Raw genomic sequence first — 288358 nt, 5'->3', positions numbered from 1 at the left:
AGTTCTTTGGGTCTCTTTTTTTGCTTTTTTTCCACTTTATTATTCATGACATGAAAGTTTAACCTTAACTTCATGTTCTAAAACATATACGTGAGCACTGTGCTTCAATGAAAAAATATGGGGTAAACGTCAATGAGACAGCCACCTAGTGACAGAAATAACCAAAAGACATGTGCTCAGTTTGACGGTAAACCAGATATATGCGAGATTCCCTCACGTGATAAAGGAAGAAAGATCATTCACAATTTGTCTTACATTTGTTTTTCTCTCTTTTAATTAAATAAAAAAAAAAAACTTTCGAATGTTGAGTTCATAAGATAAAAATATTCCCTGTGGAACACTCCCCCCCCCCCCCCCCCCCCCCCCCTTTCTTTTTTTGGTGCTCTCCAATTTCAACCCCCAAATAAGGCTTTCCAATCTAATTAAAATTAAAATCTTGCTTTCTAACCAATCTATTCATGTACCGGACCGGGAACTTTCTTTATTTAATAAGAAAATCTACAGTGCCGTTATATAAATGCATGTTGTCTGCTTGGAGTCCCCGCCCGAAAAGAAAGAAATAGTCTAACTCCAAGATACTACATTCCTGCATCACGTGATTTTTGCCACGTGGAGCTTACATTAGAATGAATACCGAATATGGAAAGTGAAACTACAGTTCAAAACATAAAGTCCGAAGGCACATAGAAGAAAAAGAAGGATTTTTGTTTGCAAAGGGTGCCGGGGTAATCTTCTCTGTGTTCATAATATACACGAAATATTTGCCACTGCCCCTTGTCTGTTCTATAAATTGTAATCCTGAGTTTTCTATCTGTTACATGCCAAGAAATCCTCGCTAAAAATTCCGGTGGACCTCTTACGGCACCTATTAGTAGTTAAAGATTTGATTTCATTCAACAAATTAATTTATGACCTGCAAGTACGTGTCGCTTAGAACACGGCCATATACCAAATGGTCAATATTAATCATCCATGTAATTTGCTCTATGGGATGTTTGCAAAATTTCAACGGAGGCAATTTCTTGGCATGACGAGACAGCATCTCAGCGATAAAAGAATATGTTTGAAAGAACTATGCACTTGGCTACCTTTTTTTCTTCAATTCGTTTTAAAACGTCTTGGCTTCTTCAACTTGAATAATAGAAAATAAAACTATATATCAAACGAAAACTGGATAAAGTGAGAAACAAGTTTCTTTCATTAGTGAAAATTACTGCTTCATTGCTTATCTCAGAGTTCGAACCCTACACGTGGTAGCTTGGTTCGACTCCAATCTTAATTGACTAGGATTGACAGTTTCCTTGCCGAAGGTCAGTGGTTCTCTCCGGGCGTCCCAGCTTTCTACACACAAAAAAAGCTGGTCACCATGAAATAGAAAATAATGATAAAAGTGGCGTTAAAGACCAACAATGAATACATCAATCATTGTATATCTTAGACGTTTCAAACACATCTCGTAGTTTTTTTAAACACGAATCTATTTTTTTTAAATTGAATTTGACAATAGCAATTTTCCCGCATCGTATAATGGTGAATCCGGATAACACTGTAATATGTGCCGTTGGACATGAAAAAGCTTAACCTCTTATAATTTTGAATAACTAGGAGAATAGATGAATTTTAAAGCAGAACTATTTTAAATATTTGTCAGCTATTTTAAGGGAAAGCAATAAGTATTGAGCAGATAGTTAAGATTTCCGAGGATAAGGCAACATTAAAGGGACCTGTCTTTAAAGGTTGGTGTGTCCATCATATTACATATGTGGCAACCTTTTGTTAAAGGCTTAATACAAATTAAACTTTTAAAAGTTATTCAAGTTCCATTACTAACTTAATGTCGACACCTTATAATGTAGAATATCTATTTTAAACAGAAAAGGGTAATTTCTATGTCAAAAGATTGCAAAATTTCTGAGAATGAATAGAACAGTCCCTATTCGAATGCAGCATTCGCTAACTTAGTAGACATGTCTTTGACAAGCAATACTTTGAACCACTGACAGTGTCTTTAACGATCCCATGCGCAAAAATGACAAAATTAAAAAAACAGAGTATTGTCCCTGCTAAACTGAAGAGTGTAGGTTTCAGCTGGAGAGTTCCCGATGAAGACATTTTTTTTTTTTCAGTTAAAAAATTTGAGGTACACAGTCTACAAAATGAAACAAAAGTTGAAAATATGATGCTCGTCTTGGCGTATACTCAAAAATGTACTTATTTGGGACTGCTTAGACATGAAATGATGTCACAAGACACATGCGACCAGTCACGGCTTTTATAGAACGAGTTGCCCCTCAATCATACACCTTTGACACATAGTCCCACAATGCCCTAATGTTCTAAAGCATAATAAAAAATATCTTAAAAAAAATCCACTATAAAAGAAATAACATAACTAATAATTTTAAACATAAAATTTTATATGAAAAAAAACCCACAGATATTAAAGTTTACATTCATTACAAATGACAGGAACTATGTTTGTAGACAATCGATTACGAGCGACCAAACAGGTCATTTTTGAAAATCAGATCATTTCGTCTTTTTCTATTTAGTTCTTTGGGTCTCTTTTTTTGCTTTTTTTCCACTTTATTATTCATGACATGAAAGTTTAACCTTAACTTCATGTTCTAAAACATATACGTGAGCACTGTGCTTCAATGAAAAAATATGGGGTAAACGTCAATGAGACAGCCACCTAGTGACAGAAATAACCAAAAGACATGTGCTCAGTTTGACGGTAAACCAGATATATGCGAGATTCCCTCACGTGATAAAGGAAGAAAGATCATTCACAATTTGTCTTACATTTGTTTTTCTCTCTTTTAATTAAATAAAAAAAAAAAACTTTCGAATGTTGAGTTCATAAGATAAAAATATTCCCTGTGGAACACTCCCCCCCCCCCCCCTTTCTTTTTTTGGTGCTCTCCAATTTCAACCCCCAAATAAGGCTTTCCAATCTAATTAAAATTAAAATCTTGCTTTCTAACCAATCTATTCATGTACCGGACCGGGAACTTTCTTTATTTAATAAGAAAATCTACAGTGCCGTTATATAAATGCATGTTGTCTGCTTGGAGTCCCCGCCCGAAAAGAAAGAAATAGTCTAACTCCAAGATACTACATTCCTGCATCACGTGATTTTTGCCACGTGGAGCTTACATTAGAATGAATACCGAATATGGAAAGTGAAACTACAGTTCAAAACATAAAGTCCGAAGGCACATAGAAGAAAAAGAAGGATTTTTGTTTGCAAAGGGTGCCGGGGTAATCTTCTCTGTGTTCATAATATACACGAAATATTTGCCACTGCCCCTTGTCTGTTCTATAAATTGTAATCCTGAGTTTTCTATCTGTTACATGCCAAGAAATCCTCGCTAAAAATTCCGGTGGACCTCTTACGGCACCTATTAGTAGTTAAAGATTTGATTTCATTCAACAAATTAATTTATGACCTGCAAGTACGTGTCGCTTAGAACACGGCCATATACCAAATGGTCAATATTAATCATCCATGTAATTTGCTCTATGGGATGTTTGCAAAATTTCAACGGAGGCAATTTCTTGGCATGACGAGACAGCATCTCAGCGATAAAAGAATATGTTTGAAAGAACTATGCACTTGGCTACCTTTTTTTCTTCAATTCGTTTTAAAACGTCTTGGCTTCTTCAACTTGAATAATAGAAAATAAAACTATATATCAAACGAAAACTGGATAAAGTGAGAAACAAGTTTCTTTCATTAGTGAAAATTACTGCTTCATTGCTTATCTCAGAGTTCGAACCCTACACGTGGTAGCTTGGTTCGACTCCAATCTTAATTGACTAGGATTGACAGTTTCCTTGCCGAAGGTCAGTGGTTCTCTCCGGGCGTCCCAGCTTTCTACACACAAAAAAAGCTGGTCACCATGAAATAGAAAATAATGATAAAAGTGGCGTTAAAGACCAACAATGAATACATCAATCATTGTATATCTTAGACGTTTCAAACACATCTCGTAGTTTTTTTAAACACGAATCTATTTTTTTTAAATTGAATTTGACAATAGCAATTTTCCCGCATCGTATAATGGTGAATCCGGATAACACTGTAATATGTGCCGTTGGACATGAAAAAGCTTAACCTCTTATAATTTTGAATAACTAGGAGAATAGATGAATTTTAAAGCAGAACTATTTTAAATATTTGTCAGCTATTTTAAGGGAAAGCAATAAGTATTGAGCACATAGTTAAGATTTCCGAGGATAAGGCAACATTAAAGGGACCTGTCTTTAAAGGTTGGTGTGTCCATCATATTACATATGTGGCAACCTTTTGTTAAAGGCTTAATACAAATTAAACTTTTAAAAGTTATTCAAGTTCCATTACTAACTTAATGTCGACACCTTATAATGTAGAATATCTATTTTAAACAGAAAAGGGTAATTTCTATGTCAAAAGATTGCAAAATTTCTGAGAATGAATAGAACAGTCCCTATTCGAATGCAGCATTCGCTAACTTAGTAGACATGTCTTTGACAAGCAATACTTTGAACCACTGACAGTGTCTTTAACGATCCCATGCGCAAAAATGACAAAATTAAAAAAACAGAGTATTGTCCCTGCTAAACTGAAGAGTGTAGGTTTCAGCTGGAGAGTTCCCGATGAAGACATTTTTTTTTTTTCAGTTAAAAAATTTGAGGTACACAGTCTACAAAATGAAACAAAAGTTGAAAATATGATGCTCGTCTTGGCGTATACTCAAAAATGTACTTATTTGGGACTGCTTAGACATGAAATGATGTCACAAGACACATGCGACCAGTCACGGCTTTTATAGAACGAGTTGCCCCTCAATCATACACCTTTGACACATAGTCCCACAATGCCCTAATGTTCTAAAGCATAATAAAAAATATCTTAAAAAAAATCCACTATAAAAGAAATAACATAACTAATAATTTTAAACATAAAATTTTATATGAAAAAAAACCCACAGATATTAAAGTTTACATTCATTACAAATGACAGGAACTATGTTTGTAGACAATCGATTACGAGCGACCAAACAGGTCATTTTTGAAAATCAGATCATTTCGTCTTTTTCTATTTAGTTCTTTGGGTCTCTTTTTTTGCTTTTTTTCCACTTTATTATTCATGACATGAAAGTTTAACCTTAACTTCATGTTCTAAAACATATACGTGAGCACTGTGCTTCAATGAAAAAATATGGGGTAAACGTCAATGAGACAGCCACCTAGTGACAGAAATAACCAAAAGACATGTGCTCAGTTTGACGGTAAACCAGATATATGCGAGATTCCCTCACGTGATAAAGGAAGAAAGATCATTCACAATTTGTCTTACATTTGTTTTTCTCTCTTTTAATTAAATAAAAAAAAAAAACTTTCGAATGTTGAGTTCATAAGATAAAAATATTCCCTGTGGAACACTCCCCCCCCCCCCCCCCCCCCCTTTCTTTTTTTGGTGCTCTCCAATTTCAACCCCCAAATAAGGCTTTCCAATCTAATTAAAATTAAAATCTTGCTTTCTAACCAATCTATTCATGTACCGGACCGGGAACTTTCTTTATTTAATAAGAAAATCTACAGTGCCGTTATATAAATGCATGTTGTCTGCTTGGAGTCCCCGCCCGAAAAGAAAGAAATAGTCTAACTCCAAGATACTACATTCCTGCATCACGTGATTTTTGCCACGTGGAGCTTACATTAGAATGAATACCGAATATGGAAAGTGAAACTACAGTTCAAAACATAAAGTCCGAAGGCACATAGAAGAAAAAGAAGGATTTTTGTTTGCAAAGGGTGCCGGGGTAATCTTCTCTGTGTTCATAATATACACGAAATATTTGCCACTGCCCCTTGTCTGTTCTATAAATTGTAATCCTGAGTTTTCTATCTGTTACATGCCAAGAAATCCTCGCTAAAAATTCCGGTGGACCTCTTACGGCACCTATTAGTAGTTAAAGATTTGATTTCATTCAACAAATTAATTTATGACCTGCAAGTACGTGTCGCTTAGAACACGGCCATATACCAAATGGTCAATATTAATCATCCATGTAATTTGCTCTATGGGATGTTTGCAAAATTTCAACGGAGGCAATTTCTTGGCATGACGAGACAGCATCTCAGCGATAAAAGAATATGTTTGAAAGAACTATGCACTTGGCTACCTTTTTTTCTTCAATTCGTTTTAAAACGTCTTGGCTTCTTCAACTTGAATAATAGAAAATAAAACTATATATCAAACGAAAACTGGATAAAGTGAGAAACAAGTTTCTTTCATTAGTGAAAATTACTGCTTCATTGCTTATCTCAGAGTTCGAACCCTACACGTGGTAGCTTGGTTCGACTCCAATCTTAATTGACTAGGATTGACAGTTTCCTTGCCGAAGGTCAGTGGTTCTCTCCGGGCGTCCCAGCTTTCTACACACAAAAAAAGCTGGTCACCATGAAATAGAAAATAATGATAAAAGTGGCGTTAAAGACCAACAATGAATACATCAATCATTGTATATCTTAGACGTTTCAAACACATCTCGTAGTTTTTTTAAACACGAATCTATTTTTTTTAAATTGAATTTGACAATAGCAATTTTCCCGCATCGTATAATGGTGAATCCGGATAACACTGTAATATGTGCCGTTGGACATGAAAAAGCTTAACCTCTTATAATTTTGAATAACTAGGAGAATAGATGAATTTTAAAGCAGAACTATTTTAAATATTTGTCAGCTATTTTAAGGGAAAGCAATAAGTATTGAGCAGATAGTTAAGATTTCCGAGGATAAGGCAACATTAAAGGGACCTGTCTTTAAAGGTTGGTGTGTCCATCATATTACATATGTGGCAACCTTTTGTTAAAGGCTTAATACAAATTAAACTTTTAAAAGTTATTCAAGTTCCATTACTAACTTAATGTCGACACCTTATAATGTAGAATATCTATTTTAAACAGAAAAGGGTAATTTCTATGTCAAAAGATTGCAAAATTTCTGAGAATGAATAGAACAGTCCCTATTCGAATGCAGCATTCGCTAACTTAGTAGACATGTCTTTGACAAGCAATACTTTGAACCACTGACAGTGTCTTTAACGATCCCATGCGCAAAAATGACAAAATTAAAAAAACAGAGTATTGTCCCTGCTAAACTGAAGAGTGTAGGTTTCAGCTGGAGAGTTCCCGATGAAGACATTTTTTTTTTTTCAGTTAAAAAATTTGAGGTACACAGTCTACAAAATGAAACAAAAGTTGAAAATATGATGCTCGTCTTGGCGTATACTCAAAAATGTACTTATTTGGGACTGCTTAGACATGAAATGATGTCACAAGACACATGCGACCAGTCACGGCTTTTATAGAACGAGTTGCCCCTCAATCATACACCTTTGACACATAGTCCCACAATGCCCTAATGTTCTAAAGCATAATAAAAAATATCTTAAAAAAAATCCACTATAAAAGAAATAACATAACTAATAATTTTAAACATAAAATTTTATATGAAAAAAAACCCACAGATATTAAAGTTTACATTCATTACAAATGACAGGAACTATGTTTGTAGACAATCGATTACGAGCGACCAAACAGGTCATTTTTGAAAATCAGATCATTTCGTCTTTTTCTATTTAGTTCTTTGGGTCTCTTTTTTTGCTTTTTTTCCACTTTATTATTCATGACATGAAAGTTTAACCTTAACTTCATGTTCTAAAACATATACGTGAGCACTGTGCTTCAATGAAAAAATATGGGGTAAACGTCAATGAGACAGCCACCTAGTGACAGAAATAACCAAAAGACATGTGCTCAGTTTGACGGTAAACCAGATATATGCGAGATTCCCTCACGTGATAAAGGAAGAAAGATCATTCACAATTTGTCTTACATTTGTTTTTCTCTCTTTTAATTAAATAAAAAAAAAAAACTTTCGAATGTTGAGTTCATAAGATAAAAATATTCCCTGTGGAACACTCCCCCCCCCCCCCCTTTCTTTTTTTGGTGCTCTCCAATTTCAACCCCCAAATAAGGCTTTCCAATCTAATTAAAATTAAAATCTTGCTTTCTAACCAATCTATTCATGTACCGGACCGGGAACTTTCTTTATTTAATAAGAAAATCTACAGTGCCGTTATATAAATGCATGTTGTCTGCTTGGAGTCCCCGCCCGAAAAGAAAGAAATAGTCTAACTCCAAGATACTACATTCCTGCATCACGTGATTTTTGCCACGTGGAGCTTACATTAGAATGAATACCGAATATGGAAAGTGAAACTACAGTTCAAAACATAAAGTCCGAAGGCACATAGAAGAAAAAGAAGGATTTTTGTTTGCAAAGGGTGCCGGGGTAATCTTCTCTGTGTTCATAATATACACGAAATATTTGCCACTGCCCCTTGTCTGTTCTATAAATTGTAATCCTGAGTTTTCTATCTGTTACATGCCAAGAAATCCTCGCTAAAAATTCCGGTGGACCTCTTACGGCACCTATTAGTAGTTAAAGATTTGATTTCATTCAACAAATTAATTTATGACCTGCAAGTACGTGTCGCTTAGAACACGGCCATATACCAAATGGTCAATATTAATCATCCATGTAATTTGCTCTATGGGATGTTTGCAAAATTTCAACGGAGGCAATGTCTTGGCATGACGAGACAGCATCTCAGCGATAAAAGAATATGTTTGAAAGAACTATGCACTTGGCTACCTTTTTTTCTTCAATTCGTTTTAAAACGTCTTGGCTTCTTCAACTTGAATAATAGAAAATAAAACTATATATCAAACGAAAACTGGATAAAGTGAGAAACAAGTTTCTTTCATTAGTGAAAATTACTGCTTCATTGCTTATCTCAGAGTTCGAACCCTACACGTGGTAGCTTGGTTCGACTCCAATCTTAATTGACTAGGATTGACAGTTTCCTTGCCGAAGGTCAGTGGTTCTCTCCGGGCGTCCCAGCTTTCTACACACAAAAAAAGCTGGTCACCATGAAATAGAAAATAATGATAAAAGTGGCGTTAAAGACCAACAATGAATACATCAATCATTGTATATCTTAGACGTTTCAAACACATCTCGTAGTTTTTTTAAACACGAATCTATTTTTTTTAAATTGAATTTGACAATAGCAATTTTCCCGCATCGTATAATGGTGAATCCGGATAACACTGTAATATGTGCCGTTGGACATGAAAAAGCTTAACCTCTTATAATTTTGAATAACTAGGAGAATAGATGAATTTTAAAGCAGAACTATTTTAAATATTTGTCAGCTATTTTAAGGGAAAGCAATAAGTATTGAGCAGATAGTTAAGATTTCCGAGGATAAGGCAACATTAAAGGGACCTGTCTTTAAAGGTTGGTGTGTCCATCATATTACATATGTGGCAACCTTTTGTTAAAGGCTTAATACAAATTAAACTTTTAAAAGTTATTCAAGTTCCATTACTAACTTAATGTCGACACCTTATAATGTAGAATATCTATTTTAAACAGAAAAGGGTAATTTCTATGTCAAAAGATTGCAAAATTTCTGAGAATGAATAGAACAGTCCCTATTCGAATGCAGCATTCGCTAACTTAGTAGACATGTCTTTGACAAGCAATACTTTGAACCACTGACAGTGTCTTTAACGATCCCATGCGCAAAAATGACAAAATTAAAAAAACAGAGTATTGTCCCTGCTAAACTGAAGAGTGTAGGTTTCAGCTGGAGAGTTCCCGATGAAGACATTTTTTTTTTTTTCAGTTAAAAAATTTGAGGTACACAGTCTACAAAATGAAACAAAAGTTGAAAATATGATGCTCGTCTTGGCGTATACTCAAAAATGTACTTATTTGGGACTGCTTAGACATGAAATGATGTCACAAGACACATGCGACCAGTCACGGCTTTTATAGAACGAGTTGCCCCTCAATCATACACCTTTGACACATAGTCCCACAATGCCCTAATGTTCTAAAGCATAATAAAAAATATCTTAAAAAAAATCCACTATAAAAGAAATAACATAACTAATAATTTTAAACATAAAATTTTATATGAAAAAAAACCCACAGATATTAAAGTTTACATTCATTACAAATGACAGGAACTATGTTTGTAGACAATCGATTACGAGCGACCAAACAGGTCATTTTTGAAAATCAGATCATTTCGTCTTTTTCTATTTAGTTCTTTGGGTCTCTTTTTTTGCTTTTTTTCCACTTTATTATTCATGACATGAAAGTTTAACCTTAACTTCATGTTCTAAAACATATACGTGAGCACTGTGCTTCAATGAAAAAATATGGGGTAAACGTCAATGAGACAGCCACCTAGTGACAGAAATAACCAAAAGACATGTGCTCAGTTTGACGGTAAACCAGATATATGCGAGATTCCCTCACGTGATAAAGGAAGAAAGATCATTCACAATTTGTCTTACATTTGTTTTTCTCTCTTTTAATTAAATAAAAAAAAAAAACTTTCGAATGTTGAGTTCATAAGATAAAAATATTCCCTGTGGAACACTCCCCCCCCCCCCCCCTTTCTTTTTTTGGTGCTCTCCAATTTCAACCCCCAAATAAGGCTTTCCAATCTAATTAAAATTAAAATCTTGCTTTCTAACCAATCTATTCATGTACCGGACCGGGAACTTTCTTTATTTAATAAGAAAATCTACAGTGCCGTTATATAAATGCATGTTGTCTGCTTGGAGTCCCCGCCCGAAAAGAAAGAAATAGTCTAACTCCAAGATACTACATTCCTGCATCACGTGATTTTTGCCACGTGGAGCTTACATTAGAATGAATACCGAATATGGAAAGTGAAACTACAGTTCAAAACATAAAGTCCGAAGGCACATAGAAGAAAAAGAAGGATTTTTGTTTGCAAAGGGTGCCGGGGTAATCTTCTCTGTGTTCATAATATACACGAAATATTTGCCACTGCCCCTTGTCTGTTCTATAAATTGTAATCCTGAGTTTTCTATCTGTTACATGCCAAGAAATCCTCGCTAAAAATTCCGGTGGACCTCTTACGGCACCTATTAGTAGTTAAAGATTTGATTTCATTCAACAAATTAATTTATGACCTGCAAGTACGTGTCGCTTAGAACACGGCCATATACCAAATGGTCAATATTAATCATCCATGTAATTTGCTCTATGGGATGTTTGCAAAATTTCAACGGAGGCAATTTCTTGGCATGACGAGACAGCATCTCAGCGATAAAAGAATATGTTTGAAAGAACTATGCACTTGGCTACCTTTTTTTCTTCAATTCGTTTTAAAACGTCTTGGCTTCTTCAACTTGAATAATAGAAAATAAAACTATATATCAAACGAAAACTGGATAAAGTGAGAAACAAGTTTCTTTCATTAGTGAAAATTACTGCTTCATTGCTTATCTCAGAGTTCGAACCCTACACGTGGTAGCTTGGTTCGACTCCAATCTTAATTGACTAGGATTGACAGTTTCCTTGCCGAAGGTCAGTGGTTCTCTCCGGGCGTCCCAGCTTTCTACACACAAAAAAAGCTGGTCACCATGAAATAGAAAATAATGATAAAAGTGGCGTTAAAGACCAACAATGAATACATCAATCATTGTATATCTTAGACGTTTCAAACACATCTCGTAGTTTTTTTAAACACGAATCTATTTTTTTTAAATTGAATTTGACAATAGCAATTTTCCCGCATCGTATAATGGTGAATCCGGATAACACTGTAATATGTGCCGTTGGACATGAAAAAGCTTAACCTCTTATAATTTTGAATAACTAGGAGAATAGATGAATTTTAAATCAGAACTATTTTAAATATTTGTCAGCTATTTTAGGGGAAAGCAATAAGTATTGAGCAGATAGTTAAGATTTCCGAGGATAAGGCAACATTAAAGGGACCTGTCTTTAAAGGTTGGTGTGTCCATCATATTACATATGTGGCAACCTTTTGTTAAAGGCTTAATACAAATTAAACTTTTAAAAGTTATTCAAGTTCCATTACTAACTTAATGTCGACACCTTATAATGTAGAATATCTATTTTAAACAGAAAAGGGTAATTTCTATGTCAAAAGATTGCAAAATTTCTGAGAATGAATAGAACAGTCCCTATTCGAATGCAGCATTCGCTAACTTAGTAGACATGTCTTTGACAAGCAATACTTTGAACCACTGACAGTGTCTTTAACGATCCCATGCGCAAAAATGACAAAATTAAAAAAACAGAGTATTGTCCCTGCTAAACTGAAGAGTGTAGGTTTCAGCTGGAGAGTTCCCGATGAAGACATTTTTTTTTTTTCAGTTAAAAAATTTGAGGTACACAGTCTACAAAATGAAACAAAAGTTGAAAATATGATGCTCGTCTTGGCGTATACTCAAAAATGTACTTATTTGGGACTGCTTAGACATGAAATGATGTCACAAGACACATGCGACCAGTCACGGCTTTTATAGAACGAGTTGCCCCTCAATCATACACCTTTGACACATAGTCCCACAATGCCCTAATGTTCTAAAGCATAATAAAAAATATCTTAAAAAAAATCCACTATAAAAGAAATAACATAACTAATAATTTTAAACATAAAATTTTATATGAAAAAAAACCCACAGATATTAAAGTTTACATTCATTACAAATGACAGGAACTATGTTTGTAGACAATCGATTACGAGCGACCAAACAGGTCATTTTTGAAAATCAGATCATTTCGTCTTTTTCTATTTAGTTCTTTGGGTCTCTTTTTTTGCTTTTTTTCCACTTTATTATTCATGACATGAAAGTTTAACCTTAACTTCATGTTCTAAAACATATACGTGAGCACTGTGCTTCAATGAAAAAATATGGGGTAAACGTCAATGAGACAGCCACCTAGTGACAGAAATAACCAAAAGACATGTGCTCAGTTTGACGGTAAACCAGATATATGCGAGATTCCCTCACGTGATAAAGGAAGAAAGATCATTCACAATTTGTCTTACATTTGTTTTTCTCTCTTTTAATTAAATAAAAAAAAAAAACTTTCGAATGTTGAGTTCATAAGATAAAAATATTCCCTGTGGAACACTCCCCCCCCCCCCTTTCTTTTTTTGGTGCTCTCCAATTTCAACCCCCAAATAAGGCTTTCCAATCTAATTAAAATTAAAATCTTGCTTTCTAACCAATCTATTCATGTACCGGACCGGGAACTTTCTTTATTTAATAAGAAAATCTACAGTGCCGTTATATAAATGCATGTTGTCTGCTTGGAGTCCCCGCCCGAAAAGAAAGAAATAGTCTAACTCCAAGATACTACATTCCTGCATCACGTGATTTTTGCCACGTGGAGCTTACATTAGAATGAATACCGAATATGGAAAGTGAAACTACAGTTCAAAACATAAAGTCCGAAGGCACATAGAAGAAAAAGAAGGATTTTTGTTTGCAAAGGGTGCCGGGGTAATCTTCTCTGTGTTCATAATATACACGAAATATTTGCCACTGCCCCTTGTCTGTTCTATAAATTGTAATCCTGAGTTTTCTATCTGTTACATGCCAAGAAATCCTCGCTAAAAATTCCGGTGGACCTCTTACGGCACCTATTAGTAGTTAAAGATTTGATTTCATTCAACAAATTAATTTATGACCTGCAAGTACGTGTCGCTTAGAACACGGCCATATACCAAATGGTCAATATTAATCATCCATGTAATTTGCTCTATGGGATGTTTGCAAAATTTCAATGGAGGCAATTTCTTGGCATGACGAGACAGCATCTCAGCGATAAAAGAATATGTTTGAAAGAACTATGCACTTGGCTACCTTTTTTTCTTCAATTCGTTTTAAAACGTCTTGGCTTCTTCAACTTGAATAATAGAAAATAAAACTATATATCAAACGAAAACTGGATAAAGTGAGAAACAAGTTTCTTTCATTAGTGAAAATTACTGCTTCATTGCTTATCTCAGAGTTCGAACCCTACACGTGGTAGCTTGGTTCGACTCCAATCTTAATTGACTAGGATTGACAGTTTCCTTGCCGAAGGTCAGTGGTTCTCTCCGGGCGTCCCAGCTTTCTACACACAAAAAAAGCTGGTCACCATGAAATAGAAAATAATGATAAAAGTGGCGTTAAAGACCAACAATGAATACATCAATCATTGTATATCTTAGACGTTTCAAACACATCTCGTAGTTTTTTTAAACACGAATCTATTTTTTTTAAATTGAATTTGACAATAGCAATTTTCCCGCATCGTATAATGGTGAATCCGGATAACACTGTAATATGTGCCGTTGGACATGAAAAAGCTTAACCTCTTATAATTTTGAATAACTAGGAGAATAGATGAATTTTAAAGCAGAACTATTTTAAATATTTGTCAGCTATTTTAAGGGAAAGCAATAAGTATTGAGCAGATAGTTAAGATTTCCGAGGATAAGGCAACATTAAAGGGACCTGTCTTTAAAGGTTGGTGTGTCCATCATATTACATATGTGGCAACCTTTTGTTAAAGGCTTAATACAAATTAAACTTTTAAAAGTTATTCAAGTTCCATTACTAACTTAATGTCGACACCTTATAATGTAGAATATCTATTTTAAACAGAAAAGGGTAATTTCTATGTCAAAAGATTGCAAAATTTCTGAGAATGAATAGAACAGTCCCTATTCGAATGCAGCATTCGCTAACTTAGTAGACATGTCTTTGACAAGCAATACTTTGAACCACTGACAGTGTCTTTAACGATCCCATGCGCAAAAATGACAAAATTAAAAAAACAGAGTATTGTCCCTGCTAAACTGAAGAGTGTAGGTTTCAGCTGGAGAGTTCCCGATGAAGACATTTTTTTTTTTTCAGTTAAAAAATTTGAGGTACACAGTCTACAAAATGAAACAAAAGTTGAAAATATGATGCTCGTCTTGGCGTATACTCAAAAATGTACTTATTTGGGACTGCTTAGACATGAAATGATGTCACAAGACACATGCGACCAGTCACGGCTTTTATAGAACGAGTTGCCCCTCAATCATACACCTTTGACACATAGTCCCACAATGCCCTAATGTTCTAAAGCATAATAAAAAATATCTTAAAAAAAATCCACTATAAAAGAAATAACATAACTAATAATTTTAAACATAAAATTTTATATGAAAAAAAACCCACAGATATTAAAGTTTACATTCATTACAAATGACAGGAACTATGTTTGTAGACAATCGATTACGAGCGACCAAACAGGTCATTTTTGAAAATCAGATCATTTCGTCTTTTTCTATTTAGTTCTTTGGGTCTCTTTTTTTGCTTTTTTTCCACTTTATTATTCATGACATGAAAGTTTAACCTTAACTTCATGTTCTAAAACATATACGTGAGCACTGTGCTTCAATGAAAAAATATGGGGTAAACGTCAATGAGACAGCCACCTAGTGACAGAAATAACCAAAAGACATGTGCTCAGTTTGACGGTAAACCAGATATATGCGAGATTCCCTCACGTGATAAAGGAAGAAAGATCATTCACAATTTGTCTTACATTTGTTTTTCTCTCTTTTAATTAAATAAAAAAAAAAAACTTTCGAATGTTGAGTTCATAAGATAAAAATATTCCCTGTGGAACACTCCCCCCCCCCCCCCCCCCTTTCTTTTTTTGGTGCTCTCCAATTTCAACCCCCAAATAAGGCTTTCCAATCTAATTAAAATTAAAATCTTGCTTTCTAACCAATCTATTCATGTACCGGACCGGGAACTTTCTTTATTTAATAAGAAAATCTACAGTGCCGTTATATAAATGCATGTTGTCTGCTTGGAGTCCCCGCCCGAAAAGAAAGAAATAGTCTAACTCCAAGATACTACATTCCTGCATCACGTGATTTTTGCCACGTGGAGCTTACATTAGAATGAATACCGAATATGGAAAGTGAAACTACAGTTCAAAACATAAAGTCCGAAGGCACATAGAAGAAAAAGAAGGATTTTTGTTTGCAAAGGGTGCCGGGGTAATCTTCTCTGTGTTCATAATATACACGAAATATTTGCCACTGCCCCTTGTCTGTTCTATAAATTGTAATCCTGAGTTTTCTATCTGTTACATGCCAAGAAATCCTCGCTAAAAATTCCGGTGGACCTCTTACGGCACCTATTAGTAGTTAAAGATTTGATTTCATTCAACAAATTAATTTATGACCTGCAAGTACGTGTCGCTTAGAACACGGCCATATACCAAATGGTCAATATTAATCATCCATGTAATTTGCTCTATGGGATGTTTGCAAAATTTCAACGGAGGCAATTTCTTGGCATGACGAGACAGCATCTCAGCGATAAAAGAATATGTTTGAAAGAACTATGCACTTGGCTACCTTTTTTTCTTCAATTCGTTTTAAAACGTCTTGGCTTCTTCAACTTGAATAATAGAAAATAAAACTATATATCAAACGAAAACTGGATAAAGTGAGAAACAAGTTTCTTTCATTAGTGAAAATTACTGCTTCATTGCTTATCTCAGAGTTCGAACCCTACACGTGGTAGCTTGGTTCGACTCCAATCTTAATTGACTAGGATTGACAGTTTCCTTGCCGAAGGTCAGTGGTTCTCTCCGGGCGTCCCAGCTTTCTACACACAAAAAAAGCTGGTCACCATGAAATTGAAAATAATGATAAAAGTGGCGTTAAAGACCAACAATGAATACATCAATCATTGTATATCTTAGACGTTTCAAACACATCTCGTAGTTTTTTTAAACACGAATCTATTTTTTTTAAATTGAATTTGACAATAGCAATTTTCCCGCATCGTATAATGGTGAATCCGGATAACACTGTAATATGTGCCGTTGGACATGAAAAAGCTTAACCTCTTATAATTTTGAATAACTAGGAGAATAGATGAATTTTAAAGCAGAACTATTTTAAATATTTGTCAGCTATTTTAAGGGAAAGCAATAAGTATTGAGCAGATAGTTAAGATTTCCGAGGATAAGGCAACATTAAAGGGACCTGTCTTTAAAGGTTGGTGTGTCCATCATATTACATATGTGGCAACCTTTTGTTAAAGGCTTAATACAAATTAAACTTTTAAAAGTTATTCAAGTTCCATTACTAACTTAATGTCGACACCTTATAATGTAGAATATCTATTTTAAACAGAAAAGGGTAATTTCTATGTCAAAAGATTGCAAAATTTCTGAGAATGAATAGAACAGTCCCTATTCGAATGCAGCATTCGCTAACTTAGTAGACATGTCTTTGACAAGCAATACTTTGAACCACTGACAGTGTCTTTAACGATCCCATGCGCAAAAATGACAAAATTAAAAAAACAGAGTATTGTCCCTGCTAAACTGAAGAGTGTAGGTTTCAGCTGGAGAGTTCCCGATGAAGACATTTTTTTTTTTCAGTTAAAAAATTTGAGGTACACAGTCTACAAAATGAAACAAAAGTTGAAAATATGATGCTCGTCTTGGCGTATACTCAAAAATGTACTTATTTGGGACTGCTTAGACATGAAATGATGTCACAAGACACATGCGACCAGTCACGGCTTTTATAGAACGAGTTGCCCCTCAATCATACACCTTTGACACATAGTCCCACAATGCCCTAATGTTCTAAAGCATAATAAAAAATATCTTAAAAAAAATCCACTATAAAAGAAATAACATAACTAATAATTTTAAACATAAAATTTTATATGAAAAAAAACCCACAGATATTAAAGTTTACATTCATTACAAATGACAGGAACTATGTTTGTAGACAATCGATTACGAGCGACCAAACAGGTCATTTTTGAAAATCAGATCATTTCGTCTTTTTCTATTTAGTTCTTTGGGTCTCTTTTTTTGCTTTTTTTCCACTTTATTATTCATGACATGAAAGTTTAACCTTAACTTCATGTTCTAAAACATATACGTGAGCACTGTGCTTCAATGAAAAAATATGGGGTAAACGTCAATGAGACAGCCACCTAGTGACAGAAATAACCAAAAGACATGTGCTCAGTTTGACGGTAAACCAGATATATGCGAGATTCCCTCACGTGATAAAGGAAGAAAGATCATTCACAATTTGTCTTACATTTGTTTTTCTCTCTTTTAATTAAATAAAAAAAAAAAACTTTCGAATGTTGAGTTCATAAGATAAAAATATTCCCTGTGGAACACTCCCCCCCCCCCTTTCTTTTTTTGGTGCTCTCCAATTTCAACCCCCAAATAAGGCTTTCCAATCTAATTAAAATTAAAATCTTGCTTTCTAACCAATCTATTCATGTACCGGACCGGGAACTTTCTTTATTTAATAAGAAAATCTACAGTGCCGTTATATAAATGCATGTTGTCTGCTTGGAGTCCCCGCCCGAAAAGAAAGAAATAGTCTAACTCCAAGATACTACATTCCTGCATCACGTGATTTTTGCCACGTGGAGCTTACATTAGAATGAATACCGAATATGGAAAGTGAAACTACAGTTCAAAACATAAAGTCCGAAGGCACATAGAAGAAAAAGAAGGATTTTTGTTTGCAAAGGGTGCCGGGGTAATCTTCTCTGTGTTCATAATATACACGAAATATTTGCCACTGCCCCTTGTCTGTTCTATAAATTGTAATCCTGAGTTTTCTATCTGTTACATGCCAAGAAATCCTCGCTAAAAATTCCGGTGGACCTCTTACGGCACCTATTAGTAGTTAAAGATTTGATTTCATTCAACAAATTAATTTATGACCTGCAAGTACGTGTCGCTTAGAACACGGCCATATACCAAATGGTCAATATTAATCATCCATGTAATTTGCTCTATGGGATGTTTGCAAAATTTCAACGGAGGCAATTTCTTGGCATGACGAGACAGCATCTCAGCGATAAAAGAATATGTTTGAAAGAACTATGCACTTGGCTACCTTTTTTTCTTCAATTCGTTTTAAAACGTCTTGGCTTCTTCAACTTGAATAATAGAAAATAAAACTATATATCAAACGAAAACTGGATAAAGTGAGAAACAAGTTTCTTTCATTAGTGAAAATTACTGCTTCATTGCTTATCTCAGAGTTCGAACCCTACACGTGGTAGCTTGGTTCGACTCCAATCTTAATTGACTAGGATTGACAGTTTCCTTGCCGAAGGTCAGTGGTTCTCTCCGGGCGTCCCAGCTTTCTACACACAAAAAAAGCTGGTCACCATGAAATAGAAAATAATGATAAAAGTGGCGTTAAAGACCAACAATGAATACATCAATCATTGTATATCTTAGACGTTTCAAACACATCTCGTAGTTTTTTTAAACACGAATCTATTTTTTTTAAATTGAATTTGACAATAGCAATTTTCCCGCATCGTATAATGGTGAATCCGGATAACACTGTAATATGTGCCGTTGGACATGAAAAAGCTTAACCTCTTATAATTTTGAATAACTAGGAGAATAGATGAATTTTAAAGCAGAACTATTTTAAATATTTGTCAGCTATTTTAAGGGAAAGCAATAAGTATTGAGCAGATAGTTAAGATTTCCGAGGATAAGGCAACATTAAAGGGACCTGTCTTTAAAGGTTGGTGTGTCCATCATATTACATATGTGGCAACCTTTTGTTAAAGGCTTAATACAAATTAAACTTTTAAAAGTTATTCAAGTTCCATTACTAACTTAATGTCGACACCTTATAATGTAGAATATCTATTTTAAACAGAAAAGGGTAATTTCTATGTCAAAAGATTGCAAAATTTCTGAGAATGAATAGAACAGTCCCTATTCGAATGCAGCATTCGCTAACTTAGTAGACATGTCTTTGACAAGCAATACTTTGAACCACTGACAGTGTCTTTAACGATCCCATGCGCAAAAATGACAAAATTAAAAAAACAGAGTATTGTCCCTGCTAAACTGAAGAGTGTAGGTTTCAGCTGGAGAGTTCCCGATGAAGACATTTTTTTTTTTTCAGTTAAAAAATTTGAGGTACACAGTCTACAAAATGAAACAAAAGTTGAAAATATGATGCTCGTCTTGGCGTATACTCAAAAATGTACTTATTTGGGACTGCTTAGACATGAAATGATGTCACAAGACACATGCGACCAGTCACGGCTTTTATAGAACGAGTTGCCCCTCAATCATACACCTTTGACACATAGTCCCACAATGCCCTAATGTTCTAAAGCATAATAAAAAATATCTTAAAAAAAATCCACTATAAAAGAAATAACATAACTAATAATTTTAAACATAAAATTTTATATGAAAAAAAACCCACAGATATTAAAGTTTACATTCATTACAAATGACAGGAACTATGTTTGTAGACAATCGATTACGAGCGACCAAACAGGTCATTTTTGAAAATCAGATCATTTCGTCTTTTTCTATTTAGTTCTTTGGGTCTCTTTTTTTGCTTTTTTTCCACTTTATTATTCATGACATGAAAGTTTAACCTTAACTTCATGTTCTAAAACATATACGTGAGCACTGTGCTTCAATGAAAAAATATGGGGTAAACGTCAATGAGACAGCCACCTAGTGACAGAAATAACCAAAAGACATGTGCTCAGTTTGACGGTAAACCAGATATATGCGAGATTCCCTCACGTGATAAAGGAAGAAAGATCATTCACAATTTGTCTTACATTTGTTTTTCTCTCTTTTAATTAAATAAAAAAAAAAAACTTTCGAATGTTGAGTTCATAAGATAAAAATATTCCCTGTGGAACACTCCCCCCCCCCCCTTTCTTTTTTTGGTGCTCTCCAATTTCAACCCCCAAATAAGGCTTTCCAATCTAATTAAAATTAAAATCTTGCTTTCTAACCAATCTATTCATGTACCGGACCGGGAACTTTCTTTATTTAATAAGAAAATCTACAGTGCCGTTATATAAATGCATGTTGTCTGCTTGGAGTCCCCGCCCGAAAAGAAAGAAATAGTCTAACTCCAAGATACTACATTCCTGCATCACGTGATTTTTGCCACGTGGAGCTTACATTAGAATGAATACCGAATATGGAAAGTGAAACTACAGTTCAAAACATAAAGTCCGAAGGCACATAGAAGAAAAAGAAGGATTTTTGTTTGCAAAGGGTGCCGGGGTAATCTTCTCTGTGTTCATAATATACACGAAATATTTGCCACTGCCCCTTGTCTGTTCTATAAATTGTAATCCTGAGTTTTCTATCTGTTACATGCCAAGAAATCCTCGCTAAAAATTCCGGTGGACCTCTTACGGCACCTATTAGTAGTTAAAGATTTGATTTCATTCAACAAATTAATTTATGACCTGCAAGTACGTGTCGCTTAGAACACGGCCATATACCAAATGGTCAATATTAATCATCCATGTAATTTGCTCTATGGGATGTTTGCAAAATTTCAACGGAGGCAATTTCTTGGCATGACGAGACAGCATCTCAGCGATAAAAGAATATGTTTGAAAGAACTATGCACTTGGCTACCTTTTTTTCTTCAATTCGTTTTAAAACGTCTTGGCTTCTTCAACTTGAATAATAGAAAATAAAACTATATATCAAACGAAAACTGGATAAAGTGAGAAACAAGTTTCTTTCATTAGTGAAAATTACTGCTTCATTGCTTATCTCAGAGTTCGAACCCTACACGTGGTAGCTTGGTTCGACTCCAATCTTAATTGACTAGGATTGACAGTTTCCTTGCCGAAGGTCAGTGGTTCTCTCCGGGCGTCCCAGCTTTCTACACACAAAAAAAGCTGGTCACCATGAAATAGAAAATAATGATAAAAGTGGCGTTAAAGACCAACAATGAATACATCAATCATTGTATATCTTAGACGTTTCAAACACATCTCGTAGTTTTTTTAAACACGAATCTATTTTTTTTAAATTGAATTTGACAATAGCAATTTTCCCGCATCGTATAATGGTGAATCCGGATAACACTGTAATATGTGCCGTTGGACATGAAAAAGCTTAACCTCTTATAATTTTGAATAACTAGGAGAATAGATGAATTTTAAAGCAGAACTATTTTAAATATTTGTCAGCTATTTTAAGGGAAAGCAATAAGTATTGAGCAGATAGTTAAGATTTCCGAGGATAAGGCAACATTAAAGGGACCTGTCTTTAAAGGTTGGTGTGTCCATCATATTACATATGTGGCAACCTTTTGTTAAAGGCTTAATACAAATTAAACTTTTAAAAGTTATTCAAGTTCCATTACTAACTTAATGTCGACACCTTATAATGTAGAATATCTATTTTAAACAGAAAAGGGTAATTTCTATGTCAAAAGATTGCAAAATTTCTGAGAATGAATAGAACAGTCCCTATTCGAATGCAGCATTCGCTAACTTAGTAGACATGTCTTTGACAAGCAATACTTTGAACCACTGACAGTGTCTTTAACGATCCCATGCGCAAAAATGACAAAATTAAAAAAACAGAGTATTGTCCCTGCTAAACTGAAGAGTGTAGGTTTCAGCTGGAGAGTTCCCGATGAAGACATTTTTTTTTTTTCAGTTAAAAAATTTGAGGTACACAGTCTACAAAATGAAACAAAAGTTGAAAATATGATGCTCGTCTTGGCGTATACTCAAAAATGTACTTATTTGGGACTGCTTAGACATGAAATGATGTCACAAGACACATGCGACCAGTCACGGCTTTTATAGAACGAGTTGCCCCTCAATCATACACCTTTGACACATAGTCCCACAATGCCCTAATGTTCTAAAGCATAATAAAAAATATCTTAAAAAAAATCCACTATAAAAGAAATAACATAACTAATAATTTTAAACATAAAATTTTATATGAAAAAAAACCCACAGATATTAAAGTTTACATTCATTACAAATGACAGGAACTATGTTTGTAGACAATCGATTACGAGCGACCAAACAGGTCATTTTTGAAAATCAGATCATTTCGTCTTTTTCTATTTAGTTCTTTGGGTCTCTTTTTTTGCTTTTTTTCCACTTTATTATTCATGACATGAAAGTTTAACCTTAACTTCATGTTCTAAAACATATACGTGAGCACTGTGCTTCAATGAAAAAATATGGGGTAAACGTCAATGAGACAGCCACCTAGTGACAGAAATAACCAAAAGACATGTGCTCAGTTTGACGGTAAACCAGATATATGCGAGATTCCCTCACGTGATAAAGGAAGAAAGATCATTCACAATTTGTCTTACATTTGTTTTTCTCTCTTTTAATTAAATAAAAAAAAAAAACTTTCGAATGTTGAGTTCATAAGATAAAAATATTCCCTGTGGAACACTCCCCCCCCCCCTTTCTTTTTTTGGTGCTCTCCAATTTCAACCCCCAAATAAGGCTTTCCAATCTAATTAAAATTAAAATCTTGCTTTCTAACCAATCTATTCATGTACCGGACCGGGAACTTTCTTTATTTAATAAGAAAATCTACAGTGCCGTTATATAAATGCATGTTGTCTGCTTGGAGTCCCCGCCCGAAAAGAAAGAAATAGTCTAACTCCAAGATACTACATTCCTGCATCACGTGATTTTTGCCACGTGGAGCTTACATTAGAATGAATACCGAATATGGAAAGTGAAACTACAGTTCAAAACATAAAGTCCGAAGGCACATAGAAGAAAAAGAAGGATTTTTGTTTGCAAAGGGTGCCGGGGTAATCTTCTCTGTGTTCATAATATACACGAAATATTTGCCACTGCCCCTTGTCTGTTCTATAAATTGTAATCCTGAGTTTTCTATCTGTTACATGCCAAGAAATCCTCGCTAAAAATTCCGGTGGACCTCTTACGGCACCTATTAGTAGTTAAAGATTTGATTTCATTCAACAAATTAATTTATGACCTGCAAGTACGTGTCGCTTAGAACACGGCCATATACCAAATGGTCAATATTAATCATCCATGTAATTTGCTCTATGGGATGTTTGCAAAATTTCAACGGAGGCAATTTCTTGGCATGACGAGACAGCATCTCAGCGATAAAAGAATATGTTTGAAAGAACTATGCACTTGGCTACCTTTTTTTCTTCAATTCGTTTTAAAACGTCTTGGCTTCTTCAACTTGAATAATAGAAAATAAAACTATATATCAAACGAAAACTGGATAAAGTGAGAAACAAGTTTCTTTCATTAGTGAAAATTACTGCTTCATTGCTTATCTCAGAGTTCGAACCCTACACGTGGTAGCTTGGTTCGACTCCAATCTTAATTGACTAGGATTGACAGTTTCCTTGCCGAAGGTCAGTGGTTCTCTCCGGGCGTCCCAGCTTTCTACACACAAAAAAAGCTGGTCACCATGAAATAGAAAATAATGATAAAAGTGGCGTTAAAGACCAACAATGAATACATCAATCATTGTATATCTTAGACGTTTCAAACACATCTCGTAGTTTTTTTAAACACGAATCTATTTTTTTTAAATTGAATTTGACAATAGCAATTTTCCCGCATCGTATAATGGTGAATCCGGATAACACTGTAATATGTGCCGTTGGACATGAAAAAGCTTAACCTCTTATAATTTTGAATAACTAGGAGAATAGATGAATTTTAAAGCAGAACTATTTTAAATATTTGTCAGCTATTTTAAGGGAAAGCAATAAGTATTGAGCAGATAGTTAAGATTTCCGAGGATAAGGCAACATTAAAGGGACCTGTCTTTAAAGGTTGGTGTGTCCATCATATTACATATGTGGCAACCTTTTGTTAAAGGCTTAATACAAATTAAACTTTTAAAAGTTATTCAAGTTCCATTACTAACTTAATGTCGACACCTTATAATGTAGAATATCTATTTTAAACAGAAAAGGGTAATTTCTATGTCAAAAGATTGCAAAATTTCTGAGAATGAATAGAACAGTCCCTATTCGAATGCAGCATTCGCTAACTTAGTAGACATGTCTTTGACAAGCAATACTTTGAACCACTGACAGTGTCTTTAACGATCCCATGCGCAAAAATGACAAAATTAAAAAAACAGAGTATTGTCCCTGCTAAACTGAAGAGTGTAGGTTTCAGCTGGAGAGTTCCCGATGAAGACATTTTTTTTTTTTCAGTTAAAAAATTTGAGGTACACAGTCTACAAAATGAAACAAAAGTTGAAAATATGATGCTCGTCTTGGCGTATACTCAAAAATGTACTTATTTGGGACTGCTTAGACATGAAATGATGTCACAAGACACATGCGACCAGTCACGGCTTTTATAGAACGAGTTGCCCCTCAATCATACACCTTTGACACATAGTCCCACAATGCCCTAATGTTCTAAAGCATAATAAAAAATATCTTAAAAAAAATCCACTATAAAAGAAATAACATAACTAATAATTTTAAACATAAAATTTTATATGAAAAAAAACCCACAGATATTAAAGTTTACATTCATTACAAATGACAGGAACTATGTTTGTAGACAATCGATTACGAGCGACCAAACAGGTCATTTTTGAAAATCAGATCATTTCGTCTTTTTCTATTTAGTTCTTTGGGTCTCTTTTTTTGCTTTTTTTCCACTTTATTATTCATGACATGAAAGTTTAACCTTAACTTCATGTTCTAAAACATATACGTGAGCACTGTGCTTCAATGAAAAAATATGGGGTAAACGTCAATGAGACAGCCACCTAGTGACAGAAATAACCAAAAGACATGTGCTCAGTTTGACGGTAAACCAGATATATGCGAGATTCCCTCACGTGATAAAGGAAGAAAGATCATTCACAATTTGTCTTACATTTGTTTTTCTCTCTTTTAATTAAATAAAAAAAAAAAACTTTCGAATGTTGAGTTCATAAGATAAAAATATTCCCTGTGGAACACTCCCCCCCCCCCTTTCTTTTTTTGGTGCTCTCCAATTTCAACCCCCAAATAAGGCTTTCCAATCTAATTAAAATTAAAATCTTGCTTTCTAACCAATCTATTCATGTACCGGACCGGGAACTTTCTTTATTTAATAAGAAAATCTACAGTGCCGTTATATAAATGCATGTTGTCTGCTTGGAGTCCCCGCCCGAAAAGAAAGAAATAGTCTAACTCCAAGATACTACATTCCTGCATCACGTGATTTTTGCCACGTGGAGCTTACATTAGAATGAATACCGAATATGGAAAGTGAAACTACAGTTCAAAACATAAAGTCCGAAGGCACATAGAAGAAAAAGAAGGATTTTTGTTTGCAAAGGGTGCCGGGGTAATCTTCTCTGTGTTCATAATATACACGAAATATTTGCCACTGCCCCTTGTCTGTTCTATAAATTGTAATCCTGAGTTTTCTATCTGTTACATGCCAAGAAATCCTCGCTAAAAATTCCGGTGGACCTCTTACGGCACCTATTAGTAGTTAAAGATTTGATTTCATTCAACAAATTAATTTATGACCTGCAAGTACGTGTCGCTTAGAACACGGCCATATACCAAATGGTCAATATTAATCATCCATGTAATTTGCTCTATGGGATGTTTGCAAAATTTCAACGGAGGCAATTTCTTGGCATGACGAGACAGCATCTCAGCGATAAAAGAATATGTTTGAAAGAACTATGCACTTGGCTACCTTTTTTTCTTCAATTCGTTTTAAAACGTCTTGGCTTCTTCAACTTGAATAATAGAAAATAAAACTATATATCAAACGAAAACTGGATAAAGTGAGAAACAAGTTTCTTTCATTAGTGAAAATTACTGCTTCATTGCTTATCTCAGAGTTCGAACCCTACACGTGGTAGCTTGGTTCGACTCCAATCTTAATTGACTAGGATTGACAGTTTCCTTGCCGAAGGTCAGTGGTTCTCTCCGGGCGTCCCAGCTTTCTACACACAAAAAAAGCTGGTCACCATGAAATAGAAAATAATGATAAAAGTGGCGTTAAAGACCAACAATGAATACATCAATCATTGTATATCTTAGACGTTTCAAACACATCTCGTAGTTTTTTTAAACACGAATCTATTTTTTTTAAATTGAATTTGACAATAGCAATTTTCCCGCATCGTATAATGGTGAATCCGGATAACACTGTAATATGTGCCCGTTGGACATGAAAAAGCTTAACCTCTTATAATTTTGAATAACTAGGAGAATAGATGAATTTTAAAGCAGAACTATTTTAAATATTTGTCAGCTATTTTAAGGGAAAGCAATAAGTATTGAGCAGATAGTTAAGATTTCCGAGGATAAGGCAACATTAAAGGGACCTGTCTTTAAAGGTTGGTGTGTCCATCATATTACATATGTGGCAACCTTTTGTTAAAGGCTTAATACAAATTAAACTTTTAAAAGTTATTCAAGTTCCATTACTAACTTAATGTCGACACCTTATAATGTAGAATATCTATTTTAAACAGAAAAGGGTAATTTCTATGTCAAAAGATTGCAAAATTTCTGAGAATGAATAGAACAGTCCCTATTCGAATGCAGCATTCGCTAACTTAGTAGACATGTCTTTGACAAGCAATACTTTGAACCACTGACAGTGTCTTTAACGATCCCATGCGCAAAAATGACAAAATTAAAAAAACAGAGTATTGTCCCTGCTAAACTGAAGAGTGTAGGTTTCAGCTGGAGAGTTCCCGATGAAGACATTTTTTTTTTTTCAGTTAAAAAATTTGAGGTACACAGTCTACAAAATGAAACAAAAGTTGAAAATATGATGCTCGTCTTGGCGTATACTCAAAAATGTACTTATTTGGGACTGCTTAGACATGAAATGATGTCACAAGACACATGCGACCAGTCACGGCTTTTATAGAACGAGTTGCCCCTCAATCATACACCTTTGACACATAGTCCCACAATGCCCTAATGTTCTAAAGCATAATAAAAAATATCTTAAAAAAAATCCACTATAAAAGAAATAACATAACTAATAATTTTAAACATAAAATTTTATATGAAAAAAAACCCACAGATATTAAAGTTTACATTCATTACAAATGACAGGAACTATGTTTGTAGACAATCGATTACGAGCGACCAAACAGGTCATTTTTGAAAATCAGATCATTTCGTCTTTTTCTATTTAGTTCTTTGGGTCTCTTTTTTTGCTTTTTTTCCACTTTATTATTCATGACATGAAAGTTTAACCTTAACTTCATGTTCTAAAACATATACGTGAGCACTGTGCTTCAATGAAAAAATATGGGGTAAACGTCAATGAGACAGCCACCTAGTGACAGAAATAACCAAAAGACATGTGCTCAGTTTGACGGTAAACCAGATATATGCGAGATTCCCTCACGTGATAAAGGAAGAAAGATCATTCACAATTTGTCTTACATTTGTTTTTCTCTCTTTTAATTAAATAAAAAAAAAAAACTTTCGAATGTTGAGTTCATAAGATAAAAATATTCCCTGTGGAACACTCCCCCCCCCCCTTTCTTTTTTTGGTGCTCTCCAATTTCAACCCCCAAATAAGGCTTTCCAATCTAATTAAAATTAAAATCTTGCTTTCTAACCAATCTATTCATGTACCGGACCGGGAACTTTCTTTATTTAATAAGAAAATCTACAGTGCCGTTATATAAATGCATGTTGTCTGCTTGGAGTCCCCGCCCGAAAAGAAAGAAATAGTTTTCTATCTGTTACATGCCAAGAAATCCTCGCTAAAAATTCCGGTGGACCTCTTACGGCACCTATTAGTAGTTAAAGATTTGATTTCATTCAACAAATTAATTTATGACCTGCAAGTACGTGTCGCTTAGAACACGGCCATATACCAAATGGTCAATATTAATCATCCATGTAATTTGCTCTATGGGATGTTTGCAAAATTTCAACGGAGGCAATTTCTTGGCATGACGAGACAGCATCTCAGCGATAAAAGAATATGTTTGAAAGAACTATGCACTTGGCTACCTTTTTTTCTTCAATTCGTTTTAAAACGTCTTGGCTTCTTCAACTTGAATAATATAAAATAAAACTATATATCAAACGAAAACTGGATAAAGTGAGAAACAAGTTTCTTTCATTAGTGAAAATTACTGCTTCATTGCTTATCTCAGAGTTCGAACCCTACACGTGGTAGCTTGGTTCGACTCCAATCTTAATTGACTAGGATTGACAGTTTCCTTGCCGAAGGTCAGTGGTTCTCTCCGGGCGTCCCAGCTTTCTACACACAAAAAAAGCTGGTCACCATGAAATAGAAAATAATGATAAAAGTGGCGTTAAAGACCAACAATGAATACATCAATCATTGTATATCTTAGACGTTTCAAACACATCTCGTAGTTTTTTTAAACACGAATCTATTTTTTTTAAATTGAATTTGACAATAGCAATTTTCCCGCATCGTATAATGGTGAATCCGGATAACACTGTAATATGTGCCGTTGGACATGAAAAAGCTTAACCTCTTATAATTTTGAATAACTAGGAGAATAGATGAATTTTAAAGCAGAACTATTTTAAATATTTGTCAGCTATTTTAAGGGAAAGCAATAAGTATTGAGCAGATAGTTAAGATTTCCGAGGATAAGGCAACATTAAAGGGACCTGTCTTTAAAGGTTGGTGTGTCCATCATATTACATATGTGGCAACCTTTTGTTAAAGGCTTAATACAAATTAAACTTTTAAAAGTTATTCAAGTTCCATTACTAACTTAATGTCGACACCTTATAATGTAGAATATCTATTTTAAACAGAAAAGGGTAATTTCTATGTCAAAAGATTGCAAAATTTCTGAGAATGAATAGAACAGTCCCTATTCGAATGCAGCATTCGCTAACTTAGTAGACATGTCTTTGACAAGCAATACTTTGAACCACTGACAGTGTCTTTAACGATCCCATGCGCAAAAATGACAAAATTAAAAAAACAGAGTATTGTCCCTGCTAAACTGAAGAGTGTAGGTTTCAGCTGGAGAGTTCCCGATGAAGACATTTTTTTTTTTTCAGTTAAAAAATTTGAGGTACACAGTCTACAAAATGAAACAAAAGTTGAAAATATGATGCTCGTCTTGGCGTATACTCAAAAATGTACTTATTTGGGACTGCTTAGACATGAAATGATGTCACAAGACACATGCGACCAGTCACGGCTTTTATAGAACGAGTTGCCCCTCAATCATACACCTTTGACACATAGTCCCACAATGCCCTAATGTTCTAAAGCATAATAAAAAATATCTTAAAAAAAATCCACTATAAAAGAAATAACATAACTAATAATTTTAAACATAAAATTTTATATGAAAAAAAACCCACAGATATTAAAGTTTACATTCATTACAAATGACAGGAACTATGTTTGTAGACAATCGATTACGAGCGACCAAACAGGTCATTTTTGAAAATCAGATCATTTCGTCTTTTTCTATTTAGTTCTTTGGGTCTCTTTTTTTGCTTTTTTTCCACTTTATTATTCATGACATGAAAGTTTAACCTTAACTTCATGTTCTAAAACATATACGTGAGCACTGTGCTTCAATGAAAAAATATGGGGTAAACGTCAATGAGACAGCCACCTAGTGACAGAAATAACCAAAAGACATGTGCTCAGTTTGACGGTAAACCAGATATATGCGAGATTCCCTCACGTGATAAAGGAAGAAAGATCATTCACAATTTGTCTTACATTTGTTTTTCTCTCTTTTAATTAAATAAAAAAAAAAAACTTTCGAATGTTGAGTTCATAAGATAAAAATATTCCCTGTGGAACACTCCCCCCCCCCCTTTCTTTTTTTGGTGCTCTCCAATTTCAACCCCCAAATAAGGCTTTCCAATCTAATTAAAATTAAAATCTTGCTTTCTAACCAATCTATTCATGTACCGGACCGGGAACTTTCTTTATTTAATAAGAAAATCTACAGTGCCGTTATATAAATGCATGTTGTCTGCTTGGAGTCCCCGCCCGAAAAGAAAGAAATAGTTTTCTATCTGTTACATGCCAAGAAATCCTCGCTAAAAATTCCGGTGGACCTCTTACGGCACCTATTAGTAGTTAAAGATTTGATTTCATTCAACAAATTAATTTATGACCTGCAAGTACGTGTCGCTTAGAACACGGCCATATACCAAATGGTCAATATTAATCATCCATGTAATTTGCTCTATGGGATGTTTGCAAAATTTCAACGGAGGCAATTTCTTGGCATGACGAGACAGCATCTCAGCGATAAAAGAATATGTTTGAAAGAACTATGCACTTGGCTACCTTTTTTTCTTCAATTCGTTTTAAAACGTCTTGGCTTCTTCAACTTGAATAATATAAAATAAAACTATATATCAAACGAAAACTGGATAAAGTGAGAAACAAGTTTCTTTCATTAGTGAAAATTACTGCTTCATTGCTTATCTCAGAGTTCGAACCCTACACGTGGTAGCTTGGTTCGACTCCAATCTTAATTGACTAGGATTGACAGTTTCCTTGCCGAAGGTCAGTGGTTCTCTCCGGGCGTCCCAGCTTTCTACACACAAAAAAAGCTGGTCACCATGAAATAGAAAATAATGATAAAAGTGGCGTTAAAGACCAACAATGAATACATCAATCATTGTATATCTTAGACGTTTCAAACACATCTCGTAGTTTTTTTAAACACGAATCTATTTTTTTTAAATTGAATTTGACAATAGCAATTTTCCCGCATCGTATAATGGTGAATCCGGATAACACTGTAATATGTGCCGTTGGACATGAAAAAGCTTAACCTCTTATAATTTTGAATAACTAGGAGAATAGATGAATTTTAAAGCAGAACTATTTTAAATATTTGTCAGCTATTTTAAGGGAAAGCAATAAGTATTGAGCAGATAGTTAAGATTTCCGAGGATAAGGCAACATTAAAGGGACCTGTCTTTAAAGGTTGGTGTGTCCATCATATTACATATGTGGCAACCTTTTGTTAAAGGCTTAATACAAATTAAACTTTTAAAAGTTATTCAAGTTCCATTACTAACTTAATGTCGACACCTTATAATGTAGAATATCTATTTTAAACAGAAAAGGGTAATTTCTATGTCAAAAGATTGCAAAATTTCTGAGAATGAATAGAACAGTCCCTATTCGAATGCAGCATTCGCTAACTTAGTAGACATGTCTTTGACAAGCAATACTTTGAACCACTGACAGTGTCTTTAACGATCCCATGCGCAAAAATGACAAAATTAAAAAAACAGAGTATTGTCCCTGCTAAACTGAAGAGTGTAGGTTTCAGCTGGAGAGTTCCCGATGAAGACATTTTTTTTTTTTCAGTTAAAAAATTTGAGGTACACAGTCTACAAAATGAAACAAAAGTTGAAAATATGATGCTCGTCTTGGCGTATACTCAAAAATGTACTTATTTGGGACTGCTTAGACATGAAATGATGTCACAAGACACATGCGACCAGTCACGGCTTTTATAGAACGAGTTGCCCCTCAATCATACACCTTTGACACATAGTCCCACAATGCCCTAATGTTCTAAAGCATAATAAAAAATATCTTAAAAAAAATCCACTATAAAAGAAATAACATAACTAATAATTTTAAACATAAAATTTTATATGAAAAAAAACCCACAGATATTAAAGTTTACATTCATTACAAATGACAGGAACTATGTTTGTAGACAATCGATTACGAGCGACCAAACAGGTCATTTTTGAAAATCAGATCATTTCGTCTTTTTCTATTTAGTTCTTTGGGTCTCTTTTTTTGCTTTTTTTCCACTTTATTATTCATGACATGAAAGTTTAACCTTAACTTCATGTTCTAAAACATATACGTGAGCACTGTGCTTCAATGAAAAAATATGGGGTAAACGTCAATGAGACAGCCACCTAGTGACAGAAATAACCAAAAGACATGTGCTCAGTTTGACGGTAAACCAGATATATGCGAGATTCCCTCACGTGATAAAGGAAGAAAGATCATTCACAATTTGTCTTACATTTGTTTTTCTCTCTTTTAATTAAATAAAAAAAAAAAACTTTCGAATGTTGAGTTCATAAGATAAAAATATTCCCTGTGGAACACTCCCCCCCCCCCTTTCTTTTTTTGGTGCTCTCCAATTTCAACCCCCAAATAAGGCTTTCCAATCTAATTAAAATTAAAATCTTGCTTTCTAACCAATCTATTCATGTACCGGACCGGGAACTTTCTTTATTTAATAAGAAAATCTACAGTGCCGTTATATAAATGCATGTTGTCTGCTTGGAGTCCCCGCCCGAAAAGAAAGAAATAGTTTTCTATCTGTTACATGCCAAGAAATCCTCGCTAAAAATTCCGGTGGACCTCTTACGGCACCTATTAGTAGTTAAAGATTTGATTTCATTCAACAAATTAATTTATGACCTGCAAGTACGTGTCGCTTAGAACACGGCCATATACCAAATGGTCAATATTAATCATCCATGTAATTTGCTCTATGGGATGTTTGCAAAATTTCAACGGAGGCAATTTCTTGGCATGACGAGACAGCATCTCAGCGATAAAAGAATATGTTTGAAAGAACTATGCACTTGGCTACCTTTTTTTCTTCAATTCGTTTTAAAACGTCTTGGCTTCTTCAACTTGAATAATATAAAATAAAACTATATATCAAACGAAAACTGGATAAAGTGAGAAACAAGTTTCTTTCATTAGTGAAAATTACTGCTTCATTGCTTATCTCAGAGTTCGAACCCTACACGTGGTAGCTTGGTTCGACTCCAATCTTAATTGACTAGGATTGACAGTTTCCTTGCCGAAGGTCAGTGGTTCTCTCCGGGCGTCCCAGCTTTCTACACACAAAAAAAGCTGGTCACCATGAAATAGAAAATAATGATAAAAGTGGCGTTAAAGACCAACAATGAATACATCAATCATTGTATATCTTAGACGTTTCAAACACATCTCGTAGTTTTTTTAAACACGAATCTATTTTTTTTAAATTGAATTTGACAATAGCAATTTTCCCGCATCGTATAATGGTGAATCCGGATAACACTGTAATATGTGCCGTTGGACATGAAAAAGCTTAACCTCTTATAATTTTGAATAACTAGGAGAATAGATGAATTTTAAAGCAGAACTATTTTAAATATTTGTCAGCTATTTTAAGGGAAAGCAATAAGTATTGAGCAGATAGTTAAGATTTCCGAGGATAAGGCAACATTAAAGGGACCTGTCTTTAAAGGTTGGTGTGTCCATCATATTACATATGTGGCAACCTTTTGTTAAAGGCTTAATACAAATTAAACTTTTAAAAGTTATTCAAGTTCCATTACTAACTTAATGTCGACACCTTATAATGTAGAATATCTATTTTAAACAGAAAAGGGTAATTTCTATGTCAAAAGATTGCAAAATTTCTGAGAATGAATAGAACAGTCCCTATTCGAATGCAGCATTCGCTAACTTAGTAGACATGTCTTTGACAAGCAATACTTTGAACCACTGACAGTGTCTTTAACGATCCCATGCGCAAAAATGACAAAATTAAAAAAACAGAGTATTGTCCCTGCTAAACTGAAGAGTGTAGGTTTCAGCTGGAGAGTTCCCGATGAAGACATTTTTTTTTTTTCAGTTAAAAAATTTGAGGTACACAGTCTACAAAATGAAACAAAAGTTGAAAATATGATGCTCGTCTTGGCGTATACTCAAAAATGTACTTATTTGGGACTGCTTAGACATGAAATGATGTCACAAGACACATGCGACCAGTCACGGCTTTTATAGAACGAGTTGCCCCTCAATCATACACCTTTGACACATAGTCCCACAATGCCCTAATGTTCTAAAGCATAATAAAAAATATCTTAAAAAAAATCCACTATAAAAGAAATAACATAACTAATAATTTTAAACATAAAATTTTATATGAAAAAAAACCCACAGATATTAAAGTTTACATTCATTACAAATGACAGGAACTATGTTTGTAGACAATCGATTACGAGCGACCAAACAGGTCATTTTTGAAAATCAGATCATTTCGTCTTTTTCTATTTAGTTCTTTGGGTCTCTTTTTTTGCTTTTTTTCCACTTTATTATTCATGACATGAAAGTTTAACCTTAACTTCATGTTCTAAAACATATACGTGAGCACTGTGCTTCAATGAAAAAATATGGGGTAAACGTCAATGAGACAGCCACCTAGTGACAGAAATAACCAAAAGACATGTGCTCAGTTTGACGGTAAACCAGATATATGCGAGATTCCCTCACGTGATAAAGGAAGAAAGATCATTCACAATTTGTCTTACATTTGTTTTTCTCTCTTTTAATTAAATAAAAAAAAAAAACTTTCGAATGTTGAGTTCATAAGATAAAAATATTCCCTGTGGAACACTCCCCCCCCCCCTTTCTTTTTTTGGTGCTCTCCAATTTCAACCCCCAAATAAGGCTTTCCAATCTAATTAAAATTAAAATCTTGCTTTCTAACCAATCTATTCATGTACCGGACCGGGAACTTTCTTTATTTAATAAGAAAATCTACAGTGCCGTTATATAAATGCATGTTGTCTGCTTGGAGTCCCCGCCCGAAAAGAAAGAAATAGTCTAACTCCAAGATACTACATTCCTGCATCACGTGATTTTTGCCACGTGGAGCTTACATTAGAATGAATACCGAATATGGAAAGTGAAACTACAGTTCAAAACATAAAGTCCGAAGGCACATAGAAGAAAAAGAAGGATTTTTGTTTGCAAAGGGTGCCGGGGTAATCTTCTCTGTGTTCATAATATACACGAAATATTTGCCACTGCCCCTTGTCTGTTCTATAAATTGTAATCCTGAGTTTTCTATCTGTTACATGCCAAGAAATCCTCGCTAAAAATTCCGGTGGACCTCTTACGGCACCTATTAGTAGTTAAAGATTTGATTTCATTCAACAAATTAATTTATGACCTGCAAGTACGTGTCGCTTAGAACACGGCCATATACCAAATGGTCAATATTAATCATCCATGTAATTTGCTCTATGGGATGTTTGCAAAATTTCAACGGAGGCAATTTCTTGGCATGATTATAAGTACGTCTGAACCAGTGACAACTCTACGACAGATTTTATCCATCGGATCACCAGTGATGGTGATACAAGGCTGAAAACACATTCTGTATATATAATTAAATAACAGCCCAACATTGTTAAATCTGTAAATTTGCGGAAGCAAATTTTTTTGTTCTTCCCTGGCCGGGATATATATTACACTGGAAAAAATGTAACAGAATTTGTTCCTTAAAAAATAAATGGTATAGAATATTTGTTAAAAAAATAAATGGATCAAATATTGTGGCGTTGTTTATTACAAAATTACGATATATACGCCTGACGGTTGTATATTTTTCTGGTTAGTTATAGCTCCCGCTTTACTGTCTAAAAGGTTTTTTTTTTAATGTGCACGAACAAAAAAAATTAAGTACTGGCTCAATGATAGAGAGCCTAGATTAAGAAAAAAAGAAATGTTACTTTTGACTGTTATTCGAAGAACGTCCACAAGCGGTGCTCCTATAAAGGAGGGAGTTTTGTCATATTCGTACTCTTAATTTATGGTTGTTTTCCCCATACCATAGAGTCCCTTTTTTAGAGAATGTCAGCATCTCGAGTGAATTGTCTGCTAGTGCTTAGCTCTTCAAGTGAAGGTTATACAGCGGATTGATTCCGTTTCCTTATCATTGCACAAATAACATTTTTTTACATCATAACTTCATGATATGACAAATACATTGGAAGATGTTTTCCTTGTTGTGGGAACGCCCCTTTTCTCAATTTTAAGTTTGACTATTGGCAGTATTGGCATTGCCAATATTTGCCAATACTCAGTATTGCATCTGGGTCTGTTCAAACACGTTGCAGGACCAAGTAAATGGCACCAAATGCAACGGAACATAGCCTATAGGCGCTGAAATTATTTATCTAAAAGTCAAGGGACATGAGAGCAACACAAGTTGTTGAGGCTCTCTAGTCTAATAAATAAGCTTTATGTAGAGTCGGCAAAGTATACAAACAAAGACAACATAAGCTGTAATGAGCTTTTAGCCAACATACAAGACATTTATAACAATACGACACATAATAGTTATTCCTGGAATATCAGATCACAAAATTGTATACATCGAATCGAACTTAAAACCTAGAGTAGAAGGGCAAAAAAAAACACCTAGTATTCCCATCATCCTATACAACAAGGCAAACAATGATCAAATTAAAGAAAAGATAAATAACATAAATCTTAACAATATTGCAAAAATAGAAGAACTTATGTACAATGGTTCAACTTTGGGATAACTTCAAAACAATAGTATATTGAAAACCATGACCTTGGAAGAGTCTATTCCAACTAAAATGATAAATAACACAAAACAGAAACTACCATGGGTTAATAAAGAGATAAAATCACTTATTAGAAAAAGGAAAAAATTGTTCAAAAAAATGAAAACGGACTCTCACAATAAAAACAGTACAGGGAAACAAAAAAACTACTTCAGAAAGAGACAAGAAAAGCCTACTGGACTTATTTAGAAAACATTGTTTGCTATGACGAAAGCCCAGAAACTACACAAAAACAGGAAAATTTTTGGAATTACATCAGATCCATAAAAAAAGACAGTTCAGGAGTTGCACCGTTAAGCTCTGAGTGTATGCTGATTATGACACAAAACAAAAAGTTGAAATACTTAATAAACAATATCACTCTGTTTTTACACCCCGAAAATGACAATGAACAAATACCAACTCTTTCAGACAACTAACCATCTATGTCAGAAATACATGTAACATCAAATGGTATAGAAAAACTTTTAAAAAATCTTGATCCATCTTAAGCCACAGGCCCAGATGAAATTATTAAATACCAGCACGCATCCTAAAACAATTTGCTTCTAAATTTGCACCACATCTCACTTTCATTTTTAACACACCATTTTTGAAAGGAGATGTACCATCAGAATGGAGACAGGCAAATGTAATTCCTATTTTTAAAAAAAAGTGAAAAATACCTAGCCAGTAACTACAGGCCTGTCTCCCTAATGTGTTTATGCTGCAAACTGCTAGAACACATTGTAGTAAGTAACATACTAAAACATCTGGACACAAATAACATACTAGTGGACAATCAACATGGCTTTAGAGCAAAAAGCAGCTGTGAAACACAACTTCTTACATTAAGTCATGAACTACTCAGTAACCTTCATTAATGGCATACAAACAGACCTTATAATTTTAGACTTCTCCAAGGCATTTGACATGGTGCCTCACAAAAAATCATTAAGGAAGATGGATAATTATGGCATAAGGGGAAATACCTGGAATTGGGTATCAGCCTTCCTTAATAACAGAATGCAACAGGTTGTCCTAGATGGGGAGGTATCTAGTCAAATGCCTGTGGTCAGTGGGGTGCCTCAAGGCTCAGTCTTGGGTTCTCTTCTTTTCCTGATTTTCATAAATGACCTTCCTGCAACAGTTACATCAAAAACATGCTTGTTTGCAGATGACTGTATTTTATACAGAACAATTAAAAATCAGCAAGATTGTAACATCCTACAAAATCACTTAGACTGCCTAGCCAAATGGGAACAAACTTTGGGTATGCAATTTCACCCAGAAAAATGCAATTCCCTCATTGTAACACGATCACAGTCACTATACAAACATAACTATGTACATGATGTACTTAAAGGCCACATTTTAGAATCCGTCAACACAGCAAGATATCTTGGTATCACCTTATGCAACAACATGTCATGGGATACTCATATAAACAACATCACAGCTAAAGCGATTAAGATTTTGGGCTTTTAAAAAAAGAAACCTAAAAATAAACCAAGAAGAAACAAAAAGTTTGGCTTATAAATCTATGGTACATTCTAACCTAGAATACTGCTCTTCAGTTTGGTCTCCTAACACCCAAAAACAAAAAAACAACATTGAAAAAGTACAGAGAAGGGCAGCACGTTATGTCACCAACAGGTACCATAACACCAGTAGTGTCACTTCCATGATTGACCATCTAAAATGGAAGTCACTAGAAACTCATAGAAACATCAATCGAGTAACAATGATGTATAAAATTACACACCACCTTATAGCAGTAGATCTAAACCTTTACCTTTCACCACAGCCAGTCAAAAACACCAGGATTACTTTAAGTACAGCTTTTTCCCATACACAGTTGTACTCTCGAATTCACTTCCACAAAACAACATCAGCGTCAACTCTTTGGATCAGTTTAAAATACTAATCCAAAGTCAGTACATGTATATTTAAATATCTACCCTGTTTGTAAATATATGTAAATGTGTTTATTTTTTATTTTTGCACAAAATTATTTTTGATTATTGCACTCTTTTAAAATTGTTATCTTTTAATAATATGTCTGTTTGTGATGCACCGACGTATAGTCATCAATGTGCTGATGGCTCGTCGTACGATGTAGATGTAATACACATGCAATAAATTACACAGCACAAATGAAGCACCAAAAGCATGGTGGTGATAAGCAGAATATAAGCATGATAAGCTAGGTATTAAAGCTAAAAGCATACTAGGTATTAAAAAGCTAATAGCATATAAATGTAAACTAGATATAAGAAGATGTGGTATGAGTGCCAACGAGACAACTCTCCATCTTAGTCACAATTTATAGAAATAAACCATTATACAGTCAGGGATATAACTCTATAGGGTTATTACAGAAAAATAACATACATTTGTTACTATGGACTAAAAAATCAAAGAACTGTGATAACTTATGTATGTTATATGTTTCAAAGGGACAATATACATCATTAGTTTAGTTAAAATGTTTAAAAGTTCTATTGATATTACTTTTGCCTATATGTATACTTAACTATTGAAAGATATAACAGTTCATAGTTTGCCAATTTTGCATAGTACACCTATATGTTATTACAGAAAAAATATGCCTGTAATAACTAAAGGGTGTTATCACAGCTTCTCTATATCACTTCAAAGCATTTGCTCAGACATACATCATGCTTAATTACAATGTATTTTAATTTATTGTAAGAAATAATGACCAGAGCATGTAATGAGGTTCTGCGCAAGTTTCTCAGTAATTCCCAAGTGTCTTATATAATAAGTTAAATTCCTTTAATAACTGAGCCTTGTTATCACAGCTAAGTTTATCCCTTAATAGCCTTGTCTCATTGATTTACCATGGTTAATCAAAAATGTATTAATTTAATTAAAAAATTAGTTATCAAGGCTATGCATTTAGTTTCTGCGCAAAGTCTCAAGTGATCCCTAGAGGCCACTATAAATGAAATAATTTTACAAATAACAAACATATGTTATTACAGATTTAGAAAATTTAAGGAATAAAGAGTAGACAACTCATGATCATGAAAGTATCTGTAATAACACACGCAAGTTATTTTCTGTAATAACCCTATAGAGTTATATCTCTGACTGTTATAGGTCAAAGTACGCTCTTCAACACAGAGCTTTGGCTCTCACCGCACAGTAAGCTATAAAGAGCCCCAAAAATTACTAGTGTAAAACCATTCAAACGGGAAAACCAACGGTCTAATCTATATAAAAAACGAGAAACACTTATGAACCACATCAACAAACGACAACTACTGAACATCAGATTCCTGACTTTAGGACAGGTGCAAACAATTGCAGCGGGTTTAAACGTTTTAATGGTACCAAACCTTCACCCTTATCTGAAACAATAGTGTAACATCACAACATAGAAAGACACACTATAAAATATGAATTGAAATGGCTTAACTCAATCAAAAGACATATTGACACAAGTGAACATACACTGAACGAATAAATTTGATCTATGATACAATGTAAATACAAAATCAATAAAATAAGGGATGAATAGTTAAAGTAAGAGTATTATACCGCTGTGAAATGTTAAACAATTTCAGAAAATCAACAATAACAAACAAAATCCGCCATAAACAATAATATAATTGGCATGATTAAAAGCTGGTAAAATGCTTAGCATAGCATAAAATATTTAAAAAAGGGTATGATCTACATGGTAAAAATTTTAGAATAATATATTAATTAATTATCTGCACAAACTGTGCACTTTCAATCATTTTCATTCCGTGACTTTAAAATATTTTGAACTGACTAAAATTAGCAATTTTTCTAAAATCATCAGGTAATTCATTCCATAAAACACCAGCTGTATATTTAAAAGAGTTCCTACCATAGGTTGATGTTCAAACCCTAGCTATATCTACATCATTAGAATATCTAAAATTATATTTACAATCTTTCAATAAAACTAAAACATGGTGGTGACAATTTATATAAAATTTTAAAACATTCAATAGCCATGTTATGTATACGTCCAATTTTCAGTGATGGAACCTTTGCTTGTAAAAGTAGTTTATCATATAAACTAGAATTGTCTTCATATATAAATCGTAAAGCCCTTTCCTGAATTTTCTCTAATTTAGTGGTATTATTTTTGTTGCAAAAATGCCATGCCAAAGGACAAAAATTTAAATTCGATAAAATGAATTTTTGGAAAATGATCAATGTATTTAATTTATTAAGGTAGCAGCCATTATGCGCTTTAAAACATTCAGTTGTTGAGATGCTTTACAACAAATATTTTTAATGTGGTGATTAAAATTAAGTTGATAGTCAATATCAATACCGAAAAGTTAGACAATCTCATCACAAGATATTTTTGCTGACTGTTTATTAAAAACAGGCTTCTTTGCAAATGTTTTATTTCCAACTGCAATGGCTTGCTGTCTTTGACTTTGTGCAAACAAGATCAACATATGAAATAATGTTCAATTACTAATACTTAATACTTTTCCTTAAAGTATAAAAATCAGAGATATAATTGTTTAATATATTTGCTAATGAGACAACTATTCACCAACTTAAACTTGGTTCACATGAAAATTGACATTTTCATTATGATCATGAAGATGTTCAACTTGTTATGAATTTATGCCAAATTATTTATTTGACCTAGTGTTCAGCCTCCCCTGGACATGGAAATGAAATAAATCAAGCAGGGCACAGTCATGTTATTACGAAATTGCATTCATTTTTTTTCTATGGATTATGATGATTAAATTTTGATAAATTTTGATAGATAAACTAACAGCCAATTGTAATACACACCTCAGAATGATTTACAGTTTGAGATATGGTCAAATGATGGTACGGTTTCCTGCTTATCACTTTAGATCAAATCCACTTCTGTGTGTCTCTTTTCATTTGATTGTATTGAAGTCTCTTTGATAATGATTGACACTCATAAAATTACCAACAGGACCATATCATGCCTATGGCGTGTAAAGTGTATATTTTATTTTTTATATATATCTTACTTGAATATTTTCAGTGTGTGTACTTGTATATTTTTATAGGTGTCTCCTCAGAATCATTTAGACAGGCTTATAACTTGGCCAGCTCCAACTTCAATATCCAGGTAGCATCACCTAATGTGAGTATATTTGGTATTAATGACCAGATAGTGGGTATAATGCTGTTTATTTTACCACTCCTACCACCTTTAAAATGAAAGTGCACTTTGACAGATCTAAGCCAAACATGTCTTGACTTTCATAATTTTAACCTAAAATGTCCATTCTAGCTTTAATAATTTCAGAATAAACATTATTAGTTAACTGTGATGTGCATCTCCAATTATTTAACTGTCATAATTTGTGAGCTCGTCTTGCGTTTTTTATTTGCTTATTTGTGCTTGAAATGTAGAAGGCAACATAAACTGATGAAATTGTCATGTGATTGTGGGTGTCAAATTAAAAGAAGTACTAAGTAGATATTAATGATTTATAATAAGTATATAAATTTTTATCATTTCAAAACCTTCAGCTGATAACAAACTAATGTATATTGTACATGTTGTAGTTAATACAGATAAGTTTATTTACATTACAAATGTCCTGTAGAAATTTGATAAAATAAATAAAATAAGAGCTGAACAGTCAAGGGTATAACTTAAATAAGTTATTAGAAAAAATAACATACATGTCGTTATTGTGGGCTAAAATATAAAAAAAAACTGTGATAACATATGTATGTTACATGTTTCAAAGTTGCAACACACATCATTTGTTTTGTTAAAATGTTTACAAATTCTATTGATATTATTATTGTCTTTAAGTATACTAAACTTTAGAAAGGTACAACAGTTCATAGTTTACCAATCATGCATAGTACACCTATGTTTTTACAGAAAAAATAAAGTTTCAAGAATTCTATAGTGCCCACCAAAAATTAAAATATTTATTATTATTTAACAAATAACAAAGGATAATGTTACTACAGATGAAGACAATTTTAGAAACAAAGAGTCGACAACTCATGAAATTAACTGTAATAACAACATGCATGTTATTTTCTCTAATAACTTATTTAAGTTATACCCTTGACTGCTGAGTACAATCCCTTAAATGTAGTGCATTCTTATCTTTGCTTCATTTCAGGGGAAGAATATAGAGTTTATTCAACAAGATGACAACAATAGAAGATGGTTTAATGAATTTAGAAGTAAATCGGTCTCCACACCAATAGGCTTAGAGACTATTGACCGTAAGAGAATTGTCATAAAGATAAGGTCAAATTTATTAAGACTTTACTCAATTAGATAAATTGTTAATCAAAACCACATACCAAAATTTTCACCTTACTGTGACAATTTACCTTGTTAAAATAACAAAAAAATACTGGATTCCTGTGCCACTGATAAATGTTGGGTAGAAAAAAATGCATTAAGTATCTTTAATGAGTTTTTGCTTTGAATAACTCTTAATTTGCAACTTTTATTATGACAAGAAGAACAAAAACGCATTCAAAGTTGTAAAAATATGAATGGGACCATGGGCAACAGAAATACATAAAAAGACAAGTAAAAAAACAAAACACCTAAAACCAAAGATTGAACAACAATAAAAACTGAGGAGGAAACAGGTGGTTTAAAAGGGTATTAAGCAGTCTCTGTTCAGGTACTGGCACCTGTTGTGTTGCTTTTTGGCAAATAAGTATCCAGTGAAGTTGTATCTCGTGGTAGTCAAATGAAAAAATAACTTATGTATCCATTTTGCCAAACTAGTATAGATTATTGTTTAGGGGCCAACTGCAACTGCCTCCCGGCGCAGGATTTTCTAGCTGCTTTGAAGACCCATTGGTGGTCTTGGGCTGTTTTCTACTTATTGTTTGGGTTGTAGCCTCTTTGACATATTCCCAGTTTCCATTCTCTATTTTTTGCCTGATTTGATACACTGGTACAAAATGTGTGGGGTAAATCTGCTTTACCTGCGGACAAACCTCTACTTTTGCCTATCTTGTCCATTTGTGGTACAGTAAAATAAATGTCTTTTGGTTATTTTTGTCATTGGGTTGCTGTCTCATTGACTTATAAGCAACATTTTCTTTATTCATACAATAAAAATCTTCACAGCCCCCTATCAACCAAATGCCCACTGACTTGAACAAGGAAATAAAAGAAGGCACATAATTTTGGATGAAGGGTCACAATATTTTTGCTACTTAAGGAAGTTAGTTAATAAGGTAGACACAGCTGTCGGTTTAATGATGATGCTCAAGAAAACCAAAACAAAATATTGTCTTTAAATACCAGTGTTACAGACCAAAAAAAAAAATTATCCATCCATTTCAAACACACTATTGTGTACACCATTAGATAGTATCTTTTTGAAAGAAATTATTTGGAAAACTATGGGAGATAACTCATTCTTTCCTTTTAATTTCTATTTTGTACCTGATATGTTACACAACATAAGTAGTATGTATTGAAACAGAAAAATGAAGATATCTTTATTTTCAATTCTAGGCCTTCCATTCAGGGCTTCCAAAATTATTTTTAGCCAGCCGGCCATTTTATATATTATCCCGATTTTAATCCTTTAAGACTAAATAAACAAAAGGCAATTATGGTATTCAGTTGCTGAGTTGGCCATCCCAATGATTGACATTAAAAAAAAAACGATATTAAACTTTCTTTGATTCAAATTCGAAGTTCTGACGTAAACTGTTAAATTGGCAGTGCATCATTCGAAGTGTGCAACATCAGCGTACTTATATCTGCCTTAGACTCTTTATTTGTGCAAAATAACGTTGTCAAAAACTTTACATTCGTTTAAATCTTATACCGGATGTTATCTTGACAATGGTAAAACATGGACCAGAGACGGATACGTAAATTCCGTGTACGTTTGCAAAGCATGAATGAGTGTACGTAGCTCTTTCTACGTTATTTCTTCAAGAAAATATTCGAAATAAACGTGAGATAAAGGTATCAATGAAAATTTAAGCATTTTTTGAAGAAATTAGGATGCATAATTAAATTTCACACCTGCGCACATGCGCACACGTGTACTAGTTCAAAGAGAGACATGTCTGTGGTTCAAACAACGTGGTTATGACGATTTTTCATTTTCACCTTTTTAATTTTTTCATCAAATCATATTTGTAAACGTATTTCTGATATTTTAAATCTTTTTGACTAGTTAATTAGATGCAAACCGCTGAAATGTAAGAAAATAACTTTGAATAGACGGATCAATGTCCGGTTCAAAATAGTTTACCTGTCACCTGAACAGGTAAATTTCAGCTGTTCGACAACTAATTAGCCTTGATTAAAATAAGAAGGTATTAAAGTAGGGGTTGTTTTGATAGTACTCAATGATCATGTCACTTTTATGACCACAAATGTGTGGCTGTTAAAGACAAAAGGTTGGGTCAAAAAGATCGCGAAATTATGTTAAAATGACCGTCTCTTAAGAAAGCCTTGAAAACTTAAAAGTAGATGACCGTTTCATACTTTGCCCAGCCGGACTTTTACCAGACATTATACAAATGTCCGGAATATATGACCGTTTTGGAAGCCTTGCTTCCATTCAAACAATTCAAAAAATATCAATTTACACATATTTTTAAACACTACATACATCATTTTGTGTTTTTCTGATATTAATTAATGATCCCTGACTAAACTGATTTGGTCATTGTTCAATATATAAAAAAAAACAACAACACTAAGACCTTGATTGTTGTAAGGTATATACTATTGATTCATTTATTTTCTTAGGTCTTAATTTTTTGTGAATTTAGGAAAATTGTAATTTCGCACGTGGGTATTTGATTTCGTGGTTTTCCCAAAGTCTGCATAAAAGCCATTAGAAAACTTGTATTTGGTTAAATAAGCATTTAAATTTGTGCTTTACCTTTACCCATGAAATCTGCATAAATTGATATCCCACGAATAATAATGAATCCAAAGTTGTATTTTATATTACATGCCAATTGACGCAATAGCAAAGCACCGGTTAAACAGCCATAACAGATGACCATCATCGTCTTTCACATTTAGAACTTAGGTCAGAGACAAATTGATTTTGTTTGTATGACTGTGTAATATAAATGAACAAAAAAATGTTCTACAAATAAACCACTTTCGAGTTCGTTGCATTTCAGTCAAAAACATTGGTTTTAGTGAATATCATTTGTGTGTTTAAGGGCATTGTCACTTCCTTCCCATGTTGAGCAAGTGGTTGGAAAAATATGATGCTATATTGCATGAATTATTCAGCAAATTAAATTCTTATAATTGATAATCAATACTGCTGTCATTAGGAATTTGTGATTAAGTTCCTACGCAAGAAAAATTATATTTAGTTTATCCTGTATAATAACGATCACAAAGACGCTTGATGAACTTTAACAGTGCAGGGATACAGGCGGGCCCTCTATCTGGTAAATGATGTCATAAAGGTGCGCATAACTGATGAACTAGCTTTTCTGGTGAATGACATTACTCGAAAGTGGTCAATTACATTCATTCCCTTATGCACTCTTTATTTTATCTTCCAGCGAACAGATATTCAGCATTATTGATACCTGCTGCTCCTGGTGCTTTACATGATTTAACAAACAATGAAGACTTAGCTGTCATTATTAGACATTTTGTTAAAGAGAAAAGTAAGGAACGGTTCTGAAAATGTAACATTAACCAATTAAGATATGGTTTCAATATTTGTTAAATATCTTATTTTTTTTCTAGATTTTTTTTTTATTGCATTTGCACTGGAGATTTTAATATTTAAAGCCTTGCTATGTACATGATATAAAATATGCCCCTTTCTGCTATAGAGTTGACACTTTAAATTGACCTTTCACTTTGAAATACATCTTGACAGATTCAGGCAAGTTTTTCAATTGTGTTGTCTTCATATTTAGTGAAGGTCGGTGGTTTTCTCCGGGCACTCCGGCTTCCTCCACCAATAAAAACTGGCCGCATAGAAATAGCCCAAAAGCGGTGCTTAAAAGTGGCGTTAAAACACCAAAATCAAAATCAAATCATATGTAGTGAAGTATTTGGTTTAAAGAGAAATGAATTGTTAACTGTATAAAATTGTTACAGAAATAAAACTAGAGGCTCTCAAGAGCCTGTGTCGCTCACCTGTATTTACTGATGCTTTGGAAATCATGTAAAATAAGGTTAAAATCATAATTAATAATACAGTAGACTCCACCTAATCGGATATCGGCTAAACGAATATATCGGCTATTGTAATATTATTTCAAAACACCAAACCCTTCCCTATATGTTTAATGTTAATTTTATCGTGTAATCGAATATCGGATATAAGAATATATCGGCAAATCGGATAAGAATATTCAGGTCATTTTGTTCAAAACCATGCACAATCGGATATTTTCAATGTTTTTCTGACAGGAAATGGACCCGGAAGTTACGAATTTACAATCTTGCAGACAAGAAGATTTTGTTTTTTCTTAAATAAAAGGAACTATTTCTTAATAAATTGTTGTCTTTAATCATTGTATTCCTTTGTCATGTGAATAAGATGCCCTTTTACTTCAAATGGTTTGAATTTATTTATAAAATATGCAAGACTCAGTTGACAAGTTGACGTTGCTGAGAATTTTGATTAAACACTAAATGTTCACAGAATCAGAAATATAATCTAAACTGAATGTACCTCCTTCTGAATAATTTATTGCAATATAAATATAAATCCCTTTTGACAAGAGAAATCTGACTTTTGTCAGATATATTTTTTTCACATGTGCATAAGTAACCACATGTCATGGACGCCATTTTGGATGTTTACAAATTTGTGAGGAAGCCTCTAGAACTATGACCTAAATATAAATAGTCTTCAGAAACCGTAAACTTTATGCAATAATATTTTATCAATCATGATTATTTTCAAAAATTTATTTAAATTTGATTATTTAAAGAAATAAAATTATAACAAATACGATTTTAGTTTGAAGATTCTACACAGACATGCTTAGATCTATTTATAGCCAAATTAGTTTACCTGTGTGATAATGTAAATAATGGATATTAATTTGCTTACAAAACAAATAAAGACAAACTATGGATGGTAGATAATAATTCACATAAATATTTCAGGACATTTGATTTATTTTAATAAATAAAGGATTTAAAAACTGCAAACAAATTTAATCATTACATAATCAGCTGATAATTTTTTACACAAACATCGTGGTGATGTAACTGATAAAAATCACTCCATCAATCCTCCAGCCCTTTCACATATTTAGCAATTGTCAGTGTTAGTAACATCTCAGGATTATACCTACTCATTATTGCAGAATATTTAATGAATATACATTCATCGTCTAATTGAATATATCGGGTAATCGGATATTTTTAGCTGACATTTTGGGTATCCGATTTGCCGGAGTCTACTGTATTAGATATTAGATATTATAATGATATCTAAGATAATAACAAAAAACTGCAAAATTTTTGTAAAATTACTAACTCAGGGGCAGCAACCTAACAACAGGTTGTCGGATTCGTCTGAAAATTTCAGGGGAGATAAATCTGAATCTGATGAACATTTTTGCCACCTGTCAGATTTGCTCTAAATGCTTTAGTTTCAGAGATATAAACCAAAAACTGCATTTTACCCCTATGTTCTATTTTTAACCAAATTGACCATGATGGTTGGAAGGCGGGGTCATCGGACAAATTTTTTAAACTAGATACCCTAATAATGATTATGGCCAAGTATGGTTAAATTTGTCTCAGTAGTTTCAGAGAAGATTTTTGTAAAAGATTACAAAAAATTACAAAAAATTGTAAAAAATTGACTATTAAGGGCAATAACTCCTAAAGGGGTCGACTGACAATTTTGATCATGACAACTTATTTGTAGATCTTACTTTGCTGAACATTATGATGTTTACAGTTTATCTCTATCTATAATAATATTCAAAATAATAACCAAAAACTGCAAAATTTTCTTAAAATTACCAATTTAGTGACAGCAACCCAACAACAGGTTCTCCGATTCATCTGAAAATTTATGGGCAGATAGATCTTGACCTGATAAACAATTTTACCCCATGTCAGATTTGCTCTAAATGCTTTGGTTTCAGAGATATAAGCCAAAATCTACATTTTACCCCTATGTTCTATTTTTAGCCATGGCGGCCATCTTGGTTGGTTGACCGGATCACCAGACACATTTTTTAAACTAGATACCCCAATGATGATTGTGACCAGGTTTGGTTAAATTTGACCCAGTAGTTTCAGAGGAGAAGATTTTTGTAAAAGTTAACAGACGACGCCGGACGACGACGACGACGACGACGGACGACGGACGCAAAGTGATGAGAAAAGCTCACTTGGCCCTTCGGGCCAGGTGAGCTAAAAAAAGAGTTTATTGGAGATTTATTAAAATAAATTAGGAAATATGGATTAGCATTGTAAAAATTTTCAATGCATTGCCTAGGAAAAAAATCAAGAAGAGTTTAATAATATTAACGAAAATTTGAAAATATGAAGAGCAAAAATTCTTTAAACCTTGAAATTTTATGTATCACAATTAAGTCAGTTGAATTCTTAGTAGGCACTAACAGCTTATGACTTGTAGTAATTGGTTTTGTAAACCTTATACAGGTTGGTTATAATTCTTCCTTTATCAGGGTTTTAAAAGTGTAAGTCTTGTAAATTTGATTTTGGCTGGGTTGTTCAAAACTGGCTTATAGTATGGTGATGTTATGGGGATGGGTGGTTGTGTCGGCAGGCCAAACATTTGTACCTATTTTATGTAAATACTCAGAATACAGCATATATAATTAGTGCAACCTTGCCATTTGAGTCTTTGATCCATGTTTTTGTGATTAACTCCATCAAATATACTATTTTTAATACCTATTTTCTGATACAGCCTTTTATGAATCAAATTTTTTTTTCAGAATCAATATGTGCAATAGGATTGGGAGTAGCTGCTTTGTTTTGTGCAAAAGAAGAAAACAAACAATGGTCCTTTGAAGATTATAGTTTAACAGGGGTAATAAATTTTTTTCTTATTCGGAAACGATTACGTTTTATTTTGTGATACCTGAAATATTAGAGTCCTTTTTGATACTTTATTATGTGAATTCTTTCCTTGAATTTGATTCTTAATATGAATTTAGAGACAAGTTAGTGTTCACATATTTTATTTATGAATTTATCCTGTACAAAAAACGAAATAATACAAAAGAAAAAGTAACGAAAAGTAATTAAAGATTGTGATTAGGAAACAAGAGGAAAAAAGAATTAAAGAACTTTCAAAATCTGAATTATTTTAATATTTCATATTTAGTGTCACTAATCTGCTAATAGTATCTATAGTAATATATTGTTTCAGCCATCAGTATATGAACTAGCAAAAAGTGCTGATTTCTCATCATTACCACTTATAACAGAAGACACAATAAAAGACCTTGGTGGAAAGTACAACTGTAAGTTTTGTTGAACATCATGTAGCAAAGCTAGAAAAAATATACAATAGGTTACAGGTTAATGGAGAAAAAAAAGTATGTCATAAAGGATGTTAAGTTTATGCAAGTTCATTGCAACCAACATAGTTAACATAATTTAACAAAGGACAATGAGGGAGATAGATCGATACAAAGAATGCACAATAGAATTAATAAAGGGGATACAATTCATAATGGCTTATATTGGTTAACTTTAAGTGAGTTTGTATCAAAATACTCTTGCTTGTGATCAATTAACTTAATTAGAATGTATAGATTGTAGTAAGTTTGGTCATTTCAAAACTTATCATTTGACAGTTTCTTGAAGCACCAATTTAAATTTGCTTTAAAACTAATTGGTATATGAATGTGTTTATGAAAAATGTGAAAGTGAGAGGTTTTTGCTTGGGAAATTTGACCTGATAGGGCATAACTCGAAATGATTTGATAATTAAGGAACATGTAAATAGAAATATTGATTTCTAATCATTTACTTAATATCAGTCAATGAATTTATCACAAAAATTGTTAAAAGTGAGTTGAAGATTATTCTTTTCTCAATTTGACTTGTACAAACTATGCAGTGATTTAAATCATGGACAATCTGGAAATTTCTATTTCAAAGTCCAAATTACACATTATTTCGTAATTTTCAAAGTCATTTTATGTTGCATTATGGATGAATCCAATAAGTCTAACTTTATCGGACATTATATATTGTGCAAAATTAAACTAAATTTATAATACTCCCATCATAAAGATTCTTAAAATAATCCAATTGTTGTATTTTAAATCTTTTTCCATTGGCTTTAGTAGCATCATGGCAACCAAAGAGTTAATACATGTATAAACTCATTTCATGACATCGCAAGTATGAATTCCTACACTGACAAAACTGTAACTTGATGAAATTTTTTTCGAAACTAAGGTAGATAGGGTGTCTTCCTCCATCTTGGATTTTGAAATACCAGAAAACAATCGGTCTAGATCTTTAATAAAAGGTGCAAGTTTTGTGAGTAGTAGGTAATTCATGTGTAAGAATTTTCATTCCAATATAGAAAATGACCTATTTTATCATATTTATGGTTGTATTTTACAAAAAAACAGAATACTTTTGTTTGATTCTATTTTTTCAAACTTCGTCACATAAGGGGAGGCAACTCAAATGTAAGGGCAGATAATTCAGATAAAGTTACTTTTACAATAGAATGTGTTAGGAATTTACCTATTTTATTATGTAGCAAGAAAACGAGTCCCGTGACCTCATTTTTTCTTTTTCTTATCTGAAAGCATACTATTAGAGCTGTCTTCTCATATTTTATCTCAAAATTCTATGGTGTAGTTTTTGTTTTATGGCAGAAAATTGGGTTTCCATGCATAATCTATACAAAATCTGTCAATTTTGCACAACCTGTAGCGTGAAAATAAGCCCCGTGACCCATTTTTTTTATTATTTTTTTTTAAAAAGCATGATATAAACTACATTTTGGCAAATTATTAAAAAATTCTATGGATTATAATTTAGACACCCCATCTACCTTAACATCAATTTTAGTGCATTTTATTGGAACTATAAAGTTATATTTTACATAGAATTTATTGATTTGTGAACTCACAAACTTAACATAAAATCCTTCAGACTTTTTTTGTTAGCATGTGAGTGAAGTGGCCAAGCTAACACATCAAATCTCTTTTATTTTGATTATGATATTGTTTGATACTTGATAGAAGTCCATTACTTACAACATGATAAAGCAGTGAGTTTGACTTTATTGTAGGTAGTGACTGTGATGCAGTACATGTGATTATAGACCGACATCTTATTACAGGACAGAACGATCTCTCTACACTAACAGCAGTACAAAACTTAACATTAATGTGTGCTCAGAAGTAGGTATTCTGGGATCAAATGATTGGAAATTTTAAAGCTGCATAGAATCACTTATTTATCGCATGCTGTATATTCAGAAATTATTTCAAGGTTTTTATTATTGCAAATAATGGGAATTTACAGTTAGTATTGCAATATTAGTATGCAGCTTTTTCTGTAATAGTAATAATTATTATCACATTTTGGTCTGTCATGTTGAAATCGCAATAAGAAATGATCGCAATAAATCTGAATTTACAGTATATTGATCTGAAAGGTTGTTTTAGTTATACGTTTTTTATAAAAATATTTTTCATGTATTTTATTTTTGTCTGACAAAGGAAAAGATAGGGTATGGGAAAGAGATAGATAAGACCCTTTATGTTCAGTTTTATTTTTGTGTGACATAGCTATACTCTGTTTCAAATAATTATTATCTGAAAGAAAATTGTTTGTCCAATTGATTGAGGAAATTGTTGAACACATCTTATTTATTATAATTTAAAAACTTTTCCATTTAAACATTTGTGTTACATATTTACATGTGTTGTTTTAAAATGATACTAGTAGGAGGTTGGGAACAATCATTTCATTAGAAATTACCAATATATGCACCTCATAATTCGTTACTAAGGGCTGTTCTAGAAAAAAAGGTATATTAGGGTCTTTGAAAGTGCACTTTTAAAAAAAGCAACCAAAGATGCAATAGTATACCATATACTTAATGCTGCAATATGTTCTATACCCAACTATCAAAAGACATTTCTATTCCAATGACTTCAAAGACTGCATATAACTTTTTATTGAAAAGCCCATAATAACAGTATCTTTTTTAATACACTAACTTAAGTGTTGTTTATTGCACTGTATTTTTTTTTTTTTTAGCTTAGCAAACTTATATATACTATATGAGCTACATCCTATAGAAATCAACCTTATTCAAGCACCCATATACATGTTCTTGTATAAGACTTTGATTGATTTTAAAACATTTAAATACGAAATATAAAAAAATGAATTTTGATATGTTTTGTAGATTCTTATATCAACTGAATTTTCAAACACTTACAGACTTTGCATAGAATTTTTTTTTACCTGAAATAAGTTAACAGATGTATTTATATTCATTTTCATTAGGTTGTTTTCTATCTGACGCAGCTCATATATGGTATAATCTTGCTTAAAAAAAAGGATACCTATGCTTGGCAATGCGGCTCTTAGATGGACTATTTCTATGAACTTATTTGGTAAAAAAGGATTATCTTTTCTTGGCAATGATGCTTCTTTGTGGACTATTTCTCCTAAAATTGGTCTTTGAAACAAGAATATATTAAGGAGGTACATGCATAGTCCTTTATATTGTTGTATAACTGATTTCCTTTTGTGTGCAATAGATGCAATGAAAACAGAAACTCTATCTCTCATAAAGAATTATTTCTCACACACTTCCTAATCCTTGCTCCAAAGTATGGGTATACTATGGTTAACCTATGTCTTTCCATCCTGACTCGTGGAATATTTGTCACATTTCTCTTAGGAACTAAAATCAGAGCTTTATTAAATTAAGTATGAAGATTACCCCTTATCGACTTAAAAATTTAGTGACATTCTATGAAAATTACTTGTCTATGAGTTACTTTTCGCCAGTGTTCAGCAATGTTTTCTGTAACTCTTCATAACACAAATGTTCATTCACATTTTTTTTTAATAATCATACAACATATCTTATGCTTGGTCTCATTTTTACTTTGCTCCAAATGAATTTTGGCTCTGTGCAGTTCATTTACTATTACTTTTTTGTGTTCATTGTGCTCCTTCAACAGCAACCATATCTAATGAAGTCACAAAAGAGGTTACAGATCACTAAAAAGGAATGGCAGAGTTTGCCCTCAGTTATTATCTATAAATGTCATAACTGACAGGTGCAGATCCAGGATTTTGAAATAAGGGGACCTGGCAAACCAATGTTTGGAGTGATACTTGTAAAAAGTCTATGTATTTATCTAATATGAAGCTCCACAATTGGGAGCCGGGGATCCTTGCCCACCCTACCCCCCCCCCCCCAAAAAAAAAAAAAAACCAATCTGCTTCTGTTTGATACTTAGTTTGTTACTTGGTCCATGCAAAACAGTGTATCTCCCTTGTTGATAACATTTTAGAAAGCTTGGAATGTGTTGAAAAAAAATTCAAAGTTGTCAAGATTAGGGAAACAAGACGTCTGGGTATGTAAAATTAATATTTTACAAATTAAAACCTTCTACCCAATCAGCTATCAAAATCTGGCTTCAGATTACATCGATATTATACCTACTCATGGAACTTTTTTTGTACATGCAGTAGTCCAATCTGCTTACAACACATTTGTATGGCCATACTGACTGGATAAGAATATTGTTTCAATATTTATTTAATATTGAGTACAGTGTCTATCATTTCTTAAGAAGTTTAATTTATTAGATGTACTTTTAAAAGAGCAACCTATGGTTTTCAATGTAACAGTTGTATTAGCTTTTGTGTGTTGATGTACAGTGAATCTTGTTTTAAAAGACCAGACACAAGAACTGATGACTTTGGTTGTCTTAGACTTATTTTTGATTTATACAGACTACTTGTCTACAGAATAGTCAGTGTATGTGCTGAGGAAAAAGTTTTCTGTTGAGACAGGGTTCAGTTTTAACAGGTTTCACTGCATATTCATAGAATATCATAACACTAGATTAACTCATAAGTTTTACAATGTATTTGAGCTCTCTATATTAATATAAAATGCAACACCACATAAAGATTCAGTCATTATTGAACTTAAGAGAACATTTATTGTTAATATAATTTTGACATTTTCTAGAAAAAAAAAATTCAGCAAGAAAATTACATGAATATCAGTTTTAACTTTTGAGTTAACCGTTTCACTAATTAACATTTTATATATCAAATGTATCTCACTTACCACATTTACATATATATTTACATATTTACTAATTGACTTTTCACAGGCATGGTAGAACTTACACAGCACGATGAAGATTGGTGTTTGATGTATGCACAATTAATATTATCATTTCTGTTGCTATGCTCTGTGGCATTCTGCAGATAAATATTTAAATTTGACTTTTTTTGTCCTTGTGTAAATTGAAAATTGAAAAATAAACATCATATTTCAATATTGTAAACTATTTTAGGGATGATTTGCAAGTCTCAATTTTTATCCTTGTTGTTCAAGCTTTTTAGAAGGGAAAATATACTGTTTGCCTTAAATTTAACATTTTTGTTACGATATATACTTTGATGAAAGGAGATGTTTCTTTTTTAAATTGTGTAATCTTACATAATTCTCAAAAGTGATTAAGTTTATTATCTGTGATCTAAATACTCTTCCACCTCATCTTACATTTTATAATTAAATAAGGGTAAGATATAACCTATTGAGCTTAAAATACATATGCTTTCATAATTTGAAATGCTATTACAGCTGAAATGCGATTTCAGGAATTAATCAAAATAACAATAAATTGCATTACGTCAGTCAGTTAAACCTTATGTATATTAAACTTTGGAGACAAGCACAGTTATGATCATTTTTTTCTACGGTAAATTTCAACCAGATATGTTGTCAGAACAATGTACTGAGTCATTATCATGCATATTTTCCAAGTGTGCAATTAAGGTTCCATGGAGCTAACAATTTTAATATTTTTTATGAGTTTGCATATTTTTCATGTTTTTTGGACATATGTTTCTTTCCTTTTATTTTTTAAAGGTTTGAAAGTAATATAGAAATTGAATATGACTTCCAATACAAGTACATTAATGTGAAAACAAAGTCAGTGTTGACTTGCTATTCCTACTGAATCCCTTTATAGCTTAAACACTATGATTATAAATAGAATAATAACTTAAGGCTACTAAGTTATGTGTATGTTTCTGAATCCTTTATATTTGTTTCTAATGTATTATATAGTTAGGTGATGATTTAATATATATATTTAATAATAAAAAGTAATAGTATTGTTGCATCTCATTTTTCCCCCCTCATAACACGTTGCGGGGCACATGGAAATACTGAGCGTCCGTCCGTCTGTCTGTCCGTGTGTCCGTCCGGTCTTGTTAGCAATCTCACGAAAATCTCTAAAGACGAGTCGTTTACATTTCCCAAATGGCAAAAGTCGTAGGAATATTGTTTGTCGTCGATACGTATTTTAAAAATAAGTCAGTAGTCTATTAAGGTGGTACCCAACACCTTGACTAATATTAATTTGGCTCGTTTAATTTTCATAAAATTTTGACAAAATGTTTACTTTGACCCTCTGACAAAAACATAAAAATTTCAAAAAATTTGAACCAACCACTTTATCAGAAAAATTTCATTGGTTATATAGCAGTTTGACAAACACTAATTTTGATCATTGAGAAGCTTAATATTTCCTTAACAATACAACGTAATTAAAACGCTTAGCTGATTTTTACAGAGTTATCTCCCTGTAGTGTTAGGTACCACCTTAAGGGCATACGATACAGTTACAGGGGAGATAATGACGTTGCTAACGTAAATTGTTATTTTCGCGACGTCAAACTATGACTTATCGGGAAAAGATTCAGTTTTACCGATTTTTATCATTCAAATTTATTTAATTTAAAACGAGTTCATAGACCCCTCTTTTTTAAAATGCCATTTGATTTGATTATGCGAGAAGATTATGTGTGCAAATTTTTATGAAAACTTAAATACTGCATTTTTTTTTAATTTGATAAATATACAGCAAAAAATGATGTTTTTTTCTACATTCATGAACATTTGATAAATATGACTTATTTCTGAATAAAAAATGTATAAATTTTAGGATACTTATAAAATACAGAAATTACAAATTATTTAACAAAAAACAATTTGTGTTTATCTTTTAAAACAAAAAAGTTATGTCTTTCTTTCGAAAGGGAAAATACGGTCACAAATCCAAATTTTGAGCAAATATACAAAATTTCGACCTCATTTTACTCAAAAAGTAGCAAATGAAGGTATATTTTTTATTATATATTTGATTAAATTAGGTAAAAAATAGTCTATATGGAAATTTTTATCAAGTGTACGGGATCGGTAATTTTGTTAACCGTAAAAGCCTTTTACGATACTGTTTTGACTGTTCCGTTTCACCAACTTTTGATAATATTAGTAATATCAAGAATATCATACTATACACATCCTCTGTAATATTGTATAATTCAATGATTATTATTTTATAATCGCATTTTTCACTTATATATTTTCTTCCAATGCAATTTTATTCGTTCTGAGGCGTACAAGAAGCTTTAAAACGCCCGGTATTTACATTTATTTTTTTGTTTACGGAAACATATTTGTGACGTCACCTTGTTTCGTTGCCATATGCCAAGACAATAACATCATCTCGCGGAATTTATGTTTTATTAAATTTTAACATGAAAAATGAATTGAAATGGATTGATTTGTTCATTTTGCTGTAGAATAGAGATAAATATATTGTATCTGAATCTTTGCCTACGTAAACCGGGGGTTTTGGTGTCGAAAATTGAGAATATCTAGAATTATAAATAAGTTGGTACGTTGTAACGCGGAACAGCCGTTTTTGTGTATTACTGCGTTTGCGCTAAAGGTAGATATGTTGTGATTATACTGGTTGACGATAATAGGTCGTCATATTAGAATAGCTTACGCTCGGGTATATTAACTACTTCAATTATAGAAACTTACACCCAAACGTTTCCTCAAACTTGGATCCAACCTCGAAAACTGTTGCAAATCCAAAGAAGTTGAAAATTTGTTTGAGCAGACAACAAAATAAATGTCATGAATAAAGCCACAGCAGTCTATGATAAGGGGGAGATCATTAGGAGACCGGAAAAGTGAGGAGAAGGGGCAGTTTTTTTTTTAAATGCGTAAAGAACTTTAAAATAAGAAAGCTTTCTGTTCTGATTTGATCACAATTAAAATGGACTACACATGTCCCCCCCCCCCCCTTTTTTTTGATAATCAAATGACTGCTCCTATATTGCAGTATCATGTCGGCTGCACAATCTGCATCATCTGTGCAGTGAAATTCCTTTTGGACTCTAAATAATACATCGTCAACTAGCGTCTGGGTCATTGATTGAAATTTTCTATCTTAACTTTTTACTGTTGGGTACTTCATCATGTCTGTCACGCTATCCAAATACTTCTCATGAAAAGACAAATGAATTATTTATATTACACACTTTAGTTAATTGACTTTTACATGTTTTAGTGTCTAATATAGTAAGAAATATAAGATTCAGTCTTTACCATGCAAATGCCTTTTTAAGGCAAGAACTACTATAATAGATTTATAACGGATCAAATTAATCACTGTGAGAAAGATCATTTATGGAATTTGAGTTAGATCAGACTGTCTTTTTTTATAGTTTGGTGATGTTTTTTTGATGTTTTATATAATCTGAGATCAAAGCCAAGACCAAGTATATGTCTTAGAACAGCATTCTAAACGGAACATATTGGAAATTTAGTCATATGCTTTCCATTCATAATAGACTGTTTTAAATGTATGCCTTATGTATTTAAGAATTGATAATTTATTGTTATGTGTTCTTTTCATGGATGACTGTTCTATGACCTTTGTGAAAACAGACAAGGTAAAATGAGTAGTTAGACTTTGATTGATTCCAAATTGTCTTCCCAACTCTCATCCCCCTTTTTTTACTCCAAGTCGAAAATTAGTCAAAGAAATTCCAGTCGCTTATATATTTCTAAGTCTCTTGTAACGGTTTCCCCTCCTCACTTTAGGTTGCTTTCACACAGTGCCAATTATTGCTCCCGTTTGAGTTCAAACAGCGCTAAGAAACGAAAAGGAGAAAATACGGATTACTATCCTGATTGAAGATTCAGTTCTTCATCTTTGGTGAAGTTTATGTATCCAATACAAACAAGGTAAGTCCTCAGATTTGCTGTTGAATGTAATGATCATTGTAGTCATGAAGGACTTACGCAAAATATCATCCTTGTATGTTGGATTGACTGAGTGCTTGTTTATTTCCAATTTTACTAATTCTTGTACAAGAAACTCTTAGTAGTACAATTTACATACAAAATAATATTATTTGAAGCTTTGTCCACAGGAGCAACAACCTATTTTTCGTGAAGTGATGATAGAAATTTTACAGCTTCTTTGTCTCTGAAAATGAACTTTGGTTGATAATTTAGTTTTTAAACTTATACATACGTCGTTTTATGAGATACCTTAGTGTTTTTACCCTTTCTGACAAATCGTCCAATTCGACCTTTTCCAATTCAGCCAATGTTTTGTCGTAGGCGTCAATAAAAGCCTTAATTATTTTTAAGTTATGGTTCCAATTAATTTGTTGAGGTGTTCTGAACTGAGGACCATGATATATCACATTTCGGAGTGGAATTATGATCATATTGATCGGCTCGAAGAAGTTTGTTTTTTCAAAACAACCATACAAAATTACTATTTGTACAGATTTAGGTATTGACTCCTATTTTATTGTTCATTGAATAGAACACGGAAAAAGTGTTATCAGGCCGTAAGTTGTCTCGTTTGAGTTGATTTACATTTGTTGTTTCGTTTCGGGGCCTCTTATAACTTACCATGTGGTATGAAATTTGCTCCTTGTTGAAGGCTGTCCGATAAACAATAGTTAACTATTACATTACTACGTCTCTGGTTGAAAGTTGTTTTATTGGAAATCATATCTCATCTTTTTATTCTGATATGGTGTCACATGGACATATGATTTTGTTGTACATACTATCAATGCAAACGAGATGAAAAACATGTTGTCCTAGTTGTTGTTTTGTCTAAAAGATTGGCGAAAGATACCAAAGGGATATTAAGACTATTAAGTTGAAGATGACTTACAACGTCATGGGTAAAACAAGAAAAAGACAAACAATACAGGTAAAACAGAATATAGAAAACTCGAGTCTGAGCAACACATACCTCATCAAAAACTGGGGTTGATCTCAGGTGTTACGGAAAGGTAAGCAGATCTTGCACCACCTATGGCAACCGTCGTGTTTTTTCGTGTTTGTAGAAACCGGTAAAAAGTCTAATTCGGGAAAAAAAGGGAATGGGATTGAAGTTATATCGGCTATCATCTACGAAACAGATATTACATAACGGTCAACCAACTCTTTATGGAGTCCGTAAAACTAACTGAGGGATGATTTCAACTTCACCTCTTGAAACTCTTGGTTTGATTATTAGTTTCCTTGTGAGCAGCAACCCTCAAGCAAGGAATTCAAATTTGGAAATGCAAGCCATGGTTGAAAGTTGTTTCATTGGAAATCATACAACATCTTCTTATTCTGATATGGTGTCCCATGGTCGTGTTGTACATACTATCAATGATCGAAAGATTAAAAATATGTTATCCTCATTGTAGTCTTGTATTTTTTTTTTTTCTTAAAATATCCTGTACCAAGTCAGGAATATGGAAGCTGTTATTTTATAGTTCTTTTCGATGTATGTTGCCTTTGCGTTTGTTTTTGTTGCACTTCAGTGTTTCTGTTGTTCCGGTGTTTGTCTCTTATGGTTGTGGGGTTCCCTTGGTTTTAGTTTGTAAACAGGATTTGTTTTCTCTCAATCGATTTATGAATTTTGAACAGCGGATTACTACTGTTGCCTTTATGTAGTATCAAACTGTTAATAAGCTGATACATACATGTCATACATATGAAACCATAACACTATTTGATGGATTGATTGCACATCATTTTAGCATGTTACACATGTTACAACTGTGTAATTTTAATCTTTGTAATGAAGCCAAAAAGAAAGATTCCATTCCAAAAAAGTTTCTTCTAGATTATATATGCTGTCGACGAAGACAGGTACCACCGTGATGAAAATAATAAAAATCAAATAGCGAAACATTTGAAATAAACGTCATACAACAATAAGCGTTGTCAAGACGTCGATAACGTCGGATCAAAACAAATTGTGAATGCGTAGAAAAAAGATATAGTTCCTTACATTTTCTACATTAATTTCATTTAAAAAAGCCATTTGCCAATGTAATAAAAAGAATAACTAATCAAAGAATTCAAATATCGAAAAATATTCAACTCGTGACCGAACAACACTGATAATTAACTCATGCGCTACGCGCATTCGTGAATTAATGTGTTGTTCGGTCACTCGTTGAATATTTTTCTCTATTTGAATTCTTCGATTAGTTATTCTATAATTCATTATTTTCATTATTTGATATTAAGTAAATATGTGGGACCAGTATTAAAATATCATAATTCAAAGTAAAGAAGAAATGATTGCACTCTTTTCCAGATAAACTAGATTATAAGTTTCGTTAACTTTTAAAATACGAAAGTTATAGAAATATAATTTTTATGTTATAGATATCCAGTCTACCATACTGTATTTGCATCGAAATGTCACACTCATCAAATGAGATAGGCCGTTTGTGTATCTGTTTCTTTTAAAGAATCTTTTTTAGGCTTTGTTATATCTAATTCTGATTCCTTCCATAAGAACTCATCAAATCCACCTGGTTAACTCGCGTCTGATATAGTAAACCATAAGACAGGTAGATTTGATGAATTCTTAAGCTGGTACATTACACTATAGGGAAAAATTCTGTAAAAATTACCTGAACGTTTTATTACGTTCTATTGTTATCGAAATGATAAGCTTTTCAATGTCTTAATTAGTGTTTGTCAAACTGCCATATAACCAATAATTTGTATTCCGATAAAGCCCGTAATTCAAATTTCCTTGAAATTTTTCAATCTTTGTCAAGGGTCAAAGTAAATATTTTGAATAATTCTATGAAAATGTAACGTGTCAAACCAATTTTAGTCAAGGTGCTTAGTACCACCTTAAAAGAACGAGCATTATAATCAGTGACGTTCAAAATAATCGGAAAGAAGAATGAAATACAAAGTTATACAGCATTGCAAACAAGTGGGAGTTGAAATAATTTATGAACATAAACTTTATAAAAAATTACCTGGCCATTCGTTTTTTTTTCATGTCTGCACACAAGTATGGCGTTTGATGAAAATTAAAAATAACAAACTAACTGATTTATTATATTATCGAAACATAATCTGAAGCTGCTCACTAAGTACTGTTTTATTAAATTATCAAAATACCATGTGAAGCTGCTCACTCGGAACTGCTTTATTATATTATCAAAATATCATCTGAAGCTGCTCACTAAGTACTGATTTATTATATTATCAAAATATCATTTGAAGCTGCTCACTAAGTACTGGTTTATTATATTATCAAAATATCATCTGAAGCTGCTCATTAAGTACTGATTTATTATATTATCAAAATATCATCTGAAGCTGCTCACTAAATACTGATTTATTATATTATCAAAATATCATATGAAGCTACTCACTAAGCGCTAATTTGTCATATTATCGAAACATTCTTCTGGTTCTGTATACTAAGAACTGCTTTAATATATTATCAAGACATTCTTCTAAAGCTGCTCTGTGACTCTATTTACTGATTTCTCATATTATCGAAACATTCTTCTGTTGCTGCTCACTAAAAACTGATTTATTATATCATCGAAATATGCTTCTAATGCTACTCACTAAGTACTGATTTATTTTATTATCGAAATATGTTTCTAATGCTGCACTGAGTACTGATTTATTATATTATCGGAACATTCTTCTAATGCTGCTCACTAAGAACTGATTTATTATATTATCGGAACATTCTTCTAATGCCGCACTGAGTACTGATTTATTATACATGTATTATCGGAACATTCTTCTAATGCTGCTCACTAAGAACTGATTTATTATATTATCGGAACATTCTTCTAATGCCGCACTGAGTACTGATTTATTATATTATCGGAACATTCTTCTAATGCCGCACTGAGTACTGATTTATTATATTATCGGAACATTCTTCTAATGCTGCTCACTAAGAACTGATTTATTATATTATCGGAACATTCTTCTAATGCCGCACTGAGTACTGATTTATTATATTATCGGAACATTCTTCTAATGCTGCTCATTAAGAACTGATTTATTATATTATCGGAACATTCTTCTAATGCCGCACTGAGTACTGATTTATTATATTATCGGAACATTCTTCTAATGCCGCACTGAGTACTGATTTATTATATTATCGGAACATTCTTCTAATGCTGCTCACTAAGAACTGATTTATTATATTATCGGAACATTCTTCTAATGCCGCACTGAGTGCTGATTTATTATATTATCGGAACATTCTTCTAATGCTGCTCATTAAGAACTGATTTATTATATTATCGGAACATTCTTCTAATGCCGCACTGAGTACTGATTTATTATATTATCGGAACATTCTTCTTATGCCGCACTGAGTACTGATTTATTATATTATCGGAACATTCTTCTAATGCTGCTCACTAAGAACTGATTTATTATATTATCGGAACATTTTTCTGAAGCTGCACTGAGTACTGATTTATTATATTATCGTAACATTCTTCTGATGCTGTGCACAAAGTACTTAATCATTAATGTTAGCTGGTCATCATGTTTTACTCCTTTTTGTCTTAAGGATTTCTGCGCATTCATTACAATGACAGTAAACATATTCATTAAACCAAACACAAATATAAATATGAACAAAAGTATAAAAAGAGGACCTAATTCTGGATGAAATTCAAGATATTGATTATAATTGACTATCCTGAAAGTACATTCTATAAGGACCATCAAACTGTCTCCGAATGATCTATAACCAGCTAATGATGCGCCAAATAACAAATGCCCACAACATGCAAACGCTGACAATGAAATAGCATAGATAAAAAAGAAATATTTTAAAGGTTTTTTTACATGTTCCATCAATGAAAATAGGTATTTCAATTTCTGATTCAACATTAAAAGTTTCAGTTGTTTTATCATTGTAATTACGGTTAACAAAGCCAAAATGTAAAATAATATGCAATCCCATAGGATTGCAAGACTAAAATTAATGTAGCTGTCTTTACCATCACTTCTATACTGCCGGATTATGTGTGTTATCATTCTAAATCTCTCTATAAAAATCGCCATTGAAGTATAGCACAATATTAACATCAACATGGAAAGTTTGTTCCAAAACCTTTTAAAGTACGTTTTCAAACCGACCAGTCTTATCTTTTTGATCTCAATATAAGACACGAAAATCGTCAAAAGAAAAAAAACTATCTCAAACACCAAACTGGTAATTTCTTTACTAGTGGAGTAGTGGGATAAAGGTATTGTATATATCTGAAATGATGTTGTTAGTGTGCCAGGACTGCTATACTCAAACACGATCATAACTGAACTATACATGTTAACATTGGGATTATACAATACGAATTCTATGAAAAAAGCTCTTGTTCTTGTGTCAATCCATGACTTAAGCATTAACTCTGAAATCTTTAAAATAGATGAAGGACCTGTGTTCATGTCAACCAAGTAGCCACCCCCACCATATATTGCCCGCTCGCCTAGATATGGTACAGACTCTAAGTCCCAAGCATTTTGGAAGGACCATTCATCAGTGGATGGCACTAGTTCTGACTGAATCTGCCACGACTTGTTGTAATTGTCATTGTCATCATTTACCGTGTTCAATGTAGATGTACATTTAATGCCAAGATGGTCCAAGCCAAACAGTTTCCTCAACTTATCTGGGAATTTACAGCTGTCTGAAAAAAAAAACAAAGGTGTTCATGAAAACATGCCTTTTTAGATTTTTTTTGTAGAAACATTCACATTGAATATAAATTAATCATCATAGATACCAGGATTAAATTTTGTATTTACGCCAGACTCGCGTTTCGTCTACAAAAGACTCATCAGTGACGCTCGAATTCAAAAAAGTTAAAAAGACCAAATAAAGTACGAAGTTGTAGAGCATTGAGGACCAAAATTCCTAAAAGTTTTGCCAAATACAGCTAACTAAAGGTAGCTTATTCCTGAGGTAGAAAAGCCCTAGTATTTCAAAAATTCAAAAGTTTTGAAAATAGTGACACATGAGTACATGAACAATCATCAAACTAAAGGTTGTTTGATAATGGTGCAACCTTTTGGTTTTAAAAAATATCTTAATTAGAAAAAAATGACAGGTATCATTTTACCAGGCAAAATCCCGAAAAAATATGCAATGTTAAATCTGATCTGTAATATAAGCGTGTGAAACTATAATGTTAATGTTTGAATGTGCATCAAATATTTAGTCACAGAACTCGTTTTTGTTATTTTTGTTATTATTGTTATTTATATTGCGGGAGTTTCTCGCTGCATTGAAGACCTATTGGTGACCTTCTGCTGTTGTCTGTTCTATGGTCGGGTTGTTGACTCTTTGACACATTCCCCATTTCCATTTTCAATTTTATTTACCTCTTTCAACCCTTATCTGTCGCAGACGAAATTTTCCTATCAGTAGAAAATCATTTTCTGGAATCTTCTTTGACATGTCATAAGGTATTGTTCTACTCAATGGAGGAATAACACTTTCGTTGATATAAGTCCAAATATCACCACGTGTCTTAACCTACAAAATAAAAATTAGATATAAGAAGTAAAATTGCAAATACCATTCACGATTAAATTTTGAGTGCACAAGCTCGAAACTCAATTGGCTTGTAGAGCAGAATTTTATAATTCTGAAGCAAGTTTACAAGCCAATGACGTAGGACAATGTGGTTAAGCGGGAAGACTGAACCAAAAATACCGAACTTTTGGAAAAATTAAAAACGGGAAGTTCCTCCCCAAATGTAAAAATCAAAACTCAACCACATCAAAGGAATGGATAACAATTGTCATATTCCTGACTTGGTACAGACATTTTCTCATTTAGAAAATAATCAAACCTGGTTTTATAGCTACATTTGTATGACGTCTTACTTGCATGACAGTCGCGTTGAATTCCATTAAATATGACGACAACGATGTGTGAACAAACAACACAGAAATTATAGGTAACATTGTGAAATGAGGATGGTATGTGTATTGAATGAGGATTTACAAGGCATGTGATGCATTAAAAGCAGGAAAAACTTATTTGTCGACATATCCTGTCTCGCTCCTAATGGAGATTATTAAATTCTCATTTGTTTAAATTTTCATATAGTTGTATCTTATTGATGGATTTATGAGATTGTTCCGTCTAATTTGACTAATGGTTTATGATTGCTCCTTTGTTCATTTCTTTCTTGTTTGTATTACTTACATGTTCTAATGTATTTTGGATAAAAATATTGTTGATATTTTGTGACTGCATGAAACATTTCTCCACTGGTCGATGGTTGTGTACAACAAATAACAACATAAATGTGAAAAACACGTAAAGAATTATATCTTGAAGATTTGTTTGGATTTTTTCTTTTAAATCAAGTTCTTGTTTAGCTTTCTTCAAATCTTTTTTTGAAGCATGTCCTGGGATTATTGTCTTCGTATCACTTCTTTTCTGCAATAATGTATTGCTTTCTGGAATGAAAAGATAATTTTTTCAATAGATATCATCTAGAAGTTATTTAGTTTTTCTATTCTGATATAAGAAAAGTGTATAACAATGTCTACATAAATGTTGGGTAGAGTCTGGTTTTATGGCTAGCAAAACCTCCCACCTCAGAGTGTCAATGTATTTCTAAATTGGTTACTCAAACATGCATACATAAATACTAGCGAATTTTATACAACATTATTTCTTTAAGAGAAATCAAAGCGCTAAAATTTAGAAATTATATAATCTTGCTTATATCAACTTTGGCACACACCTTTACAGTATCAGTTTCTAGTTCTGCTATTTGCGCAATGATAACACATACATGTATCTATAATCTATAAAATCTCATATCGAATGCCCCCCTATCTTTCACTCCTCTTTTATATCGAAGAATAATTATGAACTATCTTAATTAGCATGCATCATTATAACAATATTACAACACTCTGAAATTTAGTTTATTTTGATATCACGCTAAAAGCGTCACACACCTGACAAATTTGACATTTTATTTTTGGAAGATAACTTTTTACTTGTTATTGACATTCTTATAAATTTTGGAAACAAGTAAGCTGGTATTAAACCGGTTGTTTTTGGCGTTTTTAATGGTAACCTACATCTTAACCTTAATAGAATATCCTGCAATACATACAATCTTCATTTTTTTCTGATTCCTCCCTGATAAGTCCTTTGCAATATCCCCGTATAAGGACAATAACACATATGAGGAGTCGGCTGACAATTTCGGCCGTATTGACTTTTTTGTTGATCTTGTCTTGATGCTAATTTTGCTATTAAAAGTTGCGTTTTAGGTCAAGAACTCCTATACGTAGTCTTTTTTTTCTTCGTACGATGACCTATAGTTGTTAATTGCTGTGTCATTTGATCTCTCGTGGAGAGTTGTCTCATTGGCATTCATTCCACATCTTCTTTTTTATAGTTGATACTTTTTTTATATTTCCGATCCACCCCATATTCATTGAAGGTTTTTCCCACCAAAATATTCACTTTTTTCTATAGGTTTTGCATGCACAGATTGACAAACCATGAAAATCAAATATCCACGAAAAGTTTTCCTTAATCCACGAAAATAAATGAATCCACAGTAGTTAGAAAGCCCATTGACAACTCCGATGAAAATCACACAACCAGAACGCAACTCAAACTTCATTTGTTACACTTTAATCCAAATATCTTATCATTCTAATCAAAGGTTAAGAATTAAATTAAATTTCTCAGTACTAGTAGTTTTCTATGTCAACGAATCACACCATCCAAAACATAACTCAAATTATATCTGTATCTTTTAATGATATGACTCTATGTTAAGTATCTAATCTCTAGTTATATATATAAAGAACAAGTGCAGAAACTGTTTTAATCCTTGTATATATGATAAGTTTACTTAGCATATAAAGAAACTGTCTGACGGACTGACTTGCTGATGAGCAAACATAACGCAAACTCATCGTGATTTATGGCGTCACCGATAGGAGAGGTAACTTATGGCGTCACCGATAGGAGAGGTGACTTATGGCGTCACCGATTGAAGAGGTGACTTATGGCGTCACCGATAGGAGAGGTGACTTATGGCGTCACCGAAAGGAGAGGTGACTTATGGCGTCACCGATAGGAGACTAATATTATTAGTAACTACACAAAAAAATCTACTTAAGATTAACAAACTTACTTTCTGGTTTGTGTACAATCAAGGCTGGAGCAGAATCAATTTTGATCTCCCGTTTCAATATAAATGTGAACAACATGGCAAAAAACACAACACTGATAGGTTCCATTAAAAAGACATCATCAACAAATGCTGTAAGAAAGGAAACTAACCAATTCAAACTTTCATAGTAGCCATATTTTAATCCGTACAGCATAACAAAATATGACGAAACCAACGATGTCAAAATAGTTGTGGTCCATGCAATGTATATAACCCACCATGGAAACCTGGAAATAATAAGTTTGGATAAAAAATACAGTGAAACCTGTCCAAACCGAATCTTGCATAAATCGAAAACATGTCTAAACCAAACATGTTCTTAAGTCCAGTATATCAAACTTAATGAGATGTTAACCTGTTTAAACCTAACAAAATATTTGGCCCCGAAGAGGTTCAGTTTAGACAGGTTTCACTGTATGTAGTTATATCAATATACAAATGTCATTTAAGTACTGATATGAAAAGATCTCAAAGCATTGATAACAAGTATGTAGTACTTTTGATTTACAAATGTCATAAAAAAAATGATATGAAAAGATCCAAAAGCATTATGATTATAAGAGGTATTTCGATTAACTAATATTAACTACAATACCCTCCCCTTTTCACGAATGTGACCTACCGAATTAGACTATTTACTGGATTTGAAATAACATAAGCAACACGACGGGTGCCACATGTGGAGCAGGATCTGCTTACCCTTCCGGAGCACCTGAGATTACCCCCAGTTTTTGGTGGGGTTCGTGTTGCTTAGTCTGTAGTTTTCTATGTTGTGTCGTCTGTTCTATTATTTGTCTGTTTGTCTTTTTATTTTTAGCGATGGCGTTGTCAGTTTATTTTTGATCTATGAGTTTATCTATCCCTCTGGTATCTTTCGTCCCTTTTTTAAGAGAAAAGTATAGTAACAAAAATACCGAACTCCATTTAAACATTCGAATGGAAAGTTGAAAGAGAATTGTGAAAGATTTCGATGTAAGAAGTTTTCTCTGCCATATTTTAATAACTTAGAGATACAGAACAGCAGTAAAAGCCATGTTTCTTTGTTTTTTTGTCTGCTGTTTGCTGCGCATGTACTGATTTTGTTTCATAGATGACTTCCTATTATATTTCTTTTATATTACGAAAACAGTTTCCTATTTAATATTACAAAATCAATATCTTCTTGTGTTGTCTACCTGCAATAACCAACCAAATCTACATAAGATGAAAAATTCCACTTAAGGTCAATAGCTTTGGAAAAAAGCTGCCAGAGAATTTTGATTAACATGAAATCAAATTGTTAATGATGAGATGAGGTAGAAGGAACGTACACCTCGCGTACAATTTTTTTTACTATGATATATATGTTGAGTTCATGGTCAAATTTCATACTAAATGAACAAATTCCCTTGCAAAATCTCTTTAAACGATTAACATTTTAAGTGTCGAAATTAAAGCCATATTAAAGGACGAATTAGAATACACGCATGTTAACTACTAAATATCTAGCTAATGATATAATGTGAGTTATATGAATTTGTTTTCTATCATATCACCGTTAAACGTGGTTTTCATTTAATCTGTCTCGATAAGTTTTACTAACTGACATTTAAATGTCCGTGCTGCGTATTGTTGAAATTCATTTGCCTTTGAAAATTTTTGCTTGACGACGATACTTTCCTTTCAATCTTATTGCAGAGTGTATATCACGTGTAAGCAGAAAGACTTCTAGTGTGTTAAGTCTTTCAACAATTTGTCTCTGTTTGCATTGTTACGATGCTTAGAGCAAAAACGCACATGAACATTATTCAAAAATTCAAACTTATCAACATAATAGAACAATGTAAATTTATGATGCACAAGAACTTAAATAACCGACTTTCGACCAAACTGTGTTCGACTACATATTAGTATGGTCGAGTACATTTATTAGTATTATGTCTCTATAACTATTAAAGAACCTTAGTGAGCGCGCTCACATACCCCACGTCCCCACATTGTCATTGGAGAAATAAAATATGTGTGAGAAAAAAAAATTGAATCATAATTTCCTGTCAATATGCACATCTACATAGTATGTCCTTATTATCTACAAAGTTTCATGAAATTATGTTGTGTTGTTTGAGAGGAGTTGCGATGACAAACTGTTGCAGTAGTACATAGAAATTTTCTGTCGCAATTTCCTGAAATTCTGTTGTGTGGTTTGAAAGGAGTTGCGATGACAAAAGGTTGCAGTAGTATATTGGGCAAATAAGTTCAAAGGGGCGTAACTCCTGGAAAAAAAATTGAATCGTAATTTTCTGTCGTAATTTCCTGTCGATATGCACATATACGTAGTATGTCCTTATTATCTGAAAAGGTTTCATGAAATTCTGTTGTGTGGTTTGAGAGGAGTTGCGATGACAAACTGTTGCAGTAGTACATTAAAGTAAATAAGTTCAAAGGGGCGTAACTCCTAGAAAAAAAATTGAATCGCAATTTCCTGTCGATATGCACAACTACATAGTATGTACTTATTATCTGAAAAGGTTTCGTGAAATTCTGTTGTGTGGTTTGAGAGGAGTTGCGATGACAAACTGTTGCAGTAGTACATTAAAGTAAATAAGTTCAAAGGGGCGTAACTCCTAGAAAAAAAATTGAATCGCAATTTCCTGTCGATATGCACAACTACATAGTATGTCCTTATTATCTAAAAAGGTTTCGTGAAATTCTGTTGTGTGGTTTGAGAGGAGTTGCGATGACAAGCAACAGGAATGACGGACGGACGGACGGACGGACGGACTGACAGACTGACGGACGGACTGACGGACGGACGGGTTAAAAACATTATACCCTCCGCAACCCGTTGCGTGAGGTATAATAAGCGTAAGTATGCATCGTTGTCAATATAATGGAATTGCATGCGACTGTCATACAAGTGAGAGGTTTAGCTAGCTATAAAACCAGGTTCAATCCACAATTTTCTACACAACAAAATGACTGTACCAAGTCAGGAATATGCCAGTTGTTATCCATTCGTTTGATGTTTTTGAGCTTTTGATTTTGCCATTTGATTAGGGACTCCCTTTTTCGAATTTTCCTCGGAGTTGAGTATTTTTTTTATTTTACGCTTAGGTATATTAAACCTAGCTTTACAAATAGGCTGAGCCCTTCGAATTCACAAAATTGGGATACAAGAAAGAGATAATAAAATTAGTTAACTTACATCAATCGTTCTACTGCTTTAGGTATATTAACTAACCTAGCTGTACAAATAGGCTGAGCCCTTCAAATTCACACCATAGGGATTCAAAAAACAGATCATAAAATTAGTTAACTTACATCCATCGTTTTACTGCCACAATTTCATTATCTTATTTATCTGATCCTTTTTCATCACTTGCCGTTGGACGGTTTACATAAATTTCCATATAACGTTCTTTTGGTAGCTGTTTTGTTTTTGATCGCACAAAAAGTTCAATGATGGCAAAGTTTATAGGAAACATTATTATACTACTTTGCAAACCAATGATAAAGTCTTTCAGAGAAAATTCAAATTGAATACTGGCTACATCAGAACTAATCGTTTCGTCAGTCGGAATTCCATGAAACATTAGACAGGATAACATTGTACAAAACAATAAAGACAATGCGCATGATAATCTTTGAGCCCTCGTAAAATTACTACATGGTGGTTTTGAAATTATACTGATCCACAAATGCCCTCTACGTAAATCTTGACTTGTTCTAAGGAAAAACTGTTGCTTCAATTCGTATCCTGACTTGATTGACAAACACACTTTAGCAGTACCACTTTGAATTCCAAGCCAATTATCGTAGTAGAAATTAAATACTTTTTTAGTTTGCACGTCTTGTATAATTATTCTGGAAAGAAACCTAAAACATGATAAACAAATTATCTTACTCAATGTACTTTTTTTTATCGATTATCTATAAAAACACTAATGTATACTTTTTATTGAACTGATTCAAATAAGAAACAATATCGAATTATTACTTCAAAAAAAATCAATAGTAAACCTCCATGTCCTTTAGTTTTATTTTTGGAAATCATACCACATTTTTTTTTATGGAACAACTAAACATAGGACGACAACATCGGGTTATAAAAACTCAAAGGCAAGGAAGGCAGCCAACTCTGTTCTAAAAATAGAAACAAAATTTCAAAAAAATCTTTAAAGAAAACAAAAAATATAATTAATTTGCACTTGTCCTTAATAAATTGATGTTGATAACAGTTTGTCAGTATTCTCTTACTTCTTAATTAATTGTTCAGACTTTGGACATTTGAAAGGTTGCTATTTGGTAAATCTGTCCTTTATTTAAGATTCTATGTTGACGACCTCCATATTGGTTACCTGCTGTTTTCTTTTGTTTAAGTATGTATGTTGACGACCTAACTATGGATTATCAGTCCTTTGTTTAAGTTTGTATGTTGACGACCTCATTATGGGTTATCTGTCCTTTGTTTAAGATTGTACGTTGACGACTTTGTTATGGGTTATTTGCTATTTGTTAAATTTGCCCTTGGTTTAACTGTACATATGACGAGAATGATGTAACTTTGTACTGGTAAAATAAATATAAACTGTACATCTGTCGAGAATGATTTAACTTTGTACCGGTAAAATAAATATATACTGTACATCTGTCGAGAATGGTTTACCTTTGTACCGGTGAAATAAATATAAAATGTACATCTATCGTGAATGATTTACCTTTCTACCGGTAAAATAAATATAAACTGTACATCTGTCGAGAATGATTTAACTTTGTACAGGTAAAATAAATAGAAAAATAGAAAACTATACATCTGTCGAGAATGATTTAACTTTGTACCGGTAAAATATATATAAACTTTAAACCTGTCGAGAATGATTCAACTTTGTACCGGAAAGATGAAAATTAACTGTATCTCTTTAGAGATTTCTACATGTTACACTGTTGAAATGCATTTAATTTTACATTTTTGTGATAAAGTATATAAACTGTCCATCTGTACAGATATACATAACAAAAAATATATCTTTAAATGCCACTACCTAAATATATACGGTTGTATTTAGTTTATAGTTTATATCTTTGTTGACAGACGATAAACATTTTATGTTACTTAGCGTTAATTTCAATTTCGTTTTATGTCCATCTTTGAAACTGTACAGTTAGCGGGCATTTTAACAATTGCACATTACGATCACTTTACGAAGGTAGCTGTTTGTGGAAGTCATTAAGCCACCCTTTTTTTTAATCTTAAATTCATTGATTTGTAATTGCTTAAACTGTTAAACTCAAATCGTAAATAATACATTTGGTATTTTCGATGCCTCGGTTTAGATTTTAAATCATATTGAGGTTTTTTTTTTCGATTACCGTAATAGGCCATTTTTCCTATCCAGTTCTCTCATTTAGGCTGAAAGTTCTATTTCAAATCATATCCTGTTAATTTTTCTAATCAAATGTATAACGTTTTGATTGACATATGATAATTAATCAGAATAATATTTCGAACAGAATCGAAATATTTCGAAATAAACATAAAATGTGGTATGAGTGCCAATGAGACAACTCTCCATCAAAGTCATAATTAGTATTATAGGTCAAAGTACAGTCCTCAACACGGAGTCTTGGCTCACACCGAACAGCAAGCTATAAAGGGTTCAAAAAATAACTAGTGTAAAACAATTCAAACGGGAAAACCAACGGTAAAATCTATAATTATATATATATATACATAAGTGCGTACAAACCATGATGGCGAGGAACCACTGTTGTCGTGCCATACAATTACATTCACCATGTCTCCTATATCGTAGGAAGAAGTAATTAGAAACCAGTCTTCACCACCAGATGTAAACAAAATCTGCGGTGATGATGTCCTGCTTAAACAATGCCTTGCACTTTGTCCATTGTTGCCTTTTATGTAGCATGAAACGTTTGCTGTAGTTCTAGCATCATACCGCCATCCAGTGACAATGCACATAACATACTTAAACGGGTCTGAAGGATCACTTGGAAAGGGTGTCACTATACCATCCTACAGAAAATATACTATGTAACAGACAGATTTATATAATGAAAAACCTATTGTGGTTCCTAAAATTGTCTCTTTGAATCACATATAACTAACTATTAAATAAAGGCAACAGTAGTATACCGCTGTTCGAAATTCATAAATCGATTGAGAAAAAAACAAATCCGGGTTACAAACTAAAACTGAGGGAAACGCATCAAATATAAGAGAACTCCGACACAACAGAAACACAACATTAAAATGTAGCACACACAGAAACGAACTAAAATATAACAATTGCCATTATTAAATCGTTATTGAACTTAACATTTGATTTCATGATTCCAGAGTGAAAGAGCAGGACATTGTGTGATAATGACTCTGTCTAATAAACAGACTTCCAAATGTCCCAAAAATATCCTTTCATCATTAAACTAAATATAAGATATTATGAACACTACAGTTTCTTTTTAATGTTGTGTTTCTTTTGTGTCGTTGTTCTCCTCTCATATTGGATGCGTTGCACTCAGTTTTAGTTTGTAACCGGGATTTGTTTTTGCTCAATCGATTTATGAATTTCGAACAGCGGTATACTGCTGTTGCCTTTGTTTTTACAATGCTGTGTTTTGCTTCATTTAACTTTTAATCTTGATAAACTGACTTCTTGCTGTGATTCTATATGTGCCTGTCTAAAGTCAAAGTCTTGGTTCGCTATCCGGTATACATTTTTTTTCGTTTACAGTTTCACGTCAAGACATTCGGTTTACCCTTTTGAATCATTTTCAAATGTCTCGTATATAAAGCTTACTGTATAGGTTTTGCTCATTTAAAAAAAGGACGTCTTGTGACCCATCTTTGTCATTTGGTTTCCAGAATCCTATTTCTAAACTGCGTACTGCGTGAACATATTTGCAGCATATTTGCTGCATCAATTTTGATGTTCTTATTTATCGATTGATATTAATTCTGACTTGAAAGCTATTTCCGATACCCAACAATGAATGCACAGAACGTGTTTAATGATAGCTTTTATCAGATCAGGTACCCTTCTTAAAACATATCGGTGGATTGTTAGTCCACGATGGTAGCAAGTACTAAGTAGTCTATGCTTTGCCACTGACACAATTTATGAAAAAAAATTTCTTTAAGTTTATGTGAAATATGTTCTACTACTATTAATAAACAAAGGCTTCAACTCCCTCAATCAATTTTGATTAAAGATGATTATACATGTAGCTATCCCTTATAGATCATTTATATTTTGGTCTTATTGCTAATGGTTTGGAGCGTTCCGCATGAAAGAATCTCCATAAAAGGGATACAGATGTGTTATTTTCAGTTATTATGCTTTAATGTGGTACATGACACTACAGGGAGATAACTCTTTAAAATTCAGCTGAACGTTTTACTCAAGTTTTATTGTTAAGGAAATATAAAGCTTTTCAATGATCAAAATTAGTGTTCGTCAAACTACTATATAACCAATTTTATTTTTTGATAAAGTGGTTGGTTCAACTTTTTTGAAATTTTTATATCTTTGTCAAAGGGTCAAAGTAAATATTACGTCAGATTTTTATGAAAATTAAACGAGCCAAACTAATATTACCCAAACAAAAAAAATTGAGGAACAAATCATGGTAACAAATGATAACCAAATCGTATGATTTTTTTATGATTTGAAAGTGATAAAATTTCACATGCAAATGAGCTAACAAATCACAACAACAAATCACGAACAAATTGCTTCCAATTCATAAGCAAATCACAAACAAATTGTCAAGAAATTGTTTTGAAATCATTAACAAATCAGAGATCATTGCTTTCCTACTTCAAGCAAATCACAAACAAATTGTTTTCAAATTGTAAAGAAATTGTAAAGAAATTGTTATCATATCTTTAACAAATCAGAAGTAAATCATATTCCTACCTCAAGCAAATCACAAACAAATTGTTTTCAAATTATGAAGAAATTATAAACAAATTGTTATCAGATCTTTAACAAATCACAAGTAAATCATATATTTCTACCTCAAGCAAATCACAAGTAAATCGTCAATAAATTTGCATCAATCATCAATTCACAGATTAAATCATTTTCATCCAGATCAAAAATATTTTCTGCCCCTGACTACCCCCAAACTTTGAAGTGCATTTGCCTTCATTTTACCTTAGCTACTCCTCTAATTGTAAAAAGGAATACTATCTTTGGTTGCGATGAGGGACGAATCGTTCCCTCTGTTTAGGTTTCTCTTACTTCTCTTCCGAATTTGACTCTAACGAGATTTGACAAAACTTGGGCAACCACGTGTACTAAAAGGATGCATGTCGAATATATATAGGTGATGAGCCTTAGTCTTGGTCCAAATTTGCTAATGTAGCTTTGCCCCTACTGCCCGGGATCTGGCCAGTAAACATGAAAAATTAAAACATGAAACTTGCCAGTGAATTTTGTCTGCTGGCTCGGGAAGCTAGTCTTTAATTGCATGTCTCGATCTATTTACACATCTTTTACACATTTCTATTTTGAAAATTAATCCTGGCAATACAAAATTAAATCGAGATACTTAAATGCACAGTTTCTGAATTTAAAAATTACACACCTTTTACATGTTAAATAGTATTAATTGAATGTGTGAAATTATAAATAAATAACTGAGATTCCTTACCACTCTCATCATTGATAGTACAACTCCTCATCTTGCAACCTTCTTTGTTCAGTTAATGTAGAACAGTATTTGAAATTTGAATTTGATCTCAACCGGAAGTCAGAGAGATAGATAAACAAAGAAAATTCGAATGCATTAACATTTTATTCATTGTAGCAAATCATCAATGAATCACATCATGATAGCTAACAAAGTTAACAAATCATTTTCAAATCATTTCATATGATATTCTAAGTAAACAAATCATAACGAAATCACATCATTTTAGCTAACAAAGTTAACAAATCTCTTTCAAATCACTTCATACAATTTTCTAAGTAAACAAATCATAAAGAAATCACGAAAAAACAGAAACAAATTGCTTACAAATCATACAATTGAAAGAAATCACAAAGAAATCAGTTTTAGGGAATTTGGCAAATTCTGATTTGTTTATAATTTGTTTAATGAATCACAAGCAAATGGTACTAACAAATCGCAGAATCACGATTTGAAAGAGATTTGAATGCGATTTGAAAGCAATTTGTTCATTTATTTTTTTGTTTTTGGTTGTCAAGGTCTTTGGTACCACCTTAATGTTACATTTATTTAAAAAAAAAAGTAAAATCTAAAAAAATACTGAACTCCGAGGAAAATTCAAAACGGAAAGTCCCTTATCAAATGGCGAAATTAAAAGTTCAAACACATCAAACGAATGGATAACAACAGTCATATTCCTGACTTGGTTCAGGCATTTTCTTATGTAGAAAATGGTGGATTGAACCTGGTTTTATAGTAAGCTAAACCTTTCACTTACAAAATTTGAATCCTTCCGATCAGCTTGCCTTGCCTTGTAAAGACCCAGAAAATATATCAACCAGACCAATATCACTACTGTAACTACAACTGGGTTGTCAAAGAACGTCAGAAATAGTAAAGCATCTTGAAATGGATCCACAATATTAGGTAATACGAAAACTCCACCAGCAAAATCGGTAAGATGATCACATTCACACTCTAATGTTTCGCTTGATGAAACAGGTGAAACCTGCAAATATAAGTTTTCATAAATTATGAATAAGTATATAATAGTATGACGAGTGGTAAATTCCTTCAAGAAAGTTTGATTTCATTAGCGTCAGCATCAAAACCAACAACTGTAGTTCTGTAACCATTTTTTGTCATGTGTTGTCTGTTTTTATCATACTATTAAATCTAAATTACCCATTATTTTCCTTTTCCCAGCTAGCGTCCTGTAGTACTAATAACGGAACAATTTGATATTGCTGATATTACATGTACAGATTGATCTTTGTTTAAGGATTATGTACCCTTCTGTTGACTCAATGCAAAACATATGGAAATTTTATAGAAAATCCATAGCCTTTCCCCTTGAACTCTCATATTTAAAAATTCGTTGCTTGATAGATAGAGGATTATTGTATGCAGTGCTAGCAATGATTTCCTTTAAACAAGTTTATAAATTTGGATATTGGTGAAATCAAATATAATATGGACCAATTCAAGTACACCTTTTAGGGTGCGATTGACTTTCGTGACTCAGTCAGCACGAGATATTTTGTAATTTGAAGGTTGTTTAGAAAGTTTTTCCAACAATAAACGCTAGCACATCATAGAAAAACAAGTAAGTCATCAATGTTCTGAATTTTAAAACAAAATTGTCTGTATTAAAGTCTGTGGATTTTCTACAAAAATTTGGTTTTATCTGCCACAAAATCCCTATTTCTATTAAACGCAATGAAACAATGAATAAATTGCATTAAGTTTCCCCTTAATATATGTACACAATGGCCCATCTCTACTATTCATTTTCTTCGCTGTTTTGATACTATTGCAGTTTTAAAATTTCGTAATTACATGGCTACAGAAGGGGTCATAAACCTTAAGTTAATGGTCATCTGTGTTAGTTTTTTTTATGCATTTCAGATTTAAGACAAATGTCGTGATATAAACAGTACAGGTTTTTCTGACACGTTCAAGATTTATTTCGTCGGGTTCTTTTACCAAACCAAGTTAAATAGTCTGGATTATGTGTTATTCGTTGATGTTTGATTTTGTTACAACGTCTGTTTTTCTGGGTTTTTCTATAAGTCGGTTGTCAGCTATTGATGTGGTTCAGCGATAGTGTCTAATATGTTTGTGATTCCTGTAATTCTGTTTGGAAAAATCCAGAAATACACTGTTATCATTTGGCCTAGCACTTATTGGAAATCAGACAAGTTGTTGTCTCATCAAATCAAATACGGAGTTAAAAGTTCAAGCCTAAGCTATTATTTACAACCTCTCCAAAAAAGGAGTAGTATGAACAAATATTTGTCAAACAATTAGTTTCGCTTCGCGAGTAGAAAAATAACGTAAATATCAATCGTCGCGAATATGTAAAACTTGGACATTATCCTTGTTACATTTCTTTTTTGCAGAATTCCAGCAGTGCCTTCATACGATATTCCCTGGCTTGTATTTCCTATCATAATTTCCTTATTAGAGAGTTGCTGCTCACAAGGAAGCTACTAAACCATGAGTTCAAAATGGTGAAGTTGAGATCATCCCTTCGTTAATTTTACGGACGCCATCACGAGTAAGTTGACCGATATGGAATAACCGTTTCACAGATGATATCGGATATGTTCCTTATGTTATTACTCCAATCCCCTGCCCTTTTTACGAATAAGACTATTTACCGGGTTTGTAATAACATGAGCAACACGACGGCTGCAACATGTGGAGCAGAATCTGCTTACTCTTCCGTAAAACCTGAGAACACCCCTAGTTTTTTAGAGGGTTCGTGTTGCTTAGTCTTTAGTTGTCTATGTTGAGTCTTGTGTACTGTTATTTGTCTGTTTGTCTTTTCTTTTTTTAGCCATGGTATTGTCAGTTTATTTTAGATCTTTGACTTTGACTGTCCTTCTGGTATTTTTTACCCCTCTCTTCTAAGTCGTCTTCTAAGTCGACATACTGCCCGCGAAATTTAAAAACTCTTTGATTCAACATTTGCCCAATTGTATTGCGATTTCGCGGGCATTTTCTAGTATATTTAAATATTTACAAATACAAATCTTTTTTAACCACAAGAATGTATGATTTAAATTTCATAGGTCATTTATACAAACATACAAATGAATGAAACACTACCGAAGGTATGAATTAACTAAAGTCAATATCAAAATTAGTGTTGAAAGAAAGTCCGTTATAAATATTTTTGATATCATGATAATACAGCGAAATCAAATACACGGAATTTGTCAGCAATACCGATTTCATGAATATGATACATGCTTAAAAGGTACACTTACAATATACGGTATATAAACTAAAAAATAATGTACTATCGTCTAAAAACTTTGCAATGGGTGTTTTATGTGTCTGTTAGTAAAGTTGTCAGTTGTGTTGCAAGTCTGTCATGTGTATTTACACAAATTGGACTGTGCTAGATCAAAAGTAATGTCTAATTTATTATAACCTAGTATGTATTAACAAGAAGATGTGGTATGAGTGCAAGTTAGTGAGACAACTCTACATCTCAGTCACAATGTGTAAAAAGTAAGCATTAATAGGTATACATACGGTCTTCAACACAGAGCCTTGGCTCACACCAAAAAGCAATTGTAAAGGGCCCCCAAATGACTAATGTAAAACAATTCAAACAGAAAAAGCAACGGTCTAATCTATATAAAAAACGAGAATCGAGAGTACACAGTTATTGTCCTTTGATTTTCGTTGTCCATTTTCGTTGTCCACGAATGTAGTCCCTAGTGTGGACAGTGTGTTGCTTGCAAATTTTTTGTATACCCCTTCCCAATTTATTTCTTCATGTTATATGCCTCAAATACTGTAAATTCAGAAATTATTGCGTGCATTTATTATTGCGATTTTTGAAAAATGGACATAAATGCGAGATTAATAATTGCGAATTCAGGAAAAGTTGCATACAGATGTATGCATCAGATATCAGAATGCGAGTTCTTATTATTGCGATACTTACCCAGTCGCATTATTCGCAATAATAAAAACCTCGCAATAATTTCTGAATTTACAGTAGCAAGTAGGGGGATGAAATGACACTGTAAAAAAATTTGGGTCATGCATTTGAAGGTCAAGGAGTGGTTTGGTGCAGCTGAAAAAGGTTAAAAATTAGCATTTCGGAAGCTGTCAAAAGATTTCAAGACCCCCTTAACATAAATATGTCCATATTTTGAGTTAGTGCTGATGAAGTTTTCTATAATCTTAATATAATTTGTCCCAAAATTAGTACAAGACACTGTAAAAATATTATTCAGAAAGCGCAGGTGGGATTTTTTAAATTTTCATTTATTGTTTTAAAGAAATGCACTACGAAATAACTGTGGTATCGGACCACTTATGAATATCACCAACAGACGACATCACTGAACTACGGGCTCCGGATAGATGTATGCAAATGTAGCGGTTTTAACCTTTTATGAAGCGCGAACCGTCATTTAAGCTGTAACAGCAGTCAAACACTACAACATGAAAACATAAAAAGATACACTATAATATATCAAGTGAAATAGCCTAACTCGATCAAAAAGACATACAAAGAATAAGCTAAGGTGTCAACTCTCTAAGATAAAGTTGACCTTAGATGAATAGATAAATGACACAATATAAATAAGGACATAATTATATGTATATGTGGGTTACTCATCAAAGTTTGCCTTTCCCGTGGGATGTTTAATTAGCTATAAAACCTGCTGCAACTCTCCATTTTCTTAAGGAATGCCTGTACCAAGTCAGGATTTTGACAGTTGATTTTCACTCGTTTTTTTTTGTCGATAACGTTTGATTTTTTCAGTTTATATGGACTTCTCCATTGTGTGGTATTTTTGTTATACCTTTTTCATATTTAGATCACAAAATAACTATTTCAATATTATAGTTCTTTAAAAAGACGATTCCTAAAGTAACCCCTCTTTCATTGAGCAGAAACGGGAAGGTATTCCTCTCGTTTCCTATTGATTTGTATTTTACATCTCTCCTTCTCTATAGATTATTATATTACATCCCCTGTTTTTATATATTAATACCTTACATCCGTCTGGTAACCATTTTCCGATAGTGTTATTCCAATATCGACAATTAATGGCAGTCGAGGAAATTCTAACAGATATATTCTGACTAATATTCCCATCGCTTCGGTCGTTGATGATAATTCCTAAACTCCAGTAGCGCGATTTCTTTTCAGGTTCTTTTAAAAATGCTATTTGTGTATTACTAATGAGCGTCCCATTTTCTGCATCTGACAAAGACACCTGTTTATGAAATTCAATTGCAATCTTTACTGATATATTATACTGTGGACCATCTGTCATAAGCTTCAACATGTAAAACATGTTCGCTGGCTGTTTCACTTTAAGACGTATGAAGTGATCTTCTTGGGAATTCAAAATAAATTCGCTGTATTTTTCGCTTCCTGTAAAAAAAAAAAAAATATAAAAGAATAACAATACATATTTATTGAAATATTTTTTTATTTATATTTGAATGAAACATTCCATATAAAAACAGTTGTAAATACAATATGAAGGTTGTTGTTCTTCATTTAAAAAATGTTGACATTTTATTATGACAGTTCCAAAGCCATAATAGCACAGTAAAAGAGACAAAACCAAATGCATTGTTGCAGTAATACTGACACAACAACACATGTACCACCATATGAATGAACACGCTGCTTCAAAAACATTCTCAAAGAGAAAGTGTCTTGGTGCCATATAAATCTCTTGATAATGATTTATTGAAATGATAAGTTATCATACGTCAAGCTTTGTTGACCTGATTTGACGTTTCACATTGTGATTATATACAATTACTTAGTTTTAATGACGTTGATACAATGATGTATCAACCTAGATATATGATATTCATCGGCCGAGGATGAATGTCATATCTCTTGGGTTCATATATCATTGTATAAACTGAAGTCAAAATTTGTTTTATTATATAACTTCTCCAATTAGTAGATAACTGTATTGTACTTTAAGCATGGCCATCTTAAAACGTAGATTTTACTGTCGCAAATTAAGTTTACCTAGCGACGGATATTTGCTTAAGTTCAAATTAAGTGGAAGTCATTTCATGTCTAACCTATAACTTATCCTGACTTGAGCTGAAAATTCATACCTTAAATTGCATATAAGCATGGTAAGAGCTTACTGGTTCCTGGAAGTTTAAAACTACAAGACTAATACTTCTGATCTGAACAACAGAGCAAATGTGCCCCCCTATTATGATTGTTTATACTTTTTTTATCATACAAAAGAAACTTTAACAAGGTTTCTACAGTAATTCCAATACCCCAGGCTTTCTGAGTTTTCTGAGCAATCACAAAGTGTTTCAAGATGGAAAAATTAATATTTACCCAAGGTTCTCTTCCAACTTATTTTCCCGAGCAGACAAATAACGCCAAAATTAATCGTCGCGAATATGTAAAACTTGTATCCACATCAAGTAAACTAGAAAATCGCGAAATTAGATAGCCGCAAAGTGAACAAAAAAGGGTAAAACGCAAAACAGATTCATCGCGAAAATAAGTTTGTTTACAGTATTTGTTTTTGGCGTATTCGTATTTGCAAACGTTTATCTACTATTGTTTACATCCCAATTCATAACAAATAAATGTTCTTAATGACACCGATATTGGGGTTCAACTCAAACAGCTACATATTGTATAACTAAGTATAAGACTATAAACAAGAGTCTTGGTTCGCAACCCATCATTATCATGCATTACTTTTTTCTGATGTTTATAGATTCTTACTTCCAATAGGTATGTCAATGATGATAGGCTTTGGTAATTTAGTTACACCAAGTGTTTTTTGGTTTAAATCCTTAAGAATTAGCGATATCATTGGAGAATTAATGTATGCAGATGACTTGTCCCAAGATCTTGGATTCTTGTCTGAGAAAAGCATCTGTAATAGAAAAATGACAATTAATGTATGCAGACGATTTGTCCCAAGATCTTAGATTCTTGTCTGAGAAAAGCATCTGCAATAGAAAAATGACAGTTAATGTATGCAGACGATTTGTCCCAAGATCTTGGATTCTTGTCTGAGGAAAGCATCTGTAATAGAAAAAGGAGAATTAATGTATGCAGACGATTTGTCCCAAGATCTTACATTCTTGTCTGAGAAAAGCATCTGTAATAGAAAAAGGACAATTAAAGTATGCAGATGACTTGTCCCAAGATCTTGGATTCTTGTCTGAGGAAAGCATCTGTAGTAGAAAAAGGAGAATTAATGTATGCAGACGATTTGTCCCAAGATCTTAGATTCTTGTCTAAGGAAAGCATTTGTAATAGAAAAATGACAATTAATGTATGCAGACGATTTGTCCCAAGATCTTGGATTCTTGTCTGAGGAAAGCATCTGTAATAGAAAAAGGAGAATTATATATGCAGACGATTTGTCCCAAGATCTTAGATTCTTGTCTGAGGAAAGCATCTGTAATAGAAAAAGGACAATTAATGTATGCAGACGATTTTTCCCAACATCTCAGATTCTTGTCTGAGAAAAGCATCTGCAATAGAAAAATGACAATTATTGTATGCAGACGATTTGTCCCAAGATCTTGGATTCTTGTCTGAGGAAAGCATCTGTAATAGAAAAAAGACAATTAATATATGCAGACGACTTGTCCCAAGATCTCAGATTCTTGTCTGAGAAAAGCATCTGTAATAGAAAAAGGACAATTAATGTATGCAGAAGATTTGTCCCAAGATCTTGGATTCTTGTCTGAGGAAAGCATCTGTAATAGAAAAAGGACAATTAATGTATGCAGACGATTTGTCCCAAGATCTCAGATTCTTGTCTGAGGAAAGCATCTGTAATAGAAAAAGGACAATTAATGTATGCAGAAGATTTGTCCCAAGATCTTGGATTCTTGTCTGAGAAAAGCATCTGCAATAGAAAAATGACAATTAATGCATGCAGACGATTTGTCCCAAGATCTTGGATTCTTGTCTGAGAAAAGCATCTGTAGTAGAAAAAGGAGAATTAATGTATGCAGACGATTTGTCCCAAGATCTTGGATTCTTGTCTGAAAAAAGCATCTGCAATAGAAAAATGACAATTAATGTATGCAGACGATTTGTCCCAAGATCTTGGATTCTTGTCTGAGAAAAGCATCTGCAATAGAAAAATGACAATTAATGTATGCAGACGATTTGTCCCAAGATCTTAGATTCTTGTCTGAGAAAAGCGTTTGTAATAGAAAAAGGAGAATTAATAATTGCAGACGACTAGACTTCAGATCTCAGATTCTAGTCTGAAAAAAAGCATCTGCAATAGAAAAATGACAATTAATGTATGCAGACGATTTGTCCCAAGATCTTAGATTCTTGTCTGAGAAAAGCATCTGCAATAGAAAAATGACAATTAATGTATGCAGACGATTTGTCCCAAGATCTTGGATTCTTGTCTGAGGAAAGCATCTGTAATAGAAAAAGGAGAATTAATGTATGCAGACGATTTGTCCCAAGATCTTACATTCTTGTCTGAGAAAAGCATCTGTAATAGAAAAAGGACAATTAAAGTATGCAGATGACTTGTCCCAAGATCTTGGATTCTTGTCTGCGGAAAGCATCTGTAGTAGAAAAAGGAGAATTAATGTATGCAGACGATTTGTCCCAAGATCTTAGATTCTTGTCTAAGGAAAGCATTTGTAATAGAAAAATGACAATTAATGTATGCAGACGATTTGTCCCAAGATCTTGGATTCTTGTCTGAGGAAAGCATATGTAATAGAAAAAGGAGAATTTATGTATGCAGACGATTTGTCCCAAGATCTTAGATTCTTGTCTGAGGAAAGCATCTGTAATAGAAAAAGGACAATTAATGTATGCAGACGATTTTTCCCAGGATCTCAGATTCTTGTCTGAGAAAAGCATCTGCAATAAAAAAATGACAATTATTGTATGCAGACGATTTGTCCCAAGATCTTGGATTCTTGTCTGAGGAAAGCATCTGTAATAGAAAAAGGAGAATTTATGTATGCAGACGATTTGTCCCAAGATCTTAGATTCTTGTCTGAGGAAAGCATCTGTAATAGAAAAAGGACAATTAATGTATGCAGACGATTTTTCCCAACATCTCAGATTCTTGTCTGAGAAAAGCATCTGCAATAGAAAAATGACAATTATTGTATGCAGACGATTTGTCCCAAGATCTTGGATTCTTGTCTGAGGAAAGCATCTGTAATAGAAAAAAGACAATTAATATATGCAGACGACTTGTCCCAAGATCTCAGATTCTTGTCTGAGAAAAGCATCTGTAATAGAAAAAGGACAATTAATGTATGCAGAAGATTTGTCCCAAGATCTTGGATTCTTGTCTGAGGAAAGCATCTGTAATAGAAAAAGGACAATTAATGTATGCAGACGATTTGTCCCAAGATCTCAGATTCTTGTCTGAGGAAAGCATCTGTAATAGAAAAAGGACAATTAATGTATGCAGAAGATTTATCCCAAGATCTTGGATTCTTGTCTGAGAAAAGCATCTGCAATAGAAAAATGACAATTAATGCATGCAGACGATTTGTCCCAAGATCTTGGATTCTTGTCTGAGAAAAGCATCTGTAGTAGAAAAAGGAGAATTAATGTATGCAGACGATTTGTCCCAAGATCTTGGATTCTTGTCTGAAAAAAGCATCTGCAATAGAATAATGACAATTAATGTATGCAGACGATTTGTCCCAAGATCTTGGATTCTTGTCTGAGAAAAGCATCTGCAATAGAAAAATGACAATTAATGTATGCAGACGATTTGTCCCAAGATCTTAGATTCTTGTCTGAGAAAAGCGTTTGTAATAGAAAAAGGAGAATTAATAATTGCAGACGACTAGACTTCAGATCTCAGATTCTTGTCTGAAAAAAAGCATCTGCAATAGAAAAATGACAATTAATGTATGCAGACGATTTGTCCCAAGATCTTAGATTCTTGTCTGAGAAAAGCATCTGCAATAGAAAAATGACAATTAATGTATGCAGACGATTTGTCCCAAGATCTTGGATTCTTGTCTGAGGAAAGCATCTGTAATAGAAAAAGGAGAATTAATGTATGCAGACGATTTGTCCCAAGATCTTACATTCTTGTCTGAGAAAAGCATCTGTAATAGAAAAAGGACAATTAAAGTATGCAGATGACTTGTCCCAAGATCTTGGATTCTTGTCTGCGGAAAGCATCTGTAGTAGAAAAAGGAGAATTAATGTATGCAGACGATTTGTCCCAAGATCTTAGATTCTTGTCTAAGGAAAGCATTTGTAATAGAAAAATGACAATTAATGTATGCAGACGATTTGTCCCAAGATCTTGGATTCTTGTCTGAGGAAAGCATCTGTAATAGAAAAAGGAGAATTTATGTATGCAGACGATTTGTCCCAAGATCTTAGATTCTTGTCTGAGGAAAGCATCTGTAATAGAAAAAGGACAATTAATGTATGCAGACGATTTTTCCCAGGATCTCAGATTCTTGTCTGAGAAAAGCATCTGCAATAAAAAAAATGACAATTATTGTATGCAGACGATTTGTCCCAAGATCTTGGATTCTTGTCTGAGGAAAGCATCTGTAATAGAAAAAGGACAATTAATATATGCAGACGATTTGTCCCAAGATCTCAGATTCTTGTCTGAGAAAAGCATCTGTAATAGAAAAAGGACAATTAATGTATGCAGAAGATTTGTCCCAAGATCTTGGATTCTTGTCTGAGGAAAGCATCTGTAATAGAAAAAGGTCAATTAATGTATGCAGACGATTTGTCCCAAGATCTCAGATTCTTGTCTGAGGAAAGCATCTGTAATAGAAAAAGGACAATTAATGTATGCAGAAGATTTGTCCCAAGATCTTGGATTCTTGTCTGAGAAAAGCATCTGCAATAGAAAAATGACAATTAATGCATGCAGACGATTTGTCCCAAGATCTTGGATTCTTGTCTGAGGAAAGCATCTGTAGTAGAAAAAGGAGAATTAATGCATGCAGACGATTTGTCCCAAGATCTTGGATTCTTGTCTGAAAAAAGCATCTGCAATAGAAAAATGACAATTAATGTATGCAGACGATTTGTCCCAAGATCTTGGATTCTTGTCTGAGAAAAGCATCTGCAATAGAAAAATGACAATTAATGTATGCAGACGATTTGTCCCAAGATCTTAGATTCTTGTCTGAGAAAAGCGTTTGTAATAGAAAAAGGAGAATTAATAATTGCTGACGACTAGACTTCAGATCTCAGATTCTTGTCTGAAAAAAAGCATCTGTAATAGAAAAAGGAGAATTAATGTATGCAGACGATTTGTCCAAAGATCTTGGATTCTTGTCTGAGAAAAGCATCTGTAATAGAAAAAGGAGATTTATTGTATGAAGACGACTTGTCTTAAAATCTTAGATTCTTGTCTGAGGAAAGCATCTGTGATAGAAAAATGACAACTTATGTATGCAGACGACTTGTCCATTGTTTGTGGATTTGATTTTGAGAAAAGCATCTGTAATAAAAACTGGAGAATTAAATGTATGCAGACGACTTGTCCCATGTTCTTGGATTCTTGTCTGAGAAAAACGTTAGTAATAGAAAAAGGAGAATTAATAATTGCAGACGACTTGTACCCAGATCTTGGATTCTTGTCTGAGAAAAGCATCTGTTATAGAAAAGTTGTCATCCATACCGCATTGACATTTAAAAAAGAATAGAAAACCCCCCGCCACGTATACCATTGAAATTTACTTTATAACCACAACCAGTATGAATCAGAAAAAGTGACCCAAAAACACATAATATTTACATATTACTGTCTTGTAACACTGTGTAATAGACACGTGAACCCGGCACGTACATCTTTTTCGAGGGAACACCATTCATCATTCATAAATATTCAAATATTCAAATATGAACACCCAAATAAAAAAAAATAGAAGTGTCCTCCTTGAAGGGAGCATAGTATTTTCATGGAGAGCCCTAATAGACTGTCATTTACATGAACACGATTGTGTTTAACATTTCATTTCAATGATTTAATTGCTTTTCATAAATACTTCCACAATATCCAATAAAAAAGAGGGTCACGGCCTTATGTTCTTACAAAAAACCCCACATATCATCCTACCACGTTCAGTACAATTATCTGCCCTTATGAGTGCACATTTTTTTAATTTCAAGTACAGTGAAACGACATTGTAATATATGATAGTTTAATAATTCCAAGTAAGATGGTTCTGTTGATACTTGGTACGCTTTTTTTAATCAAAAAAGAATTTTTGCAACATGCCTGGACAAATCTACACAAAAATATACCTGAAATTTAAATCCATTCTTACTAGCTTCTTTAAGTTGTTCTTTTATTTCTGGTGGTAGTTTGAAGGAGCTAGTGACGGTTTTGTTACCAATTTTCCTGGAAGTGCTTATATCTGTTGAAGTGTTCGTTGAATTATTTAATTTGGAAACTCCAACTACTAAATTCATAGTCTTTGTTGAGAATTCCATTGTCTTGGGTTCATCGTCTGACAGAGTTTTAAGTGCTGAATCAGCTATAATATCAACAGTGTGAAGAAGCTTCTTTGTTCTTTCGATCTAATATAGAATTATTTATATATTTATATTAATATGCGTGTATTGAGTAAAAATTAAGGTATATAATTAAACAAATTGAAAATAACGTCACCTTGTTGACTATGTCACATACTCTGGTCATTGGAGGACATAATTTTGTGCAATGCAAAACGTAAAAAGGAACCATTAAATTTTGCAAGGGATTAATCTTGAATTTTAAGTTAGCCATAAAATATACCAAAAAAAAACAAATTTGTTTTTAATTAGATCTTTTGCAAAGCCTAAATGGCCTACAGGCGAAAGATAATAAATGTCATTCAAAGTAGCAAATAAACTGATAAAGTCACGAAAGAAATATAAAGACCAAAAGACCAATAACAGTTCACAAAAAAAACCAACACAAAACTGAAGACTGAGAAACACGAACCAACCCTACCAAAAAACTAGGATTATTCAAGGTGCTTCGCAAGGGTGAGCATTGAAATTTCGTATAAAAAAACATAAGAGTATGCATAGTTGGAATTATAACCTGCAGAAAACCTGCGTCCTACCATTTTGAGCAAAAATCATTCTCAAATCAAAAGCAAAGTATTTTTCTCAAATTTGTGTTCTATTTTCACATTTCTTGAACGGTTTGAGAGAAATATTTCCTCTCACTAGTGAAAACCCTGTTCGCGGCAAATGACTGGTCGAAATTTAATTGTGACGTTAAATTTCTTGGTTTCTTCTGAATTTTCTTATTGTAACGTGAATAACGCGGGATTTTGAAATGAAGGAAAAAAGTGTAAAGTGTCGGAAAATAATTTAAAAGTCAGATTTTAAAACGACCATCACCATGTCTCTTGTTGCTCTTGAATGCTTAAAAAATTTTTAAACAGTTGTTTTTCATATATGTTCCAAATAAATTCTATTCATTCCTGTTCTATTCCTTAAACTGTGATTGTAGTCAAAACGGATATGCAATAAGAAAAATAGAAACATAGAAGTAGTTGTTTGACTTATTTGTGTATTTCCCATTCGTAAATCTTCTTATATGAACCGTTTTCAAATTCGTTCAAAAATTATAAATATCTAAACTATTTTGATCTGAGCGTCACTGATGAGTCTTGTGTATACGAAACACGCATGCGTATCAAATTAAAAACCTTTAATAACTATTAATATGGGTTCAACTTGATAAAAAATGTAGAAAACAATTTAAAAAAAGATAGTTTCGATATTTTGGCAAATTCTTATAAAAGAAGTTTCCATATTTCTGCATGGTCTGATCATTGTTAGTATTAAATTGTAATGTAACGAGTTTTGATAAATACATTGTAAGTGATCGTTTTACCTTTTTTTCTCTCGCCTTGATTTCTGCCTCTGTTTCGTGTACTTGTGTTTCTTGTTGTTCTTCTGGACTTTCATATGGAATTTCTTTCCACTATAATCTTTTCTTTTACATTACGTTCAGGTACATGATTTAAATCCAAAAGATTGGAACTCGAATCAAAAAGTGACCTAAAAAAAAGAAAGACGTGTTCTATTTATAAAAAAGGACAGAAAGACCACAACCGGAATTTAAATGAATAACATTCGATTGATAGACTTCGGATCTGACAGTCCATCAGCAATGGCACTAAACGAGTTATAGTAATTTACTAAAATATACATGATATACCTATGTATTGGTTTTGCTTATTGTTGAAAAACGAGCAGTTGGTAATTTCTATGTCATTTGGTATATTTTAGAGCATATAATTAGATACGTGATAATTGAAGTTCAGTAAAATGGTATTGTTGTTTGACTGTTTGTCAATGTGATTACATCTATATTTTTCATTCTGTTTCGATAGATTGTCTTGTCACTAATGTTAGATCTGAAAACATTCTATCAGGTCGCAGGTTCAGTTTACTTGCAGCATCTAATAAAATCATTGCATCCTAACGTTTATGTCCAGGTTGTGACATTATAGCTAAGTAAGTATTGGTATTGAGGGTGGTGAATGTAATACAGGAGGTGCTCATCCCGTCAACACATCCGAATTCGATCCTTTTTGGAGTTCTTTCGATCCTCTTAGTTGTTGTTTGTTACGTTTAGATCCAGGTTGTGACATAACAGCTAAGTATTCGTATTGAGGGTGGTGAATGTAATGCAGGAGGTGCTCATCCCGTCGACACATCCGAATTCGATCCTTTTTGGAGTTCTTTCGATCCTCTTAGTTGTTGTTTATTACGTTTAGATCCAGGTTGTGACATAACAGCTAAGTAAGTAATCGTAGTGCGGGTGGTATATGTAAAGAAGGAGGTGTTTATCCCGTCGACACATCTGAATTCGATTCTTTTTTGGATTTCTTTCGATCCTCTTAGTTGTTGTTTGTTATGTTTAGATCCAGGTTGTGTGACATAAAAGCTAGGTAAGTATTCGTATGGCGGGTGGTGAATGTAAAGCAGGAGGTGCTCATCCCGTCAACACATCCTAATTCGATCCTTTTTGGAGTTCTTTCGATCCTCTTAGTTGTTGTTTGTTACGTTAGATCCAGGTTGTGACATAACAGCTAGGTATTCGTATTGAGGGTGGTGAATGTAATGCAGGAGGTGCTCATCCCATCAACACATCCGAATTCGATCCTTTTTAGAGTTCTTTCGATCCTCTTAGTTGTTATTTGTTACATTTAGATCCAGGTTGTGACATAACAGCTAAGTATTCGTATTGAGGGTGGTAAATGTAATGCAGGAGGTTCTCATCCCGTCGACACATCCGAATTCGATTCTTTTTGGAGTTCTTTCGATCCTCTTAGTTGTTGTTTCTTACGTTTAGATCCAGGTTGTGACATAACAGCTAAGTAAGTATTCGTATTGCGGGTGGAAAATGTGAAGAAGGAGGTGTTCATCCCGTCGACACATCCGAATTCGATTCTTTTTTGGATTTCTTTCGATCCTCTTAGTTGTTGTTTGTTATGTTTAGATCCAGGTTGTGTGACATAATAGCTAGGTAAGTATTCGTATGGCGGGTGGTGAATGTAAAGCAGGAGGTGCTTATCCCGTCGACACATCCGAATTCGATTCTTTTTAGAGTTCTTTCGATCCTCTTAGTTGTTGTTTGTTACCTTTGATCTGTATCATGTTAACAATCTAAGATATTTGAACATCGACAAACAACTTTTGTCTAAATTTAGTATGAATTCTTTGTTCTTATCATCTAGTCTCCCGACATCGATTTATTTATAAACCAACCGATGTGTAAACGTTTCTAAACATAGCAAAGCCGTAAAGTTTCATTGCTTAACTGATATTAAATATATTTATAAATTTTAAGTAGATACAATATTTATTCAATGTAACGTTTAAAATATGATCCAATTATGTTTAACTAAAAGAGAGAGGCGACAGATACCAAAGGGACATTTTCACTCATAAGTCAGAAACAAAGTGACAACGTCAGGGCTAAAAAAAAAAGACCTGGAATATCGTATCAACTAGAAGATATATACCGTGATGCAGGTGCTGCTGTAATGTTGCTACATTGAAATGGATAGTTCACAATTGCAAAAATGTTGGCTTGATTTAAACGATTAAAAAAAATTTGAGAGCTTATGCAAAATTAAGTGTATCACCTAAGATTTGCCCAATTTGTGGACATGTTTATTCATTTTCATCCAATATTTTTCAACTCAAGCAGCTAATATCCCCATGCATTTTTATGTTTACGTCAGAATATCTTTTTATCATGCATTTTAAGTTAAGCCGATGCTCCCGACAATATGAGCAAAAACACACAATATGTTTGTCTACTGGTGTTCTCAGATGACATAAATGCTACTCCATAGTTGGTCATATGGACACCAAACAATGCAATGAAAAACTAACACGGGAGCAACATTTGGCTTAACCAGACCTAATCCCTTAATTTACCAAACAAATTTAACAATCGTAATTGCATTTATTTTTTTACAATATTTTTGAATATAGAATTCCTCGCTATTCTTATTAGACTTGCCAAGCCTATTTTATGCAATTTCATAGAGAAACTGCTCCAAAAAAATTTGCCTAATAATATTCCATATACAGCACAACAGTACACGTGTCATCTAGCTATTTTGTAAACATAGCAACTAGTATAAAAAATCATTCAGGTGAAGACATAGATTAAATCTGGATTAATGAAAATCTGTGTACTAACACAATTAACCATAATTTAATACATGTTCTACACTAATGTTAACGAGGCCAGGATAAGGTACCGGTACTTGATGTATCTATCAAACAATGTGAATATGTTAATAAAATTTAGTTTTAAGGAAAAAATTTGCCTGAGAACCCCTTTTCAGTTGATTCGGTCGGGAAAACCTGTTTCTTGTGCAAATACTAGATGTTTATTTCTTACTTTGTTCTTTTCGGATTAAAAATATTATATCAAATAAGAAATTTAAATTATACAACAGGTATAACTGTTTTGTCATTATTCCCACTGATATCTATTTCAAAGAGAGGCGAAAGATAACAAAGGGACATTCAAACTCATTGTATCAAATGACAACGCCAAGTCTAAAAAAGAAAAAGACCAACAGAGAAGCAACAGTTCACAACACACAACATAGAAAACTAAATACTGAGCAACACAAACCCCACCAAAAACTGGGGATGATCTCGGGTGCTCTTGAAGGATTAGTAAATCCTGCACCACATGTGGCACCTGTCGTGTTGCTCATGTCAGTAAAATCCCGATAATAAGTGTTCCTCGGTAGGTCACATTCGAGGAAAAGAAGATGGGATTGTAGATGGGAACATATTTGTTGTCATCTGTCAAAGAGATATTCCATAAATATTTCAAAAGTTTATATCATCAGCTATTTTTAATCAATATCAGTGGAGGGTTCCATCATCACAACATCCAGGACTTTTTTATTGTCATCATTGAACATTATTTTTGTAAATCATCTATAGATAAATTCTGTAATTGCAACCAATTCAGGGTCACGTAATTCTGACTCAAGTTGTCGGAATTCATGTGCATATATTGGCTAATTGTAGGTCGCTACCCCAATATGAAACACCTTTTTTAAAATTGAAGCAAATGGCTGAGACCCAGATATATTCAGTATTCTACCTCTGGTTACTGTTCTATTAATAAAACAAACCAGATACTAAAAGGTTGATATCTATATATAAGAGCCACTTGTCTTTTCGATCAATATCTGACACATCTCTGGTTTTAAACTAAAAGAAATGTAAAGAGTCCGACAGGGCAGAACAATGATCTTCTAAAAAGCCCAGATATTTCTGTAAACGTATCATGTTTACAATATAATTGACAGGATGACGTCACAATACCTGTATCAGAGTTCCCTTTATGGTCCAAATGGTTTTCATTTTTTAGAAAATTTGTAGAAAGCAAACATTTTTTAATACTGCGAAAATAAATCTTGTAGATATTCATGTTGTGCATATATATCTTCAAGATTTTGAATTTCCTCTTCTTTATAATAGATAAAGACATCTACAAAAATGTCAACTCCGTGTCAAAGTTATTTGAACAATAAGTATCCGTGATTTTTTTTTTATCAGGTCTTTAATGTTATTCCTACTTGACCATAGTTTCTACTTTCCCTGGTTCGCTTTAATGTTATTCTTACTTGATCATATTTTCTACTTTCCCCGGTTCGCTTTAATGTTATTCTTACTTGACAATATTTTCTACTTTCCTCAGTTCCATTTAATGTTATTTTTACTTGACCATATCTTCTACTTTCCCCGGTTCGCTTTAACGTAATAATTACTTGACCATAGTTTCTACTTTCCCCGGTTCACTTAAATGTAATAATAATTTGACCATAGTTTCTACTTTCCCCGGTTCACTTTAATGTTATTTTTACTTGACCATAGTTTCTACTTTCCCCGGTTCCATTTAGTGTTATTTTTACTTGACCATATTTTCTACTTTTCCCGGTTCACTTTAATGTTATTCTTACTTGACCATATTTTCTACTTTCCCCGGTTCGCTTTAATGTTATTCTTACTTGACCATATTTTCTACTTTCCCCGGTTCACTTTAATGTTATTCTTACTTGACCATATTTTCTACTTTCCCCGGTTCACTTTAATGTTATTCTTACTTGACCATAGTTTCTACTTTCCCCAGTTCACTTTAATGTTATTTTTACTTCACCATATTTTCTACTTTCCCCGGTTCACTTTAATGTTATTCTTACTTGACCATATTTTCTACTTTCCCCGGTTAGCTTTAATGTTATACTCACTTGACCATATTTTCTACTTTCCCCGGTTCACTTTTATTGACATCAGTATGTGATATCTGATCAGATATCTTGTCCATAACATTTAGTAACGCATCCTGCAAGAAAACTAAAATAATAAAAAACTTATCATCATATGCATGAACATGTAATGATGCTCAATTTTCATGATTTGATTTTTTGCGCATGACTTAATTTTCAGTGTTTTATAGTTATGAGTTGAATATTTTTCAATGTTTTAATTCTTGGATTAGTTTTTCTATATTACAATTTTAAGAAAATGTTTCTATGTTTCAATTCTTGGATTAGTTAATAACTAATTCTTATTACATTGACAATGGACTTTTTATTTCAAATAGGTAAAAAAAAAAAGAAAAGAGGAAGAACAATATTTATTTCTACTCATTCTCAAGCAACGTCATCGACAACATCCTGATAATATCCATTATTGTATGCATGACGCCAGGGGCCGGTTGTTCAACTTGTCGTTAGCACTAACGATCCGTTAAATTTTGATAACATATCGATAAAATTTAACGTAACGTTAATCCTGTTGTTCATCTCATAGTTAGTTTTAACGTTCCGTTATGTTGTTCTTAATTTAAATGAAATTTAACGCTGGTAGGAAGCAGCGTTAAATAATTTAACCAAGGCATAAATTAAAAATGGCTGCTTTCATGATGCTACCACCAAGACAAAGGAAGGACAGAGTTTTCAGGGGAACTTTTTCTCATTTAACCAATTTGAATGATGATGGACTAAGAAGGAGGTACAGATTTGGCAAAGACTGTATTGCATACCTTTGCTATCTACTTCAAGACACAGGCTCAGCAGGTCCACCAACGAATCTACAGCACTGACCGTTGAGCAGCAGGTATGCGAATACATATGCTCTTTTAGATCAATTTTTGGGTAGCAACAAACAATAGAACTATGTCAATTGGACATGCTTTGATACTATATCTGCCCTTGAATTTTTACTTGATAACATTATTGTTCGCTTTGGAGATTCCGTATATCGTCCAGTTATCGGAATTCCAATGGGGACTAACTGTGCACCACTTATTGCGGACCTGTTTTTTTTATTGTTATGAGTTACAATTTATGACTAAAATCAACAAAGACCCATCAAAACAACATCTGATACAAAAATTTAACAATACTTTTAGATATTTGGATGATACATTGGCTCTAAATAATAACTTGTTCAGTATGTATACTAAAGAAATTTATCCTGTTGAAGTTACTTGAAAGAAAGCTTATACTAACAATGACCACTACCCTTTCCTCAATCTTGAAATCTTTATCATTAACGGAAAGCTTAATACAAAAATTTATGATAAAAGAGATGATTTTTCATTTCCTATCGTTAATTATCCATTTTTAGATCGTGAAGTTCCCTTGTCACCATCTTATGGTGTTTATATGTCTCAACTTGAACGATTTGCTTGTGTATGTAACAGCATATTAGATTTTGACGAGAGAAAGTTATGTATTACTGAAAAATTATTACACCAGGGTTTTCGATATCACAAACTAGTCAAAACATTTACTAAATTTTATCATCGGTATAAGGAAATCATTCGTAAATATAACTCAACATGCAGACATACTTATACTTGCAGATATTTCACTTCCAATCTTTTATGGTAATATTCTTTACAAAGCACAAAAATGTAAGTATTCACCTCAAAAGCTAAGAAAACCGTTAAACATACTTATTAAGAAGGGATATAGTTACGATACTGTTGTGAGGTCATTAAAGATTGCATATTTTGGCTTTCATTTTGATTCACTTATAGGGTTTTTGCATCGGAATTAAACACATTTATTCTAAAACTAGTTGTTGGCATGACACGGGTTATGTTCTTCTCATATATTTTATGATGATATAATACTATACCCCTAACAAGATTGATTATTTATGATATTCATTTGATGAAGACATAATCTTTCAATCAGTTTAATTGAGGTCTGGAGCTGGCATGCAGTTACTGCTAGTAGTCTGTTGATATTTTTTTATTATTGCCATTTTGTTTATTTTCTTTTGTTTCCTATTCTGACATCGGACTAGTATACATATTTGTTTAGGGCCCAGCTGAAGGACGCCTCTGGGTGCGGGAGTTTCTTGCTACATTGAAGACCCTTTGGTGGTCTTCGGCTGTTGTCTGCTCTATGGTCGAGTTGTTGTCTTTTTGACACATTCCCCATTTCCATTCTCAATTTTATTGCACTCCGCTACTATGCATCCGGCTCCTTCTTACAGGTTATAGTTTGGGATACGACAAAGGAGCTGTTTCCCGTGTTGTCAGTAATGTGACAAATGCCCCTATTGAGATTAAGTTAACGACAAGTTTAACAACCGGCCCCCGGAGAAATAAATCAGATTTATTTCATATGTGATTTCACTGGGATATAATGGATATCATTCGCAAAGTAATTACAATTTTTAACTTACTCTCGGTATTTGAAGACGGATATTTTTTTTTTTTTTTTTTTTATTTTTTATGATCTAAAAAAGAGAGAAATCCCGTCATACAATTCATACTAATTTTTGATTTATTACCTGAACGTTATCCGATAAGGCATCTGTTTCCTTAGAAATTTGGTTCGAAGCTTCTAAGACATTTTCCATTTCAGCTTCGTTTTCTGTAGGTAACACAGCTAAAACTGTAACCATTTCTTCAATTATCTGTAAGAAAATCACAGAGAAATAAATATTGTAATGGGTAAAATAAAACAAAAACAAAAAAACCATATGTAATCTGTTAATCAATCAGTTGTATTTTTTTTTTTTGTAAAATGTATAGGACTCTTTCATGTAAATAAAAAAGGAAGAAGATTCAACTTCAATAGTTGTATCACGTTTTGTGGATTTTTTTTAATTTGTCATAACGTTCTCTATCTTATATAAAAAAAGAAACACCAGAAGTTAACCATGTTTACTAGGATGTAACGAGTGGACATATTCAGAAATGATTTTTTTTAATTTGTTATAGCGTTCTCTATCTGATTATATATATATTGAGCAACACAAATAAAAATAAAAGAAACACCAGGAGTTAACCATGTTTACTAGGATGTAATGAATGGACATATTCATAAATGATTTTTTTTTAATTTGTCATAGCGTTCTCTATCTGATTGTATATATATTGAGCAACACAAATAAAAATAAAAGAAACACCATGTTTACTCGGGTGTTACGGATGGACATATTCAGAAGTGACACCTATCATATTGTTCACGTTACGGTTGTTATAAGATATAAATAAACAAATAAACTGCTTAGAATAGACATTTGCAGAAACTGTCATACACCTACGACTAGGAATACAATTCAACATACAAGTAGCATTCAATCTTGAATATTCTCATAGTTAAAATATAACCACTTGATACAAACAAAGTTTAACAGCTATGATGTTTTTCAATAGTTGAACACATTTTTGTTCAAGGCAATATATGTAGTAATGTGTACACATTAATCATTGTACAGGATACAGCGGGTTCGTGTTTATGAACAATTACTTTTCATTCTTCATGTCCTTTCACTTGCAAACAGTTATATTTGTATTATCTTTATATTTTTTTTTTTTGAATAAGGCAAATACTTTTGACTTCGTTTTTGGAATCAATAAAAAAGAAACACAACTATACAAACAAAAAAAAAACACAATAAAGCTACCAATGAACATCTGTCGAAAATATAATCTAAACTATTCGTCTGTTGTAATGTAAAAATCTAGATGTACTTAAGTAGATGGAATTTCACTAATATTAAAGATGAAAGATGCAAAGGTGTATCAGGCTAGAAAAAATTGTTAACAAAAATCTTCTTCATTTTATATGTCAGATAAATATCGTGACATTCTCCCAAATAACAAAAAAAAAAAAAATAAGTAAGAATACTCCTTTGGTATCTTTCGCCTCTCTTTACATGCTTAACATCCACGTAACACTTATTGTATACTTTGAATAATGAATAATGGATTCAACGGAATCAGTTTGAATGCTGGTTTAATACTCTGATGGGATCTTCCTCTTATTCTATGTGAATGTTAGTCCAAACAAGATCACAATCTGATAAAGAAAAAAATGTTGTTTACAAAAACAAAAAGCACAACAGAGTGACAGAAGAACGGGCCAAAAACAATATAAATGAATAGACCCATCTTACGTGCTCTTTTTCTTCTATCTCTATATGCATATGATGAATTGAATCCATCGTTGCTCCTACAATATTTCCAAATCCCTTCGTATCATTAACAAACTCCTCAGCATTGAAACTAGCTAAAATGCAAGAAAGCATTCGGTTTTTATGATAAATTTACATTTTACTTCAAATGTGTCAATTTTTTATTCTTATGCGTTGAGGTAATAACGTCATCATCCTAGAGAACAAACATAATTACAAGAGGGTAATCATAACTTCTTATTTGCTGCATTTTGATTTTCAATTGGTTTTGTTTACACTTTACTAAAGTCAGATGGGTTGTATATCTATTATGTATGTTTGTTTATACTTTTCTAAAGTCAGATGTGTTGTATGTCTATTATGTATGTTTGTTTATACTTTTTTAAAGTCAGATGTGTTGTATATCTATTATGTATGTTTGTTTATACTTTTCTAACGTCAGATGTGTTGTATATCTATTATGTATGTCTGTTTATACTTTTCTAAAGTCAGTTGTGTTGTAAATATATTATGTATAAATTTGAGAATGGAAATGGGGAATGTGTCAAAGCGACAACAACCCGACCATAGAGCAGCCAACAGCCGAAGGCCACCAATGAGTCTTCAATGTAGCGAGAAACTCCCGCACCCGGAGGCGTCCTTCAGCTGGCCCCTAAACAAATGTATACTAGTTCAGCGATAATGGACTTCATACAAAACTCCGAATTATATAAGAAACTAAAATTAAAAATCATACAAGACTAACAACAAATGAACAAAGGCCAGAGGCTCCTGAATTGGGACAGGCGCAAAATTGCGGCGGGGTTAAACTGTTTACATAATTCTGGCTGATGGATCCAAATAACTGTCACGCTAACCAATTATGTCTGTTTGGGTTGCTCACACAATTTTGTCATTAAAAAAAAACTTAAAACAGCTATAAGATAAGTTAGAGGTTTAGTTATCTATTTAACTTGGTTTTACCCACTATTTCTTTTTTTAAGTGCCTTTACCGAGTGAGGAATATATAGCTTGTTTTCCATTCCTTCCATTAATTGATCATTTAGTCGAGCTTTTGATTTTATCAGGTTTTATTGAATTTCTCCTTTTCTAAATTCACGTTCGAGGTCGTAATTTTGTTAAAACATATTTTGTGAGCAATTTCACCCATAAGATTAAAGCATTAAAAGAAAAAATTCCGTAATAAAGCTGTCTATTGAAGGCCATTCCGGTCAGGAATTGCCACAATATAAACATAAGGAGATAATGTATGGTAGGACCATGCGAGGGTTGTATAGCCTATCAAGGTCGTTAAAAACATCCTATATCATGATAATAGCTTTTTATGATTTTTATAAACTTTTTCCACAAACACGTAGTAATTTCAATGCATTCATCGTCTGGAAACACATAAAGAAGATGTATTGTTTTTATGTTTGTTGTTTCTAGACTTCTCAGTTCCTTGATTTAGATGTTCATGCAAAACTACCAAAAATTCATTCTACACCATAACATCTAGATGTAATTTTTCGAACCTTAAGTCATTTGATTCCGCTGAATGCCATCGAAAACATAGCTTACACCTGTTGCAGAAACAAATTCTGTGAAATCTTAATGGAATAGCCGAGCCTCGGTTGAAATTATAGAACACCATGGATGCAAAAAAAACCCCAAAAAAACACGAAAATGTCACTTAGGCCAGACTTTTTTTATGATCTGTTTAACGAGATCCGCCGACTTCAATTTCCCGATTTCAGAATAAAAATAAAAGAAGTGCTTTTTACTTTTATTTTTATTTTTCCCGCCGACTGTTAGGAAATCCTCAGAACAAAAATAAAATCTGTGGTTTACGATACCCGCTTTCGTCATCGGTAATATTTAATTTTTACCAAGTCGATGAAACAGCAATTTCAAAGTAAAGAAATTAAAGGCATAATCGATTTATGACTTCAAAAAAGAGGTTAAAGCATTGATTTTTCAAGCTGGTGGCATGTTTTTTCATAAAAACAATTTGTTTAAAACCACTTTCGCCGGTACTTGTTACACGAGAGAGTACATCAAATCATTCTAACTTTCGGCTAAATAAGTTATTGCTTCATTTGAACTTGATGAAATTAGCCTGAAGTAAATTTGTAATCCATGTATTGCATTAAAAACGTCATATTCCTTTCCAAAAAGCGTATCAAACATCGTTTTTTTTTGTAAAGTTTTCTCCGACATTTAAATTATTGGGTATATTTTTGAAGAACTACGGATCGGAGTCGGGATTTCATCGGAAGCGGACCCGCTATGACCGAAATCAGGATTCTTGCGATAATGACTACGGACGCATGAATGGCACTGCTGACAGACAAAAATTGATCCCAAAAGGAAAAATTACGCATTCCACACGCATTAACGTACTTTTGGTTAGATATTTTTGATTAATGTTTATATTTCCTTTTTAATGCATTGTTTTAATTTATAAGTTAATGTTGCTCAACCATGTCTATTACACTAATATAAAATAATTATATTATTTCCAAGCTTAACGGTTAAATGAATATATCTTTTTAATGAAAAATAATTAATTTCATGAACATGATAACAGAGTAGTTTTTTTAATTGAATTGTAAATACAGTATAAACATGTAACATACACTAGGAGGTTCCTGACTGGTAATATACATATATGAGGGGGGGGGGGGGGGGGGTGGGGGGGATTAAATTTGTAATCCATGTATTGCATTAAAAACGTCATATTCCTTTCCAAAAAGCGTATCAAACATCGTTTTTTTTTGTAAAGTTTTCTCCGACATTTAAATTATTGGGTATATTTTTGAAGAACTACGGATCGGAGTCGGGATTTCATCGGAAGCGGACCCGCTATGACCGAAATTAGGATTCTTGCGATAATGACTTTTGGTTAGATATTTTTGATTAATGTTTATATTTCCTTTTTAATGCATTGTTTTAATTTATAAGTTAATGTTGCTCAACCATGTCTATTACACTAATATAAAATAATTATATTATTTCCAAGCTTAACGGTTAAATGAATATATCTTTTTAATGAAAAATAATTAATTTCATGAACATGATAACAGAGTAGTTTTTTTAATTGAATTGTAAATACAGTATAAACATGTAACATACACTAGGAGGTTCCTGACTGGTAATATACATATATGAGGGGGGGTGGAGGGTGGGGGGTGGGGGGGGGGGGGGGGGGTAGGACCTTTATCGGGACTCCGGGATCGGGTGTTTTTAAGCTCGGGATTTCGGGATTGATCCTTTCGGGATCCGGGAATTCTTTTTTCGAATTTCGGGATGTCGGGATTTAAATTTTTCAAATTCGGGACCTCGGGATTCCATGTTTTTAAGCCCGGGATTTCGGGATCAGGATCCCTCCTACCCCCCCATTTATATAGTGTATATGCAGGGAGGTTGATATATTTGCCTGGTGCATATGCATGGATCTAAATATCTAAATTAGAGGACATACAGAATCAAAAGATATTTTTTATGTTCATATTAATAGAAGGTTAATATACTGGTCTGTTTTCATTTCATCGTTCTTGTATTTTGATAAATTCTTAAAAAAAAAAAGAAAGAAAAAAAAAAGGTCACTTATAATGGTTTTATTTTTATTTTTAGTGTCGACTGGACCAACTTTGCACTTTTATTTTTTTTTTTATTTCGTCCCCTCGACCATAATTTTTTACAAATTTTCTCGTTAATCAGATAAAAAAAAAGTCTGACCTTTAGCAAAAATAAACAATGAAGATGGTTTGTCTTTTTACCAATGAGCTAACTGTTGTAACGTAAAATAACAAAAATAACAAACTCCCGGGAAAATTCAAAAGGGAAAGTCGTTCCATGACGTCCGGTTCAATTTTTTTTTTGCAGTACCGACTACTTCCAATTTCGCGACACCGGTGGTGAGTGAGCCACTCTCCATTAATGCATGTTATATGGGTCATTCAAAAGCATTGTTTCGTATTTTCTGTTCATATATTTTTCATACAAAAACACTTCACTGTCTGATTTAAAAAATAATAAAAATAAAGAATTGAAGTTTAAGACAATCTATTCTTTTAAAAATATATTATAACAATGACTACAGAGTCTTGTATGATACAACGTATTATCTAACCTTGTACTCCTTTACGCCACACCTTTCTTTACTGTTTTCTTCTTTCATTTATGTACAATATTATATAACGTTTGCAGTACTAGTATGCATTACTAAACTTAAAATATTTTTATATTTCTATTCATTTGTTGTCATGTTAATTAATTAGACAAACAACATTACTCCTGATTTTCTACCTTTGCTCTTTTCCTAAAGTAATTACCTAAGGAGATTGTACACTTCGTTTTATAAAAAAAGAAGATGTGGTATGATTGCCAATGAGACAACTCTCCACAAGAGACCAAAATGACACAGAAATAAACAACTATAGGTCACCGTTTGGACTTGAACAATGAGCAAAACCCATATCGCATAGTCAGCTGTAAAAGGCCCCAAAATGACAATGTAAAACAATTCAAACGAGAAAACTAACGGCCTTATTTATGTACACAAAATGAACGAAAAACAAATATGTAACACATAAACAAACGACAACCACTGTATTGCAGGCTCTGAATTACACACCTCTTAGCATTTATTAAGAGTTCACTATCATAATTGATTTACAATAAAAAGTCATTTCATGTATATCATTTTATAGTGCATGAAAAATAGAAGTTAAAACAACTGATTTTCCATAAGACGAGAAGGTGTGAGTATGTTCTAAATGAGAGGTAAGTTTTATCCGAATTCGACCTCACAATACAAGCACTTTAATTTAACTTATATTAACTAACTTTGGTGGAACTCAGATCTAAACTGCATAATGTGAACTGGGTATGACTGAGTCTATACAGGAGTAAGTGTAGGTACTGAATACGTACCGTCGTTACAAGTATTATCATCGGCGTCATAATGCATCATTGCTGGCAGTTCACAATGGCATACACTGGACGAACAAAGCAAAGGAGGGTAACAACTTATATTTCTAACCGCTGTCGAACAAGGGTCAAGGTATCTTCCAGCTGTAATCAAAACCTTTATATCAGCTATGTTTGAAGCAGAAATTTATAATTCTTAATGTTTTGCACTATTTCAATAAGTTTGTTAGGATTAATAAATATAATTATTCATTGTTTCCAGAATACATATTTACCTTTTCGCCAATGCGCCTGTAATAGGGAGCATGATAATGACGAAATAAGTGAAACTGCAAACTACTGCTCACTGATGATACCAATGTCCGCCCAGGATGTTGTAAAGTGATGAATCTAAAAATGCATCACACGGTTAAGCTGATTATTATAAACCCTGAAACCAACTTTTAGAAATCCATTTATTGCAGTTCCTGAGAAAAAAAAATGACAAAACTTTTCAACTTGGCTATCATGTGTAAAATTATACAAGTGTTCGGTAAACAGGAAGGTCTTGAGTGATAAATCTGAGAACGCATCACACGGTAAGGATGACTTATATAAACCCTGCAACCAAATTTCAAAAATTGTTGTAGTTCCTGAGAAAAATGTGACGACAATTTTAACTTGCCTATCATTTGTAAAATGATAAAAGTGTTCGGTAAACAGGAAGTAAATCGGAAGTTGTTTAGTGATAAATCTGCAAATGCATCACACGGAAAAACTTACTTATATTCACCTTGTAACCAAATTTCAGGAATCCTTATGATGTAGTTGATCCTGAGAAAGATGCGACGAGAAATTAGACTGATGACGGATGGACTGACAGATGGGCGTATGGATTGACGGCCAGACTGATGTAAAACAGTATACCCCATATTTTTAAAGAAGGGTTATAATTACAATAAACAGTTGTAATATATAAGTTACCTTTTTTTCATAATATTTATGTTTTGTAATCAATGCAGAACCAAACTTTTAATTTAAAGATATTAGATGTGGTAACAGACCACAATCAACTTAACACCCAAAACCAAAGATGTGAACAACTATACATAAATGTACGCCCTTTGGCACTGAGAAAAACCTAAACCGTATATATATAGTTTGTTATAAAATGCAAAGTAGAATCACCATACATGTATCAAAGAATTCAAAAAAGAAAAACAACAACCTAATTTATGCGTAACACAATGAATGAAAAAAATAATAAAAGAAAGCATGCCAACCAAAACCCACCACTTTGTTACGTACTGCTTTCAGTACACATCGAAAATATTGAGTGTAAATACTTCATTAAGAGTCTGATAAAAGCATCACCTTCTGAAATATCACAATATGCTGTACTAACTATTTAGGAGAAATTTCATGTCTAACTGATTTGAAGATAGTCAAATAATATTGTTTTAAAATTTTGCTAAAAATTAAATCACAAAAATATTGAACCCCGAAGAAAATTCAAAACGGAAAGTCCCTAATCAAATGGCAAAAGCAAATGACAAAACACATCAAACTGACCTGTAAAAAAAACGTAAATGATTGCATTCTATTTTAAGGAAGTATACCTTGGCAAAGGGAAATAACTCTAGAAATCACAGATATTTATGTTTACCAATTTTAATCACCATTTCCCTTAGTAACGCATTAAGTTCTGATTTCACTATTTATTGGAACAGTATTACATATTTATAGAGTTGTATCCTTTAAGTACTATATATACCATGGTTCTTACGAGTTAACATATTTAAACAAACGAATCCGAATGATGAGTTTGTTTAAATATGTTAATGAGTAAGACACATGGTAAATAATGTAATATAAATAAAATGATTTACAGCTTTGAAAACCTTGAACTAATATTGGAAAATGAAATTGATCATGTTACAGTTTTATCCAATGAAATATTAGCTCGCTCAAGTCATTTTTGCGCCTCGTGTATTATCTGCGTATTTCATTAATAAAGCCCGCATAATTTGCAGAAAGAAAAGAAAATGGCGGAACTTCACGATTTTTTTAGATTTTGAGGAAAGCGAACTAATTCAAATGATAGCTGAAATGGAAGACGATGTTTATTTATCACAAATTGCGGCCGAAATAGAGGAAGATATTCAATTATCTCAAGTCGCGACCGAAATCGAAGATGATATTAAGTTGGCAGTCTATTCTCAAGAGATTGAGGCTGACTATTTTGACGATCTGGTTATTTCTCAGGCAGCAAATATAATGGGTGTTAATTTAACACTTTTGCAAGCAATGAACGTATACGATGTTGAGGGCGAAGAGAATTTGACACGGGAACATTTGAACTTGGTTATTTGGCCCGGGACCCAAAAACCAGCGGAGTCGAAAACCCAGGGATTGATCGTTTTTCTACATGTGTTTCTGCTGAAGAGATCGATAAACTAATAACTTCACAAACCAACCCGAATACAAAAAAGAACACAAAGTGGGCTATAAAAGTGTTTAACGAATGGTGGGCAGCTAAGAGACAAAACGGTGTTGAAATTACAGATTTGTTGACAATGGATGTTAAAACTATGGATTATTGGCTACAGATATTTGTTTTGGAGGCGCGAAAAAAAAACCGGGAGACAAATATCCTCCGAAGTCGTTGTATTACATCGTTTGCGGTTTAATGAGACATTGCAAGGACAACAAATTATTTCATGTTAACTTCTTGGATGAAAAATACGGCACATTTGCACAATTTCGCAAAGTGCTTGATGCCAGGCTGAAATATTTGCTGGCGAAAGGACTGGGCACTAAACAAAGAAAGGCCGACGTAATATCGGAGGAAGATGAGGAAATTTTGTGGTCATCTGGTGTTTTTGGACAACCAAATTCATCAACACTTCAGTATACTGTTTTTAATTATGCCTTTAAAATGTTTGGCTTGAGGGGTAGGGATGAACATCGAAATTTGCAATGTTCTCAGTTTGAACTTGGAGAAGACGGAAAGGGAAAATACATCAGGTTTATTGGCCGTAACAACAAAACTTTCAACGGTGGTCTGGCTCATATGAAAATTAGCAACAAGGATATAAAACATTATTCTAATGACGGTAAGTTTTGTTTTATTGTTAATTATCAAGATATCGTACAGTGAGTATTAATTATTTTGCATGTTGTTCATTTCATTAAAAATTCTAAAATATGTACAATTGAGAATTTCTTACAAACTGCTTTAACTCGTTATTTTATGAATTTGAAATTTTATCTGATTATTTAATTATTTATTAATGAATATTTTTAAGGATTATTACCAAACACTAAACAGTAAAATAGTATTTAGGGAGCGTGAGAAGTTTATAGTGATGATTCTTCGATTTGATCACAAACAAAGTCATGTTTTTTACGATTTTTTGTGTTTGCTCTCAGTTTATCACGACTGACGAAAAACTGCATTCTTTACAAGAGTTATCTCCCATCCACCATAAGTTAAGTGAAAATGAAAATTCAAAGCGCAAAGCCCGTTATCGTATAAAGTGACACAATCAACCAAATCGAAAACTTCTGTCATATTCAAGACTTGGTACAGGAATTTTTGTATGTAGAAAATGGTGGATTAAACCTGGTTTTATAGTTAAAATCTCTAGATTATATTCATTTTCAGGACCTAGGTGTATGTACAACATTTTTAAGACATATCTCAACATGATTGGTAATGATGGATGCTTTTATCGAAAACCTTTGGTCGGAAATACAACACGGTATGGAAAGCAGCCGCTTGGTGTAAATAAACTAGAAGGGTTAATGAAAGAGATGTGTCAAAAAGCGGGCTTAATTGGAAATTACACAAATCATTCTGGGAGGAGGATGTGCGCAACAGCATTGTACAAAGCAGGATTAGATGAACAAACAATAATGGATCGTACTGGACACAGGTCGTCAGCCGTAAGAGCATACAAATCAAAAACTGATGAAATAGAGCAAAAGTGTCTTCTGTGTTAAATCCACCAAGTATTGATACAGTTTCTGTTACCCATAATGATTTGAAAGTTGAGGAGCCACCTTTGAAGTGTACAAAACTGGAACCAGTCAACACTGAAACTTCCGCAAATTGTCGTGCATTTCAATGCGCCTAAAATGTTTGAATGATATTACTAACACAAGTGGAACTGTAAATGTTAACAACTGCAATTTTTCTTTCACTCAAACATTCGTAAAAAGAAAGTTAATTGAATTTTCGCAATGGAACAATGTTTTATTTATTTTTTTCAAAACTGAAAGAAGGAACTTTTAGATTTTTTTTCAACTTACGGGAACTAGTGAAAAGCATTTTTTTTAAGTTTAAAACATATTTCTTATGATATGTTGTGCTACAAATGACTTATTGCTTTGTGTTACAAATGAAACAAATAAATGTTCATGACCTTTCACTTTTTTTTCTGTTTCCTAAATATTTCAGAGGCGGATATCTTTCAAAAAATGGGGTGGAGCTTCAGCCATTGAATAACATGAAAATGAATATGTTGTACCATAGCTAAGCTCCGCCTTCTTTCCTTTGGATTCTAGTTGAGCTGCATATTTAATTATCAAAGTATGGTGCAACATCAAATTCCAGATAATATACCATTGTTTTCCCTCAACACACTTTTTAAGCAAATTATTTCATTAAAACATCAAAGGATAAAAAAACAATTTATTTTACAATATAGTTCTACCACCTAGATGACATAAATAAATGACGGAACTACTTTATAGCATCTGTCCGCCATCTTGAAAATTTCTGCCATTTTGGATTCATAGCCTTAATTGACCACAATACAAATGTTTACCCTTGCATCCTTGTGCAAAGTTTCATGCTTTTAGCATCAAACCCTAAATTCTTTTAAATCTATGTACTAATCTGTACAAAAACTGACTTTAAGTTAACTTACTTTCATTACAACTATGTACATTTGGGTTATAATACTGGGTGGTATTACAACCACAAACACCACTCACACAAATCATATTGCTGTAACAATTTGAACCATCTTCTAATGTTTGACACGGTTCTTTGTATTTTGCTCCTATAAATGAATACATGTTACTTTGTTAGTCTTGTATGATTTTTTATTTTAATTTCTTCTGTATATTTCGGAGTTAACATGGTTAAGTATGTCGTCCATTATCACTAAACTAGTAAACATTTTTGTTAAGGGGCCAGCTTAAGCACGCCTCCGAGTCGGGAGTTTCCCGCTGCATTAAAGACCCGTTGGTGGCCTTCGAGTGTTGTCTCTATGACACATTCCCCATTTCAATACTCAATTTTACGATACATACATGTTATCACATGATATTAAAAATATGAAGAAGAGGGATAATCAATAAAATAATTTTCGGTAAATACACAGTATGTCTCACAATGTTTTTGAATGTGTTGTTAACACTATTCAAACTTCAGAAATAACGTAGGCTTATTGATAATGATTCCAATGTTGACAAAATTAAAGAAGAATGTGGCCATAGATCATTAGATGTATGTAATAAGTACTAATTGATGCATGTAATAAGTACTAATAGATGTATGTAATAAGTACTATTAGATGTATGTAATAAGTACTAATAGATGCATGTAACAAGTACTAATAGATGCATGTAATAAGTACTAATACTCACCTCCTTCTATCTTTACTTTGTGATAATATTTTTCCTCCTTACAACAAGTACACAGCTGCCCTGCTTTTACATAGGCAATGTACTAATACATTCATATTGCTGGTTTTTTTTCAAACTTAAATGTCATTTGTTTCTGTATGTTTATTAGAGATTGTTTAGGGGTTGAGTGTTCTCATTGTTCAATAACAAACGGTATTGATGTAGATCTCGAACCTTGCTTGATCTGTGTTTGATGATATTAGGCATCGTGAAACAGTTTTATAACATACAGTTTGAACAAAGTAAAGTTAGAGTTTAGAAACGGCAAATTCGATATTTTTTTCGTTTAAAAAAAGACATAACAAAAGAACGGTGAAGTGATTTCACTTAAAGCTAAGTAAAATTTTAGTGCGGAAACGGCATTTCCACCTTTTTTCTATTTATGAAGTGATGTTACTCATGAATGGTAAGAGAGACGCGAACCGAAGAAGAACTTGATTAGTGTTTGATGCTAATACGAATTGTATACAAGTTCCATAGTATTTGTTAGCAGCAAAATAAAGTTAGAGCGCGAAAACGGCAAATTCATCATATTTTCCATTTACAAAGGGACATGATTCGTAAACAGAGAAAGTGGACGACCACCGAATTCAAAGTTGTATGTGTTTGGTTGTATTATATAAATCATCATTGCGTTTAAGTTTCATATTAATAGAAATGACCAGTGTATTGACAAACGAACCTATCTCAATGAACAAACTGAATAGGAGCGTTTATTGTAAAACAAACGTACTTAAAACTCGTTATCATGTTAAAAGTGTATTTGGTTGCAATAACGTTAATAGATATAAATGTATTAAAAAATGTACCGATTTTAAAGTTATTTTCATAATATAAATGAAAGACGTTGAAATGTTTCCAAAAGATTCTAAATTTCTTAATTTACAACATCATGAACATATTTGCTACGTTTGGAGAACTGGTTTTTGACAAACTATCGGCATTCCTATAGGAACCAATTGTGCTCCTATTGTGTATTAAGCTAAAACCCGTTCCCATTTATTTCAATTTGGCATTTAAAATATTACTAAAACAAGCATCGGAAGAGGTGCTACATGTGAAAGAGGATCTGCTTACCTTCCGGAAGCATTTGATCTTATCCAACTGGTTTTTTTGGGGGGAGTTTTTTCTAAGTTTTTTTTTATTGCTAAATTTATATTGTTTCAGCTGTTTTTTTTGTACAGTGAGGTTAGCTTTTCTGTAATGTTCATTTTTTGCCCTGAGATTTTCCAATTTATCTTATGAATTTAAAAGTCCTCTGTCCAATTACTATGTAGGATAAATTGTATTCATGCAATGATTTGTAGCGCACAAGGCAATTTTAAGTATACAAAGGCATTTCGTAAAAATAAGGTGACGTATGTGATGTTAAGTATAGTTCCACCTAAGAATCATGCAATATGAAGAAAAAGTGATTTACCTTATGTTACCAATGTGCTTAATATTTGGTTATGTGACACATTTTGAGTAAAAGTTGCAATATATTCAACCATAATTGTTGATGCCTACTATTAATGTCATTTATACCCTAATAAAAATTCAGATGGACATGTTTTCCTCACTATATAAGTATTGGAAATATGATGGATGTTATAACATATATCTGCTGTGAACAGGCGATTTGTAGTAAACCATTTAGCATTACAGAAAATATGGAATCTTCCAAACAACATATCAATTTTTTTTATTTGTAGCCTTGCACCTATCTCAAGTTATTTTCATTTTAAATTAACCGCTTTTTCTTACTATTCCAAGAAAGACAACTCTTGTTGAACTTCAAAACAAGTAAAAAAAAATATTTCATATCGTATGCTGCATCTTTTCAAAAACAACAACTAACAGTTTGAGAAATTGTTAATTTAGTAAAGATTCATTTGTTTATGGTGTTAGATTGGATAGATTAATAATTTTTATTAATCATTTTTGTCCAGTGCATCTTGTATATTGTTTACAATTCATTAATTCCGGTTATGCTTCACTACATGTGGAGGCAAATTTACGATGTTGTTTATGCAGTTTTCTGCAAAATAGTTCTAGTTGTGGTCTTTACTAACGTTACTCAACAGAAACAACTGTTATTAAGCTAAGTTTATGTCACACAGAGATGTAAAATATCACTTGAATTAGCTGTTGGACTGAATGTAGAAGTATCGCTGCGTACAAATTTGAAATTATTACAATCATGAAAGGCACTGGCTACGGTTACATGGAAATGTAACAATAATAAAAATATTTGTGTTGCTTAGTATTTTGTGTGGTGTGTGATGGCTGCTTGGAGTGGTTTCATCAGAAATGTGTCGGACTTAAACATGCTCCAAAAACCACTTACTGGATATGTAGAAAATGTCATTGTAAATAAAAAATTTAAGAAATTGTATGTAATAATTGTATGTATTGTAAATATAAAATAAATGTCTTCAACTTTTATTATTTAGTACATATTACTAGTCCCATCGTACATTGCTGTTTTTCATGTAAAAATAACGCAATGTAACCGTAGCCTCAATAATTATTGTTACATTCGTAAGTAATCAGGTCCTTTCCCAACCATGCATTCCGGCATTTAGTCTCCAATGTAACAATAATATTTTAAACTGTTTATAGTGTTATCCCACAGAGAATGGATTTTTACTACTAATAATTCACTCAGAGTTTATCCATCACTCTGTAACAAACTTGGTATAGAGTATCGACAGGGTAAAGGTTACTTAAACTTGTTCACATCCTGACCATGAAGGTGAAAGACAGACATTCATGTTGTTCTGTGCCCAGTGGGATCTTTCCATAAGGCCAAATAAAGAAATATGTGTGTTTCTTATTTCCTTACCTACCCTATATTATAAGCTTAGGAATAGCATACATGTGCATGATGTGCAGTACCTTAAAGTTTTTTATGCCCCCGCCGTAGCGGTGGGGGCATTAAGTTTTACCCTTGTCCGTCTGTACGTACGTACTTCTCTAACTTGAGTTTGCCTCAACCCAATGTTATGAAACTCATACACAATGCTTATTACCACAAAAGACAGATCAAGTTTGAATTTTTGTGGCGTCACTTTAACTGTTCTAGAGTAATACCCCTTTATAAATGGAAAAATTGCTAAATTTTTAGTTTCCGTTCTCTAACTTAAGTTTGCCTCAACCAAATGTTATGAAACTTATACACACTGCTTATTACCACAAAACACAGATCAAGTATGAATTTTTGTGGCGTCACTGTAACCGTTCTAGAGTTATGCCCCTTTATAAATGGAAAAATTGCTAAATTTTTAGTTTCCGTTCTCTAACTTAAGTTTGCCTCAACCAAATGTTATGAAACTTATACACAATGCATATTACCACAAAACACAGATCAAGAATGAATTTTGGTGGTGTCACTTTAACCTTTCTAGAGTTATGCCCCTTTATAAATGGAAAAATTGCAAAATTTTTATTTTCTTCTAAATATCAAATATTTTTTAAAATTGGAATTATCTTCCTTTGTCCATGATTATAGTTGAATCAACTACAATCAATGCTTTATACAATGCAATATTTAATTTTGACTTCCACTGATAAAACACAGACATGACAGATCGAGTTGAATTTGGGTAGTGTCACTTTAACCATTATTGAGTTATTCCCCTTTATAAATCGAAAGATTGCAAAATTTTTAGTTTCCATTCTGTAACTTAAGTTTGCCCCAACTAAACATTATGAAACCTATGCACAATATTCATTACCACAAAACTAAGATCAAGTACAAATTTTTTGTTTCCGTTTTCTAACTTTAGTTTGCTTCTACCAAATGTTATGAAACTTATTCATAATGCTTATTACTACATAATACAGATTAAGTATGAAATTTGGTGGTGACACTTTTACCATTCTTGAGTTATGTCCCTTTATAAACATAAAAATTGCTGAATTTTTTAGTTTGTCTCAACCAAATGTTATAAAACTTCTACACAACAGTTATAGAGTTATGCGTGTTTACAAATAGAAAAATTGCTGAATTTTTAGTTTCTGTTCTCAACTTAAGTTAGCCTCAACCAAATGTTATGAGACTTACACACAATGCTTATTACCACAAAACTCAGATCAAGTTCAAATTTGGATAGCAGCACTTTTACCGTTCTTCAGTTATGTCTCTTTTTAACTATATGATATGCAAGCGGGGGCATCATCTGTGTCCACATGTGGACACTATCCACATTTATTTGGTAATTTTTCAAAAAGCACTGTTCAAGTCAGAATTTTTCTCACATAGAGTCAATATAAAAAAAATTGTAAAATAAAAAAAAATTCCTGCTTACATGTACCTACCCTATTTTTTTCAAAGATGTAATCATAGTAATAAACGTATTTACAATTTTGGTATTTAGCTGAATTTTGTCTCCGAATGACCTTAGATCTGCTCCAAATAACCTTCTGACGTCAAGCAACAATCACTTTTTAATTGTGACGTCAAATTTTGCAAATTGTGATGTCAAAGTTTATGGGAACTTGTGTGATTTTACGTAATGGCGGACAAATTTGCATACAAGTGTTAATACGTCTATAGGAATCACACATACATACATATTATTTTATTTAGCCTAACCCATCCATCCCTAAAAATAAAATCTACCAGTCCCCAAACATATTATAATTATAATATTGCAATTGAAATGGAATGCTAGACATGTAGTCATGACAGTTGACATGTTTAACTTAGTTAAATTATTTATAATTACTTAAATAAACCTAAATATTTGAAAAATCAAAATAGGAAGATGTGGAATGATTGCAAATGAAAAATTCTCTACTAGTCATGCTAGAGATCAATTGACAGTCACATAGAAGTTAACAACTTTCTAGGTTACTGTCATTAACACTGTACGGCTTCAACAATGAGTAAACCCATGTATACTGTAAAGTAAGCTATAAGTACAATGTAGCCCAGAAATGACAAGTGTAAAGCATTTCAAACAGAAAACTAACAGTCTGATTTATATACAATTTAATTTTTTGAGAAAAAACAAATATGATATATACAAAGTACATGTACAGAAACAAAGGACAACTGAATATTACATGTACATGCATTACAGGCTTTTAAGGCTTCTTTTTATGGATTTACCATTGTGTGCTTCCTTGTTATCTTTTATGTTATTTTTTTGTTTGCCATTTACTTGAATATTGGGGATTTATGGATGCAATATATCTCCAATATGCAACTCCAGATGTACAAAGACCAGGACTTCCCGTATGAAATAAGTAGTAGGATTCCATCTAGACACTAGTAGGAATCTAGTAGGAATCTACCTAGAATCAAAGATTCTATATAGAAAGTAGGTGGACATGGAAAATGAACAAAATTCTGACTGGATTTCATTTTTCTCCACTTGCAAATTCCTACCATCTAGCTGGAATTTTAAAAGTCTGTATGGATTTTTTTCTGTTTTGAAAATCTTAAGTGGGAGTTTGGACAGAAAATATGATAAGATTATTCATTTTCCTACTACAAGATTCCTACCAGAATTAATTTATTCCTACTAGAAAATCTTTCTACATGGAATCTTAATTATCTTAAACTGGATTCTTGTTTGCTAATGACACAAATTTTGCTGTGTTAAATGCAAACAAGTTCCAGTTCACAAATTCAAAAGTTGAAGGGTAGAAGAATGAAAAGTTGTGCCGGTTGGAACACAATATGCTGCAAGGGTTAAACAACTACAATATTGAAATAGGAGAAAATATGGCTCATGTAGATTGAAGGTAAGTTTTATACTTTTAAGATGAAATTTTTTATCTGTTTGCCAATATATTTAGTATTCAGTTAATTCAACAATAGTGCATAATTTTACTTATTAATTTTTCATAATTTTTAATTTCAACTTAGAATCAACATTTTTACCCATCTACATATATGTTTGGATATATCACAGCTTCCTCATACATTTCAAAAGTCAACTTTTTTTAAATGAATATATTCCATGCATTTCCTTTGTTTTTTGTTGTTGAGATTCAAACTTAAATGATTGACCCAGTTGTGTATTTGTGAATATACACACTTACATTTTGTATATTTTTAGATTCCTACTAGAAAATATTTTTTTCTATGTGGAATTTTGAAAAATTCCTGCCAGGTTTTCTAGTAGGAATTTTATTTTCCCGCCAAATTATTCCTGCTAATTTAAATATTCCTGGTAGGAATATACAATATTCCTACTAAGAAATTCCTGCTAATTTAAATATTTCGGCTTTTTTCCGTGTGGATTCCTACTACTGTCTGACTAGAATATCACTCTTTTCTGGTAGGAATTCAATGCAATATTCCTACTATATTCCGTGTACCTTCTGTGTGGAATATTTCATACAGGTTGGATTGCATGAAACTTCAGAAATCTTCATTATCATGATAACATGATGCCTATGTGAAAAAACTCATCATAGATACCAGGATTGAAATTCTATATTTGCGCAAGACACGCGTTTGAAACTATTATTCTTAATATGAGTGATGAACTGAAAGACATACATTGTATTTACTGTATTTTTGTTTGCTATATATCACGGTGGACATCACTGACTTCATTTCACTCTTTACTGTTGCCAGACTAACTTTAAGGAACCTTGGAATTGCATTTGTATTTCACTTTTCTTCCTATTCCTAATTAAGCCTTATACAAACAAAAATATTTTTTTTAGAAAAGGTATGAATATAAAAAAGAAGATGTGGTATGATTGCCAATGAGACAACTATCCACAAGAGACCAAATGACACAGAAATTAACAACAATAGGTCAACTTACGACCTTCAACAATGAGCAAAGCCCATACCGCATAGTCAGATATAAAAGGCCCCGAATGACAAATGACGAAATGTAAAACAATTCAAATGAGAAAACTAACAGCCTAATTTATGTACAAAAAGTGAAGGAAAAACAAATATGTAACACATCAACAAACGACAACCACCGATATTACAGGCTTACAATGAATTAAGGTTATTCTATATTTACATGTATACAATTTTTTGTTTTGCTTTATTCAAAAATCATATGAATATTAACTTTTTTTTTAGGTATCTAAAATGTAGCTGCTACCAGTGCCATTTAAAGTTACCAGAGCTGAAATTTAAGTTAAGGAGAAAGTGATACACAAGGTAATTTACCAATAGAAAAATAATTTTTTTAAAGATATTTATAATTCTTATATCAGAGAATTTTAATACTTGTCAAAACAAATAGAGAAATGTTAGTAGATTGCACCACTTTTGTTCTCCTGTGTACACTTTTTCAATGCCTTTATTTTACTGCACTAGTACTGATACTTTTGATTTCTATACACACATTATGTAAAAGTACATTAGATTACAACTGGGCTTAAAAGTTCAATTTCATTGATATGAAACTTTGACCAATTTCATTTGTAACTCTATATCATATATGGTGAATCAATGTGCTTGTAACTTTCGGTTAGAGTCTGATGAAATGGTTACAATGTACCTTGGTACGCAGGGTTGTCAATAAATTCAAACTATTGTATTGCAGAACTTAAAATACTAATGCATACGACAACAACACTTCAAAGAGCCCACATTTTTTTTTAAACTTGGATCAGATATACATGTATAATATAGAAAAATAAATTTACTCTTTATTTTTCTATATTTATCAAATCTATTTATAACTTTCTACTTTCACTTTTCAATTATTTCCTCTGCCAGAGCAATATTCATTTTGATACAAAAATATAATGTAGGAAGATATGTACTTCAATTTTAAAAAACAAAATTTAACAATTGTTTCGAGTTTTTGGCATCACATGCTTGTTGAGTTAAACAGGCGATTTTATTTGAATTGAATTTTGTTGTACACACTTGTACATAACCCTTCCAAGTTACTCAATGTGTACTACAAGTACAACAGTGAGTAGTTTATTTTTCCATGATGGAAAACAAAACCTGATCATTCCTTAATCATCTTTTAAAATCAGTTGGCAGTCTGGCCAAAATGAATTCTTGAAAATACAATTTTCATGAACATGATAAATGTAGTTGAGCATGTTGAGATAGAACTGCACGTTGTATGAATTAACTTCAGTTGGACTTGATTTTATTGTCGAGCCTGCGACTTTTGTCACAGAAAGCTCGACATAGGGATAGTGATCCGGCGGCGGTGGTGGCGTTAGCTAACTTCTTAAAAGCTTTTTAATTTTATTTTAGAAGGTGGAAGACCTGGATGCTTCATACTTTGTACATAGATGCCTTATAATGTTATGAAGTTTTCGACTGTCACATGTCCATTGTCCATGACCTCATTTTCATGGTTCAGTGACTACTTAAAGATTTTTTGTAATGTTAATTTCTCTCTTATAATGAGTAATAGGATAACTATATTTGGTATGTGCTACCTTGCAAGGTCCTCATGCCCGTCAGACTGTTTTCACTTGACCTTGACCTCATTTCATGGATCAGTGAACAAGGTTAAGTGTTGACGGTCAAGTCCATATCTCAGATACTAGAAGCAATATAGGTCTAGCATATTCGGTGTATGAAAGGACTGTAAGGTGTACATGTCCAACTAGCAGGTGTCATCTGACCTTGACCTCATTTTCATGGTTCAGTGGTTATAGTTAAGTTTTTGTGTTTTGGTCTGTTTTTCTTATACTGTATGCAATAGGTCTACTATTTTTGGTGTATGGAATTATTGTAAGGTGTACATGTCTAGCTGGCAGGTGTCTTCTGACCTTGATCTCATTTTCATGGTTCAGTGGTCAATGTTAAATTTTTGAGTTTGGGTTTTTTTTTCTAATACTATATGCAATAGGTGAACTATATTTGGGGTATTGAAATATTTTATGATGTACATGTCAGTCTGGCCGGTTTTGTTTGACCTCGACCTCATTTTCACGGTTCAAAGCTCAGTGTTAAGTTTTTGTGTTTTGGTCTGTTTTTCTATTACTATAAGCAATAGGTCAACTATATTTGTTATATGGAAGGATTACAAGCTGTACATGTCTGCCTGTCATGGTTCATCTGACCTTGACCTCATTTTCATTGTTCATTAGTCAATGTCTAGTTTTCTTGGTTAAGTCTGTATCTTAGAAACTATAAGCAATAGGTCAACTATATTTAGTGTATTGAATGATTGTAAGGTGTACATGTATTTCTTGTTTGGTTTATATGACCTTGACCTCATTTTCTTGGATCATGTTAAGTTTATGTGATAGTTGTAGTAAAGCTTTATATTTAGAACTATCGACATAATATCAATGATAAGTAAAGAAGGCTAGACATTTCAGCGTGTGCACTCTTCATGCTCTTGTCTTTTATGACATATGATTTCTATGATTTTCATGCTTACAATTTTTTTTTAAACATGATCATACATGTACCATTAATTGGCACTAATACTTTTGTATTTCAATATTTTCATTTCTGTTTTGCAGATTTTCCAGAAGAACTACATTACCATTAATGAGCTACATAACAGACATAGAGCTATCCGAGTCACATATAAAGTCTTGGGGGCAGCATGTTATAAGATGTTCGAACCAAGACCGTTGACATACTACCCTTTTGAGTGAATTAAAGCCTGAAGAAGTTTTGATCATTATGGACTGGGCCATGAATGTTTTGCCCTTATCCTTCAAGGAAAAAGAATCAAAGTGGTTTGGTTAGAAGGAACTGAATTGGCTTGTGTGTGTCTGTATCTTCAAAGATAATGACTTGAAGTTCAAGTTTGATTGATTATTTGTGAAATTTTTTTTTCATAGAATTATAAAGAAAATGTTGCTTTTAACTGGTTTTTGTCTTGCTTGTGAAAAAAAAGTAGCACTATGCAAGGCTTAGAGATTACTATCTGACTGCATCAGTGTGAACTATTTGTGTTAATCTTTATAGTTTAGAAGGGAGAAGACCTTGATGCTTCACTCCTTGTATGCAGATACCTTATGCTAAGAAGTTTCCTTCTGTCATGTGTCCTTTTTCCTTGACCTCATTTTCATGGTTTAGCAAAACCATTAAATATATATCTACCAGGTGGTTAGTGTTGAAAAACTTTAAAAACAAATCAGGTTTTTTGTCATGTGAATTTCTCACTTATTATGAATAACAAGATTTGTTATGCACTTCTTAGGGCATTACGTTTTTTGGTCTGTATGTGTTAGTTTGTTCGTCTGTCTATTCGTTCGTCCATAGCCCACTTCAGGTTAAATTTATTGGTCAAGGTAGTTTATGATGAAGTTGAAGTCCAATCAACTTGATACTTATTACACATTTTACCTATGATATGATCTTTCTAATTTTAATGTCAAATTAGAGTGTTGACCTCTAATTTCACAGTCGACAGAACACAGTATTAGAAAATGATAGTGTGAGTGGGACATCTGTGTACTTTGGACACATTCTTGTTGTATATATGGGTTCTTTGTAATGCCTACATGTCTGTCAGAGAGGGTTCACATGACCTTGATTTCATGGATCAGTTAGTTGATTATGTCCTTTTCTCAGATACTATAAACAGTAGGTCAACTGTATGTGTGTATGGTATGATTGTAAAGGGACACAATAACTGCTAAATTGAAAGGGGTTCATACCCCCCTCCCTTTATTTCCAAAGTTCACATGGAATTCCTCTAAAATTTTAAAGAATAAGTACATTTTTCAATAATTTAAAGGGTATTATCCCTGCATTATAAACATATCTAAAAAGCTTTCATGTATGTATTATAGAGCTGATACTGTCAGAGTTAACATCCAGAAAAGTGGTGACAAATACATGTATTTTTAAAGGGTTATTTGAAAGTATAGAGTCAATATTTGATATTTATGCTCCTAACAATGATTATGTTCAGAAAATTATAGCTTGAACAAATATTGTTTAGGTGATTTGAAATGAAAAGTTGTCAATCTAGTCATTTGTCTCCATGGCAACCAAATTTACTTTTGAAACTAATTTCTTCATTTTGAATAATTTGATGATACTTGATGGAAAAAAATACAGAAATAAAATGCATGATTAAATATTTTATCATTATAAAGCATACATTTATTAAAAATGTGTATTTCTCAAAATCGTTGTGTTCTGTTTCCATGGAAACTGGTAGTTTGATTTGAGGATAATTATAAATAAATAACTGTTTTCTTTACTTTCTTATAATTTTTAGGTATAATAGAAGTTAAAAAGACATAATCAAATGAATTGTGCTATGAATACATGAAAAATTTTTAGCTTTCTGTAAAAAAAAAATGAGAAAAAAAAAACTTTGTTTTCCCCAAAAATCTACAGGAGGCTACAAACGATTATTTTTAATATGTTAGAGACAAAGGTCCAATGAACAAATTCCAACACACAGGTTATTCATAGGATCCTGTTCATGGAAGAAAATAGAATTTGAAAAACGTTATTTTCACTCCTTTTAAGAAAATGAAAAACTGCAACGATTGGTTGCCATGGAAACAAGAGTTGCCATAGTGCAACTTCTATTTATCAACTTTTATTTTTAGAACAAATGTGAAACTATGATAATATGTATTTGTTTTATCGAAATTAATTAGCTGTTTATAAGAAAATCTGTGATGAAAAACGGTAATTTTTGAGGTTTTAGGACTGAAATTAAAGAGTTGTTATGGTGCCATTGTAACCATTGCAACCAAATGTACAACACAGGTTTAACTATTATTTGTTTTAGTTTTCTATCAAAATAGAACATATGAAGCCCAAAAAAGTCAATTTAAATACCATCACTGTATCACCCTCTGCATGATTCTTAGGTGGAGCTATACTTAAGTAAATAGATAATGAAAAGTGGTAAATCCTTGACATCAGTTATTACAATGTGTATTGCAAAAAATTAACGAATAATAAATATTTGATACAAATCCAATTAATGAGTATTATGTAGACTCAAGTCTTGGGAACTAATAAGCCTGGTTTATTCAATGAGTTTTCTTACTTCAACAGATATTGCTGGAGAAGCCATTTTGAGATACAGTGTATACAGAACTAAGTCAAAAACATAATTTATATATCATATAGTGTCGCTTATTTTATTTTATCTAACTTAGATTAAAAATTGTATATCATGAATACGTACTTGTTTTACAACTTTTATCATAGTAAACGTAATACTGCAAGGCGGGAATCTCACAATCACAAATACCAGAAACACAAACCATATTATTGAAACATGTGGTATCTCCAACTAGTGTTGAGCAATGTTCATTGTATGTTCTTTCTAAAAAATATACTTAATTGTTATATGTAATACATTTTAAGAACAACAAACAAAGCTGTGTCCTTTTAAGACTATAACTCCACTGTCCGTAGTTATGGGGAAGGTTGGGATCCCGCTCACATGTTTAACCCTGCCACAGTCTGTATGTTTGTGTTTGTCCCAATTCAGGCGATTGTAATTTAGTGGTTGTTGTTTGTGGATGTGCTACACATTTGAATTTCGTTAATTTTTTTGTTACATAAATTAGGCCGGTAGTTTTGTAGTTTGATTTTTTTTTACATTTGTCATTTCGGGGCCTTTCATAGCAGATTATGCAGTATAGGCTTTGCTCATTATTGAAGGCCGTACGGTGACCTATAGTGGTTAATTTCTGTGTCGTTTTGTCTTTTGTAGAGAATTATGTCATTGGCAATCATACCACATCTTCTATTTTATATTAATAGATTTATTTCATGCAGATTATTTCATTACTCAAACTTTCTTATCTTGCACTTTTTTTGGCGGAAGGAATTTATGAGTAAACATTTTAGGTCATTAATACAATAAGATTAATATTTTTTATGTTTTTATTTTTTGGTAACATTATGTGTCGGTTGGGAGAATTTCATTACAATAGGATAAACAGTACTGTATTTGAAGAATTTCCACCGTCAATTGTGCATATGACGGTAGCAAATATCCGTTTTACCGGCTCAGCTAAGCGTCGTCAGTTAAACTACATTTGCGACCGTCAAATTCATAATTGAAGATTGCAACTCTTCAAATACAATACTGTTATTCCTTACTTATCAGGTTAGATACTACAATACAAATGTTAAAATAGAAACATTTCAAAATGCAATTTATGCAAAATATTCAAAGTTATTGAACCACGGCTGAAGGTACAGGGCCAAAAAATTTCCATGAAAATGAAATTTGCCATTGTTGAATAAAACCGCATACCGAAAATCATTTATCTACCACCAGTGGTCCTCTGAAATCTGACCTAATCACATCCTAATACATGCTAAATAAGCAAGTACCAAGGTAAATAGACCATGACTGAAGTTACACGGCAAAATACTCTCCGTGGAAATAAGATGTGCCAATTACAATACAACTGCATACCAAATATCATTAGTGTAAACATATTTTATTAATTTGATTGAGGTAAATTAATGTACACAAATAGGCATTTACATAATAATACAAGTGAATAATTAATAGGATCCAGAAACAAGCTGTTAGCTTATATTGATCCATTTCCAAATATCATTGACCTTCCACATTACGAGTGGTGCCACATAAGCTAACCTAAACAAAAACTAATACATAATTATGAATTAAGCAAATGTTTCACGAATCAATAGACCATGACTGGGCCAAATAATATCCATGGAAATGAGATGCAAAAATAATAATACTGCATACAACATAGCATTGACCCCCAACTAGTGGTTCCCCATTAAGCCCAATAACAAATTAATACATATCAACTTAGCAATAGTTTTAAAGGTCAATATGCAATTGACCTTTAAATAAACGATACAACACATCTAATTAATGTTTAATTCAAAGTTCAGGAAATATAGAGACCGCATTTATCCCATTTAATTAGCTTTTAATAAACGATACAACAAATATAACAAAGTCGGATTCATGCATGATTTATATCTAGAAATTGACATTGAGGATCCGTTCAGAAAAAAGTTAGAACGACAAAGGAGATTATTTCTGCTTCCTCATTATAAACTTTCCATGCATTTCTATGTAGCATTATTCCAGCAGCGTATATATGAGTAAATTTCTTCCAGTCAATACAATATTCCAGAGTTTTCATGTTCTAACATGTTTTTTTTCTGGATGAAGGGTTGCTTCTTACACTTTTAAAGGGCGCCTTCGAGCTGGTTTAATGTTATTGAACATTTATTTCACAGATGACCACAAGTATCATGAATATGTTCCTACTGTCTCAACCTAACTCCCGTTCTTATTTATCCATTTGACATTAATGATTATTACTTCACTAGCATCAGGACAGGTGCTACACGTGGAAGAGGATCTGCATACATTTAAGGAGCATCTGATCTCATCCCAGTGCTTTCCTCTTGGTTTGAGGAATTTGTATTGTAAAGTCTTTAGTCTCTTAGTTGTGGTTTTGTACAGTAAAGTCAGTTTTTCCCCAATGATTCGTTTTTTCCCTAGGATTTCAAGTTTGTCTTATGAATTTTAAAGTCCTCTGGCAAATAACTGGATAGGATAAGTTATACTTAAGGTTGTGGTTAGTATTTATTTCTAAATTGATAAGGCTCATGTTCATATACACTGCATTCGTGTAATGATGAGTTGTGTACAAGGCAATGCTACCTATACAAAGGCGTAACGTGAACAACAGGTAACGTTAGTGTCGACGTTAGTTGCCTTGTAAATGAATAGCGCCATATCCTTGACATAAGTAGTTACAATGTGTATTGCAAATTTGAAGTAACGAATCTTTAATATATGATTCAAACTCATTTAATGAGTCTTATGCAGGCGAAACGCCAGTCTAGTGAACAAATAATCCTGGTTTATTAAATGAGTTTTTTTCTTCGACAGATAAATCTGGAGAAGCAATTTAGAGATACAGTGTACGAAGATATAAATTATTATGATGAAAAAGATCAATTATATAAAAGAGGGACGAAAGATACCAGAGGGACAGTCAAACTCATAGATCGAAAACAAACTGACAACGCCATGGCCGAAAATAAAAAGACAAACAGACAAATAATAGTACAGATGACACAACATAGAAAACTAAAGACTAAGCAACACGAACCCCACCAAAAACTGGGGGTGATCTCAGGTGCTCCGGAAGGGTAAGCAGATCCTGCTCCACATGTGGCACCCGTCGTGTTGCTTATGTGTTTACAAATCCGGTAAATAGTCTAATTCGGTAAGTCACATTCGTGAAAAGGGAAGGGTATTGTAACGACATAAGGAACATATCTGATATCATCTGTGAAACGGTTATTCCATAACGGTCAACCAACTCGTGATGGCGTCCGTAAAATTTACGAAGGGATGATTTCAACTTCACCATTTGGAACTCTTGGCTTAATAGCTTCCTTGTGAGCAGCAATCCTCTATCAAGGAAATCATGATAGGAAACACAAGCCCGGGAATACCGTATCAATTGGGAGATATATAATCCGTATGCAGGCGCTGCTGGAATGTTGCTACATAGAAATGGAAAGTTCACAATTGGGAAGCTGAAATCATCTCTTTTGTCATAAAGTTTTGTTTTCAACCGACCCTCATTGTCAATTTCTAGATGTAAGTCAAGATATGAGGCAGACTTAACTGTATCTGTAGTATCCTTTATCTCTAGTTCGATGGGATAGATTCGTTCAACATAGTCACCAAATTTAGTATTATTTAGGGAGAGAACATCATCTATATAGCGGAACGTAGAGTTAAAGGATATTGCTAACTTCTTATCTTTCTTCCTAAGAAGTTCCTGTATGAAGTCAGCCTCATAATAATAAAGAAACAAGTCGGCAAGAAGAGGGGCACAATTGGTTCCCATTGGAATTCCGACAGTCTGTTGAAAAACACGTCCTCCAAACGTAACAAATATGTTGTCAATCAAGAAATCAAGCATCTTGATAATGTCAGTTTCAGAGAATTTTTTGTTTGAATCAGATTGATTCTTTACAAAGTAGGATTTATCAAGATACTTGTATCTACGTTCGCCATTCTTTTTAATGAAACAAAGTAATACCAACTCTTTCAATTTGTCTTTTAGTTTGGAATGGGGAATACTTGTGTAAAGTGTAGAAAAGTCAAATGTTTTAATACTATTGCAAGATGAGAGAGTCTTAGATTGTATGTACTCTAAAAGATCTTTGGATTTTTTTAGTATCCACATCTGATTCACGCCACCTCTAGAATAGGCAGTTTCACAATAACTTTGGAGCCCGGCTTTGATTGCTGATCAAATAGATGTTAATAATTTAGAAAGAGGTTTCGTGGAGCACTTGGAAGACCCAGCAATATACCGTTGTTTGTAAGGACACTTATGTAGTTTAGGTGTCCAATACAGTGATGGAAGTTCCAGTTCTTCATCTTTGGTTGAAATTCCAAAGGAACATAGAACAGACCTATGATTATCCAGGATTTCCTCTTTGGTAAGTGTCGTGAGGGTATATGTTGAGTTTCCAAGTGAATTGTCAATACCTAATTCATTTATCAAGCAGTTTATGTAATGATATTTACACACAAAAACGATGTTGTTTGGGGCTTTATCTGCGGGGACAACAACATATTTGTCATGGAGGTAGGACAAGTGTTTTGCAACATTTGGGTCTTTAAAAATTGATGTAGCGTGGGTATTGATATGCCCATTTAGTTTCTTAATTCGGATTTGTATCAACGACCTCACAGCCTTAATCCATTCGGAACGAGTATCTACGTCTTCTTTCTTGCGTTTAGCCCGTGCCTGGCATAATCCTCGACTGAATCCATCAGTATTTTGAAGTTGTATTTCCAATTGATGGGTTTAGGCTCACGATATTTCGGACCTTTGGATAACAGATTTCGCAGAGAAATTAACATATATTGTTGATTAAGTTTGTTTAATACGATTTAGATTACAAATATATACCATGAATACGTACTTGCTTCACAACTTTTATCATAGGGATCGTGATACTGCATGGCAGGAATCTCACAATGACAAATACCAGAAACACAAACCATATTATTGTAACATGTGGAATCTCCAACTAGTGTTGAGCAATTCTCGTTGTATGTACCTACTAAAAAAAATACACTAAATTGTTTTATGTAATTCATTTTAAACTTCTAAGGCTGTGGACCTTTTATACTTTTTTTCAATAGGACTAAGTAAACTATATTTATCATTTAAAATAGTACAATACAAATGTTCAAATAGCAAAAATAAAAATCACAAAAATACTGAACTCCGATGAAAATTAAAAACGGAAAGTCCCTAATCAAACGGCAAAATCAAATGATAAAACACATCAAACGAATGGGCAACAACTGTCATATTCCTGACTTGGTACAGGCATTTTCAAATGTAGAAAATGTTGGATTTAACCTGATTTTATAGCGCTAAACCTCTCACTTGTATGACAGTCGCATCAAATTCCATTATATTTACAACGATGCGTGAACAAAACAGACGTAATAGGTAACATTATCAAAATATGGGCACAGTAGTCATTACGGTGTCACAATCTCAAAACAAATAAATATTTAACAAAGAAGCACAAAAAGCATATATCAAATTTAACAACAACATTCATTGCTTACTTATCGCTTATATATGTATTTTAAATAAAAAAAAATTGAAATTAAAATATTTGAGGTCCTGTGACTACATTCACATCAACTCTTAGTGTAAAGTCGTGTGTTTCACTTCAGAAAATGTAAACGTCACACAGGGAGACATATAAAATAATTTTGTCGTTCAAAGTATTTTCAAAATTATGATTTCACATGGGGAAAGGTGGTATACAGGGTTAAAAATCAAAAGTTTTTGTCAGAACTAATTTCATAAAAAAGACCGAGATTTAAAATTATCCAGAAGTTCTTTAGAATTTTTAAGAATCCACATATGATTAATACTACTACGCGAGGAAAATAATTGTGTCGTTCAAAGTATTTTCAAAATTATAATAGACCAATAACATAATGGCATTATAATAGAACAATAACATAGTGGGGGGATCATGTAAGCTATGCAAAATATTCAAAGTTATTGAACAATAAGGTACAGGGCCGAAGAATCTCAACGGTAATGAAACTTGCCATTTACAGTGTCAAATGATAGCTTATTGTACGCTGATACCAAAAATATATGGTTTCTAAACAATGTTTTTTTTTAATAAGGGAGATCATTTGTAGCTTCTTGTTTGAAAATGTTACTTCCGTTATTATCTAAATGTTTTTTTTTACTAGACACTGATACCAAAAAGAATCTGGTTCTATATACTTTTATATCAATTAAGTACAAAAAATGGGTACTTCCAGTTTGCACAAGGTCACTTTCGGTTAGCTTTTCCAAGGTTAAATGGCTTGAAACCTAATGCAAAAAGTCCCATGGCTTTATCATGCATACACATGATGTAAAAGCAAAGGTCAAAATCTAGAACTTCAAACTTACATATGCCCTTGAGCTCAATTTTTAGTTCTTAAACCAAGGACCTCAAATCAAAAGATCTTAGGTCTTAATTATACTTGGTTAATGAGTTATATCACCATTCGCATATTTTTAATACAAGAGGGGAGAAAGTTCTAATTTAATATAAATAAACTCATCATAGATACCAGGACTAAAATTTTACACTCACGCCAGACGCGCGTTTCGTCTACAAAAGACTCTTCAGTGACGCTCGTATCAAAAAATGTTTTAAAGGCCAAATAAATTACGAAGTTGAAGAGCATTGAGGAGACCAAAAATTCCTAAAAGTTTTGCCAAATACAGATAAGGTAATCTATTCCTGAAGTAGAAAAACCTTAGTATTTAAAAAATTCAAAGTTTTGTTAACAGTTAATTTATCATTATGAACATATCAATGGTAACTCAAGTCAACACAGATGTAGCGTACCCTTAAAACCAATATGTATGTGTAACGACAAGTTGCAACTAACAATTAAGTAAAAATATGGTGTCGATATTTTATACGGTGTTGGAAAAGAGGTAAAAAGTAAGCCAAAATCCAAATTAAGAAATGACCTTGACCTTTGAAATTGATCCAATTTTCTTTTTTTAGACCAAGGACCTGAAATCAAAAGACACTAAGTCTCTATCACTTATGTTTTACCAATGACGATTACATTTTTTAAATTTTTCATAGAGAAGGGGAAATAACTCTCTTATGGAGTTTCCAGACCTCTTTGATCAAAATTATTTTTAAGATCCTGAGGATATAACGAGCAAATTGGTGACATAAATTTGTCATAATATTTTACGGTTGCGGAGGAGATGCGTACACAAGAAAAACAGTGTTTGGGGAGATAACTCTTACAATGAAAAGTGTTAGGCTTAACAGGGTCAACCGCAAATCTAAGCTACATTTTGCGAAACAAAAAAGCACCGTGACAGAAAAATAAAGTGGCAGAAGAAAAAAATGACAATTAAAAAACAATTGTTCAGAGGACAATTGAAGGTCTTTCCACCCGTAAAGATCTATTTTGATATGAAAATAATAAAATTCAGTTTAAAATGTCATTTCCAGCTTCAATTGATAGTTTTTTGCACGCTGATTCCAAAAATATATGGATTATATACCTTTTTTAGATAAGGGAGATAATTTGTTGATTCCGGTTTAAAAATTGTTATTTCCGGTATTATTCAAACAACTCATAAACACTGATACCAAAAACATCTGGTTCTATAAATGTTTTGCTTAATTAAGTACAAAAAATCTACTTCCGGTTTACCAAACTGGGACCAAATTCCAAAATCTTAAAACATGGTTAGATTCAGCATATTTAAGAACCCCAAGAATTCGAGAATAAAACCCCATTGAAATTGGTCAGACGGTCAAACGAACGAACGAACGGAGGCACAGATCAGAAAACATAATGCCCCTGTACTATCGTAGGTAGAGAAATCATTCTATCGTATTTTCCTGTCGAAAAAAATTGAATCGTAATTTCCTGCCGATATGCACCTCTTCATAGTATGTCCTTATTATCTACAAAAAATCATGAAATTATGTTGTGCGGTTTCAGAGAAGTTGCGATGACAAGAACAGGACTGACTGACGGACGGAATGACGGACGAGCGGACGGACTGACAGGTGAAAACCATTATTTTGTCCGCATATCGTTGAGTGGGGTATACTTAGATTGATCTAAGACACAATATAAAGTTAAAACCAATTGTTCAGAGAACAATTGAAGGTCTTTCCATATCAAAGAAATTTTGAAAAGAAGCTAGTTACTTTATACTGATGCGATGAATATATGGTTTCGATATACTTTTAAGTGAAATGAGGGAGATAATGTGTTACTTTCGGTGAAGTAAATGTCACTTCCGGTCTCATATGATAGCTTCTTTCACAATGATTCCAATAATATATAGTTTCTATATACTTTTGCCTGTAAACCAGGAAATAATTGGCCACTTCCGGTTTATCGAAAGTCAATTCTAGTCTTAAGTGATAAGTTTATGTATCTTTATTACAAAATATATGGATTCCGAGTACTTTTTCATGAAAAAAGTGCAAGAAATGCTACTTCCGGTTTTCTCAAGGTCACTTCTTCCGGTTGTCATTTTTGAAGGTCATATGTCACCCAACCTTTTTTTTAAGGTCATTTGGCTTTATAATGAACCAAGTTGAAGTTATAATCAATTAACCTTAAAATTAGACATTTCAGGGGTACTAACTCCTATAAGATGCCATTAGATTGTATCAAATGTATTATATCCTCATTATTATTAAGCAAACATTTTGCACTTGTTCTTTTATAGATATCTTTGAAAGTGTTGGAGAAAAGGCCAAAACAAGGTAAAGTCAAAATTGAGAACTTGACCTTGACCTTTGACTTTGACCTCATTTTCTAAGTTAGGACCTAGGGGCCTCAAATAAAAACATTCCAGGGTTGTACGGTGAAGGGTAATAACATACGGACAAATTTATTTGGTAATGGTAGATAACTCCTATAAAAATTCATCGAATCGCTTAGATCCAAATTAGCCAAAAATTTCTTAGGATGAAATGAACAATTCCAAAAAATAATTTTGTCGATAACTTTTTTTGTTACAAAGGAGATGCACACATTTGATAAACAGTGAATAGGTAGATAACTCTTACAAAGACAATTGTTTGTCTTAGCAGGGTGAAATTCAAAAGCGCATAAAAGAGGGACGAAAGATACCAGAGCGACAGTCAAACTCATAAATCGAAATTAAACTGACAACACCATGGCTAAAAATGAAAAAGACAAACAGACAAACAATATTACACATGACACAACATAGAAAACTAAAGAATAAACAACACAAACCCCACCAAAAACTAGGGGTGATCTCAGGTGCTCCGGAAGGGTAGGCAGATCCTGCTCCACATGTGGCACCCGTCGTGTTGCTTATGTGATAACAAATCCGGTAAATAGTCTAATTCGGTAGGTCACATTCATGAAATGGAAGGGGATTGTAGTTACGACGTAAGGAACATATCCGATATCATTTGTGAAACGGTTATTCCACAACGGATAGCCAAGCATAAACTATACGATACAATATGAGAAATATCTAAGCGACATAAATGATATTGCTAAACAAATATTTATTGCAAGAAAAAAATTAGGCGGAAAAAAATTAAAAAAAATAATAATTAAAAACCAATTGTTCAGAGAACAATTGAAGGTCTTTCCACCTATAAAGATCAATTTTGATATAGAACTATGAAAATTCAGTTTGAAATATCATATCCAGCGTCAAATGATAGCTTATTGTACACTGATTCCAAAAATATATGGTTTCTATACATTTATTTCTAAATAAGATACATTGTTACTTCCGGTTTGAAATATGTCACTTCCGGTATGAAATGTCATTTCCGGTTTTATTTGATAGTTTACTTGATACTGATTCCAAAAATATATGGTTCAATATACTTTTACATTAAATAAGTAACTACTTCCGGTTTACACCAGGTCACTTCCGGTTGGCTTTTCCATCGTCAAGTGGCTTGCAATGTAATGCAAAAAGTCCCATGGCTTTATCATGTATACATATGAGGTAAAATCAAAGGTCAATATATAGATCACCAATTTTACCTATGATCTTGAGTTCAATTTCAAGGTCATAAACCAAGAGCTTCAAATCAAAAGACCATAGGTCTTAATTATATATGGTTAATGAGTTATATCACTATATGCCTAATTTTTAATATAAGAGGGGAGAAAACTCCAATTTAATGTTAGCCTACCCTTTGAAACAAAATTTTTGTGTTACGACATGTCACAACTTACATTTAAGTCAAATTATGTTGTCAATATCTTATACGGTTTTTGAAAAGAATTGAAAATAAACCAAAATCAAAATTTGAACAATGACCTTGACCTCTGACCTTGACCTAATTTTCTTATTTTTGGATCAAGGACCTCAAATCAAAAGATCCTAGTTCTCTATTACTTATGGCTTACAATATAGAAATGCATATCTCTTATATCAAACGCATAAGGGGACATAACTCTCATATGGAGTGTTCATATTGCTTCGGTCAAAATAGGACAAATCATGCGAAGGATATAACGATCAATTTTGTAAAATAAATTTGTCGCTTTTTTTTACGGTTACGGAGGAGATGCAGTCACAAGGAAAACAGTGTTCGGGGAGATAACTCCTACTAAGGAAAGTATTTGGTTACGCAGGGTAAATTTCAAAGGCGCATAAACTGTTCGAAAGCATATACCAAATATCTAATCGACATATTGCGAAACAAACATTTATCGCAAGAACAAAATTAGGCGGAAGAAAAAAAAAAATAATCAGAACAAATACAATTATAGATCTTTCCACAGAAAAGTGGAAAGATCTCATAAAGGATGTAACAAGTCAAAAAGACAACTTAAACATAGGACACATGGCTTTTAAATAAAGTTACGTACACCGGTAAATTTAAATATAATAATTTTGTTGTTAAGAGTACCAAACATATTTTACAAATAAATGAATACGTACTTGCTTTACAACTTTTATCATAGGGATCGTGATACTGCATGGCGGGAATCTCACAATCGCAAATTCCAGAAACACAAACCATATTATTGTAACATGTGGAATCTCCAACTCGTGCTGAGCAAGTCTCATTATATGTTCTTACTAAAAAAATACTAAAATGTTATATGTAATACAATTTAACTTTTAACAACATATAGCAATGGACATATTTTTTTTTTTTTTTTTTAATGTGACAAAGTAAACTATATTATTGTATGTTCTTTCTAAAAATATACTAAATTGTTATATGTAATACATTTTCACTTTTAACAACAAGGCTGTGGACATTTTAAGACTTTTTTTAATATGACTAAGTAAATTATATTATCATCTTTGATAGTAAAAATACATATGTTCAAATAGCAAATAAAGGCAACAGTAGTATACCGCTGTTCGAAATTCATAAATCGATTGAGAAAAAAACAAATCCGGGTTACAAACTAAAACTGAGGGAAACGCATCATAAATAAGAGGAGAACTATGACACAACAGAAACACAACATTAAAATGTAACACACACATAAACGAACTATAATATAACAATGTCCATTTTCCTGACTTGGAACAGGACATTTTAAGAAAAAAATGGTGGGTTGAACATGGTTTTGTGGCATGCCAAACCTCCCGCTTTTATGGCAATGTTAAATATAACATTAAAATGACAACATTACATGACAGGACTACAATACAAATAAATGGGAGAACATATAGAACACACGAATAATAGCTAACAAAAGGTACGAGGTTTAAAATTTAATACGCCAGACGTGCGTTTCGTCCAAATAGCAACACTCGAACATGTAAGTTATGCAAAATATTCAAAGTTATTGAACCACAAGGTACAGGGTCATACAATCTCAATGGAAATTATATTGGCCATTGTTAGTACAACTGCCTACAAAAAAATCATTGACCTACCACTAGTTGTTCCTCATAAAATGACCTTATAACAAATCAATACAAGTCAACCAAGCAAGTGTCAAAGTCAATAGACCATGTCTGAAGGAACAGGGCTCGATAATCTCCACGGCAGTAAGAATTACCAATCATTATACAACTGCTTATTTGTTTTATTGATATGAAAGAAATTTCTTGTATCCTAAACAGAAGATTTTTAATATACACAGAAGAAGAAGCTTACTTAACAACAAAATTATTTTCATTAACCTCAGGTTTTTCAAAAGTGATAATTTTCTAAAAAATGTTTCACATTTCACAGTGGTATCATACTTTAACTTTGTTTAAACGTATTTATGTACTTTTGACCTTAATTATTTATCCCTTACAATTTTAATTAACTATGTATTTGCATTAAGGTATCACAGATCAAATTTATTTGTTCATTCTGTGTTAATTTGTGTTTTTGATTGAGTTAAGCCTTCCAATTGATATTTTATAGTGTCTTTCTATGTTGTGATGTTATACTATTGTTTCAGAAAAGGGTAAAGGTTTGGTACCATTAAAACGTTTAATCCCGCTGCAAATTTTGCACCTGTCCTAAGTCAGGAATCTGATGTATAGAAGGTGTTGTCTGTTTACGTAGTTTCTTGTTTTTATATAGATTAGACCGTTGGTTTTCCCGTTTGAATGGTTTTACACTGGTAATTTTTATGGCTTTTTATAGCTTGCTGTTCGGTGATAGCAAGGGCTCCGTGTTGAAGGCCATACCTTTACTTGTAATGGTTTACTTTTATAAATTGTTACTTGGATGGAGAGTTGTCTCATTGGCACTCATACCACATCTTCCTTTATCTATTTCCATTTTTATGTAGCATCATTCCAGCAGCGCCTGCATAAATGAGAAAATATCTCCAACTTGATATAATATTCCAGACCTTGAATGTTCTATTATGTTTTAATGGATGAGGGTTTCTTCTTACACAGAAGCTAATAAACCAAGAGGTGTATAAATAGAACTCGTCCTTCGAAATTCTACGGACGCCTTCGAGCTGGTTTAATGTTATTGCACATTTATTCACATATGACCACGAATATTTTCCATCTGTCTTAACCTAAATCCCGTTCTCATTTATTCTAATTTTGCATTAAGGATTTATAACTACACTTGCATCAGGTGCTACATGTGGAAGAGGATCTGCTTACATTCCAGGAGCATCTAATCTTATCCCAAGGTTTTATTTTAATTTGTTTTTGGCGAAAGGGGAGGAATTTGTATTGGATAATCTTTAGTACTTGAATTGTATTTTGTTCAATGTTATATTTTCTGTTTTGTTTCGTTTTAAATCCTGAAGGTTGTGATTAGTATTTAGCTCTAAATTGACAAAGCTTGTGTTCATTAAAACTGCATTTATCTAATGATTAGTTGAGCACAAGAAAACACTACGTATACAAAGTCGTAACGTCAACAACAGGTAACGTTAGTGAAGTTAGTTACATAGTAAATGAATAGCGGCACATCCTTGACATAAGTAATTACAATGGGTTTTGCTATTTGATGTAACGAATCTTCTATATTTGATTCAAACTCAAATAATGAATCTTTTGTAGACGAAACGCCCGTCTTGCGAACCAATACTCCTAGTTTATCAAATGAGTTTCCTTTCTTCGACAGATGTTTCTGGAGAAGTCACTTAGAGATACAGTCTATACAGCAATAAATTAGCATGATTAAAAAGATGATGTCGTGGCTTTCACAGCTGACTATGAGGTATTGGCCTTGCTCATTGTTGAAGACTGTAGGGTGACCTAAACTGCTAAATTTCTGTGTTACTTGGTATCTTATGGAGGGTTGTTTCATTGGCAATCATACCACATCTTCTTTTTTATATTATAAATCATATATTGTTGCCTATTTTTTTTCTTAAATTTAGATTACAATTATATACCATAAATACGTACTTGCTTTACAACTTTTAGCATAAGGATCGTGATACTGCATGGCGGGAATCTCACAATCACAAATACCAGAAACACAAACCATATTATTGAAACATGTGGAATCTCCAACTAGTGTAGAGCAATTCTCGTTGTATTTGCTTGCTAAAAAATACACCAAATTGTTAAATTAAAAATATAAATTAACTGTTTACAAAACTTTGAATTTTTGAAATACTAAAGCTTTTCTACCTCAAGAATAGATTACCTTAGCTGTATTTGACACACTTTTTAGGAATGTTTGGTCCTCAATGCTCTTCAACTTCGTACTTTATTTGGCCTTGTTTACATTATTTGTATTCGAGCATCACTGATAAGTCATTAAGACGAAACACGCATCTGGCGCAAATACAAAATGTTAATCGTGGTATCTATGATAAGTTTATTGTTATATGCAATACATTTTTAACTTTTAGCAACACAGCTATGTACCTTTTAAGACTTTTTTAATGTGACCAAGTAAATCATATTACAAATGTATCATGTAAGATAGTACAATACAAATATTAAATAAGCAACACTGTTACATATTCTTATGCAAAAATAAAGTACAGGGCCAAACATCTCAATGGAAATGAGATTTGCCGTTGTTAATGCCTAACAAAAATCATTGACCTACCACTAGTGGTTTCCCAATATCTGAACTTTTTACAACCTAAAACATGTAAACAAAGCAAGTATCAAAGTCAATAGACCATGACTGAAGGGACAGGGTCTAATTATCTGCGTGAAAATAAGATTTGTCAATAATTATACAACTGCTAACCAAATAACATTGTTGACCTATATTTAATTTGTTCTCCATATATTGATCTAATCACAAATTGATACAGGTAAACTAAGCAAATGTTTCACAAGTCAGCAGACCATGACCGAGTAGCTATAGATAAGGTCTAATACTATTTATAGAAATGGGATTTGCCAATGTTAATACAATTTCATCCCAAATAGCATTGATCTAACACAAGTAGTTCCCCATAAACTGATCTTATCACAAATTGATACATGTCAACTAAACAAAAGTTTCACAAGTCAATATGCCATAACTGAGTGGACAGAGCAAAAAAATCTCCATTGAAATGAGATGTGCCAACGATAATTCACCTGCATTTCAAATGTAAATGACCTATTAACGGTTCCCAATAAACTGACCTTATGACAAACTAATACATTGTTGAGAGTTGTCCTATTGGCACTCATACCACATCTTCCTTTATCTATTGACAACTTTGCTGCCACCGCCACCGTTGACGCCACCAGAAACAACATACATATGTCTTGCTTTTTAATATCGTGAAGGCAAGACAAAAAATTCATACGAAAACTGAGGGGAAATCTTGAACGTCAGAAGCAGCTAGAGCAGATGCGTCGAGAACATATAAACGTGTCCTGATATTAAGTCGTCTTCGTCCGCCTGAAGAACCAAGACAGAGAAAGAGTCAAAATGTTACGATAGGTAATTGGACCAAACATTAATTGAAAAATTTCATGACCTTTCTGACACTTACTGATTAAAAAGAGAGACAAAAAATACCAAACGTAAATTCAAACTAACAGGTGAAAAAAACGAGAACGTCATGGCTACAAATAGAAGAGAGAAACAAAAACTAGAGGATACAACACAACATAGAAAACTGAAGACTTGGCAACACGAGCACCACCAAAAATATGAGTGTGATCACAGGTTTCTCCGGAATGGTAAACAGATCTTGCTCCACCTGTGTCACTTGGCGATTTGGTCATGTAAGATCACATCAATTTTGTCCCTCATCAATTGAGATACATTCAAAATTGTGTTAAAGGTATTAAGGGAAAGGGTTGACATCTAAAAAAAAACATGTTTAACCAATACACATTTTTACGCCTTTCCAAAAGTCAGGAGCCTATAGCTTTTGTTAGTTTAAACATATTTTATTGTTCAAAATGACAAATGGATCAGACACAAGTTTTACAACTTAGTAACGTCTTCTCCAAATTTTTGTTAGTCTTGTATGCTTTTTTTAATTTTAGTTTCGTTTATATATTTCGGTTTTAAGTATGACGTCCGTTATCACTGAAAGAGTACACATTTTTGTTTAAGAGCCAGCTGCCTCGGGTGCGGAATTTTCTCGCTGTATTAAAGACCCATTGGTGGCATTTGTCTGTTTTCCGCTCTTTGGTCAGGTTGTTGTCTCTTTGACACATTCCACATTTCCATTCTCAATTTAATGTGTGTTGACCTTTACTACAAAAACTATTTGGTTCAAATTGTCATGCAGCTATAGCCTTCTGTGTAATTGTATATTTCATCTCCTATTATGATGAAAGATTTTGCAACATGATTTTCTGGATCAAATCATGTACGAAGAAAAAAAAGCAGATCAAAATTTGAGCATAAAGATTAAAAATGTCTAGACTAAAAAGAAAGAGATTACCAAACGACATTCAAGCTTATACCTCGAAATCAAAGTGAGAACGCCGTCAAAGAAAGCAAAACTTCAAAAGAGACAAACAACAGTCTACAAAACAAAACCTAGACAATCCAAATACTTTTGTCACACGCGTTGTGTATCTCCTTCGAAATACGTTGATAACATTTAGGTTGTGTAAATGGCTGACATTGGAAGCATACTAAGATGAAAGAACTATGTCAACAAACCTGGTTTTGCTTTGTTTGTTGCTAATGGATTGGCGGTTTTACTTTTATCTTTTTTGCAATGATTTTCGAGATTTGACAAACAATAAACTATTGTTGCGTCTGTCAGATCTAGTTAATGAGAAACACAATGAATAACCAGCCATGTGAAAAAAATATTTAAGTCTTCAGTCTTCAATATGATACCATAGTACCGATTTTTGAATTTAATAGAGGAGTTAAAAGGGTTTCGCAAATTACACTGAAACTACTGATTTTTCACAAACACATGCAATCACTCCTGTTTGAGGAGTTTGAAGTAAGTTTTTGATTTTGAGGTGATACATAACTGCATAGGATAAGTAATTACAACTATAGTGCAATTCTGAATGTCTAATGAAACTACTATTTGGTTTGAACCCAATGGACCGGATCGTCTGGCGTTCATAAAAAATATGGTATGCGTGTCTATCCAAGTCACGATGTGTAAAAGGTAAACAATTATAGGTCAAAGTACTGCCTTCAACACGGAGAAATGTCTCACAGTGAACAGTAATGCACGCTATAAATGTCTCTAAAATGACTAGTTCAAAACAATTCTATCAGGAAAATCAAGTCTAATATATATATAAAAAAACGAGAAACAAGAAATCTTTATGAACCACACCAACAACCAACAGGTGCACACAAATGCAGCGGGCTTAACAGTTTTAAAAGGAGCCAATCTTCACTATCACCTGAAACAGTAGCGTAACATTACAACATAAAAAGAAACACAATTAAGTATCATTGAAATGGCTTAACAAGATCAAAAAGATATGTAAAGTTTAACAAACAAGTGAAACTGCGAGCTACTGCTCACTGATGATACCCCCGCCGCAAGTGGACATTTTTTAATAGTGTAAAAATATGAAAGTGTTTGATAAAAAGGAAGTTGTTGAGTGATGAATCTGAAAACGCATCACACGGTAGAGCTGACTTGTATAAACCCTGAAACAAAATTTCAGAAATCCTTGTATTGTAGTTCCGGGGAAAAATGTGACGAAAAATATTCATGGGACGGACGGACGGACTGACGGACGGACAGACAGCGGTAAAACTGTATACCCCCTTTTTTCAAAGCGAGGGTATAATAAATTTTCGCTGAACGAATAAGTGTGCTCCTTGGTACAATATAAATACAATATACATATGAGAGTGTCACATGTCAGAAGGACAACTCAACATAGGACAAAAAGTAACGTACTTTAGCTGACTATGCGGTATGGGCTTTGCTCATTGTTGAAGGCTGTACGGTGACCTATAATTGTTAATTTCTGTGTAATTTTGGTCTCTTGTGGACAGTTGTCTCGTTGACAATCATACCACATCTTCTTTTTTATATACAAAGGTAAATTCAAATATAATAATTATGTTGTTAGGAAAGTACTTTTTACAAAATAAATGTGCTGTTCAATACATGGACTAGTCTACTCAATGCGTTTTTTTCCTTCTTTTCTCTACAGATGTTCTGGACAAGCCATTTAGAGATAGTCAATACAGAAAAAAATTAGAAAGATTAATTATATATCATGAAAAATTGCATACATTTTTTTTAAATTATATTTTTAAACAATGAATACATACTTGCTTCACAACTTTCATTAAAAGGATTGTAATACTGCAACCAGGGAGTCTTACAATTACAAATACCACGAGCACAAACCAAATTATTGTAACATGTTGTATCTTCATTCATTGATATGCAGTTCTCTTTGTATGTATTTCCTAATAATTAATACATGTAACATTTTAAGTCATATTGATTATTAACTATCATTTAATGTCTTCTTAACAATTGATATATGCAACATGGTAACTCATATTAACTCATGATGTACAATACTTTAATGTCTTCCTAATAATTGATATATGCAACATGGTAACTTCTATTAACTATGGACAAAAATTTAATGTCTTCTAAATAATTGATATATGCAACATGGTTATTTTCTCATATTGACTGTAGACAATATTTAATGTCTTCCAAACGATTGACATATGCAACATGAAACCATGAAAATCAAAATCAAGGTGTTTAGTTTTGAGTACACAAATTTCCTTCATTTTTAAAACATTTATCAGAGTTTGAGTCTCTTTTTTTAAAGATACATATGTACAACGTCTGGATGAAAGTCGACAATCAATCTTTCAAGGGTTCATAACAAGAAATCATACAGTCAACAATAAGGTAAGACAACTTGTCTTGCAATCAGTCATATTTGGAACAATATGCAATTCTTTAAATAAATATCTGTTTTCATTGCATATTATACAAACGCTTTTTAATTTGACCGTCATTGATGAATGTTTTGTAAACGCGTATCTGGCGTTCCAAATTTTATTCCTAGTATCTATGAGTTAATTCACATCGAAACTTGTTAACCGAAGTATCTTTTAATCTTAAGTACCGGTTAAGAAGTTAACAAAGTGTTTGAAAACACAGACAGTCACAGACCTGTTTGTGTCGTTGGAAGGATTCTGTTAATACTTTTCTAAGGGCTGTTCCAGAAAATACTATAAAGCATTTTTTTAAAGATTTTATGCGGGTGGTAGTATTTGAAATACCAAAATGCAAGTGAAGTGTTGTTCTATTTTTATATCTGCCCAAGTCAAAGTGAACTGCCTATTTAAGCAGTTCATTTGCAGTTTTATAGCAATATCTTGAATGTTTAGCTGTTTTGTGGCAGTACAAAGCAGTTTTGATTTAGACAGTTTAAAATAACTGCCTACAAGTAAAAGATAGCAGTTAATTTAAGCAGTTTAAATATTTCAAAGCAGTTTGATGAAGGTTATAATTGTCTTCCAGCTAAGGTTGGCAGTTATTTTTATAAAATTAGCAGTTTGATTTGTAAATTATTTCTTGGCTGTAATGCATCAAACAGTTAAAGTGATTTAGATAAAAGTGGTCTTGTAGAAATATGCCATCTGTTTACAATTGACCTCTCTGTGGTGGACACAGGAAGTACTATCTTCACTGAAATTTAGGGCACATGAAGGAGAACACTTATCTTAATATATTGTTTGGCAATTACTACCACTTTTAATAAAAATAACTTATTTAAACAAAAATGGATATTTTTTTCTTAATATTATTTATCACATTTAAAAGATTTAGGCATTTAATTGCTAGTAATCTTTCAGGGAACACTTCAACAGAACCAAACAACTCCTTAAACACCCCCATGCATTGCAATATCATAAAATTTGAATTTGGAATACAGGAAGACAACAAGAAAGATGTGTCTTCTTACATGAACAAAATGAAATTTTACTTCGGATATACATGTAATATACTTGGAAATAGTTCTTTTCACATTGAATATTAAAGATGGGCCTTGTCTCAATGGCAATTTTTGAAGATTATAATCATATTAATTGTGTGAATTTTGGATTACATCTGATAATTAATTCTGGTAAGTGCAAAAAATTGGATTCTATTATTTTGATTTTTTGAAATTGAACTTTCAATGTTTTATTCAACATACATTTTTGACATAACAAAACATTAATGACAAGTATGATATATTTATCTATAATAAATTAATTCTTATTTTCGCTCCTCATAATTGTGACAGTCCAGCTGGTTTACGTGTCATGTATTTATAAAGATTATATCAGAATAAAATTGAATCGGTTTACAAATATATATATATTTAATCATATTAATATTTAAGAGTCTTCTTACTAATCAGGTAATATAACAAGTAATTAATTTCAAGTATATCATTGTATATAAGATTGCATGAATCTTTATTTCCATTTCCATTATATCAGATGACTTAATTGAAACTTTAATTACATGTTGCACCTCTAACATCAATATTTAATTGTAATACATAAAAGCTAAACATATTAACCATGAATTTGGATAACATAGAAGATATATTTTTTTTTTTTGATAATTATTACGTTATTGTTACTTTTTTAACAGCTACTAGTATAAATAATGCATAAGATCATGACCATATTTGCAATTTCCTTAGCAGTTTTTTCCCAGTTTTATATGAATATTAATTAACTAGAAGCAGTTTAATATGAATATTCATGAACTGAAAGCAGTTTTTAGTACCTGATTTAAATATTTCGTGAAAATAACTGCTAAGAAACTGCCTAAAGCAGTTAAGGAACTGCTTTGAACTGCCAGAATAACTGTGAAGGTTTAGGAAAACTGCTTTTTTTTGTATATGAAGTAACTGGTTAATTTTTGAAGGTTAAGAACTGCCAAGGATCAGAACCTGCTAAATATGTGAACTTGGAAGGCAAAGAAACTGCCAAGAAACTGCCTTCCACTTTGACTTGGTTGTGGGTGTTAGGGGTTAAACAAGTGCCGTCCATGGGGGAATATAGTGTGTTTTTTTTTCTGGAACAACCCAAAGCAGAGCTGCAATGTAGGAGTATTACAAACATATTTAGACAGTCCATCGTTCAATTTTGTGAAAGTGTAGTACATAGTGTGTCTCGTATAAAAGTACGCTGTTTTTAACCATCACCAAATTCATATTGAGTTTCTAGACTCAGACAGCATTCACTGATTATAATCAATCAAGTCTTTATTTTATAACATTAACAGAGTATACAAAATTTAATTGCAGTAACATTGACAAGAAGGACATTATATAATCAAACTAATTTCATTGCGTCAAATTACTCCTATCTCTTCTTATGTTTTGAATATGCAACAGTTTCTGTTGATATATTTTTTTTTTGAAGGAGGGGTGTGTGTCGTTTAAAACCTTAATGCGTCTTGTTAACTTTGCTGAACTGTTTGAACAGTTTCCAGACCAAATGACAGTTTATGGACAACCCGGGCAATTAACAGCTATTCAACCCTTAAGTAATTAACTATAAATACCTACTTGCATCGCAAGTGTTATTATCTCTATTGTAGAACTGTGTTGCTGGCGATTCACATTCACAAAAACCATCTGCCGAACAATTTAGCGGAGTGATACACTCTTCAGGACTAATGTCCGTCACACAACTTGCTTTATCTGTGAAAAAAACATATTCGATAAAAAAAACTGAAATATTAAAATAATGGCTATAACGCAAAACGTTGAAATTAGGGATATAAACCATTTAAATACGAGTTAATGATTAGCAATACGTTTGATATATTTCGAATTTTTAATTTAAAATGCAAATAAAATGCTTCGCTGAGCGCAGCTTGATACGACCGCAAAAAACCCAACTTATTGGAATAATAACACAATGACAGGATGTATAAGTACAGAGCCACGTCAAATGGATACCACTAAAACCAGACTATACAGTAAACGTAGTATTCATTAAGAAAACATAAAAGAATACATTAACACTTCATTAAGATGATAAACAACGTCAGTACCAAACATATACGATACTTATGTTATCAGAGTTATTTGAAAGAAAATATGTAACACTTGTTGATAATCATTCCGTATCAACTTCACAAATAATACATGATGATCTTGATGTATAACTATAAGAACTGACATGTAAATCATTTTAATTACGTGTTATAGTGTTCCTTTATTTGTTTTGTAAATTAGCAACATTTACTGTTTGATCAATTTTAGGTAATAATATACTTTAGACGTGGCTCGGTGCTTGTACATCCCACCGTTGTGTTGTTGTGCTGTGGTCATTTTTTGTATTCTTGTGTCATGTATGTTGCACGTTTGCGTATGTGCTTTGTCTGTATGCCAATTTTTTTCTTTGTTGACACACTACTTTGTTTTCATAGTGATTGAGATTATAACACAATGTTTACAGCTGTATTTCACATAGGTTCTTTGTTAAACTAAGTTCCAGCTGGTAGCCGTCTTGGATTATTGATTGGCTTCAAAGAAACAACACATGATCATAACCTCATTAGAAATATTAAGGCTATGATTGGTTTAACTCCATTCATTTGTTCTTTTTAAGGTGGTATGGGTGTCTTCCGCCATCTTGGATTGTAAATCAAAGCGCGAAAGCGCTGTAAAGGCAGTTAATTACAGGTTGTGTGTATTTTTAGTCCAGTTATATCATTATCTTGCATAGTACATTGTACTTATCAGTGGTGGCTTTCAGTATTTAAGATTTAGAGTTCTCTAATGATATTGAACAAGTTTTATGAATGTCATATTCTGAGCACTATATGAAGGCGATTGTTCTCACTTGTTTATGAACTAGTGCATTATGTCCAGTTTGTACCTTTTTTTATCTATGTTTATAATCAAATACTGTTTAAAATAGTTTGGCATTTTCTTTTTAGTAATAAGTAAATGTTATCAACTGTATTTTATTCAACTTTGCCAATGTGGTTTGTTACTGGTAAGTACAATGTTTGGATGATAGTTGTTTAATTGGCAATCATAACACATCTCCTTATTTATATAATGATCTATATTCAACGACCTCAGGTACAAAAAAAATGTATGTAACTAAACTATGATGGGAAACCTTTGACTTCTTTCTTTTATATAAACTTTTGATTTGGTACCATAGAACTATGTAGAATAAATGTACATTGCAACATGTCAACTCTTTCAATGACAATACTTTTTTTAGAAACTATAACTCCAAGCAAAATTATATTTCCAAGTGTAAAGTAATTTATGAATGAAACAAGAGTGCACACGCTGAAATGTCTCGCCTTCTTTACTAATCATTGATATTATGTTGATAGTCCTAAAACTTTATTACAACTGTCACATAAACTTAACATTAACCAAGTAAACTAAACATTGACCAATGAACCATGAAAATGAGGTCAAGGTCAGATGAACCATGCTAGGCAGGCATGTACAGCTAACAATTCTTCCATACAACAAATATAGTTGACCTATTACTTATAGTTTAAGAAAAACAGACCAAAACACAAAAACTTAAAACTGAGCAATGAACCTTGAAAATGAGGTCAAGGTAAAAAAAAAAAACCTGCGTGACTGACAAATAGATCATAAAATATTTCCATACACCAAATAAAGTTGAACTATTGCATATAGTATTAGAAAAAAAGACCAAAACTCAAAAACTTAACTATAACCACTGAACCATGAAAATGAGGTCAAGGTCAGATGACACCTGCCAGCTAGACATGTACACCTTACAATCATTCCATACACCAAATATAGTAGACCTATTGCATACAGTATAAGAAAAACAGACCAAAACACAAAAACTTAACTATAACCACTGAACCATGAAAATGAGGCCAAGGTCAGATGACACCTGCCAGTTGGACATGTACACCTTACAGTCCTTCCATACACAGAATATACTAGACCTATTGCTTATAGTATCTGAGATATGGACTTGACCACCAATACTTAACCTTGTTCACTGATCCATGAAATGAGGTCGAGGTCAAGTGAAAACTGTCTGACGGGCATGAGGACCTTGCAAGGTACGCACATACCAAATATAGTTATCCTATTACTTATAATAAGAGAGAATTTAACATTACAAAAAATCTTAACTTTTTTTTCAAGTAGACACTGAACCATGAAAATGAGGTCAAGGACACTGGACATGTGACTGACGGAAACTTCGTAACATGAGGCATCCATAAACAAAGTATGAAGCATCGAGACCTTCAACCTTCTAAAATATAAAGCTTTTAAGAAGTTAGCTAACGCCGCCGCCGGATCACTATCCCTATGTCGAGCTTTTTGCGACAAAAGTCGCAGGCTCGACAAAAAGGAGTTCTTAATTAAGAAATAAACTGATTCGCTGAGCGCAGCTGGATACACCCGCAGAGGTCCAACCCTGTACAGTTGGGGCAAAAATGGACACAATATTCAAGCTTGATACAGGTCTGAATTTGGATTGTAATTAAATATTTGACATATTATAGTTTCTGAATAAATGTAGTCAAAGAACTTGAAATCGGTTATATGAATTGAATTTATATTCAATTAAAGATTTCTTGCTGTTGTGCAATACACTGTGCTGTTGCGCAATACTAAATAAATCTGTTGCCAGACTATAAACAAATAAAGTTCAATTTCTTCTCAATGTCATATTTGAAATTTATGAAAATCAATAGGGAGATTACATCAATAGCTATAAATAATTCACCAAAGTTTCATGCGAACTGCCTAAAGCATTTTTGAGTTATTGTCCAAAAACTGGAAAATCCCCCCTTTTTTATGAATAAAACCCCATAACTCAGAAATGTAAAATCTAAAATTTATAAAATTCTAAAGGGAGCTTACGGATTGATAATTTAGTCTTAGATGCAAGATTTTTTTATCAGTTGTTAGTGGCGTTGAACTAGCTGTCAGTAAATGCGAGTACTCTCAGATCTGTACTTAGTGTCTTTTTGTTGTTTGGATGTACAACTACCCGGCATCGTCCACTTGTATTTGTATTTATCCATCTGATGAGTTAAGCCTCTTTCAACTGATTTTTATAGTTCGTTCTTATATTGTACTGTTACACCACTGTCCCAGGTTAGGGGGTGGGTTGGGATCCCGCTAACATGTTTAACCCCGCCACATTCTGTATGTACATGTATGTGCCTGTCCAAAGTCAGGAGCCTGTAATTCAGTGGTTGTCGTTTGATTATGTGTTGCATATTTGTTATTCGTTCATTTTTTGTACATAAATTAGGCCGCAAGTTTTCTTGTTTGAATTGTTTTACATTGTCATTTCGGGGCCTTTTATAGCTCACTGTGCGGTATGTGCTTTGCTCATTGTTGAAGGCCGTACTGTGACCTATAGCTGTTAATTTCTGTGTCATTTGGTCTCTTGTGGAGAGTTGTCTCATTGGCAATCATACCACATCTTCTTTGGTATATTTACATCAACAGATATAAACAATTCACCAAAGTCAAGGTGAGACAACAAAACTTAGTTGTAAGATCTCTGAAATTTTTTACACGGTACAAGTTTTTCTCATTGTTGGAGATTGTATGGTAACAGTAACACCTGTAACTGCTTAACCCATTTCTTATGCACTTTGGTTCGATAAACTAACTGAATATCATACCACATCTCCTTATTTTTATATGCATTACAATTTACATGTGCATGTAATTGTAAATATATATATATATATATCAGAACAAACTTCATTGCGTCACTTTTATTTATGCATCCTTTGGCCATGTTGGCACAATACAAGTTCTAAAATTACACAACATAAAACAACTAAATGTTATTTCAGATGAAAGTTTTGTTTCAGTTCCATTCATAGGATTTATTAGAATTTTGTATGTTTTGCCAAGTCCAATAGTTAGCTCTATGTGCACGTGTTAATTGGAGACTTTTCTATCCCGTATAAGAGTTTTGGAACTTACAATGTATTCTGTTTCTTTTTTTGAAAAAAGTGATCAAACAAATCTTGCACATTTAAACCTTTGTCTGCCATCACACTGTCACCTGGATCACATAATTGAACTATTCTACATCTTTCAACTATTTCACAGTCACTGGTACAACCAACATACAATGTATGCATAAGAGACATAGTTGACTAAACCACCAGGTGTCGAACATACAAGTATTTTCAGTGTTTCTGTTTTTATATGATGAAAAGGTTGCCTGAGCTCTAGGAGCTTTAGGTTTTATCACGGGATATTCTGTGCTGTCAATAATAATCCAAGTTGTAGGAAACTTTAATTTGAAGTTAGATGGCGAAAAATACCTGACTAAACAACTAAATGGCCAAGTGTTAGCCTCACGCCACTGTTTAGACATAAAAACAATCCATGTTTACACAACATTCTTAACACTAGTTTCAATCTAAAATCTAGACAGTTCAAAGTTCGTTGTATAATGCCTCAATTTCATCAAAATCATAAAAAAACTAATTTTCAAATGACACCCTATCAACTTGAAAATATATGTACATGTATCTCAAACAATGTGCTGCTGGACCAAGTGTGGTCAAAACAAATAAAAATTTAGTATACAACTCTATAAAAATGCATGGCTGTGTCACGTGTCTTCATTTCAAAATTCTCTGCTGAAAATATAGGCATTGATGGTGTTTGCGTAATTCCATCTGTGAAGCTCAACGTTAGCTCGGCAGTTGGTGGTGGACAGTCATAAATCCTGTCTGCAGTATGAATGACTTCTTCAGGAAAACCAACTTTACAATCAAAACTTTCCTCTAGATTTCTACTACAATATTCATCAAGTTTAGTTCTTTTGTTTTCACAGGAAACTGCCCTGATTTTTCTTTTTGCGGACGATTCAGTCTCTTGCTTGGTCCAGGAAAATAGGCTGGGAATGGTAGTATAATTAAGTCTCTGTATGGTGGGTTTACGCCCTGAAAAAGGTTATAAAACATTAGTTTTTTGATAATTAAATGAACTTCCATTAGCAATGCATACTTTGTACTACCTGGCAAAATATTAACTAGATTTATTCATTACAATCTGGATAAAACTATGTTTGCCTGATTCAATGTACATCAAAATGTATGTTATGTAAATCCAAAGGACAAACAATAAGAGACTTATGCAACAAACGTACATTGTTTGTACCTAAATAACTATAATATAGATGAGAGCATGTCATTGTTTTGTTCCTGTTAACATTGTCATTGATATTTTTCAAGAAAGTCTATGAGGCATAGCTTATGCATTCCTGTCATTACTACATTAGCATAATTACTGCTAAAATAATTCTCAGTATGATATACCTCTTGTAAGAAATCATTATAATTGTAGCAAGCACCAAAAAATCTCAAACAGATCACATTGAATCGTAATCCAAAAAATTATGACGTCTTGAATTAACCACCCCCTTTTATTCTAAAACGATAATTGCGGTTGTAAACAGACTTTGGTTTATTCGCATGGCGATTACATATATAACTATATATTTTAAAAAGAAAATAGAGTTTTACCATGAATAGTTTCCTGCACGTAGTCTTTTTCAGTAAAATGTACCTTGCAAACAACAGCTGATTGAGATGGACTCCACGATTTCATCGTGTTCTCGTCCAATCTGCGTATGGGCCATGGCGTTGATCCAACTTTTCCTTCTTTTTAAGTCATTTGGAAATGCATGTCCTCCTCTTAAATGACATCCAGGTACACAACAACAAGTACTTGGCATCGACAATTAAAAATGCAACTGTATAGTTGCACAGTGCATAAACCGGAAGTTTAAGAACAGTATCGAAAATTTGCTACTTTATATAACTGCGAAATAACAATAACGCTAGACGGGTTCACGTGCATAAACAGAAATGCGCTGTAAATTGTATAATATAATTCATGTTCAGTCGACCTTTAATTATTATATCAACGAATGAAATGATTTATAAACATCTAGATTGCAGATAACACTCGAAATTAACCCGACCTCTTTCCACACGGAATTCAAATAATTCTAGTTTGTCAATCGGTTGACTGCTTATAATGCAAAATACAAATATATCAAAAGTTTTTAAAACTAACAAAACACAATGATCGTTTCTCTATTTCCCAATGTAGATGAAATGAAACAGAAAACATTTTATATAACAATAAGAAGAGGAGAGAATCAACATTTTCCGGATCTACTTGGAGCCTAATGACCCCCCACGTAGATAAGTTAAATATCGCGGAAAGAAAGATTAACACGGCAACCAGAAAGGCATTAAAGCACTGCCTTTAAAGACAGAAAACCTAAGGTCCAGATTTTCTATCAAGTTAGCAAAATTTGATGCAGGAATGAAAACATTTAATGTGAATTTTCATTAAAAAGAACCAATTTATAAGAATATAACTTATAAATATTAATATTTTACTAGTATAGATTTTTTTTGGTTGTTTTAAAATGTTTTTAAATTGGCATTTTAAGGGGAGGTAACTCTAAAACAGTGCATTTTCTGAAGGAATCTACATGGAATTTTCCTATTTTGTATTTTAGCCGGAAAAAATCTACGGTGACCCTATCTTGTATTTTGATATTCTCAAATCATTGTCTGAAAGCTATCTTTTCCTTATTTATTTTACAATTCTATCATTTTGTTTAGTTTCTTATCATAAAATGGTGTATTTTCCTGTATAATCGATACAAAATGTGCCATTTTGTCACAACCTGTAGCCTGAGAAAATGCGCAGTGACCTATCATTTTTATTATATTTTTGAACATATATCAAAAGATACTACGTGTTGGCAAAGTATGAAAAAATACTTTCATTTTTATTTTAGACTCCAATACCACCTTTAGAAGACATTAGCATGTATTGTACATATGGTCGTATGTTAAACGAAGTCCCAACTGGCGGCCATTGTGTATGATGTATCAGTTACAAAGTAACAACACTTGGTCAGCACCTCAAAAGACACATTCATGTCATGTTTAGTTTCATTCCATTCAGTTGATCAATAGAAAAAGTTCAAAATGGAAAAAATTTACGACGACGACGGACGTACATTAGGCATAAAGAAATTCTGCAACATCAGTCAAAAAGACAACTTAATTTGACATAAGTCAAAAAGAAAGTCTTCAACATCAGTCAAAAAGAAAAATAAGTTTTACATTAGTCAAAAGAAAGTCTGCAACATCAGTCAAAAAGAAAAATTAGTTTGACATTAGTCAAAAAAAAAATCTGCAACATCAGTCAAAAAGAAAAATTCGTTTGACATTAGTCTAAAAGAAATTCTGCAACATCAGTCAAACAAAAGTATTAGTTTGACATTAGTCTAAAGATTCTACAACATTAGTCAAAAAGAAAAATTAGTTTGACATTAGTCAAAATGAAATTCTGCAACATCAGTCAAAAAGAAAAATAAGTTTGACAATAGTCAAAAAGAAATTCTGCAACATCAGTCAAAAAGACAACTTAGTTTGACATAAATCAAAAAGAAATTCTGCAACATCAGTCAAAAAGACAACTTCGTTTGACATTTGAAATTCTGCAACTTCAGTCAAAAAGAAAAATAAGTTTGACATTAGTCTAACAAAATTCTACAACATCAGTCAAAAATAAAAATTCGTTTGACATTAGTCTAAAAGATATTCTGCAACATCAGTCAAAAAGAAAAATAAGTTTGACATTAGTCTAACAAAATTCTGCAACATTAGTCAAAACGAAAAATTAGTTTGACATTAGTCTAACAAAATTCTACAACATCAGTCAAAAATAAAAATTCGTTTGACATTAGTCTAAAAGAAATTCTGCAACATCAGTCAAAAAGAAAAATAAGTTTGACAATAGTCAAAAAGAAATTCTGCAACATCAGTCAAAAAGACAACTTAGTTTGACATAAATCAAAAAGAAATTCTGCAACATCAGTCAAAAAGACAACTTCGTTTGACATAAGTCAAAAAGAAATTCTGCAAAATCAGTCAAAAACAAAATGAGTTTGACATTAGTCAAAAAGAAATTCTGCAACATCAGTCAAAACGAAAAATTAGTTTGACATTAGTCTCAAAGAAATTTTGCAACATCAGTCAAAAAGAAAAATTAGTTTGACATTAGTCTCAAAGAAATTCTGCAACATCAGTCAAAAAGAAAAATTAGTTAGACATTAGTCAAAAAGAAATTCTGCAGCATCAGTCAAAAGGAAAAATTCGTTTGACATTTGAAATTCTGCAACTTCAGTCAAAAAGAAAAATAAGTTTGACATTAGTCAAAAAGAAATTCTGCAACATCAGTCAAAAAGAAAAAAAAGTTTGACATTAGTCTAATGAAATTCTGCAACATTAGCCAAAATGAAAAATTAGTTTGACATTATTCAAAAAGAAATTCTGCAACATCAGTCAAAAAGAAAAATTAGTTTGACATTAGTCTAAAAGAAATTCTACAACATCAGTCAAAAAGAAAAATTAGTTTGACATTAGTCAAAAAGAAATTCTGCAACATCAGTCAAAAAGAAAAATTCGTTTGACATTAATCTAATGATATTAGTATAAAAGAAATTCTACAACATCAGTCAAAAAGAAAAATTAGCTTGACATTATTCTAAAAGATATTCTTCAACATCAGTCAAAAAGAAAAATTAGTTTGACATTTGAAATTCTGCAACTTCAGTCAAAAAGAAAAATAAGTTTGACATTAGTCATAAAGAAATTCTGCAACATCAGTCAAAAAGAAAAATAAGTTTGACATTAGTCTAATGAAATTCTGCAACATTAGCCAAAACAAAAAATTAGTTTGACATTAGTCAAAAAGAAATTCTGCAACATCAGTCAAAAAGAAAAATTAGTTTGACATTAGTCTAAAAGAAATTCTACAACATCAGTCAAAAAGAAAAATTAGTTTGACATTAGTCTAAAAGAAATTCTGCAACATCAGTCAAAAAGAAAAATTAGTTTCACATTAGTCGAAAAGAAATTCTGCAACATCAGTCAAAAATAAAAATTCGTTTGACATTAGTCTAAAGAAATTCTGCAACATCAGTCAAAAAGAAAAAAAAGTTTGACAATAGTCAAAAAGAATTTCTGCAACATCAGTCAAAAAGACAACTTAGTTTGACATAAATCAAGAAGAAATTCTGCAACATCAGTCAAAAAGACAACTTAGTTTGACTTTAGTCAAAAAGAAATTCTGCAAAATCAGTCAAAAACAAAATAAGTTTGACATTAGTGAAAAAGAAATTCTGCAACTTCAGTCAAAAAGAAAAATAAGTTTGACATTAGTCAAAAAGAAATTCTGCAATATCAGTCAAAAAGAAAAATAAGTTTGACATTAGTCTAATGAAATTCTGCAACATTAGCCAAAACGAAAAATTAGTTTGACATTAGTCAAAAAGAAATTCTGCAACATCAGTCAAAAAGACAACTTCGTTTGACACAAGTCAAAAAGAAATTCTGCAACATCAGTCAAAAAGACAACTTCGTTTGACACAAGTCAAAAAGAAATTCTGCAAAATCAGTCAAAAACAAAATGAGTTTGACATTAGTCAAAAAGAAATTCTGCAGCATCAGTCAAAACGAAAAATTAGTTTGACATTAGTCAAAAAGAAATTCTGCAACATCAGTCAAAACGAAAAATTCGTTTGACATTTGAAATTCGGCAACTTCAGTCAAAAAGAAAAATAAGTTTGACATTAGTCAAAAAGAAATTCTGCAACATTAGTCAAAAAGAAAAATGAGTTTGACATTAGTCTAATGAAATTCTGCAACATTAGCCAAAACGAAAAATTAGTTTGACATTAGTCAAAAAGAAATTCTACAACATCAGTCAAAAAGAAAAATTAGTTTGACATTAGTCAAAAAGAAATTCTGCAACATCAGTCAAAAAGAAAAATTCGTTTGACATTAGTCTAATGACATTAGTCTAAAAGAAATTCTACAACATCAGTCAAAAAGAAAAATTAGTTTGACATTATTCTAAAAGAAATTCTACAACATCAGTCAAAAAGAAAAATTCGTTTGACATTAGTCTAAAACAAATTCTGCAACATCAGTCAAACAGAAATATTAGTTTTACATTAGTCTAAAAGAAATTCTACAACATCAGTCAAAAAGAAAAATTAGTTTGACATTAGTCAAAAAGAAATTCTGCAGCATCAGTCAAAAAGAAAAATTCGTTTGACATTAGTCTAATGAAATTCAGCAACATTAGTCAAAACGAAAAATTAGTTTGACATTAGTTTAAAAAAATTCTACAACATCAGTCAAAAAGAAAAATTAGTTTGACATTAGTCTCAAAGAAATTCTGCAACATCAGTCAAAAAGAAAAATTAGTTTGACATCAGTCAAAAAGAAATTCTGCAACATCAGTCAAAAAGAAAAATTAGTTTGACATTTGAAATTCTGCAACTTCAGTCAAAAAGAAAAATAAGTTTGACATTAGTCAAAAAGAAATTCTGCAACATCAGTCAAAAAGAAAAATAAGTTTGACATTAGTCTAATGAAATTCTGCAACATTAGCCAAAACGAAAAATTAGTTTGACATTAGTCAAAAAGAAATTCTGCAACATCAGTAAAAAAGAAAAATTAGTTTGACATTATTCTAAAAGAAATTCTGCAACATCAGTCAAAAAGAAAAATTAGTTTGACATTTGTCAAAAAGAAATTCTGCAACATCAGTCAAAAAGAAAAATTCGTTTGACATTTGAAATTCTGCAACTTCGTCGGTCAAAAAGAAAAATACGTTTGACATTAGTCAAAAAGAAATTCTGCAACATCAGTCAAAAAGAAAAATTCGTTTGACATTAGTCTAATGACATTAGTCTAAAACAAATTCTACAACATCAGTCAAAAAGAAAAATTAGTTTGACATTCTTCTAAAAGAAATTCTACAACATCAGTAAAAAAGAAAAATTAGTTTGACATTAGTCAAAAAATAATTCTGCAACATCAGTCAAAAAGAAAAATAAGTTTAACATAAGTCAAGAAGAAATTCTGCAAAATCAGTCAAAACGAAAAATTAGTTTGACATTAGTCAAAAAGAAATTCTGCAACATCAGTGAAAAAGAAAAATAAGTTTGACATTGGTCAAAAAGAAATTCTGCAACATCAGTCAAAAAGAAAAATAAGTTTGACATTTGAAATTCTGCAACTTCAGTCAATAAGAAAAATACGTTTCACATTAGTCAAAAAGAAATTCTGCAACATCAGTCAAAAAGAAAAATAAGTTTGACATTAGTCTAATAAAATTCTGCAACATTAGCCAAAACGTAAAATTAGTTTGACATTAGTCAAAAAGAAATTCTGCAGCATCAGTCAAAAAGAAAAATTAGTTTGACATTAGTCTAAAAGAAATTCTACAACATCAGTCAAAAATAAAATTAGTTTGACATTAATCTAAAAGAAATTCTGCAACATCAGTCAAAAAGAAATATTAGTTTGACATTAGTCAAAAAGAAATTCTGCAACATCAGTCAAAAATAAAATTTTTTTTCACATTAGTTTAAAAGAAATTCTGCAACATCAGTCAAAAAGAAAAATAAGTTTGACAATAGTCAAAAAGAAATTCTGCAACATCAGTCAAAAAGACAACTTAGTTTGACATAAATCAAAAAGAAATTCTGCAACATCAGTCAAAAAGACAACTTCGTTTGACACAAGTCAAAAAGAAATTCTGCAAAATCAGTCAAAAACAAAATTAGTTTGACATTAGTCTAAAAAAATTCTACAACATCAGTCAAAAAGAAAAATTAGTTTGACATTAGTCTCAAAGAAATTCTGCAACATCAGTCAAAAAGAAAAATTAGTTTGACATTAGTCTCAAAGAAATTCTGCAACATCAGTCAAAATGAAAAATTAGTTTGACATTAGTCAAAAAGAAATTCTGCAACATCAGTCAAAAAGAAAAATTCGTTTGACATTTGAAATTCTGCAACTTCAGTCAAAAAGAAAAATAAGTTTGACATTAGTCAAAAAGAAATTCTGCAACATCAGTCAAAAAGAAAAATAAGTTTGACATTAGTCTAAAACAAATTCTGCAACATCAGTCAAACAGAAATATTAGTTTTACATTAGTCTAAAAGAAATTCTACAACATCAGTCAAAAAGAAAAATTAGTTTGACATTAGTCAAAAAGAAATTCTGCAGCATCAGTCAAAAAGAAAAATTCGTTTGACATTAGTCTAATGAAATTCAGCAACATTAGTCAAAACGAAAAATTAGTTTGACATTAGTTTAAAAAAATTCTACAACATCAGTCAAAAAGAAAAATTAGTTTGACATTAGTCTCAAAGAAATTCTGCAACATCAGTCAAAAAGAAAAATTAGTTTGACATCAGTCAAAAAGAAATTCTGCAACATCAGTCAAAAAGAAAAATTAGTTTGACATTTGAAATTCTGCAACTTCAGTCAAAAAGAAAAATAAGTTTGACATTAGTCAAAAAGAAATTCTGCAACATCAGTCAAAAAGAAAAATAAGTTTGACATTAGTCTAATGAAATTCTGCAACATTAGCCAAAACGAAAAATTAGTTTGACATTAGTCAAAAAGAAATTCTGCAACATCAGTCAAAAAGAAAAATTAGTTTGACATTATTCTAAAAGAAATTCTGCAACATCAGTCAAAAAGAAAAATTAGTTTGACATTTGTCAAAAAGAAATTCTGCAACATCAGTCAAAAAGAAAAATTCGTTTGACATTTGAAATTCTGCAACTTCGTCGGTCAAAAAGAAAAATACGTTTGACATTAGTCAAAAAGAAATTCTGCAACATCAGTCAAAAAGAAAAATTCGTTTGACATTAGTCTAATGACATTAGTCTAAAACAAATTCTACAACATCAGTCAAAAAGAAAAATTAGTTTGACATTCTTCTAAAAGAAATTCTACAACATCAGTAAAAAAGAAAAATTAGTTTGACATTAGTCAAAAAATAATTCTGCAACATCAGTCAAAAAGAAAAATAAGTTTGACATAAGTCAAGAAGAAATTCTGCAAAATCAGTCAAAACGAAAAATTAGTTTGACATTAGTCAAAAAGAAATTCTGCAACATCAGTGAAAAAGAAAAATAAGTTTGACATTAGTCAAAAAGAAATTCTGCAACATCAGTCAAAAAGAAAAATAAGTTTGACATTTGAAATTCTGCAACTTCAGTCAATAAGAAAAATACGTTTCACATTAGTCAAAAAGAAATTCTGCAACATCAGTCAAAAAGAAAAATAAGTTTGACATTAGTCTAATAAAATTCTGCAACATTAGCCAAAACGTAAAATTAGTTTGACATTAGTCAAAAAGAAATTCTGCAGCATCAGTCAAAAAGAAAAATTAGTTTGACATTAGTCTAAAAGAAATTCTACAACATCAGTCAAAAATAAAATTAGTTTGACATTAATCTAAAAGAAATTCTGCAACATCAGTCAAAAAGAAATATTAGTTTGACATTAGTCAAAAAGAAATTCTGCAACATCAGTCAAAAATAAAATTTTTTTTCACATTAGTTTAAAAGAAATTCTGCAACATCAGTCAAAAAGAAAAATAAGTTTGACAATAGTCAAAAAGAAATTCTGCAACATCAGTCAAAAAGACAACTTAGTTTGACATAAATCAAAAAGAAATTCTGCAACATCAGTCAAAAAGACAACTTCGTTTGACACAAGTCAAAAAGAAATTCTGCAAAATCAGTCAAAAACAAAATTAGTTTGACATTAGTCTAAAAAAATTCTACAACATCAGTCAAAAAGAAAAATTAGTTTGACATTAGTCTCAAAGAAATTCTGCAACATCAGTCAAAAAGAAAAATTAGTTTGACATTAGTCTCAAAGAAATTCTGCAACATCAGTCAAAATGAAAAATTAGTTTGACATTAGTCAAAAAGAAATTCTGCAACATCAGTCAAAAAGAAAAATTCGTTTGACATTTGAAATTCTGCAACTTCAGTCAAAAAGAAAAATAAGTTTGACATTAGTCAAAAAGAAATTCTGCAACATCAGTCAAAAAGAAAAATAAGTTTGACATTAGTCTAATAAAATTCTGCAACATTAGAAACGAAAAATTAGTTTGACATTAGTCAAAAAGAAATTCTGAAACATCAGTCAAAAAGAAAAATTAGTTTGACATTAGTCTAAAAGAAATTCTACAACATCAGTCAAAAAGAGAAATTAGTTTGACATTAGTCAAAAAGAAATTCTGCAACATCAGTCAAAAAGAAAAATTCGTTTGACATTTGAAATTCTGCAACTTCGGTCAAAAAGAAAAATAAGTTTGACATTAGTCTAAAAGAAATTCTGCAGCATCAGTCAAAAAGAAAAATTCGTTTGACATTAGTCTAATGAAATTCTGCAACATTAGTCAAAACGAAAAATTAGTTGGACATTAGTCTAAAAAAATTCAACAACATCAGTCAAAAAGAAAAATTAGTTTGACATCAGTCTCAAAGAAATTCTGCAACATCAGTCAAAAAGAAAAATTAGTTTGACATTAGTCAAAAAGAAAAATTAGTTTGACATTAGTCAAAAAGAAATTCTGCAACATCAGTCAAAAAGAAAAATTAGTTTGACATTTGTCAAAAAGAAATTCTGCAACATCAGTCAAAAAGAAAAATTCGTTGGACATTTCAAATTCTGCAACTTCAGTCAAAAAGAAAAATACGTTTGACATTAGTCAAAAAAAAATTCTGCAACATCAGTCAAAAAGAAAAATTCGTTTGACATTTGAAATTCTGCAAGTTCGGTCAAAAAGAAAAATAAGTTTGACATTAGTCTAAAAGAAATTCTGCAACATCAATCAAAAAGAAAAATAAGTTTGACATTAGTCTAATGAAATTCTGCAACATTAGCCAAAACGAAAAATTAGTTTGACATTAGTCAAAAAGAATTTCTGCAACATCAGTCAAAAAGAAAAATTAGTTTGACATTAGTCTAAAAGAAATTCTACAACATCAGTCAAAAAGAAAAATTAGTTTGACATTAGTCAAAAAGAAATTCTGCAACATCAGTCAAAAAGAAAAATTCGTTTGACATTAATCTAATGACATTAGTCTTAAAGAAATTCTACAACATCAGTCAAAAAGAAAAATTAGTTTGACATTATTCTAAAAGAAATTCTGCAACATCAGTCAAAAAGAAAAATTAGTTTGACATTTGTCAAAAAGAAATTCTGCAACATCAGTCAAAAAGAAAAATTCGTTTGACATTTCAATTTCTGCAACATCAGTCAAAAAGAAAAATAAGTTTGACATAAGTCTAATGAAATTCTGCAACATTAGCCAAAACGTTAAATTAGTTTGACATTAGTCAAAAAGAAATTCTGCAACATCAGTCAAAAAGAAAAATTAGTTTGACATTAGTCTAAAAGAAATTCTACAACATCAGTCAAAAAGAAAAATTAGTTTGACATTAGTCTAAAAGAAATTCTGCAACATCAGTCAAAAAGAAATATTAGTTTGACATTAGCCAAAAAGAAATTCTGCAACATCAGTCAAAAATAAAAATTCGTTTGACATTAGTCTAAAAGAAATTCTGCAACATCAGTCAAAAAGAAAAATTAGTTTGACATTAGTCAAAAAAAAATTCTGCAACATCAGTCAAAAAGAAAAATTCGTTTGACATAAGTCTAAAACAAATTCTGCAACATCAGTCAAATAGAAATATTAGTTTGACATTAGTCTAAAAAAAATTCTACAACATCATTAAAAAAGAAAAATTAGTTTGACATTAGTCAAAAAGAAATTCTTCAACATCAGTCAAAAAGAAAAATTCGTTTGACATTAGTCTAATGAAATTCTGCAACATTAGTCAAAACGAAAAATTAGTTTGACATTAGTCTAAAAGAAATTCTACAACATCAGTCAAAAAGAAAAATTAGTTTGACATTTGTCAAAAAGAAATTCTGCAACATCAGTCAAAAAGAAAAATTCGTTTAACATTAGTCTAAAAGAAATTCTACAACATCAGTCAAAAAGAAACATAAGTTTGACATTAGTCTAATGAAATTCTACAACATCAGTCAAAAAGAAAAATTAGTTTGACATTAGTCAAAAAGAAATTCTGCAACATCAGTCAAAAAGAAAAATTCGTTTGACATTAATCTAATGACATTAGTCTTAAAGAAATTCTACAACATCAGTCAAAAAGAAAAATTAGTTTGACATTATTCTGAAAGAAGTTCTGCAACATCAGTCAAAAAGAAAAATTAGTTTGACATTTGTCAAAAAGAAATTCTGCAACATCAGTCAAAAAGAAAAATTCGTTTGACATTTCAAATTCTGCAACTTCACTCAAGAAGAAAAATACGTTTGACATTAGTCAAAAAGAAATTCTGCAACATCAGTCAAAAAGAAAAATAAGTTTGACATTAGTCTAATGAAATTCTGCAACATTAGCCAAAACGTTAAATTAGTTTGACATTAGTCAAAAAGAAATTCTGCAACATCAGTCAAAAAGAAAAATTAGTTTGACATTAGTCTAAAAGAAATTCTACAACATCAGTCAAAAAGAAAAATTAGTTTGACATTAGTCTAAAAGAAATTCTGCAACATCAGTTAAAAAGAAATATTAGTTTGACATTAGCCAAAAAGAAATTCTGCAACATCAGTCAAAAATAAAAATTCGTTTGACATTAGTCTAAAAGAAATTCTGCAACATCAGTCAAAAAGAAAAATTAGTTTGACATTAGTCTAAAACAAATTCTGCAACATCAGTCAAATAGAAATATTAGTTTGACATTAGTCTAAAAGAAATTCTACAACATCAGTCAAACAGAAAAATTAGTTTGACATTAGTCAAAAAGAAATTCTTCAACATCAGTCAAAAAGAAAAATTCGTTTGACATTAGTCTAATGAAATTCTGCAACATTAGTCAAAACGAAAAATTAGTTTGACATTAGTCTAAAAGAAATTCTACAACATCAGTCAAAAAGAAAAATTAGTTTGACATTTGTCAAAAAGAAATTCTGCAACATCAGTCAAAAAGAAAAATTCGTTTGACATTAGTCTAAAAGAAATTCTACAGCATCAGTCAAAAAGAAACATAAGTTTGACATTAGTCTAATGAAATTCTACAACATCAGTCAAAAAGAAAAATTAGTTTGACATTAGTCAAAAAGAAATTCTGCAACATCAGTCATGTGTCAGTCAAAAAGAAAAATTCGTTTGACATTTGAAATTCTGCAACTTCAGTCAAAAAGAAAAATAAGTTTGACATTAGTCAAAAAGAAATTCTGCAACATCAGTCAAAAAGAAAAATAAGTTTGACATTAGTCTAATGAAATTCTGCAACATTAGCCAAAACGAAAAATTAGTTTGACATTAGTCAAAAAGAAATTCTGAAACATCAGTCAAAAAGAAAAATTAGTTTGACATTAGTCTAAAAAAATTCTGCAACATCAGTCAAAACGAAAAATTACCTTGACATTAGTCAAAAGGAAATTCTGCAACATCAGTCAAAAAGAAAAATAAGTTTGACATTAGTCAAAAAGAAATTCTGCAACATTAGTCAAAAAGAAAAAAAGTTTGACATTAGTTAAAAAGAAATTCTGCAACTTCAGTCAAAAAGAAAAATAAGTTTGACATTAGTCAAAAAGAAATTCTGCAACATCAGTCAAAAAGAAAAATAAGTTTGACATTAGTCTAATGAAATTCTGCAACATTAGCCAAAACGAAAAATTAGTTTGACATTAGTCAAAAAGAAATTCTGCAACATCAGTCAAAAAGACAACTTAGTTTGACATAAGTCAAAAAGAAATTCTGCAACATCAGTCAAAAAGAACAATTCGTTTGACATTAGTCTAAAAGAAATTCTGCAACATCAGTCAAACAGAAAAATTAGTTTTGCATTAGTCTTAAAGAAATACTCCAACTTCAGTCATTAAGAAAAATTAGTTTGACATTAGTTAAAAAGAAATTCGGCAACATCAGTCATAAAGAAAAAAATAACTTTGATATTAGTCTTAAAGAAATACTGCAGCTTTAGTCATAAAGAAAATTTCGTTTGACATTAGTCTAAAAGAAATTCTGCAACATCAGTCAAAAAGAAAAATAAGTTTGACATTAGTCAAAGAGAAATTCTGCAACATCAGTCAAAAAGACAACTTAGTTTGACATAAGTCAAAAAGAAATTCTGCAAAATCAGTCAAAACGAAAAATTAGTTTGACATTAGTCAAAAAGAAATTCTGCAACATCAGTCAAAAAGAAAAATAAGTTTGACATTAGTCAAAAAGAACTTCTGCAACGTTAGTCAAAAACAAAATAAGTTTGACATTAGTTAAAAAGAAATTCGGCAACATCAGTCATAAAGAAAAAAATAACTTTGATATTAGTCTTAAAGAAATACTGCAGCTTTAGTCATAAAGAAAAATTCGTTTGACATTGGTCTAAAAGAAATTCTGCAACATCAGTCAAAAAGAAAAATAAGTTTGACATTAGTCAAAGAGAAATTCTGCAACATCAGTCAAAAAGACAACTTAGTTTGACATAAGTCAAAAAGAAATTCTGCAAAATCAGTCAAAACGAAAAATTAGTTTGACATTAGTCAAAAAGAAATTCTACAACATCAGTCAAAAAGAAAAATAAGTTTGACATTAGTCAAAAAGAACTTCTGCAACGTTAATCAAAAACAAAATAAGTTTGACATTAGTTAAAAAGAAATTCGGCAACTTCAGTCAAAAAGAAAAATAAGTTTGACATTAGTCTAAAAGAAATTCTGCAACATCAGTCAAAAAGAAAAATTAGTTTGACATTAGTCAAAAAGAAATTCTACAACAACAGTAAAAAAGAATAAACAGCTGCGCCATGAGCGCATGATACGCCCGTCGTCTTGTGTGTGAATTTTCATGCAATAAGCATAAAATTAATAGTTTTCTGACATACGGCGTGACATGCGAAAACCCCTCTTTTTTTTACAAAAAACTCAATATCTCTAAAATAAAATTTTGAATCAAAACCAAAAAGTATACAGATCTTTAGATTAATATAAGTAAGAAGTGTGTAATATTTTAAGCAATAATCATAAATTGTTTTTGAGATACGGCGCGACATGTGAAAAACCCCTTTTTTTTTTTTTCAAAATACTCAATAACTCAAAAACAAAATTTTGAATCATCACCAAAAAGTATACAGATCTTAAGGTTAATATAACTAAGAAGTGTGTAAAGTTTTGTGCAATAATCATAAACTATTTTTGAGATACGGCGCGACATGTGAAAAACCCCTCCCCCTTTTTTAACAAAATACTCAATATCTCTAAAATATAATTTTGAATCATCACCAAAAAGTATACAGATCTTAAGATTAATGTAACTAAGAAGTGTGTAAAGTTTTAAGCAATAATCATAAATTGTTTTTGAGATACGGCGCGACATGTGCAAAAAAAAACACACACCTGTTTTAGTTACTAAGTCCCGTAACGCAAAAAGTTTTAATTTTATTTTCACCAAAAAGTATACAGATCATTTGACCATCATAAGAAACAACTATGTTAAGTTTCATAAAATTTGGATAAGTCATTCTCAAGTTATGGCGCGACATGTTTATGCCGGACATAAGACGGACGGACGGACACCGGACATTTGTATACCATAATTCGTCCGGTTAAAAATTGACGGGCATATAACAATTAGTTTGGCATTAGTCTTAAAGAAATACTCCAGCTTCAGTCATTAAGAAAAATTAGTTTGACATTAGTCTAAAAGAAATTCTGCAACATCAGTCATAAAGAAAAAAATAACTTTGATATTAGTCTGAAAGAAATACTGCAGCTTCAGTCATAAAGAAAAATTCGTTTGACATTAGTCTAAAAGAAATTTGCAACATCAGTCAAAAAGAAAAATTAGTTTGACATTAGTCAAAAAGAAATTCTACAACAACAGTAAAAAGGATAAACAGCTGCGCCATGAGCGCATGATACGCCCGTCGTCTTGTGTGTGAATTTTCATGCAATAAGCATAAAATTAATAGTTTTCTGACATACGGCGTGACATGCGAAAACCCCTCTTTTTTTTTACAAAAAACTCAATATCTCTAAAATAAAATTTTGAATCAAAACCAAAAAGTATACAGATCTTTAGATTAATATAACTAAGAAGTGTGTAAAATTTTAAGCAATAATCATAAATCGTTTTTGAGATACGGCGCGACATGTGCAAAAAAAACACCTGTTTTAGTTACTAAGTCCCGTAACGCAAAAAGTTTTAATCTTATTTTCACCAAAAAGTATACAGATCGTTTGACCATCATAAGAAACAACTATGTTAAGTTTCATGAAATTTGGATAACTCATTCTCAAGCTATGGTGCGACATGTTTACGCCGGACATCAGACGGACGGACGGACACCGGACATTTGTATACCATAATTCGTCCCGTCAAAAATTGACGGGCGTATAACAATAGTTTGACATTAGTCTTAAAGAAATACTCCAGCTTCAGTCATTAAGAAAAATTAGTTTGACATTAGTCTAAAAGAAATTCTGCAACATCAGTCATAAAGAATAAAATAACTTTGAATCATTAGAGAGACCAGAATAGTTTATTTTGTCCGCCATTTTGTTTTCCAGTTGACAATTTTACTAATATTCAAAGAAATTGAAATATCATTTTCTTGTTGTTCCCGTATATCCTAAGTGTCATTATATTGTTAAAATGAAAGGATGAAAGGTTGTGTTTTCCATTATAATAAAATATTTTGATCACTTGTAGTAATAAATTTTCATTTTCAGGCGAATTCGCGATGTTTTTTCAAAGGAACGTCATCCGCGGCACGCATTTCGAGCAGGGATAGCCCTCTTCAAACTGATATAGAAATATGTTCCTGACGTCATATCGATATAATTTTGTTATCCAATGAAAGAGCAGGGCTTCTTTTTCCTTTCGGTACCAGTCAAATTTCACCTTCCGGTTTCTATGACCTTGCAATTTCAATAACAAAAGTTCGAGTCGAAAATTTACCTGATTAAGTAAGAATTTTACTTTTTTGACCGAGATATTTTTAATCTTCAATATTTTATCTTTAAAATGATCTAAATCTCTCCTTAAAATTTAACCGGGAACATATTTCTTTTCAGCGTCGAGTAATAACAGTGCCTACGTGAAAATGTCCAGTGAACAGAAATGTTGGAAACGGCTGTCGGACTTCAACGTTAATCGAGAAACAGTGGTCGCTTTGTTGAAGGACGAGAATTATACCGGTTAGTTCTCATATTTTATGCTTTAAACTTTTTTTAAGCTTTAGAAATTAGGAAAATAAAAGAATTTGAATAACGATAACGCAAATAAATTGGGGCAATAGGGGGTGGGGCATAGATATATATGTAAGTTTATCGTAAAAAAGGAACCGAAATAGGGAAGTTTCAATGAGACTTAAGTGTCAGGTCAATAAACAAAGGGTTCTGGTTCATTTTATAGCAAAGATACTAATTATTTTTATAGTTTATCAGAAGCTTGTCACTGATTATAAGATAATTTCTAAAATTTAAACCTAGATCATGCACATGTTACTTTAATATACCTATCTTCAGGTAGAGGAAATTCCCTACATAAATATGTTTCAAATTTAGCAACGGATATCAAATCCACACTTGAACAGGGTGTTTTTATGTTAATTTTTACATAAAATTAAAAAAAATAATACTGCATCATTTTGATAAATGTATGAATCATGTTCCATGGCAGTAGAACCTTTTTTTTGTGGTCCCTTCCTTGTGTTTTTCAGCTTAATGGATATTTAGAATTGTTCGAACATCTAGAATGTCAGCAAATTTGGACGATGTAGCCTTTAATAGATGTTGCATTGCTGGATGATGAAACTATATGAGTGAACTCATTGCTTGACAAGTCAATATATGATAATGACATACCATCGCAGAAATAGAAACCATACTTATCTCTTACCATCACCAACCAATGATCATGATGTCATATTATTTTCACCATCGCTGGACGATGACAATTTAGACCATGATATATTTGTAACACGTACCTGATGAAATAATAGGTGAGGTATTTTAAACAGTAGAATGTTTAACAAATGGGCACATATGTGGGGTATATGTTCATGAGACAGCAACAGATTAACTGGCAAAGTTTTTAATATACTTGTTTATTTTTGGGTACGATTATTATTTCAGATGGTTGGTCGTTAGAGAAATTAAAGAGCCCAATTTGGAAAGAATTTTATTTCTGGGATGCAGTCATTAAAGTTGTTGAAGAAGAAGAAGAAATGTCAATTAAAGAGAATTTACCAATAGCTTTTAAGAACTTTGATATTTTAATTACTTCTGTGTCATCTTTTGTAAGAAAAATTAGAAACAGAATGGCTCTGATTTTAAAACGCATTGATGTTACTTTAGGTTATGATGTAGTTTTTGGAAATGAAAATTTTAGTGAAGTAGGGCCCTATTGTATGAAATATGGAATTTCATTACAATGGTTAAAGAACCCCTCTAAGTTGGAAGGTATTTTGAATTTACCAATTGGTTTAATTGTAGAGTTACGAAAACTCAGACTCCGACACAATTTCACTTTTAAAGATTTTTCTGTTTGGATACAATTAATGTTGGGTCTCGATTATTGTCCTGATGTCGGTTTTTTGAGGAGACAAATGGAAAGTTTTTATAAAAGGCAGCTAGCTCTATATAAAAACAGTAAAATAGATCAAGACATGTACTTGGATAGTATATATGTACCCCCCAAAACCAAATATAATGCTACAGGGAAAAATGAAGGTGAAGGCCTTCAACAAAGGCGTCCTTGTTTAAACACTGTAGATGGAGAGAAATGTATGTTGAAAAAGAATGTACAAAATCTTGAAAACAAACTGAAAATTGCTAGGCATGCAAGAATGAATGCAAATGTAAAATTAAATGAATTAAAGAAGAGCAATGTGAAACTGAATAAAAAATATGCTACATGCTGTATAAAACTGTCCAACTTTTCTACAAGAAATGTAAATAAAAAGCCAAAGCAAAGGCAAAAGAAAATAAAATTTCTTCAGTCAGAAAATAGCAAGCACATTACAGAAAAAAATGTAATAAAACAGAAGTCAGAAATAAGCAAACAAATTCATAAAAAAACATCATCACTATTGAAATATTACCGCGACAAGTATAGAAATTTGAAAAAAGCTAAAGTCACTCAAAATTTAACACAAAAACATGCAACAAGGAAAACATTGAGGTTTCTTCACTTAGAGAGAAAGTTTCATATTTAGAAAATGAAAATTTTATTCTCAAAGATGAGTTGGAAGAACTTTCACAATCAAAAATGGTCACTACATTTCATGAAGGTAAATACACAGATGATGTACGGGAGGTGTATGCTACATTGTTATCTATGAATGTAGGCATGAAAAACATAGAAAATGTCATAAAAACAGTTTTAGAAAAACTTGGAGGTTTAAAAGTAGAAAGGCTTCCCAAAAAAACCTTTGCAGAATATATGATGGTTGAAGCTAAGGCATTAGCTCAAATTCAAGCTGCAGAAGCTATGTTAAATAGTAATTTTAATACGTTACATACAGTTGGGACAAAGCGTATGGGTAGGGAATTTGGGGGGCTTCAAGTTGGTACCGATTCCAGGCAACTCTCTTTAGGTATTTCGGAACTTGTGAGTGGCAATACCGAAAGCTTTTTAAATATGATTGACCAAATTTTAAGTGATATGGGTAGTTTATTAGAAACTGATGAGGATATAGCTGTAAAGAAGGCAAAACTACTTTTGTCAGTCAAAAATTTAATGACAGATCGTCATATTGTAAATACCTGTTTGAAAAATTGTCTAGAAAAAATGCGTTTTGAGTGTATACCGGAAGATGGGGATACACCGGAGGAAGTTAGAAAAAAAGTTGCTAAAGTTAAATGGTTTTAAATGTAATTTGCATGTTATTGTAAATTTTGCTTCCCAGGCAGAAATTGGCCTTAAACAATGGGAAAAAATATTTCGAATTTAGATAATGTTGAAGATAATAATGTTAATTTTACTTATAATCAGTCAACAACTGATTTTATTAGAGCTTGCTGCAAACTTTGTGTACCAGGTGCTGATGAAAAGTCTGGTTACGGTTCATTGTTTCGAACATTTTTGAGTGATAACATTGATCTTAAGTTGACCACTTTTCACGGTCATCGTATTAATTTGCTTTTTGCTATGGGTGCATCTGTGTTTTTTCACAAAGAAAATATTTATGAATTTTTTTATTTGTATTTTGAAAAGAGAATAGAAATAATTTATTAAAAGCTGTTGCTAATTATGTTAAAAAACCAATGTATTTGGCTGGTTGTCGAGCTTTTGGAATAGTTGACAAGTTATTTACTGGTCCTTTGTGGCGTATTATAGAAAATGCAGATCATATCTTAGATTTAAATCAGGTGTGGGAACAATTGAAAGGTTTTTTAGAGATTTATTCTCAAGATGCTACTGATTTAGTCCAAGGAAAAATATTGTATAAAAACTATACTAATATTGATGAAATTTTTGGTTGTTTATTTGCTGTTGAAGACGAAGAACTCAACATTCTTACTACTGAAGCTCTTCAAATTATTTTATTAAACTTTCAGTTGATTCTAGAGAGAAACTTAAGTGACTGTCTTCCTGGAGGAATATTAAATGAAAAAACTGATGGGATTGATATAAATTTAAGAGAACAAAGCAAATCAGTTGCTACTACTTATATTATTTCGGAAAGAGATTTTGCAAATTTAGACAGGCTTCAAAGGGAAAAACCAAATGCCAATTTAATTGCACTGGAAGGTATTATTTTGTTTGCTAACAACAAAACAGTTAAGTGGTTGAATAATTTAGAAAGTGAAAAAAAATCTGAATATTTTAAAATAGCAAGACACCGTACACCAGAGATCATTAAACAGTTTAAAGAAAGAAAGATTGAAATAAAAAATCAGCATTTATTATTACTTAAGAAAAGAGAGGCAGATAAATTAAAAAAACAATTGCAAAAGCAGCAAGAAATTGAAAAAATTTCAAAAGACATTCAGAACATAGGTCGTCTTTGGCAAAATATTGAAGACATTAATAAATTTTTAGTTAACTTAACTCAAAATGAAAAGATTGAAGCGGTAAAAACTCAACTTAAGTTTAGGAAAAATGTTTTACACATGAATGTTGAAGATAAAACACTTTTACAATTTTCTTCTAATAATATTTCATTTTCTTTAGCAGAGCTTATTTCTAATTTGAAAGTTCTTATACATTTGAATATTAATGTGAACAATGCACAATCTGGAACCAAAGATGCATGTATTATTTTTTGTATCAAATCAAAAGAAGAAAGGGAGCAAATTATGGAAAAACAAAGAGAACTCATTTGTATAAAGCTCAATGAAATAAAAATTAAACAGAACCATTCAGTCTGTGAGCCAGTACAGAAAAAACCAAGAAAATCAAACAGTAATAAAGCTAATTATCAGAGTCAAAATCATGATAATGTAGAAGAAACTGATTTTGTTGTTAGCAAACCTTCAGAAACATATACTCCAAAGTCCATAGCTTTGAAAGCTGGACAGTATGTAGCTGTAGCATATATTGATACCTGGTATCCAGGTCAAATTTTATCTGTTAAAAATGATTTACTGGTTCAGGTAAAATTTTTGTGTCCATCCCAAAATATGGGCAATTTGTTTAAATGGCCACAAAAAGATGACATTAGTGTTGTGGAAAATATTTTTATTTTCTGTTCAGATTTCGAAGTTAACGCAAAAGATTCGGGTGGAAGAACTTGGGTTTTAACAAATTATGATACTATTTGTTCTGAATATAAGAAATATTACAATACCTATTTTGTCTAGGGTTTATGAAATCATGTGTTTACATGCTATGTCATATATTTATGTAAACAGATATCACAAATTTCTGTGTAGTAGTCATATATATTTCTTACTATTGCTGCTAATATTACTATGATTTAATATAAACTTTATCTTAATAAATAAGTATAGCATATTAATAACTTTGGTTTTTATTTCTTGTGATGTTTTAGTCTGGATCCCATAGATGTAAGCTTGACCAGCAATTGCATTGTAAATTTGGAAAAATGTCATGGAATGGTAACCTATCAATAGAACCTTGAGGAATCTCGGACTCAGTAGTGGTCAGTGATGCACTGATGGTACAACTTCAACAGAATTATCCAATTGATGTGTTATTGATGAAGAAAATGATGATGCAGGCATATAACAGTGCTAGTAGTGAATTTATTAGAGCTGTTTAAAAAATAAAATACATTATATGATGGATTTTTTTTTCATGAAATCATCAAATATCACATGTATCAGGCATAATTTGTTTCAGTCGATGAATCAATAACATAATGACATTTTATTATTTGGCTCCAGTAACATCCAGTGGCAAGTATTTCAAGCATATTCAGGATGAAATATACAACATGTAAATGCATAATTTAATTTGCCATGTGCATGTTTTTTACAAATGAACTCAGTCTCAGGATGGGTAGTCAATTCCTGTTGCCAGTATGAGAACTTGTGTTTAGATATTTAGTTGAATACCAATACTACAAAACTCAGCTGAAAAATGAGAGAATAATGAAGATAAAACATAAATCTTGATGTAAAACTTGGGATTACCTTCAAATGGGAGCCATTTTGGAGTTCAACTGTCATAATTCATTCAAAACCTGATACCTTGTATTAAAACAAACAATTTGATACCAACATTGCAAAAATCAGTTGAGAGATGACTGAGTATTGATGAAAAATTTTTAATCGAAACAGAAAAACTCCGAAATGGGAGCCATTTTGAATCAAAATGGCTACCATTTTGAGTTGTATTGTCACAATTCATTCCAAAATTGGTACCTTGTGTTAAGACAAACAATTTGATACCAGCATTGCAAAAATCAGTCAAAAAATGACAGAGTAATATGACAAAAAGCATTTAATCAGGATAGAAAATCTAGAAAACGGGAGCCATTTTGAATCAAAATGGCTACCAATTTGAGCTGGATTGTCCCAATACAATAAAAAATTGGTACCTTGTATCAAGACAAACAATTTGATACCAGCATTACAAAAATCGGTCAAGAAATATGAGAGAAGGACTAAAAAATGTATAAATTTCAATCAAAAGTTATGAAATTTGCAGCCATTTTGATTAAAAATGGCCGCCCTTCTCGCTCTTTAAGGTACAAAGAAATAACCATCACATGCATAGAAGACTGTTTTAATCTCATGAAAAATTTCATGAACATATCTTTAGTAGTTTATGAGATATTTCCATTTTAGTGCTACCATTGGACACTACAATACTTATTGTTGTAATATTGACTTCGGTGCCATTCATCATTTTAATGTCAAAGAGGCTGGGAGTGCTAACTGAGCCTTATTTTTTTTTTATGTCCTTCAACCTACTTGTCCAATTTTTCATAATTGTACCATTTGTGATGAGTTGCAGGATGAAATCAATCTATAATGTTATATGCATACCATCATTTTTGATAATTGATAGAGCTATATGGTTATCGTGTCCTATTATGCAAGGCAGAAAACAGCACTTTATGGAAATTTGTATGGCTGTTAAATTTTTTGAGAGCAAATCATGGACAACTCTGAACTGTATTATAATAGAATACACTGGATATCTTGGATAAAAAAGGGGGGATGACTTGGAAACTTTGAACACTCGTAACTTTTGAACCATATATCTGATTAAGACAAGTAATAGCTCAAAATGTTTGTCTTAAGGAGCTTTATCCAATAACATACATAAATGACAATATATTCCCTGTAAATAAATAGGCCTGGCCTCTCTACTTTAATATTAGTCTTAAAGAAATACTGCAGCTTCAGTCATAAAGAAAAATTCGTTTGACATTAGTCTAAAATAAATTCTGCAGCATTAGTCATAAAGAAAAAAATTACTTTTATATTAGTCTAAAAGAAATACTGCAGCTTCAGTCACAAAGAAAAAAAAATCATACGGCTTCTCATACACTATTGTTTCATTCAATCTTAAATCATTTTTTATGCAGTGTTAGCCAAAGGAGTAGAGTCGATAAGGGTCATATTTGACCCCGATTATAAAGTTCAATGTAACAAGACAAAAAATGTTTTAAGTTGACAAAACTACATTAATTTAATATTTTTAAACCATCAAAATATTTAAAAAAAGTAATAGTGAATCTACGACACAAACTTTTCGTGTGCATGGTTATTCATGCGTGAAATTATGCGCAGTCGAATAGTCCCGATCCCCCTTAAAGACATGAGAAAAAGTAAAAAAGAACTCTTATTGTCAAAGTTTAATTCTATCACGTTGATTTTTCCATCCCAAAAAGGTCAAATTACGAGATTGTGGTTAAATTTGACAAAATCGGCTGGATTTCAACCAAATTTGGGACCAGGAAACATAGAGCACTGGCATCGACGAACTAAATATTCTAATAAGACATCTAAAATGTCTTCACAAACATTGTTTTATAAGATTTTTGCTGTCGACGTATGCCCTCTATGTTTCCTGTTCAGTAATCTATGAAAATTTGTTATCAACAAAAAGGCTTATTTCCTATGTAGTCACTGTATTAACTATAACTTTTTTTTGTGATATTGGTCAATAAAATTTTAATTTTGAATTTACTAAAAAAAAGGGGCCATTTTAGGACCTTAACGAGCCTACTCCTTTACTAATAAAATATTTGTATCTATGAAAGAATTTAGTAAAAGTTTTAAGTTATTTTAGTAACGAAATCTCCTGAACAACATAAATGTACGTTTCGGCGATAACGTCTTTCGAAATAAACTACAAGTACTCGCAAAGCGATTTTTGTTCTTCTGGCAGACAAAGCAGCCAATAATGTAGTGGTGGTGTTCGTTCCGGCAAACAAAGCAACCTATAATGTAGTGGTGGTGTTCCTACCTGCAAGTATTCATAAGGGCACTAGCTGCACCCCTTCAATGGCAGGTTTATTCCTGGTTGGCTATGAATCGCAGTGTATGACCACACTCAGTAAAGATACATCATTGTTACATTTGGTTTATTCATTCAACAAAACCTACCGTTATCTTGATGATATTTTTTGTTAAAAAATCCAGAGTTCTCGAAATATACTATCAACATTTACCCAAAGTAACTTACTTGAAATAAATCTAACATAAACAGCAGTAATTTTCCTTTTCTAGATTTAAACATTTCAATTTCTATTTGGGAAACTCGTTACCAAAATAAACGACAAAAGAGATGATTGCTCATTCCCTGTTTTCAATGTTCCTTTTTTGATTGGTGATGTTCCTTTGGCTCCATCATACGGTGTTCATATATCTCAACTCGTTCGTTATGCTCGTGTGTGTAGTAATGTCATAGTTTTTAACGAACGTAATCAATACATCACTGGTAAATTATTAAGTCAAGGATTTCGTTACCATATATATACCGTATTTGGCACAACATTTTGGAATTTTGGGTCCTCAATGCTCATCAACTTTGTACTTGTTTGGCTTTATACCTATTTTGATCTGAGCGTCACTGATGAGTCTTATGTAGACGAAACGCATGTCTGGCGTATTAAATTATAATCCTGGTACTTTTGATAGCTATTTACTTACAATTTTTTACTAAATTCTTTCATAGATACAAATATTTGATTAGTTCATTTGTAAATATTGTACTATACTCGCGGAAATTACTATCAACGAACCTTCAAACAAACTGATTGGTAAAGGTTACTTTACCAATGTTGTGATTATATTATCTTTAAATATATAGTTTACAGTGGCAGAAATGTCGATTGTGTTCTTGCGTTTGTTTGAACTGTATTTCTGTCTAGAATTTTTGTCATTTTAGCTGATTTAACATTGCTATATAACGGTAGGTTTGGCTAGCTATCAAACCATTTCAATCAACATTTGTTTTTAAATGTCCTGTACCAAGTCAGGAGTATGACAGTTGTTATAAAATGACATAGTTTCTATGTTTGTTGGTGTTTGTTTTTGTTGCAGTTCAGTATTTCTGATGTTCCGTTGTTTTCCTCTTATATTTCACGCGTTTCTATCGATTTAAGTTTGTAACCGGAACTGTTTTCGCTTCATCAGTTTACTATTGAACAGCGGTATACTACAGTTGCCTTTATTTAGGGGCAACATTAAACTCAAATAAGAAATATATTGACGATTTCTGTCATGTTGCTCTATTAGATTTACATGGATTGGCTAATGTCCCGTTAACATCTACTTCACAAAGACTATGAAAAATAGTAGAAGCAATCTTCAATTCTTTTCCTACTGTATTGCTAGCACAATTTACTTCACGGTAATATGACATGTATGAGTGTGGATCTCCACGACTATATTCACATCTAAATTCTTTTGATCCGGCAATAACGTCGACTGCAAATCGATCAAATCGATCAAGAGATTCTACAAAAGAAAGTTGTTAATTAGAAACACCACGTCCAAGAAGGACAAATAACAACAACGCCAAAATTAAAAAGACAAATTCAAGTGAAAAAAAAAACCGAACACAGAAGATTGAGCATTTTGAAGAGCACTAAAGATATATAATGACTAAGCAATTATTTAGTACCTTTATTATCTTCTTTCTATCTTTTATATTATTTTTCAATCCATAACGAAAGTGAAATAGTGGAAAAATAATTCCCTTTTAGCAGCCAGTATGGGCCAATTTTGTCAAAATAAGCTAAGAAACATTGAATATGAATTATTGACTTGCGAGTGAATAATTCGACCTCATTGAATCAGTATTCATGTGAACTTCAATTTAACTCTTTAGCTAGAGATTTATAACGCATGAATTGTGTGTGTGTGTTTGATTATTTAAAGGAAAAGAATGTCAACATTGAAAGTGAAACAAAGGTAAATCATTTGATTGACTGATTCGATTCTCAAAAACATCATTCTTATATAGGTAAAAATAGTTATCAACATATATTATTAATCAATAAATGAAATTAAGTAGACATAGAAGAATCCAGTTCCACGAGTTCCGCTATATCTTTATATCTATGTTCATATGTATATCGCTTATACGGGCATCGGTGGTCTTCGGGAGGTCAACTCGACAGTTAATTAGATGGAGTATAGACTAAAATACACACGAAACGAAACTTCATTATTCCCATGCCCTGTAAACTGTTTATTTCAGATTTTTTTAATTCGGATAAATGTTTTACATTGTTTTAAAACAAATATGAGAATTTGAGCCCAATCGGTGCATGAATTTGATAGCATGTGCCTCTTAAGCAAAATCGTTTCCTATTTTTACCATCTAATACTTGTATTTTTACAAAGTTATACCGACTTTTCTTACTTTCTTACTAGTTTATAAAAGTACCAGTTGATATCTTAGAAAAACCAGCAAAAAATGCATATCTATAGCAATCATCGAAGAGAATGAAGAACATAGATTATGCTTTAAAGCTTCTGCAAAAAGAATGTTTTATGAGTTTTGCCTTTCTTAAAAATTGGATGGAAACATAAAATTCAACGGACTTTTATCTTTCTTTTTTCCGTTTGATTGTAATTTTTAATGCGGGCATGATCATTAAAAATACTACCAGATTAAAACGATCAACTTCAGAGTAAATAGTTAAATTCTAATAAAAAGACATTTTTTTTCCAAAAAATAATTTGATACCGCAACATATTTATTTGTCAACCGACTTAATAAGCCATTAGTGGATGTGAATGACTTTAAATTAAAAACTCATACACACTCCTCAGTCTCCTTTATGTTTACCTTTTGTCATATTTGTGTGTGTTTTTCAATTAGATAGTATTTTTTTTTTATAAATTTACTGTTTGCAAAAGTACGAATTATTCTAAGTACTAAGGATTTTCTCATCAAATGCATAGATAACCTTAGCCGTATTTGGCACAACTTTTTGGAATTTTGGGTCATCAGTGCTCTTCAACTTTGTACTTGTTTGGCTTTCTTTACTATTTTGATTTGAGCTTCACTCATGGTGAGTCTTATGTAGACAAAACGCACGTATGGCGTATTAAATTATAAGCCTGATACCTTTGATAACTATTACCATGTCGCAATGTTCTATTGTAATGTTTTTTGTGTGTATTTCTCTGTCCGTTGTGTTCTTGCATTCATTTGTACTGTAGTCCTGTCATGTAATGTTATCATTTAAGTGTTATATTAAATATTGTCATAACAGCGGGAGGTTTGGCTAGCCGCAAAACCAGGTTCAACCCACCTTTTTTTCTTGAAATGTCCAGTACCAAGTCAGGAAAATAGCATTTGTTATATTGTAGTTCTTTTCTGTGTGTGCTGCATTGTCGTTTTGGTGTTTTGTTGCACTTCAGTTTTTCTGTTGTTTCGTTGTTTTCCTCGTATAGTTGATATGTTCACCTCAGTTTTAGTCTGTAACCCGAATTTTTTTTCTCTCAATCGTGTGTTTTTGTAAAGCAATAAGTGGATGTACATGACATTAAACACCCCTACACACTCCTTTATGTTTACCATTTCTCATATTTGTGTGGGTTCTTGTATAGCAATTAGTGGATGTACATGACATTAAAAAACCCTACACACTCCTAAATGTTTACCTTTTGTCATATGTGTGTGTTTTTGAATAGCAATTAGTGGTTGTGCATGATATTAAACACCCTTACACACTCCTTTATGTTTACCTTTTGTCATATTTGTGTGGGTTCTTGTATAGCAATTAGTGGTTGTACATGATATTAATCACCCTGACAGACTCCTTTATGTTTACCATTTGTCATATTTGTGTGTGTGTTTTGTATAGCAATTAGTGGTTGTACATGACATTAAACACCCCTACACACTTCTTTTTGTTTACCTTTTGTCATACTTGTGTGTGTTTTTGTTTGGCAAATAGTGGTTGTACATGACATTAAACAAACCCTACACATTTCTAAATGTTTACCTTTTGCCATATTGGTGTGTGTTTTTGCATAGCAATAATTGGTTTTACATGACCTTAAACACCCCTACACACTCCTGTTTACCTTTTGTCATATTTGTGTGTGTTTTTGCATAGCAATAAGTGGTTTTACATGACATTAAACACCCTACACACTCCTTTATGTTTACCTTTTGTCGTATTTGTGTGTGTTTTTGATTGGCAAATAGTGGTTGTACATGACATTAAACAAACCCTACAAATTCCTAAATGTTTACCTTTTGCCATATTTGTGTGTGTTTTTGCATAGCAATAAGTGGTTTTACATGACATTAAACACCCCTGCACACTCCTTTATGTTAACCTTTTGTCATATTTGTGTGTGTTTTTGTTTGGCAATAAGTGGTTGTACATGTGTTTTTGTTTGGCAATAAGTGGTTGTACATGATATTGAACACCCTTGCACACTCCTTTATGTTTACCTTTTGTCATATTTGTGCGTGATTTTGTAAAGTGGTTGTGCATGACAGTAAACATTCCTGCACACTCCTTTATGTTTACCTTTGGTCATATTTGTGTGTTTTTGTTTAACATTTAGTGGTTGTACATGACATTAAACACCCTTACACACTCCTAAGTGTTTACCTTTTGTCATATTTGTGCGTGTTTTTGTATAGCAAAAATAAGATGTGCATTACATTAAACATCCGTCAACACTTCTTTATGTTTACCTTTTGTCATATTTGAGTGTGTTTTTGTTTGGCAATTAGTGGTTGTACATGACATTAAACACCTTACACACTCCTTAATGTTTAGCTTTTGTCAGATTTGTATGTGTGTTTTGTATAGCAATAAGTGGTTGTACATGACATTAAACACCCCTGCACACTCCTTTATGTTTATCTTTTGTCATATTTGTGCGTGTTTTGGCATAGCGAAAACAAGATGTGCATTACATTAAACATCCGTAAACACTTCTTTATGTTTATCTTTTGTCATATGTGTGTGTTTTTGTTTGGCAATAAGTGGTTGTGCATGACATTTAACATTCCTGCATACTCCTTTATAATTACCTTTTGTCATATTTGTGTGTGTTTGTGCATAGCAATAAATGGTTGTACATGACACTAAACACCCTTTCACACTCCTTTATATTTACCTCTTGTCATATTTGTGTGTGTGTGTTGTACAGCAATAAGTGGTTGTACATGACATTAAACACCCCTGCACACTTCTTTATGTTTACCTTTTGTCATATTTCTGTGTGTTTTTGCATAGCAATAAGTGGTTGTAAATGACACTAAACACCTTACACACTCCTTTATGTTGACCTTTTGTCATATTTGTGTATGTGTTTGGTATAGCAACTAGTGGTTGTACATGACATTAAACACCCCTACACACTCCTAAGTGTTTACCTTTTGTCATATGTGTGTGTGTTTTTGTAAAGCAATTAGTGGTTGTACATGACATTAAACACCCCTACACACTCCATTTGTGTGTGTGCATAGCAATGAGTGGTTGTGCATGAAATTAAACACTTCTGCACACTCCTTTTATATGTTTAACTTTTGCCATAATTTTGTGTGTTTTGCATAGCAATAAGTGGTTGTACATGACTTTAAAGAGCCCTACACACTCCTATATGTTTACCTTTTGTAATATTTGTGTGTGTTTTTGTATAGCATTTAATGGTTGTACATGACCTTAAACACCCCAGCACACTCCTGTTCACCTTTTGTCATATTTGTGTGTGTTTTTGCATAGCAATAAGTGGTTGTACATGACATTAAACACCCCTACAGACTCCTGTTCACCTTTTATCATATTTGTGTATGTGTTTTGTAAAGCAATTAGTGGTTGTACATGACATTAAACACCCCTACACACTCCTTTATGTGTACCTTTTGTCGGATTTTTGTGTGTGTTTTGTATTGAAATTAGTGGTTTTACATAACATTAAACACTCCTGCACACTCCTTTATGTTTCCCTTTTGCCATATATATGTGTTTTTGTTTGGCATTTAGTATTGTACATGACATTTAACACCCTTACATACTCCTATATGTTTACCTTTTGTCATATTTGTGCGTGTTTTTGTATAGCAAAAATACAAAAATACAAAATTTGCAAATAGCAAAAATAAGATGTGCATTACATTAAACATCCGTCAACACTTATTTATGTTTACATTTTGTCATATTTGAGTGTGTTTTTGTTTGGCAATTAGTGGTTGTACATGACATTAGACACCCTTACACACTCCTTAATGTTTTGCTTTTGTCATATTTGTGTCTGTGTTTTGTATTGCAATAAGTGGTTGTACATAACATTAAACACCCCTACACACTTCTTTATGTTTATCTTTTGTCATATTTGTGCGTGTTTTGGCATAGCAAAAACAAGATGTGCATTACATTAAACATCCGTAAACACTTCTTTGTGTTTACCTTTTGTCATATTTGTGTGTTTTTGTTTGGCAATAAGTGGTTGTGCATGACATTAAACATTCCTGCACACTCCTTCATAATTACCTTTTGTCATATTTGTGTGTGTTTTTGCATAGCAATAAGTGGTTGTATATGACATTAAACACCTCTGCACACTCCTTTATGTTTACCTTTTGTCATATTTCTGTGTGTTTTTGCATAGCAAGAAGTGGTTGTAGATGACACTAAACACCCTTACACACTCCTTTATGTTAACCTTTTGTTATATTTGTGTATATGTTTTGTATAGCAATTAGTGGTTGTACATGACATTAAACACCCCTACACACTCCTAAATGTTTACCTTTTGTCATATTTGTGTGTGTTTTTGTAAAGCAATTAGAGGTTATACATGACATTAAACACCCCTGAACACTCCTTTATGTTTACCTTTTGCCATATTTGTGTGTGTTTTTGTAAAGCAATTAGTGGTTGTACATGACATTAAACAACCCTACACACTCCTTTATGTTTACTTTTTGTCATACTAGTATTTGTGTGTGTGTTTTGTATAACAATAAGTGGTTGTACATGACACTAAACACCCTTACACACTCCTTTATGTTTACCTTTTGTCATATTTGTGTGTGTTTTTGTATAGCAATAAACGGTTGTACATGACATTAAACATCCCTACACACTCCTTTATGTTTACCTTTTGTCATATTTGTGTGTGTTTTTGTAAAGTAATAAGTGGTTGTACATGACATTAAACAACCTTACACATTCCTTAATGATTAGCTTTTGTCATATTTGTGCGTTATTTTGTATAGTAATAAGAAGATGTGCATTACATTAAACATCCGTAAACACTTCTTTATGTTTACCTTTTGTCATATTTGTGTGTGTTTTTGTTTGGCAATTAGTGGTTGTACATGACATTAAACACCCTTACACACTCATTTATGTTTACCTTTTGTCATATTAGTGTATGTGTTTTGTATAGCAATAAGTGGTTGTACATGACATTAAACATTCCTGCACACACCTTTATGTTTACCTTTTGTCATATTTTTGTGTGTTTTTGTAAAACAATTAGTGGTTGAACATGACATTAAACAACCTTACACATTCCTTAATGATTAGCTTTTGTCATATTTGTGCGTTATTTTGTATAGTAATAAGAAGATGTGCATTACATTAAACATCCGTAAACACTTCTTTATGTTTACCTTTTGTCATATTTGTGTGTGTTTTTGTTTGGCAATTAGTGGTTGTACATGACATTAAACACCCTTACACACTCCTTTATGTTTAGCTTTTGTCATATTTGTGCGTGTTTTTGCCTAGCAAGAAGAAAATGTGCATTACATTAAACATCCGTAAACACTTCTTTATGTTTACCTTTTGTCTTATTTGTGTGTTTTTGTTTGGCAATAAGTGGTTGTACATGACATTAAACACCCTTACACATTCCTAAATGTTTACCTTTTTTCATATTTGTGCGTGTTTTTGTATAGCAATAAGAAGATGTGCATTACATTAAACATCCGTAAACATTTCTTTATATTAACTTTTTGTTATATTTGTTTGTGTTTTTTGTTTGGCAAAAAGTGGTTGTACATGACATTAAACAAACCCTTCACACTCCTTTATGTTTACCTCTTGCCATATTTGTGTGTGTTTTCGCATAGCAATAGTGGTTTTACATGACATTAAACACCCTTGCACTCCTACATATTTACCTTTTGTCATATTTGAGTGTGTTTTTGTTTGGCAATTAGTGGTTGTACATGACATTAAACACCCTTACACACTCCTTAATGTTTAGCTTTTGTCATATTTGTGAGTGTGTTTTGTACAGCGATAAGTGGTTGTACATGACATTAAACACCCCTGCACACTCCTTTATGTTTATCTTTTGTCATATTTGTGTGGGTTTTCGTTAGGCAATAAGTGGTTGTACATGACATTAAACACCCCTGCACACTCCTTTATGTTTATCTTTTGTCAGATTTGAGTGTGTTTTTGTTTGGCAATTAGTGGTTGTGCATGACATTAAACAACCTTACACACTTCTTTATGTTTACCATTTGTCATATTTGTGTGTGTTTTTTCATAACAATAAGTGATTTTACATGTGATTAAACACCCTACACACTCCTTTATGTTTACCATTTGTCATATTTGTGTGTGTTTTTGCATAGCAATAAGTGGTTTTACATGACATTTAACATCCTGCACACTCCGAAATGTTTACTTTTTGTCATATTTGTGTGTGTTTTTGTATAGCAATTAGTGGTTGTACATGACTTTAAACACCCCTACACACTCCTTAATGTTTACCTTTTGTCATATACGTGTGTGTGTGTTTTGTATAGCAATAAGCGGTTGTACATGACATTAAACACCCCATCACACTTCTTTATGTTTACCTTTTGTCATATTTGTGTGTGTTTTTGTTTGGTTGGCAAATAGTGGTTTACATGACATTAAACAAACCCTACACATTCCTCAATGTTTACTTTTTGCAATATTTGTGTGTGTTTTTGCATAGCAATAAGTGGTTTTACATGACATAAAACACCCTACACACTCCTTTATGTTTACCTTTTGTCATATTTGTGTGTGTTTTTGTTTGGCAATTAGTGGTTGTACATGACATAAAAAACCCTTACACACTCCTTAATGTTTACATTTTGTCATATTTGTGTGTGTGTTTTTGTAAAGTGTTGTGCTTGACAGTAAACATTCCTGCACACTCCTTTATGTTTACCTTTTGTCATATTTGTGCGTGTTTTTGTATAGCAAAAAAAAGATGTGCATTACATTAAACATCCGTAAACACTCCTTTATGTTTACCTTTTGTCATATTTGAGTGTGTTTTTGTTTGGCAATTAGTGGTTGTACATGACATTAAACACCCTTACACACTCCTTTACCTTTTGTCGTATTTGTGTGGGTTTTGTTTGGCAATTAGTGGTTGTACATGACATTAAACACCCTTACACACTCCTTTATGTTTACCTTTTGTCATATTTGTGTGTGTTTTGTATAGCAATTAGTGGTTGTACATGACATTAAACACCCCTACACACTCCTTTATGTATACCTTTTGTCGCATTTGTGTGTGTGTTTTGTATAGCAATTATTTGTTGTACATGACATTAAACACTCCTGCACACTCCTTCATGTTTCCCCTTTGCCATATTCGTGTGTGTTTTTGCATAGCAATAAGTGGTTATACATGACATTAAACACCCCTGCACACTCCTTTATGTTTACCTTTTGTCATATTTGTGTGTGTTTTTGCATAGCAATAAGTGGTTGTACATGACATTAAACACCCTTACACACTCCTTTATGTTTACCTTTTGTCATATTTGTGTGTGTTTTGTATAGCAATTAGTGGTTGTACATGACATTAAACACCCCTACACACTCCTTTATGTGTACCTTTTGTCGTATATGTGTGTGTGTTTTGTATAGCAATTAGTGGTTGTACATGACATTAAACACTCCTGCACACTCCTTCATGTTTCCCCATTGCCAGATTCGTGTGTGTTTTTGCATAGCAATAAGTGGTTGTACATGACACTAAACACCCTTACGCACTCCTCTATTTTGACCTTTTGTCATATTTGTGTGTGTTTTTGTTTGGCAATTAGTGGTTGTACATGACATTAAACACCCCTACACACTCCTAAATGTTTACCTTTTGTCATATGTGTGTTTTGTATAGCAATAAGACGTTGTACATGACATTAAACACCCCTACACACTCCTTTATGTTGACCTTTTGCCATATGTGTGTGTGTGTTTGTTTGGCAATAAGTGGTTGTACATGACATTTAACTCCCTTATTCACTCCTCTACGTTTCACCCATTAAGTTTAGTCTATCTTAAGGATATTTCTAAAGAGTTATCTACCTTAATTCATGTACACTTCCTTTACTTAAATAGAGTCTAACTATTCATTAAGTAACGTCTCACTTATGGATTTCACTATAGAGTTTTCATCCTTAGTTCAGGTATACTCACTTAAGTAACGTCTAACTCATGAATGTCTTAAAAGAGTTATCTCCTTTTATTCCAGTCTCCTCTATTCAGTTAAGTCTAACTTATGGATGTTTCTAAAGAGTTATCTCCCTTAATTCAGGAACGCCACCCTTAGAAAATTCGAACTTATGGATGTCTCTAAAGAGTTATCTCCCTTATTTCATGTCTCGTCAATTAAGTATTATATAAGTTATGTTTGTCTATAAAGAGCTATCTCCCTTACTACAGGTACACGACTACCTTAAGTTAAGTCAAACTTATGGATGTCTCTTAAGAGGGGCAAAAGATACCAGAGGGACAGTCAAACTCATAGATTGAAAATAAACTGACAACCTTATGGCTAAAAAAATAAATAGACAAACAGACAAATAATAGTACAGAAGACAACATAGAAAACTAAAGACTAAGCAACACGAACCCCACCTAAAACTTGGGTTGATCTCAGGTGCTCCGGAAGGGTAAGCAGATGCTGCTCCACATGTGGCACCCATCGTGTTGGTTATGATATTACATATCCGGTAAATAGTCTAATACGGTAGATCACATTTGTGAAAAGGAAAGGGTATTGTAGTTACGACATATGGAACATATCCGATATCATCTATGAAACGGTTATTCCATAACGGTCAACAATCTCGTGATGGCGTCCATAAAATGTACGAAGGGATGACTTCAAGTTCACCATTTGGAACTCTTGATTTAATAGCTTCCTTGTGAGCAGCAATCCTCTATCAAGGAAATCATGTTAGGAAATACAACCCCGGAATATCGTATCAATTGGGAGATATATACTCTACCTTAATTCAGGTACAATCCCTTAAGTAAAGCCTAACTTATGGATGTTTCTAAAGAGTTATCTCCCTTAAATCATGTCTCCTCCATTAAGTTAAATATAATTTATGTCTGTCTCTAAAGAATTATCTTCCAAATTAAAGGTACACTACCCTAAGTAAAGTCTAACTTATGGATGTCTCTAAAGAGTTATCTCCCTTAATTCATGTCTCCTCCATTAAGTAAATGGACTTGTCTATTCTTTTGATGATAGTGAAGGGAAAGTTGTTTTTCACATATATATATTAGTCCACTAAAACTCTACATATTCAAGGAAAGGGGTGTATATTTTGGTTCAAAAATACTTTTAAGATTTTTGCAGAAGAACTATATCATGTATATAACACACAGACTGGATGATTCAAAAATTGTGAAATCTAATTTGAGGATAATGAAAACGATAATAATAGTATTAATAAAAGTAAAGTCTAACTTAGGGATGTCTCTTAAGAGTTATCTCCCTTAATTCAGGTCTCCTCTATTAAGTAAAGTCTAACTTAGGGATGTCTCTTAAGTGTTATCTCCCTTAATTCAGGTCTCCTCTATTAAGTAAAGTCTAACTTAATGTCTCTTAAGTGTTATCTCCCTTAATTCAGGTCTCCTCTATTAAGTAAATGCTAACTTATGGATGACTTTAAATAGTTATCTTCCTTAGTCCATGTACACTTCCCTTAGTATAGTCTAACTGATTGATGTCTCTAATAAAGTTGTACTTACCGCCAGTAAAAATGAATAACCGATGAACTTCGTAATAAGCTTGTAGATTAACCTTCCACCACTGTGGCTTAGGTCCATTGGGATCCGGATCAGCACAACGTATAACAGGTTCCCAGTAAATTCCATTATTAGCATGATAAGACTTCATGTTACGATAAAGTGATGGTGGTGGTGAAGACATAGAGGTGGGCTTTCTTTTTGCAATGTCAACAAAATCTGAAATTCAATGAATTAACTTATTTATTGAAAAGCCCTTTGTGTCAATATTGGTCAATGGCCTAAACAAAACCAACCATAAACAAATACATCAAAATTACATATAAATCATGCATTATGAACTAACTATTTCATTCTACTTCATATTCTCAACGAAAACACCTACAGTTATGACAAATTGCCGATTAAAAAAATATGGCAGTTTATTTTTTTTATACTGACTTTAACAGCTCGTATATCTGCTCGACTTAGCGGGCTCGCTTAATATTTTTGCTTATAAAGTCATTTAAAAAAAAAAAAACATTATTCTATATGAATTGTATCGTCTGTTAATTCTTCATAAGAATGACCTATTTGCTCCATATAGGTATATCAATTTCAAATATTCAAACATCTCTGCAAGCCTCGAGTTTAAAATTTGAAAAGGTCACAAAATGGCTTAAAAGATTAACTTTAATCGTAAAACACCAAAAAGGTCTCAATTTGGTTCGTAATTGGGTCTATCTAAAAAGCCTAAAGGGTGCTCGAGGGTATATATCCATTTTTTTAAACATAGGATTTCGCTATTTTTTTCTCTAAATGAACTTTATCTTTATTTAAACTTTATTTATAGCAAAGTATACCGAATTTATACGAACGTCCTTTATTTTCAGACATGAAAATCATTTGTAATTTTGAAAACTGCAAGACAGTGTGCACAACGACAGCTTGTGCACAGATGACTCCCACCTTTCATAGATTATTACGTTTTGGAGAGACAAATATCAATTTATCAGAATTTTCTTGTAAAGCCTTAATTTTTATTGACAGAAGGGCAAACTCGTTACAAACAAAATGGCCAAGTATAGTTGAAAGAAATGAGATCATTAAATAAGCTGCCTTTCTAAATTTAAGTTCAATTAATTTAATGTTTATTTTACAAAAAAATTTAAAATGACTTATGAAAATGCATTCCAATATATATGTACAGTTGTGCAATTTAAATCTGGAGGATACCCTGAACTAGCTAAAAACATTTCACATGAAATTATCTATAGTAGAATAAGTATAAATTTGGTATTGGAAGATTGTAAAATAATATTTTCAATGAACAGAGACGTGCATGTAACAAGAATGTATAGTTACGACTATGGCGTATTAAATTATAGTCCTGGTACCTTTGATAACTATATACGACTATAGGAACAAACGTGTCAAAACCTGTATGTGTACATGTAATGTTTGTAAATTGTATAGGCATAAACGCACGATATATCATAATGATCAAGCTGTAATGAACAAATATCGCATTTTCTACTTAATTTTATTATACATAGCTGCAATGTTCCATATTTTAGGTTTACTTAATAATTGAACAGGTATAGAAGATAATCCTTCTTCAAGAAATATTAAACTACGAGCAATAATGAAATGTCAGGAAATCAATCCATTTTCTACAAGTTCTAGAAACAAACTTATAACCATCCTAGAGTTCCATTTTTGTTTATCATATTTAAGTTATACGCAAAATTTGGATGGTGATGATTTTGCACATATACTATTATCACATATTCTTTGGGCAGACCAAGAAGCAAATGATTTTAATACTTTCTTATAAAGTTCTTATATTTTATGCATAAATAGTAGGATTACAGCACCTTAGACAATAGTATTGTCAATCATTTAACAACAAATAAATAATACTGAATTACTTAAAATAAAAACATTAATATAAACTTTATGACTAACATGTCCAATTAAATATACAAATAGATGTGTCACTATGGTACTAATGTGTGTGTGTGTGAAAGAGAGAGAGAGAGATTTATTCCCTTACATATGGAGTACATAAGGCACAGATCTCCATGTGACTTATTGTCACGTGTTGGAGAACATTCAGAGACAGATCTCCAATAGAATTCATCAATATAAAAAGTTTATGGGTATTGGATTGCGGCCAACTGAAGGTTAATTATGCCAAAAACAATTAAAATTGTCGATAGAATTTACCAAAATTTAATTTAAAATAAAAATAATGTTTATTAACCCTTACCATGCGGATCCCGTCTTTTGACGGGTTTGACGTCGTCGTTCTCAGTGCGGAACCCGTCTTTTGACGGGTTGCACTGGCAATTTTCTGACCTTTGCAAAAACCTTTTAATCTTCGCCGAATCACAAAATTCTGAGTTAAAATTTGATTTGAGATTCTGATATATATGTTCATCATTCAATTTGAACCTTTGTAAGCCTTTAAAATAAACGAATTTATACTTTATTTTGCTTTTATGAAAAAAAAAATTGTTTTGGGCATGATGTAAAAAATCTAAAAATACCTTTAGGGAAGTCCCTTTCTTACTCGTTTAATTCTTGTTCATTTGATTATCAAAACTGTATGTCTGGGTAAAAAACGATTTTTTGACACGTGTAAAGTTCTTTTGCGAAAAAAATATGGAATGAGGTAGCAATACACAGTTAGAAGTTTAGTTTCGCATTATGGCCATGGTGAATTTTTTAAATATGAAAGTTTTTGTACAATAAAATAGATTTTTAGATAATTGAAGAATAATATAGCCTTCTTAGTGGGTTTATATGAACATTTAGATTGTTTTTAGCATGTTTTATAGGCAATTTTTCTGTTTGACAGTCCGTATTTTCCTATCCGTACCGCCCATAGGTTCATAAATTATTGTAGTATTTATCAACAAAGAATTTGCGCACGATCTTTTCAATTCAATTTTATGGAAAAACGAGCAGAAATGCATATGATTTTTTTTGGACCTCTTGATAGATATATGTCTGTGGATTCAGGAAAGGTATCACTGTAATTGATTGAAATTTTCCTTTGGACCAAATTTTGGAGACTTTTGTGACATGTTCACCCCCCTTTTATGCAATATTTTGTATCAAAGAAATGCAGATTGTTGCCATGGTTACACCCAAAAGAGATTATATTTCACCATTATAACCATTAGAAATCAAATCTATGGAAGATTCTCTTTCTATAAATATACACATGCATAACACAAATATTAAGCCTTATTTGTTAGAAAGGAAGAGAAAGAGGATGTTTAAAAATTATGAGTGTCAATTTTAAGTTTTTTTCCTAACTGTGTATTGATACCTTATGGCATTTGACAAATCACAGAATTGCTTATTTTTAGACAAATCATACCACAAATCTATTGATATTTAGATTATAGATACAATTATGAGGGAGAAACATCTTTTAGTATGACAATGTATGTTACTTTTGTTGTTTATTGTCCTTAGCAACCAATATAGACATTTTGACACAAAGACTTAGTTCGGTCATAAATTGATACTTTATTGGCTACCCCTTGGAAAAGAAACAATGCACGTTATGTAGAAACCTCAGAAGGGAACGCTTTATATTTTTTCATGCGACTAAATCAAATTTATTATTTTAGCAAGTATAAAGTCACAATTAAGCTTGAATTAAGTCTAAATTTGTTCCGGCTGTTATAAATTAATTCAGTATTTGCTAAATTTTAACCAAGGCTTTGGTATGCTAATACACAACAAAATTGACATTCTAAAGCCTTAAAATAGCTTTAACTTGTAAAATTTGTCTACTGTTAAGGTTAATTTAAGTTTTTAAACAAGAAAAGACAAGCACAGAAGGTATAGTTTTAGAAATTTGATTAAAAAAGGAGAATTTACACTTCGACATGGCATGTTTCACCAAATCACTTTTTTGTTGCATTTCAGTGTCAACTGCTAACCTTCATAAAATATTTATTTCTGAACCAATTTTCAAAACTAGCAGGCCAATTTACTCGTTTGAGCTAGCAGAACACAGAAATCCATTTAAAGTGGAATTGGAATAAAAATGTTTATCCTTAAGGTAGCAATACACAGTTAGAAGTTTAGTTTCGCATTATGGCCATGGTGAATTTTTTAAATATGAAAGTTTTTGTACAATAAAATAGATTTTTAGATAATTGAAGAATAATATAGCCTTCTTAGTGGGTTTATATGAACATTTAGATTGTTTTTAGCATGTTTTATAGGCAATTTTTCTGTTTGACAGTCCGTATTTTCCTATCCGTACCGCCCATAGGTTCATAAATTATTGTAGTATTTATCAACAAAGAATTTGCGCACGATCTTTTCAATTCAATTTTATGGAAAAACGAGCAGAAATGCATATGATTTTTTTTGGACCTCTTGATAGATATATGTCTGTGGATTCAGGAAAGGTATCACTGTAATTGATTGAAATTTTCCTTTGGACCAAATTTTGGAGACTTTTGTGACATGTTCACCCCCCTTTTATGCAATATTTTGTATCAAAGAAATGCAGATTGTTGCCATGGTTACACCCAAAAGAGATTATATTTCACCATTATAACCATTAGAAATCAAATCTATGGAAGATTCTCTTTCTATAAATATACACATGCATAACACAAATATTAAGCCTTATTTGTTAGAAAGGAAGAGAAAGAGGATGTTTAAAAATTATGAGTGTCAATTTTAAGTTTTTTTCCTAACTGTGTATTGATACCTTATGGCATTTGACAAATCACAGAATTGCTTATTTTTAGACAAATCATACCACAAATCTATTGATATTTAGATTATAGATACAATTATGAGGGAGAAACATCTTTTAGTATGACAATGTATGTTACTTTTGTTGTTTATTGTCCTTAGCAACCAATATAGACATTTTGACACAAAGACTTAGTTCGGTCATAAATTGATACTTTATTGGCTACCCCTTGGAAAAGAAACAATGCACGTTATGTAGAAACCTCAGAAGGGAACGCTTTATATTTTTTCATGCGACTAAATCAAATTTATTATTTTAGCAAGTATAAAGTCACAATTAAGCTTGAATTAAGTCTAAATTTGTTCCGGCTGTTATAAATTAATTCAGTATTTGCTAAATTTTAACCAAGGCTTTGGTATGCTAATACACAACAAAATTGACATTCTAAAGCCTTAAAATAGCTTTAACTTGTAAAATTTGTCTACTGTTAAGGTTAATTTAAGTTTTTAAACAAGAAAAGACAAGCACAGAAGGTATAGTTTTAGAAATTTGATTAAAAAAGGAGAATTTACACTTCGACATGGCATGTTTCACCAAATCACTTTTTTGTTGCATTTCAGTGTCAACTGCTAACCTTCATAAAATATTTATTTCTGAACCAATTTTCAAAACTAGCAGGCCAATTTACTCGTTTGAGCTAGCAGAACACAGAAATCCATTTAAAGTGGAATTGGAAAAAAAATGTTTATCCTTATGGCATTTGACAAATCACAGAATTGCTTATTTTAAGACAAATCATACCACAAATCTATTGATATTTAGATTATAGATACAATTATGAGGGAGAAACATCTTTTAGTATGACAATGTATGTTACTTTTGTTGTTTATTGTCTTTAGCAACCAATATAGACATTTTGACACAAAGACTTGGTTCGGTCATAAATTGATACTTTATTGGCTACCCCTTGGAAAAGAAACAATGCGCGTTATGTAGAAACCTCAGAAGGGAACGCTTTATATTTTTTCATGCGACTAAATCAAATTTATTATTTTAGCAAGTATAAAGTCACAATTTAGCTTGAATTAAGTCTAAATTTGTTCCGGCTGTTATAAATTAATTCAGTATTTGCTAAATTTTAACCAAGGCTTTGGTATGCTAATACACAACAAAATTGACATTCTAAAGCCTTAAAATAGCTTTAACTTGTAAAATTTGTCTACTGTTAAGGCTAATTAAAGTTTTTAAACAAGAAAAGACAAGCACAGAAGGTATAGTTTTAGAAATTTTATTAAAAAAGGAGAATTTACACTTCGACATGGCATGTTTCACCAAATCACTTTTTTTATTGCATTTCAGTGTCAACTGCTAACCTTCATAAAATATTTATTTCTGAACCAATTTTCAAAACTAGCAGGCCAATTTGCTTGTTTAAGCTAGCAGAACACAGAAATCCATTTAAAGTGGAATTGGAAAAAAAAATGTTGGCATTTGACAAATCACAGAATTGCTTATTTTTAGACAAATCATACCACAAATCTATTGATATTTAGGTTATAGATACAATTATGAGGGAGAAACATCTTTTAGTATGACAATGTATGTTACTTTTGTTGTTTATTGTCCTTAGCAACGAATATAGACATTTTGACACAAAGACTTGGTTCGGTCATAAATTGATACTTTATTGGCTACCCCTTGGAAAAGAAACAATGCGCGTTATGTAGAAACCTCAGAAGGGAACGCTTTATATTTTTTCATGCGACTAAATCAAATTTATTATTTTAGCAAGTATAAAGTCACAATTTAGCTTGAATTAAGTCTAAATTTGTTCCAGCTGTTATAAATTAATTCAGTATTTGCTAAATTTTAACCAAGGCTTTGGTATGCTAATACACAACAAAATTGACATTCTAAAGCCTTAAAATAGCTTTGACTTTTAAAATTTGTCTACTGTTAAGGTTAATTTAAGTTTTTAAACAAGAAAAGACAAGCACAGAAGGTATAGTTTTAGAAATTTGATTAAAAAAAGGAGAATTTTCACTTCGACATGGCATGTTTCACCAAATCACTTTTTTATTGCATTTCAGTGTCAACTGCTAACCTTCATAAAATATTTATTTCTGAACCAATTTTCAAAACTAGCAGGCCAATTTGCTTGTTTAAGCTAGCAGAACACAGAAATCCATTTAAAGTGGAATTGGAATAAAAATGTTTATCCTTAAGGTAGCAATACACAGTTAGAAGTTTAGTTTCGCATTATGGCCATGGTGAATTTTTTAAATATGAAGTTTTTGTACAATAAAATAGATTTTTAGATAATTGAAGAATAATATAGCCTTCTTAGTGGGTTTATATGAACATTTAGATTGTTTTTAGCATGTTTTATAGGCAATTTTTCTGTTTGACAGTCCGTATTTTCCTATCCGTACCGCCCATAGGTCCATAAATTATTGTAGTATTTATCAACAAAGATTTTGCGCTCGATCTTTTCAATTCAATTTTATGGAAAAACGAACAGAAATGCATATGATTTTTTTTGGACCTCTTGATAGATATATGTCTATGGATTCAGGAAAGGTATCACTGTAATTGATTGAAATTTTCCTTTGGACCAAATTTTGGAGACTTTTGTGACATGTTCACCCCCCTTTTATGCAATATTTTGTATCAAAGAAATGCAGATTGTTGCCATGGTTACACCCAAAAGAGATTATATTTCACCATTATAACCATTAGAAATCAAATCTATGGAAGATTCTCTTTCTATAAATATACACATGCATAACACAAATATTAAGCCTTATTTGTTAGAAAGGAAGGGAAAGAGGATGTTTAAAAATTATGAGTTTCAATTTTAAGTTTTTTTCCTAACTGTGTATTGCTACCTTATGGCATTTGACAAATCACAGAATTGCTTATTTTTAGACAAATCATACCACAAATCTATTGATATTTAGATTATAGATACAATTATGAGGGAGAAACATCTTTTAGTATGACAATGTATGTTACTTTTGTTGTTTATTGTCCTTAGCAACCAATATAGACATTTTGACACAAAGACTTGGTTCGGTCATAAATTGATACTTTATTGGCTACCCCTTGGAAAAGAAACAATGCGCGTTATGTAGAAACCTCAGAAGGGAACGCTTTATATTTTTTCATGCGACTAAATCAAATTTATTATTTTAGCAAGTATAAAGTCACAATTTAGCTTGAATTAAGTCTAAATTTGTTCCGGCTGTTATAAATTAATTCAGTATTTGCTAAATTTTAACCAAGGCTTTGGTATGCTAATACACAACAAAATTGACATTCTAAAGCCTTAAAATAGCTTTAACTTGTAAAATTTGTCTACTGTTAAGGTTAATTTAAGTTTTTAAACAAGAAAAGACAAGCACAGAAGGTAAAGTTTTAGAAATTTGATTAAAAAAGGAGAATTTACACTTCGACATGGCCTGTTTCACCAAATCACTTTTTTGTTGCATTTCAGTGTCAACTGCTAACCTTCATAAAATATTTATTTCTGAACCAATTTTCAAAACTAGCAGGCCAATTTGCTCGTTAAAGCTAGCAGAACACAGAAATCCATTTAAAGTGGAATTGGAAAAAAAAATGTTTATCCTTAAGGCATTTGACAAATCACAGAATTGCTTATTTTTAGACAAATCATACCACAAATCTATTGATATTTAGATTATAGATACAATTATGAGGGAGAAACATCTTTTAGTATGACAATGTATGTTACTTTTGTTGTTTATTGTCCTTAGCAACCAATATAGACATTTTGACACAAAGACTTAGTTCGGTCATAAATTGATACTTTATTGGCTACCCCTTGGAAAAGAAACAATGCGCGTTATGTAGAAACCTCAGAAGGGAACGCTTTATATTTTTTCATGCGACTAAATCAAATTTATTATTTTTGCAAGTATAAAGTCACAATTTAGCTTGAATTAAGTCTAAATTTGTTCCAGCTGTTATAAATTAATTCAGTATTTGCTAAATTTTAACCAAGGCTTTGGTATGCTAATACACAACAAAATTGACATTCTAAAGCCTTAAAATAGCTTTAACTTGTAAAATTTGTCTACTGTTAAGGTTAATTTAAGTTTTTAAACAAGAAAAGACAAGCACAGAAGGTAAAGTTTTAGAAATTTGATTAAAAAAGGAGAATTTACACTTCGACATGGCCTGTTTCACCAAATCACTTTTTTGTTGCATTTCAGTGTCAACTGCTAACCTTCATAAAATATTTATTTCTGAACCAATTTTCAAAACTAGCAGGCCAATTTGCTCGTTTAAGCTAGCAGAACACAGAAATCCATTTAAAGTGGAATTGGAAAAAAAAATGTTTATCCTTAAGGCATTTGACAAATCACAGAATTGCTTATTTTTAGACAAATCATACCACAAATCTATTGATATTTAGATTATAGATACAATTATGAGGGAGAAACATCTTTTAGTATGACAATGTATGTTACTTTTGTTGTTTATTGTCCTTAGCAACCAATATAGACATTTTGACACAAAGACTTAGTTCGGTCATAAATTGATACTTTATTGGCTACCCCTTGGAAAAGAAACAATGCGCGTTATGTAGAAACCTCAGAAGGGAACGCTTTATATTTTTTCATGCGACTAAATCAAATTTATTATTTTTGCAAGTATAAAGTCACAATTTAGCTTGAATTAAGTCTAAATTTGTTCCAGCTGTTATAAATTAATTCAGTATTTGCTAAATTTTAACCAAGGCTTTGGTATGCTAATACACAACAAAATTGACATTCTAAAGCCTTAAAATAGCTTTAACTTGTAAAATTTGTCTACTGTTAAGGTTAATTTAAGTTTTTAAACAAGAAAAGACAAGCACAGAAGGTATAGTTTTAGAAATTTGATTAAAAAAGGAGAATTCACACTTCGACATGGCATGTTTCACCAAATCACTTTTTTGTTGCATTTCAGTGTCAACTGCTAACCTTCATAAAATATTTATTTCTGAACCAATTTTCAAAACTAGCAGGCCAATTTGCTCGTTTAAGCTAGCAGAACACAGAAATCCATTTAAAGTGGAATTGGAAAAAAAAATGTTGGCATTTGACAAATCACAGAATTGCTTATTTTTAGACAAATCATACCACAAATCTATTGATATTTAGATTATAGATACAATTATGAGGGAGAAACATCTTTTAGTATGACAATGTATGTTACTTTTGTTGTTTATTGTCCTTAGCAACCAATATAGACATTTTGACACAAAGACTTGGTTCGGTCATAAATTGATACTTTATTGGCTACCCCTTGGAAAAGAAACAATGCGCGTTATGTAGAAACCTCAGAAGGGAACGCTTTATATTTTTTCATGCGACTAAATCAAATTTATTATTTTAGCAAGTATAAAGTCACAATTTAGCTTGAATTAAGTCTAAATTTGTTCCGGCTGTTATAAATTAATTCAGTATTTGCTAAATTTTAACCAAGGCTTTGGTATGCTAATACACAACAAAATTGACATTCTAAAGCCTGAAAATAGCTTTAACTTGTAAAATTTGTCTACTGTTAAGGTTAATTTAAGTTTTTAAACAAGAAAAGACAAGTACAGAAGGTATAGTTTTAGAAATTTTATAAAAAAAGGAGAATTTACACTTCCACATGGCATGTTTCACCAAATCACTTTTTTGTTGCATTTCAGTGTCAACTGCTAACCTTCATAAAATATTTATTTCTGAACCAATTTTCAAAACTAGCAGGCCAATTTGCTCGTTTAAGCTAGCAGAACACAGAAATCCATTTAAAGTGGAATTGGAAAAAAAAATGTTGGCATTTGACAAATCACAGAATTGCTTATTTTTAGACAAATCATACCACAAATCTATTGATATTTAGATTATAGATACAATTATGAGGGAGAAACATCTTTTAGTATGACAATGTATGTTACTTTTGTTGTTTATTGTCCTTAGCAACCAATATAGACATTTTGACACAAAGACTTGGTTCGGTCATAAATTGATACTTTATTGGCTACCCCTTGGAAAAGAAACAATGCGCGTTATGTAGAAACCTCAGAAGGGAACGCTTTATATTTTTTCATGCGACTAAATCAAATTTATTATTTTAGCAAGTATAAAGTCACAATTTAGCTTGAATTAAGTCTAAATTTGTTCCGGCTGTTATAAATTAATTCAGTATTTGCTAAATTTTAACCAAGGCTTTGGTATGCTAATACACAACAAAATTGACATTCTAAAGCCTTAAAATAGCTTTAACTTGTAAAATTTGTCTACTGTTAAGGTTAATTTAAGTTTTTAAACAAGAAAAGACAAGCACAGAAGGTAAAGTTTTAGAAATTTGATTAAAAAAGGAGAATTTACACTTCGACATGGCATGTTTCACCAAATCACTTTTTTGTTGCATTTCAGTGTCAACTGCTAACCTTCATAAAATATTTATTTCTGAACCAATTTTCAAAACTAGCAGACCAATTTGCTCGTTTAAGCTAGCAGAACACAGAAATCCATTTAAAGTGGAATTGGAAAAAAAAATGTTTATCCTTAAGTAAGGTAGCAATACACAGTTAGAAGTTTAGTTTCGCATTATGGCCATGGTGAATTTTTTAAATATGAAAGTTTATGTACAATAAAATAGATTTTTAGATAATTGAAGAATAATATAGCCTTCTTAGTGGGTTTATATGAACATTTAGATTATTTTTAGCATGTTTTATAGGCAATTTTTCTGTTTGACAGTCCGTATTTTCCTATCCGTACCGCCCATAGGTTCATAAATTATTGTAGTATTTATCAACAAAGATTTTGCGCTCGATCTTTTCAATTCAATTTTATGGAAAAACGAGCAGAAATGCATATGATTTTTTTGGGACCTCTTGATAGATATATGTCTATGGATTCACGAAAGGTATCACTGTAATTGATTGAAATTTTCCTTTGGACCAAATTTTGGAGACTTTTGTGACATGTTCACCCCCCTTTTATGCAATATTTAGTATCAAAGAAATGCAGATTGTTGCCATGGTTACACCCAAAAGAGATTATATTTCACCATTATAACCATTAGAAATCAAATCTATGGAAGATTCTCTTTCTATAAATATACACATGCATAACACAAATATTAAGCCTTATTTGTTAGAAAGGAAGGGAAAGAGGATGTTTAAAAATTATGAGTGTCAATTTTAACAAGTATAAAGTCACAATTTAGCTTGAATTAAGTCTAAATTTGTTCCGGCTGTTATAAATTAATTCAGTATTTGCTAAATTTTAACCAAGGCTTTGGTATGCTAATACACAACAAAATTGACATTCTAAAGCCTTAAAATAGCTTTAACTTGTAAAATTTGTCTACTGTTAAGGTTAATTTAAGTTTTTAAACAAGAAAAGACAAGCACAGAAGGTATAGTTTTAGAAATTTGATTAAAAAAGGAGAATTTACACTTCGACATGGCATGTTTCACCAAATCACTTTTTTGTTGCATTTCACTGTCAACTGCTAACCTTCATAAAATATTTATTTCTGAACCAATTTTCAAAACTAGCAGGCCAATTTGCTCGTTTAAGCTAGCAGAACACAGAAATCCATTTAAAGTGGAATTGGGAAAAAAAATGTTTATCCTTAAGGCATTTGACAAATTACAAAATTGCTTATTTTTAGACAAATCATACCACAAATCTATTGATATTTAGATTATAGATACAATTATGAGGGAGAAACATCTTTTAGTATGACAATGTATGTTACTTTTGTTGTTTATTGTCCTTAGCAACCAATATAGACATTTTGACACAAAGACTTGGTTCGGTCATAAATTGATACTTTATTGGCTACCCCTTGGAAAAGAAACAATGCGCGTTATGTAGAAACCTCAGAAGGGAACGCTTTATATTTTTTCATGCGACTAAATCAAATTTATTATTTTAGCAAGTATAAAGTCACAATTTAGCTTGAATTAAGTCTAAATTTGTTCCGGCTGTTATAAATTAATTCAGTATTTGCTAAATTTTAACCAAGGCTTTGGTATGCTAATACACAACAAAATTGACATTCTAAAGCCTTAAAATACCTTTAACTTGTAAAATTTGTCTACTGTTAAGGTTAATTTAAGTTTTTAAACAAGAAAAGACAAGCACAGAAGGTATAGTTTTAGAAATTTGATTAAAAAAGGAGAATTTACACTTCGACATGGCATGTTTCACCAAATCACTTTTTTATTGCATTTCAGTGTCAACTGCTAACCTTCATAAAATATTTATTTCTGAACCAATTTTCAAAACTAGCAGGCCAATTTGCTCGTTTAAGCTAGCAGAACACAGAAATCCATTTAAAGTGGAATTGGAAAAAAAAATGTTTATCCTTAAGGCATTTGACAAATTACAGAATTGCATATTTTTAGACAAATCATACCACAAATCTATTGATATTTAGATTATAGATACAATTATGAGGGAGAAACATCTTTTAGTATGACAATGTATGTTACTTTTGTTGTTTATTGTCCTTAGCAACCAATATAGACATTTTGACACAAAGACTTGGTTCGGTCATAAATTGATACTTTATTGGTTACCCCTTGGAAAAGAAACAATGCGCGTTATGTAGAAACCTCAGAAGGGAACGCTTTATATTTTTTCATGCGACTAAATCAAATTTATTATTTTAGCAAGTATAAAGTCACAATTTAGCTTGAATTAAGTCTAAATTTGTTCCGGCTGTTATAAATTAATTCAGTATTTGCTAAATTTTAACCAAGGCTTTGGTATGCTAATACACAACAAAATTGACATTCTAAAGCCTTAAAATAGCTTTAACTTGTAAAATTTGTCTACTGTTAAGGTTAATTTAAGTTTTTAAACAAGAAAAGACAAGCACAGAAGGTAAAGTTTTAGAAATTTGATTAAAAAAGGAGAATTTACACTTCGACATGGCATGTTTCACCAAATCACTTTTTTGTTGCATTTCAGTGTCAACTGCTAACCTTCATAAAATATTTATTTCTGAACCAATTTTCAAAACTAGCAGGCCAATTTGCTCGTTTAAGCTAGCAGAACACAGAAATCCATTTAAAGTGGAATTGGAAAAAAAAATGTTTATCCTTAATTAAGGTAGCAATACACAGTTAGAAGTTTAGTTTCGCATTATGGCCATGGTGAATTTTTTAAATATGAAAGTTTATGTACAATAAAATAGATTTTTAGATAATTGAAGAATAATATAGCCTTCTTAGTGGGTTTATATGAACATTTAGATTATTTTTAGCATGTTTTATAGGCAATTTTTCTGTTTGACAGTCCGTATTTTCCTATCCGTACCGCCCATAGGTTCATAAATTATTGTAGTATTTATCAACAAAGATTTTGCGCTCGATCTTTTCAATTCAATTTTATGGAAAAACGAGCAGAAATGCATATGATTTTTTTGGGACCTCTTGATAGATATATGTCTATGGATTCAGGAAAGGTATCACTGTAATTGATTGAAATTTTCCTTTGGACCAAATTTTGGAGACTTTTGTGACATGTTCACCCCCCTTTTATGCAATATTTTGTATCAAAGAAATGCAGATTGTTGCCATGGTTACACCCAAAAGAGATTATATTTCACCATTATAACCATTAGAAATCAAATCTATGGAAGATTCTCTTTCTATAAATATACACATGCATAACACAAATATTAAGCCTTATTTGTTAGAAAGGAAGGGAAAGAGGATGTTTAAAAATTATGAGTGTCAATTTTAAGGTTTTTTCCTAACTGTGTATTGCTACCTTATGGCATTTGACAAATCACAGAATTGCTTATTTTTAGACAAATCATACCACAAATCTATTGATATTTAGATTATAGATACAATTATGAGGGAGAAACATCTTTTAGTATGACAATGTATGTTACTTTTGTTGTTTATTGTCCTTAGCAACCAATATAGACATTTTGACACAAAGACTTGGTTCGGTCATAAATTGATACTTTATTGGCTACCCCTTGGAAAAGAAACAATGCGCGTTATGTAGAAACCTCAGAAGGGAACGCTTTATATTTTTTCATGCGACTAAATCAAATTTATTATTTTAGCAAGTATAAAGTCACAATTTAGCTTGAATTAAGTCTAAATTTGTTCCGGCTGTTATAAATTAATTCAGTATTTGCTAAATTTTAACCAAGGCTTTGGTATGCTAATACACAACAAAATTGACATTCTAAAGCCTTAAAATAGCTTTAACTTGTAAAATTTGTCTACTGTTAAGGTTAATTTAAGTTTTTAAACAAGAAAAGACAAGCACAGAAGGTATAGTTTTAGAAATTTGATTAAAAAAGGAGAATTTACACTTCGACATGGCATGTTTCACCAAATCACTTTTTTATTGCATTTCAGTGTCAACTGCTAACCTTCATCAAATATTTATTTCTGAACCAATTTTCAAAACTAGCAGGCCAATTTGCTCGTTTAAGCTAGCAGAACACAGAAATCCATTTAAAGTGGAATTGGAAAAAAAAATGTTTATCCTTAAGGCATTTGCCAAATTACAGAATTGCTTATTTTTAGACAAATCATACCACAAATCTATTGATATTTAGATTATAGATACAATTATGAGGGAGAAACATCTTTTAGTATGACAATGTATGTTACTTTTGTTGTTTATTGTCCTTAGCAACCAATATAGACATTTTGACACAAAGACTTGGTTCGGTCATAAATTGATACTTTATTGGCTACCCCTTGGAAAAGAAACAATGCGCGTTATGTAGAAACCTCAGAAGGGAACGCTTTATATTTTTTCATGCGACTAAATCAAATTTATTATTTTAGCAAGTATAAAGTCACAATTTAGCTTGAATTAAGTCTAAATTTGTTCCGGCTGTTATAAATTAATTCAGTATTTGCTAAATTTTAACCAAGGCTTTGGTATGCTAATACACAACAAAATTGACATTCTAAAGCCTTAAAATAGCTTTAACTTGTAAAATTTGTCTACTGTTAAGGTTAATTTAAGTTTTTAAACAAGAAAAGACAAGCACAGAAGGTAAAGTTTTAGAAATTTGATTAAAAAAGGAGAATTTACACTTCGACATGGCATGTTTCACCAAATCACTTTTTTGTTGCATTTCAGTGTCAACTGCTAACCTTCATAAAATATTTATTTCTGAACCAATTTTCAAAACTAGCAGGCCAATTTGCTCGTTTAAGCTAGCAGAACACAGAAATCCATTTAAAGTGGAATTGGGAAAAAAAATGTTGGCATTTGACAAATCACAGAATTGCTTATTTTTAGACAAATCATACCACAAATCTATTGATATTTAGATTATAGATACAATTATGAGGGAGAAACATCTTTTAGTATGACAATGTATGTTACTTTTGTTGTTTATTGTCCTTAGCAACCAATATAGACATTTTGACACAAAGACTTGGTTCGGTCATAAATTGATACTTTATTGGCTACCCCTTGGAAAAGAAACAATGCGCGTTATGTAGAAACCTCAGAAGGGAACGCTTTATATTTTTTCATGCGACTAAATCAAATTTATTATTTTAGCAAGTATAAAGTCACAATTTAGCTTGAATTAAGTCTAAATTTGTTCCAGCTGTTATAAATTAATTCAGTATTTGCTAAATTTTAACCAAGGCTTTGGTATGCTAATACACAACAAAATTGACATTCTAAAGCCTTAAAATAGCTTTGACTTTTAAAATTTGTCTACTGTTAAGGTTAATTTAAGTTTTTAAACAAGAAAAGACAAGCACAGAAGGTATAGTTTTAGAAATTTGATTAAAAAAAGGAGAATTTACACTTCGACATGGCATGTTTCACCAAATCACTTTTTTATTGCATTTCAGTGTCAACTGCTAACCTTCATAAAATATTTATTTCTGAACCAATTTTCAAAACTAGCAGGCCAATTTGCTTGTTTAAGCTAGCAGAACACAGAAATCCATTTAAAGTGGAATTGGAATAAAAATGTTTATCCTTAAGGTAGCAATACACAGTTAGAAGTTTAGTTTCGCATTATGGCCATGGTGAATTTTTTAAATATGAAGTTTTTGTACAATAAAATAGATTTTTAGATAATTGAAGAATAATATAGCCTTCTTAGTGGGTTTATATGAACATTTAGATTGTTTTTAGCATGTTTTATAGGCAATTTTTCTGTTTGACAGTCCGTATTTTCCTATCCGTACCGCCCATAGGTCCATAAATTATTGTAGTATTTATCAACAAAGATTTTGCGCTCGATCTTTTCAATTCAATTTTATGGAAAAACGAGCAGAAATGCATATGATTTTTTTTGGACCTCTTGATAGATATATGTCTATGGATTCAGGAAAGGTATCACTGTAATTGATTGAAATTTTCCTTTGGACCAAATTTTGGAGACTTTTGTGACATGTTCACCCCCCTTTTATGCAATATTTTGTATCAAAGAAATGCAGATTGTTGCCATGGTTACACCCAAAAGAGATTATATTTCACCATTATAACCATTAGAAATCAAATCTATGGAAGATTCTCTTTCTATAAATATACACATGCATAACACAAATATTAAGCCTTATTTGTTAGAAAGGAAGGGAAAGAGGATGTTTAAAAATTATGAGTGTCAATTTTAACAAGTATAAAGTCACAATTTAGCTTGAATTAAGTCTAAATTTGTTCCGGCTGTTATAAATTAATTCAGTATTTGCTAAATTTTAACCAAGGCTTTGGTATGCTAATACACAACAAAATTGACATTCTAAAGCCTTAAAATAGCTTTAACTTGTAAAATTTGTCTACTGTTAAGGTTAATTTAAGTTTTTAAACAAGAAAAGACAAGCACAGAAGGTATAGTTTTAGAAATTTGATTAAAAAAGGAGAATTTACACTTCGACATGGCATGTTTCACCAAATCACTTTTTTGTTGCATTTCACTGTCAACTGCTAACCTTCATAAAATATTTATTTCTGAACCAATTTTCAAAACTAGCAGGCCAATTTGCTCGTTTAAGCTAGCAGAACACAGAAATCCATTTAAAGTGGAATTGGGAAAAAAAATGTTTATCCTTAAGGCATTTGACAAATTACAAAATTGCTTATTTTTAGACAAATCATACCACAAATCTATTGATATTTAGATTATAGATACAATTATGAGGGAGAAACATCTTTTAGTATGACAATGTATGTTACTTTTGTTGTTTATTGTCCTTAGCAACCAATATAGACATTTTGACACAAAGACTTGGTTCGGTCATAAATTGATACTTTATTGGCTACCCCTTGGAAAAGAAACAATGCGCGTTATGTAGAAACCTCAGAAGGGAACGCTTTATATTTTTTCATGCGACTAAATCAAATTTATTATTTTAGCAAGTATAAAGTCACAATTTAGCTTGAATTAAGTCTAAATTTGTTCCGGCTGTTATAAATTAATTCAGTATTTGCTAAATTTTAACCAAGGCTTTGGTATGCTAATACACAACAAAATTGACATTCTAAAGCCTTAAAATACCTTTAACTTGTAAAATTTGTCTACTGTTAAGGTTAATTTAAGTTTTTAAACAAGAAAAGACAAGCACAGAAGGTATAGTTTTAGAAATTTGATTAAAAAAGGAGAATTTACACTTCGACATGGCATGTTTCACCAAATCACTTTTTTATTGCATTTCAGTGTCAACTGCTAACCTTCATAAAATATTTATTTCTGAACCAATTTTCAAAACTAGCAGGCCAATTTGCTCGTTTAAGCTAGCAGAACACAGAAATCCATTTAAAGTGGAATTGGAAAAAAAAATGTTTATCCTTAAGGCATTTGACAAATTACAGAATTGCATATTTTTAGACAAATCATACCACAAATCTATTGATATTTAGATTATAGATACAATTATGAGGGAGAAACATCTTTTAGTATGACAATGTATGTTACTTTTGTTGTTTATTGTCCTTAGCAACCAATATAGACATTTTGACACAAAGACTTGGTTCGGTCATAAATTGATACTTTATTGGTTACCCCTTGGAAAAGAAACAATGCGCGTTATGTAGAAACCTCAGAAGGGAACGCTTTATATTTTTTCATGCGACTAAATCAAATTTATTATTTTAGCAAGTATAAAGTCACAATTTAGCTTGAATTAAGTCTAAATTTGTTCCGGCTGTTATAAATTAATTCAGTATTTGCTAAATTTTAACCAAGGCTTTGGTATGCTAATACACAACAAAATTGACATTCTAAAGCCTTAAAATAGCTTTAACTTGTAAAATTTGTCTACTGTTAAGGTTAATTTAAGTTTTTAAACAAGAAAAGACAAGCACAGAAGGTAAAGTTTTAGAAATTTGATTAAAAAAGGAGAATTTACACTTCGACATGGCATGTTTCACCAAATCACTTTTTTGTTGCATTTCAGTGTCAACTGCTAACCTTCATAAAATATTTATTTCTGAACCAATTTTCAAAACTAGCAGGCCAATTTGCTCGTTTAAGCTAGCAGAACACAGAAATCCATTTAAAGTGGAATTGGAAAAAAAAATGTTTATCCTTAATTAAGGTAGCAATACACAGTTAGAAGTTTAGTTTCGCATTATGGCCATGGTGAATTTTTTAAATATGAAAGTTTATGTACAATAAAATAGATTTTTAGATAATTGAAGAATAATATAGCCTTCTTAGTGGGTTTATATGAACATTTAGATTATTTTTAGCATGTTTTATAGGCAATTTTTCTGTTTGACAGTCCGTATTTTCCTATCCGTACCGCCCATAGGTTCATAAATTATTGTAGTATTTATCAACAAAGATTTTGCGCTCGATCTTTTCAATTCAATTTTATGGAAAAACGAGCAGAAATGCATATGATTTTTTTGGGACCTCTTGATAGATATATGTCTATGGATTCAGGAAAGGTATCACTGTAATTGATTGAAATTTTCCTTTGGACCAAATTTTGGAGACTTTTGTGACATGTTCACCCCCCTTTTATGCAATATTTTGTATCAAAGAAATGCAGATTGTTGCCATGGTTACACCCAAAAGAGATTATATTTCACCATTATAACCATTAGAAATCAAATCTATGGAAGATTCTCTTTCTATAAATATACACATGCATAACACAAATATTAAGCCTTATTTGTTAGAAAGGAAGGGAAAGAGGATGTTTAAAAATTATGAGTGTCAATTTTAAGGTTTTTTCCTAACTGTGTATTGCTACCTTATGGCATTTGACAAATCACAGAATTGCTTATTTTTAGACAAATCATACCACAAATCTATTGATATTTAGATTATAGATACAATTATGAGGGAGAAACATCTTTTAGTATGACAATGTATGTTACTTTTGTTGTTTATTGTCCTTAGCAACCAATATAGACATTTTGACACAAAGACTTGGTTCGGTCATAAATTGATACTTTATTGGCTACCCCTTGGAAAAGAAACAATGCGCGTTATGTAGAAACCTCAGAAGGGAACGCTTTATATTTTTTCATGCGACTAAATCAAATTTATTATTTTAGCAAGTATAAAGTCACAATTTAGCTTGAATTAAGTCTAAATTTGTTCCGGCTGTTATAAATTAATTCAGTATTTGCTAAATTTTAACCAAGGCTTTGGTATGCTAATACACAACAAAATTGACATTCTAAAGCCTTAAAATACCTTTAACTTGTAAAATTTGTCTACTGTTAAGGTTAATTTAAGTTTTTAAACAAGAAAAGACAAGCACAGAAGGTATAGTTTTAGAAATTTTATTAAAAAAGGAGAATTTACACTTCGACATGGCATGTTTCACCAAATCACTTTTTTATTGCATTTCAGTGTCAACTGCTAACCTTCATCAAATATTTATTTCTGAACCAATTTTCAAAACTAGCAGGCCAATTTGCTCGTTTAAGCTAGCAGAACACAGAAATCCATTTAAAGTGGAATTGGAAAAAAAAATGTTTATCCTTAAGGCATTTGCCAAATTACAGAATTGCTTATTTTTAGACAAATCATACCACAAATCTATTGATATTTAGATTATAGATACAATTATGAGGGAGAAACATCTTTTAGTATGACAATGTATGTTACTTTTGTTGTTTATTGTCCTTAGCAACCAATATAGACATTTTGACACAAAGACTTGGTTCGGTCATAAATTGATACTTTATTGGCTACCCCTTGGAAAAGAAACAATGCGCGTTATGTAGAAACCTCAGAAGGGAACGCTTTATATTTTTTCATGCGACTAAATCAAATTTATTATTTTAGCAAGTATAAAGTCACAATTTAGCTTGAATTAAGTCTAAATTTGTTCCGGCTGTTATAAATTAATTCAGTATTTGCTAAATTTTAACCAAGGCTTTGGTATGCTAATACACAACAAAATTGACATTCTAAAGCCTTAAAATAGCTTTAACTTGTAAAATTTGTCTACTGTTAAGGTTAATTTAAGTTTTTAAACAAGAAAAGACAAGCACAGAAGGTAAAGTTTTAGAAATTTGATTAAAAAAGGAGAATTTACACTTCGACATGGCATGTTTCACCAAATCACTTTTTTGTTGCATTTCAGTGTCAACTGCTAACCTTCATAAAATATTTATTTCTGAACCAATTTTCAAAACTAGCAGACCAATTTGCTCGTTTAAGCTAGCAGAACACAGAAATCCATTTAAAGTGGAATTGGAAAAAAAAATGTTTATCCTTAAGTAAGGTAGCAATACACAGTTAGAAGTTTAGTTTCGCATTATGGCCATGGTGAATTTTTTAAATATGAAAGTTTATGTACAATAAAATAGATTTTTAGATAATTGAAGAATAATATAGCCTTCTTAGTGGGTTTATATGAACATTTAGATTATTTTTAGCATGTTTTATAGGCAATTTTTCTGTTTGACAGTCCGTATTTTCCTATCCGTACCGCCCATAGGTTCATAAATTATTGTAGTATTTATCAACAAAGATTTTGCGCTCGATCTTTTCAATTCAATTTTATGGAAAAACGAGCAGAAATGCATATGATTTTTTTGGGACCTCTTGATAGATATATGTCTATGGATTCACGAAAGGTATCACTGTAATTGATTGAAATTTTCCTTTGGACCAAATTTTGGAGACTTTTGTGACATGTTCACCCCCCTTTTATGCAATATTTTGTATCAAAGAAATGCAGATTGTTGCCATGGTTACACCCAAAAGAGATTATATTTCACCATTATAACCATTAGAAATCAAATCTATGGAAGATTCTCTTTCTATAAATATACACATGCATAACACAAATATTAAGCCTTATTTGTTAGAAAGGAAGGGAAAGAGGATGTTTAAAAATTATGAGTGTCAATTTTAAGGTTTTTTCCTAACTGTGTATTGCTACCTTATGGCATTTGACAAATCACAGAATTGCTTATTTTTAGACAAATCATACCACAAATCTATTGATATTTAGATTATAGATACAATTATGAGGGAGAAACATCTTTTAGTATGACAATGTATGTTACTTTTGTTGTTTATTGTCCTTAGCAACCAATATAGACATTTTGACACAAAGACTTGGTTCGGTCATAAATTGATACTTTATTGGCTACCCCTTGGAAAAGAAACAATGCGCGTTATGTAGAAACCTCAGAAGGGAACGCTTTATATTTTTTCATGCGACTAAATCAAATTTATTATTTTAGCAAGTATAAAGTCACAATTTAGCTTGAATTAAGTCTAAATTTGTTCCGGCTGTTATAAATTAATTCAGTATTTGCTAAATTTTAACCAAGGCTTTGGTATGCTAATACACAACAAAATTGACATTCTAAAGCCTTAAAATACCTTTAACTTGTAAAATTTGTCTACTGTTAAGGTTAATTTAAGTTTTTAAACAAGAAAAGACAAGCACAGAAGGTATAGTTTTAGAAATTTTATTAAAAAAGGAGAATTTACACTTCGACATGGCATGTTTCACCAAATCACTTGTTTGTTGCATTTCAGTGTCAACTGCTAACCTTCATAAAATATTTATTTCTGAACCAATTTTCAAAACTAGCAGGCCAATTTGCTCGTTTAAGCTAGCAGAACACAGAAATCCATTTAAAGTGGAATTGGAAAAAAAAATGTTTATCCTTAAGGCATTTGACAAATTACAGAATTGCTTATTTTTAGACAAATCATACCACAAATCTATTGATATTTAGATTATAGATACAATTATGAGGGAGAAACATCTTTTAGTATGACAATGTATGTTACTTTTGTTGTTTATTGTCCTTAGCAACCAATATAGACATTTTGACACAAAGACTTGGTTCGGTCATAAATTGATACTTTATTGGCTACCCCTTGGAAAAGAAACAATGCGCGTTATGTAGAAACCTCAGAAGGGAACGCTTTATATTTTTCCATGCGACTAAATCAAATTTATTATTTTAGCAAGTATAAAGTCACAATTTAGCTTGAATTAAGTCTAAATTTGTTCCGGCTGTTATAAATTAATTCAGTATTTGCTAAATTTTAACCAAGGCTTTGGTATGCTAATACACAACAAAATTGACATTCTAAAGCCTTAAAATAGCTTTAACTTGTAAAATTTGTCTACTGTTAAGGTTAATTTAAGTTTTTAAACAAGAAAAGACAAGCACAGAAGGTATAGTTTTAGAAATTTGATTAAAACAGGAGAATTTACACTTCGACATGGCATGTTTCACCAAATCACTTTTTTGTTGCATTTCAGTGTCAACTGCTAACCTTCATAAAATATTTATTTCTGAACCAATTTTCAAAACTAGCAGGCCAATTTGCTCGTTTAAGCTAGCAGAACACAGAAATCCATTTAAAGTGGAATTGGAAAAAAAAATGTTTATCCTTAATTAAGGTAGCAATACACAGTTAGAAGTTTAGTTTCGCATTATGGCCATGGTGAATTTTTTAAATATGAAAGTTTATGTACAATAAAATAGATTTTTAGATAATTGAAGAATAATATAGCCTTCTTAGTGGGTTTATATGAACATTTAGATTATTTTTAGCATGTTTTATAGGCAATTTTTCTGTTTGACAGTCCGTATTTTCCTATCCGTACCGCCCATAGGTTCATAAATTATTGTAGTATTTATCAACAAAGATTTTGCGCTCGATCTTTTCAATTCAATTTTATGGAAAAACGAGCAGAAATGCATATGATTTTTTTTGGACCTCTTGATAGATATATGTCTATGGATTCAGGAAAGGTATCACTGTAATTGATTGAAATTTTCCTTTGGACCAAATTTTGGAGACTTTTGTGACATGTTCACCCCCCTTTTATGCAATATTTTGTATCAAAGAAATGCAGATTGTTGCCATGGTTACACCCAAAAGAGATTATATTTCACCATTATAACCATTAGAAATCAAATCTATGGAAGATTCTCTTTCTATAAATATACACATGCATAACACAAATATTAAGCCTTATTTGTTAGAAAGGAAGGGAAAGAGGATGTTTAAAAATTATGAGTGTCAATTTTAACAAGTATAAAGTCACAATTTAGCTTGAATTAAGTCTAAATTTGTTCCGGCTGTTATAAATTAATTCAGTATTTGCTAAATTTTAACCAAGGCTTTGGTATGCTAATACACAACAAAATTGACATTCTAAAGCCTTAAAATAGCTTTAACTTGTAAAATTTGTCTACTGTTAAGGTTAATTTAAGTTTTTAAACAAGAAAAGACAAGCACAGAAGGTATAGTTTTAGAAATTTGATTAAAAAAGGAGAATTTACACTTCGACATGGCATGTTTCACCAAATCACTTTTTTGTTGCATTTCACTGTCAACTGCTAACCTTCATAAAATATTTATTTCTGAACCAATTTTCAAAACTAGCAGGCCAATTTGCTCGTTTAAGCTAGCAGAACACAGAAATCCATTTAAAGTGGAATTGGGAAAAAAAATGTTTATCCTTAAGGCATTTGACAAATTACAAAATTGCTTATTTTTAGACAAATCATACCACAAATCTATTGATATTTAGATTATAGATACAATTATGAGGGAGAAACATCTTTTAGTATGACAATGTATGTTACTTTTGTTGTTTATTGTCCTTAGCAACCAATATAGACATTTTGACACAAAGACTTGGTTCGGTCATAAATTGATACTTTATTGGCTACCCCTTGGAAAAGAAACAATGCGCGTTATGTAGAAACCTCAGAAGGGAACGCTTTATATTTTTTCATGCGACTAAATCAAATTTATTATTTTAGCAAGTATAAAGTCACAATTTAGCTTGAATTAAGTCTAAATTTGTTCCGGCTGTTATAAATTAATTCAGTATTTGCTAAATTTTAACCAAGGCTTTGGTATGCTAATACACAACAAAATTGACATTCTAAAGCCTTAAAATACCTTTAACTTGTAAAATTTGTCTACTGTTAAGGTTAATTTAAGTTTTTAAACAAGAAAAGACAAGCACAGAAGGTATAGTTTTAGAAATTTGATTAAAAAAGGAGAATTTACACTTCGACATGGCATGTTTCACCAAATCACTTTTTTATTGCATTTCAGTGTCAACTGCTAACCTTCATAAAATATTTATTTCTGAACCAATTTTCAAAACTAGCAGGCCAATTTGCTCGTTTAAGCTAGCAGAACACAGAAATCCATTTAAAGTGGAATTGGAAAAAAAAATGTTTATCCTTAAGGCATTTGACAAATTACAGAATTGCATATTTTTAGACAAATCATACCACAAATCTATTGATATTTAGATTATAGATACAATTATGAGGGAGAAACATCTTTTAGTATGACAATGTATGTTACTTTTGTTGTTTATTGTCCTTAGCAACCAATATAGACATTTTGACACAAAGACTTGGTTCGGTCATAAATTGATACTTTATTGGTTACCCCTTGGAAAAGAAACAATGCGCGTTATGTAGAAACCTCAGAAGGGAACGCTTTATATTTTTTCATGCGACTAAATCAAATTTATTATTTTAGCAAGTATAAAGTCACAATTTAGCTTGAATTAAGTCTAAATTTGTTCCGGCTGTTATAAATTAATTCAGTATTTGCTAAATTTTAACCAAGGCTTTGGTATGCTAATACACAACAAAATTGACATTCTAAAGCCTTAAAATAGCTTTAACTTGTAAAATTTGTCTACTGTTAAGGTTAATTTAAGTTTTTAAACAAGAAAAGACAAGCACAGAAGGTAAAGTTTTAGAAATTTGATTAAAAAAGGAGAATTTACACTTCGACATGGCATGTTTCACCAAATCACTTTTTTGTTGCATTTCAGTGTCAACTGCTAACCTTCATAAAATATTTATTTCTGAACCAATTTTCAAAACTAGCAGGCCAATTTGCTCGTTTAAGCTAGCAGAACACAGAAATCCATTTAAAGTGGAATTGGAAAAAAAAATGTTTATCCTTAATTAAGGTAGCAATACACAGTTAGAAGTTTAGTTTCGCATTATGGCCATGGTGAATTTTTTAAATATGAAAGTTTATGTACAATAAAATAGATTTTTAGATAATTGAAGAATAATATAGCCTTCTTAGTGGGTTTATATGAACATTTAGATTATTTTTAGCATGTTTTATAGGCAATTTTTCTGTTTGACAGTCCGTATTTTCCTATCCGTACCGCCCATAGGTTCATAAATTATTGTAGTATTTATCAACAAAGATTTTGCGCTCGATCTTTTCAATTCAATTTTATGGAAAAACGAGCAGAAATGCATATGATTTTTTTTTGACCTCTTGATAGATATATGTCTATGGATTCAGGAAAGGTATTACTGTAATTGATTGAAATTTTCCTTTGGACCAAATTTTGGAGACTTTTGTGACATGTTCACCCCCCTTTTATGCAATATTTTGTATCAAAGAAATGCAGATTGTTGCCATGGTTACACCCAAAAGAGATTATATTTCACCATTATAACCATTAGAAATCAAATCTATGGAAGATTCTCTTTCTATAAATATACACATGCATAACACAAATATTAAGCCTTATTTGTTAGAAATGAAGGGAAAGAGGATGTTTAAAAATTATGAGTGTCAATTTTAAGTTTTTTTCCTAACTGTGTATTGCTACCTTATGGCATTTGACAAATCACAGAATTGCTTATTTTTAGACAAATCATACCACAAATCTATTGATATTTAGATTATAGATACAATTATGAGGGAGAAACATCTTTTAGTATGACAATGTATGTTACTTTTGTTGTTTATTGTCCTTAGCAACGAATATAGACATTTTGACACAAAGACTTGGTTCGGTCATAAATTGATACTTTATTGGCTACCCCTTGGAAAAGAAACAATGCGCGTTATGTAGAAACCTCAGAAGGGAACGCTTTATATTTTTTCATGCGACTAAATCAAATTTATTATTTTAGCAAGTATAAAGTCACAATTTAGCTTGAATTAAGTCTAAATTTGTTCCGGCTGTTATAAATTAATTCAGTATTTGCTAAATTTTAACCAAGGCTTTGGTATGCTAATACACAACAAAATTGACATTCTAAAGCCTTAAAATAGCTTTAACTTGTAAAATTTGTCTACTGTTAAGGTTAATTTATGTTTTAAACAAGAAAAGACAAGCACAGAAGGTATAGTTTTAGAAATTTGATTAAAAAAGGAGAATTTACACTTCGACATGGCATGTTTCACCAAATCACTTTTTTGTTGCATTTCAGTGTCAACTGCTAACCTTCATAAAATATTTATTTCTGAACCAATTTTCAAAACTAGCAGGCCAATTTGCTCGTTTAAGCTAGCAGAACACAGAAATCCATTTAAAGTGGAATTAGAAAAAAAAATGTTTATCCTTAATTAAGGTAGCAATACACAGTTAGAAGTTTAGTTTCGCATTATGGCCATGGTGAATTTTTTAAATATGAAAGTTTATGTACAATAAAATAGATTTTTAGATAATTGAAGAATAATATAGCCTTCTTAGTGGGTTTATATGAACATTTAGATTATTTTTAGCATGTTTTATAGGCAATTTTTCTGTTTGACAGTCCGTATTTTCCTATCCGTACCGCCCATAGGTTCATAAATTATTGTAGTATTTATCAACAAAGATTTTGCGCTCGATCTTTTCAATTCAATTTTATGGAAAAACGAGCAGAAATGCATATGATTTTTTTTTGACCTCTTGATAGATATATGTCTATGGATTCAGGAAAGGTATTACTGTAATTGATTGAAATTTTCCTTTGGACCAAATTTTGGAGACTTTTGTGACATGTTCACCCCCCTTTTATGCAATATTTTGTATCAAAGAAATGCAGATTGTTGCCATGGTTACACCCAAAAGAGATTATATTTCACCATTATAACCATTAGAAATCAAATCTATGGAAGATTCTCTTTCTATAAATATACACATGCATAACACAAATATTAAGCCTTATTTGTTAGAAATGAAGGGAAAGAGGATGTTTAAAAATTATGAGTGTCAATTTTAAGTTTTTTTCCTAACTGTGTATTGCTACCTTATGGCATTTGACAAATCACAGAATTGCTTATTTTTAGACAAATCATACCACAAATCTATTGATATTTAGATTATAGATACAATTATGAGGGAGAAACATCTTTTAGTATGACAATGTATGTTACTTTTGTTGTTTATTGTCCTTAGCAACGAATATAGACATTTTGACACAAAGACTTGGTTCGGTCATAAATTGATACTTTATTGGCTACCCCTTGGAAAAGAAACAATGCGCGTTATGTAGAAACCTCAGAAGGGAACGCTTTATATTTTTTCATGCGACTAAATCAAATTTATTATTTTAGCAAGTATAAAGTCACAATTTAGCTTGAATTAAGTCTAAATTTGTTCCGGCTGTTATAAATTAATTCAGTATTTGCTAAATTTTAACCAAGGCTTTGGTATGCTAATACACAACAAAATTGACATTCTAAAGCCTTAAAATAGCTTTAACTTGTAAAATTTGTCTACTGTTAAGGTTAATTTAAGTTTTTAAACAAGAAAAGACAAGCACAGAAGGTAAAGTTTTAGAAATTTGATTAAAAAAGGAGAATTTACACTTCGACATGGCATGTTTCACCAAATCACTTTTTTGTTGCATTTCAGTGTCAACTGCTAACCTTCATAAAATATTTATTTCTGAACCAATTTTCAAAACTAGCAGGCCAATTTGCTCGTTTAAGCTAGCAGAAAACAGAAATCCATTTAAAGTGGAATTGGAAAAAAAAATGTTTATCCTTTATGGTAGCAATACACAGTTAGGAAAAAAACTTAAAATTGACACTCATAATTTTTAAACATCCTCTTTCCCTTCCTTTCTAACAAATAAGGCTTAATATTTGTGTTATGCATGTGTATATTTATAGAAAGAGAATCTTCCATAGATTTGATTTCTAATGGTTATAATGGTGAAATATAATCTCTTTTGGGTGTAACCATGGCAACAATCTGCATTTCTTTGATACAAAATATTGCATAAAAGGGGGGTGAACATGTCACAAAAGTCTCCAAAATTTGGTCCAAAGGAAAATTTCAATCAATTACAGTGATACCTTTCCTGAATCCATAGACATATATCTATCAAGAGGTCCAAAAAAAATCATATGCAGTTCTGCTCGTTTTTCCATAAAATTGAATTGAAAAGATCGAGCGCAAAATCTTTGTTGATAAATACTACAATAATTTATGAACCTATGGGCGGTACGGATAGGAAAATACGGACTGTCAAACAGAAAAATTGCCTATAAAACATGCTAAAAACAATCTAAATGTTCATATAAACCCACTAAGAAGGCTATATTATTCTTCAATTATCTAAAAATCTATTTTATTGTACAAAAACTTTCATATTTAAAAAATTCACCATGGCCATAATGCGAAACTAAACTTCTAACTGTGTATTGCTACCTTAAGGATAAACATTTTTTTTTTCCAATTCCACTTTAAATGGATTTCTGTGTTCTGCTAGCTTAAACGAGCAAATTGGCCTGCTAGTTTTGAAAATTGGTTCAGAAATAAATATTTTATGAAGGTTAGCAGTTGACACTGAAATGCAACAAAAAAGTGATTTGGTGAAACATGCCATGTCGAAGTGTAAATTCTCCTTTTTTAATCAAATTTCTAAAACTTTACCTTCTGTGCTTGTCTTTTCTTGTTTAAAAACTTAAATTAACCTTAACAGTAGACAAATTTTACAAGTTAAAGCTATTTTAAGGCTTTAGAATGTCAATTTTGTTGTGTATTAGCATACCAAAGCCTTGGTTAAAATTTAGCAAATACTGAATTAATTTATAACAGCCGGAACAAATTTAGACTTAATTCAAGCTAAATTGTGACTTTATACTTGCTAAAATAATAAATTTGATTTAGTCGCATGAAAAAATATAAAGCGTTCCCTTCTGAGGTTTCTACATAACGCGCATTGTTTCTTTTCCAAGGGGTAGCCAATAAAGTATCAATTTATGACCGAACCAAGTCTTTGTGTTAAAATGTCTATATTGGTTGCTAAGGACAATAAACAACAAAAGTAACATACATTGTCATACTAAAAGATGTTTCTCCCTGATAATTGTATCTATAATCTTAATATCAATAGATTTGTGGTATGATTTGTCTAAAAATAAGCAATTCTGTGATTTGTCAAATGCCATAAGGTAGCAATACACAGTTAGGAAAAAAACTTAAAATTGACACTCATAATTTTTAAACAACCTCTTTCCCTTCCTTTCTAACAAATAAGGCTTAATATTTGTGTTATGCATGTGTATATTTATAGAAAGAGAATCTTCCATAGATTTGATTTCTAATTGTTATAATGGTGAAATATAATCTCTTTTGGGTGTAACCATGGCAACAATCTGCATTTCTTTGATACAAAATATTGCATAAAAGGGGGGTGAACATGTCACAAAAGTCTCCAAAATTTGGTCCAAAGGAAAATTTCAATCAATTACAGTGATACCTTTCCTGAATCCATAGACATATATCTATCAAGAGGTCCAAAAAAAATCATATGCATTTCTGCTCGTTTTTCCATAAAATTGAATTGAAAAGATCGAGCGCAAAATCTTTGTTGATAAATACTACAATAATTTATGAACCTATGGGCGGTACGGATAGGAAAATACGGACTGTCAAACAGAAAAATTGCCTATAAAACATGCTAAAAACAATCTAAATGTTCATATAAACCCACTAAGAAGGCTATATTATTCTTCAATTATCTAAAAATCTATTTTATTGTACAAAAACTTTCATATTTAAAAAATTCACCATGGCCATAATGCAAAACTAAACTTCTAACTGTGTATTGCTACCTTATGGCATTTGACAAATCACAGAATTGCTTATTTTTAGACAAATCATACCACAAATCTATTGATATTTAGATTATAGATACAATTATCAGGGAGAAACATCTTTTAGTATGACAATGTATGTTACTTTTGTTGTTTATTGTCCTTAGCAACCAATATAGACATTTTGACACAAAGACTTGGTTCGGTCATAAATTGATACTTTATTGGCTACCCCTTGGAAAAGAAACAATGCGCGTTATGTAGAAACCTCAGAAGGGAACGCTTTATATTTTTTCATGCGACTAAATCAAATTTATTAGTTTAGCAAGTATAAAGTCACAAGTTAGCTTGAATTAAGTCTAAATTTGTTCCGGCTGTTATAAATTAATTCAGTATTTGCTAAATTTTAACCAAGGCTTTGGTATGCTAATACACAACAAAATTGACATTCTAAAGCCTTAAAATAGCTTTAACTTGTAAAATTTGTCTACTGTTAAGGTTAATTTAAGTTTTTAAACAAGAAAAGACAAGCACAGAAGGTAAAGTTTTAGAAATTTGATTAAAAAAGGAGAATTTACACTTCGACATGGCATGTTTCACCAAATCACTTTTTTGTTGCATTTCAGTGTCAACTGCTAACCTTCATAAAATATTTATTTCTGAACCAATTTTCAAAACTAGCAGGCCAATTTGCTCGTTTAAGCTAGCAGAACACAGAAATCCATTTAAAGTGGAATTGGAAAAAAAAATGTTTATCCTTAAGGTAGCAATACACAGTTAGAAGTTTAGTTTCGCATTATGGCCATGGTGAATTTTTTAAATATGAAAGTTTTTGTACAATAAAATAGATTTTTTGATAATTGAAGAATAATATAGCCTTCTTAGTGGGTTTATATGAACATTTAGATTGTTTTTAGCATGTTTTATAGGCAATTTTTCTGTTTGACAGTCCGTATTTTCCTATCCGTACCGCCCATGGGTTCATAAATTATTGTAGTATTTATCAACAAAGATTTTGCGCTCGATCTTTTCAATTCAATTTTATGGAAAAACGAGCAGAAATGCATATGATTTTTTTTTGGACCTCTTGATAGATATATGTCTATGGATTCAGGAAAGGTATCACTGTAATTGATTGAAATTTTCCTTTGGACCAAATTTTGGAGACTTTTGTGACATGTTCACCCCCTTTTATGCAATATTTTGTATCAAAGAAATGCAGATTGTTGCCATGGTTACACCCAAAAGAGATTATATTTCACCATTATAACCATTAGAAATCAAATCTATGGAAGATTCTCTTTCTATAAATATACACATGCATAACACAAATATTAAGCCTTATTTGTTAGAAAGGAAGGGAAAGAGGATGTTTAAAAATTATGAGTGTCAATTTTAAGTTTTTTTCCTAACTGTGTATTGCTACCTTATATAAGTAGAAATATGAAATAAAACAGTTAACGTGAAATACGGAAATTCCCGCGCATATGCCCCGCCCTTTCTTGTATTATATAAATAGATTTCGTCTAAAACCTTAAGAATAAAATGTTCTTTTAAAGTTTAACATCAATTTATTGTTGTTATCTAAATGATATCTTGATAATTTAGAAATTTGATGTTAAAAATGTATTAATTGCACGGAAATAAGAACCGGAAGTTTACTCACGTGAGAGACGTTCCGAAAGAGAAAATGAAAGTTATCACAGTTGACACAAACAAATTCTATAGCTTTTTTCAGTAGACTTTATCAGTGTCCACGCTTAAGGATAGACATTTCCCGTAAAATTTATAATGTTAAATCACAAATCAATCCTTCTTAGTGCTGTTAATAATTATCTTTCCTCTTATAAGCTCTGAAAATTCTTGTCATTCTCGGAAACTATTTCCGAAATAAAAGAAACGTGAATCGAAGAAAGAAAATGTGAATCCTTTGCCAAATCCATTTATCGTCTGATATTTTCCCATTTTTATGGGGTTTTCAGGTATATTCAAGAAAAATAAATTGAAAAATATGAATGAGTTTTGTTGTTTTTCCAATGAGTTTACCATACTGTGCAGCTATTTTTTTTCTATCCTTTTTCCACCAAAATAAAATAAAAAGGGGGCGTTTCTGTGTTTACTTTCTGATTATGGCAGAAGCCAGCAGTTCTACTGCTGAGAATATTTGTGAACTATTTGCTGATACTGATAGTGAAAATGAAGAGTTTGATGGATTTACTGTAAATGATCTCGATGATGATGACCTAAATATTGACAATGTTTCTAAAAGAGATGATTTGTTTGACATTGATAACTGGGTTATGGGTGAAAAGAATCCAGAACTTCTACAATTTACACAAACTCCAGGAATTAAGGAGTTAAAAACCTTACGTACACATCACTTGTCCGTCCAGTCGTCGAATACTCTTCCCCTGTATGGGATCCGTACAAAAAGCAACACATCACTCAGGTTGAGCAGGTACAGCGTAAGGCAGCCAGGTTTGTCTTCAATGATTATAAAGACAGATCACCTGGAGCAGTTTCAAATTTAATTAAATCATTGGAATGGGAAAATTTAGAAATAAGAAGGAAAAAAGCTAGATTAACTATGCTATATAAAATAAATTGGGGGTTAGTGGAAGTTCCTAAGGACAATTTAACAATATCTGATAGACGTACTAGGGGGAAACATAAATTTAGGCAAATATCAACAAATAAAGATTTCTATAAATTTTCTTTTTATCCTCGCACTATTTTGGACTGGAACTCACTACCTGAAGCAATAGGTATGTCTGACACCCTGGAATCCTTCAAAAGTGGCATATCCACTCTAACATTTGAAGGATCTACAACAACTTATTAAACTACAAAGCCACTGTACATAATGTATATATGTTATTGTTAATGATTTTTCTTTGTCATATTATTTTTAAATTAAGTCCATATGTACATAGCACACAAGTTCCGGGAAGTTTTACACTTCTACCTAGGAGTCTACTCCCGTATTCGGAAGAAGAAGAAGAAGATTAAGTGTGAACTTCCAGACAATGCGTCTGTTTCTGACTTTCTTTTTATACGTCAATGACAATGATTTTGAGAAAATTTCTGAGGAAACAAACAGATATGCACAGCAGTATCTTGAAAAAAACAATAACTTGAGTAGATTTTCAAGGTTCAGAAAGTGGACAAACACTACTGCCGCAGAAATGAAGCGCTATATTGCTGTTATTTTTGCAATGGGTATTCTGTCACAGGCAGATGTAACAGATTACTGGAGTAAAAACCCTGTCACCTCAACACCATTCTTTCCGTCAACTATGTCAAGAGACAGATTTCTCTTAATTTCATCTTTCTTCCATCTTGCTAACAATGACGAGTTTGTTGCTAGAGGTCAACCAAACCATTACCCACTTTTTAAACTTGGAACATTCTATAATCGTGTTGTCAACAGATTTCACTCAGTGTACACACCTAGTCAATCAATTTCATTAGATGAAGGAATGATTCCTTGGAGGGGTAACCTCTTATTTAGAGTTTACAGCCCTGACAAGCCGGTAAAATATGGAATCAAAGCATACATGATAAGTGACTCCAGTAACGGCTATGTTTCCAAATTTAAGTTGTATACTGGAAAGTCAAGTATTGGTCCAAGTTCAAATGGCGCAACATATGACTTAGTAATGGATATGTTAAGAGGCATGTATGAAAAGGGTTTTATTGTGACAGATACTACACATCTCCCCAACTATTTTGGGATCTCTATGTTCTAGGAGTAGGAGCAACAGGCACTGTTGGGTCTAATCGTCGTGGAATTCCACAATTTTTGAAAGACAAAAAACTTACAAATGAAGGAGATCTTTCCGTTATGAGTAATGGTCCCTTGACCTGTGTTAAATTTCTTGATGGAAAGCCCGTTTTTATGCTTTCAACTGTTCACAAAACTAACTTGGTCAACACACGCCGTTGTGACCGTGAGACAAATGAATTCATAAAACTAGAGGCTCTCAAGAGCCTGTGTCGCTCACCTGTATGTAATGTGGTTTTTAAATCATGAAAAATAAGATTGAAATCATTATGACAAGCTTTAAAAAGCTCTATAATGATGGAGTTTAAGTTTGGTTTAGTTTGGTCCAGCAGTTATATTAAAAGCAGGTTATTGCATTATAAATGTTGTTCTTATATGTAGAGGGGCATTATTATAGAATGGTAAAAGTTTTTCTACCAAAATTCAAACTTGATGTGTTTTTAATTAGCATTGTGAAAAAGTTTCATAACTTATTTTTGAGGCAATCCAGAGTTAGAGAAGGGAAACCAATTTTGGAATGTTAGGTTGGATGGATGTAAAAATGAGAAAGGAAATGGGGAATGTGTCCAAATGACAAGAAATCGACCATAGAGCAGACAACAGCTGAAGACCACCAATGGGTCTTCAATGTAGCAAGAAACTTCTGCACCCATAGGCATCCTTCAGCTGGTTTCTTACCAAATATGTATACTAGTTCAGTATGTACATACAGGCAGACAAGGGTAAAAGTTCATGTTCCTCCGCAAAGGTGGGGGCATTGAAAGGTGTTTATTTGAAGGTTATTGGACATTAAATTTGGATTAAACCCAAATTATTTTTAAGAAGGTTAAATCTTCATGACTTTGTATGCAAAGTATCATGTGGATGCAACTATAAGTTCATAATATGTATTTTGTCATCTAAAATCACTTTTCTGAATGAAAAAAGCTGTTTCATACAATTGCTTTGATGTTCCATGAAGTGTAAAATTCAGATAAAAAGCATGCTTTATGAAGTCTAAATCAGAACGACTATATAAAGTTACAAGTAGATTCAACGATTATTTCAAGATAAACAACCTTAACTTGATTGAGATGAGCTGTTTTGATTGAGTTAAGCGTTCGAATTGGTATTTTATTGTGTTTTTCTGTGTTGTGATGCTATTGTCTCAGTAAAAGGGAGAAGTTTTGGTAGCATTAAAAGGTTTAATCTAGTTATAAATGTTTGCATCTGTTTTAAGTCAAGAATCTGATGTACAGTAGTTGTTTATGTAATTTATACATGTTTTTCATTGGTTGTTTTTTATATAGATTAGAGCGTTGGTTTTCCTGTTTGAATGGTTTTACACTTGCAATTTTGGGGTTCTTTATAGCTTGTTGTTCAGTGTGAGCCAAGGCTGTGTGTTGAAGGCGGTATGTTGACCTATAACGGTTTAGTTTTACAAATTGTTATTTGGATGGAGAGTTGTCTCATTGGCATTTATACCACATCTTCTAATGCCTGTTAATACAGACATTAACCTTACACAAGAGAGACGGACGAACATTCATAGTCATGAAGTGTAGTTGTAATTCAGATTGACTTGCACTTTTCCTTTAGTGCAAATTCTTATTTCTTATAAAGGTACATGTAGTATTGTACAATTGTGAATTATAAATTAAAGCAAATAATTTGTCAGGGGAAAAATTTCTTAATTTTTTGAAGCAATCACAGAAAAGAATATTTAAAAGATGAACAAGTGAAACTGTGAGCTACTGCTCATTGATGATGCCCCCACTGCAAGTAGATAATTTTAAGTGTAAACTATGTAAGAGTTCGGTAAACAGGAAGTTGTTGAGTGATGAATATGAAAACGCATCACAGTATTCATGGTATTGCATACTTATATAAACTTTGAAACCAAATTTCAGAAATCCTTGTATTGTAGTTCTTAAGAAAAATGTGACAAAATTTTCAATTTGGTTATCATGTGTAAAATAATACAAGAGTTTGGTAAACAGGAAGTTGTCGGTTGATGAATCTGAAAACGCATCAAACGGTATAGCAGATTTATATAAACCCTGAAACCATATTTCAGAAATCGTTGTAGTGTAGTTCCTGAGAAAAATGCTACGAAAAATATTCATGGGACAGACGGACTGAAGGACAGAAACAGGTAAAACAGTAAACATAAACAATTGAGAATAAAATTAGTTCTATCAGTCAGATATAATCAAATATAAGGGTTGTTTCCCTTCCTTAGATAACAGAAAACAAGTTGTACAAGTGAGCTTATGAACATGGAATTGTGATTTAATTTATCAATATTTTAGCAAGATTTATACTTTGTTTGTGTGTAAGTTGAATAATAGGGGTCATGTGTGTTCTGATTTGAAGCATTTTTTTTTACTTTGTATGTTATCTTTCATGCATTTTGTAGTGATTATTTTAGTACATGTATGTTGGTATTTGAATAAAAAGTAAATAAAGAAACAGCAGTTGAGAACAAATATTTATTTACTAACAAGATATAACTGTACAGTTAAAAATATTTGACTAAAAGAACATGTTTGGTATGGTTGAAATATGGGGACATTTAAATTTGAAGATGTAAAGCAAATTAACAAATAGTCATACATAATAGATTCTTGATTTGTGAGATTAAGTTATCATGGAATTTAAGAGACATTAAGAACAAAAAACATTAGTTGTTAAATCACACTTTAAAAAGAGTATATAATGATTTAGAAGTGTAAAATGTAAAATTGAGGCTGTGTTAGCATCTTTATAAGTATTTTTAGACTGTTGTTTAACAATTACATATTGATAATTAAAAAAAAGTGTATATTATGTTATAGAGGTAATTCAAGCAGTAATAAAGCAAGTATCAAATACAATATCAAAATCAAAGAATACAGAGGTATTGTATTTAAAAAAAAACAGATGATCTGTAGAGGTCAAGCAGTGACGGTTGTATCAAGTATGGACAGAATATTCAAAGTAATTTCTAAAAATTAATTTACAGCTACACATGTCTAAACAATCATCATTTCTCAATACATAATTTTCAAGCAGTGCAAGGGAGGTAACAAGTAATCAATCATATATTTATATATATATAACAGTATTGTTTAAATTTAATTTGATTACCTCCCTTACAGTGTTTTAAAACTGTCCTCCAAACAGAAAAAAAAACTTGTTTTTTGTCTTTTTATTCCTAATGGCTATGTGATTTGAGCCATAATTATCCTTTTGTAGTATGGAAACTTGTGATATAATTTCAGAGAGATTTATATGCTTATTAACTGGAAAGTACAAAAATGCTTATTTGGCCCCTTGCTTGTCAAATGATGTTCAAAAACATAAAAATAAAGCAAAACTTAAAAATATATACATTTACACAATTAAAATCTTCATATATATTAGGCCAAAGTTTTTTTACATACACAAGTATAGTCTACATATATATTAGACCAAGTAAATTGCATGTATACATGTATACATGTAGAAATGTATAAGGCCATGTTCACATTGAGGTTTAAACAAGTTTGAAACAAGTTGAATTGAAATTTTGTATATCGATGATAAATAAATACAACCTTTATTCTAGAAACATTTCCAGCTATTAATTAACTTTTCAATCTAGAATTTAATAAACTTTTAACAATTGATTAGCATGATTTCAAAGATGTAAATAATTCCTGTGTACACATAAGATGTCTCCTATGGGCAGTGTGAACATGGTTTGGATTAAGGTTAATTAAATTTTGATTAAAAAAACAATAGTTAGGTACAGAACATTATTGAATTTCCTGAGATACATGCAGACGTGGGAAAATTTTTATATTTTTATTAGTTAGCATGATTGGCATAAAAAGTAATGATAATGTAATAATGAGGTAGAAATGTCAACTTTTGTATTATGTACATTGTACATACATGTATGATGCAATAAGCAGATTAATTTCTTATCATTTAAGAATAAGTAACAACAATCAAAACATTCTTGATAGTCTGTATTTAAAAAAAGTTTATGGTAAGCATTCATTGCAGTTTTTATTCAAAAATGTTTCATAACCTAATTTTTATGCTCTAATATTGTAGACTTCTTCAGAATAAGTAACAACAAAAATTCGTCCATCGTAAACTATCTTTTGACAATAATAGTTTTTAAATGTATTAATTCTAAGAGCAATAAACAATTGACATGAACAATCACTGTGGTACAATATTGTGCAATTGTCAAGAAAACACAAGCATAAATATCTTTCTGCTGGAAGAAGTAAAATAATTGATATTGACAAAAGCTCTGTTTGTCATGTTCATGTAATTCAATCCAAAATAAAATTTTGTATATTGTCTTCTATTATACATGGACAAAAAACAAAAAATAACTAGGAACTAAAAATGTCTTGAATCATGGAAATTTCAAATGGCACATCTGGCAAATGACAGAATGTTGTTATTCTGGTTGATTTCTACTGAAAAGTTGTTGACATTCAGTATGTAATCCTCTAGACTGTCACAATCCTCTATGAGGTCCTGTTGAGATTCTGCTTCTAGGAAAGACTTTAACTGGGGTTCAAAGATTGTGTAAGAAATGTTGTCTGTTGTGTTTATGACTGCTTTGGTTGATTTGTGAAGATTTTGCACTCTCTGCTTCATTTTGCAGGTGTCACATTTGATTGTTGGGTCAGCACTGGTTACTTCAATGGCCTTCATGCATTTTTGGTTCCTGCATTTTGTTGATTTAGTGACAGTTATTTGTCCAATACTGATCTGTTTTAGTTCATTAAGCAGCAAGGAATGATCCATCATAACTTGACCATAATTGTCTATCTCTGTGATCTTGGTGGTGGCACAGGTATTGATCCACATTTCATCATTAAAGTTATTGGAAATGACATTTTTTATCTTGTAATATTTGCCTTCCTCTACCACAGCAATGGAATGTCCCCACAAGGACATTTTTTTGCAGGCAGTGTTGTCAGCACAGATTGCTTGTCTTCTTTGTTTCATCCCATATTTTGTTGGAATTGTCATTTCTTCCTCTATAAATTTGACAATTTTGACATAAATTGTGGCCTGGAAAAAAAAGTATCAAAATATAAGTTGAACATATATAGTTTGGATTAAGAGCAGATAAAAAATTGAAATGTTACATTTGTACATGAGGTTTTCCATACATGTTTGTAGACAAGGATTTGCTTAACCTTTCATAGTACCTGAGATCAGCGCCAGTTAATGGTGGAGTTCATGGTGTTATTTTTTAGTTTGTATGTTGCGTTTTATTCATTTTTATATATATTTGTTTGTTTGTTTTGTTGTGTTTTTAATGTATGGTGTTGTCAGTTTATCTTTAATCTTCAAGTTTGAGTGTTCCTCTGGTATTTTTTACTTTGTTGTAGATATACTATAATTTTAGAAACAAAATGGTATTTCAAATAAGCCTGATTTTGACTCAACGGTTGAGAATGCTTAGTTTTTATTATGAATAAATGGGTTCTCCTTAGTCCAAATAATTATGACGTCTTGAAAGGCTATTATATTTTTTTTGTTTGACGCCTTACGTTGAAGAAATCACAGGTTAATATTTCAAATTGAAGTTGTCAATGAAAAAGTCTGTATTTACATATGCCATCAGATAATCATGAGAGCAATAAGGTGAACATGTTTTGTCGTGAGAAATATATATGGCAATAACAAATCAAGACTTGTAAAAATGTGTTTTCATGCATTCAGAGAATATCTTAATATAAAAAAGAAGATGTGGTATGATTGCGAATGAGAAAACTATGCACACAAGACCAAATTGACACAGAGATTCACAACTGTACTTGGTGTAATACACCTTATCGCTATTTGTCCGCCATTACTAGAAATCACACAGGTTCCTGTAAAATTTTTACCGTCATAGAACAAAATATATGACACCACAATGGAAAAGTGATCGTTGTTTGCGTCAAAAGTTCAAGCGGCTGGGTCAGCCGGGATGAGCAATAACATGTATCTGGGTACTGTGACGTTAAACAAAAGTGTAACATTTTTAGTTCAAAGTTTGTAATTAGTTTGTAATACATAACAAGGGCATAATGTGCGGTACCTCGAATCACCAAATAACACCGTTATTAGCCAAATAACACTTGTAAACACCGAATAACACTTGAAATTTTAATATTAGCACATATTGGTGACATTTAAACATTGATTATTAAACAATATTGTATTATAAGTGTTTTTTTTTAACTTAAAAATGATTTATAGAAAGCAGGTAAGTTCATAAAGATCGCATTAAATATTAGTGTGTACATCCAACATGGCGACCAAGGAAAACACATTGGGAAGAATAAAAGAATGATTGCATATGCATACAAAGGGAAAAGCTATGAAAATAAAATATTAAATAATGTACTGTATATACAGAGTATTGTCCAATAATTGTTTTTCAGTAAGGTTTCGAAAAGTTAACAAGTACATCAAAGCCATGCAATTACTCCAATCACCAATTAGTTTTCTTAACGATTTACTCAATATTGAATGAAACGTAATTAAGAATTTTCACATATTTAATTTAAATTTAATCAAAAAATTAATTATACTTGATTGTTTTATAATAAAAACAAAGCAGCTGAATGGATGATTCGTATGTGTGTATTTTCTCAAAAAGAAATTAAAGATTTTCATTGGCAAATATTAATGTTTTTACAAGTAACTAAAATTTGGTATAAAAACATGTGAAGACATATGCGCTGTCTTCCATTTTTAAAATGGCTTTATATCCTTGTGTTCAATGTGATGAAGAATGTGTTGATTGCAGGATAACCATGCATTTGAACAGAGACCTTCCCATGAGCATGAGCATTAGACTAGATAATAAGCCCGTGACTTGTGCAGGATATCTTAGTAGTTTTAATTTTTTACAATAATTTCTAAATAAATTGTTTTCGCGGACTATAACAGATGTAATGGATTTTTGATTGGGTTGATCAATGCATTTGTCACAGGACATACTAGCCGGTTGTTTTCTGGATTGGGACCACAGGCATTTGTTTAAGAAGAAATTCCTATATAAATACAAAGATTTAATTTACCGTAAAGAAGAAAAGATAAGTGCCTGTGTAAGCAATTCTGTACTAGACCGATTCTGTGACAAACCTCCTCTCCCCATAAATTTAAATATCATGATAAAATTTAGTAAAAAAAAAAACTTTACATTTTGTTGATTTGCTCATGATGATCTTTAATCTTGATGAATATAATAAATACTTACGGTCATGTTCTCGGACAAGTTGATTAAATCTTTTAACTTGGCCAGAACGGCCAGGGCTTAAAGTTGCACCTGTCAATTTTACTGGTGAATTCATGGTTGCAGCGGAGACGAATTTTTCATGCTTATCATGTGCAAAACAAACAAGTCTCTTGGTATCTGTTTTGGTCATTTGAAAAGTTCCTGTAAAGTACTTTGTTTTACCATTTGCTGATAAAGTAACTGTCGAGACATTGTGTAAATAACCAGTTAGAGAGTCCATGTCCAATTTACGTTTAGCCATTTTGTTAAGAATGACATTTACGCGGGAAAATGCGTAGTAATTTAAAAGAAAATAAAAAAAAAATAAATTAACGGAGAGATTGTATCAAACATTTTCGAAAAGAGGTTTAGTCAACATTGTACAGTGTGTGTACAGTTTCATTTTTTTCATGTTCAATTTTATTAGAATGAACAATGACAGGATTCATTGAACTACTTTGTAATCATGGCATGTGTATATTTGAGTAAACCGACTGTGTGTCTTAGGCGAATGTTTCTCCAATATAGGAGTACCTAAATGGGTAATTGTTCACAAAAGAAAAAAATAGCTAAGTAAAATATATTTTGATGGTTAAATAAAGACCTGTTGAAATGTGAACAATATATTTAAGTGTTTTAAGTTAAGGTATTCTATAATGGTGGCATACAGACTTTATATGATAATGTCAGGGGCAGTTTCAGCCATTTAAAAAAAAGGGGGGAGGGTCCAATTATATGTGTCCAGCCATATGCATTGATTGGCCAAAAAAGGACATTCCAACCCTTGGGATCCTCTTTCTGGATGGGCCACTGTATATAGAGTCTTTGGTTGGAAGTAAAATTTTGATAATGAGTATAAAATAATGAATCAATCAAAAGTGATTAATAATTATTGCTAATATTTAAGTCCATAGATAATTATTTAACAAATAATTATCCCATTGAAACAAAATTGATACCTCATATAGAACCTGTCATGTTAAAACTATATATACCAAATGAAAGACTTATGTAATGTTCCTGATAAGGTACATGTATAATATCAAAATGTTCAAACATGATGAATAAATTGAGATCTTAAGAGTTGAATTAAAAAAATCATTAGATTGAAACAAAACTTGAAATTTATCTGTAACATGACATGTTTTAATTATATGACTTATATGACTTTTAGAAAATATCAAAGCAATATAAGAAGGCAGTCACAGAGAAATATGTTGTCCTTTCTACATTGGTTAGAGGTAGAGGGGTTGGGTTGAGATCTCATAAACATGTTTAAACCCATCACATTTTTGCGCCTGTCGCAAGTCAGGTGCCTCTAGCTGGCATTTGTTAGTCTTGTATTTTTTTAATTATAATTTTTTGTGTATAATCTGGAGTTTAATATGGCGTTCATTATCACTGAAGTAGTATATATATTTGTTTAGGGGCCAGCTGAAGGACGCCCGTGGTTGCAGGAATTTCATGCTGCATTGAAGACTTATTGGGGACCTTTTGCTGTTGTTCCTTTTGTTGGTCAGGTTGTTGTCTCTTTGACACATTTGCCAATTCTATTCTCAATTTTATTCCACTGAATATAGACAACCTTTATCATTGGTACTGTGAATTTAGTGTTTTTTGTTATGCAACAGGGTTACAATAGCAAAATTTTTAACTTGTGTTTTATGTGTTTCTATATGAATTTAACTCGATTTTCTCAATTTTGCAACAATTAAAATTGCATTTAGTCTAAAATTACAAAATCACAATTATAATAAACATGATAAATGCACACAACTATTTCTAAATTTACAGTAGTTCTTCCATGTGAGAAGTTATTTGTTTGTCATTTTAAGATGTGATCATATTCTAAATTGTTTTGTGTGGTCTTCTTGAGTTGATGTGTTAAACTTGTATTTTATGTTTTTATATGAATCAAACCTGATTTTCTCTACATTGCAAAATAGTTTTTTCATGGTCTTCTTGACTGGATGTTTTTTTCTTATGTTTTTAGAAGTATGAATGGGGTTGGAAAAATAATATGAAAAGGATATCAAATTTAATTGTTTATTATAGAAAATGTGGACTCATCAAGTGTCAAATCAAAATATATGTTGTCTTCAATGTTTTATTTGTACAAGATGTCCAGTTAAACAGTTCACCTCTAGAATAATATTTAGTTTCTATACAATAAATTTTCAATTCAAATAAAATATGACAGTAAAAGACAGTATGCATGTAAAGCAACATATTGAGAATGGTTCCCATAATTTGACCTTTAAAATGTCTTGATTTTAATTTGTAGGAAACACTTGTTTAGCAGTTATTTCAACTTAAAAGTCTAGATTTTATATTTCATTTCCTCTTAGGCAATAAACAAACAGTCTGTCAAATGAATTGTCAATTTTGATTCCTTTCTGTGCATTGCATACAGAGTTATACAATTGTGTCTTGATGACAATTTTTTTCATATCAATTCTAGTGAATAGGTTTACTGTAAGATTCAAGAGTTTAGTCCATCATTATTGGTGTATGTTAATACTAACAAGCGCTGGAACAGTGTCTATATTTCCAATTTGTTCAGCAGTTAGTTTACTTCATTTAGTTTTGCATTGGGTTATAATAATGCAATATCATAAATGTTCACATTGTTTGCTTTCTATTCATTGTAATGTTGAAAATTCATTCATCTCAATTCTAGTGAATACTTTGACTGAAAGATTCAAGTGTTTAATCCATTCATTATTGTTGTATGTAATATTACAACCACAGGAACAGTCTGTATAATTCCAATTTGTTCAGCAGTAAGTTTACTAAATTTTCAAGTTTTTCCTTGATAAAGTAAATGTTCACATTGATTGTTCATTTATTACTGTTCAATAAATGTTGAATACACATGTAGCAAATGTAAGCAATAACATAGATGAGTAGAATGACACTTCAATGCAAGTTTTGATTTATTTTCAATGTTCAGCCCTTTGAATGAATTCAATATTGATGCATTTTGTTAAACTTGTGGTAAGTATAACAAACAATTGAAAACCTTGAAATTGAAATGTCAGATGAATGCATTTCTTTCAATTTAAAGAACTTCAAGTAGTCATATTATAATTAAATTTGAAATTATTTTTGTCTGATGAAAAATGTTCATGAGACCATTTTTGAATAGAAATAGCAATGGATATTAAATAAGACATTCATGTACTAGTATATATACAAATAAACTTGTCATTACAAAAGTACATTGTACAAACATTATAAATGTTTAGTAAAAACAAATTATATGCATACAATTATATATATATATATATTATGGTTGAATATTATCCAGTTATCAAATGTAAAGTGATTGATGATTTGATTGTTGATTGCTTTATTCCACATTAGCACAAAAAGGCTATATTGCGGCGAGAGCTAACAAATGTAAAGTGAACAAAAGTATTGAAAAAAGTATCAAGTATAAATCTATATTAATATAACAATATATATATATGTACATTATTAGTGTTTATTATTCAATTGACAGCAAAGATTTTAACATTCATAATCATTCTGATGACTTTATCATAGTTTATCAAACAGAAAGATACTATTATCAATATTGTAGGAAGAGAAATGTGACATAAAATATGTGGTCCTCAAAACTCCTTTATTTTACATCTATATTGAAGAGATGGTTTTGAGTGTGTAAAAAGACAAATATGTCAAGGATATATATATAAACAATATTTGTGGTAAATATCAGGAGTGTTCACATGCAAAGTGCATGACACTGTCTACTGATAAAATAAGCATTAAGAAAGTAGAGGTGGTAAAATTTATTGTCTTCAATCATTACTGACTTTGAATAAATGGAACCTTTCTCATCTTCCATTGCAAAATGCTTGACCAATCAGCATGTGTCTTGCTGGTTTATGGAAGTCAAAATAACACACTTTCAAATTTCTTTTTTTTGCTACCCTTAACATTGTACCTATAAAGAAGAAAGCTTTGTAAAAAAGCTGTCTTCTGTACAAGGTAATTCTGTATATCAGGAGTCGATTTCACAAAAATACTTACGACTAAGATTGATCGTAAGTATACTGATTTGTTCATGACTTAAGACCAATCTTAGTGGTAAGTTTTTTTGTGAAATCGACTCCAGGAGTCTTGAAGTCCACTATTTTAAAGAATTCATTTCTATTTCTAATTTCTCATGAAAAGGCAAATCTGTTGGAGTGGAACCCATTTGTGTTCTTTATAACCACTCCATGCACATTTGAGGTTGCCTTTTCAGCAACCTTAAATGAGCCATATTTTTCAGCGGGTTTAATTTTTATTGTTTCAAACAAACTGGTTTTGGTACATAACATAATCATTACATTGAATCATTGTGTTTCAATGGCCACATATATAACTTTATGATCTGACCAAAAGGAATCAAGAACATCTGTTTCAAAATTTACTTTACTATCAAAATTTAGGAAAATTAAGTCTAATAATGTGCCATAAGATGTAGTTGCATTAGACACAATTTGCGAACAGCAAAATGTATCTCTCATGAACTTTAAGAAAGAAGTGTTTCCAGTGTTTAAATCAATATTAAAGTCTCCCATTATGATAATTTTTGGATGTCTTAAATACATATCAGGGAGAAGGTGTGCAAGTAAAGTATCTTTCAGTTGTTGCAATTTGCAGATTGGTGCCTTGTAAACAAAGACAACCTGAAAAAGACCTTTGGTGGGTGATATTATGTCTGCTATAACAAACTCTAAAGTTGGAGTTGAGAAAGTGACTGTATTGTGAAGAATACAATCTGTCCGATAATATAATACCAACCCATGAGGTGGTCTTGTATTGATATTTGTTGGATTTTGATCTAAGCGAACTGGTGCCTCAAAACCAGCAATATAAAAATCATCATTTTCGTCTGTTGAAATAAGTCTTGATTCAGCAATACCAATAACATCAGCATCCAAGATGTTAGGGTCTGATTTTAGATCATTAAAATGAGCATGCAATGACCTTGCATTGTTAAAAACTACTTTAAAATAATTATTTGACAATTTATACAATGGCTTAAAGCACAACTGTAAAGTTGCATTTGTCCTTAGTCTGTGTAATTCTTGTTTAACACAATCAGCTACAGCTATTGTTTCTTGATTGAGATCTAATATCTGTAATCCAGATAAAGATGTTACTCTGCTAAGTGCAACATAGTGAATATGTGGTATTTTCCCTTTACGTTTTGATTTCAGACTAACAACAACTTCTTGTAATGTATCACCTTGAGATTTATGAATTGTTTTTCCAGCTGCTGGACGAAGAGGAAACTGAATTCTTTCAAAGGTCTTATATTTATAAGTAAATGACCTTTTAATATCAAACAATGGCGTCCATGTTTTTTCAACATCTTTTCCATACAAGTGGGAATATTTTTTTCTATTGTTAGCACCAATTCTAGCATCCTCAAACTTAACCCAGATAATACTTGGTCTTAAAGATGTAGTTTTGCACTCAACCAATTTAAGTTCACATGTTGAACCATTTGTGAGACCATCAGTGACTTCAATATTAGCTGTAAGATCATATTTCATCCCTATTGCTAATATTACTTCTTTTGCAAGATTGGCTGTATCAGACTGTTTTTGTGGTAAAGAACTAAGTAATTTTTCTTTTACAGATGTCCCTAAATCTCCACAAACTGTGTCAACTGCTTTAACTTTAACTTTTTGTGAGCATAATTTAGATATGTATTGAAAATTAAAGTTATCCACTAAAGCATTTTCAACAAACAAATGAGTAGCATTAGTTCTGTATGCTGGATCAGTGATTGAAACAGTTCTGGTACTTAAAACTGCATAATCATTTTCAGTAAGCTGATTTTGTCTCAACCTATTTAATAATTCAGCAAATTGTAAATCATCTTTTTGTCTCATTATTTCAGTAAGTTCATGAAAAGAAAATAATAATTTCCAGTAATTAGGAGCTAGTGCTGTCAATCCTTTGCTAAGATCATTGAAAATCCAGCTGTCAAATACAGGTTGAAGTTGGAAAAAGTCACCAATAGCTATTATACTCACTCCACCAAATGAAGAGTTGCTTCCCTTGATTTTTTTCAGCCTTCTCTCCAGTAAAGAGAACATTTTGTTTCCAACCATTGAAATTTCATCAATCAAAATCACTGACAAATTTCTGTATTTCATTCTGAGTGTATTTAGAACATCACATGACAGTGACTGGTCAAGTCCTTTATTTGGTTGTATTTGGAATGCATTGTGAATAGTCAAACCATTTATATTGTAAGCTGCCTTTCCAGTAGGAGCACACAGAAGAATTCTAATATCATCAGGGTCCTCACCTTCAATAGAACACAAGTGTCTGTGTAAAGCTTGAAATATTGCTCTGACAACAACAGATTTTCCACATCCTGCTCCACCAGTCAAAAATGTATAAAATGGTTCATGTTTTGTTTAAATCCATGTGACAACATGTTGGAAAAATTCCCACTGTTTCTTATTCAAGGATCATATAAATGAAAAATAATCACTTTCACTTATTCTGTTGGCATGATTCGTCAATTCTACTGTTCTTGCTTCTATTCCAACTTCACGGGACATATCATACAGTCTATGTTCTGTTGGTCTATCTGGATTGAAATGAACATACTGTTCTGATTCTGTAGGGCCTATTTCAGCATCTTCCATTTCTACTTGCTGTGTGGCAGGTGCTATTTGATCATTCTCATTACAATCATTTTCTGCCTCTTCTATAGCTTTCTCTAGATCTATTACTTTACCTTCATATTGCTTAGCTTTCTTTTCTAACAGTCTTGCAACAGTCAGGTACATGTTTTCAAATGTTTCATGTCCACATTGCAAGTCTAAAAGTTCATTTCTCCATGGATAAAATAACATTAAGCGTTCTCTGTAGAAGTTTTCAGAGTCAGTCTTGTAATTGTATTTAACATATCTTATCACCTTTGGTGTTTTTCTTTGGTATATCCTAATACCATTCTTCAGGGTTATGTCGATTTTGTTAGTGTTTTCACCTATAAGATCTGCATTTGCCTGTTCATTTTCACTTTCAGATTCATTTTCATGATCTGATAACTCTGAAGTTTTAGGATACTGCAATTCAAGCTGAGATACATAGTCTGCTAGACACCAGTTTTCAAGTTGTTTTGGCCTACGCGAGTATCTTTTAATATCATTATCGGATTCTATTTCAGTAGATTCTGGCCCTAGTTTTTCTAGGGCTGATGATTGTTTTAAGAGGAAAGTTCTTTTGTGTTGTGGAGATGTGTTAATGAAGACAACTTGTCTTGTAGCTTTTGTTAAAGGCATCTGTAATGTTAAGTATGTTGCTTCTTGAGCGCTTGTTTCTACAGAATTTGAAAAGTAATTTCCAATGTGCCTTACTTGATGCTTTAAATCTAAATTTCCCTGTCGTGCTTCTTTTGCTGCTTGGTCTAGTAATGCACTCATACCTTTTTGTGACTTGCTTATGTATGAAACAATATACACTGCACATGCAAATGCATCTAAAACAAACTGTTAATCATGATTTGCTTGCCAAGCTATCAACACAGTTTTCATGTAACCATTAACACGGACTTCAGATGGTTTTCTTTTGAGAAAAACTTTTGGACCACTCAAGTTGCTTCTAATGGCTTTAATGTAATTTTCATCATTCATTTGTAAAACATCATCTAAAAACATGTCATATGTCATCTGGTCTATATCTTCAGAATTGTGAAGTGTATTTATTTCGTTTTGTATTTCTTTATATATTTCCTTGTATTTTTCTATGTCATCATTTTCTTTCAAAGGCTCTAAAATTACTGTTGCTTTCATAGGTGGAAGGGGGAAACCAAAACGACATATTGGATGACCTTTTTTTCTGCATGTTTTTGAATGTTTATGAACTTGCAAATTGACTAAACTAGTGTCATTTTCTGAATGTGAACAAGAGACATATTTATCAATAAATGCTACAACATCTTCATTTGAATCGCTTTCATATACTGGTGCATTTTCAATCCAAATCAAGATATGAATATGTGGTGAACCTCTCTGTTGAAATTCAACTCTATAAAAAAAATCTGTTAATTTTCCAATTGGATCATGATCACTTTTCAAGACCAAGTTGATAAACTGTTGGACACGATAATCAAAATATCTAGAGCATGTCACAGGGTCTTTCTGAACAAGTTTAGATTTCTGATTCCAATCCATTTCTTCCAATTCATTGTCAGTATAAAATAAAGAATGGAAATGGGGAATGTGTCAAAGAGACAACAACCCGACCACAGAACAGACAACAGCAGAAGGCCACCAACAGGTCTTCAATGCAGCGAGAAATTCCCGCACCCGGAGGCGTCCTTCAGCTGGCCCCTAAACAAATATATATACTAGTTCAGTGATAATGAACGCCATACTAAACTCCAAATTGTACACAAGAAACTAAAATTAAAAATAATACAAGACTAACAAAGGCTAGAGGCTCCTGACTTGGGACAGGCGCAAAAATGCGGCGGGGTTAAACATGTTTATGAGATCTCAACCCTCCCCCTATACCTCTAGCCAATGTAGAAAAGTAAACGCATAACAATACGCACATTAAAATTCAGTTCAAGAGAAGTCCGAGTCTGATGTCAGAAGATGTAACCAAAGAAAATAAACAAAATGACAATAATACATAAATAACAACAGACTACTAGCAGTTAACTGACATGCCAGCTCCAGACTTCAATTAAACTGATTGAAAGATTATGTCTTCATCATATGAATATCAGGCACAATCCTTCCCGTTAGGGGTTTAGTATCATACCATCATAACATATATGAGAAGAACATAACCCGTGTCATGCCAACAACTGGTTTTTAAATAAATGTGTTTAGTGCCGATGCAAAGACCCTATAAGTGAATCAATATTAACGCCAAAATATGCAATCTTTAATGACCTGACAACAGTATCGTTACTATATCCCTTCTTAATAAGTCTATTTAAAGGTTTTGTTAGTTTCAGAGGTGAATACTGACATTTTTGTGCTTTATAAAGAATATTTCCATAAAAAATTGGATGTGAAATACCTGCACGTATAAGAAGTCTGCATGTTGAGCTATATTTACGAATGATGTCCTTATACCGATGATAAAATTTAGTAAATGTTTTGACTAGTTTGTGATATCGAAAACCCTGGTGTAATAATTTTTCAGTAATACATAAATTTCTCTCGTTAAAATCTAAAACATTGTTACATACACGAGCGAATCGTACAAGTTGAGATATATAAACACCGTAAGATGGTGACAAGGGAACGTCACCATCTAAAAATGGATAATTAACGATAGGAAATGAAAAATCATCTCTTTTATCATATATTTTAGTATTAAGCTTTCCGTTAATGATATAGATATCAAGATCGAGGAAAGGGCAGTGGTCATTGTTAGTATTAGCTTTATTTAAAGTAAGTTCAACAGGATAAATTTCTTTAGTATACATACTGAAGTCGTCATTATTGAGAGCCAAAATATCATCCAAATATCTAAAAGTATTATTAAATTTGTGTATCAGATGTTGTTTCGATGGGTCTTTACTGATTTTTGTCATAAATTGTAACTCATAGCAATACAAAAAAAGGTCCGCAATAAGTGGTGCACAGTTAGTCCCCATTGGAATTCCGATAACCTGACGATATACGGAATACTCTTTTCCATCATTTAATTTGCCTAGAATTCGTAACAAATCTTTCCAGTTAGTGTCAGCAGATGAAAGAGAGCCAAACCATGTCGGAAGACCCAACTGTCTGATCATTGCGAATAAATCTTTTTTCCTTTTTTCAAGGTATACTGGAGAGTTTCTTAAACTTCTAAAGATATAATAACCCTCATCCAATCTTACAAGATCATTTACAGTGTTAGGGTTCAGTACATCTTTTGCTGTCCATTTTTTTCCTTCTGATTGACACCTTCTTAGAGCAAGATTGACCTTATCACTTATGTTTTTTAACTGAATTTTCTTTAATTTAAAAAAAATGTTCGGTACAGATTGTGCTACTCTCCTATCCATGGACCTTAGTTCCCATTTTACAATATCAGAATAGTGAACAGAAACAGACCTGTCTTTATTATCTGGCCTTCTTAGACCACAAAATATAGATGGAAAAGATAAGTACTCTGCATCAGGATCACTATAGAGGCTAATTGGTCGTTGACCTTCACCAGGAGCAAAAGTTAAATTTGTATCACATGGTGGATTGTCGTCTGGAATGTGATCTAATAGTGTATCTGTATTACCAACATGTGTTTCATTTTCATCTACTTCACTGAAATGATCAGAGTCATCGTCTAAATCATTTTTATCTTGGATATCCTCTTGTTCTGTAGTTTTTTGTTCATTTTGTGTTTCTTCTTCATTTATTTTTGCTATTTCAGTAATCCAATGCTCATCTATTTCTATTCCAGAAGACTTGTACAAGTCACTTGTTCTCATCAAATAATGCAATGCACAAATGACAGCAAATGGTCTCACATTTTCACTAAAATCACACTTTTTGAATGCCAGGTTTTTTTTCAGTTTAACTGATATTGTACCTGATTTCTCTAATGTATGTGGAAGTGAATTTATTGTAGGTTGAACTTCAACAGGCACATTTACAACATTGCCTTTAACTGATAACTGTCCACCTCTTGGCAACTGTCGAATCTGCATAAAAGGAATCCTTGATGATAACAGTCTTTCTTCTAAAGGATACAAATTTAGTTCTTTAGGTCTTTGAGGAAATCCCATTTTATTGGCTATTGAAAATCGAGGAGTTTTTTTGTTTTTTAATTGCATTAAGACAAGTGTGGCATATCCATTCTATGTGTTGTACAGATTCAAAATTGGTAAAACAATGAGACATGTTAGCAGGAGTATTCATTTTAACAGTGTTAGCATTTACTACAGAATCACAGAACCAAGTTTGATGACAAGAAGTACATATATATGTAGGACCTTCATTAATTTTTGTTTTAAAATTTCTTATGCAGGTGTCAAGGGTTGTACCCTGAGTTTTTTTCTTTTTTAAATCTCTTTCATGATCTGTAAAATTAGGGTTTGTTCTTTTACAATTTTTGATTGATTGATTATAACTTCTGTCTTTGTCAATGTTTTTACGTCTAGAACTCTGTTTTGCCAAACGCTCAGTTTCCAAATTTTTGGGTTTGGACCTATAATCTTGTTTCCTTAGCAAATCTCGTTGGAACTCACGTTTTCTATAATCTTCGTCCTGCCTTGCAATTTTTTTCTTTTCTGCTTCATTTGTTTTAAAAATATCTTGTTTTCTAGCCTTTCTTTTAGAAGCAAGTTCTCTTTGTCTCACTTTTTGTCTTAAATAAGAATTTTTATTTCTTTGAGACTTCTTACGGTCTGCTTCAGTTTTTCTAAAATCCTTGTTTTCTCTTGCTTTTCTTTTACAATCAATTTCTCGTTGTCTCTCTTTTTGTCTTAAATCAAAATTCTCTCTTTGACACTTCTTACTTTCTGCTTCAGCTTTTCTAAAATCCTTATTTTCTCTTGTTTTTCTTTTAAAATCAATTTCTCGTTGTCTCTCTTTCTGTCTTAAATCAAAATTATCTCTTTGAGACTTCTTATTTTCTGCTTCAGCTTTTCTAAAATCCTTATTCTCTCTTGCTTTTCTTTTAGAATCAATTTCTCGTTGTCTCTCTTTCTGTCTTAAATCAAAATTATCTCTTTGAGCCTTCTTACTTACTGCTTCAGCTTTTCTAAAATCCTTATTCTCTCTTGCTTTTCTTTTAGAATCAATTTCTCGTTGTCTCTCTTTCTGTCTTAAATCAAAATTATCTCTTTGAGCCTTCTTACTTACTGCTTCAGCTTTTCTAAAATCTTTGTCCTTTCTTACAGTTCTTTTATAATTTAACTCCCTTTGTCTTTCTTTTTCCCTAAATGTTTTCTTTTTTCTTTTATTTTGCATGTACTGTTTCATATACACAAATTTGGGTACCTTTGTATTAACTTTACTCTTGGACAGAACTGCTTGATCATCATTGTCAGTGCTAACAGAATTTTCCTGGTCACAAGAATTTAAATACTGGTAACCAATTTTTTTTTGTTTTGTGTTTCTTAGTTTCTGATCTTCAAAATAGTTCTGCATCTGCTTGTTTATATCTGTGCCTGTATCTTCACAACTGATGCATACAGGGAGAATTTCATATTGTGAGTCTAAATCAATTTTTAAACTTGTGTAAAAAGCATACAAGTAACTGACAAGGTCATGTAAATCAGCAAATCCAATCAAGATACTTTTGCCTGAGGAATCTAATGGATTATTCAGTGTACATTCTGAATGAGAATGAGTGTCAAAAAAGTAGTATATTTGATTATGATAATAAACTGCAGAACATATGGCTCCAATCATTATAAGAAATTTGTTTGACTGCTTAATACAATTTTGAATTGCTTCTTGTAATGTGAGATATCCAGTCAACTCTTTGTACTGTAAAGCTATACCGAACAGTATTTGTTGTTTCTTAAATGTAAAAATCCCTTGTGGAATTTCTATCTTAACAGGAATTTCATCAAAATTTAAAAGCATACATTGAAACAATCCCTGTAAAGTTAGTTTTTGAACATGCTTCCTATAAATTCCATCTCCTAAATTTAAAATGTAATCAAGGTCCACAGTGTTTTGGTCAAAATTTAAAGTTGCCAGTGATAAGAAAACTAAGCAATTACAAGTACATTGGTTGCCCCTGCTTTGGTCATCAAATTTTTTGGCATACTGGTCAAATGTTCCAAATTTAAGAAAGTGGTTATTAAAAAAATTGACACTTTTAAATACTTCTTTTTCTTTATAATCATGATAATTCTGTTCTGGCATGATACTAGGAGAATCTTTCTTTGCATAACTGTTTTTCGAGTGATTTGACAGAATATTTGTTTGTTTATAAGAGCTATGAGCAGTTTCATTTGCATAAGTATTGTAACTGATTTCATTTAATTCAGATAGTACAATTTGGTTCAATACAGGTAGTTCAAGTTGGTTCAATACAGGTAGTTCAAGTTGGTTCAATACAGGTAGTTCAAGTTGGTTCAATACAGGTAGTTCAAGTTGGTTCAATTCTGATAGTTCAGGGTGGTTCAATTCTGTTAGTTCAAGTTGGTTCAATTCAGAAAGTTCTTTTAGATTCAATTTCAGTAATTCAAGTTGGTTTAATTCTGATTGTTCAAGCTGATTAAATTCAGATAACTCATTTTGATTCAATTCAGATTGTTCAATTTGATTTTTAAGTGACAGATTAACTGTTTCAGTATAATTTTGAGAATTTTTTTTCACATTTCTATTAATACTGTTATTTGAATTTGAGTGAAGGTCAGTAACCCCCAAGTTATTTGAGTTACTGTTGACGAGGGTGTCAGTATCACCCACGTCAAGGTCAAATTCTGTACTGTTAATGGGGCCAGTATCCCCAGTCAAGTTCGTCAGTTTCTGTTTCTTTGGGTTCTTCACACCAAGTTTAGCCTCTGCTGCTCTCCAATTTTTTCTTCTTGGCATCTTCAATATTCTATAATTATATAGATGTAAATGATGTTTTTTTTTTTATAATTTTGGGGGGGACCATTTAATTTAAGGATCCTTGTTCAGTTTTCTATAACGATATAGGATTAACACCTTTTTAAAGGAATTCATTGGTGTATAAACTTGATCAATTCACTAACAAACAGATAAAAGATATGTTTGTAACCAACTTGGTCCAGTTTATATACCAATAAATTCCTTTAGAAAAAGTTCAATTCTTCTAACTCTTTTCAATTGGAATTAACGAATATATTTTCCCACACTAATTACTTTTATCACACGTTTATAAATTTTTTTACACTTATAACTTCTATCACACGTTAATGAAAACTTGTGTCATTGAAAAGGCATGGCGCATTAATATACATTTGTTGGTTAATGCAAAAATTGGTACTCATTGGTACTCAGTGAAAACTGAAATTTGCTATCTGATAAAAAGGAAACTACAACTAGATGTGTTGTAACGACATGAATGGCCCCGTCTCAAAAAGTTGCATCAATCTGAAATTTCAACAACACATGTACACACAAACATGATGGTAGTATCACATATCAAAATTCAGCTCAAAATCTCAAGGCATATAGAAAAAAGTCAGTATAACTGCAATTTATGACAATTTTCAAAGTCTTAAACTCTTAATTTCTGCAAAAATCAGTGGAGCAGAACAAAACTTATACTTGATCTGTAATTCATCTTGGTTAACACACAAACCAAAAATCAGCCTTATTTCAAAAGGCGTTTAAAAAAAATATGTATAACTGTGATTTTCAACAATTATGAAAAGTCCAAAGCTAGTAATTTTTGCAAAAATTACCAGAGCAGAATGAAACTTATATTTTATCTGTAACTCATCATGGTGAACGCACATACCAAAAAATAGACCAATATCTCAAGGACTTTAGAATTTTTTTTGTATAATTGTGATTTTCAACAATTTATCAAAGTTCAAAGCCCTTAATTTCGCCAAAAATTAGCAGAGTTGAATGAAACTAAAACTTGATCTGTAACTCATCATGGCTGACTCTCATACCGAATATCAGTCAAATCTCAAAGTGTTGAGAAAAAAAAACGTATAATTATAAATTAGTATACAAAGTCCAAAGCCCTGTAATTTCAGCAAAAATTAGCACAGTGGAATGAAACTTAAGCTTGATCTATAAATACCAAAAATGAACCCAATATTTGAATTCGTTTAGAAAAAAAAATGTATAATGGTGTGTTGCTGAATGACAGAATGACACAATGATCAAATGACGGACCAAATCCCATAATTTCGGCAAAAATTAGCAGAATGGAATGAAACTTGAGCTTGATCTGTAACTCATCATGGTTAACTCACATACCAAATATGAGCCAGTATATATCTGAAGGTGTTTAGAAAAAAATCCGTATATTAGCATGAATACTATGTTGCGGAATGATCAAATGACAGACAAGGGTAAAACTATATGGCCCTGACAACTTTGTTGCGGGGCCATAAAAGCCCAATATTTGAAGGTGTTTAGAAAAAAAATCTGTATAATAGCATAAATACTTTGTACAGGAATGACAGAATGACACAATGAAAGACAAGGGTAAAACTATATGGCCCCGATAACTTTGTTGCAAAGCCATAAAAATTCTTATCATTTAAATGAATGTTTTTGTGTTTTATTGTTTAACAATTACAAGAAGTTCACTCAACATGCTCAATATCTTTTCCTGAAATTCGAAATAAAGAATCCCCGGATCCCTAAAGGGTCAATCCCGAAACCTTAAAAACACCTGATCCCGGAGTCCCGATAAAGGTCCTATACCCCGGCCTCAGTAATGTTGAAGTTGTGGAAATTGTACAAAAATCAACCAAACAACGGAAAAGACACGTAAGTGAAGACAAAAATGAGCAAGACTTCAAATGGCTTATAGTCACAGAGAAGGATACTACTGTTCTGTGTGCCAAAAATACAGCACAACAGCAAGAACCAGGACAGAAACCTGGATCGATAGGCCTTGCATTCACAGGAGGAGGGAGTCCTGCAAATTGTTGAAAAAAATCAAATCAAAGAATATTTGACAATTAATATGACTACTTCTATTTATGTTTGTTCAACTCCATTAAATGTGAATATTATACTAATCTTTATTTTTGTGACCCCCACAGTAAATTAAAAAAAATAAACGGTAGGACATTAAAAAAAAACCACCCGGTTGCAGGTGATTTTTTTAAAACACCCACCTTACCTTAGTGAAAAAAGGAAAACACTGATAGTAATCATCAGATTTGGAATTTCACAGACACATTGCACTGTTCACAGATTTAAATTGGTCTATATTTTTTAACAGAATATTTCTTGGTGATGGATAATCAGCATCATTTGTGTTGAAAACACCAAAAACATTGAGAGATAAATGACTTAGTGTTTGCAAAAAAGGTTTGAGCTGGGACTATTATCTAATGTACATGACAATTTTACTACACTGCCACTTGTAAAAATTATCGTCAATCGAGGAACTACTTTCCTGAGTAAATTTTACTTGCTGGCTTTATAATAATATTCTTTACAATATAATTCATCATCATTTCATGTTCTAAATGTGTTAATTTCTATGTCTTTGCTTTTGTTTTAAACTTTAACAACAAATTCAAACCTGCTACACATGTGTTACTTACATTTTGAAATTTCCAAGGGCAGTTATGCAAACTGTACTTTTTATTAGAGAGTTTCTGTTTGCTGTACCTTAATACCACAAAGAACCATATCACAACAAAGTTCAATAAATATATCTGAAATATTTATGAGACTGAAAATAGTGCCTTTGTTCATGTAAAGTTCTCTACATGGTTTGTTTTAATATTTCATTAATATATTTATATACCAAAATATATATAAGTCTATCCCAAAATATCATAAAAAGGGACACAATTCAATAAATACCAAAAACTGCAAAATTTTCTTAAAATTACCAATTCAGGGGCAACAACCCAACAACAGATTTCCTGATTTGTCTAAAAAGTTCAGGGCATTTAGATGTTGACTAAAATGAAAAAAATTTCTACATCAGATTTGCTCTAAATGCTTTGGTTTCAGAGATCTTCCCTGAAAACTGCATTTTACCCCTATGTACTATTTTAACTCATGTCAGTCATCTTTGTTGGTAGGCGGGGTCATTCGACACATTATTTAAACTAGATACCCTTATGATGATGGTGGCCTAGTTTGGTTAATATTGTCTAAGTATTTTCAGAGGAGAAGAATTTTTTAAAAAGATAATTAAAATTTCAGGTAAATGGTTAAAAATTGATTATAATAAGCAATAACTCCTTAAGGGGTCAACTGACAATTTTGGTCATGTTGACTTATTTGTAGATCTTACTTTGCTGAACATGATATCTGTTTACAGTTTATCTCTATCTACAATTGTATTCAAGATAATAACAAAGACAGCAAAATTTCAAAAAAAAAAATACTAATTCTGGGGCAGCAATCCAACAACGGATTGTCCGATTAGTCTGAAACTTTCACAGCAGATAGATCTTGACCTGATGAACAATTTTACACTTGTCAGTTTTGCTCTAAATACTTTGGTTTCAAAGATATAGGCCAAAATCTACATTTTACCCCTATGTTCTATTTTTAGCAATGGCGACCATCTTGGTAGGTTGGCGGGGTCATCGGACACATTTTTTAAACTAGATACTTGAATGATGATTGTGTTTAAGTTTGGGTGCATTTGGCCCAGTAGTTTCAGAGGAGAAGATTTTTGTAAAAGTTTACGGACGACGGACGACGGACGCAAAGTGATGAGAAAAGCTCACTTGACCTTTCAGGTCAGGTGAGCTAAAAACGGCAAAATTTCCTAAAAATTACCAAGTCAGAGGCAGCAACCTATCAACGGGTTGTCCGATTCATCTGAAAATTTCAGGGCATATAGATCTTGACCTGATAAACAATTTTACCCCATGTCAGATTTGCTCTAAATGCTTTGGTTTCAGAGATATAAGCCAAAATCTACATTTTACCCCTATGTTCTATTTTTAGCCATGGCGGCCATCTTGGTTGGTTGGCCGGGTCACTGGACACATTTTTTAAACTAGATACCCCAATGATGATTGTGGCCAAGTTTGGTTAAATTTGGCCAAGTAGTTTCAGAGGAGAAGATTTTTTTTAAAAGATTACAAAAATTTACGAAAAATGGTTAAAAATTGACTATAAAGGGCAATAACTCCTTAAGGGATCAACTGACCATTTTGGTCAAGTTGACTTATTTGTAGATCTTACTTTGCTGAACATTATTGCTGTTTACAGTTTATCTCTATCTATAATAATATTCAAGGTAATAACCAAAAACGGCAAAATTTCCTTAAAATTACCAATTCAGAGGCAGCAACCCAACAAAGGGTTGTCCGATTCATCTGAAAATTTCAGGGCAGATAGATCTTGACCTGATAAACAATTTTACCCCTGTCAGATTTGCTCTAAATGCTTTGGTTTCAGAGATATAAGCCAAAATCTACATGTTACCCCTATGTTCTATTTTTAGCCATGGCGGCCATCTTGGTTGGTTGGCCGGGTCACTGGACACATTTTTTAAACTAGATACCCCAATGATAATTGTGGCCAAGTTTGGTTAAATTTGGCCAAGTAGTTTCAGAGAAGAAGATTTTTTTAAAAGATTACAAAAATTTACGAAAAATGGTTAAAAATTGACTATAAAGGGCAATAACTCCTTAAGGGATCAACTGACCATTTTGGTCAAGTTGACTTATTTGTAGATCTTACTTTGCTGAACATTATTGCTGTTTACAGTTTATCTCTATCTATAATAATATTCAAGATAATAACCAAAAACGGCAAAATTTCCTTAAATTTACCAATTCAGAGGCAGCAACCCAACAACGGGTTGTCCGATTCATCTGAAAATTTCAGGGCAGATAGATCTTGACCTGATAAACAATTTTACCCTGTCAGATTTGCTCTAAATGCTTTGGTTTCAGAGATATAAGCCAAAATCTACATTTTACCCCTATGTTCTATTTTTAGCCATGGCGGCCATCTTGGTTGGTTGGCCGGGTCACCGGACACATTTTTTAAACTAGATACCCCAATGATGATTGTGGCCAAGTTTGGACAAATTTGGCCAAGTAGTTTCAGAGGAGAAGATTTTTTTAAAAGATTACAAAAATTTACGAAAAATCGTTAAAAATTGACTATAAAGGGCAATAACTCCTTAAGGGGTCAACTGACCATTTTGGTCATGTAGACTTATTTGTAGATCTTACTTTTCTGAACATTATTGCTGTTTACAATTTATCTCTATCTATAATAATATTCAAGATAATAACCAAAAACGGCAAAATTTCCTTAAAATTACCAATTCAGGGGCAGCAACCCAACAACGGGTTGTCCGATTCATCTGAAAATTTCAGGGCAGATAGATCTTGACCTGATAAACAATTTTACCCCATGTCAGATTTGCTCTAAATGCTTTGGTTTCAGAGATATATGCCAAAATCTACATTTTACCCCTATGTTCTATTTTTAGCCATGGCGGCCATCTTGGTTGGTTGGCCGGGTCACCGGACACATTTTCAAACTAGATACCCCAATGATGATTGTGGCCAAGTTTGGTCAAATTTAGCCCAGTAGTTTCAGAGGAGAAGATTTTTGTAAAAGTTTACGGACGACGGACGACGGACGACGCACGACGGACGCAGGACGACGGACGACGGACGCAAAGTGATGAGAAAAGCTCACTTGACCTTTCAGGTCAGGTGAGCTAAAAACCAAGTGTTGTTAATTACTATAACAAATACATGAGTGAGTTGTCAAATTTGTCAAAAAATTAAATATCCTGCTTTCTTGGTTACAAATGTCGAATTTCTGTCGCTCTTTCATCCTAATTATGCAAATTCTCTTGAAATTGAAACTAAGGAAACCAAGATGTTACCATAGTAACCACTTTTTATTTGACTGAATACTTAAACTAAATTAATTTCTGATGTGCTATTACCTGTTTAATATAATGTTGAGACTGTTTGTAGTAAAGCAACAATTTGTTATCTTATTAATTTCTTCTCACAATAAGAGCATCTTTACACAGGTGAGTCATATATTATTTACATTAAATTTCCGCATTTTTGTCATATATGTATTTTTATTTTCAGTTATTTTCAGTTTACTACAGTTTAGAGTTGTATTTAGATGGATAAGAAATGATTATATAGCTAGGCTAGCCAGTAAAATACATTTTAATGAAAAGAATACTAAAATATGGCAAAAATGTTTGTTACCATAGCAACCATTGTGACAAATTATTATATAGTGCTTCAACTATATGGATATCAAGTTTTGGACCAATCAAAGCATTTATCATCAAGTTAGGGACAAATTAATAATGATGCTATTTTTATGAAAAATTTAACAAAACTATTCAGCATACAGACTACATGTGTAGAAAACAAGTCAGCATGGTAAGGGTTAAAGGGGAAAATAAATATCAAAGGAAGACGACAAAAAAATATATTTTTGTCTTAATAGTATTATCACAAGGATTTTGTGAAATTTGTAAGTTTTTGGTCCGATTTAAGAAGCATCAACAATGTAGGGCAAATATTAACCCTTCTTGAACCTTCTCCTTTAACTATCTCGACTGAAAAAACATCGATTCGGACTCGATAAACTGGTAGAATCTATATTGCACGCCTGGTAAACCATCTAATCTCAACTAAATGGTTGAGACGGAAAAAAGTTTCATGGCACTTCCTGTTGAGCTTTTCTGGTTCAAAATATCCAAAATAAACACAGGGTAGGGCGACTTTTCGTCAATTTACTGAAAATCAATTAGTTTTTTTTTTTGGTAAAATAGAATGTCATGCCATAGATCATTGAATTAGAGTTTGTCTCGTGTATAACACAGACCAATATGATTAAAAATTACATCGGATGACTTTTCTCCAGTAGGTAAATGTCGCCAGTACAGTCAGTTATTGACAAAATGACAGTGAGATCATCGATAAAGCTAACGTATATATCAGTAAATTGGTATTTTTCTTAAACCTTATAAACATAAAATTACAGGTTGTTCTTTTTCTTTACGAATATAATTTCATTAAGCTGAATAAATATGTTATAAAGTATATCATGTTGAGATTGTCTGGTATCGGTTATGATATTCTGGAAGAATATTGAGACCTTCTGTTGAATGAAACTTTCAACTAGCTAAGTGTCAACCACATACAACCGTCGAAATTCATAAACTTGCTGTTTATTTGACATCAACTGTCATTTTAACCTTGTCTGTAGTTATGACAGCAGCTTGTAAAGAGACCTTTGATTGTAATACAAGATTCTAAATAGTGCAGGTTTTTTTTAAGTCTATCGCTGAAGATTAATAGTCTAGCGTTTGAGATGCAAAGTTCAGCACAGAAGCTATAAAGTCAATAATGTTGTAATTGACATCTCCAGCGCTAGAATTTATTTCTAACTTGCCATCTCAATTGCTAGCTTTTTAATATACCTACATCGCTATACTTTACATTTGCAGCGCTGGGGTTTACACCAGCGCTACACTTTATCTACAGCAATGGATTTAAAAATCGTTAGCACTTGACAATTAGCATCTCCTGCGCTATATTTACATTATCAGTGCTAAACTTTGAATATTTAGCACTAGACCTTTATTCTACAGCCTCATACAGCGGTAGGGGTTTCTTTCTATATAAAGGAATACATAGACGTGTCGCAGGAATGGGTCTCTTTTTCATAGCCAATAATTATATTTCAACGGGTAGTAATTTTACCAAGGTAAAATGTTAATGGGTCAGTTATTTTTCGATTTCATTTTTATATCAAAGTTGTTTTATATATTTAGGACTCTAAAGTGCGATGGGGACGCTAAAATGCGATTGTCAAGCTAAAGTACGATGGTATGCGCTAAAGTGCGATGGTTTGATACGCTAAAGTCCGATGCCGTGGTACGCTAAAGTGCGTTTTTCCGCGAATGCGTGTTTGTTCGCGAAAGTGTGGACGTTTGCATTATGACTCTACAAGCCGTTTGAACAAACAAGAAAGGACATGCCGGTAAGCAAGAATGTTTGTGGAGATGAAGGTTTTTTTTACAAGACAAGAAAAGAGATACAAATGATCCAAAACATTTTTAGTCGGTGCCATAGAAGAGCTTGTACGCGAAGGAGTGTTTTCAACAAAATCATCCACAGTAACAAAACTGAAAACCCTTGATCTCGCTATGTCGGCAAGGACAAATGTGTTTCTGTCAGGATACTGGATAAAAGAACTTCTCATAAACATAGAAAACTGACGAGTGAAAACGTGAAAATACACCAAGTGTCAAAGTGTTTTTATTCGTCCAAATTTAATTTAGAAACTCCTTCTATGTTTTTAATCCAATGCCATTTACTTGCATGAAGTTCTAGATTGACGACTAGATAATATGTAGATTGTCAGTGCTAGTTTCTACACAGTTGGTGGATTGGCGACCAGATAGTATAAAATGTCAGTACTAGTATCTACACAGTTGGTGGATTGACGACTAGATAGAATGTAGAATGTCAGTGCTAGTATCTACACAGTTGGTGGATTGACGACTAAATAGTATGTAGGATACCAGTACTATAGTATCTACACAGTTGGTGGATTGACGACTAAATAGTATGTAGAATGCCAGTACTAGAATCTACACAGTTGGTAGATTAGCGACAAGATAGTATGTAGAATGTCAGTGCTAGTATCTACACAGCTGGAAGATTGACGACTACCCTTATGGAACTGAATTGTTTGCCGCAAACTTGAAGCAGACTTTCTGCAAGCTTGTGGCAAACAAAAAGTTTGCAGGAACACAGAAAATAGTGTTTGCAGATGTTTGCCGCTAGCTTTTTGCTGCAAGCTTGCGGCAAGTTTGCAATAACATCAATGTTTGCCGCAAGATTGCAGAAAACTTTGACCATTCTATATGTTTACCAGAACATTGCAAGAATTGCAATATTGACTGGGCATGCCTAGTTGGCACTTCCTGGAAGCTAACAATTTGAAATTGTATCTTGGTCCTGTTGATTGTGCTTGGAAAATGCATTTCACATATAAGAGATCAAGGAGGCATTTTGGTTCAATAATATAGGAATATTCAATATGTAATTTTGTAAGTACAGTGTACAAATAATTCATAGACCTGCATGTTTTAATAAAATAATTAATGTCAATACGGTATCATACATGATTAAGTAAGCAACTATATATGTGTGATTGAAAAACTTTAGCTATTATAAGTTTGAATTTTGTAACTGATGTACTGTACCATGTTTATCAAAATTAAGTTCAATTCTGTGATGCAATTATTACCTAGCTTTATACCCAATACACATTTGAGATTTATCCCTTTTCATTTCTTAATACAGGTATATGATGTCATTTGAGAATGACCCCTGCCCCCTTTTTCAAAACTGAAATGCATGTATGTATTTCCTTAAGGATGTTCGCTACTCTGTTTCAAAATAACAAGTTTTTTGAAAGACTGTTATGAATTGATAGAATATAAATAAAGGAACTAAAAAAGCAGAAAAAAATGATGGGTCCGTGTGCTTATTTTCGAGATATAAGCCATTGAAAATCTGGCGGGAAATGATTCTCTCTAGATTTTTCTTACATTTAACATTGACACCTTTTGTCTTTCAAAAACAATGAAAAAATAACAAGGATTTTATAAGATTTTCAAATATGGCTCCTTAAACTATATGTAATAAAATGATGAAAAGAAAAGTAGGGGTAAGTGGGCAAATTTTTTTAATGGCACTAAATGGATAAAACCAGAGGATTCCGAAAATCTGGCAAAAATTCAAAAACAAGAGGAGCGAACATCCTTAAATCTTTAAGTTTGCAAGAATTCTTTCAATGACTGTTTGTATACAGGCATGAATTCTTTTTAAAAATGTTGCTGTGTATTTGAAAGAGATAAATTGAATGTGTCTACACACATGACAATGGTATATGTGTAGTTCCTGAGTGCAAGTTTGCCGCAAGTTTGCAACAAACAATTGCCGGAAGCTTGCTGCAAATCTAATTTGCATAATTATGTCAGCAAGCTTGCCGCAACCTTCATTTGCATGGTAAAATGGTTGCGGCAGTACTAGAATTTACACAGTTGGAAGATTGACGACTAGATAATATGTAGAATGTCAGTGCTAGTTTCTACACAGTTGGTGGATTGGCGACCAGATAGTATAAAATGTCAGTACTAGTATCTACACAGTTGGTGGATTGACGACTAAATAGTTTGCAGAATGTCAGTATTAGAATCTACACAGTTGGTGGATTGACGCCTAAATAGTATGTAGAATGCCAGTACTAGTATTTACACAGTTGGTGGATTGACGACAAGATAGTATGTAGAATGTCAGTGCTAATATCTACACAGTTGGCTTGACGACTGGATAATATGTAGAATGTCAGTGCTAGTATCTACACAGTTGGTGGATTGACGACAAGATAGTATGTAGAATGTCAGTACTAGAATCTACACAGTTGGTGGATTGGCGATTAGATACTAGTACTAGTATTGACAAGTTTAAGTTCCCAAAAACTATTAAAAAATAACAAAGATTTTATAAAACTTTTACAGATGGCTTATAATAATACATGTAAAAGACTTATAAAAAGATTTTTAAGGCATTCAAATGGATAAAACCAGAGGATTCCGAAAATCTGACAAAATTTCCAAAACATGACAAGCGAACATCCTTAACTTAAACAGACAAATTTGTAACATCAGATGACATTATGGTATCATTTTCTATTTGAGAGGAGCGAAAGATACCGAAGGGACATTCAACATGTTCAAACTCACAAATCGAAAACAAACTGACAATGATTTTTCATTAACTTATAAATCAGCTCTGTGGAATGACTAAAATTATCAATTTTGCTGGTTGACCTAGATTTACAAAAAGATTTGGTCACATTGCTTTAATCAAATATTCCGGCTGACGCCATAACTTGTTCAGATTTAGATTTGTGGATATCTGCGTAAGATTTTGTAGACTTTTCAAGGACCTTGACCTTTTTCTTGTTGTTTATGATACGCTTTCGCAAATCACTAATTGACTTCGCGTGAGAGTAACACTCAATATTTACTTTTATAGAGTACATCGTCAAATTCTTTTAGTTTATCACTCGTGAGGTTTGGATTTGTTTTGAAACATATAACGCCTTACTCGCGTGTATCACTTCATCATAAATGACTCTGATTTGACGCTTAATTAAGCGAAGTTCGTTAACATTTAGTTTTACTGTTTTATGGTAGCAATACACAGTTAGGAAAAAAACTTTAAATTGACACTCATAATTTTTAAACACCCTCTTTCCCTTCCTTTCTACCAAATAAGGCTTAATATTTGTGTTAACCATGTGCATATTTATAGAAAGAGAATCTTCCATAGATTTGATTTCTAATGGTAATAATGGTGAAATATAATCTCTTTTTGGTGTAACCATGGCAACAATCTGCATTTATTTGATAAAAAATATTGCAAAAAAGGGAGGTGAACATGTCACAAAAGTCTCCAAAATTTGGTCCCAAGGAAAATTTCAATCAATTACAGTGATAAAAAAATCATATGCATTTCTGCTCGTTTTTCCATAAAATTGAATTGAAATGATCGAGCGTCAAATCTTTGTTGAGAAACACTACAATAATTTATGGACCTATGGGCGGTACGGATAGGAAAATACGGACTGTCAAACAGAAAAATGGCCTATAAAACATGCTTAAAACAACTTAATTGTTCATTTAAACCCACTAAGAAGGCTATATTATTCTTCAATTATCTAAAGATCAATTTTATTGTACAAAAACTTTCATATTTAAAAAACACACCATGGCCATAATGCGAAACTAAACTTCTAACTGTGTATTGCTACCTTAAGGATAAACATTTTTTCCCCAATTCCACTTTAAATGGATTTCTGTGTTAACTGCTAGCTAAAACGAGCAAATTGGCCTGCTAGTTTTGAAAATTGGTTCAGAAATAAATATTTTATGAAGGTTAGCAGTTGACACTGAAATGCAACAAAAAATTGATTTGGTGAAACATACCATGTCAAAGTGTAAATTCTCCTTTTTTAGTCAAATTTCTAAAACTATACCTTCTGTGCTTGTCTTTTCTTGTTTAAAAACTTAAATATGCATGTGCATATTTATAGAAAGAGAATTGTCCATAGATTTGATTTCTAATGGTTATAACGGTGAAATATTATCTCTTTTTGGTGTAACCATGGCAACAATCTGCATTTATTTGATACAAAATATTGCAAAAAAGGGGGGTGAACTTGTCACAAAAGTCCAAAGGAAAATTTTAATCAATTACAGTGATACCTTTCCTGAAACCATAGACATACATCTATCAAGAGGTTAAAAAAAATCATATGCATTTCTGCTCGTTTTTCCATAAAATTGAATTGAAAAGATCGAGGCTCACCGTCAAATCTTTGTTGATATACACTACAATAATTTATGGACCTATGGGCGGTACTGATAGGAAAATACGGACTGTCAAACAGAAAAATGGCCTATAAAACATGCTAAAATCAATCTAAATGTTCATTTAAATTCACTTAGAAGGCTATATTATTCTTCAATTATCTAAAGATCAATAACTTTCATATTTAAAAAATTCACCATGGCCATAATGTAAAACTAAACTTCTAACTGTGTATTGCTACCTATAGTCGTTTTTATATTTTGTTGACATCTGTCGTTAACTGTTAGATGTTGTTTCCGTATTCATCAAGTTTGTCTGTGTAACATCATGAACCCTCTTCAATTGCTAATATATTGAATTTGCATGTCATTTTTGCTTCACGTGAAACGACGCTCATAGTGTTAACTGTTTTTCCTAAGATTTCATCGTTTACTCGCAAAAATGAAATTTGACTCTGAAAGTTCCGCAACCAGTCTTTGTTTTTTTTGTTAGCTTTAATCATAAGTATGCCTGTTTTCTCTTACTGATACAGACACGGTCTTATCTAGATATTCAATTTCTTGAGTGTAGTCGACTTGCACAAGAGATGTTCAACGCATATTTTTTTTTCTATGTACACATTGAGAATCTCTTTCAAACAAAAGTTTTGAGAGAGGTTTAGTTATATTCATCTTCTGTAAACAGTTTTCGCGCACTTTTTATGTGAACGTGTATGAAGTGTCAATCTTAAATCTCGGTTTATTCTAAGAGTGATGCTAAATACCGCGCTTTTTGAGAGTTGCATTCAAATATGGACTATTTTTCATTGAGAAAACAAAATAATTACCGTTGACATACTTGAAATGTCTGATTCAGACAACAAAGGTAGGTGTGTCAGACAACATAGGTAGGTGTGTCATACAACAAAGGTAGGTGTGTCAGACAACAAAGGTAGGTGTGTCATACTAAGGTCGGTGTGTCATACAACATATAGGTAGGTGTGTCAGACAACAAAGATAGGTGTGTCAGACAACAAAGGTAGGTGTGTCAGACAACAAATGTAGGTGTGTCAGACAACAAAGGTAGGTGTGTCAGGCAACAAAGGTAGGTGTGTCAGACATATAGGAAGGTGTGTCAGACAACAAAGGTAGGCGTGTCAGACAACAAAGGTAGGTGTGCAAGACAACAAAGGTGTGTCAGACAACATAGGTAGGTGTGTCAGACAACATAGGTAGGTGCGTCAGACAACATAGGTAGGTGTGTCTCACAACAAAGGTAGGTGTGTTAGACAACAAAGGTAGGTGTGTCAGAAATATAGGTAGGTGTGTCAGACAACAAAGGTAGGTGTGTCAGACAACATTGGTAGGTGTGTCAGACAACATAGGTAGGTGTGTCAGACAACATAGGTAGGTGCATCTTACAACAAAGGTAGGTGTGTCTGACAACAAAGGTAGGTGTGTCAGACAACATAGGTAGATGTGTCAGACAACATAGGTAGGCTTGTCAGACAACAAAGGTAGGTGTGTCAGACAACAAAGGTAGGTTGTCAAACAACAAAGGTAGGTGTGTCAGACAACATAGGTTGGTGTCATACAACAAAGGTAGGTGTGTCAGACAACAAAGGTAGGTGTGTCATACAACAAAGTTTGGTGTGTCAGACACCATTGTGTAGATAAATCAATGTGATATTACGGCATATTTTAATATGACGTGCTATTTTAGAGGCCAGCTGAAGGACGACTCCGGGTGTGGGAGTTTCTCGATGCATTTAAGACCCATTGGTGGCCTTCGGTTGTTGTCTGCTCTATGGTCGGGTTGTTGTCTCTTTGACACATTCCCCATTTCCATTCTCAATTTTATTCTGAATAAACACATGCTCGAAATCCAATAAAATGTGTTTGCACATGCGTATATTGACTACTGTAGAATAATAAATTTTATCGAATTGGCATGCATTTAATATATTTCATTAACTTAGAACACTTTCAAACTCTTTAATGATGCACATGTTGTTACAATTTAATACACTTTGTTTTATATTAAGGTATGTAGGGGGGAAATTCAAAGACAAGTGCTTGTGAATTCAAATAACCATGTATGTGGATATTAAGATTAAACGATTTCTGATAAAAAGAACATTTTATTTAACCAAGAAAATAAGTGCAAGTAGTGTTCAATATAACCATAGTTGAGTACTGTGACAATTTTATTTAGGGGCCAGCAGAGGACCATCTCCGGGTGCAGGATTTTCTCACTGCGTTGAAGACCCATTGATGGCTTTCGGTTATTGTCTGCTCTTTGGTCGGGTAGTTGCCCCTTTGACATATTCCCCATTTTCATTCTCAGAATTGTTTAAAATCACTCAAAAAGGTAAATCTAACTTGTACTGAAATATTAGTTATATAATTTTCTATCTTAAAAGGAACAAAGTGACTTAAGTTTGTCAAAAATAACAGTTTAGCCTGTTTCTGGGAGACACCGAGATTTTGTTTATTCTAGAAAAATGATATTTAAGTACTTACCAAATGTTCTATTAAGGTATAAAGGAAAATTGTTTTTCAGATACAGGTGCCTGTGATTGAACTGGATTATTCATGGTACATGTTTGCCTGTCGCCGGTCTTATAGTGTCTCATTCAATAACCACGAGATTGGGAATAAATATAATATACGTTTAGATGATATACAAGTCAAAAAAACTAAATCTTCTCTAGGAAAAATTATCACGTCCCAATGAATATTGCTTTTATTGGTTTTATTGCTATTGTTATCTTTATTTCACAAAGGGTATACGACTGTTGTGCTTTTCTCATATCCCTAGCGAGATCGCGCGAGAAGTGAATAACAATCATTCTTAGTCGTGGATTTCTGCTTGGACTGGGTGATTTGTCACACTTAGAAGTCGTTGGCTTTATACAGTGTACATTGTACTCTTAAGCTTATATTATGGCTGTGTTGACAAAATGTTCCCTCCCACTCGCCTTTATTCCAGTAGTTGCTACTCTCAAGTTTGAAGTCCGATTTTAATATCTTCTCCCTAAACGTAATCTTTGTCACTCACCTTGAGTGTAATATCGCTTGGGTTAATTATTCTCACAATTACAGGACGACACTAAAAAATGAGCAGAACAGGAGTTTGAATAAAAAAATCAGGCCGGATAAGCACCCTCCCCAACCCCCACCCCCAAAATCAAAAGGTAGCTCTCTTACACTATATATATTCACGATTTCGATTATAAGAAACTCGTTTCTATGACTTTAATACTCCGGATAGTAACATTTGGCTAGCAAAAATGGAGGTTTTTTTTGGGGAGTTTATTTTGTGAAAACTTCTATCAAACTGAAAAAAAAACGAGCCAGGAAATAAAACATTTTAGGGTGCAGCTGAAATAAATCGGGGGAGGAGTTGGCGGGTATTGGATTATGAAATAAATCGGGGGAGGGTTGGGGGTATTTGCATATTTTCATAAGGCACTTATCAACAGTTACTTACCTTTTGGTTTACAAATTTGTTCTCTTCGATCAAAATAATTAGCAATTGGGTCTGGACAAAAACATGCTGTACCAATAGGACAAACCAGATGAGGAACACACTTATGATAATTGCAAGGACCTCCATACCCTACTAAAAAAACAATAAACTTTGAGGTTTAAAATGTATGGGCTCTTCATTTTATACGAATAAAGTGCCAACAGATATCTTCACTGTAAAATGCATGCATAGAAGTTTCACGAAGGGTACAAATTGGCCCGCATATTTTTTTATTTTTTTGTAAAACTTTTACTAAAATAAAACTACGGATTTGGGGATTAGTGGATGAATAATTGATTTAAAATAAGTAATTTATGTTTTCGTTGGTATCTCACATTCTCAATTATGTAACTGTTGATGTAAATGTCTTTTGGTTATATGAGTCTTTGTTTACTCCTTGGTTTTGATTGTTATTGTCTATAACCTCTAAATTATTTATTAACATGATTTATGTTGTAACGTCAGTTTTGGTCATACATTTCCTAATTTGTGTAACAGTTTTGAGCATGAATAACTTTGTTCACAATCATTTATCCAGAAAAGTGTTGCGTCGAGTGATTCAATATCAACTTTGGCACATTTTTGGTTACATGACGTTTTGGACGTTAGTTGCATAAAACCGGTCTCACTAATTAGCGGCAAGAAGAATTTTAGCAACAAGAATCGTCAAGAAGCGACAAGAAGCGACAAGAAGCGACACGAAAAATTATTTACCATTAAAATAATAGAGTCAAAGAAAATTAAAAACCAATTGTTCAGAGAACAATTGAAGGTCTTTCCACCAGTAAGGATCTTTTTTAATATAAAAATATTAAAATTTGATTTTGAATGTCAATTCCAGCGTCAAATGACAGCTTTTTGTACGCTGATTCCAAAAATATATGGTTTCTATACAAAAATAAATAAAAAAGGGAAATTTTTTTTACTTCCGGTTTATAAAATGTCACTTCCGGTATTGTTTGATAGTTTACTTGGGTGACAGCCCATTACTCAGACAGCCCACTATTCCGACCGCCCATTATTCCGACAGCTCATAATTCCCCAATGCATCTGTCTTATGTGTATGTGTAACATCCACTAAGTTCCGTCAGTTACTTTGTTCCGGCGGAACTTTTCAACTAGTTATTTCGTTCCGATGGAACTTTCCAACTAGTTGTTTTATTCCGAGTGCAGTCGAAAAGTTCCGGAAAAAGTAGCTAGTTGAAAAGTCCCGGAACAATGTAGCAAACGGAATAAGTTGCATTATCATGCAAATTTAGTGTTCATAGTACCCTCAAGAGAGGGAAGAATACCCCTCCTCATGTGGGTACTTTTAAAAATATCAATTTCAGATTAATGTATAAATAGACAATAATAGTGCATTGACTTGACATATCAACGATATAAGGATGAGGCTTAGAAACAGGGAAATGCGAGGCTCTGCCGAGCTTTTTCCCCGTTTCGGGCCGAATCCTTATATCGTTGATATGTCAAGTCAATGCACTATTATTGTCTTTATACTGCAATCTAAAAAAAAACATTTTCATTTGTTGTTTAATGTGTTAATGTTATTATTTGATTTAAATATTGGGAAACTTCCCCCTTTTATAAAAAGGCCTCATATCATGCAGGCGGGGAAATATACATAACAATGAAATGTACATTGCCTGTTGAAACCCGCAGTCGATGGTGAACGAATTTGTTTGAGAATGAACTAAAATATCAACAATAAGCATAAAACCTAATGATTTATAGTTTGCAAACCAAAAGTATTAACAAGTGAAATATGTTTTTTTTCTAAAAATTGCAAAAGAAATAAGTTTGAGTCGTTGCATACATTGGAAACAAGAACAGGTTGAATAGGTCGTATGAATAATTAATTATAATTTCGGCAATTTCTATTTAAATATTCATGAGGAAAAGTGATATCAGGTCAGTGACTGTATATGACATAGAAATATACGGTCAACGCATTTTGACTGCTCAAATAGAACGAGTGCAGTATAACAATAAATAAGAACTTACTCCGCGCCGTTATGAAGGCAACATTCTGACCGAATTAAGTACCTTAATAATGAAGAGAGGGAAGAATGAGGATCAGTATATAAGACACTTTTGTTCACCTTTGAAAAGGTTCAAAGATAATATGTTGCGCTTTTACTTTGCATCAATTCTCCAAATGGAACTTTGTGACTGCATGGTTGATAAGTTCCTGTTTTGAATTATTTGCCAAAGAGGAACTTTGTGGCTAGTTGATAAGTTCCTCTTGGCTTTTGTAATCAGTATCTTGGTTTCCTTTTGAAATGTTCAAATATAATATGTTGCGCTTTTACTTTGCATCACTTCTCCAAATGGAACTTTGTGACTGGTTGATAAGTTCCGTTGGAACTTTTGGGCTAGTTTGTTAGTTCCGGTTTTGACTAATTTGGCAAAAAGGAACTTTCTAACTAGTTGATATGTTCCGTTGGAACTTTTCAACTAGTCACTTTGTTCCGGTGGAACTTTTAAACCAGAAGAAGAACAAAGTAACTAGTTAATAAGTTCCTCCGGAACTTTTCGGCTAGTTAGTTCTTTCCGCCCGGAACTTTCCAACGTCGGAACAAAAGAGCATTTACATATGCACGGTAAATTTTCTCTAAAAAGACGAACTCCGCTCTCTATAATATTTGTGGTTGTCCGTTTTGATTCCAATTATTCTTTTCATGCGGGATATTTGTCTCATTATATTGCAGATACACAGAATAGATTCAGTATTATATAAAGCAAATCATATGCTGACCCTGCCGGATTTGATGAAAATAGTTTGATGAGAATCTGTACAAATAATTCCCTGTATAACGTAATTCGAAATCTTCATAATTATATACATATACACGTGTGTACAGAGTGTATTTGCGTATGCGGTATGCAAATAATTGTTACGTATACGTTATGATTCCGTTTATTTTTTTACGAAATTCGAAGTCTATCCAAACGGAAATAGTTTTGTTTATATGGGTTTTTTTTTCTTAATTCTGTAAAAACATATTTAACGATTTCTGATATGGGTAAAGCCAAAAAGGTGCTCCAAATTGGTCAAATAACCATCTGAAGCTTAAATCCCAATTTTAAAATATTTAATATATGTTATTTGATTACAACTTGTTATTGAGCATCAGTGACATGATGAAGTAGAAGATTTGATAAATATCAAATATCCGCTAATTCAATGTGTCTTGTTATTGAAGTTTGTCAAACGTAGATCTGTACGTTCCTGTGTCCCAAGCGTGACATGGAAACCCCCTTCTAACAAAAAATATACCTGGTTGTTTTTATGGGCAAAAGAAAAACGGAAAGTAAGTTAAATCGTCAGAAAAGTGTTGTTGCACTATAAATCCGTCAAAGTTTTGCGTGAAATGCAGTAAAATTAATCAAAGAAACGATTATTTCGACAGGGTTAGTAATGTTATATTGACAATAGACTACTATGGTAAAAATAACGCACGGGGTTTTCCGCGATATCGTCATCTGCGGAACATTTGATTGGTTCCTGTCATATTCATGCGCTGTCGTATCTCGGCTGTTTCAAATAGTTCTAATTTTGGTTTCGTATTCCGTTTTATGAGAAGCATAGAATGGCAAGTTTGTAATGTCAAAATAACGTATAACGTACGTAAATGTTTATTCCTTATTATTAACGGAAAGAGTTTATCCAGGGAGAACAAAATACTTTGTTTCATTTCAAAATTGCTATATATACGAAACTAAATGTAAGCATCACTATCATTCATGGATGAAAATGGAAGAAGAACTCGATGGTAAGTTTTTAGCAAAATGTCAAACTAATAACGACCAGGGCGTCAAACAAAGTATAACGACCAAACCATTCTGTCAAATTGACACTGTTTTATATAATTTTTGCCAAAATAATATGCTTAGAATGATAAGAACTAACGAATATAACGCATTCAAGCACCCAAGTCAAACCATTCGTTCACTTTTTACGGTAACATCGATATGACCGTTACTTGACCAATTTTGTCAACCCAGTCAATATAACACCTAGGATGTAAATGATCTTTGTAGAGATATACTGCACCATTCTTTTCATTTAACTTCTATTTCAACTTACAGATAATAAAGGGGGAAAGTTAATATACATTTAAAAAGGGTGAAGTAATTTTCAGTGCTTTTTCACAGGGTGTTAGTTGACAATTATATGCATAGTCAATATAACCAGGGTCATTAAGAGAGTTAGTTGACACCTTAATGTAAGGGTCAATATAACTCCTACTCCCTCAGTAGTCCTAAAGCTACTATTACTACTGAAATATGTTGACTTTGGCTTTTAGCCTACAAAACTCTTGTACAATAAAAAAATTAAGCCTTTTAATGAAATTGTAAGCATATTTCCTGCTTCTTTGAAATAGAGCATAAGTTGACAACTAAAGGATTCAAGTCAATATAACCATGGTCCAAAAGAGAGTTAGTTGACACATTAATTTTATAGATGTAAATACAGCCTTTTATCAAAAGAACATCAACAATAAACAAGAAAACAGAAAATTGTCACAAGACTATAACATGCAAATTTCTGTCTTGAGACGGTGCAACAAGTTTGTTTTTAAGCACTCAACCTCCCCATACCCTTGAATTTGACAATAAAAACATGAATGTAGACACAATGCAAATCAATGTGAAGTGGTACTTATTTCCAATGCTGTTTTCAACATGGATAACATACAACATCATAAACATAAGAAGATGTGGTATTATTGCCAAAGAAACAACTCTCCACCTAAGACCTAAAGAAGTAGAAAAAACCAATAATAGCCTATAAGGTCACGTTATGGCCTTCAACATGGAGCCTTGACTCACATTTTCATTCATTTCAATTTAAAATCATGTATAAAACTATTTTAACTTTATTTATTTGCTTTTCAGATCTTTGAGATAAATCAACTGAGTATGAACAGTGGAATAGACAGCAGAATGAACTTTAAAATGTTTTTAATTTGTTTAAATAAATGATTTATGGTTTGATTCTTGAATAGTGGTTTAATTATTAGTATTGTCATACATTAATCATGTTAATGTGTTTTATACTTTACTTTCAAAAGTGTTGATTTAATAAGCTCTTGAAAAAAAATTGTTGAAAACAGTTGATCAATAAAGTCAATTATGAGAAGCATAGAATGGCAAGTTTGTAATGTCAAAATAACGTATAACGTACGTAAATGTTTATTCCTTATTATTAACGGAAAGAGTTTATCCAGGGAGAAAAAAATACTTTGTTTCATTTCAAAATTGCTATATATACGAAACTAAATGTAAGCATCACTATCATTCATGGATGAAAATGGAAGAAGAACTCGATGGTAAGTTTTTAGCAAAATGTCAAACTAATAACGACCAGGGCGTCAAACAAAGTATAACGACCAAACCATTCTGTCAAATTGACACTGTTTTATATAATTTTTGCCAAAATAATATGCTTAGAATGATAAGAACTAACGAATATAACGCATTCAAGCACCCAAGTCAAACCATTCGTTCACTTTTTACGGTAACATCGATATGACCGTTACTTGACCAATTTTGTCAACCCAGTCAATATAACACCTAGGATGTAAATGATCTTTGTAGAGATATACTGCACCATTCTTTTCATTTAACTTCTATTTCAACTTACAGATAATAAAGGGGGAAAGTTAATATACATTTAAAAAGGGTGAAGTAATTTTCAGTGCTTTTTCACAGGGTGTTAGTTGACAATTATATGCATAGTCAATATAACCAGGGTCATTAAGAGAGTTAGTTGACACCTTAATGTAAGGGTCAATATAACTCCTACTCCCTCAGTAGTCCTAAAGCTACTATTACTACTGAAATATGTTGACTTTGGCTTTTAGCCTACAAAACTCTTGTACAATAAAAAAATTAAGCCTTTTAATGAAATTGTAAGCATATTTCCTGCTTCTTTGAAATAGAGCATAAGTTGACAACTAAAGGATTCAAGTCAATATAACCATGGTCCAAAAGAGAGTTAGTTGACACATTAATTTTATAGATGTAAATACAGCCTTTTATCAAAAGAACATCAACAATAAACAAGAAAACAGAAAATTGTCACAAGACTATAACATGCAAATTTCTGTCTTGAGACGGTGCAACAAGTTTGTTTTTAAGCACTCAACCTCCCCATACCCTTGAATTTGACAATAAAAACATGAATGTAGACACAATGCAAATCAATGTGAAGTGGTACTTATTTCCAATGCTGTTTTCAACATGGATAACATACAACATCATAAACATAAGAAGATGTGGTATTATTGCCAAAGAAACAACTCTCCACCTAAGACCTAAAGAAGTAGAAAAAACCAATAATAGCCTATAAGGTCACGTTATGGCCTTCAACATGGAGCCTTGACTCACATTTTCATTCATTTCAATTTAAAATCATGTATAAAACTATTTTAACTTTATTTATTTGCTTTTCAGATCTTTGAGATAAATCAACTGAGTATGAACAGTGGAATAGACAGCAGAATGAACTTTAAAATGTTTTTAATTTGTTTAAATAAATGATTTATGGTTTGATTCTTGAATAGTGGTTTAATTATTAGTATTGTCATACATTAATCATGTTAATGTGTTTTATACTTTACTTTCAAAAGTGTTGATTTAATAAGCTCTTGAAAAAAAATTGTTGAAAACAGTTGATCAATAAAGTCACCATCTGACATAGCCAAGAGTATCATAACTGTACATATTAAATGAGCAACCTTTGACCAAAGTACAAAGTCAGTTTAAGTGAGCCTAATTAACAATACTCCAAAATACCAACAGTAAACAATATGTTCCCCTAAATACTGCGAGTAACTCATTAAGTGTCTGTTTACCATCAGGCTAAGCTAACTCTTGCAGTGCACCGGATAGTTTTATTGGGTTAAAAGTATGTCGGTTAAAAGCTCATTAGAGCTTATGTTGTCTCTGTTTGTATACCTTGCCGACTCTAAAATAAAGCTTATTTATTGGGTTTGAGTTGTTATTTAAGGTTTGTTCTTTTCTTGTTATTTATCTTGATTTCTCCTCTCCCTTTTGGATTTGTGAATTAGTGCACCTTTATTTTTCTTGCATTCTATAGTTGTCACTTTGATCTGATAGATCTCAGATAGTTTTGGTTATGAGCTTGTGACTTCATTATTAGCTGAACAATAATGAACATGAACCCCTGCATGTATTCAAGAATTAAGTTTATATCAAAATAAACATAATGGATCAAACTCTTTGTGTTCAGATGTTACACCAGATTTCCTGTTTTATTTCAGTAAGTTACTTGACATTGTGTCAATATAACAACCAAAAGACGGTAGTGTTGTGAGCAATATAAGCATTCAATCATAATTTGGTAAAATGAAAAATAACCATCAGTTACCTAGACAATAGTAGAAAAAAAATCTTTAATAAAAATGATTTTGAAAAAGGTTAAATTTAAACACTATTCGTCAATATAACCTACATGTAAGATATGGTATACAAGATTTATAGTCATCTTCTTCATTTAGAAGATTAAGCTGTATTGGATAAGTTTTCCCCTACTTAAAAAATCAGCTAGTGTTGCCCCCCTGTTTTTTGAGTGGCCTGTTTTAAAATTAAGGCAGAAAAACTATCAAAAAGGGTTATTGTCAAAATAACATACATTGAATTTGGATTTAATTATGTCAACGAAGATCTGGGTTTACAACAACTACATAAATTATTTCATTTGAAATATAATAATTATGTTTACAAATATAATTGCTGTTCAAAAAACGTTTTACACAAGTTACTAGAAGAAAACTTTATTTTGGACATCTATAACATACTGATCTTGCTCAGAGCACTGACATTTCAGAACATCAGGGATATCTCTGTGAATTGGTCTATGATATAATGATGTTGAAAGATATTATGTGCAGCTAAGTATTGATACATTTCATTAATCCCATAAGAAACTATTTAAAACAAAAGATTGCACTATTGTCAATATAACTTACACAAAATATACAAGGAAGGTCAATTTTACAAAAACATAGCAAGACCATGGATTTCAAATAAAAAGAGGTAGTAAGATACAGATGGTTGCTAACAAAATAATGTGAATTGATAGAGATATCAAAAACTTCAATTTTATATCCTAATGTCACACTTTCCAGACCACCTTTATGGCTTTACCCATATACGAAAAGGCGCGAAAATAATAATTACTCTATACACAAATTGTAATTGCGTATATAGCTGTGATGTCAGAACTTGGTAGATTTTCTTATTTTCATGATTTTGCCGTTATCAATAAATAAACTTATCAATGTAAAATATTGATAGACTTAATCTAGTAGGTTTGAAAGATTAAATATTATATGATGCCTAGCTATAAGTGTGATAAACAGTAAGATGAGTTATAATTTTTTCTATGGTCAGTACATGTTTTTCCAGTATAGAATTTCTACAAAAAGAGATTAAATTATCTAATTGTAATCAAAAACTAAGTAAATAGTGTGTTTTGGTTAAATATACATATTGGAATCACCTATTAAAAGTTTCAAACAATAGACACTGACAAAGGCAAACTTGACACTTATTTCATTTAAAGATTATTTTCAAAAAGAAAAATATTTAGATATCATTGATTTTAAGAAAGGCAGTTCATATGTTAATTAAGAATCGGTGCTCACCCATTACATTAGGAATTAAAAATGCCAGATACTAAAAAAAAACGTATTGTACAGCTGATAAAGTTGAGGATGAGCGTGATTTTTCAATCGCATGCTCACTGCATAACAATTTGAGGGATGAACTCTTTCAGCATATTTTTAGCACTTGTCAGAACTTTTAAAAGTTAAATAAACATGATGAATCTTCGAAATTTGTTTTGATGTTAACACAAGAAAACTTTACTATTATGGTAAAAAAAATGATGATTTTATTGTTAGTTCTTTTTAATTATGAAGCACAGGTCTTGATACTGACTGTTATTTGATATCAATGTGTTAGGTTTTTTTTTCTATTTTGTTTTGGCTCCGATTCTGACTGAGGCTTATGGTTCTATAGAGATAATTATATCATACTAGTATTGTAATGTCTTAATGTTGACCCAATCATTATACCGCCGTTTCTAAAAAATCGGGGGGGGGGGGGGGGCTTAACTGTTTTACCTCTGTATGTCCGTCCGACAATCCGTCAGTCAGTCCGTCAGTTCGTCCGTCCGTCCCATAAATATTTTCGTTTCATCTTTCTCATGAACAACATTACAAGGATTTTTTAAATTTGGTTTCCGGGTTTATTGAAGTCAGCTATATCGTGTGATGCGTTTTCAGATTCATTACTGAACAACTTCCTGTTAACCGAACACTTTTCACATGATAGCCAAGTTGAAAATTTTCGTCACATTTTTCTCAGGAACTACAATACAAGGATTTCCGAAATTTGGTTTCAAGTTTTATATAAGTCAGCTATACCGTGTGATGCTTTTTTCAGATTCACAACTCAATAACTTCATGTTTACCGAAATATTTGGGCGGGGGTATCATCAGTAGCTCGCACTTTCACTGATTGTTCTTGATTTATATGCTCTTTATAGACCCTGTAATTTGGAAAATGAAATATTCTTTTCTGTTCTATTCTATATGCAGATTTCGAATTGAGTATATACTTAGAAAGTATTCGAACTACCTTAGTCCTATGTTATATATACGGAGTTATTTCTTAAAATATGTTATAACATAAAAGAAATATTATAATACAGACAGGCACATTTTATTTTACCCTGATACCCTGATACTTGATAAGTGTCGGAGCAATGGGTTGTCGGACTATTGGGTTGTCGGACTAATGGGTTGTCGGACCAATGGGCTGTCGGACTAATGGGCTGTCGGACTAATGGGCTGTCGGAATAATGGCGTGTAACCGTTTACTTGACACTGATTCCAAAAATATATGGTTCTATATACTTTGATATTAATTAAGTAAAAAAAATAGCTACTTCCGGTTTAGAAAAGGTCACTTCTGGTTGTTTTTTTCAAGATCAAATGGCTTGCAACCTAAAGCAAAAAGTCCCATGACTCTATTATATATACACATGAGTTAAAAGCAAAATTCAAAATATAGAACGTCGAATCAAACTTTGACCTTGACCCTAATTACAAGGACATGAAACAAGGGCCTCAAATCCAAAGACCCTATGTCTTAATTATATATGATAAATAAGTTATATCACCGTATGTGTAATTTTAAATATAATAGGGGAGAAAACTCCCATTAAATGTCTCCGTACCCTTTCAAATCAAATGTACGTGTTACGACATGTCGCAACTAACAATTCTGTAAAAAATATTTTGTTGATATCTTATAAGATTTCTTAAATTTAGTAATAACAATAATAATCAAAATTTTGAACATGACATGACCTTTAACCTTGACCTTATTTTCATTTTTATGGACCAAGGACCTCAAATCAAATTACCCTAGGCCTCTATCACTTATGGTTTTCCAGTTACAAATACATTTCACTTATATCAAATACAAAAGAGGAAATAACTCTCATATGGAATCTTTCTACGGCTTCGGTCAAAATTAAACGAAACATCCTGAGGATATAGCGAGCAAATTGGATAAATAAATTTGTCGGTTTCTTATATGGTTGCGAAGTTTTAGAAATAAAAAGAAAAACAGTGTTAGGAGAGATAACTCGTACATGGAGAAAAGTATTCGGTTATGCAGTAGTAGTTACAAAAGCGTACAAACTGTACGTTATCATATTCCAAATATCTAAGCAACATCTTGCGAAACATCAATACAGCGAAGGAAAATTTTTATATATATATATATATTGCGATTGGTGCTGTATTATATCAATGGTATTAAACGAAGTGAATTTGATAGTTTCAATATTTCTAGATTCAAATGAACGCTTGGATGATAATGGGTTTTCTGTTATTCTTATTTGAAAATTTTTACAACCGAAAAATCATCGAAACCATTTTTATTAAGACAAAAATTAGGACAGGTAGGATTACTTGAACCACACATATATTTTTATTTGACCTTATAACCTGGGAACAGTATAGGTGTAATACCACCAAATCATGGTACGTCACATCCAGTTGTATACGAAAGTAGGTTGAAAAAAAATATTCCCTTGAATTTGACAGTTGTAGGTAATTAATCCTACATTTTATTGCAGTAAAACATTTCTGTGTCATAAACATATGTCTTGGGTATTTCAAAACACCATTATTTTTTATTTGGGATTTCTATTAAAGGAATATTTTGTAATCTTGAGGTTACATGGTGACTAAACCTTGTACACAGATAAAATAAGGGGAGAAATTTGATTGGTTAACTTCCAATGATGGTTATTTTCTTATATTCAATGAAATGTTATGAGCAATTTTTTCTATAGTACTGGACAGGATAAAACTTTACTCATGCCAAGTATTTCTTTATTTGAAACAAAGATAAATTCTGCACATGTTTTTGAAAAGTGCAAATTTAACAAAGACTAATAGGGGAAAATTAATGGTGGTATTACATCTATATGTTCCTGTTATAACCCAAAAACTTACCCAATCTGGCGCCAGCTGTCACTATGAATACTTGTAGATAAAGAATGATCGGCAGAATGGCTTGTATAAATGTTCTCATTCTAGCAACCTGTTTAATAAAAGAAACGCTTTCTTTTAAACATGTTCCGTAACTAAAAGAGGGACAAAAGGTATACTCAATTAAGTAACGTCTAACTCATGGATGTCTTTAAAGAGTTATCTCCCTTAATTCCAGTCTCCTCTATTCAGTAAAGTCTAACTTATGGATGTCTCTTAAGTGATATCTCCCTTTATTCCAGTCTCCTCTATTCAGTAAAGTCTAACTTATGGATGTTTCTTAAGAGTTATCTCCCTTAATTCAGGTACACCACCCTTAAAAAATTCGAACTTATGGATGTCTCTAAAGAGTTATCTCTCTTAGTTCATGTCTCGTCAATTAAGTATAATCTAAGTTATGTTTGTCTATAAAGAGTGATCTCCCTTACTACAGGAACACGACTACCCTAAGTAAAGTCTAACTTATGGAAAATAAACTGACAACGCCATGGCTAAAAATAAAAAGACAAATAATAGTACAGAAGACAAAACATAGAAAACTAAAGACCAAGCAACACGAACCCCACCAAAAACTGGAGGTGATCCCAGGACTTTCGGAATGCAATTTTACGGCTAGAAATAGGTGCTGGCTTATCTTTCGGTGTGAAGATACTGTTTGAATGTACTGTTTGAACATCAATCAACTGGATAATACGAGGGTAAGGATGGAGCTGTTTGAATGTACACAACAGCAATCAACTGCAATATACGAGGGTAAGGATAGAGCTGTTTGGATTTACACAACAGCAAGCAACTGAATTACACAAGGGTAAGGAGGGGGCTGTTTGAAGGTACACAACAGCAATCAACAGGCATATACGAGGGTTAGGAGGGGGTTGTTTGAATGTACACAACAGCAAGCAACTGGAATATACGAGGGTAAGGATGGGGCTGTTTGAATGTACACAACAGCAAGCAACTGGATTATACAAGGGTAAGGATGGGACTGTTTGAATGTACACAACAGCAAGCAGCTGGCATATACGAGGGTAAGGATGGAGCTGTTTGAATGTACACAACAGCAAGCAACTGGAATATACGAGGGTAAAGATGGGACTGTTTGAATGTACACAACAGCAAAATACTAGAATATACGAGGGTAAGGATGGGGCTGTTTGAATATACACAACAGCAAGCAACTGGAATATACGAGGGTAAAGATGGAGCTGTTTGAATGTACACAACAGCATTCAACAGGCATATACGAGGGTAAGGATGGGGCTGTTTGAATGTACACAATAGCAAGCAACTGGAATATACGAGGGTAAAGATGGGGCTGTTTGAATGTACACAACAGCAAGCAACTGGAATATACGAGGGTAAGGATGGAGCTGTTTGAATGTACACAACAGCAATCAGCTGGAATATACGAGGGTAAGGATGGGGCTGTTTGAATGTACACAACAGCAAGCAACTGGAATATACGAGGGTAAGGATTGGGCTGTTCGAATGTACACAACAGTAAGCAGCTGGCATATACGAGGGTAAGGATGGGTCTGTTTTAATGTACACCACAGCAAGCAACTGGAATATACAAGGGTAAGAATGGAGCTGTTTGAATGTACACAACAGCAAAATACTGGAATATACGAGAGTAAGGATGGGGCTGTTTGAATGTACACAACAGCAAACAACTGGAATATGCGAGGATAAGGATGGAGCTCTTTGGATGTACACAACAGCAAGCAACTGGAATATACGAGGGTAAGGATGGGGCTGTTTGAATGTACACAACAGCAATCAACAGGCTTATACTAGGGTAAGCTGGGGGCTGTTTGAATGTACACAACAGCAAGCAACAGGCATACGAGGATAAGGAGGGGGCTGTTTCAATGTACACAACAGCAAACAACTGGAATATACGAGGGTAAGGATGGGGCTGTTTGAATTTACACAACAGCAATCAACAGCCATATACGAGGGTAAGAAGGGGGCTGTTTGAATGTACACAACAGCAAGCAACTGGCATATACGAGGGTAAGGATGGGGCTGTTTGAATGTACACAACAGCAAGCAACTGGAATATACGAGGGTAAGGATGGAGCTGTTTGAATGTACACAACAGCAATCAACTGGAATATAAGAGGGTAAGGATGGGGCTGTTTGAATGTACACAACAGCAAGCAACTGGAATATACGAGTGTAAGGATAAGCTGTTTGAATGTACACAACAGCAATCAACAGGCTTATACTAGGGTAAGTTGGGGGCTGTTTGAATGTACACAACAGCAAGCAACTGGAATATACGAGGATAAGGATGGAGCTCTTTGGATGTACACAAGTGACAACAGCAAGCAACTGGAATATACGAGGGTAAGGATGGAGCTGTTTGAATGTACACAACAGCAATCAACAGGCTTATACTAGGGTAAGTTGGGGACTGTTTGAATGTACACAACAGCAAGCAACTGGAATATACGAGGGTAAGGATGGGGCTGTTTGAATGTACACAACAGCAAGCAACAGGCATACGAGGATAAGGAGGGGGCTGTTTCAATGTACACAACAGCAAGCAACTGGAATATACGAGGGTAAGGATTGGGCTGTTTGAATGAACACAACAGCAATCAGCTGGAATATACGAGGGTAAGGATGGGGCTGTTTGAATGTACACAACAGCAAGCAACTGGAATATACGAGGGTAAGGATTGGGCTGTTCGAATGTACACAATAGTAAGCAGCTGGCATATACGAGGGTAAGGATAGGTCTGTTTTAATTTACACCACAGCAAGGAACTGGAATATACAAGGGTTAGAATAGAGCTGTTTGAATGTACACAACAGCAAAATACTGGAATATACGAGGGTAAGGATGGGGCTGTTTGAATGTACACAACAGCAAGCAACTGGAATATACGAGGATAAGGATGGAGCTCTTTGGATGTACACAAGTGACAACAGCAAGCAACTGGAATATACGAGGGTAAGGATGGAGCTGTTTGAATGTACACAACAGCAATCAACAGGCTTATACTAGGGTAAGTTGGGGACTGTTTGAATGTACACAACAGCAAGCAACTGGAATATACGAGGGTAAGGATGGGGCTGTTTGAATGTACACAACAGCAATCAACAGGCTTATACTAGAGTAAGTTGGGGCTGTTTGAATGTACACAACAGCAAGCAACAGGCATACGAGGATAAGGAGGGGGCTGTATCAATGTACACAACAGCAAACAACTGGAATATACGAGGGTAAGGATGGGGCTGTTTGAATTTACACAACAGCAATCAACAGGCATATACGAGGGTAAGAAGGGGGCTGTTTGAATGTACACAACAGCAAGCAACTGGCATATACGAGGGTAAGGATGGGGCTGTTTGAATGTACACAACAGCAAGCAGCTGGCATATACGAGGGTAAGGATGGGGCTGTTTGAATGTACACCACAGCAAGCAACTGGAATATACAAGGATAAGAATGGAGCTGTTTGAATGTACACAACAGCAAAATACTGGAGTATATGAGGATATGAGGGTAAGGATGGGGCTGTTTCAATGTACACAACAGCAAGCAACTGGAATATACGAGGGTAAGTTTGGAGCTGTTTGAATGTACACAACAGCAAGCACCTGGAATATACGAGGGTAAGGATGGGGCTGTTTGAATGTATACAACAGCAAAATACTGGAATATACGAGGGTAAGGATGGGGCTGTTTGAATGTACACAACAGCAAAATACTGGCATATACGAGGGTAAGGATGGGGCTGTTTGAATGTACACAACAGCAAGCAACTGGAATATACGAAGGTAAGGATGGGGCTGTTTGAATGTACACAACAGCAAAATACTGGCATATACGAGGGTAAGGATGGGGCTGTTTGAATGTACACAACAGCAATCAACAGGCTTATACTAGAGTAAGTTGGGGCTGTTTGAATGTACACAACAGCAAGCAACAGGCATACGAGGATAAGGAGGGGGCTGTATCAATGTACACAACAGCAAACAACTGGAATATACGAGGGTAAGGATGGGGCTGTTTGAATTTACACAACAGCAATCAACAGGCATATACGAGGGTAAGAAGGGGGCTGTTTGAATGTACACAACAGCAGGCAACTGGCATATACGAGGGTAAGGATGGGGCTGTTTGAATGTACACAACAGCAAGCAACTGGAATCTACGAGGGTAAGGATGGGCTATTTGAATGTACACAACAGCAAGCAACTGGAATATACGAGGGTGAGGAGGGGGCTGTTTGAATGTACACAACAGCAAGCAGCTGGCATATACGAGGGTAAGGATGGGGCTGTTTGAATGTACACCACAGCAAGCAACTGGAATATACAAGGATAAGAATGGAGCTGTTTAAATGTACACAACAGCAAAATACTGGAGTATATGAGGGTAAGGATGGGGCTGTTTCAATGTACACAACAGCAAGCAACTGGAATATACGAGGGTAAGTTTGGAGCTGTTTGAATGTACACAACAGCAAGCACCTGGAATATACGAGGGTAAGGATGGGGCTGTTTGAATGTATACAACAGCAAAATACTGGAATATACGAGGGTAAGGATGGGGCTGTTTGAATGTACACAACAGCAAAATACTGGCATATACGAGGGTAAGGATGGGGCTGTTTGAATGTACACAACAGCAAGCAACTGGAATATACGAAGGTAAGGATGGGGCTGTTTGAATGTACACAACAGCAAAATACTGGCATATACGAGGGTAAGGATGGGGCTGTTTGAATGTACACAACAGCAAGCAACTGGAATATACGAGGGTAAGGATGGAGCTGTTTGAATGTACACAACAGCAAGCAACTGGAATATACGAGGGTAAAGATGGGGCTGTTTGAATGTACACAACAGCAATCAACAGGTTTATACTAGGGTAAGTTGGGGGCTGTTTGAATGTACACAACAACAAGCAAATGGAATATACGAGGGTAAGGATGGGGCTGTTTGAATGTACACAACAGCAAGCAACTGGAATATACGAGGGTAAGGATGGGGCTGTTTGAATGAACACAACAGCAATCAAGTTTCAACAGGCATATGCGAGGGTAAGGATGGGGCTATTTGAATGTACACAACAGCAAGCAACTGGAATATACGAGGGTAAGGATGGGGCTGTTTGAATGTACATAACAGCAATCAACAGGCATATACGAGGGTAAGAAATGGGCTGTTTGAATGTACACAACAGCAAGCAACTGGCATATACGAGGGTAATGATGGGGCTGTTTGAATGTACACAACAGCAAGCAACTGGAATATACGAGGGTAAGGAGGGGGCTGTTTGAATGTACACAACAGCAAGCAACTGGAATATACGAGGGTAAGAATGGGGCTGTTTGAATGTACACAACAGCAAACAACAGGCTTATACTAGGGTAAATTGGGGGCTGTTTGAATGTACACAACAACAAGCAACTGGCATATACGAGGGTAAGGATGGGGCTGTTTGAATGTACACAACAGCAAGCAACTGGAATATACGAGGGTAAGGATGGGGCTGTTTGAATGAACACAACAGCAATCAACAGGCATATACGAGGGTAAGAAATGGGCTGTTTGAATGTACACAACAGCAAGCAACTGGCATATACGAGGGTAATGATTGGGCTGTTTGAATGTACACAACAGCAAGCAACTGGAATATACGAGGGTAAGGATGGGGCTATTTGAATGTACACAACAGCAAGCAACTGGAATATACGAGGGTAAGGAGGGGGCTGTTTGAATGTACACAACAGCAAGCAGCTGGCATATACGAGGGTAAGGATGGGGCTGTTTTAATGTACATCACAGCGAGCAACTGGAATATACAAGGGTAAGGATGGAGCTGTTTTAATGTACACAACAGCAAAATACTGGAATATACGAGGGTACGGATGGGGCTGTTTGAATGTACAGAACAGCAAACAACTGGAATATACGAGGGTAAGGAGGGGGCTGTTTGAATGTACACAACAGCAAGCAACTGGATTATACGAGGGTAAGGATGGAGCTGTTTGAATTTAATTCAGTGTGCTTTGTTTAATATGCGCATAGGGGGTCTTATTTGGGGTTCTGATCCCGGATCCCGCTTACTGTTTTGTCAGATTCCCGTATCCCGCTTACACTATGTACGTAAGCAATTCTCATTTTTTTTTTGTAATTTCCCGTGTCCCGCTAGACTTCAATTCCCGTTTTCACGGCACAATAATTTGACTTTCACGTGTCACGCTTACAAAAAATCGGCAATCCCGCGTCACGCTTAGACCCCAATGAGACCTACCCCATAGACTTTTTTGCGCCTTTTGTGCTTTCTCATACATGTAAAGTACTAGTAGTAGATATTCTATTTATCTTATTGCATAGTATTATCATGATTATTGAGAAAGTTGAATCATTTTGATAGACAATTTATTTTATCCGCGATTTAAAAAAAAACAACAGATTTTTCACAGATTTTGAAGTAGAATTACATTCACGATCCGAATACCAGATCTTTCACGATCCGATGTCAACGCTTGACCACCGTTAGGTATTCTTTCACGATCCTTTCTCTCGATAAACCGATTCTCAGCTGCTCCAGTACATTTAGTGACTAAGAAACAATTATGAGTAATAGCCTCTCAAGACGTCATAATTATTTGGACTATGAGTATCCAAGCTTGAAAATACACGGTAATATGAAAAAGTTCAATTATAGAAAATTATAGCGAAATCCTATATTTAAAAAAAAAAAAAATGATTTATACCCGCGAGCCCCCTTAAGTGAACAAAGTATACTGCCTTCCTCTCTTTCCGGTGTATACCTGATTCCGGTGTAATGTTAAATTGCGGGTTTTCGTTGATCTAAAAGCGCGTGCAAGGGTCAGAGGTTACAGGTTACAGACACCTGGTTCATCGCTGTATGTCAACAAATGTAAATACGCCAAACAGTCTTCACTACAGGTAAAAATATATTTATTAGCTCATGATAGTGTATAGTCCGCCATTCCAAAATCATTGATATGCCATAAAATTTCAAGCCATATAAAAATATTGAATAATCATCCAAAATCAATCTATTGATATTGATTTATGGTCTGCCATTTATGAGGCGTCCCAAACAACAGTCACGTGATGATAAAGCCTCCTTATGACTCTGACAAAAATGAACACTTTTACAGTTTATTTTAGAAAAAGTTACTTATCTTTTCTTTATGTTTTTGAAAACTATTTATGTTGATTGAATTTAATAAGAATGAATAAAAATGAATATGAAGAACATATTACTGTGATTTAAGGACAAAATGCTTGCACAATGATTATAAAAAATTGTGCTTTAATAAATAAAATAATTGCAGCTTTATATTAGAGAACAAAAATTGATAATATTTTTTTCAGGGCAGATTTTAGATTTTACTGATAATTTCAAATGTTTCTGAGTGTTCATTTTTTTTTTACAGATATCTTCACAATGAAGAAAAAGCAATACGACCCAAATGCTTTGAAATATGCCTATGATGCTGTCCAAAATGGAATGTCTGTTTACAAAGCTGCAAAAAACTATGGTATTCCAGAAAGCACTCTTAGAGATAGGACACTTGGTTTGGTTTCTGTGGATGGGAGATGCTCCAATTATCTGTTTGATGAGGGTACAGAAAAATAAATGGTGGACCACATTGCACATATGGCCAGTATTGGTTATGGTTATTCCAGGATAGATGTAATTTATCTAGCAACTGATTTAGCCATGTTTATGGGCAAAAGAAAACCCCAGGAGGATATATTAAGTAATAAATGGTACTACTCCTTTATGAAAAGATGGCCAAATTTAACAATCAGTAAACCGCAGAAATTGTCCATGCAGAGAGCTAGATGTGCATCAAAGGAGACACTATCCAATTATTACAAAGAGCTGGGCACTATTATGACCAATAACAATCTGCATGAACAGCCACACAAAATATTCAATATGGATGAGAGTGCTCTGCAAACTTACTGAACATAGCCCAGGGAAAATATTTCACGACATTGTTGTTAAGCCCCAGTCTGTCACATCTCCAAGGTCTTCAAATGTAACTATCATGGTGCTGGCAATGCAATTGGTAATGCTGTTCCACCCTATTATGTATTTCCTGGTGTTAAATTTGACAGAGCTCTTCTTCTTGACGGGACTCCGCCTGGTTCTGATGGCCAATGCTCTAAGTCTGAATGGTCAAACAGTGACATATTCAAAACTTACCTTGAAAAAGCACTTCCTCAAGTATGTATCTCATGATATCTCTGGCACTCCTCTACTTATATTGTTTGATGGCCACCGCTCCCATGTGAGCTTAACTTTACAAGATTGGGCTGAATCGAAGAATATCATCCTTTTCATACTCCCACCACACTGTAGCCACATTTTACAGCCACTAGATATAGGGTGTTTTGGACCATTAAAGGCTTGTTACAACAGGGAGGCACAGTTGTTCATGCGTAAAAACCCTGGATGTAAGATTACAAGATATAATATTGGACAGATGTCATGTTCCCCCTACCAGAAAGGTCTATCAGCAAAAAACCTGACATCATCTTTCAGGAAAAGTGGGATATATCCGTTTAACCCAGAAGCTGTTGACACTAGTGAACTTGCTCCGGCTACAATTTACCCCACAGCTACATCAGATGAAGCAACCGAATCTGCAATGAATAATACCCATATTTCCCAAGATGATGGAAACACTTCCTCTCAGCAATTTAGCAAAGCTGCCACTCTAACAATACAACAATTCGAAGTTTCATCATCAGTTCAAAAGGAACATGAAATCTCATCGGATCATAATGAATCAAATAGTCAACCTTTGCTTAGCCTAGTCCCTCCTGAAAACAGGTACTCTGATGACATCCAAATATATACTGCAGAACCTATAATTGAATTGAACACATCAAACAACTCTTCAAACATAAACACATGTACTGTAAACAGTTCTCCATCTGGATTCCTGCTAAAAAGGTCTGTTGTCTCAGTTGAAAAGACAGAAAAGAAAAGGAAGCACTTTACAATCACAGGAAATTTAGGAAAAAAGAAAAACATGGATCATCTGAATCAGTCAAAAAAGAAAGGAACATTTAAACCACCCTATAAAAAATCAGAGCCTAATGCAGTTGAAAATATAACTAAACACCAAAACAAAGCAGGAAAAGATACATGTACTAAAAAGAGGGCACCTGTAAAAAGAAAAAGTTCAACTGGGATGGAAAAAACTGAAAAAAAGATGAAATTATCAGAGGATGATGTTAATGCAGGTCTTGGTACATCTGCTTTAAACAAGGATAAAGGAGGACCAATATGTCTTGATAATTCATTAAGTGACAGTGATCTAACCGATGATGACGACGGTGAAACTTGCTGTGTTTGTTACAAGAAATCTCCCTCAGAGATCAGACAACTAGCAGGAATTGTGTTTGTCAAATGGGCACAGTGTGACAATGATAACTGCCGTCACTGGACACATCTCCAGTTCTGTAGTGCTGTTAGAGTCTTGCGGAGAGGAGATACTTTCTTTTGTCCACACTGTAAAGAACAGTAAACTGTCTTGTACACAGAACACTATTCCAAGAACTGTTATGACCACTATGGTCCGCAAATAGTCAAAAAATAACATAAGGACCTAAGAGCTACGGTTCCGCAGCTATAGTGTTCCTAGTTGTCCTCCATATTATATTTTACCTTTGCACCGGAAAGAGGTTAATAAGAAAAACGATGGCGGATGGTGATCACCAATTTTCAATCATTTATTAAACTGATAAAACTAGACAAACGGGTAACATATTATGCATCATTGAAGAGCTAAATATCTGAATTTTATTTATCTCAATCATATTTGTCCCATGTAGTTCAACCGGCACTTTGGTATAATGATTATCATTTTAACCACCGGAATGGGGTTAACCCAGTATACCATCATTACGGGATATAATAATTATCGTTCCGATAATTTAATTTGGAATCCTTATTGAATCATAGAAAAATTCGTAAGACAAAATTTAGGGTTCCGCGGAACCCAGTGTACCGAGCTTAAAAACACCTAGCTGCGGAACCGTAGCTCTTAGGTCCTTATGTTATTTTTTGACTATTTGCGGACCATAGATCTATGGTCCGCAAATAGTCAAAAAATAACATAAGGACCTAAGAGCTACGGTTCCGCAGCTAAAAAACACCCGATCCCGGAGTCCCGATAAAGGTCCGACCCCCCCCCCCCCTCATCACAGTAAGGAAGGAAAGGGTGGGGTGGGGGAGTTAAAAATTAATGACGCCTGGTTTATAGAATGAAAAAAGTCAAAAGCATGAGATACACAGCAAAAGCAGGATCTACTTGTGACGTATACAAAAGTGAATTTAAGATGGTAGCTAAGATACGACTTTTGTGAAACGCTTGCCTGAAAAAAATAGCCGCCTGTGCATTTTAACAAATGTCATAAAAAAGAGATGTCTTACCGACTTTATTGAATACCGTCCCAATTTTTCTTCAGCGTCGTCAAAGCACTGTACTACCCATTTTCTATGACGTCACATATAAATATGGGAAAACACCTTGTGACGTCTTTATGATATCTGTATCTCTAAACGGAATTCTCTCCTTCAAAGGAGCACTTCTTTTCAGAATTGATTAAAAGCTCAAGATTAAGACTCAGATTATGTTAATAGGACTATACTAAAGGGGGCTTACGATATACAAAACGTAAAAATGGATTACGTCACGTGGGGTGCATGTTGGCTACAGTTGACCTTTTCGTTTGCTAGAAGGTAGGGCCTTCAACTTAGTTCAAGATAACTTTATTTCAAAAAGTAAAACCCTGACGGGTTAAAATGATCCAAACGTAATATAGATATATATTAACATACTACAGTATCACTTAGTTTGTAACTCGACACCAGGGTTGACAGAGTGACACATAAATCAGGGCGTTAGTTTTTCTCGTTTGAATATTGCTTTGACGTTACGCACGGTATTGGTGCCACTCAGCGTTACACGACGTTCCCAATAAAACTGCGATTTTGACGTTGTTCCAAAGAAATTTTCAAACGTTAAAGCTTATAACCTACTTATGTAAAAATGCCGCTCAAAGTGACCGTAGAATTTACATTCTTCTAATAAGTATTCAGTTTGCAGACATTTTCAAAGTTGCTTCTTTAAATGCTTTATTTTTTTTCAACAATAGCACTTTAAAATAACAATTTGATGATGTGGTGTGATTTGATTTAAAACCTGTTTTGGAAAGTATTTTTTGAAAATACAGTATTAATATAGATACATGTATTGTAGAAGCATTTGTACATTCTTTAGTTTCGTATTATTTGATTGCTATTTTTTATAAAACCCTGCACCTCCTTTTCACGTTTGTTTTGGCTGGTTACGGACAACAGCCAATCGGATTGTCCTATTTGAATCTTGCTTTGTCTGGGATATATTTATCTACCAATCAGCTTTGATTTTTCAAATTTCCCGGTTTAACTAATCCAATAAATTCAATCAAATTTATCTTGCACAGTATTCATCCCAGCATCTCGCAACATTCAAAAATTTTGCAATCAGCAAGCAAGTTGTATGTCAAATCGATCAAGCATAATAGTATTTCTTTTCCCACCCACCACTCCCTTATTTTCTAGTTTTGTGCGTTTTGACTCTATGTGCATTATTGTAGTTTTATAATTTTATCCGCAGTGATTTTATATTACTGTGGAGAACCACAGTTTGACTTACACTTTCAGTTATTCATGTTTTAAAATTTTGTTTATCATGCATATACATTTGTACATGTATTGTATATTTCTTGCCTTATTTGAAATTTTAACTATGCTTAATAAACTGTGGTTAGTTTTTCAAAGTGACCGTAGAATTTACATTCTTCTAATAAGTATTCAGTTTGCAGACATTTTCAAAGTTGCTTCTTTAAATGCTTTATTTTTTTTCAACAATAGCACTTTAAAATAACAATTTGATGATGTGGTGTGATTTGATTTAAAACCTGTTTTGTGTATTATTCATCCTCTTTTATTTTCAAAACTCTGAAATTGAGTTTGATACTATGAGTGAAACAAATGCAGGACAAATCCGAAGATACCTCTTCAATCTTAGCCCGGACAAGCGTGCTTCCGACTTATCACATTGTCTATCGATGACAATAACCTTCGATGTCTTATTTTCTTAATTTCATTTTACTATCAATGATTGTGTCTTATCAGTTTCGTCTCTTTCTTAAATTTAAGCAATGTTCTCTTTGCCTGAAGACGTCTCCCATATCGGCTAGTGAAATTGTCAATTTTTCGTTTCTTAACCCCAATTATACTTTTCGATTTGTTTGCTGAGCGGAGCGAGGCGAATTTTGTTTTAGGTTAAATTATTGAAATATTCTTCTAAAGGGGTGCAATGTAGGTATTTCGAACTATTGTGAGGTAAAATTAGCGAAAAATTAAAGTTTCAAGCAGAAACCACCTAAATCCACCCTAACAACAATCACTAGTGACTGACTAACGGATGGACGGACAGAGGTAAAACAATATGTTCCTGTTCCGCGATGAACCTTAGAGTTATGATTGCAAGTATCCTACAAATTAGAAAAATCTACAACAATCTCCTCACACCCCTAACTTACGCAGGAAGAGATTCATATTGCATATACGAGTGTTTATAAAGCTACAGTTTTAAGCTCACGGCCGTCACTCGGCTAACCGAGAGATTGGTCGGTTAATATATATTGAGTATGCGGCTATATCGGCGGTTGGTCTGTTAATTGGGTTGGCTAAAGTCTGTTAATCAGGTGTTATCGAGAAAATACTTGCAAGTTCAGTATGTTTCATTGTATAACTTTTTAAATAAATTTTATCATAAAAATTATTCATGTCTGACAAAACAATTCAATGTACTGAATCCAGTGGTGTGATTATTTTTTTTCTAGCTTCGATAAACAACCAATAAAATGAAAAGGCGGGTTACTCATCAATAAATTTAATATATACACATTTTACACACACAAAATGTACACAAAATGACAACTTGACTGAATTTACTTGCATGCAATATTTTGAACATCGAAAAAAGACAGGCATTATGTTTGTTAACCATATTATTATCATTGTGTGAAAAATCTACACGAAAATCTGTATTTTGGTGATATTAATCAATGTTTATTAAAAACCTGGTCTGTTAATGGGTCGGATGTATAAAACCCGGTCTGTTATTTGGTCTGTTAAGAGTTATGAATGGCAATGAAAATATAATTTGATTGCTTTATGGGGAGTTATCGGATCAAATTGGTAGGCTCAAGACGATTGGCTAAAATATTATACGGAAACAACACATGAACAATGAAACATAAATTTAGACAATGGAAATTGGAAATTGATAAAAATGGTTTCAAAAAGTGTAGTATTAAAGTAATATTAATTTCATTCAAGAATGGTCGCATATATCATGTGAATTCTGTTTCGTTGTTATGAATGACACCAATTTGTCATCTACATTCAATTTGGTAACCATTATATACATCATTTTTATAGTTCGTTCTTATGTTGTACTGTTATACCACTGTCCCAGGTTAGGGGAGGGTTGGGATCCCGCTAACATGTTTAACCCCGCCACATTATGTATGTATGTGCCTGTCCCAAGTCAGGAGCCTGTAAATCAGTGGTTGTCGTTTGTTTATGTGTTACATATTTGTTTTGCGTTCATTTTTTTTATATATAAATAAGTCCGTTAGTTTTCTCGTTTGAATTGTTTTACATTGTCATTTCGGGGCCTTTTATAGCTGACTATGCGGTGTGGGCTTTGCTCATTGTTGAAGGCCGTACGGTGACCTATAGTTGTTAATTTCTGTGTCATTTTGGTCTCTTGTGGAGAGTTGTCTCATTGGCAATCATACCACATCTGCTTTTTTATATCAGAGATAAACGTCGTAATGTAACTAAACATCAGTAAGTAAAATATATTGGGATGCTAAAATATAAAGAATAAAGAAAGAATAATGAGAAAATTAAATAAAATGTAGAGAAAAGTGACATAACAATTTAAAGAATACAGAAATAAACAACACCCCCAATCCGGGCCCTCATGGTATACACGAGAATCTGGATGGAAACGCAGAATATAGAATAATAGATAAGGACAGTAGAGAGTGATGCATTGCTAAAAAAAGAGAGAAAAATAACAATTGTTTAAGAATACAGACATGAAATACCCCTTTTTAATATTTAGACCCTCCAAGATGATTGTTAAAACAATTTTGGCATTTATTCCACATCTCCTTATTTTTAAATTAATAGTATAGGCAACGATATCTATATAGATGCTTTGCAATTTTTTTACTGTATATCACTTTATGTTATTTGAGACTGGAGTCCGATAAACATTGGCCTCCTGTCAACCGCTGAATCTGATAGCTCAGTAAATATTGTAAAGTGCAAACAAAACAAAATTTCAGGAGGAGGGGGTGGTTGAAACAGTAACGGATTGCGATGTACTCAAATTGGTGACAAATGCTAGAATTTTACAAGCGCACAACTGCAGTTCTCCTCTGCACTTATGTAGAAAGGAACTAAACGGAATAAAATGAATTAAAACTTAAGATAATCAAATGTAGCTGCATTCGCTTCTTTCCATTTACTTCTTTAGAATGTTTTGTAAACAACATATGATTAAGTAATAGAACAAAAGAACCAATTGGATGATGCTGACGAATTAGGGTTTAACGTCCAGTGGCAAATATCATGTCCATATGAGAACGACAACACGTTATATGTACCCGGTGTTGTATAAGACAGACACTTTCAGTCGGATTTTTGAACGTGCTTCTTTGAACAGACACAAAAATCAAGGCTGATTGAAAACGTTAATAATAAATTCATGCATATTCCAGCGGCTAATCCATATCACGCAATATTGCAGTGACACACCTTTCAATAAAATGCAAAGAAAGTCAAAATAAAAATGCTCTTACTACAAGGATACTGTTGCACCGTATTGTCATTTTTTTTACTCAAGTACATCTCATTCTTAACTGTTTTAATGAGAAATTATAAAGGTAGCAAAACTATTGTCGTGGCTAAATAACTCTTAACTGACACAATTTTAATTGTCCAACCCATTAACAGACTTTATTCCCCTAATAGTCACTAAAACGTGGTATTACTCACGTTATATTACAATTATAAAATATTTACTAATGTCAATTTATTTTTTAGAACCAAAGTACTATTTTGTGTCCTTTAAATGATATCTAAAATTGTTTGTTTCGCCTTTTATTAAAACAATTGCTATGCGTATAAGCATAAATACCACATACTTGCGCTACGCCTTTTAGTTTTACTGAAGTTTGCGCAGAATATGAAATGTTTTTACAGGTGGAAAATGTTCTATGATAGATATCATTTTGTCAGACACTTTCCTTTTTTTTTATTTGGTTCTTATAATATACCAAAAATCTGTATATTTAACAGAGTTGAACATTTAAATTGTGCGTTTTACTCTTAACAGACGTATAACCGACCCGATTAACAGACCAACCGCCCATATAGCCGCATACTCAATATAATAGATTAACCGACCAATCTCTCGGTTAGCCGAGTGTCGGCCGTGAAGCTACAGCCCAAAAAACAGAAGCTGAAGATCAAGCGAACATTTTATTTTGATTCTGTGTTCCTAATCTATGCAAACCTATCTACAATCAAGACACTATGGGACGAGACAGATCACAACAGCTCACCTTACCAATACTGGTATTAGATTTTGCAAACGAAAATTTCCACTTTTCTCCGTGATTTTTAATTGTCCTTTCATAATTATATGTTTTAACTTTTTTGATTTTCGGAGGTCGTGCCAAACTTTATATATGCTGTGTTCGCCACAAACCACTAAAATTAGAATGAGATGCATTTACTTTTGCCGTCAGGGTCTAATTTTCATTTTTCATTTAAATAAAATGTTTTCATTGATTACTATTTTTAAATCAGCATTGTTTTATCAAGCAATTAATTTAGAAAGTTGATTTTATGAATGGATTTACATCATTTGTACTATAGATCTTGTTCATTGTTGAAGACCATACGATGACCTATAGAAACTCAGTGCTAACTTATATGTCATCTGGTCTTTGATGCATGGGAGTTGTCTCGTTGGCAATCATACGACCAAATCTTCTACCTTTTGACAATTACAATAATTAAATGTATTTTTGTGATTTATTAAGGAAACGAGAACGATGATTCCGTAAAGTTTTTTGCTTTCGGAAAACATATTTTACGAGCTATCTTTTCATCAGATATTTTTTCACAAACTAAAGCTTAAAAAAAGTATCGGCAATCCATAGGTTTTTTTTTATTATATATTTGAAATTAAAGAATTTGGCATTTTAAAAAATGGAAAACTATTTTTACATTGACCAATATCTACCTGACAGATGAACAGCATGCCGAACTCCGATTTTGAAAAATATATTTATATTTGTTTGACCAGGTAGTATTTTTTAAGTAACTACATATAGATCAATGTTCTTGAAACGAACAACTCAGGACCAGGAATGCATTTCATGCACTTTTTATACTATAAATAATTTATTATCGTGCTGATCAGCTTTTATTGGTTGAGGAAGCCGGGGTGCTTTGAGTTAACCACCGATCCACGCAGCAGGCTTTTTGAGGTTGACTAAGTGATGAAAAAAGAAGAAAATATGATGTCAATTTGCAATCTATGCAGTTAAACCTGTTGAAAAAAAACACCTGCATTTATCAAAACCTGTGTTATAAGACCATGAATTGTAGGTCCCTTTGTAGTGCATTTCATATATAGATTGATCGTGTAAAAGACAACCAGTCATATGAAACCACACTTTTGTTTTCCCTTAAGTGGTCTCTTAAGACAGTTTTCAATTTATATATACAGCGGTTTAGATTTAGCCTAGAGCCTATTTATTAGAATTTGAATTCATATAAAAATAATAAACTTCCCACAAAGTATATGCTTTTAAGAAATATGGAAATAAAGAAATTTGGAAGATGTGGGGTCGAGTGCTTGGGAACTTTTGTTCCCAAGAGTTGGAGTGTCTGTAAATTAATACACTAGAGCCTGCTATATGTTTGTGTGCAATCAAATATATTTGTCGGACACCTACTCACTCTCTTTCTTTCTTTCTCAAATTAATGTAAAAGTCAAGTTTAGCATAGTAGTCTTATCGCATGCCTATGTAACAGGCAATTCTATTGGAGATTCGAGAAAAAGAACTTAATTCTACCACATTATTTCTAGAAGTAATAATCTTTTTTCATACACATGTTGCTAGGTATATATGACTCTATAGAGATTATTCTACTGACAGTAGATAAATAGATGATAAAAAAAAATTATCGTGATGCTATGCTTTGCTCTTTGTTGAAGGCCGTACAGTGATCTATAATACTGTGGATTCATTTATTTTCGTGGGTATCAATTTTCGTGGATAGAGAAAAAAAGACGTTTCGTGGTATACGTAAATTCGTGGATCGCTGATAACAAAAAAAAACAAAAAATCCGGTACGTAATTCGTGGATTTCTTTTTAATTTAGGAGATCATTTACCCTCCTTGGTTTGATCAATAATAAAACAAACAAAAAAGAAAGAATTCATTGAAAAGGTTTTGAATTGTCAAAATCCTCGCTTGGTCATTCTAGGTTAAAGTGTTCATTGAAAACTTCTATTACAATAATGGACAGAGACAACTAATTATTTGTTTGTTTTACAATTTATAAATTCTTGTCGGAATTTTATAAGGCATTTAAAACTCTATGATCGAAAGCTCATTTCCCTAATCACGATATAAGTATAAGTAAAAGGTGTGAAAATAAATGTTCCTGTCATAAATAATATTACCTACGGGCAATATCCCCGCACCGTTAATCCTATTGATTTTTAATCACCAGTAAACCAAACTATGACACGGTAATTAACAACTTGCATTTATTTTCCATGAACAGTTTAAATCAATTTTAAAAAGTAAATTGTCACTGATATTCGATATATTTATTATTGATTTAATCAAAATACTTGTATCTTCTTTCAAGAAAAACACGTGTTATGTTACAATGTTTATCGTTAGTCAACACTATACTAGAACTGCATAACATAACTGGAAATAAACATCCGACTCCATACACATTTCTCGGGATTATTCTTCGTTGAATTCTTAAATTCGTGGTTTGCTGTGACCCACGAAACCCACGAAAATTGGTATACCACGAATAAAAATGAATCCACAGTAGTTGTTATTTTTTTTTGTGTCATTTGGTCTTTTGTGGAGAGTTGTCTTATTTGAAATCATACCACATCTTCTTTTTTATATGAAATGTTCATGAGATACGAGTATTTCTCAGATAAAACGTTTTGTTAAATAAGGTGCTGCGAAAAAAAAAAGATTGCACGTTTTACTGAACTCAGTAAGAAGTACTTTTTCTCATAAGATTTTTTAGTCTAAGCTTCGATTCTTTTAATAGCAACGCTATGAATTAAAGACAAATCCTTCTATTCAGATCTACCAATAATATGTTCTTTATATTTTATATTTACTTTCGGCTAGGTAAAAGCTTCAAAATCAGCAAATAAAAAAAATGGGGTCACCGAGCTCGTTTTCAATTTAAAACGCCATCTTTTTCCTGGAATTTGGAAATCGGGACTTGTACTCAATAGCCGAATGCAATATTTTTTTTTCAAAGTCCGTATCCCATAAAACTTGTCTATTCTATTAACCTAGTAGTTAGTATAAACTATTTTAATGATATTAACATTTCCTGAGTGGAAAATAATAACGAAAAGTTGCTATAATAGTTTTCCGCCTTTTTTATTGTGAAATATCTATTAAAAAACTAAATTTAATAAAAAAATGACCAATAATTTCTCGATGAATATTCAATAGAATATGCGTTTTTTACATCTAAACAAAATAAGGAAATAAAAAGGTGAGGTCACCGTAGTGGAAAAAGAGATATTTCTAAAAGGGGTTAACAATTTGAATTGGCGTGAATACAGTGCGCCAATTCTAGAAACAACGTCGAAAGACGTTAGGCCGGTGTCATATGGTATTTTGAACCCCATGGTAAATTAACCCCGGGGTCAAAATACCGCTATGGTAAATTGACCCCCCCCCTCCCCCTGTATGGAAAATTGACCCCCATGGTAAATTGAACCCCCCCCCCCTGTTTTTTTCATTCTAAATAATTAATAAAACATTTTAAATTATATAAAAGCTAATCAAAGATTAAAAATCATTCATACAAAAACGGGAGGTCAATTTTCCATGATTGGTTTAAAGAGAAATATTTGCTTGGTATTTTTAGTGCTCTGAAGTCTTAACCAACAAAATTTCATTCAAAAAACTTCTTAAAGCATTATAACTAGACCATGTAGCTTGAACACTTGAATTATTTGAAATTTGAAACATTTATATAGAATGGTAGACTTAAGTTTTAATTTTCAATGGTAAAAAAGGGGGAGGGGTCAAATTACCACGGCTCATTCAAATCTAAAAAGTAAAATTTTCAAAACATCTTTTCAAGCTAGTAAAATACATAATAACCACTTATTGGAGTATAAATACTATGTAAAGGAGTTACAGTAGCTAGAAT

The 288358-nt window shown here is 32.4% G+C and overlaps 2 protein-coding genes and 2 long non-coding RNA genes across 4 annotated transcripts; 3 read left to right on the top strand and 1 right to left on the bottom strand.

The window, feature by feature from the left end:
- Window positions 1-36384: 36384 nt before the first annotated feature.
- On the top strand, window positions 36385-56503 carry LOC127704381 (glutamine amidotransferase-like class 1 domain-containing protein 1). The gene is made up of 8 exons (XM_052208416.1): window positions 36385-36462; window positions 42202-42278; window positions 43285-43390; window positions 46691-46798; window positions 50078-50172; window positions 50515-50608; window positions 52405-52516; window positions 55490-56503. Exons 1-8 carry the CDS (start codon window positions 36411-36413, stop codon window positions 55515-55517), a joined length of 672 nt encoding a protein of 223 aa, XP_052064376.1. The 5' UTR covers window positions 36385-36410; the 3' UTR covers window positions 55518-56503.
- Window positions 56504-170660: 114157 nt separating this feature from the next.
- Window positions 170661-268802, bottom strand: LOC127706993 (uncharacterized). Its single transcript, XM_052211756.1, has 5 exons — window positions 268720-268802; window positions 257114-257245; window positions 185593-185808; window positions 174860-175075; window positions 170661-171232 (listed from the first exon to the last, which is right to left on the bottom strand). Exons 1-5 carry the CDS (start codon window positions 268796-268798, stop codon window positions 171195-171197), a joined length of 681 nt encoding a protein of 226 aa, XP_052067716.1. The 5' UTR covers window positions 268799-268802; the 3' UTR covers window positions 170661-171194.
- Window positions 260172-262161, top strand: LOC127706995 (uncharacterized). Its single transcript, XR_007984688.1, has 2 exons — window positions 260172-260928; window positions 262055-262161. It is a non-coding gene; the product is annotated as an uncharacterized LOC127706995 (long non-coding RNA).
- On the top strand, window positions 262296-263721 carry LOC127706994 (uncharacterized). Its single transcript, XR_007984687.1, has 2 exons — window positions 262296-262488; window positions 263615-263721. It is a non-coding gene; the product is annotated as an uncharacterized LOC127706994 (long non-coding RNA).
- Window positions 268803-288358: the final 19556 nt, after the last annotated feature.

The sequence above is a fragment of the Mytilus californianus genome, unplaced genomic scaffold (assembly GCF_021869535.1).
Source record: "Mytilus californianus isolate M0D057914Y unplaced genomic scaffold, xbMytCali1.0.p SCAF_6, whole genome shotgun sequence".
Lineage (NCBI taxonomy): Eukaryota > Metazoa > Mollusca > Bivalvia > Mytilida > Mytilidae > Mytilus > Mytilus californianus.
Note: the sequence above shows the minus strand (reverse complement) of the source record. Positions and strands in the feature narration are given on the sequence as shown.

Excerpts from the sequence above, each read along its gene's own strand:
- LOC127704381 (XM_052208416.1), top strand. The coding sequence starts at position 36,411 with ATGTCAGCATCTCGAGTGAATTGTCTGCTAGTGCTTAGCTCTTCAAGT. Across the intron at positions 36,463-42,201 it reads GCTTAGCTCTTCAAGTGAAG|GTGTCTCCTCAGAATCATTT; the intron begins GTTATACAGCGG and ends ATATTTTTATAG. Across the intron at positions 46,799-50,077 it reads ACATTTTGTTAAAGAGAAAA|AATCAATATGTGCAATAGGA; the intron begins GTAAGGAACGGT and ends TTTTTTTTTCAG.
- LOC127706993 (XM_052211756.1), bottom strand. The coding sequence starts at position 268,798 with ATGAGAACATTTATACAAGCCATTCTGCCGATCATTCTTTATCTACAA. Across the intron at positions 257,246-268,719 it reads GACAGCTGGCGCCAGATTGG|TAGGGTATGGAGGTCCTTGC; the intron begins GTAAGTTTTTGG and ends TTGTTTTTTTAG. Across the intron at positions 171,233-174,859 it reads CGGGACATTAGCCAATCCAT|CTGAGTTTTGTAGTATTGGT; the intron begins GTAAATCTAATA and ends CTCATTTTTCAG.